General features: G+C 43.4%; 1 protein-coding gene, 1 long non-coding RNA gene and 1 other non-coding gene across 8 annotated transcripts; 2 read left to right on the plus strand and 1 right to left on the minus strand.

The window, feature by feature from the left end:
* Nucleotides 1-35,248: 35,248 nt before the first annotated feature.
* Nucleotides 35,249-207,920, minus strand: LOC122548499 (uncharacterized). 6 transcript variants are annotated; one of them, XM_087983494.1, is made up of 5 exons: nt 207,857-207,920; nt 120,558-120,636; nt 113,870-114,336; nt 57,816-57,869; nt 35,249-35,675 (listed from the first exon to the last, which is right to left on the minus strand). In XM_087983494.1, the coding sequence occupies exons 1-5, from the start codon at nt 207,908-207,910 to the stop codon at nt 35,547-35,549; spliced, it is 783 nt and encodes a 260-aa protein (XP_087839620.1). In that variant the 5' UTR covers nt 207,911-207,920; the 3' UTR covers nt 35,249-35,546. The 6 variants fall into 6 exon arrangements, 4 of the variants coding, with proteins under 4 accessions (XP_087839620.1, XP_087839618.1, XP_087839609.1 ...); XM_087983492.1 differs by lacking the exon at nt 207,857-207,920 and adding an exon at nt 138,703-139,240 and having other exon boundaries at nt 57,816-57,866; XM_087983483.1 differs by lacking the exon at nt 207,857-207,920 and adding an exon at nt 138,703-139,238.
* LOC122548500 (uncharacterized) lies at nt 124,653-132,407 on the plus strand. The gene is made up of 3 exons (XR_006311251.2): nt 124,653-124,859; nt 130,627-130,770; nt 131,516-132,407. It is a non-coding gene; the product is annotated as an uncharacterized LOC122548500 (long non-coding RNA).
* A 15,767-nt stretch (nt 207,921-223,687) lies between the features above and the next one.
* trnastop-uca (transfer RNA opal suppressor (anticodon UCA)) lies at nt 223,688-223,774 on the plus strand. The gene has a single exon. It is a non-coding gene; the product is annotated as a tRNA-Sec (tRNA).
* Nucleotides 223,775-288,358: the final 64,584 nt, after the last annotated feature.

Below are 288,358 nucleotides of genomic sequence, written 5' to 3' on the forward strand. Positions count from 1 at the left end.
ACAGAACCACAAAAGTGTTACAGGGAAAAAGGAGATGATTTGGCCCATAGAGCCCATGCTGGCTCTTTAAATGAGAATCATTACCTCGTACCAATATCGTGCCTTCACCCTATACCCTCTCTATCTAAATAATCATTCAATGCTCTCATGAATACCACAAACCTGAGAAGAAATATAGAATCCCTACAGGGTGAGGGAAGGCAGCACAATGGCCCAGTGGTTAGCACTGCTGCCTCCCAGCGCCAGGGACCCAGGTTTGATTCCACCCTCGGGCAACTGTCTGTCTGGAGTTTGCACATTCTCCCCGTGTCTGCAGGTGCCATCCTCAGTCCAAAGATGCCAGGGTTAGGTGGGCCAAATGGCCTGCTTCCACGATGATGGTGTTCTATTGAGTCCACACTGACCCTCTGAAGAATGACCCACCACCCAACCCCAGTAACCATGCATTTCCCACAGCTAATTCACCTCGCCGTCACATCTTTGGACTGTGGGAGGGAACTGGAGCACACAGAGGAAACCCGCACAGACATAGGGAGAATATGCAAACTCCACAGAGGCAGCAGCCCAATGGGTGGAATTGAACCCGGATCCCTGGCACTGTGAGGCAGTAGCACTAACTATTGAGCCACCATGCCACCCAGTAGCGGAGATAGACCCTGCTGTACATTGCAATATTGTCTTATAAGTATTATTGTAATATTATTATTGTTTCTGTTGATCGTCCAGTTGGCATGACAGCAGACTAAGCAGCGAATTGCAGCAGGGTGGAGTATGGTTTTTGGCAAGCCTCCTTGTGGTAAACAGGCCCCTGGTTGCCAGTCAAGCCTTATTTTCGACTGAAACTTCAGCAAAATGGGAAAGAATACCTCTTTTCCCTATCCCTTCCACCCAACCAGCCTATCTTAGCCCCTCATCTATCCAAAAACCACCACCCAGTCCACTCCTTGCACTGACTGATCAATATGAATGCGCAGGAGGTCAGAACCAGAGAGTTCCCGGACGATCATTGTGCAGGAGGAGGTCACAGGAAACTGTGTTTGATGAGGTTGTTCCTTCACAATGGCAGCAGGGCCAACTCCCCAACCCTTCCTCTGCTTCAGCGTTTGCTGGAAACATCAACTCCATGTCTCTCTTGACACATGATGCCTGACCTGCTGAGTGCTTCCAGGCAATGTCAACTTATATTACAGAAGTGGAAATTAGTCAATACTATTCTGAATAGTTGCAAAAGGGCCCCACCATCCTTCACTTGGTGAGCATTAGCAGCTGGGCATGTCCAAAATTAGTAAAGGGATGACATCTAGAAGGATAAGGCAACAGTTACAAAGGAACACACCACTTGTGAGTTTCCCTCCAAGCCACTCACCATCCTGACTTGGAAATATGTTGCCATTCCTTCACTGTCACTGGGTCAAAATCTTGGGGCTCCCTCCCCATTTGATGTTCCTATACAAAATGGACTACAGCAATTCCTGATGATGGCTCATCACCACTTTCTCAAGGGCAACTAGGGAGATGCAGTGAATGCCTCTCATCCCATGAATGAATTCAAAATAATCTTCTGGTTAGATAAGTTTACAGGAAGAGCTGTAGTTTACTGCGTTCAGAGAAAAAAAAGTTTGTATTATATAGAGCCTTTCACAACCTCAAGACATCACAAAGGGGCTTTGTAGGCAATCAAATACTTCTGAAGTGTAACTGCTGTAAAAACATAACTTATTATAATTGATGAATAGCAAACATTTTGTGGTGTTTCTCCCTCTCTGTCTCTTAGAAACATGCAAACATCGAAAATAGGAGCAGGAGTAGGCCATTCAGCCCCTCGGGTAGGCCCCACCATTTAATTTGATCATGGATGATCTTACAACTCAGTCCCCTGTTCCTACCCTTTGATCTCTTCAGCCTTAGAAATATCTTTAATTCCTTCTTCAGAACATTTAATATTTTGGCCTGAACTGCTTTCCATGGCAGAGAATTCCACAGGCTGACCATTCTCTGGGCTGAAGAAATTTCTCCTCATCTCAGTACCAAAGGGCGTACCTAGTATCTTTAATATGCAACCCCCTCTCGCTCCCCCACCCCGCCACCAAATCTGGCTTCCCCAGTCACCAGAAACATCCTTTTGCTTTTGTCCTGTCTTGTCCGGATAGAGATTTAAAACATTTCCATGAGACTCTGCCCTCATTCTTCTAAGCTCCACTGAATATATTCATAACCGACCCACTCTCTCTTTATATGTCAGTCCTGCCGTCCCAGGAATCTGCCTGGTAAATCTTTGTGGCACTCCTCAGATAAGGAGACTAAAACACCACGTAATGTTCTAGGCGTGGTCTTACTGAGGTTCTGCATAAATGCAGCAAGACATCCCTGCTCCATTACTCGAGTTCTCCCGCTATGAAGACCAACATACTATTTGTCTTCTTCACCACTGGTTGAACCTTCATGCTTACTTTCAGCACCAGGTTTACAAAGGATGCTCAGGTCTCCTTGCATCTTCCCCTTTCCTAATCTATTTCCATTCAGATAATAACCTGCCTTCCTGTTCTTGCTAACATAGTGGATTACCTCACCTCTATCTACATTATACTTCACCTGCCATGCATCTGCCCACTTTTATCCATGTCCCCACAATTGATGATGTAAAATTGCTGCCTCAGAGACAATCTGGGAAACACATGTGAGTCAAAGCTCCCTCAATGTGAACACAACCTTACCTATTCTCCCACACAAACCCCATTTTTAACCCATTTTCTCAAGTATGCAGAGATTAATAGTTGACAAAGTGAGTGGCAGTGGTTAGCACTGCTGCCTCACAGCACCAGATTCCTGGATTTGCTTCCACCCATGGGTGACTGTGTGGAGTTTGCACATTCGCCCCATGCCTGTGGGTTTCCCCCATGTGCTCCAGTTTGCTCCCACAATCCAGGTTAGATGGACTGGCCATGCTAAATCGCCCATAGTATCCAGAAGATGTGCAGGGTTACAGGGATGGGTTGGGAATGCTCTTTGGGAGGTCAGAGTAGACTCGATAGGCTGAATGGCCTGCTTCCACATTGTAGGGATTCTATGACATTGGCAACCACTTGCTCATGAGTATAGTGGTTCACCTAGGAAATTGATAGCAGATATTAGGAGAAACAATTTTGACAGTTAAGGGAAAGTGTCAGTCTTTAGATGAAGGAGTTATCAAAACCTTACCGAACAAAGCCAGATGGGGTGGAAGAGAGCATATCCTCGGCACAGTGAGTTTTATGACCTAGAATGCCCCACCTGAAAGGATGGTAGAGGCAAATTTGATAACTTTGAAAGAGGATAAAGATTAGCACATGGTAGAATCCTGACAGTGTGGAAAGAGGCTATTCGGCCCATCGAGTCCGCATCAATGTTTCAAACAGCATTCCACCCAGCCCCAGCCCCTGTCCTATCCCTGTAACCCTGCATCAATCATAGCCAATCTACCCAACTTGCACATCCCTGCACACTACGGGGCAATTTAACATGACCAATCCGCCTAACCTGCACATGTTTGGACTGTGGGAGGAAACCAGAGCACCCAGAGGAAACCCATGCAGACACGAGGAGAATGTGCACACTCCACACGGACAGTCACCCGAGGCTGGAATCAAACTCTGGCCCCTGGTGCTGTGAGGTAGCAGCACTGTGCCACCATGCCACCCATATGAAATAATTGCAGGCGTTATGCAGGATTAGGTAGAATATCTGGTTGGCACGGATGAGTTGACCGAAGGGTCTGTTTCCTTGCTGTACACCTCCATGACTCTGTTCAAACAGCTGGCAGGCTCAGGAGGGGTTGAACAGCCTGCTTCAACACTGTACGATTTGGCATTTAACTTGCCGCAAATAGATTATTCCCGAGAGTCTTTGTATTTTGCCCAAAGTGCCCTGTTTTAAAAGGCCTGGTATTAATCAGTGAGACACCCATCTCCGTATCCAGTCATCCTCAGGATCCCAAGTATGAGCTGAGCAGCCAAACCAGAGGATTTTGAGGACAGCATTACCCCAGTGCTCCTAAAAGCTGCTAAATATAGCTTTTATTGGCAAACATAAGGAAACTGTCTTCACTAGCAGGCTCTGTTCCTCTGCTATCAAATTACTGAAAGCTGCATGTTGTTTATATGTACACAAATATATTTTTAAAAACCGGACTCTGCAGCCAAAACTATCCATATTTTCACTTGTCGAGACTGGGATTTGGCTGTACTTTCTATGTTTTTCAGCCTCTCAGGAGGCTGATGAGACACAAAAGTGGATTAATGCTTCTATTCCCTACTGCCCTCCATCACTGCCTGGCACCATCCATCTGTGGGGCACAGTGTTGGGGTGCGGCCTACGATTGTGGAAACTTGGCAGGTTGGCACGGTATTGGATTGCATTCGCAGCCCAGAATGCAGGGAAGGATCAGCTCTCAAGGATTCCCGTATACGCTGGCTTGATTGTGTGAGGGTTGTAAATCTGCTACAATTTATTAAAAGTTTGTAAATCAGTCGGGCCGGGTGGTGTGGGTAAGCTGTAGTGCTGTGCAGGCATCTCAGTTTTGAAGTGTTTCATCTCCCTCTCCTGATTACATTGCATTACCCAGCACGATTTCCCCAAAACTTTTTGAAATACTCAATAAAGCTGCTATGTTTATCTTCATTTTAGAACACACTTCACTTAGACAATGATAAATCTTTAATCTCTATATACAAACCAATGAAGGAAATAACTGGCTTTTTAGATTTATTACATGTGCTAATTTAGCGAACATTTTCTCAAAATTTGCCTTTGCCTAACCCAGGTCTTGTCCACTCAGCACATCACTCCTCTTGCCTCCTCAGCTGTGCCTCACTCTTGTTCATCTCACACCTCCTCAACCATTCCTCATTCTCTCAGTAAGGCCTCATGCCCTCATCAGCCCTCAACCTGTCAGGGTGACCTCACTCCCTCACTCATCCCTCACCTGTCCCTTAACCCTCCCCATCCTTCACACCTTCTCCATGCTCCCATTCCCCTCACCCCTTTGCCGCTTGTCAGCCCAAGCCTGGATATTGTCCAGATCTTGTTGCATTTGAACATGGACTCCTTCAGTATCTGAGGAGTGCCGAATGGTGCTGAACATTATACAATCATCGGTGAACATCCCCACTTCTGACCTTATGGGTGAAGGGAAGGTCATTGATGAAGCAGTTGAAGATGGCTGGACTGAGGACACTACCCTGAGGAACTCCTGCAGAGATGTCCTGGAGCTGAGATGACTGACCTCCAACTACCACAACTATCTTTCCACGTACCAGGTATGACTCCAACCGGCAGATTAGATGCAATATAGAGGAAATGAGTCAGATGTGAAAAGGCTTTGTTCCTAGCTCTGTAACAGTGTTTGCCTCCTTGCTGCTAGCCCAGGCTAAACAAGCACCTGTTTGAGCCCGAGCTGATGCTAGGGTCTGTGTAATTCTCTCCATCACGTACGGTGCAGGGACTCACTTTCACACCATCACCCTGCATCACTCAGAGTCATCCTTACATCACAGTCCCTCACCAGGTCTCCCCTCACCCCCACCCACCTTACCAGCTCTTCGACCGTGGATGTGGTTGTAAAGTTCCTTACCTTTCCTACTCTCTCCCTTGTTCGTTTGAAGGCCTGTGGCATTATTATGCCATTGAGCAAAGGAGAAGGAACAGGGGACTGACATGCACAAGGGTGCCAAAGACCAAATAATCATGCTTTATCTCAATAGAGTTGCCTTCAGGTAAACCTCCAGGCCACAGCTGCTCCTTACACCTTGGTAAGGGGTCAAATTCTTCCCATGCTTTAGAGTGAATGGGAAAGTTTGGAGGAAATAATTCTCATAGCTGCACAAACCCCCGCTGTGACAGAGAGGGTCATTTTCCTTTGTAATTGGGTTTTCTAATTTGGAGCAGCCCACCAGCACTAGGACACCTATGAGGTGCCCAAAACTGGGCCATCTGCATGTTGCAGCCTGATTGCTTCTGGTAGCTAATAGGTTGTTTCTAATCTGTGTCGTTGAGGAAATATTAGAAATAGCCACAAAGGTTCTTTGATGGAGATATCATGGGGATGCTCTATACTGATGCTGGCAAAGCCAAGAGGAAAAGGACTTGGGTCAGGAGGCTTCAGTGCCTTGCAATGGGGTATCCATTGAGTTGCAGCCCACCCCCGCATTGCTGCAGCTGTACGGGCTTATCTAAAGGACAGTAATGAAAGAGTCTGGCCTGTAATCATTCACTTCAACATGGCTTCCTTCCAGTAAGCGGGGCATGTTTTATTAAATTAAAGTCAGGCTGTGAGCTGATGCTACCCAGAGTTCAGACCATTAAAGCTGCACCCAAGATTATGTCAAAAAAGTTTTACTGAATTGGCAGCGAGTGTGAGAAGCTGACAGAATCTCTACTGTGCTTAAAATGAATTAACCACGATGCCAATTTTCTTAAAGCTGCCATCGGTTCACTCTCAGCTTTGGTTGTCACTCAAAATCATCTCTCCTCGCTGGTCAGATGTTGCTAGTTGTTAGCCGAGTGAAAAGAAATCTTATTTGTCTTCTTATCAACTTGCTGAGCAGTGTGATTTCCTTTTGGACCATATTTGCAGATTTGCAACATAATGTAGCTCCTTCTTTTAACTTTTAGAGCATGCACCATTGCTAATGCCCACAAACTCTCACCCACTCCACCCCGATCTCTCAACGACACTCTGACAGAACCTTATCTTCTATTCCTTACAGCCTCCGGGACTCAATGTTGAGTTTAACAATTTCAGGGCATGAACATCTCTTTCTGTGTCCATTACCCATCTCCAAAACCCCAGGTCCTGAAATTAATTGTATTGCTGTCAACCCATTTTCAACTATTCATTATCCTTATTATCACTTATCTAGCTTCTCTTCTTCCCTGCCGTAATATCTGCAATCCCTCCATCTTCCTACCCTTTTGTTCTCCCTTCTCTTTCTCTGGACTCCACCTCAACCTCTTTGTTTGCTCCTCTAACCCCTCCCATCCCCCGGTCACCAGAATAACCCTCACCTTTTTTTTAGCTGCTTCTAAGTTCTGAACACTGGACTTGAAACATTAACTCTGCTGTCTTCTGTTGCCAGACCTGTTGAGTTCCTCCAGCAATGCCTGCTTGCATCAATTCCACCCACATCTCTCATTGTGTGACAAACTGCTAGGATCTAAGTTAAAATTCACTAGGAAAAGGAGTCAAGTGGTGAGATGGAAGTAATCTCAGGCCTAGCCTTAGAGGGACCAGATTTACCTCAAGAAAGAGAATGTCATTTAAAAAAAGCACGTTCAGCTAATTTTTCTTTCATTGAAAGGAGCTTACATGTGGATTTCACAAACAAGTACCACAATGGGAAATGTGGGCAGATCTGCAAGTTAACTTCACCTGTTTTTTAACCTGCTTGATTTTCCCAAGCTATTTAGGGCGCTCAGTTAAATTCTGCTGTAACACAGACATACTTTGTATAACTGCTCTTTGTGCCATCAGTTTAACACGCTCCCCTGAAGTTTATTGAGAAATCCCTGAGGAATAAAGACTGTCACTTGGTCAAAGGGGAGGTAATGGCCTGGTGGTATTTTCACTGAACTGTTGTGTCGGATACTTGGGTAATGTTCTGAGCACCTGCAGTTCAAACACCCTTGTGGTAGTTGGTGGAATTTGAATCATTAAAAGTCTAATGATGATTGGGAAACTAGAGACCCATCTGGGTTCACCAATGTCCTTTAAGGAAGGAAAGTGCCTTCCTTACCTGGTTTAGACTACATCTGACGCCCGACCCACAGCAACATGGTTGATTCTTAAGTGCTCTCTGGGACGGCGATAAATGCTAGCCGAGCTAGTGGCATTGTCATCCTATAAATGAATAACGAAAAAAAGTCCTGGCACATCCTCCTTGGCCAAATTAGATTCAAAGACAGTGGTTTATTGTTGAATTTCCACCAGTGAGAGGAGATTATACACAATAGAATTGAAGGTATTTTATTAGTTCAATAGTTTAATAAGTTGACTCATATTAAGATATTGAGGCATGCAATAGAGATACAAATATTGACTTTGGAACATTGTGTGCATGTGTTTATTACTGCAACATTTTGCAGCTGCTGTGAGACATCCTCAGACATGTGCAGCTTGCTAACACATTGAGACTGCATGAGTTGTAGGGTGAGGGGAACTAGCTATGTGTTGCCATCTTATCAGAGCTGTTTGCAAACCAATCACTCCTCAGTCTGAAATTTGGTGTTAATCCAAGAGGAAGTAAAGCTATATGCTGCTATCAAACAGTGTGGCTCACTCTGGCCTCTGGTTCAAAAGAGGCCAGAGGCTTTTAAGTCCTGAAATGTGAACTCATACCAACCAGGCCAGTGGTTCCCAGAGCCATACTGAGGCAGTGCTGTTCTGCCGAAGGTGACGTTGCGCTGAGGACCCATCTTCTTTCCTTAAGTTACTATTTTGGAAAAGAGAAGAGGAGTCATCCTCATATTTAACCCTCAGCCAGCACCACAGACAGAAAAAAGATCCAATTACTGACCACGTGCTGAAGGTGGCAGCCCCATTTTATCGCTGCCTTGTCACATCCTGCTCCACTAGTTGCCACTGTCGAAGCTCTAAGAACTACAGACCCCAGCACCTCCTCGACTGGACTCGTGAGGCAGAGCAAGGCCTTGGGTGATCCCCACTGCACATCTCCGAGGGAAATACAACAGAGCAAAACCAAAATATTGTCAAAGTCACACTTCTCAGTCCTTTAACTGAGTGGAATCAATAATGCAATAAAAATAAGAAAGATTTCTTGTTGCTCCCCTGTCATCAGTAAGCGTATAAATGCAAATCAGCTTTTTATGGGATTTGTTTAGTCCTGATGGCATATTGATCCTTGGGCTGGGTGAGTGATTATGAATGGAAAACGCAATGCGAAGTGCGGACCTGGCATTCCACTGCAGCCCTCACCAAGTAACCCACCCAGGCTTGACTGACTCGATGATTTTGTAGTGTTTTGAATTCTGCACGCCACCCTACCTTTTGATTGCACCTCTAATGCAGAGCTCTAAAACCAAAAGGTCATAAAGCAGAACTAAATCTAAGTGGCCATAAATCTCCGGATCATGCAGGACAGACGGAGGCCTATTGTGGCTCTATGGAAAGTGTTAACATGAGTCCCACAGATGGAAGGTATTCAGTGAAAAATGCAATGAAGACTTCAGGAGGGGTTTCTTTATTTGGAGAGCGGTAAGAATGTATCCTAAGACTAGAAATCTTGATATCCAGGTAATCCTCTGGGGATTTGGGTTTGAATCCCACCACGGCAGATGGTGGAATTTGAATTCAACAAGAATCTGGAATTAACAAGTCTAATGGTTACAATGAAACCAATGTCAATTTTCTGGAAAATCCTATCTGGTTCAGTAATGTCCTTTAGGGAAGGAAACTGTTATCCTTACCTGGTCTGGCCTATATTTAACCCCTGAGGTACAGCAATATTACTGACTCTCAATTGGCCTCTGGGTAATGAATACTGGCCTAGCATAAATGTGAATGCATAAATTTTTTTTAAAATCTGCACTCAAATCCCCCAAGTGGGTTTCTAACCCACTATATTTTGACCCAGAGGGAGAGTGCAATCAGTGATAGCAGGACAATCACAGTAAAACAATCATTTATGCATCATAAACACATACAGAACATTGGTTAGGCCACAGATGGGACACTGTGCACAGTTCAGGTCGCCACACTATTGGAAGGACGACACTGCAATGGAGAGGGTGCAGAGGTGATTCACCGGGATGTTGCCTTGGATGGAAAATCTCAGTTGTGAAGAGGATTGGATAGGCTGAGTTTGCTTTGTTTGGAGCAAAGGAGGCTGAGGGAGGGATCTGACTGGGGTGCTCAAAATTACGAGAAGCATAGATAGGGTAGATCGTGAGTACCTTTTCACCTTGGCAGACCTGTCTAACAGCAGAAGGCATACATTTAAGGTGAGAAGTAAACAAATTAGAGGGGATCTGAGGAAAGATTTTTTTCACCCAGAAATATGGAATGTGCTGTCTGAGAGGGTGATGGAGTCAGGTACCCTCATAACGTTTAAGAAGCATCTGGACAAGCTCTTAAAATGTTGGGTATACTGGGCTATGGACCAGGCACAGATAAATAGGTTTACAGGTCATTCTGCCAAGATGCACATTTCATCAGTGTGAAATGACTATATGATGATTGACGAATTGTAGACGTTATTTGGACAACACAACCTTTCTACTGAACGGGTATAGCGATTTTCTATTAACAATCTTCTACGGCACAGTTTTCTATAGCGTGATTTTCTATAATGTGAATGTACAGAGGAACATAACTGTTGCATTATAGCAGAAGGACCTAAAGTGTAGTTTGGTGTTTGTAGTTAAGCCAAAGGATCTGTTTCTATGCTGTAGGACTCCGTGACTCAATTAAACAGATTTATGCAATTGGCATTTTCCTAATGCTTTGACTGTTAAAAATATGTATTTGAGGTATCTTTGTGATATTATTGTGATCTTTCTTTGGGAATTGAGATAGGGGAAGTTGCAAGTAAATGGGGGGGAAGGGTTATGGGTGGGGAGAGGGGTGGAGTGGTGAGGTGGTGATATGTCAATACAGGTGGTGGGTACTCACCTATCACCGAGGTAAAAACAATGATTGCAGATGCTGGAAACCAGATTCTGGATTAGTGGTGCTGGAAGAGCACAGCAGTTCAGACAGCATCCAAGGAGCTTCGAAATCAACGTTTCGGGCAAACGCCCTTCATCAGGAATAAAGGCAGTGAGTCTGAAGCGTGGAGATATAAGCTAGAGGAGGGTGGGGGTGGGGAGAAAGTAGCAGAGTACAATGGGTGAGTGGGGGAGGGGATGAAAGTGATAGGTCAGGGAGGAGAGGGTGGAGTGGATAGGTGGAAAAGGAGATAGGCAGGTCGGACAAGTCCAGACAAGTCAAGGGGACTGGAAGTTTGAAACTAGGATGAGGTGGGGGAAGGGGAAATGAGGAAGCTGTTGAAGTCCACATTGATGTCCTGGGGTTGAAGTGTTCCGAGGCGGAAGATGAGGCGTTCTTCCTCCAGGCATCTTAAACGTCGATTTCGAAGCTCCCCGGATGCTGCCCGAACCGCTGTGCTCCCCCAGCACCACCATCCAGAATCTGGCCTCCAGCATCCGCAGCTATTGTCTCTACCAGAAACTTAACTGTACCAGCTATATAAATACTGCAACTGGGAATTTAAAAAGTAAAAACAATGACTGCAGATGCTGGAAACCAGACTCCGGACCAGCGGCGCAGGAAGAGCACAGCAGCCCAGGCAGCATCCAAGGAGCTTCGAAATCGACGTTTCGGGCAAATGTCCTTCATCAGGAATAAAGGCAGTGAGCCCGAAGCGTGGAGAGATAAGCTAGAGGGGGGTGGGGGTGGGGAGAAAGTAGCATAGAGTACAATGGGTGAGTGGGGGAGGGGATGAAGGTGATAGGTCAGGGAGGAGAGGGTGGAGTGGATAGGTGGAAAAGGAGATAGACAGGTAGGACAAGTCCGGACAAGTCATGGGGACAGTGCTGAGCTGGAAGTTTAGAACTATGGTGAGGTGGGGGAAGGGAAATGAGAAAACTGTTGAAGTCCATATTGATGCCCTGGGGTTGAAGTGTTCCGAGGCGGAAGATGAGGCGTTCTTCCTCCAGGCGTCTGGTGGTGAGGGAGCGGCGGTGAAGGAGGCCCAGGATCTCCATGTCCTCCGCAGAGTGGGAGGGGGAGTTGAAATGTTGGGCCACAGGGCAGTGTGGTTGATTGGTGCGGGTGTCCCGGAGATGTTCCCTAAAGCGCTCTGCTAGGAGGCGCCCAGTCTCCCCAATGTAGAGGAGACCGCATCGGGAGCAACGGATACAATAAATGATATGAGTGGATGTGCAAGTAAAACTTTGATGGATGTGGAAGGCTCCTTTAGGGCCTTGGATAGAGGTGAGGGAGGAGGTGTGGGCGCAGGTTTTACAGTTCCTGCGGTGGCAGGGGAAAATGCTAGGATGAGAGGGTGGGTTGTAGGGGGGCGTGGACCTGACCAGGTAGACACGGAGGGAACGGTCTTTGTGGAAGGCGGAAAGGGGTGGGCAGGCAATATATCCCTGGTGGTGGGGTCTGTTTGGAGGTGGCAGAAATGTCGGCGGATGATTTGGTTTATGCGAAGGGTGGAAGGTGAGCACCAGGGCGTTCTGTCCTTGTTATGATCGGAGGGGTGGGGTCTGAGGGCGGAGGTGCGGGATGTAGACGAGATGCATTGGAGGGCATCTTTAACCATGTGGGAAGGGAAATTGCGGTCTCTAAAGAAGGAGGCCATCTGGTGTGTTCTGTGGTGGAACTGGTCCTCCTGGGAGCAGATCCGGCGGAGGCGGAGGAATTGGGAACACGGGATGGCATTTTTGCAAGAGGTAGGGTGGGAAGAGGTGTAATCCAGGTAGCTGTGGGAGTCGGTGGGTTTGTAAAAAATGTCAGTGTCAAGTCGGTCGTCATTAATGGAGATGGAGAGGTCCAGGAAGGGGAGGGAGGTGTCAGAGATGGTCCAGGTAAATTTAAGGTCAGGGTGGAATGTGTTGTTGAAGTTGATGAATTGCTCAACCTCCTCGCGGGAGCACGAGGTGGCGCCAATGCAGTCATCAATGTAGCGGAGGAAGAGGTGGGGAGTGGTGCCGGTGTAATTACGGAAGATCAACTGCTCTACGTAGCCAACAAAGAGACACACTGAGAGAGTGTACCTCAGTTGAGGGCCACACTCTCTCAGAATTGCAAAGGACCCACTCTGTACTCCATCCTCAGGAGAATTCATACGCTCAACAAACAGTATTTCAATTCCATCTCAAACATCAAAAACTGTAAGTACAACAAACATTTATCCACCCACCTCCATAACCAGCACTCCTCAAACATTCCAGAAGATTCCCCTGGCCTCGGAATCTATCCGCCAATAGCCATGCGGCTGATGCAGCTGCCACCCCCACGCTGATTGATGATGTCACTTCCGCCCCCATCATGGCTACTGCCACAACCGCTTCCATCCCTCACAATTCCTCATGCATCACATGTGACATCACTTCCGCCCTTCACATCATCGCGATGCTACATGCTCAGTAACTTCCGCCACCCCCACTGCCGTGGCCACCACCACTTCTGTCCCCACCAGCACCACTCACCTGCATTCTGCTGACATGCCCCCCACAGACCCCATTGTCACTATCCCCACCCCCCAGAACTCCGAGGGGAACACTATCCCTGCTCATTACTCCACCCCCATTCCCCCGACTATCACACCCACTCCAGTTACAGGTTCTGTCCCCACTCCTAACTCTACATCCACACCAGATCCCAGCTCCCAGCCCTGCCGAGTTTTTCACCATCTCCCCAGACCTCCCCCTCACTGAGGACGAACGATCAGTCCTCTGCAAAGGACTCACCTTCATCCCCCTCCGTCCATGCATCAATGAATTTAATACATGCCGTGACGTCGAACATTTCTTCCGTCGCCTCCGCCTCCGAGCTTACTTTCACAATCAGGACTCCCGCCCACCTTCCGAGGACCCCTTTGCTCACCTCCAACACACTGCATCCACCTGGACACCCCGCGCTGGCCTATTACCTGCCCTCGACCTCTTCATTTCCAACTGCCACCGGGACATTAACCGCCTCAACCTGTCTACCTCCCTCCCCCACTCCAACCTCTGACCCTCACAACGCGCAGCCCTCCAATCCCTCTGCTTCAATCCCAACCTCACCATCAAGCCAGCGGATAAAGGGGGCGCAGTGGTAGTCTGGCACACTGAGCTCTACACCGCTGAAGCCAAACGTCAACTCGAGGACACCTCTTCCTACTGTCCCCTCGACCATGACCCCACCCCTCATCACCAAACCATCATCTCCCAGACCATACAGAACATCATCACCTCAGGAGATCTCCCACCCACAGCTTCCAACCTCATAGTCCGGGAACCCCGCACTGCCCGGTTCTATCTCCTTCCCAAAATCCACAAGCCTGACCACCCTGGCCGACCCATTGTCTCAGCATGCTCCTGCCCCCCTGAATCATCTCTACCTACCTCGACACTGTCATATCCCCCCTAGTCCAGGAACTCCCCACATACGTTCGAGACACCACCCACTGCCTCCACCTCCTCCAAGACTTCCACTTCCCCGGCCCCCAACGCCTCATCTTCACCATGGATATCCAATCCCTCTACACCTCCATCCGCCATGACCAGGGCCTCCAAGCCCTCTGTTTTTTCCTCTCCAGACGTTCCCAACAGTACCCCTCCACCGACACTCTCATTCGTTTGGCTGAACTGGTCCTCACCCTTAACAATTTCTCCTTTGAATCCTCCCACTTCCTCCAGACCAAAGGGGTAGCCATGGGCACACGTATGGGCCCCAGCTATGCCTGTCAATTTGTTTGCTACGTAGAACAGTCCATCTTCCGTAATTACACCGGCACCACTATCCACCTCTTCCTCCGCTACATTGATGACTGCATTGGCGCCACCTCATGCTCCCGTGAGGAGGTTCAGCAATTCATCAACTTCACCAACACATTCCACCCTGACCTTAAATTTACCTGGACCATCTCTGACACCTCCCTCCTCTTCCTGGACCTCTCCATCTCCATTAATGATGACCGACTTGACACTGACATTTTTTACAAACCCACCGACTCCCACAGCTGCCTGGATTACACCTCTTCCTACCCTACCTCTTGCAAAAATGCCATTCCGTATTCCCAATTCCTCTGCCTCCACCGGATCTGCTCCCGGGAGGACCAGTTCCACCACAGAACACACCAGATGGCCTCCTTCTTTAGAAACCGCTATTTCCCTTCCCACGTGGTTAAAGATGCCCTCCAAAGCATCTCGTCTACATCCAGTACCTCCTACCTCAGACCCCACCCCTCCAACCGTAACAAGGACAGAACGCCCCTGGTGCTCACCTTCCACCCTACCAACCTTCGCATAAACCAAATCATCCGCCGACATTTCCGTCACCTCCAAACAGGCCCCACCACCAGGGATATATTTCCCTCCCCACCCCTTTCCGCCTTCCGCAAAGACCATTCCCTCCGTGACTACCTGGTCAGGTCCACGCCCCCCTACAACCCACCCTCCCATCCTGGCACTTTCCCCTGCCACTGCAGGAACTGTAAAACCTGCGCCCACACCTCCTCCCTCACCTCTATCCAAGGCCCTAAAGGAGCCTTCCACATCCATCAAAGTTTTACTTGCACATCCACTAATATCATTTATTGTATCCGTTGCTCCCGATGCGGTCTCCTCTACATTGGGGAAACTGGGCGCCTCCTAGCAGAGCGCTTTAGGGAACATCTCCGGGACACCCGCACCAATCCACCACACTGCCCCGTGGCCCAATATTTCAACTCCCCCTCCCACTCTGCCGAGGACATGGAGGTCCTGGGCCTCCTTCACCGCCACTCTCTCACCACCAGACGCCTGGAGGAAGAACGCCTCATCTTCCACCTCGGAACACTTCAATCCCAGGGCATCAATGTGGACTTCAACAGTTTCCTCATTTCCCCTTCCCCCACCTCACCCTAGTTCTAAGCTTGCAGCTCAGCACTGTCCCCATGACTTGTCCGGATTTGTCCTACCTGTCTATCTCCTTTTCCACCTATCCACTCCACCCTCTCCTCCCTGACCTATCAACTTCTTCCCCTTCCCCACTCACCCATTGTACTCTGCTACTTTCTCCTGACCTGCAGTCTTCTTCTTGACCTCTCCGCCTCCATCCTACTCCGACCTATCACCCTCACCTTGACCTCTTTCCACCTATCACATTTCCAACTCCCCTCCTCCAAGTCCCTCCTCCCTACCTTTTATCTTCTCCTGCTGAACACTCTCTGCTCATTCCTGAAGAAGGGCCTGTACCCGAAACGTCGAATCTCCTGTTCCCTGGATGCTGCCTGACCTGCTGTGCTGTTCCAGCAATAAAGTTTCAACTACTTTCTCCCCACCCCCACCCTCCTCTAGCTTATCTCTCCACGCTTCGGGCTCACTGCCTTTATTCCTGATGAAGGGCTTTTGCCCGAAACGTCGATTTCGAAGCTCCTTGGATGCTGCCTGGGCTGCTGTGCTCTTCCTGCGCCGCTGGTCCGGAGTCTGGTTTCCAGCATCTGCAGTCATTGTTTGTACCTTTTTAATTCCCAGTTGCAGTATTTATATAGCTGGTACAGTTAAGTTTCTGGTAGAGACAATAGCTGCGGATGCTGGAGGCCAGATTCTGGATGGTGGTGCTGGGGGAGCATAGCGGTTCGGGCAGCATCCGGGGAGCTTCGAAATCGACGTTTAAGATGCCTGGAGGAAGAACGCCTCATCTTCCGCCTTGGAACACTTCAACCCCAGGGCATCAATGTGGACTTCAACAGTTTCCTCATTTCCCCTTCCCCCACCTCACCCTAGTTCCAAACTTCCAGCTCAGCACTGTCCCCATGACTTGTCCGGACTTGTCCTACCTGTCTATCTCCTTTTCCACCTATCCACTCCACCCTCTCCTCCCTGACCTATCACCTTTATCCCCTCCCCCACTCACCCATTGTACTCTATGCTACTTTCTCCCCACCCCCACCCTCCTCAAGCTTATCTCTCCACGTTTCAAGCTCACTGCCTTTATTCCTGATGAAGGGCTTTTGCCCGAAACATCGATTTTGAAGCTCCTTGGATGCTGCCGGAACTGCTGTGCTCTTCCAGCACCACTAATCCAGACTCACCTATCACCACCTCACTACTCCGTCCATCTCCCCACTCATAACCCTGACCCCTCCCCCTTTATCTGCAACACCTCCTACCCCCATATCCAATCTTGAAGAAGGGTTATACCTGAAGCGTCAACTTTTCCACCTCCTGATGCTGCCTGGTCTTCCAGCTATGCTCTTCCAGCCTCCTGCTTGTCTCCTTTGGATTCCAGCATCTGTAGTTTGTTTTTGTCTCTAAGATTATTGTGATCTTGTTTTTGATTGGCTTTGTGTTCTTTGTTTCAATGTGTCTGACTTCCAGGAACACATCCAACCTATGGATTTATAAGCATCAGGAAAGGTAGTGAGGAGCTAGTCCGACAATCTCTTTCCAGCATTGAACAGTGCCACTTTATTTCCACTTTCTCCAGTCACTAACAAAGCCAACTTCCAGGGAAATCCATTGAAACCCTAAGTTGAACACACTGTCAGGAAAACCCAGGAAGATCCCACTTGTCACACTAATGCCATCAAACAAGCTCTAATAAAGTGATTGTTTACTTGGGACAAACTCTTTGAAGAACCTCAGTGTCGCTGTGGACACAGTACACCCCCCAACACCTGCAAGAAGGCAGCTCACCACCTTCATCAAGGAGGTTAGGGACGGGGCAATAAATGCTGACCCAGCCAAAGATGCCAGCACACCATGATTGAAGAAACAGAGTGAGAGAAACAAACCTCAACCAATATATCAATGCATTAAGATTTGGAGGTGTCGGTGTTAGACTGTTTGGACTATAACCTGGTGTGTGATCTTTTTTAACTCAATGCGGTAAGTGAGGGTTACCCTTCCATTACACAGTTACTGACTTTGTGAAGTCTGGCACTGACGCCCGGCAAGAAAGGCTCAGATGCATCTTAAATGATATCTCCCAACATAGAAGCTTGCGGGTTCAAAGACTTACTCTTGGAGTTTGAGAGGGTAATGCAGACTGGCACTGGGGCAGAGCACTGAAGGAATGCTACATTGCCTGAGGTTTTCAAGTGCAACTTGAATTAGATATGCACCTGCCCTCTCCACGTGGATATTGGTCTCATGAAACTATTCAACTGAGGGTAGTACCGCAAATAAGAAATGGGATATGGGATCTTGCTGTGCCTAATGTTGCCACTGCATTGGCTCATACAATATCAATCTTTCTACTGCAAAGTAAGTCCTTGTGTTTGGAACCCTCTGAGGTACATTTGAGATGCGAGAAGCTGTGTTGGTTTACACTTTGTGGTGTTTGAGCCGCGCTTAATTGTCATAGCACCACTTCAACATGAGGTGGCCATCATTCCTTTCCATTCTAAAGAAAACAGCTCTGATGCACCTTAGCAGTGAGTTGTTTGACGTTAAGTATCAAGAGTTAAGTGAAACACTGTTCAAGAGGATGCAGAGTAACCACCTCTGAAGCAATGTTCTGCAAAATCAAAGGTGGAGGCGGCAAAAAGTAGCTCCCAGCAGAAATGACAACTGTAGAGAATTCAATCAAAATAATCGACCGATACTTAAACAGATTCAAGTTTCCCTCAGCAATGAAGCGAAACTCGTTGCCATGACAGCACAGTATGTGGGGTAAAATGGCTCTTTTTGTTTTCCTGTAAATACAAACAGAATTATGAAAATAGCTAAATTTACCATGACAGGACCAACTCATTTGGTTAGGCTCCTTGAACAGGCAAAGGGCTATTGGCCCGAATTAAAAGTCCACAAGATTCATTTTTACTTCGAACATCTTAAATTCACCAAATAACTGCTCACATTTTGAAAATAAATAATTAGCAGGCACAGCAAAAGAAAAACCTGATTTTCCCGTCTTAATGTGTCTCTGGCTTCATTGTATTGCATTTGGCAGAATTTCTGTCACAAACTGTTGGTATGATTATACCCTGAGTTGCCAGGGCAGGAAAGGCCTGTTTGGTCAGTCATACTACACTTCATCCAACACGAAGCAGTATTTTTCTAAGGCAGAGTTGTTTTTTTCCTGTCTGTGCCTAATCCTGCACTTAACCACTCTCTTGTGCTGGGGGGTCTCAGCTTCTCACCCCACCAGTAAAAGAGGGTCCATGGGGTCATGCAAGTGAGTTGTCTCAAACTTTGATGAAAAAACAAAAAGGACGATGCAGATTTCTGGGGCCAACACATTGTAAGATTCCAAGACATACTCCAAACTTTCCTCAGGGATTGTTTGCACTCCATCTAGTGGTCAGACTAATATTGCAGTGAATGTGATATTGGCACCAAACTTGACAAGGGCCTCAAACTAAAGTTTACTTTGTTATACACATTTGAAGATTTTCTGTTGGATTCAGCTACCTGCTTTGTTGCCCCAACAGCCTCTTGGTGATGTACATTTTTATGAAGAAGTTTTGTTTTGTTGAAGAGTGAGCTGTGGCAGTTTTGTACCCTGCTCATTCTGATGAAAAGTTGGCCGGAGTAAATGTTTAATTTAAATAAAAACAGCATGGATCATAACTCATCATGGCCTTGTCATGCTTGCAGTTCCTCTAATCACTACTTTAGCTGCAATGTTAGCCCACTTATTTTAAACTAGTCAGATCTTTCCTCAAATAAATTAAAAATGCTAATGATCATAGAATCCCTACAGTGTGGAAAGAGGCCATTTGGCCCATCACTTCTGCACTGATCCAGCCTCCCATCCTACTCCCATAACTCACATTTCCCATCGCCAACCCACATAGTCCGCACATCTCTGGACACTAAGGGGCAATTCAGCATGGCCAATCCAACTAACCTGCATATCATTGGAGGAAATCAAAGCAACTGGAGGAAACTCGGGATGCTGGAAATCTCAAACAAACACAGAGAAAGCTGGAGAAACTCAGCAGGTCTGGCAGCATCCCTGGAGACAGAAACAGAGTTCATGGCTCAAGTCCAACACGACTCTTCTTCAGAATCCGAGACCTTTCAGACCCTAACGCGAGACTGGCAGCGTAAGAGGGACAGAAATATTCCTGGTGGCAACAGGTTTTGTTTTAGGGTCTAGGAATGTCCGGTGTTTGCACCAGCCAAGGAGGAAACAAAAATTGTAGGGGTTAAGATGAATTTTGCAGGAAGTTCCATTCTTTTCTGGAATACTTTATTATGACTTTATTATTATTGGAATTTCTATTATCAACATTCATGACAGTGCTTTGGCTGTTTCTTCGATTAGGATTCATGGATGTGGTTTGTCACTGATTGCCACTACCAGCACCTCATGGTATCTGCCACCTCTGTAATTCTGAGGCCCACAAGTTCTCCTCTGACTACACTTTGTCGAGGCACTGTATAATGGTCAGCGGTAGAGGACACCCTATCACTGAGTGTGTACAGAAAAGGCACTGTTCTTAGATAACAAGATGGCTCATTTCATGACATCAGTAAGTTCAAGACGTTGAGATGTAGGAGCAGAAGCAGACCATCTAATCTGCTGTGCTTCTCAATGAGATTTGATATTGCTCAACCCCAATTCCTTGAGCATTCCACAATACCCTTGATTCCCTTACTGATTAAAAATCTATCTCAGATTTGAAAATGCTTCACCACCATCGACTGCCCACTGCAGTAAAGAATCTGCCAAATTCACGACTTTCTCAAAGAAGAAATTCATGTTCATCTCTGTCTTAAATACGTGACCCACCACCCTAACCCAGCACCCTAACCCTGACCCAGAACACTAACACTGACCCAGCACCCTGATCCAGCACCCTAACACTAACACTAACCCTAACCCTAATCCTGACCCTGACCCTAACCCTAACCAAGACCCAGCACCCTAACCCAAAACCAGCACCCTAACAGTAGCACAACACCCTAACTCTGACCCAGCACCCTAAATTTAACCCAGCACCATAACCCTGATCCTGACCCTAACCCTAACCAAGACCCAGCGCCCTAACCCAAAACCAGCACCCTAACAGTAAGGCAGCACCCTAAATCTAACCCAGCACCATAACCCTGATCCAGCACCCTAACCCTAACACTAACACTGACCCAGCATCTGAACCCTGACCCAGTACCCTAACTCTGATTCAGCACCATAATCCTAACCCAGCACCTTAACTCTGACCCAGCACCCTAACCCTGATCCAGCACCCTAACACTGACCCAGAACCCTAACCCTGACCCAGCACCCTAAACTGACCCAGCACCCTAACCCTGACCCACCAGCCTACCTCTAACCCAGCACCATAACCCTGACCTAGCACCCTAAACTGACCCAGCACCCTAACCCTGACCCAGCACCTGAACCCTGACCCAGCACCCTAACTCTGATTCAGCGCCGTAATCCTAATCCAGCACCCTAAACTGACCCAGCACCCTAACCCAGCACCCTACCTCTAACCCAGCACCATAACCCTGACCCAGCACCCTAAACTGACCCAGCACCCTAATCCTGACCCAACACCTGAACCCTGACCCAGCACCCTAACTCTGATTCAGCGCCGTAATCCTAATCCAGCACCCTAAACTGACCCAGCACCCTACCTCTAACCCAACACTCTAACCCTGACCCAGCAGCTGAACCCTGACCCAGCACCCTAACCCTGACCCAGCACTCTAACCCAGCACCATAACCCTGACCCAGCACCCTAAACTGACCCAGCATCCTAACACTGACCCAGCACCTCGACCCTGACCCAGCACCCTAACTCTGATTCAGCACCATAATCCTAAACCAGCACCCTAACTTTAATCCAGCACCCTAACCCTGATCCAGCACCCTAACCCTGACCCAGCACCCACCTCTAACCCAGCACCCTAACTCACCTAGCACTCTACCTCTAACCCAGCACCATAAACCTGACCCAGCACCCTAAACTGACCCAGCATCCTAACACTGACCCAGCACCTCGACCCTGACCCAGCACCCTAACTCTGATTCAGCACCATAATCCTAAACCAGCACCCTAACTTTAATCCAGCACCCTAACCCTGATCCAGCACCCTAACCCTGACCCAGCACCCACCTCTAACCCAGCACCCTAACACTCACCCAGCATCCTATCTCTAACCCAGCTCCATAACCCTAACCCAGCACCCCAACACTGACCCAGCATACTAACCCTGACCCAACACTCTAATCCTGACCCAGCACCTGAACTCTGACCCAGCACTCTAACCCTGACCCAGCACCCTATCCCTGACCCAGCACCTGAACCTTGATGCAGCACCCTAACACTGACCCAGCACCCTAACCTGACCCAGCACCTGAACCCTGACCCAGCACCCTAACTCTGACCCAGCACCTTATCTCTGACCCAGCACCTGAACCTTGACCCAGCACCCTAACCTGACCCAGCACCCTAACCCTGACCCAGCACCCTAATCCTGACCCAGCACCCTAACCTGACCCAGCACCCTATCCCTGACCCAGCATCCTAACCTTGATCCAGCTCTCTATCCCTGACTCAGCACTCTAAATCTGATCCGGCGTCCTAACTCAAACCCAGCAACCTAACCCTGACCCAGCACACTAACTTTAACCCTGCATCTTAACCCTTTTCCAGCACCCTAACCCTGACCCAGCATCTTAACCATTTTCCAGCACTCTAACCCTGACCAAGCATGCTTACCCTGACCCAGCACCCTAACTCTGACCCAGCACCCTGACCCAGCACCCTAACCCTGACCCAGCACCCTGACCCAGCACCCTAACCCTGACCCAGCACCCTAACTCTAACCCAGCATCCTAATCCTAACCCAGCAAAATCTGTGCCCACACCAGTCCCTCACCTTCGTCCAAGGCCCCAAAGGAGCCTTCCACATCTATCAAAGTTTCACCTGCACTTCCACACATGTCACTTACTGTATCCGTTGCTCCCGATGTAGTCTCCTCTACATTGGGGCGATAGGACGCCTACTCGCAGAGCGCTTCAGAGAACATCTCCAGGACACCCGCACCAACCAACCCCACCGCCCCGTGGCTGAACACTTCAACTCCCCCTCCCACTCTGTTGAGGACATGCAGGTCCTGGGCCACCTCCATCGCCACTCCCTCACCACCCAATGTCTTGAGGAAGAACACCTCATCTTCCACCTCGGGACCCTACAACCCCAGGGCATCAATGTGGATTTCACCAATTTTCTCATTTCCCCTATCCCCATCTTATCCCAGTTCCAACCTTCCAGCTCAGCACCGCCCTCATGACCCATCCCATCTGTTCATCTTCCTTCCCACCCATCTGCACCACCCTCCCCTCTGACCTATGACCTTTACCGTCACATCCATCCACCTATTGTACTCTTGGCTACCTTCTCCCCAGACCCACCTCCCTCCCATTTATCTCTCCACCCTCGAGGTTCCCAGCCTCATTCCTGATGAAGGGCTTTTGCTCGAAACATCAATTCTCCTGCTCCTCAGATGCTGCCTGACCTGCTGTGCTTTTCCAGCACCACACTCTCGACTTTGAAATAAAAGCTAACATTCCACTGGTCTTCCCTATTACCTGCTGAACTTGGATGCTAGCTTTTTGTGATAAATGGACACTGCCCATCTAGATCATGGGGTCAAGTCTTTGAAGTAGGGCTAGAATCCATGGCCTTCAAATTTCAGCCTGTGTGTGCTACAGTAGAACCAAAATGACATAAAGCTGCAGTCCTTTGGCTGTCTTCTTCGGCTGCCCTCCGGATCAAGGATGATTTTATTCCACTCTAGTGTTATAGGTCCTCAGCTAACTAAACAATACAACACTGGATCCTTACACCTTGACACGGTGTTATGAAGATGTGGATGTACATTTAAGAGAGTGAAGGACTTGGCAAGTGCACGGAGTGCTGGAGAATTCACAAAGTAATATTTGATTCAGAACAGACAGCACTCGCTGAGACAAAAACACAAATTCAAATTTGGCCAATCAGTTTAAATTATACCCAAAAAAATATCAAACTCCAATCCAGTTTGAACTGATCATAAAGCCAATGACACAATCCGATGCTTTGGGGAATAAGACCAGGGAAAATTGAAGAGTTGAGAGGAGAAATGCCAAGCACAGGGAAAATTGAAGACTTGGGAGGAGAACTGCCAAGCCCAGACTGCCTGAAAAATAGCCACTGTTAAAAGGTACCATTTCAATCAGTAACCTGTGACGCCAAAATTTCTGAAAGGAGAAAAAGAAGACACAGGAAGATCTGAATAGAAGCATGAAAGCTGCCTGGTTTTGGGATAAGAAGTCTTGTTCTGTAAATCTTAATTGGGAGTTGTATCAGACTAGTATTTTGGAAGGGAAGGTAAAAGATAGGTTGGAGTAAGGGATTGTAAATAATGGTTAGTTAATTATTCTCCAGTATCCTTTAAGAAATAAGGTTGTTAATTTTTACTTTAAATAGTTTTTGGTCACTCGGATTTTTACAGATTACTGTATGGGATACACCTCCTCCCACCCTGCCCCCTGTAAAAACGCCATCCCATATCCCCAATTCCTTCATCTCCACCGCATCTGCTCCCAGGAGGACCAGTTCCAAAACTGTACAATCCAGATGGCCTCCTTCTTCAAGGACCGCAATTTCCCCCCAGACCTGGTCGACGATGCTCTCCACCGTATCTCTTCCACTTCCCGCTCCTCCGCCCTTGAGCCCCGCCCCTCCAACCACCACCAGGACAGAACCCCACTGGTCCTCATCTACCACCCCACCAACCTCCATGTACAGCGTATCATCCACCGTCATTTCCGCCACCTCCAAACGGACACCACCACCAGGGATATATTTCCCTCCCCTCCCCATCAGCGTTCCGAAAAGACCACTCCCTCCGTGACTCCCACGTCAGATCCACACCCCCCACCAACCCAACCTCCACTCCCGGCACCTTCCCCTGCAACCGCAAGAATTGCAAAACTTGCGCCCACACCTCCCCCCTTACTTCCCTCCAAGGTCCCAAGAGATACTTCCATATCCGCCACAAATTCACCTGCACCTCCACACACATCATCTATTGCATCCGCTGCACCCGATGTGGCCTCCTCTATATTTGGAAGACAGGCCGCCTACTTGCAGAACGTTTCAGAGAACACCTCTGGGACACCCGGACCAACCAACCCAACCACCCCGTGGCTCAACACTTCAACTCCTCCTCCCACTCCACCAAGGACATGCAGGTCCTTGGACTCCTCCATTGCCAGACCATAGCAACACGACGGTTGGAGGAAGAGCGCCTCATCTTCCGCCTAGGAACCCTCCAACCACAAGGGATAAACTCAGATTTCCCCAGTTTCCTCATTTCCCCTCCCCCCACTTTGTCTCAGTCAAATCCCTCGAACTCAGCACCACCTTCCTATCCTGCAATCTTCTTCCTGACCTCTCTGCCCCCCCCACTCCGGCCTATCACCCTCACCTTGACCTCCTTCCACCTATCGCATTTCCAATGCCCCTCCCCCAAGTCCCTCATCCCTACCTTTTGTCTTAGCCTGCTGGATACACTTTCCTCATTCCTGAAGAAGGGTTCATGCCCGAAACGTCGACTCTCCTGCTCCTTGGATGCTGCCTGACCTGCTGCGCTTTTCCAGCAACACATTTTCAGCTCTGCCTACCTCATCTATTTGCTTTGTATACCCAAAGTTTTGCTGATGACTCCATGTTTGAATTTTGTCCCCTGCAAGCCCTCTCAAAGTCTTCAATTCCTAAAGATGTCCACAATTAAACCAGTTTATGACATGAAAATTGGTGGAGTTATGGATCACGAAGATGGCTGTCAAAGGATATGGTATAATGTGGATCAGTTGAAACGTTGGGTGGAGAAATGGCAATTGGAGTTTAATCTGAACAAGTATGTAGTGATGCATTGTGGGAGGTCAAATGCAAGAGGAAAGTATACAGTAAATGGCAGGAACATAAGGAGCATTGGTATTCAGAGGGATCCTGGGGTGTAAGTCTGCAGCCCCCTGATAGTGGCAACACAAGTAAAAAAGGTGATAAGGTGAAAAACATGCTTGCCTTAATCGGTAGGAACACTGGCAAGTCATGTTATAGCTGTGTAAAACTTTAGTTAGGTCACATTTGGAATATTCTCTGTAGTTTTGGCTGCCACACTACAGGAAGGATGTGGAAGCTTTGGAAAGGGGTGCAAAAAGGTGGACCGGGATGCTGCCTGGATTGGAGTGTATTAGTTATAAGGAGAGATTGGACAAACTTGGATTGTTTTCACTAGAGCATCAGAGCCTGAGGGGCAAATTGATAGAAGTATATAAATTTATGAGAGGCATGGATAGGGTGGGTAGTTGGGTCTCTTTGCCAGGGTGGAAATGTCAAATACTAGGGGCTTAATTGTCAGGTAGGAGGGGTAAATTTAAAGGAGATGTGCAGGGAAGGTTTTACACAGAGAGTGGTAGGCATTTGGAATGTGCTGCTAGGGAAGGTGGTAGAAGCAGATACAATAGACATTTAAACAGATACATGAACAGGTAGGAAACAGAGGGATATGGACCATGTTCAGGCAGATGGGATTAGTTTAGAATGGCATCATGGTCAGCACAGACATGGTGGGATGAAGGGCTTGTTTCTGTGCTGTACAGATTTATGTTCTCTTTTATCACACGGTACAGTGCACCGTCTAAGCATCTGTCTTACATAGGGTGAACAATAAAGGAACAGTCAGCCCGATAAATGCAATGAAATTATAAACATGTCTCGCTTCAGTGCAATGTGAGGAAGTTCAGCTCTCAAAAAAAGCATCATAGACGAGCCAGAGAAGTGAAACAACTTTGAAGTGCATTTTCGCTCTCAGAATGTGGGTAAAAGTGGTACTTCTTGCCTACCCTTCCTTACCTGAGGATGTGGTGGTAGGCCTTAGTGCACTGCTTATATGTTTTCTTTATTCGTTCACGGGGTGTGAGCATGGCGTGAAGATGGCATTCCCTGCCCATGCCAGCTCCCCTTGAGAAAGTGATTGCCAGCTGCTTCTCATGGTCAAAATGCCCATTCTTATTGTGTTTTATGTTTCAGAATTTTAAGGGTCAACTAGGTAATGTGGAACCAAAGCCATAGTTAGGTCAGGCTGGACAGCTGAGCCAGTTTCTCTTACAAGAACACTCACTGCCCATTGCACAAAAAACAGACATCTTTAGAATGTGCCATTTTATTTTACTCAATCATTGTACACAAACAGACTTGTTACCTGCTTCAGGACTTACACACCAGACAATTCCTGCATTCCAAGTGACCCTTGACCCCACCAACCCAGATTGGTGTGAACTGCGCATAGTTCAAAGTGCCCAACCGGAAATGTGGTAAATTCCAAAATTCAGCAGGGCCTTTGTCCTGAGGCTGTGGGTTTAGGGAGTGTGTCTGTAACTAAAGAACATTGGTCTGGTTTTTAACAACAATCTGGCTGTTTTTACAGCCTTTTTCCCTGGTGCCTGCAAATCATAACATTAATTTGACTACATTTTACTACCTGCCACTCAGAGGTTTGAACACACTACCATCAATATCATGTACAGTATTAACCATTGTTAATGACTGTGCATCCAGGATAGATTGCTTGGAGCAGTTACTGCGAAGGGATGCCTGGTAGAGGTTTTCAAAATGATGTGCGGTTTTGAGAGAGTATGCAGTGAGAACCTGGTTCCACTGGCAAGTAAGTCAATAACCAAAGACTGGGAGATTTAACATATTGCTGATAAAGTCACATTTTATCGAAGGTTTTGTCTCATGCCCATCAGGACAATTCACAAGAAATACTAAATTTAAAGGGAAAACCACCATGTATAGCCTCTGGCAGGTTAAGTACCTATTTAAAATTTTGGCAAAACCTGGCAGTTAACTGTCAACTAGAAGGGACACCCGCCAACACGGCCCCTTGGCTGAACATTTCAACTCCCCCTCCCACTCTGCCGAGGACATAAGGGTCCTGGGTCTCCTCCATCGCTGTTCCCTCACCACCCGATGCCTAGAGGAAGAATGCTTCATCTTCCACCTCGGAACCCTTCAACCCCACGGCATCAATATGGATTTCACCAGTTTCCTCATTTCCCCTCCCCCCACCTTATCCCAGTTGCAACCTTCCAGCTCAGCACCATCCTAATGATCTGTCCCATCTGTCAAATTTCCTTCCCACCTATTTGCTCCACTCTTCTCTCCAACCTAACATCTTTACCCCCACCTCCATTCACCTATCGCACTCTCAGCTACTCTCTCCATCCCTGAGGCTCCCAGCCTCATTCCTGATGAAGGGTTCCTGCCCGAAACGTCGATCTTCCTGCTCCTCAGATGCTGCTTGACATGCTGTGTTTTTCCAGCTCTGCTCCAATCTTGACTCTAATCTCCAGCATCTGCAGTACCGACTTTCGCCCTGTCAACTAGTATTAACTGGTGCATTCCCTATGTAGTCCACTTGCCAACCAATCAGCACTCTCCTCTCCTCAGTGTCAATGTTAATTTTCCCCTTAAATTGGTATTCTTGCAAATTGTCCTGAGTGAAAGACAAAAACTTACTTTGTTTTCAGAAATGCTCAAACTCTACATTACCTGAAAATTTAAAATAATTGGCAGAAGAAGCAGAGGGGAAATAAGGAAGAATTATTTTACATGATGGTTAAAATCTGAAAGGTTCCTTGTGAAAATGTGATGAAATCAGAGTCCATGAGATCTTTCAGAAAGCAAATGGTAAACAGCTGAAGAGAATTAGTTTGCAGAATTCGGTGGGAAAGCTGTGGGTCTATATTGGATAATAAATTTTTCAAAAAGATGGCAAATGCACAATTGCCCACATAACCTCCTCATGCTCCGAGATTCCATAATTCTTTCTATTAGTGTTTGCTCTGGGGCAAACTGTCATCAGTGAGTAACCTTCTCATGGAGGTGTAGTGGACAGCGAAGAAGGTGACCTCAGATTACAACGGGATCTTGACCAGATGGGCCAATGGGCTGAGAAGTGGCAGATGGAGTTTATTTCAGATAAGTGTGAGGTGCTGCATTTTGGGAAAGCAAATCTTAGCAGGATTTATACACTTAATGGTGAGGTCCTCAGGAGTGTTGCTTAATGAAGAGACCTTGGAGTGCAGGTTCATAGCTCCTTGAAAGTGGAGTCGCAGGTAGATAGGATAGTGAAGAAAGTGTTTGGTGTGCTTTCTTTTATTGGTCAGGGTATTTAGTACTGGAGTTGGGAGGTCATGTTGCAGCTGTACAGGATATTGGTTAGGCCACTGTTGGAATATTGTGTGCAATTCTTGTCTCCTTCCTATCGGAAAGATATTGTGAAACTTGAAAGGGTTCAGAAAAGATTTACAAGGATGTTGCCAGGGTTGGAGAGGCTGAACAGGCTGGGGCTGTTTTCCCTGGAACATCGGAGACTGAGGGGGTGACCTTATAGAGGTTTATGAAATCTTGAGGGACATGGATAGGATAAATAGAAAAAGTCTTTTCACTGGGGTGGGGGAGTCCAGAACTAGAGGGCATAGGTTTAGGGTGAGAGGGGAAAGATATAAAAGAGATAAGGGGCAACGTTTCCATGTAGAGGGTGGTATGTGTATGGAATGAGCTACCAGAGGAAGAGTGGAGGCTGGTACAATTGCAACGTTTAATAGGAAGGGTTTGGAGGGATATGGGCCGGGACTAGATTGGGTTGGTGTATCTGGTCGGCATGGACAGGTTGGACTGAAGGGTCTGTTTCATGCTGTACCCTTTGACTCAAGTTTGAATTAGATTCCAAAAGCCAAATATTCAATGATATCGCACAGATGAGATCATTCTGTCTGTCATGACTGTGTCAATTGTCTAGAAATAAAAAGTGTCCAGCTAGTCGCTTCGCCCATAGTTATGTTAATTTATCAAATTCCCTCTCAAAACTTGTTCTCAGACAAAAGACAACATGTACTGCATTTAAAAAAATCCTTATTTTGCAACCGGTTCCTTCGCCTGCCCTGGGGGATGGAGTGCTGCACTGTTGGAGATGCTAGGTAGACAAGCAGGAGGCTGGAAGAACACAGCAAGCCAGGTAGCATCAGGAGTTGGAGAAGTCAACATTTCGGGTGTAACGCTTCTTTAGGACTTGGGGTGGGTGTAAGGGGAGCTGCAGATAAAGGGGGTGGGGGGCAGGGTTTTCAGGTTGGGATAGGTGAAGACAGGTACAGGGTGCATCGTGGTTGTTCGATGGGAGGAATGAATCTGGTAGGTGGCTAGAAGGAAGGGTCGATGAGAGGAATGGAAGCGACGGGGAGAGGCTGGGAAGGGAGGTTATTTGAAATTGAAGAACTCAATGTTGAATCCACCAGACTAGAGCTGCCCAGGCGGAAGATGAGGTGTTGTTCCTCTAACTTGCGCTCTGATTCGTAGTGGCCAAGAATGGTCATGTTGGAAAGGGAGTGGGAAGGGGAATTAAAATGGACAGTGACTGGGAGGTTAGATTAGATTCCATACAGTGTGGAAACAGGCCCTTCAGCCCAACCAGTCCACACCGACCCTCCGAAGAGTAACCCACCCAGACCCATTTCCCTCTGACTAACATACCTAACACTATGGGCAATTTAGCATGGCCAATTCACCTGGCCTGCACATCTTTGGACTGTGGGAGGAAATCGGAGCATCCGGAGGAAACCCAGAGAGACACAGGGAGAATGTGCAAACTCCACACAGTCACCCAAGGCTGGAATCGAACCTGGTACCGTAAGGCTGCAGTGCTAACCACTGAGCCACCGTGCCACCCCTTGGCTCCTGTGGGCCCGGCTGAGATACTCAACAAAACATGCCCTGAGTCTACATTTGGTCTCCCCGATGTAGAGAAGACCACACATCGGGAACACCGGATACAGTAAACTACGTTGGAGAGAGGCAGGTGAACCTTTGTCTTTCAGACAAAATACTAAACCAAGGCTCTGTAGTGCATTTAATTGGATTTGTGGCTCTATATTTCAACTGCAATATTTAACACTCAGTAAACATCCATAAAGTTCTGCCTGTGGGATCTAGCTGCTACATGTTTCGACAGTAACATTTGCAAAGTACCTGTATTTCACTGACTCTAAAGCATTTCAGGACATCCTGAGTTTTTGAAAAGTGCTGAATAAATCCACACTATTTCTTTTGGCTGCTCTTGCATGTGTACCATTTTCCTCTCTTTCCTTTGCACTTGTACTTTAGGGCATAGACTGATATCCGTATACAATACAATCCCACAAAGCCACTTAGGAGTGACTAATATGACTCACTCACATTTATTTTTGAATGCGATCATTGACAGTGAAGGTTGATGTACAGTTTAAATACACGAGGGAATGTCAGACTAATGCATTATATACCTGTAGGGTCAGTAAGCACACCAGGGTGCATTAAAATCTCCAAAGAATGACTGAAAATCCATCTTCTTGGAGGTTTTGCTTTGTAATGAATACGTTTGTGTAAGATTCTTTTCTATTGCTTTAATTAAAATTGTAAATATTTAAAATAAGCAGGTCACATCCTTTGCGTGCAAAGGAAGTTTGTATGGTTTTGATTCCCAAATGTGACCCAAGCTAAGCAGCATCAGGATATGAGAGAATTGGAGTTTCATTCCTAAACTGGACTGAATTCGAGGTCTGTGAAGAAGCACATCAGGATGAGCTGGCAGATTGTAAGCTCAGCTGGCACATGTGGCACAGTCAAACGTTTTGCACACGCTACAACGTCCTATCGCTGAAGATTACGGAACGAGTCGCAGAAACTGCAGAAGGGAGTTTTTCATTATATTTCTATAAATCCAGACATCTGGCTCTCTCAGTCAAGCAGTGGAGCATGCATCCGTTTCCTATGTGGTTGTGAACATGTGTGTGTGAATTCTTTCTATGCTTGCGAGTCTGTGTATGCATGTCTGTTTGTGGGTATGTGTGTGTGTGTTGTGAACATGTCTGTTTGTGAGAGAGAATTTTTATTTTGAGGTGACTGTGCATAGGAAGGTGTGTGAAGAGTTTCATGCTGGACTTAAAGGCACCTCCTATAAGAGAGAGGTGAAAATCAGGTATATAGCTCCAAACTTCAAATACCCAGGGGAAGTAGTTTCGAGAGACAGCGATAGGCCCAAAGAGCAAGTTGGTTACCTGTGACTGACCTTGGTTCACTCTTCATCAGTGAACTCCACCTGCTCCACCAGCCTGACATGAATCGGGGTCAATATCTGTCCCGCTTTAGACCTGATAATTTAGGTGTAGGGATTGTATCTGCATCCAAAGTCCCATTCCCACGCTCAGAGCTAAACACCCCTGAATTTCCAGGGTGGGGACTCCAGCCGAATTTGTAATTGCTTTTTGTTCTTAGAAGTAATGTTGTTGCAATTATAAGAATCATTATAACTGGGGGCAGTCAGCCTAACGACATACCAGAGAAAGAGCTCCTGGAAAGGTTTAAGGCTGCAGTCTAAGAACTGGAGTTCCAAGATAATACCCTTGTTTAAGGAGGACAGCAACACTGTTGAGAGGAATAAGTGTCAGAATAAGGGGTTCTGCTGATTGAAATACAGAAAGGCTTGTATTTATAAAGGAGTGCATCTTCAAACTATCACCTCATGGATCCAATCAGGGTACTCCTCACAGGTCCTTGTTTTACACCTATTTACTGTTCACCTACTCAGACTCTCACAGCATCTCTGCCTTGCCTGATCTTTTTATGCTTTGGTCCCTCAGCCAGAGCTTAAAGACTCACCGATCATCTGTCTTGCCTTGTTGTTTAATGTAGACACAAAGCCAGGCAGCTAGTCATGGCTGTCAGCAGTGATCAATTAATGGCACAGTTAGTTCTATGTCACAGTGGAACCATGTGCCAAAACTGTATGCAGCAATCGTGTTGTATATACTTCAAACAAACAGCAATGCCTTCAAGTCTGAGGGGAGTAGTCCTCAGTCAGGCCACAGAAGATACTCTTCAGTGAAAGGGTCCCAACAGAGTAAGTTAAGGGCATCACCTGGCTAACAGTCCAGAGGTTTGGACATGGTCAGTTGGCTACTTGGGCTGATCAGGGTGAGGGCCCTCATATCTCTACAGCCTGGGCAGTGGCTCATGGTTAGTCCTAAAAGCCTACAGTGCATGCAAACATGGTCTAAGAGTTCCCCAGAGATCAGTCGGCCTCTCCATCCAAGTCAGTCAGAGGGGTGGCCATGATCCGTCCTGGGCATCAGCTTAATAAAAGTCATTAGAGGGAGGTTATCGCAGCTACTGCCGTGTTCGATAAGTTGGGGAAGTCAACTGTGGGGATTGAAGGCAGCATGCTGGGATGCTTTGGGGGGGCGTGGGGAGAGGGGGGGTCAATAATTATGAGAGGAGGGAGACAAGTATAATGGAGGGCATGGGTTATTGCAGGAAGGAGAATCATTGCACAACCATTGCACAGAGTGGGGGACGGAGTAGCATGACTAAGCTATAGAATACCTGGGCATTGGCAGGGGAGGGGGGGGGGACATTGCCCTCGCTGAGTCAGTGTTCTGAGATAGAATGAAACTAGGGTCAAGTAGTCTGTATAGCTTGGCTCTTAAATAGCAATAGATGTACTAATGGGCTAATGCATTTGCAATGACGCGTCATCTGTACTATTTTATTTTGGCTCCCCTCTCACTACCTGTACGGTGAAGGGTAACTCCTGGTTGGCAGCATTTGACTGGGAACCATGGCTGGTCATTAAAACTAGCTCTAGTACCCAGAATTCGGAAGGTCCCGGCTGTGGTGAGAACATTCCCCCTCAGGCGAGAGGGAAGACAGCAACGAGCATAGCACCACAGGGGCATGGAACCTGACCAATGAGGCAGGTTTCGGAGAACAGCCCGAGAAAGTTTACTGGGGCTCACAATGATTGGGGAGCCCTCCCAGAAACTCACCAAAGCTGACACTTGGTTGATTTCTGGTCGAATCCGGCCCACTGTTCCACTCACATCATCCACCCATCAGCAACTCCGGCTCCATCCCACAGGACGCTTTGCACTCGCCAAATGAACACAATGAAAATCGGTGAGAATCTGAGGCTGAACAGAAGAATTAGGAGCTGGAATAGGTACAGCCATTGACGTTGTGCTAAAGGTGATCGGAAATGCACTGGAGGCCAGAATTGGGGCTTGCAGAGGGAAGAGTCAAAATTGGAGATTGTTGGTGGTTGTAGGTCTGGAAGACGTCACGGAGGTAGTGGATGGAAGATACAGCTAAAAGGTTAAGTATACGTGGGGATGGGAGGTGGGGAGGGGTAAGAGAACAGATCTCACCTTCCTGACACTCCCACCTCTGCAAAAATGTTGGCAGCCAGACATCAGGTCTGGAGGATGATGCTTACCCTATAACCATATCAAACTGAGGGCCAGCTAGGGAGTAATCAACCACCACTGCTGTGGGGAGAAAGTTAAATGCAAGAATCATCCCTATTTAGCACCATTATCTTGGTAACAGCAACCCTATATATTAATGATTTAGATGAGAGAACTAAACATCTCAATCTTCAGATGATGCAAAGCTGGGTGGGAGTGTGAACTGTGTCATGGATACAATGTGACTTGGAAAATTTGGGTGAGTGGGCAAATGCATGGCAGGTGAAGTATAATGTGGATAATAGTGAGATAATCTACATTTTGGTAGGAAAAACAGGGAGGCAGATTATTTTTTCCTACTAATCCAGCTCCCTCAGAGCCAGCTTTCAGAGTGAAACGACCCTCTGACACTCCTGTTTATATTTTTTTCTTTTTTTTTTCCTTCTATTGCGGTAGTGCTTATTTTTTCCCCAGCACCCATGTTGTGAAGGCAGATTATTATGTGAATGGCGATAGTTTGGGAAAAGGGGTGTAACGAGACATGGGTGTCCCTGTACACCACTGACAAGTAAGTGTGTAGGTGCAACAGGCAATGAAGAAGGCAGGTAGAATGGTGGCCTTCATAGTGAGAGGATTCAGTACAAGAGCAGGGATGTCTTGCTGGACTTGTACAGGTGAGAACACAGCTAGAGGATCGTGTGCAGTTTTAGTCTCCTTTCCTGAGGAAGGATGTTCTGGCAAGGGAGTGCAATGAAAATTTACCAGATTCATTCTCATGATGGCAGGACTGGTGTATAAAGACAGACTGAATCGGTTATGACTATATTCATTGGAGTTTGGAATAATGGGGAGGGGGAGAAAGAGTCTCAATAAAGCAGATATAATTCTAACAGAACTAGCCAGGGTAAACACAGGAAAGATGTTCCAGGTGACGGCCAGTCCAGATCCAGAGGTCATAGTCTAAGGACCCTGGGTAGGCCATTTTGGACTGAGATGAGGAGAAAGTTCTTCACCCAGAGAGTGGTGAGCCTGTGAAATTCTCAGCCACAAAAAAATGCTGAATGCTTCCATAGATTTAGATATAGTTCTTAGAGCTAAAGGGATCAAAGGATATGGGGAGAAGGTGGGATTAGGATAGGGAGTTGGAGGATCAGCCATGATTATATTGAAAAGTGGAGCAGGCTCGAAGGGTCAGTTGGCCTACTCCTCTTTCCTACGTTTCTGTGTTGATCCGCTGAAGCAGCCAGTTGAGTACACAGACATAAATATATACAAAGGTGTTCCTTTATTTAATATAACTATTTATACAAGGGTAGAAATTTCAATGTCCATCATCCACTGTTCTTTAATAGCTCCAGCACAGACCTAGGAATGTTACAAAGCCCGTCCTAGCAATAAAGTTTCATACTTTTGATCACATTAATCTGTCAAAAATAATCAGTTCTTACGGACTGCTCCAACAGGCAGGCACACGCCTGGCAGTGCCCGCTGGGGAGTCCCAGTCCTGCTCCTCTGTCACAACTCGCCTCCCAGGCAGCTCTCTGCAGAAAAGGGTCAGCACATCCTTCAGTAGGCACATGGTGGTTCTTCAACTGGAGCCATTGGACTCACGGGGGCCAAGGTGCTCAGCGGGCGAAATGCAAAGCTCGATGGGTTGTACAAGTATCGCGGTGGGGGGCAGCTGCCACTGATGCTCTGGGGGGGGGGGAAAAGACAAGGTGAAGACATCGTCAGCAATCGAATCCTAGCTAATACCGGATTCATGAAAACCAAGAGGCTTTCACCTCCCAGATCTTCACAGGCTCGGAGTTATTTTGAAGAACAGCTACCTCTGTGGAGTAAATGCAGCCGCCATTCTACAGACAGTAATTATTCCCCGATGGTGTCACTTGAGTTAGGCAGACGGGAAACACTTGCATTTATGTGGTGCTTCTCATGGCCACCTGAAGTGCTGGGGCGGAGATGAGGAAAACTTCTTCACTCAAAGCGTTATGAATCTTTAGGATTGCTCTATCCCGGTGGATGCACCATCACTGAATAAACTCAAGGCTGAGTTTTGCACCCCCAGAGAATCCCAGGATTTGTAGAAATGGACTTGATCTCTAAGCTTACCGTATGGAATGAGAGAGCAGGATCAAGGGGCCATTTGATCTACTGCTGCTCCTATTTCCTACATTCCCATGTTGGAAGTTAGGTTTTCAGGTAGAATTCCCTCCCTAAACATTTCCTCCTTGCTTCTCGTGTCATTTTAATATCTACCATTTACTCAACCCTTGACATTATCTGACAACGTCCCCATGATAGGCCCGGACATGTTTCGCTGCATTTTCAGCAGATTTACATACACTCAAGCCGTCGCATTCAATCGTTTACAGGTCTCCTCAGGACAGAACTTCCACTCAGCTTTCAACTCATAAAAGGTATGGAGCATTAAAGGGAAATATCCTGGCATTCAGACTGGCCACAATATTGACAAAGTGAGAAGTGAAGAGTTCAATGTCACTAATTCCAGACTTACTATTTTAAAAGAAGATTTATGCCTGACACAGGCCAGTTCACTAAAGCTTTCTACCTGTTTAACCTTGTCAACTGGATCACGATCATTTTGTAAAAGATGGGCTTACAAATCATGGGACTTGCAAATCTCAATAATGTTGCAGTGTTGGACTCGAGTATTAAGTTAGGAATACTGGACCATACAGTTAAACTCACCTAGCAACAATAAAAAAATCAAACTCTTAAAAGCAAAATAAAAACCGAAAGAACTGGGGATGCTGGAAATCAGAAAGAAAAGCAGAAATTGTGGGAAAAGCTCAGCAGAATGGAGGAAGGGTCACTGGACCCGAAACGTTAACTCTGATTCCTCTCCACAGATGCCTGCCAGATCTGCTGAGCTTTTCCAGCAATTTCTCTTTTATTTTGTGAAAAGCAAAAGATATTGAAATGCAAGACACATGATGCTAGAAAGCCTCAGCAGGTCTGGCAGCATCCGTGCAGCAAGAGAGAAAAGCAATGTCGCGAGTCAAATCTGACGCATGTTCTGTTTTATTTTTCAAAAATAAAAAGCTCATCTCAGTTTCTAACATTCTCAGAAGCGTGCTGCAGGGGGAAGTCTAGATTCCTATGTGTGTGAGAGAGAGTGAGTGTGTGTGTGGTATATTTGCTGTTACCCACATTGACTAATTTTAAACGAGGTGCCTCTCTTTGGCAGCTCCCTCACCACCACTCTCCCTCAACAATCCCTCCACTAAAGGAAATTGTTTTTCTCTATCTACCCCACCGCTGCCTTTAATCATCGTAAGCGCTTCAATTACATCTCCCCTTGGGAGTTGAGGCATGCTGGAGGGGCCGACAGAGCTTCGCATTGCAGCTGACCTCCCCCTTCCACACAACAGTGTCAGAATGGAAAGGTGTTTCATTCCTCACCACCCTCGCGTCTTATAACCTTCATTCAGCAAAGAAAATGCTGTGCTGTTGCTGAGCTATGTATTGCAGGATCTACATTAATGCCTGGACTATAGCATTGCACAATGCTATAGCATTGCAAACAGGGAACCCCCCCCCCCCCCGCCCCTCCATCCACCCCCCACCTTGATTAAACAATAAAAAGAACAAAATTCTCTGTCTCAGCTTGGAGCTTGAACAAAATTAAATTTCACCAGCTTAAATCTTAGTGAAGCAGAGGAAAGGCCTTTCATTTTTTTTTAATTTGGCTTTTGTGCTAATAGTTTACAAATGTTAAAAGATTTGGTCAGCAGCCATTCCAGGCTTATTCACACGGTGATTTGATTACCAGGGTTATTGTGGCACGGGAAGGGAGGGTGTGGAATTTAATCTTAAAGCTACAGTATCACGGCTTATACCAATTTATTTATTTTAGCAAAAATCTCTCTAGTGTTTTTAGGAGCTAGGTGCCATCAGTGTTATTCAGCGACACATGCATCTGAGGTCAAAAAAAACATGGCGTCGAGCCCTACTCTTGAGACAGAAGCAGAAAATCCACGAGACAGTCCAATGGAGGTGCTGCATTGTTCTGCACTACAAACACCTCTGAAGACAACGAAAAAGATAGAGACTAAGAGGAAGCAGGGAAAATGTGCTTGTAGTTGATGTCAGGTGGGTAATGTAATTGAGAATCAGGCTAACTATAGAGGCTCAAAGGGGAATTGAAAGCGCAAGTAAGAGAAGCAAAGAGAGAGTATGAGAAGCAACTAGCAGCTAACATAAAAGAGATCTCAATTAAGGGACAAAACAGGGAATTACATATTGAAGCAAGGGGCAAGCCTACAGTGTGAAATGAATACTTTACATCAGTTTTCAACAAGAACAAAGCTACTGTCCAGATCACAGTGAAACAGGAGATAGCTCAAACTCTTGGAAGGTTTAAAATTGATAACGAGGAAGTATCGGATATGTTGCCTGTATTTAAAAAGTTGATTAACACACCAGGACTGGATGAGTTGCATCCATGGAAACTGAGGGAAGTTAGTCTAGAAATCGCAAATTCACAGTTCATAATTTTCTCAGCTTGCTTAGAATCAGGATTGGTGCCAGACACCCAGTGAGTTATAAAACATTACACCCTTGTTCAAAAAAAAAAGGCATAATAATGATAAGACCAACAAATTCAAGGTCAGACAGTTTAAATGTAGTGGCAGAGAAACTTTTAGAGATAATTACTCAAGACAAAATTAAGCGTATCTTGGAAAAATGTGGGTAATTGTAGGGTAACCAGCACAATTCTGTTCAGGAAAAATCATTCTTGATAAAATCAATGAGGCTATTGTCGACGTGTGTACGTAACACCAAGAGGCATTTCATAACATTTCTAAAAACATTGAATTGAAACTTCACCATCTCCCATGGTGGGATTTGAACCACACTCCCAGAATGTGAACCTGCAGACTGTGGACGACTCATTCAATGACATTATTACAGCACTACAACCTCCCAGAAAGGGTCTGCAATGACTGAAAGTGTAGTGGTGACAGGGTCAATCAAAAGCACTCAAAAAGAAATTGGATTGTTCCCAGAAAGGAAACCATGCAAAAGTACAGAGAATAGACAGTAGAGTGACACTGTGTGAACTGCTTCTGCAGAAGGACACACAGGCACAAATGGAAATCATTCAGACCATCATGCTGTAACAACTCTATGAAGAGCAATTCTGTTCATCCCTTCATGCTCTTCAGGTAATATCCAATTTACTCTGAAATCTATAATTGATTCTGACCCCACCACATGCTCTATGACAGTGACGGTTATGATGACAGAAAAATTGAAACCTGATACGCTTAAAATGAGAAAATCTAAAGTGAAATTCCTGCCCTTTCCCTTGTTGCTCACATCCATTAATCCCAGAATGTTATTATCCATGTCTTTAACTTAACAGTTATGTTGTGTGTACATGTACATGGGTGAGAGGGTATGTGCGTGCATGTCTGTGCAGGCATGTGCATATGTACATATGTGCATGTATGCGCATATTAGATTACATTACAGTGTAGAAACAGGCCCTTCGGCCCAACAAGTCCACACCGACCCGCCGAAGCGAACCCCACCCATACCCCTACATTTACCCCTTACCTAACACTACGGGCAATTTAGCATGGCCAAATTCACCTGGCCGTGCACATCCTTTGGACTGTGGGAGGAAACCGGAGCACCCGGAGGAAACCCACGCAGACACGGGGAGAACGTGCAAACTCCACACAGTCAGTCGCCTGAGGCGGGAATTGAACCCGGGTCTCAGGCGCTGTGAGGCAGCAGTGCTAACCACTGTGCCACCGTGCCGCCCACCTGTGCCACCGTGCCGCCCACCTGTGCCACCGTGCCGCCCACCTGTGCCACCGTGCCGCCCACCATATGTGCCTGCATGTGTGGTGTATGTGCGTGTGTGTGTACACGCATGTGCAGGGCAAGAGCAGGGTTGGGAGATCATGACAGTGGCTTGAGATAGGGGATTAGCAAAACATTGGAGAGACAGGAAGGCAGAGATAGGAATTAAGAAAGATTGAAAGAGATATTGAGAAACGTAAGTGAGAGAGGGGATGGGGAAAGGGACACTAAAACAAGAAGTTGAAAAAGAGAGATGTATAAGAAGATAGGGAGAAATATAAGATATGCAGGCAGATAAAATTATAAAATTAAGGTTAAAAAAATTTGAAATTCGAAAAAAGAAGAGCTATCAAAAGATTTGATCTACTTGAGAATTCAGCTACAAAAGGAACTTTGAGAAGCTCCAAGAAAGTACTGATTGGAATGAAAGATGATATCAAGCAGTGTTCAGCCGTGCAAAGCTAAAAAAATCAAGCTCCATCTGGCCAGTTATCGAATGTTTGCTTAAAGCTGCAATGCGCGCCTGGTGAATTTAAGGTCATTAACCCACAGACGTTCTCTTTAAACTCATTGTACTTTCCAGACAGCTCTCCAATTTGGAAAGTGAGGGAGGAAGAATTATCACATCAGAGATTTATCCCCAGGGGAGGACGAATAGGAATAGCAATCATCAAGGAAAGAGAAGTGGGGAGACAATGATACAGTGTACCTTTTCACCCCGAGAGAGAGAGAGGGAGAGAGACTGGCATAAAGAGATGCAGTGAGGGTGTGCAATTGGGAAATGTGGGGGGGAAGAGAAACAAGAGAAATTCAGCAGGGTGAGACTGCACAAAGGGAAAATTGAGAGGCTGGATGTAAAAGATAAAGCAAGCAGATGGGACAGTGAAGAGCTAGAAAGAGAGAGAGAGAGAGAGAGAGAGAGAGAGAGAGAGAGAGAGAGAAAAGAAAAAGAGGAAGAAGTTAGAGCAAAAGGGTACACAGTTGGGAGACAAAAATGAAGAGGGGAAAAGTAACAGGAGCCACGTTTAGAGAGACAAGAGGATAATGTTAGGACAGAAAGGTCAGGAAAAATGACTAAAGACGCAAAGAGAAAAACTGCAGGATAACTAAACTACAGGAAGTGGAATATAATTATAAATAGAAATGTTAACTCTGCTTTGTCTCCACAGATGCTGCCAGACCTGCTGAGTTTCTCCAGCAATTTCTGCTTATATTTAAGATATTATCAATCTGTCTACACCAATTATACAGATTAAGGCTTTCCTCCATTTAATCAAGGTCATCTTTAGAATTTAATTTGCCTTTTATAAATAGATTTAAAAGTGGTAAACACTTGAGTGACTCTTAAATCTAATGATAAAAATCAAAGCTTTTTTTTAGATGTAAGCCAATTATAGACAATACCTCACGGTTATTAATTTGAAACTTGCTAACTCCCAATTACAGCTCTGCACTATATCAAACACTTGTAATTATCTTTCACTATAATATCTCAATCAAGCTTTATTCAGACAATCCTCTTTCCTCCATACATTGAGATCATCCAAACCTCTGCTGCCCATAACCGAATTTACACCACACTGCATTCATCCACTTGGTTCTTTGGTAATCATTGGGTGTATTTTAAGCTTCTTATTCTGGTCTTCCAAACACCTCCACGACCTCATGCTTTCTCATCTCTTTAACCTCTTCTGATCCTTCGAGACACATGCTCTTCCAATTCTGGTCTTGAGCAGCCTCAATTTCCATTGGTCCAGCATTGGTAGCCGTGCCTTCGGCTACTCAAGCATGCTCTGCATTCCTTCCTGAAAACCCCAAACTTCCTTCCCTCTTTTAAAGCTGCACCTCAAATGTTAACTCTTAAAACCAAGTTTTGAGTCATCCACTCTAATGCCTCTTCGTAAATAATATTTGGCACAGAGTCACAGATTGCAGAGCGCAGCACCTTTAGTTCCTTCCATGACAAAGAGGCTATATGAATTTGAGTTGTTGTTGATGCTGACTAGTGGTAACTCTTCCTGTTTTTTTTTTACATTTCTTGTCATGATTTGTCATGTAATTAATTATATGATAAACAAGCAGACAGTGAGAAAAGTAGTCATAGCGGTACATAGCGCAATTTATCCGAAATTTGGAAACTAGAAACAGGAGTACTTTGAGCCTACTCCACTATTCACAATAATGATGGGTGATCATCCAATGCAGCGCCTGGTTCTTGCTTTTACCCCATACCCTTTAGACATAGTTCTTAGGGCTATCTCCTTCTTAAAAACCATTCAATGTTTTGGCCTTACTTGCCTTCTGTGGTAGTGAATTCCACTGGTTCACCACTCTGAGACAAGAAATTTCTCCTCATCTCATCTGGCCCATTTAAGACTAATGATTTGCCCCTGCTTTCCCCAAATGACTTAGATGAGATTTACAAGTGCGGAATAATGGCAAATGAAATTCACTAGAGATTAAGTGTTTGGGGAGGAAATAATAACAACAATGTCAGGGCTCTTTATTCAACTGAACAGGTTTTCACAAAAACAAAATGGCATCAATCCGGCCAGACAAAAGGCTGGAAGGGGAGGGTGACATTGTGCAAAATAGGAAAAGGTTAATCTGGACAACTAATTCAAGTTAAAGCACAACTCGCTGGATAAGGTAACCTAAGCACAGGTGGAATGTTCAGATATTTGCATTATTTGAAGATATCTAGTGCACTGGCCAACATTCTTCCCACAGCCAGCACTTCCAAAAACAACACTATTAATGACATGTTGTTAAAGAGAACTAGCCATAATAATTTGGTTGCCCCATTGCCTACATAAAAAACAATGACTGCAATACAGAGTAACTCATCTGATGTAAAACATTTTGGAGATGTTCTCAGGATGCAATAATATACAATTTGAAATATTTTCTCTCTTTCATCCTGGACACCTCTTAATAATCTGCTTAAAGTCTCTGCCTTTGATGGTGGAAAAGCTCTGTTCCTCAGCAGTTGCCCTGAAGGTTTAGCTCAATTGGCTGGATGGCTAGTTTGTGATGCAGAGTGATAGCAAGAGTAAGGGTTCAATTCCCACACTGGCTGAGACTACCTTGAAGGACTCTCCTCAACCTCTCCCTTCACCAGAGGCGTGGTGACCTTCAGGTTAAATCACCACCAGTTATCTTGCTAATGACAGAGCAGCCCAATGGTCTGGCAGGACTATGGCAACTTTACCTTCTACGTAATACTCCAGCTGAGGTCTAACAAGTGTCTTGTACCAGTTCAACATCAATTCCTTGCTCTTGTACACTATTCCTCTTTAGAAACTGAGAACATTGGTTACTTTAAGTGTCGTCTCCTCCTGTCCTGTCACTTTCAATGACCTGTTCATTTGTTCACCCAAGTTCCTGTCTACTCCTGCACTCCTTTTAGAATTGTACCATCTTCTTTCTGTTGACCTTCCATGTTCTCCCAATCAATGTACATCATCTCACACTTCTCTGCATTGAACCTCTTCCGTTGCCTCTCCACCAACATGTTAATGACTTTATGGAGTTTCATATTGTCTTCCTCACAGATTACAACAATTCCAAGTTAAATACCACCTGTAAACACCAAGATCCACATAATTAAGATATATCAAGAAAAGCAAGGACCCCAATTCTAACTCCTGGGACGTCCTTACGATAGTGATCCAAATTGTATAATTTTAACATAACATCTTTTGACTTGCATTGCAATCATTTCACAATGTAATTCAAAACCTGTTTAATTTGTTGGTTACAGCTCAGCAGCAACTAGAGGTCTATGAACACCTCAGAATACCTGGTCATTTGCCGTTTGTGAGACTTTCCAGGGTGGGCATTATGATACACCTCTGGATCAGGGTGGGACTTGAACCCAGGCCTTGCAGTCCAAATGTAGAGCCACTAACACTGCACCACAAGACCCCCAGTACAGGAGACTATGTAAACCCTATCCATTTATTGTTCCCATATGTAAATTCTTACATTTGGTATTGAATTTTATTTACCAGTTTTACCCATGTTACTCACCAGGTTTTTATTTTTTACCCATTGATGAGATGCAGATACTGCTGGGAGGACCAGCATTTTTTGACCATCTGAAACCGTGCTAAAGAAGGTAGTGGTGCTGAGCCCTCAACTCTTGATCATTTGTCTGTTCTCATCTGCCAAATTAACTTGACCATACCCATCTGTGAAGCTTAACAACATTTAAATTAGAAACATCCACTTGGGTTGCTGGCATATCCCAGTTGTCACAACCTCATTCCCTTTTCGGCTTCATTCCCTTCAGTGAACTTTTTAGCTGGTGTTCACCTCCAGTCTCCAATACTCCAAGCAAAATAACACAAAAGTATTGGAAGTCTAGATCTCACACATCATCAGGGTTTCTATAATCCGCTCGCTCAAAAACACATCTCGGAGTTCATTGAGATTATCTGAATCTTTGTTAATTTCTATTTACAATGACACTTTCAATAGAGATTCCTCAAGTTTTCACCTGAAAATTAATTCCATTATTTCATCTGATATTGATGACGGCAGTTGCTCATGTCTGTTTCTTTTTATGACCTTTGTTTAAATGTAAGCACAATTATGTCTTGCCACTGATCTAGGAGAGACCCCTCAACATTTTGTAAATAGCCCACAGTGATCATCAGAACTTTGTAAATCCGATCTTAAATCTTCATTCATCTTGAAGGATTTGTTCATTTTAAGCCCCCTTATCTGGACCGGCACCTCATTAATGGGCTGTTATTAAAGCTAAATAGATTATCTGACTTAATGAAGGATATGTTAAGTGAATATTTGAAGGAAACCTACTACATTTACCCTTGATTCTAGTCCTGTTGACATCCTCTAAGCTTCTCAAATCATCTTCAACAGTTTTCTCTTGTGAAAATAGCTTTTAGAAAATAGTTTGGTCAGGTTTAACATCTTCAGATGTGTTCTTTTCAAATTCATCTTTTTCTCTCTTAGCATCTTTTACTCAACTGGCTTCTCTTGCTTTCCCCAAGAGGTTCAAGAGTTTGTGTTAATTTGTCCTGTTGATTGATTGAGAATATTTCTTGCTGAGGCTTCACCAGTCATGTTAGCTGCTATTCTCACTTTTTCTGGAGCAGGCCACTTCTTTATTCACACTGACTCAGAAAACAAGCAAAAGACTGGACACAGAATGCACCCACCCAAAAAAAAAATGCTAAAAGCTTAAAAGTAGTTGACAGTTTGTTCCTAAAGCTTTCTTAACCTAAGCTCTGGAAAATTCACCCAAGACAGTTCACATCACTGGTTAGGATGCTCCTTAAACTCAATTTGTTACAGCAAGCTTTTTGTTGCTTGTTCTAATATCTCCTTTCCTGGCTCACTGTCAGATTTGATTTAATTATGCCATTTCAGGACGTCCCTTTACGCTAAAGGCGTTATAATAACAGATTGTATCTAGCTGCTTTTGTAGTTGTTTCATCCTAGGTCTAACCAATAATGACCACCTTCATTGAATCCAAATATCCAAACTGACTGGCCTTGAAATCTCAAACCTGCGCTTTGCTGGTTCACCAGAATGGGCACTGTATCACTGAGCCCATTACCGAAAACATTGTTCATACCAAGCCTTATATGCACAACATAAGCCTGCATCAGTGACCAGAACAACTTTATTTGTAAGGATGGTAATGCAGCAAGCCGGGTGAGTGGGACAGCCTGTTTCTAGGGCACCTTGAGGGGGTTCAAGACTAGGAAGCATATTATTAAGGTGACAGGAGAAGGATTTAAAAGGGGCCTGAGGGGCAACTTTTTCAGATAGAGTGTGGCTCGTGTGGAATGGACTGCCAGAGGAAGTGGTACATGCAGGTACAGTTACAATATTTAAAAGGTATTTGGACAGGTACAAGAATAGGAAAGATTTAGATCATTGGCAAAACGCAGGTAAGTAATATTAGTTATTTTGGGAAACTTGGTCAGCATGGACGAGTTGGACCAAAGGATCTGTTTCCATGTTGTATGGCTCTATGATTCTAAGTCCTTCCCCATTTTGGGTGAGTAGCGGATATCCTGAAGAGGACTGCTTAGTGACCAATGCTACTTCCAAAGACACTCCTTTCCCAACAGAGGGATCCAATGACTTGAATACAGTACATCTGTCACCAGTGTGCAGATCCTTCATTCAGTATTCCCAGACTTCACAGCCCTTACCCCGTCATCAATCTCCATCTCCACAGGGGCCTGGAAGAAGCCAGCGTGATTCTGTCTCACAAGAGGTCCCTGGAGCATTCTCCCCACTCTGATGGGTTGGACGTCAGACTTCAGGGAGGTGTTAAGCCACAATGACTGGGACCACCTTGTCGCAGCAAACTTTTTCCACCTTCACAACTGCCGAGACGGTCTCTTACCCTTCACCTGTTCTACCATTGAGGACCTCTGGACCATCTGGCACCTTGCCCCAAACCTTGCCGCCATAGACGGCCCAACCAGAAGCAAGGAGCTCCCAATCATCCACAGCTCTCCACCAGCTCAAGGTGCTATTCATGGAGCCAAATCTCTACCAGCTTCTTCAATTACATGGCGTTAAGTCAACTATTTCCCCATGGATACTGTGCAGCAGATCAGACTTTACAGGAGTAGGGATGCCTTGCTGTGATTTACAGAACCTCAATGACACCTGGAATATTGTGTGGAGGTTTGGCATCTTTCTCTGCAGAAGAATGTTTCTGGCCAAAGAGGGAGTGTGGTGAAGGTTGACAAAACTGATGGCAGGGATGACAGAATGGATCCATTAGGTGTGTGTGTGTCTGTATCTGTGTCTGTGTCTGTGTGTGTGTGGTCTCATTGAAACCTATAAAATTCTAACAGGACCAGATTGGCTAAATGCAGGAAAGATGTTTCCAATATCAGGGAGTCCAGAACGAGGAGTCACTGTCTAAAGCCTACAGGATGTACCATGTAGGACAGAGGAGAAACCTCTTCACCCAGAGAATAGTGGGCCTGTGGAATTGGCTACCAATGAAAGCAGATAATGCCCAAACATTGCATGATTTCAAGGAGGGGTCAGATAGAGCACTTGGGACTAAAAGGGTCACAAGATATAGGGGAAAATGGGAAAAGGCTACTGAGTTTGATAATCAGCCGTGATCATAATGAATGGTGGAGCAGGTTCGAAGGGCTGAATGGCCTACGTCCGCTTTTCTGTGTTTCTGTTTCCTCTGTGGAAAATACCTGAACTAAGGGACTGTTGTGGTGTATACGATGACAATGTTTAACCTGTACGCTGAGCAATATGCATTCAGACTTGTTCCATTTGTCATCAACTCCAATGTTACCGAAACATTTTAAATGTATGTAATCTCACACCTACAATAATTAGGATACTGTCAGCTAGGCATACAGGACAGAATGGGGATAAACATCAAATTTGAAAAGTGGACTAATTGTTTAACACAAGAAAGTAATTTTTTTTCTCTTGTGCAGGATGCAGGCCGGACACAGCTATTTTCTCAAGTGATTGACACAAGCTTACACACTTGCAGACCATTAGGTCAATGCATCAGATAAAGTACTCTTTGTGTTTAACACCCTCCACTCCTGCAGTATCCTCATGGTGTTCTAAAATAACCGAGCCCTATTATCTACTACTTGTAACTACTCCTGCAGGATGTTCCCCGGGTTTTTGCTGCAAATTAAACTTGACCAGAAGTTAACAACTTGCAGCTGTTGTATCTGAAATTTATGGCCGTACTCTTTAAATTGCTCCCTTTCTTAAGAATCCGTTCTCAGGATTTGAGCAGCTCACTCAAGGTACATCTATAGTTGTCCTTGATAAGGTTTCAGTGAGTCCATCTTCTTGAACCCATCTCAGATGTAGGCCCACCCAGCGTTAGGATGGGAGGTTCAGGATTTCGGCCCAGTGACATTGAAGAGATGGTGATATGGTGAGTGGCTGGGAAGGGCACTTGCAGGTGGTGGTATTTCCCTATGACTGCTGCCCTTGATATTATAAATGGTAGGGATCTCAGGTTTGAAGCTGCTGTGGATTCTACAGCCTTGGAGTGATGCTGATGTGTATTTTGTAGATGGTACACACTGTTGCCACTTTGCATTGGTGGTGTGGGGAAGGGATGGTTAAGATGGCAGATTGCCTGATTGGTGAAAGCCAATTAGACCCACCTTCCTTTAAGCCAGGCATGACTCCAGCCACTGTGGAGATCGCTCCCTTGATCCTCATGGAGATGCATTCTACATTTGGTTAACAGCCAAACCTAATTCAAAGGACTTTTATCTAACATCCCTTTTCAAAGACCTGTGCCCTTTCGTCATTCCTGCTTACTGTATTAAACTGCTGGCTTGATATTGTACGAGCCAACTCTCGTCTCCTCTTAGAAACAAGGATCAGAAGACCACAGGAGCAGAAATTAAACCATTCTGCTCATTGAGTATGATCTGCTATTCAATCACGGCTGAAAGTGGGAAAATGGGATTAAAAAACCTTTCTCCCCATAACCGTTGATCTGAAGAGTGCGGAGCTGGAATAGCACAGCTGGTCAGGCAGCATCTGAGGAGCAGGACAGCAGGATCGAGCATAAGCCCTTCATCCATAAGGTCGGAGGAAGGGGAGGCACAGGGGGACTAAGAGATAAATGGGAGGGGTGTGGGGCTGGAGGCAGAGGCGGGGTGGGGGGAATTGTGGGGAGGCAGCTGCATATGCGATAGGTAGATGGGCCTCCTCCATGGCCAAACTCTTAGCCACCCACCGCCTGGAGGAAGAATACCCATCTTCCGTCATGGGACACTCCTACCAGACAGGATCAATGTGGATTTCACCAGTTTCCTCATTTCCTCTTCCCCTATCTTATCTCAGATCCAACCTTCCAATTCAGTACCACCCTCTTGAACTGTCCTACGTGTCCATCTTCTTTCCTACCTATCCGCTCCACCCTTCTCTCCAACCCATCACCTTCACCCCCTACCTTCATCTACCTTCCCCCGCCGCTCCCATTTATCTCTCAGCCCCCTTGGGCCTCTCCCACATTCCTGATGAAGAGCTTATGCTTGAACCATCAACTCTCCTGATCCTCAGATGCTGCCTGACCGGCTGTGCTTTTCCAGCACCACACTCTTCAACTCTGACCTTCAGCATCCGCAGTCCTCATTTTTTCCCTCCATAACCTTTGATCCCTCTGGCAACCAAGAATTTGTCTATCTCAATGACCTGGCCTCCACAACATTCTGTGGCAATGAATTCCACAGATCGACCACTTTCTGGCTAAAGAAGTTTCTCTCTGTCTCTATTCTAAAGGGTCTCCCCTTTACTCTAAAGCTGTGCCCTTGAGTCCTCATCTCTCCTGCCAATGGAAACATCTTCCCAACACCCACTCTGTCCAGGCCGTTCAATGTTCTGTAAGTTTCAATCAGATCCCCCCTCAGCCTTCTAATCTCCATCGAGTATAGTCCTACAGTCCTCAAATGTTCCTCATATGTTAAGCTTTTCATTCCCGGGATCATTCTTGTGAACCTCCTCTGGACCTGTGATATGTGGCCCAAATTTGGTCACAAAACTCTAAATATGGTCTGACCAGAGCCTTATAAGTACATCATGCTTTTATATTCTGGTCCTCCCAAGACATATGACATGGTATTTGCCTTCCTAATTACCAACTCAACCTGCAGGCTTACCTTAAGAGTATCCTGGACTAGGATTCCCAAGTCCCTTTGCACTCCAGATTTCTGAATTTTCTCCCTATTAAGAAAATAGTTAATGCCTCTATTCTTCCTACCACAGTGCATGACCTCACACTTTCCCACACTGTATTTCATCGTCACTTCTTAGCCCACTCCTGGGTATGTATAGAACTGGTAGAAACCATTGCAGTCCATTTGCTCAGACACTGAGCGAATGTGTTTTTTGGTGATTATACATAATCTGGGAACACCCAGCTGCTTTGTTGACCCAAGACTCAAACATTTTGGTTTTACAATAAGTTGGTGATGGGGCAGGAGAGAAGGTAGAGAGTGTGAAGACTCTGCCCCTTCCCACCTCCACCTCAATTACACCAAAGGTTAGCCTTCCCATGCTGGCCCAATGAAGGCTCTTACCCACTGTAGGGTTTAATCCAAACACAAACCCTTTTGGAAGTTTCTTACTGGCCCCAAAAGACCAACCCAACCCATTCAAAGAGAGTCAGTACCTGAGTGAGGGACACAGCATTGGGAAAGGGGATACCACACGCCTGCCTTTGTTGCTACATGTGCTCCCCTCCCCTTTTGCATTATCTCCTCCCCCTGCCACAGTCAATCACCCACTTTAGCCTGGTTTTTTCATCTGGGATGGATGCAATAGCAGCAGTGACCAGCACTGATTTGCCAGCAGCTTTTCGTGAGCAGTATGTCCATCACCAAGGTCCTAGGTCCTGGGAAAGGCCTCACGATGCCCCAGTGGCACTTAACCTGGCAGACTTTCCTCGACCAGGATTGACTCACCAGGCTCCTGTCACCCCATAACCCCTCAGTTTAGCTGTTCTGCTATCTTGGGAGTGTCGGCTCCAACAGCATCACATTGGATGATGCCTGTTGCCAAGCGCAAGCTCAGAATTTGGCAGGCTCATCCACAAACTCTGGCAAGTGCGTGGAGTTTGTCACAAAACAAAAGGTCAAAGTCTGCCAGGCAGTGATTCTCGCATCACTTCTCTACAGTTACGAGGTGTGGACAGCCTGTTGGTGTTACACAATCAGATGCATTCCACCTTCGCTGCTCAAGATTAACATCAACTGGAAGGACAGACTCCCGAACACTGAATATTGACAGCAGATTCAGACCAATTCAGATCCAAGTTGTTCATTTACATCACATAGAGGCTTCCCACAGACCAAATTAAAGAAGTATTTTACAGTCAACAGAGCACAAGTACCTTCAGCACTGGAATTCCTTAACCTCAATATAAAGACATTCTGAAAGTCAATCTCGGTGCAAGAAACAGAAGATCCAAATAGAATTGACTCTGTTGCCGAGCAAGCACAACATTTGAGGAGGGCGGAGTCAGACAGGGTGAGTGGCAATGTCACAAAACCAGTACCCTCTTCCACTTCTCCAGTGGCACCAAACATAACACTTGGGCTCTGATTTGTAAATCAAGATTTGGTTTAACTGAATATCGGAAGCATGGTTATTGGATTTGCAAATGACACCAGATTGGTGGTGTAGTGGACAGTGAAGGTGGTTACCTCACAATACAACGGGATCTCCATCAGATTGGCCATTGGGTTGACGAGTGGCAGATGGAGTTTAATTTAGATGAATGTAAGGTGTTACATTTCGTTAAGGCAAACCAGGGCAGGACTTATACAATTAATGGTAGGACCCTAGGGAATGTTGCCAAACAATGAAACTTTGGGGTGCAGGTTCATAGTTCGTTGAAGGTGGTGTCAAGGTAGACAGGGTAACGAAGAAGTAATTTGGTACACTTGCCTTTATTGATAATGACCATGCCCTGTACAGCTACAACATGACCTCCCAACTCCTGCGTTGAGTATAGGAGTTGGGAGGACATGTTGCAGCTGTACAGGACATTGTTTAGGCCACTTTTGGAATACTGCATTCAATTCTAGTCTTCTGCTATAGGGAAGATTTTGTTAAACTTGAAAGAGTTCAGAAAAGATTTTGGCAGGATTGGAGGGTTTCAGCTATGGGGAGAGACCGAATAGGTTGAGGCTATTTTCCCTGGAGCGTAGGAGGTTGAGGGATGACCTTATAAATCATGAGGGGCTTGGGTAAGGTGAATAGCCAAGGTCTTTTTCCCAGGACAGGGGAGTCAAAAACTAGAAGCCATTGGTTTAAGGTGAGAAGAGAAAGCTATAAAAGGAACCTAAGGAGTGACATTTTCACATGGTGCACATAAGGAATGAGCTGCCAGAGGAAGTGGTGGACGCTGGTACAATTGCAACATTTAAAAAGACATCTGGATGGGTATACAAATAGAAAGGGTTTAGAGGGACAAAGGCGAGATGTTGGTAAATGGGACTTGATTAATTTAGGATATTTGGTCAGCAAAGACAAGTTGGACCAAGAGTCTCTTTTCGTGCTGTGCAACTCTATAATACATAAAATGGCACCAACCTAGACAGTGAACAATGGTTTTATTTCTGAACTTTCATCCGTCAAAGCAAAGGGAGAATCAGTTCATTCTATCTGCCCAATCCTGAACATTCCCAAATGCTATCTCCCATTTATCATTTACACTCTGTTTGACAATCTTCTTTTCCCTCTTGAATGTTGCCACATTCCCTACTTAACTGGCAGTCCATTGCATACAGCTAACAACCTCTGTGCAAAGTTAAAAATGTTTTCTACCCTGACTCCCCCTCATTTGACACATCCATACTAAACTACAGAAGTGGAAAAAGAACATCGAACAGTACAGGCCCTTCGGCCCACAACATCTTCATCAACCAAGATGCTATTCTAAACTCATCCCATCTGCCAACACATGGGGTCTGTATCCCTATGTCCTCTGCCTGGTCATGTGTCTGCTTAAATGCATCTTGAAACTCTGTTATTCTATCTAGGCATCCACCATCCTCTGTGTAAAAAACTTAAATTGCACACATCCTTTAAACTTTCACCCTCTCGTCTTAAACCTATGCCCCCTTGTATTTGACATTTCAACTCTAAGAAAAAGGCTCCAACTATTCACCCTATCCAAGCCTCTCAATTTTAATACACTTCCATCAGGTCATCCCTTTGCCTCCAACGCCCTGCAATTCGGGTCTCCTTCCTATCGGAAAGATGTTGTGAAACTTGGAAGGATTCAGAAAAGATTTACAAGGATGTTGCCAGGGTTGGAGGATTTGAGCTATAGGGAGAGGCTGTACAGGCTGGGGATGTTTTCCCTGGAGTGTCAGAGGCTGAGGGGGTAACGTTATAGAGGTTGACAAAATTATGAGGGGCATGGATAGAATAAATAGGCAAAGGGAGCCCAGAACTAGAGGGCATAGGTTTAGGGTGAAAGGGGAAAGATATAAAAGAGAACTAAGGGGCAACTTTTTCACACAGAGGGTCGTAGGGGTATGGAATGAGATGCCACAGAAAGTGATTGAGGCTGGTACAATTGCAACATTTAAGAAGCATTTGGATGGGTATATGAATAGGAAGGGTTTGGAGGGATATGGGCCGGGTGCTGGCAGGTGGGACTAGATTGGGTTGGGATATCTGGTCGGTATGGACAGGTTGGACCGAAGGGTCTGATTACATGCTGTACATCTCTATGACTCTGACCCAAGTTTGTCCAACCTCTTAAAACTGACACAGTCCAATCCAGGTCACGTCCTAGCAAACCTCTTTCGCACCTTCTCCAATGGCCTCCACATCCGTCCTATAGTTCAGTGACGAGAACTGCACACAATACTCCAAATGTGGCCTAAGGTTTTAAACAGCGACAATGTGATTTGCCAACTTTTATACTTTTATAAACTATTTCAGATCCAAAGTGATAGCTTTGCAGTGAGCTGTGGGCATTCTTATCAACCCAACTGGTGAAGGCAAGCATGCCATACCATTTAATTCCCACCTTTTCCAATTGAGTTCCTACTCTCAGGGGGCTGTGGACTTGCATGATATTCAGATCCCTCTGGATATCAATGCTCTTTATGTTCCTGACTTTTATTGTAAAGGTTTTCTTGCATTTGATCTCTCTAAATGCAGCACCTAACAAGTTGTCTGGATTAAACCCCATCTAGAGCTGGCTAATAACTTCAAAAGAGATTTTGTGGACTACACTCTCCTCGGCCCTTGTTTCCATGTGTTATCCCTGTACCTTTTGCATGATCCAATCTCTGCCTAGGTCAGGAACTACTCCAGCTCTCTCTGGGAAACCTACAGTAAGTCAAGACCCACCACCTCAGCATACAATGTCATGCAGAAGCTCATTACTCTCCAGGCGAAGGAAGAATGACTCAATCTCCAGACTGTTCCTAGTCCAAGTGCATGTTCCTGAACCAGCCCAGACTGTCACACTGGAATAATCTGTTAAAAATCGGTGTAGGATCCAGTCTTTTCATTACTGTAGAAAACTCTATGAGCTCATCTCCAAGTTTGCACTGTCTACAATAACAGATCTGTTCTTTAATCTTATCTTACTAATTTAATTTCTTTAAGCATTGCTCTGCTCTGAATCTTTCCCAAGGTAATTACATCAACCAGCAATTATAGTCACTGTCCAGATTCCAATTTCCTGCGGGGAAGTAGAGTTACATCAGCATTGGGTGTTGGCAAAATCAGGCTCAGATATAAGACCCACTCCTGTCATGTAAACATGGTTAGAAAGCACCAGAGGACAACTGAGGAAACTCCAACAGAGTCCGTTTCCAATTCGGAATCTCCGAGGGCATCAGAAGAGTGGGAGAAGAGGGAAAAGAGATTTGTAATTTGCAAAATTAACTTGTGAAGGTTAACCTTGCCTCCATATCTGTGTGACATGGTGGCTCAGTGGTTAGTGCTGCTCCCTCACAGCAGCAGGGAATCAGGTTCAATTCCACCCTCTGGCCACTGTCTGTGCGGAGTTTGCACATTCTCCCCGTATCTGCAGGAGTTTCTTCCAGGTGCTCTGGTTTCCTCCCAGTAAGGATGTACAGGTTAGGCGGGTTGGCCATGCTAAATTTCCCATAGTGTCCAGGGATGTGTGGGTTGGTTGGATTTGCCATGGGCAATGCATGGACAGAGTTTAGGGCTTGGATCTGGGTGGGATACTCTTGAGAAAGTCGGTGTAGACTTGATGGGATGAATGGCCTGCTTCCACACAGTAGGGATTCTATGCAAGACTGAGAAAGATATCACGCAGGATCAGACCACCGGGATTTACTCACCTTCGCAGCTGAATATCAAATGAATGGACAAATCAACAACAACATGTTTCAGATCCAAAATGATAGCATTGCTATAAGCTGTGGGCATTCATATAAAAAAAACACTACATTCCTTCTCCAAAGGTAAAACAATGTTTAAAATAAATCAAAGGACAGGATTGCATTGTAACATATACTTCTGAGTAAATGCTAGCGAGGCCAATAAAACCTATGCCATGTTTACATCTTCTGATTCCTACTTACTTTTTCATTTCTTTTGCATTCTGATCTGCTACAATTAAGTTACAAGTCTGTCGCCTGATCACTTTTTAATCGCTCAAAACACAAACACTTAAATATTTGGGTACTGCTGGAAAAAGATAACTAGTCAAAGCATTTCATCTTGTACACATCTGGACAATTTGCAAGAATACTAATTCAGGGCAGAAATCCATCAGTTTTACTGATTGTGAGGAGAGTACAGATTAGTGTGCTATGAAACGCAATATCTAACCAAGGTGGAAACAACCTGTGTTCACTCAATTAGCCGTCCCTGACCTACTTCTTTATAGCCGATTAGCTTTAACAAGAGATGAATGCACAATTAAACTCAAGAAATACTTAAACCTTTCCACTCTCTTACTGATAGATACGCTTTGAGCAGATTGACGATTTACATATTCCCGCACAGATGTGCCTTGCCATTGAACTTGTATTACAAGCAGCCAGAAAACAAACTGAAAAGAAAGGAAAAACAAAACCATCTCCCTCTATAAGCAGGCGTGCAGGAGTTCCTTCAAATCCAAAATGGTCTCGTATGGATTCAGGATATTCACCTTTCTGGTCCAGCTAGAAAAACCTTGTTGAATGAAGAATTTGGAACTTATTGTTTTACTGCAACTAATTACAGCTGACATGAATACATGACTACAGAGGTTATTAGTAACAGAGTAGATAGTGTCCCTGCCTCTGAGCCAGGAGACCTGGGTCCAAGCCTTGCCTGCTGCAGGGGTGTGTCATAACATCTCTTAGCAAATTGATTAGAAAATACGAAAAGAAAACACCAGGAGTAATTAAAAGCGCCCCAGCGCCCAAGCTCCCTCTTTACTCCGCCACAGCTCCCCTCTGCCTAATGCACTCACTCAATCACTTATTAACCCTTTCAGACCTTTCTACAGCACAACCCTGATGCATTAACAGCATATGTGACTGTACCTCACTAAACAAGATGCATGGCAGGAAAGTTTTTGACTGAAAGCAAAAAAAACAATGCTGGAAATCACAGCAGGTCAGGCAGCATCCATGGAGAGAGAGAGCAAGCTAATGTTTCAAGTTTAGATGACTCTTCATCAGAGCTGAAGTGATGAACAAAAGTGAGGACTGCAGATGCTGGAAATCAGAGTCCTGCTGGAAATCAGAGTCCTGCTGGAAATCAGGACTTATGAAGGGCTTTTGCCCGAAACGTCGATTTTCCTGCTCCTCAGATACTGCCTGACCTGCTGCGGTTTTTCAACACCACTCTAATCTAGAGCTGAAGTGATGAAGAGTCAACTAGACTCAAAACATTAGCTAACTTTCTCTCCATGGATGCTGCTTGACCTCCTGTGACCTTCAGCATTTTTTGTTTTCCGTTCCGATTCCAGCACCTGCAGTAATTTATTCCTGCAGTAGAGCTTTTGCCTTGTACCCACATAATACTATTTTACTTCTGTACAAAATGGAGTCAGGAGTCAGTCCACACTGACAAGTGGAGGTCTATTTAAAATGCAGAAGACACCTATCAATGAGACTGCTCACACTAGTACCACTGGAACATGAAGAGACCATTTAGTTCCTTGATGCAGTTCCATCCCTCTTCAGAAGATCATGGTTCATCTGTGACTTAACTCCACATTTGCTAGGTATCACACAATACTTTCCGTTAACACAAACCTAACAATGTCAATTTTAAGATTAGCAGTTGATCTAACATCAAGTGCTCTTTGCAAAAGCAAGCTCCAAACTTCTACTAACTTTGTGACCTTGGAGTGCAGGTTCATAGCTCCTTGAAAGTGGAGTCGCAGGTAGATAGGATAGTGAAGGCGGCATTTGGTATGCTTTCCTTTGTTGGTCAGAGTATTGAGTACAGGAGTTGGGAGGTCATGTTACGGCTGTACAGGACATTGGTTAGACCACTGTTGGAATATTGCGCGCAATTCTGGTCTCCTTCCTATCGGAAAGATGTTGTGAAACTTGAAAGGGTTCAGAAAAGATTTACAAGAATGTTGCCAGGGTTGGGGGATTTGAGCTACAGGGAGAGACTGAACAGGCTGGGGCTGTTTTTCCAGGAGCGTCAGAGGCTGAGGGGTGACCTTATAGAGGTTTATAAAATCACAAGGGACATGGATAGAATAAATAGACAAAGTCTTTTCCCTGGGGTCGGGGAGTCCAGAACTAGAGGGCATAGGTTTAGGGTGAGAGGGGAAAGATATAGAAGAGACCTAAGGGGCAACGTTTTCACACAGAGGGTGGTACGTGTATGGAATGAACTGTCAGAGGAAGTGGTGGAGGCTGGTACAATTGCAATATTTAAGAGGCATTTGGATGGGTATATGAATAGGAAGGGTTTGGAGGGATATGGGCCAGGTGCTGGCAGGTGGGTCTAGATTGGGTTGGGATATCTGGTCGGCATGGACGGGTTGGACCGCAGAGTCTGTTTCCATGCTGTACATATGACTCTAAGTGTTCTTGACTAAAGGTCCAGCTACAACTTTTAGATCGTCGATGCTCGTCCCAGAATCACAATTCAGAAGATAGAATTTCTTTCTATCTGTTCCCCTTAATATCATGCAAACTTCAATCCAACTGTCAATTAAATTGCAGCAGTATAATCCAAGTTTGTCTGATTTGGATGGGTTATATTGATTAATGCTCAAGGATTAAAGTGACCCAGAGAGTCGCATTGAAAATCTTTAAATGGGGTTTTTTGTGCGCCATAATGACACCCATAATGAAGGGCTCTTACCAGAAACTATTGTTCCTGCTCCTCGGATGCTGCCTGACCTGCTGTGCTTTTCCAGCACCACTCTAATCTTTGTCCATAGTTAAAGTCATGCCTAGAGTGAGGTACAAAAGGTGTAGAATAGGGAAAGTAAGAGCTGGTACAGATGAAGCATGACTTGATATACTCACTCGAATTTTAATAATTCTTGTTTTAGCTTCACAGCTTTTCTTCAGTAACATCTTCTAAGAAAAATAAAATTAGATATTAAAAACTGAACTTTTAAAAAAGAAATCTACCTAGATTAGTTTCAGATACATAAACCATAAGCCAGCACAGAATGGCAAAGTGCCTAACAGTATAACACATCATACTGATGGACATCAGCAAGGCATTTGATAAGGTTCCCCATGGTAGGGTCATTCAGAAGGTCAGGAGGAATGGGATACAGGGGAACTCAGCTGTCTGGATACAGAATTGGCTGGCCAACAGAAGACAGTGAATGGTAGTAGAAGGAAAATATTCTGCCTGGAAGTCTGTGGTGAGTAGTGTTCCACAGGGCTCTGTCCTTGGGCCTCTACTGTTTGTAATTTTTATTAATGACTTGGATGAGGGGATTGAAGGATGGGTCAGCAAGTTTGCAGACGACACAAAGGTTGGAGGTGTCGTTGACAGTATAGAGGGCTGTTGTAGGCTGCAGAGGGACATTGACAGGATGCAGAGATGGGCTGAGAGGTGGCAGATGGAGTTCAACCTGGATAAATGCGAGGTGATGCATTTTGGAAGGTCGAATTTGAAAGCTGAGTACAGGATTAAGGATAGGATTCTTGGCAGTGTGGAGGAACAGAGGGATCTTGGTGTGTAGGTACATAGATCCCTTAAAATGGCCATCCAAGTGGACAAGGTTGTTAAGAAAGCATATGGGGTTTTGGCTTTCATTAACAGAGGGATTGAGTTTGAGAGTCATGAGATCTTGTTGCAGCTCTATAAAACTTTGGTTAGACCGCACTTTAAACGGTCCTGACTATACCCAAATCAGCCCAAGCTTGCAAAACCAATAAATAACCAACATTAGATATGTTGCCGCAAATGGACAACATTTGCTGGATAATCCCAAGTATGGAAAGAATTATGACAACCAAATGATAATTGTCAGACAGGCTCATATTGTAGCATACTTGCATATCCTGGAAGTTAAAATACATTGATAACAATATTCTTTGTAGTTAGAAAACGTATATGCACACACTGCACCGATTCAACTTGACAAAATAAGTAACAACCATTTGCTAGCTTATTTCATAGCACGATGCCCTGACCAATAAGGGACAACTTCTAATTTAAAATTTAAATAAAGACTGATGTGGACTGTCAATCACCATTCACTAGTGTATTCTCCATGATGATGCCTCTTACAATCAGAGTCAACTCGCCAATCAATCAGCACTGACTTCTCATATAGCATAAAATCCTGGTTTTCCTCTTAAATTGGTATTCTTGCCAACTGCCCCTGATAATTTTAGGTTTTGACGAAACATGTCTATGTTTCACCAAATGTTATGTTCTATTCTACCAAATGACTATTAATCACAAATTAACTGTCCAAATATGCCACACAATTTGGATTGTGTGAAGTGCTAGTGCTTTCAACAGGCCACAGAATACAGTTTTTCCATTTTCCTAATGCTCCTTTTCCCTCTTCCTGACTCCTCCTGTTGCATAAAAAAACATATCATCGTGTCACTCCTGAATAAAATGCTCTCTCTTTAATTCATTTATTCTGCAACAGAATAGATTGGGGGTTCAAAGAACCTATGCTGTTCTTGATTGGGATGATAGTTGGAGGGGTGAGGGGGTGGAAATATTTACAGTTTTATTGACCCTTAGAGAGAAAAAGAGGTTAATTTAAAATCTCAAGATTTCAACAGTCGTGTTTTCACTTTCCCTCATTTTTCTTTTTTTTTTGTAAATGACCACCTCAACATTTTATGGGGTTCTGTTACCAAATACATTGGTCAGATCCTTGGCCTGGAATTAGCCATGCCCCCAGTTACCACAGTTAAGTGAATATCATAAAAGTGATCTATCCAGAAGCAGTATATAGGTCACAAACGGGTTAAAAAGTGTTTTTTTTAACTCTCAAACATCTTTGAGCAAAACAGAAGTGTTGATGCAGATTCTGAAGAGAGAGCTGGGCAGGCTAAATGACCTATTTTTACACAATAGAGTTTTGAGTACCCTAGGCAGGACGCTTTCTGTGAAAGAGAAACACTAACAGAGTGATGTCTGGGCCGTTGTTGTATGTTTTCACCTTTACAGAAGAATATTTTCCATCAATTAAATGATATTATATGTCTGGAAGAGTGCGGGGGAAGAGAGAGAGAGAGAGGCCATCTCTTTCAGCTGTTTGTTCTGCACATCACTTAGGATCCTGGCACCACAATAGCTGGAAACAATACAGAAACTGTTACACACATTCTCCATTACATTTTCCAATAGCTCCTGATGTTGTTTCTCCATGACCTGCAATCGCACTGAAATCTAAATAAGAAGGAAGAAGGGCTCTTGCAAGGTTACATTTACAGAGCACAGCCTTCAATCCATCCTTAATAGTCTCCCATTCCCCACCTACCTGTTATTCCTCACACAACACCATCCATAGGCACCTTAGGCAGCTTAGCCAGGTACGCTAACAATTCAAAAAGCTACTGCTCAAATTCCTACCAGCATTATTTTGCTCTTGACAGAACACATACTTTATTCACGTGAGCCAAAATTTCTATTTATTCACTCAAGCAATGTGGGTGTCACTGGCCAGGCCAGCATTTATTTGCTATCCCTAATCACCCAGAGGTCATTGAGAATCAACCAAACCAGGTAAGGATGACAGATTTTCTTCCCTAAAGGGCATTAGAGAACCAGATGGGTTTTTCTGACAATCAGCAATGGTCATCGTTAGACCTTTAAATCCAGATTCTTGACTGAATTCAAATTCCACCATCCGCCGTTGCAGGATTTGAAGCCGGGTCCCCAGAACATTGACCGACTTTCTGGATTAATAGTCCAGCGTTAATCCCACAAGGCTTTCACTTCCCCAAAAGATTGATCTCCTGCCGTAAATTTCATGTCTGTGCCACATGATTACAGCTTCTGTCAGACACAGAGTTTCGCCAAACCAGACCATTCACTATCCTGGAGCTCCATTCAACATGCAGTTTTAAATGTCACCATCTCACTGGGAGACACATGCTTCGCGCCATTGCTATACTAACCTTGCTTCCGCCACCAAGGCACTTATACGCATCTACAACAAAAGCTAAATACTACAGATACTGGAGATCTGAAATTTAAATAAGAAACCCAGCAGTCTTGTGGCATCTGGGAAGAGACAAAAGCAGTTAATGTTTTGAGTCGAACATGACTCTTCTTCTGCCAAATCCTCTTCGTACATGCGCCACACAAACCCAATGAGCATTATCAACAATTAAAACTGAAATTGCTGGAAAAACTTAGCAGGTCTGACAGTATCTTTGGTGGGAAATCAGAGTTAAAATTTTGGATCCAGTGACCCTTCTTCAAAACTGGTGAGCATTATGGTCACGCTAATATCTTCCTCAAACCCCAGAACTCCATCATGTGCAATCATCCCCTGACTATGCTGCATTCTCCTGGGTGGTGCCAGGCTTCTTGAGTGTTGTTGGAGCTACACTCATCCAGGCAAGTGGGGAGTATTTCATCACACTGCTGATTTCTAAAATGTAGTCTGAAAATGGACAAAAACATGAATGTAAAATTGTGAAAATTGTGAACTTAGATTCCGTATTAACACCAGTTATAGAGATGTACTGCACGGAAACAGAGCCTTCAGTCCAACTTCTCCACGTCCACCAGATATCCCAACCTAATCTAGCCCCACCTACCAGCACCCGGCCCATATCCCTCCAAACCCTTCCTATTCATATACTCATCCAGACGCCTCTTAAATGTTGTAATTGTACCAGCCTCCACCACTTCCTCTGGCAGCTCATTCCATACACGTACCACCCTCTGTGTGAAAAGGTTGCCTCATAGGTCTCTTTTATATCTTTCCCCTCTCACCCTAAACCTATGCCCTCTAGTTCTGGACTCCCCGACCCCAGGGAAAAGACTTTGTCTATTTATCCTATCCAGGCCCTTCATGATTTCAGAACAGAGGAGCCAAGTAGATAGAAATATTTCTGTCAGGAAGAGGTATTAGAACACCATGATTAACTACAGACTGTGGAAAAAAAAACTTTTAAAAACAAAAAGGAAATTGAAAACTTTTGAAAGAGGATAGAAAGAAAAGTAAATGAAAGACAGGATGTATTTGTCTCTGCATTATACAAACGACCCTTATATTTCATCCAGCCTGTAGTCAATTTCTAAACTCAGCACAGCGCTAGAGTCGTGACTATCCACCCCTTCAATATGGCACAGGAGTAGAAGACTTAGATCTAAGACTGGCCTCAATGTTTTAGACTTGGGTTTTGGAGCAGCGTTAATCCCAGGAGTAGACCCTCCTTCTGTTTCTCGGACAGGGCTTGGCAGAGAGAGAGGGCAAAGCCGACAAAAAGTAAAAACGCCTGACTGTCTCTAAAAGGGTTTCAATCCCACTTCTTAATAACAATTGCCAGCAAGGGGCAGGGGGATAACGCACAAGGTTCCAGAAAAATAATAACATGTTTTACCCTTTGAAAGACAAATCATACACAATTACGGGTGAGAGAAAAATAAAGCATAATTAACTTCAAGTCTTGTCAACTCGACTTAAAGCCAATTCAGTCTGACAGGGTTGCAATGTCTGAAGGTTTTGAACTAGTTAATGACAGCGTGCTGGAAAATAGGGCAGAGGGGAACATCTGATGCAGCAGATGACAGGAGGACCTGGGTGGGGGTTGCTGTGATGGGATTGAGGGGTCAGGGTGAGGGAGGGAGGGGGTTGGGGGTTTGGTTTCTTGTCCGAGTTAAGTTCAGCCACTTTGAAACAGTAAGTGGTTGCTCGGGAAGGGGAGGCTCAAACTTTAGCAAAGACATCTGCTCTCCAGCTAATTGTTTTTTTATCGTCTCTCACTCTCTCTCTTTCTTTCAATCTCAAGCCTTGCCCCCTTTCTAATCAGCAGTGGTTGGAAGAGCCTCACAAATCAGCAGTAATCCTTCAGAGCTACAACTGAACATAATAGCTGCTCTGTGACTAGACACGCCGCACAGAAAGCAACCACACCGTGTAAAGATGCTGAGGCAACTGTGTTAATCTGTATAATCCACACGTTAAAACTCTTAATTCTGTCTCTCGGGCCTTCTATTTCAAAAAAACAATACATAGACAAAAGAGACAGCAAACACTTTTAAGACACAAATACTTTACAATTTCCCATGGTGGTGCCTAGTGTCTGATGGACTTGATGAAAAGAGACAACATGTTAGATCTCTTAACAAAGTTTACATTTGTTTCCTCTCATCATTCTGCTGCTGTCCCAAAAGACATTGAATCAGCAACTCCGCGAGGGGTCAAAGACAGTGAATAGGTTATACTCTGTCTCAGAAGTAGAGATTATTTGCCTCCAGTATGATGCCAGAAGTTTTATTCCTGCACCGATTCTCACTTCATTTCCAGCAGGCTGGAAGACTCTCGGGAACAATCCTCTTCATAACCCAGGAGATTTAACTAAACCCAGCATACAGTTCTGTTAACTCATCACAGCTCCCTATTCCCAGGATGGAGTCCCTTCTACCCCACCTTGCTCAGCGCCTGGTTACAGAACACCCTCACAAACCCTCTCAGGGTGCATTAACTCACTCAAGGGTTTGAGGGTGGGGAGGTATCACGTACATTTTGAACACCCAATTGGTACTGTTCTGCCCTCATGCTCAATGTGGTCTCCTTTCTTCCTGTTCACTGAAGACACAGATTCTCAGAAGGTTACAATTAAAGAGGCGCACAGCATGGCAATATGCTGCCCAGTTTTCACAACTAAACTAGGTCTATTTGCCTGCATTTGGTCCATATCCCTCTATACCTATCCCATTTATAAACCTGTCCAAATGTTTCTTAAATGACAAAACTGTACACACCTTCACCAGTACCTTTAGCAACCCATTCCAGACACTCACCACCCTCTATGTGAAAATATTACTCCTCTGCATTCTCTCCTCTGACCTTTAACCTATGCTCTCTAGTTTTAGACTCCCCCACCCTGGGGAAAAGCTGTTGGCTATCTCCCTTATCAATGCCGCTCATGATTTTAAACACCCCTATAAAGGTCACCCCTCAATCTCCTACACTCTAAGAAAAAAGTCCCAGCCTACCTAACCTCTCCTCATAACTCAAACCTTCCAGTCCAGGTAGCATGCTAGTAAATGTTTTCTGCACTCTTCCTAGTTTCATAATATCCTTTCCATAATAGGTGACCAGAACTGCATCTAGTGACCAATGTTGCTCCCCAGTTTTATGGAGTGCTTCTAGTCTAGCAGCAGAATTTGCTCATTTATCTCCAAGGCCATCCAGACGAGGGAGAGAAAAGGGTATCCGAGCTGGAAATAACCCATGGTCCCTCGCTTCCACTGGGAATGAAAATCAATGGGAATGCAGTTCATAATTGGGGTTCCTGTGCAGCCAGGAACAGCTGGGACAGTTAAGAGGGGAGCTGGGCAACAAACAATCCACCCTAAAGCTTGCAGTTATATAGTGCCTCTTTGATGGCTTCAGAGCATCCCAAAAAACATCTTTTACACTGAACAGCAAAAAAAAATAAAAACTGTTCTGAAGAAGGGCCACTTGACCCTAAACATTGACTCTGAAACCTCTCCACAGATGCTGCCAGACCTACTGTGTTTTTTTCCAGCAATTTCTGTTTTTATTCCTGAAGTCTTTCACAGATTAGATTAGATTACTTGATTAGATTAGATTACTTAGTGTGGAAACAGGCCCTTTGGCCCAACAAGTCCACACCAACCTTCCGAAGAGCAACCCACCCAGACCCATTTCCCTACCTTCACCTAACACTACAGGCAATTTAGCATGGCCAATTCACCTAACCTGCACATTTTTTGGACTGTGGGAGGAAACTGGAGTACCCGGAGGAAACCCACGCAGACATGGGGGGAATGTGCAAACTCCACACAGACAGTTGCCTAAGGCGGGAATTGAACCCAGGTCTCTGGCGCTGTGAGGCAGCAGTGCTAACCATTGTGCCACCATGCCACCCGCAAAGTACTTTTCAAAAAAAAAACTGGCTTCACTGAAGTAATATAGGAAATACATTTACATAGATTAGATTAGATTACTTACAGTGTGGAAACAGGCCCTTCGGCCCAACAAGTCCACACCGACCCGCCGAAGCGCAACCCACCCAGACCTATTCCTCTACACTTACCTACATTTCCCTACCTTCACCTAACACTATGGGCAATTTAGCATGCCTAATTCACCTAACCTGCACATTTTTGGATTGTGGGAGGAAACCGGAGCACCCGGAGGAAACCCGTTTGTCTTTGAGAAACAGCCAGGAGAGCTTTTAGAACCACCTTGGGACCTTGGTTTAACTCTCTTCGAAAGATGCATGTTTAGAAGTGAGTAGGGTAAGGCACTGGAATTGGAAAGGGCACATAAGCACACAGTTTAGAACTATTTGAGGAGGTTACCACAGAGGCAATCAACATGTGTTTACAATGTTGAGCACAAAAACAAAGCTCAGTCTTCAATAGATTAAAGTCATTGATCCGAAGGGGTTCAGTACGTCGCAGATGACCCATTATTATGGAGGGAGGTTGGCTCCTTTGCATGTTTGTCAATCTCTTTAACAGGCATTTGTTGCCATGGGATTAGATGCTCAATCCCTGTAAACAGGGATTTGCTGTTGTCAAATACATGTTCAATCCCTATAAACAGGGATTCTGTTCTGGAATTAGGATCTCAATCCCTGTAAACAGGAATTAGCAGCTTAGTGGGTTAGTGCCTTGAAATCCACTTTTACACCCCGGGAGACATTAGAGCTTCTTTGTCAGCACTTCTCAGACAATGTATTAAAGATCCGAGCAGACATCTGACCTGAGATGTCACCTATTTTTATACAATCTTAAGTTATTTCGACAATGCGACTTAAAAGAAGTTCTGGGATTTACATCTTAATGAACCGAAAGCTGCAACCCATTCTAAAAGATAAAAGACTTAACAGCAATCTAGGTTTGTTCAATATATCATTTCAGTTTCATGACACTGTAATCTTTGGCTATAAATTCTATGTCTTATGCTCCTGTTCCACAGCTACCTGATGAAGCAGCAGCACACCAATGGCTAGTACCTCCAAATAAACCTGTTGGACTATTACCTGGTGTTGTGTGATTTTAAACTTTGTGCACATAGATAGTGGCTGTTTACAAAGGTGGCTTGCCAGCACCTACTCAGGGGCACCTAGACGTGACAAGTCTTGCTAGCCATGCCCAGATCCCAAAAATATTTTCAAACCCTGTTGTTAACATGGAGGGGGAATATGCACTGTGTAGAAAATAGCACACAGTGCACAGTTAAACTTCACAATCCAAGCATCGCACCCTCAACCAAAGAGGGACAGACAAATCCCCTCCCCCAGCTGCAGGTTGACCAACATCACCCAAACAAACCAGGACCCAGACACTGGAGGACTGAGCCCTGAATCTACAGCCTGGATGGTGATGATGATGAAAACAGCATCTGTTTGAAACGATCATTAAGTATCCACAGGACTCTCTGGCCTCGATCGTTCCACAACAATAGAGCTGTTGTTTTGGGGCCACAGCAACAGGCTTGTGGTATTTTTTTTTAAAAAAGGGCCAGTGACAGTGAACAATGGATTCTTGAGACAGGGACACGTTTGCAACATTACATTAACCCAACCCAGCACTTGCCTTACTATCCTGAGGGGATCTAATTTTGTGGAAGCTGCCAACGCATTCACACACTTTGCACTGACATGATTACAAGGAACCCATGATAAAGAAGACAATTTACGTAGCACTGTTCACAACTTCCAAATACAGCCATAGTAGTAAAGTATTGTCACTGCTGTAATGTAGGAGAAGGTGGCAGCCAATTTGTACAAAGTGAGCCTTCGTAAACAAAGATGCAATAATGACCAAATCAAAAAAAAACATAATATTGGTTGGGGGACAACAAGAACTTCCTTGATCTTTTCAAGTGCCATTTTACTTCCAGCTAAAAAGAGACCTCATTTAATGTCACATCTGATCAAAGGTCCCTACTGACAGAGGAGCAGAACAGGTCTTTAATAGTCTGACTCAGAGATAACATGGAAATGATAGAAAATAGATGATGTGAAAGAAGGCTATTTGGCCTACCATGTCAAAGTCAATCGTCAACAAGGTACACAAATTAACCATCCCCATACCCCTCCCCCAATCTTCACTGAGTTTGTAGTCAGCATGAGTAAGCCATGAATTTAGAAGGAATAAATAAAGTTTTCATCCACTGATTTCATTCCAAGTTCAAAATGTTTGCCGCCACCCTCTTCGTGTATTTGTGCAGGTTGCTCTGGATCACTCAGTGTATTCCTGCCTCAAGAACAGAATATGCGGGGGGATATACATTTTCTTTTAAAAATCATGTGGAGAGAAACACAGTCAACATTTCAGGTCAATCCTGAAATGTTGTTCCTCCCTTCAGTGAAATCTGACGTAGGCCAGCAAGCCCAAATAAGAATCAGTGAACACCTTCAACAATTTCCATATTCAGAGATATAGGAACAGGAAGAGACCCAACCAGCCTGTCCTTCCATTCAACGAAATTGTCGCTGACTTGCATGTTAATCATTAAGCACTTCAGATAACTTTAAATTGGAGATTGGTAGTGTTATGTCAACATGGGGTTTTGGTTAAGAAAAAGAAGCAAGCATATGTAAGGTATAGACAGGATAGATCGAGTGAATCCTTAGAAGAGTATAAAGGCAGTGGGAGTACACTTAAGAGGGAAATCAGGAGGGCAAACAGGGGACATGAGATAGCTTTGGCAAATAGAGTTAAAGGAGAATTCAAAGAGTTTTTACAAATATATTAAGGACAAAAGGGTAATGAGGGAGAGAATAGGGCCCCTCAAAGATCAGCAAGGTGACCTTTGTGTGGAGCCGAAGGAGATGGGGGAGATACTAAACAAGTATTTTGCAACAGTATTTACTGTGGAAAAAGACATGGAAGATATAGAATGTAGGGAAATAGATGGTGACATCTTGCAATATGTCCATATCACAGAGGAGGAAGTGCTCCTCATAACGCATAAAAGTGGATAAATCCCCAAGACCTGATCAGGTGTAGCCCAGAACTCTGTGGGAAACTAGGCAAGTGATTGCTGGGCCTCTTACTGAGATATTTGTATCACAGATATTGAGTCACAGGTGAGGTGCCGGAAAACTGGAGGTTGGCTAACATGGTGCCACTGTTTAAGAAAGGTGGTAAGGACAAGCAAGTTGTTGGAGGGATTCCTGAGGTACAGGATGTACATGTATTTGGAAAGGCAAGGAATGATTACAGATAGTCAGCATGGCTTTATGCGTGGGCAATCATGTCTCACAAATGTGATTGAGTTTTCTGAAGAAGTAACAAAGAGAATTGATGAGGACAGAACAGGGGACATGATCTATATGGACTTCAGTAAGGCATTCGACAAGGTTGCCCATGGAAGACTGGTTAGCAAGGTTATATCTCATAGAATACAGGGAGAACTAGCCATTTGGATACAAAACTGGCTCAAAGGTAGAAGACAGAGAGTGGTGGTGGAGAGTTGTTTTTCAGACTGGAGGCCTGTGATCAGTGGAGTGCCACAAGGACCGGTGCCGGGTCCACTACTTTTCATCATTTATAAAAATGATTTGGATGTGAGCATAAGAGAGGTAGCGTTAGTAAGTTTGTAGATGACACCAAAATTGGAGGTGTAGTGGACAACGAAGAAGATGATCTCAGATTACAACAGGATCTTGATCAGATGAACCAATGGGCTGAGAAGTGGCAGATGGAGTTTAGTTTAGATAAATACGAGGTGCTAAATTTTGGGAAAACAAATCTTAGCAGGACTTATACACTAAATGGTAAGGTCCTAGGGAGTGAGGCTGAACAAAGAGAACTTGGAGTACAGGTTCATAGCTCCTTGAAAGTGGAGTCGCAGGTAGATAGGATAGTGAAGAAGGCGTTTGGTATGCTTTCCTTTATTGGTCAAGATATTGAGTACAGGAGTTGGGAGGTCATGTTGCAGCTGTACAGGACATTGGTTAGGCCACTGTTGGAATATTGCGTGCAATTCTGTTTCCTTCCTATCGGAAAGATGTTGTGAAACTTGAAAGAGTTTAGAAAAGATTTACAAGAATGTTGCCAGGGTTGGAGTATTTGAGCTACAGGGAGAGGTTGACTAGGCTAGGGCTGTTTTCCCTGGAGCGTCGAAGGCTGAGGGATGACTTTATCGAGGTTTACAAACTCATGAGGGGCATGGATAGGATAAATAGACAAAGTCTTTTCCCTCGGGTGGGGGAGTCCAGAACTAGACGGCATAGGTTTCGGGTAAGAGGAGAAAGATAGAAAAGACACCTAAGGGGCAACGTTTTCATGTAGAGAATGGTATGTGTATGGAATGAGCTGCCAGAGGAAGTGGTGGAGGCTAGTACAATTGCAACATTTATAAGGCATCTGGATGGGTATATGAATAGGAAGGGTTTGGAGGGATATGGGCCAGGTGCTGGCAGGTGGGGTTAGATTGGGTTGGGATATCTGGTCAGCATGGATGATTTGGAACAAAGGGTCTGTTTCTATGCTGTATATCTCTATGACGCTATAAGCGTTTGAGTAACAATTCACATTTACGGGAGACAGTTCCATATATCTACATATTTGCATGGAGAAATGGGTTTTCAGGCTTCACTCCTGAAAAAGAAACAGGAATTGCTGGAAAAACACAGCAGACCTGGCAGCACCTGTGGACAGGAAGCAGAGATAACATTTCACAGCCAGTGGGCCCTCTTTAGAACTCTAGTTCTGTATTTTTCCAGCAAGTTCTGCTTTTGTTTCCAATTTCCAGCATTCACAGTCCTTTTGTTCAGTGCATCATTCCTGAAAGCATTGGCTCTAAGTTTTAGGCCATGCCCTCAACATCACATGGGCAGCACGGTGGCTCAGTGGTTAGCACCCCTGCCTCACAGTGCTAGGGTCCCAGGTTCGATTCCAACCTCGGGCGACTGTCTGTGTGGAGTTTGCACATTCTCCCATTGTCTGCATGGGTTTCCTCCGGGTACTCCGGTTTCCTCCCACATTCCAAAGATGTGCAGGTCAGGTGAATTGGCCATGCTAAATGTCAATAGTTGTTAGAAGCATTAGTCAGAGGGGGGGTGGGTTACTCTTCGGAGGGTCGGTGTGGACTTGTTGGGCCGAAGGGCCTGTTTCCACACTGTAGGGAATCTAATCTAATCTTCACACCCCCCATCCAGGAAAATATTGGGCTGAACTTTTCCCACAATTTTCATGACCTAAAAGGGTCAGCATCCCTAGGAGCTATAATCAATCATTCTGGAAGAAGGTTGCCTCATCCTTGTACACCTTGGATTCAAGGTGAAAAAATATTATTGAGCAGAAGATTGTTCATTCCTTCAAGTGGAGGGAGACTGTTCTGGGTGGATCTCTTGGCTGAGAGTATGGCTTTACATGATGCTGGTCACTCTTTGACCACCCCCACATCTTGTGCAGGGAAATAAGCCTCCACAAATGGTGATGGACATCACCTCAGATGCTCCCACAAGATTAGTTGTGAATAGATCCAAGATCACCTCATTTAGCTGCCCGCCTGCTTCTGGGCAAGTGATCCAGGTCCCCACCCACCCATTGACGGAAACACACCCAGAGTCACATCTAGACCTGCCATCACAGATTGAGGAAAAAGAAAAATCAGCCCACTTTCCCTTCATGCACCCTACCTCCTGCTCCCTAATACCTTGAAAACTTTGATCAAATCACTCCTTCACCCTTTGAATTGTGAGGAATACAACCCAGGGTTCTTTTTAAATCTCTCCTGGTAAATTTAACCTTTACAATCACTCCCTCCAAGGCCAAAATATTCTTACAAAAGGTTATGGTATATGGAAACACTCGCAGGACATGGTCTGATAAGGACTAAAACATGAACAGAAATGGGCAGGGAAGAACTGACCAAAATGTATTTTCTTTAAAAACAACTTAATTTGATTCTAGCCTGCCTCGCTGACAACTGCCCAAGAAAACTGAAGCGAAACACTTGTCGAGGGATTTGATCTGAATGTGCAACTGATTTGCTACAGTCACTTTAAAGCTCCAAGTGGCCTTAGCGATGTTCTTGGGTAACTGGAGCTGCCATGGTGCTAATCCTTCTCACTCAATGGCAACCTCATTCACAAGACGACAGATCCAACAGCTCATCGGAAATCTCAATGCCTGGTTCTCACAGCTGGGTGGCTTAGACTTTAAGCAGCATTCCCAGCACGTGGACAGACATGGACAGAACAATAAATGAAAACTTTTGAATTGCACAAACTCATCTGTTGCTCTAAATAGTACCGGATTAGAACCCAACGATCGTTCATCTCATTGCCAATTTCCTCTGCTTTCCTGATGGCATTGGCTCCTTGTTAGGGCTTAATTCCACAGATGTCAAGCACTCTTTGCTTATTGCAGGCCAACAATAATCAGCCCTGGAATATCTCTACAGGGGTTTCTCGGGGAAATTTCCTAGGCCAAACATCTTAGCTGCTTCATCAGTGACCTTCAATCAAACATAAAGCCACAGCAGAGATGTTGGCTAATGATTAGTGTTCTTTATCATTCATGGCTCCACTGATACTGAAGCAGTCCAAGTCTGCATACAGCAAATCCTAGGGAACATGCTCACTTACACTGATAAGACGCTGTACCATTATTTGTCCCAAAGATGTCAGGCAATGACTGTCCCCAAAACAGCAGAATCTAACTGACCCGCCTTGATATTCAATGGCGTTACCATTGCTGAAGCTCCCACTTCCAACTTCCTGAGGATTACCATTGGTCAGAAACTGAACTGGACTTGCCATTAAAAGTAACTGTGGCTATGAGAGCAGATAAGAGACTGAGAATTCTCCTCTCTCCACAATGCCTGTCACAAATCTACAATGGCATAAGTCAGGGATGTGATAGAATACTCTCCATATACCTGAGTGAACGTAGCTTCAACAACGCTCAAAAAACTCAACATCATCCAGGACAAGTCAGCTTTTTTTTTAAAATTCAGTCATAGGGCATGGGCATTACTGGCTAGCCAGCATTTTATTGGCTGTCTTTATTTGCCCTTGGGAAGGTGATAATGATTTACTGTGTTGATCTACTACTGTCTATGTGCTGTCATCATCTGATCAGCAGCCCATCCATAAATGTAAACATTAATTTCCTCCACCATTGCATGCAGTGGCAGCAGTGTGCTCTACCTATGGGCTGCATTGCAGCAACTCTTCAATGCTCCTTCAGTAAATCTCCCAGGCCCAAAACCCAGGACTTCTGCCACCTCGAACAGTAAGGTAGCAAATACATGGGAACCACCTGTAAGTTGCCTTACAATTCATACACTATCATGATTTTGAAATTCATCATTGATCCTTCATCACTTTGTCAAAATCCTACAAATCTTTCTCTACACCTTCTCTGTAGCTGCAACTGCATATTCTGCATTCTGTTTTATTACCTCGATTTTTTAATGTAAGGTACGATTTGTCTGGTTAGCATGGAAAACAATACTTTTCACCGTATCTCAGTACATGGGACAATAATAAATTAAATTAAATCAAATCTCTAGCCAACAGCGTTATAACTCGATATCTCCACATGCAAAGTAGTGATTCAAGGACTGTCAGCAGTTTCTCAAGGGTGACTAGGGTTAGACAGTGAATGTTAGCTTCGCTATCAACACCACGACTTGCAAAAGTAAAGTGTTGTGTACTAGTGGGAGAACCTTACTATCTGGCACATTGTCCCTAACCTAGAGAGGCCTGACAAAGGCCAATGTTGCACAAATGACGACTTTGAGGGAAAAAGCAGAGAAACATAGCTTTATAAGTTTTATGAGTAATGTAATATATATGACAATGTTCTTAAAGCAGCCATTCCCCTTCATTGTTCTCTCTCTCTATCTCTCCATCTCATCTCAATGCACACACTGGCCTGCCTTGAACACTTCTTCCATTCACACCAACCTCCCTCCTGCTGCATCTTCTCTAGCACCAGCCACCCACCCTATCCCTCAGCACTGACTGACTGATTTGCTCAGGATGCTCTTTCCAGCGTCATCTTCAAGCACCTTAGGGGAGACTGGCTGTAAAATTTCAGCTGCCAATAGGAGGAGGGCAAGAGAGCAGACATCAAAGAAAGTGAAAGCAGAATCCCTTCTCGGCAAGGAGAAGGCACGGTGGCACAGTGGTTAGCACTGCTGCCTCGCAGCGCCAGAGACTCGGGTTCAATTCCCGCCTCAGGCGACTGACTGTGTGGAGTTTGCACGTTCTCCCCGTGTCTGTGTGGGTTTCCTCCGGGTGCTCCGGTTTCCTCCCACAGTCCAAAGATGTGCAGGGTCAGGTGAATTGGCCATACTAAATTGCCCGTAGTGTTAGGTAATGGGTAAATGTAGGGGTATGGGTGGGTTTCACTTCGGCGGGTCGGTGTGGACTTGTTGGGCCGAAGGGCCTGTTTCCACACTGTAATCTAATCTAATCAAAAAAAAAGGCGTAATTCCTGGTGAAAATGCAGAAAGTCTTGACTTCTGTGATATATAAGTTCTCCTGTACAAGTCAAGGTTTGAAAAATGTACTTGGATCCTGCAAATGATTTTCCCAAGGGGAGAGCCCTTAAATTAGAACTCTTATGCACAAAAAGACATTTCCATTGAAAACAAGAGCAGGAAACACCAGGAAAGGGAAGAGTCAGATTAACTCATTTGCCAAACCAGATAGATTAAGAATGAAAGCTTTTGTTCCCCTGATAGTTTAGTAGTCTACCTTTATCATCTGTCCACATTGGTATAACTGTGTGGCTCTCAGCACCCTCTGAGCTAACTCAGCCAAGTTTCCAAATATCAGGCCATGCAGTAGAAATTGCATAAAAGTCACAATACGGGCCGATGTTCCCAAGAGAACTACATGTCTCCTGACTGATCTCTGGTACCTGGAATGGGAGCATCCCATGATCCCTGCTGGCAACGTGCACAGAGTTGGAAAACAACATGACTACTTTGACAGAACTGCAGATGCTGGAAATCTGAAACAAAAACAGAAATTGCTGGAAAAACTCAGCAGGTCTGGCACAAAACATTAATTCTGTTTTCTCTCCACCTCCTGAGTGTAAGGTGGGACTTGCAGAATTCCTTTCTATTTTGTCGTACCCCACTGGGGCAACAGTGCCACTCATACTGACCAGAAAAAAGATTCCCAAAAGTCATCCAACCTGCCTTGCACATGAACTTTCCATGCGACAGAGTTCCAGAAACGTTTTCTCCATCACCTCCCAATACCACTAAAGACAAAGGGCTTATTTTCTCATTATCTCTTTACAGATTATGGGAGATTGCTGTGTGCATATTTGACTGTCGCCTTTTCTACATTACAACAGTAACTATACTTTGAGATAGCTCATTCATTGAAGATACAAGCTTAGTAATGTCAACCGAGAGAGCAAAAGGAGTCAACATTGGAGCAATATAAAAGGACTTGAGGGTTGAGGGGTATTAGGAAGGTGGGGAAGCTATAGAAGGTTTCAGAAACTGTGTCTAAGCTCTAGAATTCACTGGCTGAATGTGTGGTGGAGGTAGATTGAATCATGGCTTTCAGCGTGGGACTAGCTCTTAGATGGAGCCATAGATTCATACAGTGCATAAAAGGCCCTTCAGCCCATTGAGTCTGCACCCACATAACTACCACTAAAGACATGCTAATCCCAATTTCCTTCACTTTTCCCATACTTTATGATATTTGAAATGCTCACCCAAATATGTTTTAATGGTTGTAAGGTTTCCAGCCTCCACTACCTTCCCAGGAAGTGCATTCCAGCTTCCTACTACTGTCTCATGAAAAGGTTCTTCCCAAATTCCCGCTGAATCTCCTGTCCCTTACCCTAAAACTATGCTCTCTCGTGACGGACACCTCAACCAAGGGGAATAGCTGCTCTCTATTCAACCTGTCCAACTTCCTCATAACCTTGTATGCTTCAGTTATGTTCTCCCTCAGTCTGCTCTGCTCTGCTCTGATGAAAACAATTCAAGCCTATCTTGTCTCTCATCACTCAATTTCTCCATCCCAGGCAACATTCTGGTGAACCTCCTCTATAGCCCTTCATATGTGCTGTCACATCCATCCTGTAGCAAGGCAACCAGAACTACACACAGCCCTCCAGCTGTGGCCTGATCAATGCTCTGTACAATCCCAACATTACCTCCTTGCTCTTATACTGTACGCTACGACTGACGAAAGCAAGAGGCCTATATGCCGCCTTAATTATCCTATTCACATACTCTGCCATCTTCAGAGATCTGTAAATAATTACCCCAAGATCCCTCAGTTCCTCTAAGCTACCCAGTGTCCTGCTATTTATTAAATACTCCCTCATCTTGTTTCTTCATCCAAAGTGTATCACCTCGCACTTATCAGGGTTAAATATCATCTGTTACTAGTATGCCCATCTGACCAAACCATCAATATCTTCTTGCCACTAAACAGCACAGTGACTCAGTGGTTACCACTGCAGCCTCACTGCACCATGGACCCAAGTTTGAATCCAGCCTCGGACAACAGTCTGCGTGGAGTTTGTACATTCTCCCCGTATCTGCGTGGGTTTCCTCCAGGTGCTCCAGTTTCCTCCCACAATCCAAAGATGTGCAGATTAGGTGAACTGGCCGTGCTAAATTGACCATAAAGTTCAGGGATGTGTAAGTTAGGTGCATTATTGGGGTAAATGTTGGAGAAGGAGTCTGGATGGGTTACTCTTCGGAGGGTCAGTGTGGACTTGTTGGGCCAAAGGAGAGAGCGTGTTGCTGAAAAAGCACAGCAGGTCAGGCAGCATCCGAGGAGCATCTGCAGACCTCACTTTCTCCTAGTTGGGCCAAAAGGCCTGTTTCCACACTGTAGGGATTCCATAGATTCTAAATGCCACGCCCAGCTGTCCCTACTAGCCATGCACACAGATGACAGGGACCACAAATTCGACTGGGACAACACAATGATCATAGGACAAACTAAACAGAGGACAGCCAGAGAATTTCTAGAGGTATGGCACTCATCCATGGACTCCATCAGTAAACACATTGACCTGTACCCAGTATACCGCCCACTGCAACGAACACTTGGAACTGGCAATTGGGAGCAGCAGGAACAAAACCAAATAAATTCTAGAAGACACTGTACAGCAGCGCTTCATAGGAGGCTCCACAGCACTGAGGATGTCACCAAGAATGGGGATTAAATATCTACAAATCAACTTCCCAGCTCAGTGAACATACCCACAACTATAGCATCGGTATCCAATCTACAAATCTTTACATAAACTGAAAGTGAGTAATGCACAAGAGTTAGCCAGAGTTCTCTCAAAATTACCGGGTCACAGAGATGGTGATGGACGTGGGGGTGAGAATTTTAATATTGTGGTATTCTGAAATAGACCTGAATGCACAGAAGGACAAATTACTGTATTTAACAAAGACAGCAGGGACATTAGCGCTCTTATAAGGAGCAGCTGGGAAATCTGATCGACAGTCTGACGTGGGCTAGACTGTTGTTGAAAATGGCCATGTTTGTAGTTCCTCTGGCAGAAACAGGGCTCAGTCCCGTTGGTATCTCCTTTAAGACTTGCTACTTAGTTACCCTTATTTTAATAAAATTTCCTCCCTTTCTTTACCAAATTTCACCCACTGCTGTTTTGACTGCAGCCAAAGTATCCCAAAAGCACAAACAGAAACAGATGCATAGAGAAACAAACACAGGCAAGCACATACAAAAACAAAAAAAGGACTGAAGAAACAACATATCAAAATGATTCATCTGAAACTCAAATGAATTCTAAACACTCAGTCACCCATTGAAAATAAATTACATACTTTTCCTGTCGTTGTTTGAGCATTCCTTGCTGCAACAGATCCCTGAAATGATTTATGGTCAAAACTTGCTCTTACAGACTCTTAGAAGGCAAAAGCAAAGGCAAGGAGAGGTGGAAAGTCAGGGTTGGGGGTCGGAGGGGAGAGATAAGGATTGAAGATTTGGGAGGGTGGGATAATCCATTCTCCCCAAACAGACAAGCCTTGAACATGGAATTGTTCAAGGGGGATTAAAAGAAACAGATGATATCTTGGTACACCCATCGTCCTAGAAAACAAAATTATATTCATTCAGTGACTTTAATGCAATGAAACATCAGAAGGTCCTCTCAGGAGCATTATGAAACAAATCCTGAGGTATTTGAGAAGATATTAGATTAGATGTCCAAAAGCTGAATCAAAGAGCTGCTTGTAAGAAGGAAAGCAAGTAGGGAGGTGCAGGGAGAGAATCTGTGGCAAAAGGCAACTGAAGGCATGGCCACCAATATAGGAGCAATGATTATGGGAAGGCTCATAACAGGCAGTTAGAGGAAGGCAGATATCTCAGAAGGTAAAAACAATGACGGCAGATGCTGGAAACCAGATTCTGGATTAGAGTGGTGCTGGAAAAGCACAGCAGTTCAGGCAACATCCGAGGAGCAGGGAAGGGTGAGGAGCTGGAACAGTTTACAGAAATAGGGAGGGGTAAAAGCCAAGAAGGGACTGGAAACAAGGGTGAGAATGTTAAGATCAAGATGTCTTTTGTTCAAACATCAATATAGGACAGCAAGCATAGGGTTAACAGTGGAACTTGCTTCAAATTAAGACATGGGCAGAGTTTTGATTAACCTTAAGCCTGCAGAAGGTAAAATGTTGGAGACCAGCCAGCAATGGCTTGGAGAAATTGAGTCGGAGGCTTGAATAAAGGTTTCAGCAGCACACGAGCAGAGACGGATATAAAGTTAGTTCATTCTAGAGGCGGGGGGGGGGGGGGGGGGGGGGGGGGGGGGTGGGGAGGAGGGAAGGCAGTCTTAGAGGTGGCATGACCAGGTGGTCTGAAAAACTTCTCAGGATTAAATATGACACCAGAACAAAAGTAAAACACCGCAGATTCTGGGAACCTGACATGTAGAATGCTGCAGAAACCCAGCAGGTCAGGCAGCATCTGCAGAGGCAGAAACAGAATTAACATTTCAAATCTGGTATGACTCTTCTTTAGACCATTAAATAGGTTTAGATTAGAATGGTGCTGGAAAAGCATAGCAGGTCAGGCAGCATCCGAGGAGCAGGAAAATCGACATTTCAGGCAAAAGCCCTTTCTGGTTTCCAGCATCTGTAGTCCTCACTTTTGCCCAATAAATATGTTACCTATTTTGTGACAGACCATATGAATTCCAGACTGTTGTCAGCACAATTACCTTTGATCTGGAAACCTGAGAAAGGAACATCTGTAAGGTCTTTAAAATATTTGACAAACCTAGTATTGATTTTAACAATGCTTGAAAATGACTTTAAAGAATTTGCATCACTAAGGGATGAATTTCACTTTTCTTAGATAATAAATACTGATCCACGTGGCCTGCAATCCCTTGACCTGGAAGCAGTACCAGCAGGACTGATGGTCAGGTAGCAGCTGTGTGAACTGGCAGACCCAAATGTGGGCTGCCAACGCAATGTCTGCAGTAGGGCACACAGACAAGGCAAACAAAAAGAAGCTGCTATTGTAAAGTGTCAAAAAAGTGATTGCCACAGAGATGCAGACAAAGGAAAGCAGCAAAAGAACTGGAGAGGGCTGGAGATGGGAAGGTCCTGGAAAGAGGTGTACCATAAAAGGAGGATTGCATGGGAAGAGCCCTATTTATATGGAAGCAGTAGAGAATGACCAAGTACTTGAACAAAAAGCATGGGCATGTCAGTTGGATGAATTGAGACTGAAGGGGCTATGCAGGAAGAGTGGGGCAACTAGAATAGGATAGTTTGTCATAACTGTTATGACAGGAGGTAAACCCCTCTGCTAATTTAAACCAGCGACACGGAAAAGATTCACCTCGTGTGTAATCTGTTAAAATTCGAGAGGCAACGAACTATCCCAGAGGTCACTATTTAAAGTAAAACTTAACAGCTTTATTAAGTCCAATAGCGAATATTAACTCCTTTCTCTTTAAACAATCTTTTACCTCCCACTCTATAATACTAACCCAATAAAAATACCCAATTAAGATTCACAAAAAAATTCAACTTTCAAAACCAAGCAGCTATCAAATCTGCTCTTTGTATCTTCCTCTGCTGATTTTCCTCTGTCGTCTTTTCGATGTTCTTCTGCGCAAACTTCTTATAGACAGGTACCTTTCAGAGAGATGTTCTGCTGGTAGTCTGTACTTGATGGCTTGTAGTTCTCCCCTTAATTGTTCAAAATGTCCTGTTTTATACCCCAAAACATCAGATAATTTCATTGGTTTTAATATCAAAATTACTAAATTCATATTTGATTGGATTTTGGTATTTTGGGGCAGACTTTAAACTGATTGGACGAATTTGAATTTGTTTTTGTATCATGGCAACTCACCTGCAGTATTGGTTTCACAAATGTTACATTTTAACTTCTTTCAGTACTCTGTGTACCTCTCTAAGTCCATGCCAGCTTCCAGTCTCTCTTAAACGTACATCACACACATACACCTTCATAACATAACTCTAATTTATTGATCACATTGACTATAATTTCTAATTTGGTTTAGATTTAATTTATATTGTTTCTTATTAATGTTGAAATAAAACTTGCAGCAAGTGAAACCTTGTTCATAATTTCTTCCTTTGGGGATCAATCAGTAAATCGGATTGTTTAGGTTACAGTTTGCCCAATGGCACTGCAACATCAGGAATAAGCAAATAGGGAATGGAGCTTTGGACATGAACCAAGGCCAAGAGCTTCATATTTCAATAAGGTCAGACTTCATTCCTCTAAACAATAATGGTCAAGGTCTAACCTGATTATCCGTTCCTGATAACGCAATGCCTTCATCCCAGGAATCTGCCTGGTGAATCTCTTTTGTACAGTCTCCAGTGCCAGTCTATCCTTTCTTAGATAGAGAAACCAAAACTGTACACCGTACTCCAGATGATGTATCTTCACAAACATGCTCTCCAGTTGTAACAAGATTCGCTGCTTATAAACTCTAAACTCCTGGCAAAGAAAATCAAAATTCCATTTGCTTTCTCTATTACCTGTTGCACTTACACATTAATTTTGTGTTTCATGGACAAGAACATTCAGATCCCTATTTGCTGTGATTTTTGGAGTCTCTCTCCATTTTAACAAGAGACTATCTTTTAATTCTTCCTGACGAAGTGCATGTTTTCTCATATTAAACACAATTAGCCAGATTCCTAGCTACTCACTATCTATAATCCTCATCACATGCACCTCCCCACCTATTTTTGTATTGTCAGCAAGTGTGGATATATTACACTGTCCTCCTGTAAGTCATTAACATAGATTGTAAATAAAGGAGGCCAAAACTCGACCCTTGTGGAACTCCATTAATTAGGCTTCCTGACCCAATAAAGACCCATTAATCCAGAAATAAAACAATGACCTGCGGATGCTGGATAACTGAATTTTTTGCCATTTTTACAAGCTCTGGTTCTAATTCGCTGCATGCTTTTGTGTATATTTTCCAACCTTTACTGTCATCTGGGGTTGGGAAACACACCGGCCATGATCAAATGGGGGGAGCAGAATGGCCTAATTCTGCTCCTATATCTTTGGCCTTATTATTATTGTTCACCTCTTTCTACCCTGCACCTCAGGTCCCACATTTACTTTTGCATTTTTAAACTTCCCATCAATTGAACCCTCACTGTCACAAATCAGTCTAAATTCCCAACTACAACTCTTGTACTACAATTTTCCAAGACATTGGTACAAGCATGGTTCAAATGAAACCCATCCTAATGGAGTAGCTCTCCCTTTGCCCAGTATTGGTAATAGGGTCCTATTCATCGTAATGCATTTCTCCCACATCAATCCTTTAGCTACACATTTACTTCTCTAATTTTATTTACCCCATGCCAACTTGCACATGGTTCAGGTAGTAATTTGGGAATTATCACATTGTGGTTTGCTTTTAAATTTAGCCCCCTGCTGTTCACAATCTCTCTACAGAACCTCTTTCTTAGGCCTACCAATTAGTACCCTGCAGGCTATCACAATTTGATCTATCCCCTTCAGGCCAAAAGAGCTATCCTGAACTTGGGCACAAAACAACTCTTGTAGCCTCGTTGTAATACAGCAAACAGAATGGTTTTCAGTATTTCAAGTGTAGTCAACCCAAGTTGGATACATGTTCAACAGAAGGTTTTTTTGGTTATGATCTCCTGCAATCTGTGCTTGCTGCTGCTCCTCCCTTGCACCCTAACCTGCTGACCTCAGAGGGAAGGGTAAGGAAGAGAGGCAGGAAGAGGAAAGAGAGGGAGAGGAAAGAGAGAGAGAAAATACAAAAGAGAGAAAACAGATAGAAAAGAGTGAACTAGAATGAGGAGAGACAGAGTGAGAGAGAAAACGAGCGTGAGAGAACGAGCGAGAAAGTGAAAGGAGAGAGAAAAGGAGGGAGAGAGAAAAGGAGAGAAAGAGAGAGAGAGAGAGAGAGAGAGAGAGAGAGAGAGAGAGAGAGAGAGAGAGAGAGAGAGAGAGAGAAAAAAAAAGAGAAGAAAGACAACAGAGTTAGAAATTATGACTGTTTTATTACATTAAGATGGAGCAGAGTAGCAATCTCTGCGTGATTGCCTTTCCTTCAAAATCTGATCTTCCCTTTCTAACTTCCACAAACAGATCAGTTGTCTGGATGGCTGGATTGTTATGCAGAGTAATGCCAATGTAGGTTCAATTCCCACATCAGTCGCGGTTACCATGAAGACCTCTCCACTCAACTGAGGCACGGTGACTCGCAGGTTAAACCACCACCAGTCATCTCTCACTACTGAGGGAGCAGCCCTATGATGTGATAGGACAATGTTGACTTTACATTCTTTACTGTACTGGTTACATGCAATAATCCCATAACCTAGTGTCAGCTAATATGTAGTGTCCGATTTTGTTTCACAGTAATTCCTGTGAAGTGCGGGTGACATTTTACTATGTTAATGTTGCCATGTCAGCCATGGCCCTATTGAAAGAACTCTTGCCTCTGAGTCAGAGACTGAGAGTTCAAGTCCCACTCCAGAGGACTTGAGCACAAACATTAAGGCCTACATCGGAATGCAGTACTGAGTCAGGAATGTGTCATCTAGAAGCAATGCAACTCAAGGTCAGATATTAAATAAGAGCCTATATACCCCCTCAGCTAAACATAAAACATCTCAATTATGCTATTCTGATGTTGACTAGAGGAGTTATTCACCTTGAGTTATTTATCCCTCCAACATGACAAAAGTCGATTAATCTGGTCATTATTACAACCTGTGGAGCAGCTTGGCTGCTGCATTTCCTACAGTGCAACAAAGTATCCCATTGGTTCTCTAGGACATGGTAGATCATCAAGGCAAAATATAAAAAGGCACTTCTTTCTTTGTGTAACTACTAATCATTGGTATCGAGTCATCTTTGGCCAAGAAGTTTCTATTCAGCCACTTTTGGATTACCCATCACCTTTTACTTAAAATGCAAAATCCACAAATGCGAGCACCTTTTATCATAAATCACTATTCAAATTAATACTTTTACCAGTTTGGATGCCAGCTGAGACGAGCGACTGCATTAAGTAAGAAAGACGGACAGATTCAAATGCCAGCCGGCATTGGCATTCACAAGGCTCAGATACAGTATAGGTGCCTGAAGCCCTCTGGCAGCTAGATTTCACATTCCTAACATACCTTTCTATATTAATTTTCCCATACAGGATAGCAGAATATGAGAAATTGTAGGGTCATTGCCATAGGAATTGTTAATCCATAAATCTTGAATTCATGCATCAAGCTGACAATGTCATCGGGATTAAGCTTCAGGAGGAGGAACAGGCTCAATTACCAACTCTGAGACACAACACTCGCTTGATAGGCACCTTAAACTCTTGGCAATGATAACACTCCAAAAATTCCTTCCTCTTCCGCCCTCCCACTGAGAGAGCAGAAGACGATTGAGGTGGTAAAGATTGATGAATCCAGTTTAAACAAATTTGATGATTTACTGCTGATCCCAATATAATCATAGCAACCCATATTAATGCAGACAATTTTAAAGAAAACATCAAGGAAAATCAGGAGGCGCAGGGTAAACAATGATACCAAAGCAAAGAACAGATTAAATAGGGGACTAAAAATATAGGTGGCTTTTAAGGGCGTTCTTAAACACATGAGGTAGAGATGGATGGATTGCAAGAAGGAATTCCAAGATTTATAGGAAGGATGTGATTGTACTCGAGAGGAGATTTACTGGGATGCTGCTGGGGCTGAAGGGTCTGAGCCATAAGGAAAAGTTTGGATAGGCTCAGGGTATCTTCCTTGGAATAGTAAAGGTTGAAAGGCAAACTAACAGAGGTGCATGAGATTGTAAAAGACACAGACAGGTGTGAATAGTGAAAGGGTGAAGGGTGTTTGAAAGGGTGGGGAAGTCAGAAACTCTTATAACATTAAAGCAGTATTTAGTTGTTCACTTGCATTGCCTCCAAGACTTTGGGCCTGGTGCGGTCAGATCTTGTAGATATGATGGGCCAAACAGCCTTTCCTGTGCTGTATAGTGGCGTCTATAATTGAAGTTGAGGGAGCTGAAGATAGAGCTATGTACAGATGGTAAAAAGAGGGGGTTTGCACAGGTAGCACAGGTTACAGGAACAGTGAGAATTGTGAGGTGGGGGAAATGTATTGATTAACGGGTTTGTAGAGTGTGGATGAGATAATTATTAAAATTTATGGACAGGTGGTGTACCAGGAGCCAAAATGTACATCTACAAGCACAGGAATGATGAGTGAAAGACACTTGCTGCTAAAGAGAGTGTCAGATGCAGTAGCACTCTTGCCTCAGAGTCATACGGTACCAGGGTTAAGGCCTATTTCAAAACTAGAGAATGAAAAGTCAAGTTTGGCACTTGGATGTTAATCAGATGCCCCATTGTGCTACTCAGGTGACATAGGGGGTCCCTTTGTATTATTCCAGGGGAGTTAACCCTGGTGAGTGAGATAATATTTTTCCTCAGTTAACATCACAAATAAAATCGTCATTATCACTATTTGGCATAGAAATATCATCTTGCCCTTTTGGTTTGCAGTAGTTGTGTGTGCCCAACCATGGAGCACTCAACATACATTTCCATCTTACAGCTGGTTCAACAAAAACTACACAAGCAAGACTGTGATCAGTAACACGTCAGGTTGAAGCTGGGTTTGAGAGTTGTAGAGCTATATAGAACCACAGTTACTAAAAGAGTCACGTCCAGAGCTATTGAAAGCTGCTGAAAGCCAAAGAAAGTCATGGTAAAGGATAAATAATATGGCAACAGTTGAAAGCACTGGGTAAGGTGAGATGTCTGCAAATTTCCCTCCCCTGATAGGGTGGCATGGTGGGTCAGTAGTGAGCACTGCTGCCTCACAGTGCCAGAGACCTGTGTTCAATTCCAGCCTCAGGTAACTTCTGTGTGGGAGTTTCGTGTCTGTGTGGGTTACCTCCGGGTGCTCCTGTTTCCTCCCACAGTCTAAAGATGTGCAGGGTAGGCGGATTGGTTATACTAAATTGCCCATAGTGCAGGTTTACAGGGACAAGGGTAGGATGCCCTTCAACAGGGCGGTGTGGACTTGATGAGCCAAATGGTCTGTTTCCATACAGTAGGGATTCTGTGATCTATGGCGTCAAATGATATGAAAGAGAACTGGCAGATCTTTCAATTGCAATTGCAAGAGACTTAAATTACAAGTCAGAACAGCTATGAGTAGTGACACTCCCAACAATTTAGGAGAGGAGTTACAAAGTATGTTCTACTCTAAAGACCAAAAAAGCAGAAATTTTGAATGTTTGATATCCTTAACAGATCAATATCAATGCGGCTTCATTAAAACAGCTCTCCGAATTCTCTGCATTTTACTTGTTCAAATTCAATCTAATTAAATGTAGGATTATATTAAGCACAAAGATCCTGCAGTGAGGCAATATTGACAGAGAGAATAAACATACTCTCAGGAGCACAATCAACACGTGCAGATGCACCAGATGCTGTAAATCAACAGTCATAGCATTTTCAGGGCAGATCAGTCTTGTATTATGCTGAAAGATATTCCAAGCTAAAGGACAGGAGACTGACAAAGAGCAGGATGTAAATAGTATGTTGGACACACAAAGGTAAAAAAGACATGTCCAGCACAGGGAAAAACAGGGTCTTATTTAGGTGCAACAGTAGGCCTTTTGGCCCTTCGAGCCTGCACCACCATTCATTATGATCATGGCTCATCATCCTCAATCAGTATCCTGTTCCTGCCTTATCTCCATAACCCTTGATTCCACCAACTCGAAGAACTCTTTCCATTTCTTTCTTGAAAGTATCCAGAGACTTTGTCTCCACTGCCTTCTGGGACAGAGCATTCCATATATCAATTACTCTCTGGGTGAAGAAGTTTTTCCTCAACTCTGTTTTAAATGGCCTACCTGTTACTTTTAAACTGTGTCTTCTGGTTCAGGACTCACCCATCAGCGGAAACATGCTTCCTGCCTCCAGAGTGTCTAATCCTTTAATAATTTTATACGTCTCAATCAGATCCCCTCTCGTCCTTCTAAACTCAAGTGTATACAAGCCCAGTCGCTCCAATCTTTCATATTATGATAGGCCTGCCATTCCAGGAATTGACCCCATGAACCTACGCTGCACTCCCTCAATAGCCAGAATATCCTTCCCCAAATTTGGTGACCAATTTCTTGAGGTCAACCATTTTAGACAGAAGCACTCACAATAATGTAGGCACAGTTAACCATTGAAGAATTATCAGTTAAAAACAACTCTGATGAATCACTCAACACCTAATAGCAGGCTTGTTCAGTCCGATCACTAGGTGATACATGGCTTGTGGCTGCTAGGATAAAGCCTGCAGAAGGAGATCATTGGGTCAACATACAGAATGTCATGCAACCCTCCTACTGTCAAAGGCTTATACAAATTGGCTTAACATAGTGATCCAAAAATATATCACTGGAAAGTGAGGTTGAGGCTATACTATGACACCAAGTTCATGCTGAGGGGACAAATTGTTCAGAGCCCAATGCAATGAGAAGAATGAAGATTTGGAGTTCCAGATCATACCCAGCAAGTTAAAATCGCAGCTGGACTGTGTCTAAAGCTTGATAACTCACATTGTGCCAATAAAGAGATTTGAAAGACATCACAGCACACTAAACCATTGGCCATGGAACTGTTCCTAGAGAAGTACAACAATTGGCTGACAGATTTAGATGTCTTCTCGGAAAATACATTCCCACCCATTTTGACCAATTCAACATCTGCTGAGCAAAGTTCCAGCAAGCTCAAGGCCAAGAGAGAAAGGTTGGAAAGAAGAGAGTAATCAATAAAGTGACAATTCCAGAGTAGATTCGCAGCACAGTAGCATTGAGACAATCTGGAATGCTGAGAGGACGCATTGTCACTAAGGATTTAAACAGGGTTCTGAAGAGATCTCGCAGCCTCACACCAACAATCAAAGGAACTAATCCTGTAAATCACAAAGGCAAACATCTTCTCTATCCCGGAAGCAAAGGATAGTTATACGGTTGGAGTCATACAGCATAGAAGAAGGCCCTTCAACCCATCAAGTCAGTACCAATCAAAAACAACCTAATTATTCTAATCCCATTTTGTCCATAACCTTGCATGCCTTGGCATTGCAAAGTCAAAAACCACACAACACCAGGTTATAGTCAACAGGCGTTTTTGGAAGCACTGGCTTTCGGAGCGCTGCTCCTTCATCGGGTGGACAACATGGACAACCACCTGATGAAGGAGCAACGGTCCAAAAGCTAGTCCTTCCAAAAAAACCTGTTGGACTATAACCTGATGCTGTATGATTTTTTAACTTTGTACACCCCAATTCAACACCGGCACCTCCAAATGTTGGCATCGCAAGTACACATCTAAATACTCTTTAAACGTTATGAGGGTTTCTGCCTCACATTGCTGTTAGTGAGAGTTTAATATGCACAAAATATGCTGCTGGGTTTCCTCAATTGTTACAGTGTCTAGATTTCAGAAGTATTTCATCAGTTGTAAAGTGCTTTTAGACATATAGTGGCTGTGAAAAGCATTTTATATAAGCAAATCTGTTTTAATCCAACATTGGAGAAAAAAGAATTGTTAAAAATATCCAATGTCTATAGTGCTTTATGTATGGAAAGCAAGCCAGGAAAGGGTTGCAATAGTCAAGTTGCATGCCGCAAAAGGTACAGTCTAGAGTTTTAGTAGCAGATGGGAAGAGTGGGTAGGGTGGATGTGGCCCATGTTACAAAGGCTGTTGTGGAATTGAAAGTACACAATCTTTCTGATCAAGAGCATTAGGGGACAAAAGCTCAGTTAAACTCAAATAGGGAACAGAGTCTACAAATTGTGGACTTCAGTCCAAGACATTGACCAAGATGAAAATGGTACCAGTGTCAATGGCAAGATGTTTCTAGTGGGAAACAAAGGAGATATTAAGCAAGGAAACAACCTGATATATCTATTTTTAATGATACACCATATGATTACCTTAAAATTTCCCTTAAAATTCAAGGCTGCGAAAACAATGAAACAAAGGCTTGCATTTATATAAAATATCCTTCATGACTTCAGGACATAAAGCCCTTTAGAGCCAAATGAAGTTCTTCTGAAATGTTGTTGCTGTTGTAAAAGGAAATACAACTGTCAATTTAAACACAGTAAGCTCCCACCAACAACAGTGCAACTGTATCTACATAATCTATTGTTCTTGTTGCTGGTAGAGGGATAATCATTAATCAAGCTAACAGGGATAACACTCCTGCTTATTTTCAAAACATCACCACAGAAATCTTTCAACCAACAGGGAAGGCAGGGCCTCAGTTTAAGCTGTTTTTGGTAAGAGGCTGCTTGAACAATGCACCACTCCATCAGTATGGCATTAGAACACCAACCCGGATTGAGTCTCTGGACTGGGGCTCGTATGCACAAATAACCAGTTTAACGGTCACCAACTGAGTCACGGTTGAAACAGCAACTCAGAACTATCTATTATAAGGGTTTGAACAAGTTAATGTGCAAAGGCCTTATTAAAATTCCAGCTTGGACTTCTTGACTTGCACAGTTTGCATCTAAATAGTTGTGTAAATGATAAACCAGATTGTTCGCAGATTGTTTACATCTGCTTTTCCCAGGCTGATATGTAAAAAAAAAAGAGGAGTAAGCCATTCAGCCCTTTAAGCCTGCTTTCCCCTTCAATATGATCACACCTGATCATCCAACTCTACCCTGTCCCTGCTTTCTCCCTGAACTCTTTGAACCTTTAGCCCAAAGAACTATATCTTCTTTTTCTTGAAAACATTCAATGGCCTCAATGTTTTCTGTAGCAAAGAAGCTCACCCATTCCCTAGATAAAGCAATTTCTCCTCATGTCAGTCCTAAATGGCCTACCCTGCATCCTTAGATGGTGACCCCTGATTCTATACCGCCCAGTCACCAGGAACAGCCTTCCTGCATTCACTCTATCTAGTCCTGTTAAAATTGTATAGGATTTTGAGAGATTCCCCTCCACCTCATTCTTCTAAACTCCAGTGAATATAGTCTTAACTAATCTAGTCTCTCATCATGCATTAGTGCTGCCATCACAGGAATCGGTCTGGTAAACCTTCGTTGCACACTCTCTATATCCAAAACACCATTCCTTAGAAAAGGAAAACTGCATACAACATTCCACATGTGGTCTCACCAATGCTCTGCACAAGTACAGCAAGATGTTACCACACCTGTACTCGAACCCTCTCACTATGAAGGTCTACGGGCTACGGGGAGAATGCGGGTAAGTGGAGTTGAAATGCCCATCAGCCATGATTGAATGGCGGAGTGGACTCGATGGGCCGAATGGCCTTACTTCCGCTCCTATGTCTTATAGTCTAACATACCATTTTGCCTTCTTCACCACCTACTGCACCTGCCTGCTTACTTTCAGTGACTAGTGTACAAAGCACTGAGATCTCATTGCACCTCTCCCCTTTCCAATCTATTGCCATTCAGATAATAATCTGCCTTTCTGTCTTTGCTACTAAAGTGAATAACCTCACATTTATCCACATTATACTTCATGTGCTATGCATATGCCCATTCACTCAAGATTTCCAAATCACAGCAAAACTTCGTCCTGCATTCTCCTCACAGTCCAACCTCCCACCCAGTGTTGTGGCATCTGAATGCCTGGAGATAGTACTGTATTCCAAGTGCTCTGCTATTAAATCTTTTATAAATGATCTCTCGCATTGTCCCTATTACTGACTTCAAGCTAACTGGTCTATAATATTATGTTTTATCTCAGCCTTTTTAAAAAAAATCTAGTGAGGTTACATTTGCCATTCTCCAATCCATACAAACTGTTAGAGTTTATAGAATCTTGAAAAGGTGACCACCAACATATCCACAAGTTCTAGGACCACTTTCTTAAGTACGCTCAGTTGTGGATTATCCTTTGTGGATTTGTCAGCCTTTAATCCTCAAAGTTGTTTCCCTACTGATACTAACATCCTCTCTTTCATTAGACCATGTTTTCTACATGAAACGATAATATGTCTTAAGAATAGAGAAATATCTGTAAAATGCTCATGTCATACTTCAGTGTTTTAGAGAGAAAATAAAATCTGGGGAGGGGAGCAAGCAAAAAAGACAGGATAAAAATGTCTAAACTAGCAAAGTGTGTAAGCAGGTTACGGGGACGAGGGACTCCTTATTCCAGAAGTATTAAACCAGCTGCTGTCATCTATTGGACCACAATTTTAAGTGATTAAGACCAGAAATTACAATATGGATGGTTCTTGTAGTAAGCCACATCACCCAGCCTAGCATTCAATTACTTTTTGAGAACATTTTATTTTATTAAACTCCAATCCACATTTGGTAAACTAGATCACATATTATATTGAACTATTGTTACTAAAGGAACTTAAGATATTTTCACGGTTTCTATAATAAACATAACCTGCATCTTCTTCTACTGAATTACCCTGAAAAGGGTGTGGGGCAGGGAGGAAAGGTTGTGTGTGGGGGGTGGGAGGAGGTGAGACAGGCAGGCCCTGATAGATCCTTCCAATTGCCTTAACTGCAGCATTTAATACTTGATCAAGGCTTGCTTTCAGCCTCAATTCAATGCCAGTTCCAGAGCTTCTTTCACCTTCCTTTTCACCTTCTCTCATTTGTTTTTGAGATCAGGCATGCTTCTCCTCTCTAACCAGAGAAACATTTAGAATTGTGGTGACCAAAATTGCGCACAGCATAAAGTCTCAAGTAGCTTTGATGGATCAATACTCTTTGTTATAAAGCACTACATTTCACTACTTCTCTGTATTGTCTTGACAGTGAAAGTAACCAGTGCACTATGTATTCTTATTACTTTCAGAGTTTCCACAAGTCCATTTCAGTTGTTTTCACTTAATTTACAATACTTTCTACCCATCATTATTAAAGTTAGTGCAATCTGTCATTTCCTGATTGTACAGTGATCTAAATCCTTCTATAGACTGCAAGTTCTACCCAAGCTGCACTCCCATCTTGATGGACATCATTGTGGATTTGCAAACAGCAAGGATCCAAGCACTGTGCTGTCCAGTCCTCCAGTTGACATATCCCTGCCCAGTCTGACAATGGATTCCAAACACACACACACACACACACACACACAACCTCCCTCCTCTTTTTAGAAACTACCTCTCCAAATAATGACTTCTTTGGCTCAGTGCCAATTTTTACCTTGCCTGGATACCCATGAAATGCTTTGGGACTTCTTCAAACATTAAAAAGGTGTTTTGCAACTGCAGCTGTTGTTCAACATGTAAATACTCTGTGCAGTACCCATCTTAAGGGACAAAACCTACAGTAATTAGAAATGTTTGCCTTCGTGTATTTATCCATTATAGTTAGAGAGATCATTTTGAATTTTGAAACACTAGACTGGAGTAGTTGTTACAGTCCTCGAACCAAATGTGGGAGCAATTTAACATTAATTATGGCAGTCACTCCAGGGAGATTTCTTCCATATAATACTTCTAAAGTAATTAATAAAAGGCAGTAATAGTTAAGCAAAGTATAAATACTACTCTAACCAGGAACACCCACATCCCATGCATGAATTAAAAAACTATTTTAAGAGCATGTGTGTAAGGAATTCAATTACAGCGATGTCAGATCGCATGGAGCTGGAGCCCAAGTCTGTAAAGATGGATCCAATGTCTTTTCTCATCATCCCTTGCATATAACTAGATTAGATTACTTTACAGTGTGGAAACAGGCCCTTCGGCCCAACAAGTCCACACCGACGCGCAACCCACCCATTCCCCTACATTTACCCCTTACCTAACACTACGGGCAGTTTAGCATGGCCAATTCACCTGACCTGCACATCTTTGGACTGTGGGAGGAAACCGGAGCACCCGGAGGAAACCCACACAGACATGGGGAGAATGTGCAAACTCCACACAGTCAGTCGCCTGAGGCGGGAATTGAACCCGGGTCTCTGGCGCTGTGAGGCAGCAGTGCCGACCACTGTGCCACCGTGCCGCCCACTAAAATCTGTTGCAGTTCATTTACAAGAGTACATATCTCACCTGAAGAAAATCTGGTCTACAACTGTCGAAGAAGTCGATGCACCAAAGGACCAAGAGGCATTCTTCTCGAGGGACACAGTAGTTTAACAACTAACAAAATAAAACTATCAGGGAAAAGGATAGTCATAAATCCAAACTGGACAATGTCAACATTTATCTTCCAGAAATTCTTAGCTGCATAAATAACAGCTGGGGGTTCATCAGAAACGTTGGAGGGTCCACTCAGCAAACTACAGAGCTTCAAACAAGCAGAAAGTCTTAGTGAACATCAAAAACAAGGTTCAAGGTTAAACAAGGAGAGTCACCTAGCTACCTCAAAAGAGATGAATGACCTAAAGCCAAGTTATTATAGCAGTGACTCAGTACAATCATGCCTTGGAAGCCCAGAAAAGAAAAAAAGGTTTAAAATATTTCTAAAAATCCTGTGCCAACAATCACATTCAAGTGACAACATTGACAGAGGAAAAGCTCTGTCACACTCTAATATTCAGAGCTCAGATTCCTGTGAACTATTAGCTGATGGAAACATTCCTGTACAAATAATGACTGATCAGTGGTTAGCACTCCTGCCTCACAGCACCAAGGGCCCGGGCTAGAATCCAGCCTCAGGTGACTATGTGAAATTTGCACATTCTCCCAGTGTCTACATGGGTTTCCTCTGGGTACTTCAGTTTCCTCCCACAGTCCAAAGATGTGCCCGTTAGGTGGATTGAACATGCTAAGTTGCTCTTAGGATCCAGGGATGTATAGGTTAGGTGGATTAGCCATCGGGAGATGCAGGGTTAATGGTCTGGATGGGATGCTCTTCTGAGAGTCAGTGTGGACTCGATGGGTCAAATAGCCTTCTTCCACACTGTAGGGATTCTATGATCAATGTTCTTATGTTTTAAGGAAAATCTTCTGAGACAAAGAAAATACATTTTTGCTCAAGTTTACGCAAGATTATTATGGAAGAGCAACCATTGAGCAATGATGGCGATCATCTCAGATGAAAGATAATCATTTGAAATACATGGGGGAAGCAAACCAATTTTCCATCCAGTTTGCAGACTTCAATGCTACACGAGAACTTCTTAGAGACCCTCACATAAAATTTATTTCTGTATAGCAATGATACACTTCTGCTTTCTGACAGAGTTCTAGAAGTGTTCTTGTCTACAAAAGATGCTGCCACTCTAAATCTTTCAACTGGACAGGCAATAAGAAGACAGCACATACATTCTATGTCTCCAAAGAGAGCTGAGAACACTGCTGGACATTAATGCCTGTGGTAAGTGAGACTTGCAGGGGTAGGAGAAAGTGAAGTCTGCAGATGCTGGAGATCAAAGTTGAAACTTTATTGCTGGAACAGCACAGCAGGTCAGGCAGCATCCAGGGAACAGGAGATTCGACGTTTCGGGCACAGGCCCTTCTTCAGGAATGAGCAGAGAGTGTTCAGCAGGAGAAGATAAAAGGTAGGGAGGAGGGACTTGGAGGAGGGGCGTTGGAAATGTGATAGGTGGGAAGAGGTCAAGGTGAGGGTGATAGGTCGGAGTAGGATGGAGGCGGAGAGGTCAAGAAGAAGACTGCAGGTCAGGAAGGCGGTGCCGGGCTGGAGGGATTCGGCTGAGACAAGGTGGGGGGAGGGGGGATGAAGAAACTGGTGAAGTCCAAGTTCATCCCCTGTGGTTGGAGGGTTCCCAGTCGGAAGATAAGACGCTCCTCCTCCGACCATCGCGTTGTTGTGGTTTGGCGGTGGATGAGTCCAATGACCTGCATATCCTCGGTGGAGTGGGAGGGGGAGTTGAAATGCTGTGCTACAGGGTGGTTGGGTTGGTTCGTCCGTGTGGCCCAGAGGTGCTCTCTGAATCGCTCCGCAAGTAGGCGGCCTGTCTCCCCAATATAGAGGAGGCCACACCGGCTGCAGCGGATGCAGTAGATGATGTGGGTGGAGGTGCAGGTGAATCTGTGGCGGATATGGAAGTTTCCTTTGGGGCCTTGGAGAGAAGTGAGGGGGGAGGTGTGGGCGCAAGTGTTGCACCTCCTGCGGTTGCAAGGGAAGGTGCCGGGAGTGGAGGTTGGGTCGGTGGGGGGTGTAGATCTGACAAGGGAGTCGCGGAGGGAGTGGTCTCTACGGAAAGCTGATAGGGGAGGGGAGGGAAATATATCCTTGGTCCTGGGGTCTGTTTGGAGGTGGCGGAAGTGACGGCGGATGATGCGCTGTACATGGAGATTGGTGGGGTGGTATGTGAGGACTAGTGGGGTTCTGTCCTGGTGGCGGTTGGAGGGGCGGGGCTCAAGGGCGGAGGAGCGGGAAGTGGAGGAGATGCGGTGGAGGGCACCGTCGACCACGTCGGGGGGGAAATTGCGGTCCTTGAAGAAGGAGGCCATCTGTGTTGTACGTATTTTGAACTGGTCCTCCTGGGAGCAGATGCGGCGGAGACGAAGGAATTGGGAGAATGGGATGGCGTTTTTACAGGGGGCAGGATGGGAGGAGGTGTAGTCCAGGTAGCTGTGGGAGTCGGTTGGTTTGTAGTAGATGTCCATGTTGATTCGGTCGCCTGAGATAGAAACAGAAAGGTCTAGGAAGGGGAGGGAGGAGTCCGAGACTGTCCAGGTGAATTTGAGGTTGGGGTGGAAGGTGTTGGTGTAGTGGATGAACTGTTCAACCTCCTCGTGGGAGCACGAGGTAGCGCCGATACAGTCATCAATGTAGCGAAGGAAAAGATGGGGGGTGGGGCCAGTGTAGTTGCGGAAGATGGATTGTTCCACATACCCTACGAAGAGGCAGGCATAGCTGGGGCCCATGCGGGTGCCCATGGCTACTCCTTTTGTTTGGAGGAAGTGGGAGGATTGGAAAGAAAAGTTGTTCAGGGTGAGGACCAGTTCGGTCAGTCGAAGGAGGGTGTCGGTGGAAGGGTACTGGGTGGTACGGCGGGAAAGGAAGAAGCGGAGTGCTTTGAGTCCTTCGTGATGGGGTAGGGGTAGGGTTGGTGAGGGGATGGTTTGGGGGGATATGGACCCTCTCCCAAACACTCTGCCAATTGCCATGTTCAAGTTTATGTTTTAAATACAAAACTGAACACAACTCTTGCAAAGATTTTTATCCAAAAGGTCAGAATTTAAAACATACTTTGCAAAGGCTATCTACTATAATGAGAAACAAATGGCAGTCTGACCTCTGAAAAGAACTCTATTGTGTTTTAAATTTAAATGAGCCCAGCTTATCAGAATGACTTCAAGTTCTATGCCAGGGCAGTCAAGGCTAGCATGTGACATGCTTTATTTACCAAATACTAAAACATTATGACATTAAATGAGCTCTATCCCAGACATCATGTATGCATGAGTGTACCTGAAATCAAAATAGATGGATAAACTACTGTTAATACGCTTAGTAACTGTCTTTCATTCTCCACATACTGAGAGGCACTGTTCAGCAGACCTCCAAATACTTAAAGCTCAGGATATATCTCCCTATTCCCAAGTCCTCCTCCCTTATTGTAAACTCCACCACACAGTTGACTTAACCATGTTCATTTATATAGTGCCTTTAATAGAGAAGAATGTCTAAAGGTTTCATCATTCAGTAGTTTTATAGAACAGTCCTGACCGAAACTGGTATAACACAAGCCTACCTCTTCTGGTCCACTACACTCTTGACTCAATTTAGCAATGTGACAGCTATTTTTCTCTCCCCAGAATTTTTGGGCCATTCTCCCGATATGTAACAATCAATACAAGATGGCATTGGCATGCAATAGCTGCAGTATTCTTGCCCACATAGTTTAATTTGTAATACAAAAGTGTAACATAGCTCACCCTCCAACCTTGGAATATAAAAATGACAATTATTGCCAAGAACAAGCCTGTCTTAACAGCGACTATGGAATATAGTGAAGTAATTTCAAATAGTAAATCTCAGTACCTTCCTGATAATACACAGAGGAGTTGAGATGTGCCAACAATATAATCATGAGAACTACTAAACTCATAATGATCTACAAGTGATAAGGTGGATAGCCAAGGTCTTCTTTCCAAGGGCAAGGGTGTCCAAAACTAGAAGGCATAAAGTTTAAGGAGGGGAAAGGTTTAAAAGGGACTTGAGCAGCAACCTTTTCACACAGAGGGTGATGGGAGTATGAAATGGGTTTCCAGAGGATTGTGATAGAGGCGGATATATGTCCAACATTTAAAAGACATTTGGACAGGTAAATAAATAGGAAAGGTTTAAGAGGAATATGGGCCAAACACAAGCAAATGGGACTAGTTCAGTTTAGGAAATCTGGTCTGCATGGACAAGTTGGAACAAAGTGTCTGTTTCCGTTCTATTGGAGTCCATGACTCTCAATAGGTTTAAATAAATTAGGAAGTTTCCTTGATCTTGGAGGACACCTTTGAGTAAACTGGGACAGAACAGGAGCAATCTATGAGAATCACTTGCAGACACCTTCAGGTTTTGCAAATCTTCAAAGACCATCCAAGAGAGCCCATGCTAGAGACAAAATCACTACAGCACAGAGGAGGGCCATTCAGCCCATTATTCAAACACCAGCACTCCTGTTGATCTCTGTGTATAATGCCATTCCCATGCCTTCTCCACATACCTCCTTTTTCAGATAACCGTCCAATTCTGCTTTGGATGCCTCACTTAAATCTGCCTCCATCATACACTCAGATAGCAGATTAAGGCATGGGGTGGCATGGTGGCTAAGTGGTTTGCACTGCTGCTTCACAGCACCAGGGACCCAGATTCGATTCCCACCTCGGGCGACTGTCTGTGTGGAGTTTGCACATTCTCCCCGTGTCTGTGTGGGTTTCCTCCGGGTGCTCTGGTTTCCTCCCACAGTCCAAAGATGTGCAGGTCAGGTGAATTGGCCATGCCAATGTTAGGTGCATTAGTCAGGGGTAAATATAGGGGAGGGGAATGGGTCTGGGTGGGTTACTCTTTAGATGGTTGGCATGGACTTGATTAATCTAAACAATGCAGCACAGTAAAATTTCTTTTCATTTTGTTTTTGATTATTTCAGACTTGTACCCTCTTGTTCATGACCCCTTCATGACTGGGCATACAGTTTGTGACTTCATCCATTCTGGCCAGAATCCTCACGGCTTTGAGTAGCTCTATTTATTCTCCTCTCAATCGTCAGCAGCAAGGTCAATGTCCTGGGAATGAAGCCGGCGTTATTCTCCTTAAAGCAAAGGAAGCTCCAGAGGGTATAGAGAAAAGAGGCAGACAAGACTGTGATATGTTAGAGAAAGGCTGTTCACGAACACCTAAGGTATAGGGAGAGCATGTTTGACATTTTGAGCAAGTGGATGGGTTTGTGGCCTTTTTTCCCAACGCAGCAAGTACACACAACTTGGAACTTGCTAATGGAGAAGTTAAAAGATTTCTAAAGGAAATTAAGAGGGCCTTTGAAGAAAAGAGACTTATTGGATACTGGAGACCAGGGTTGACTGAATTGTTCCACAGAGAAGCTGGCATACATTCAATGGGCTGAATGGCTTCACTATGTGCCAAAATAGTTGAGTCATGCCACATCAGAATTAGTCTGGATGTGCTATGTGCAAATTTTCTTCTGTCAAGTTCACACACTAATATTCTGTCCTTCATATCGAGCATCACCAACTCATTTTCAGCAAAACTTAGGAAAATAGCACCACTCTAAGCATCTTTGGCCCTTGAACATCTGAATAAACATTAGTCTGGATGGTGGCCAGAGATATACTAATATCCAGTTTGCTTGGAAGCAGTTGATATTCATTGGACTGGCCTCAATCTCTGTTATAATTCTTGATCAAGAGTTCCATCCGGGAGAAAGTGAGGACTGCAAATGCTGGAGATCAGAGTCGAAAAGTGTGGTGCTGGAAAAGCACAGCAGGTCAGGCAGCATCCAAGCAGAATCGATGTTTCGAGATAAGCTCTTCATCAAGAATGAGGGGGTGGCCTGAGAGATAAATGGGAGTGTGGTGGGGCTGTGGGGGAAGGGAGCTGAGGATGTAATATGTAGATGAAGGTGAGGGTGAAGGTGATAGGTCGGGGGGGGTGGAGCAGATAGGTAGGAAGGAAAATGGACAGGTAGGACCGGTCAAGAGTTGGAAGGTTGGATCTGGGATAAGATGGGGGGAGGGGAAATTAGGAAACTGATGAAATCCACATTGATCCAGTGTTGTTGGAGGGTCCCAAGGCAGAAGATGAAGCATTCTTCATCTAGGCAGGGATGGTTAGGGAGTGGCGATGGAAAAGGCCCAGGACCTGCATGTCTTTGGCGGAGTGGGAGGGGAGTTAAAGTGTTCGGCCACGGGCAGTGGGATTGTTTGGTGCGTGTCCAGGAGATGCGCTCTGAAGTGGTCCGCAAGTAGGTGTCATGACCTGTCCTATCTGTCCATCTTCCTTCCCACCTATCCGCTACACCCTCCTATCACCTTCATCCCATACTTCATCTATCTAATGCATCTTCAGCTCCCTTCCCACCAGCCCCACCGCCCTTCCATTTATGTCTCAGCCCCCTTGGACCACCCAGTCATTCCTGATGAATGGCTTATCCTTGAAAGATTGATTCATCTGCCTCTTAGATGCTGCCTGACTGGCTGTGCTTTTCCAGCATCACACTCTTCAACTAAGTGCTCTGCCCATCCAGCCATAGACTGTCTTCCACCAACATAGTCTCTTGTGCTATTTTAAAAAAAAAAAAAATCAACAACCTACATCCCATTTCTCTCTTATAACTTGAGGGGTATTGCCCTGGTGGATGGACAAATGTGGAGATGCCAGGCAAAGAATAGATTTGGATTAGTTGTAGGGCCACCATTCAGGTTCCCATGTAAAGAACATGTTACAGAATAAAAAGGTACAAAACATGCACTGGTTGTCCTACTACTGGTCCAGCAGACCCAGAGATAGTGAAATCAAGCCCCACAATGGCAGGTTGTGAAACGGAACTCAACAGGTTTGAGCTTCAGGGTAAAAAGTAGCAGTCAAGAAAGTGTCAATGCTGACTCTCCCCCGGGTCTACACAAATCAGTCCTGACACCTGAATAGGATGGGTAAAAAGAATGATTGCAGATGCTGGAAACCAGATTCTGGAGTAGAGTGGTGCTGGAAAAGCACAGCAGTTCAGGCAGCATCCAAGGAGCAGGAAAATCGACGTTTCAGGCAGAAGCCCTTCATCAGGAATACAGGCAGAGTGCCTGAAGGGTGGAGAGATAAAGGAGAGAAGGGTGGGGGTGGGGAGAAAGTAGCATAGAGTACAATAGGTGAGTGGGGGTGGAGATGAAGGTGATAGGTCAGGGAGGAGGGTGGGGGAAGGTAGCAAAGAGTACAATGGGTGAATGGGGGTGGGATGAAGGTCAGAGAGGAGGGTGGAGTGGATAGGTGGCAAAGAAGATAGGCCAGTAGGACAGGTCATGGGGACGGTGCTGAGCTGGAAGTTTGGAACTGGGGTGAGGTGGGGGAAGAGGAAAATGAGGAAACTGTTGAAGTCCACATTGATGCCCTGGGGTTGAAGTGTTCCGAGGCGGAAGATGAGGTATTTCTTCCTCCAGGCGTCGGGTGGTGAGGGAGTGGCGGTGAAGGAGGTCCAAGGCCCTCCATGTCCTCAGCTGAGTGGGAGGGGGAGTTGAAATGTTGGGCCACAGGGTGGTGTGGTTGATTGGTGCGGGTGTCCCAGAGATGTTCCCTAAAGTGCTCTGCTAGGAAGCGTCCAGTTTCCCCAATGTAGAGGAGACCACATCGGGAACAACGGATGGGCAGCACGGTGGCACAATGGTTAGCACTGCTGCTTCACAGCACCAGAGACCCGGGTTCGATTCCCGCCTCAGGCGACTGACTGTGTGGAGTTTGCACGTTCTCCCAGTGTTTGTGTGGGTTTCCTCCAGGTGCTCCGGTTTCCTCCCACAGTCCAAAGATGTGCAGGTTAGGTGAATTGGCCATGCTAAATTGCCCATAGTGTTAGGTGAAGGTAAATGTAGGGGAATGGGTCTGGGTGGGTTGTGCTTCGGTGGGTTGGTGTGGACTTGTTGGGCTGAAGGGCCTGTTTCCACAATAAGTAATCTAATCTAAGATGGTGCAACATGCAGGAATTCAGATTCCGAGATCATTGGGGCAGAAAAGACCTGTTCAAAATAAATGGATTTCACCTTAACTGGAAAAGTGACCAATATCACGGCAGAGAGATTTGCTGGTTCTATTTTGGGGGGCTTTAAACTAGTAGGGGAGGTGGGGTCAGGGATTCCAAAGTAACAGTGAAAAAAGAAAGACAGATGAGGATGGTTCTGAATCAGAAAAGAGTAAGTTAATTAGAAAAGCTAGACAAGAGCAAGTCAGAGAACAAGGTAACCTTGAAGAATTAAACTGCATTTATTTCAACACTGGGGGTCTTACAGATAAGGCTGTTGAATTCAGGGCATGAATAGGAACATGAAACTGGGACATCAAAGCTATTACAGAGACTTGGCTGAGGGAAGGACAGGACTCGCAGCTTAATCTTCTGGTTCTTGGATGCTATAGGAAGGATAGAAAGAGAGGCGCAAGAGAGAAGGGGGAGTGGCATTTTTAATTAAGGAAAATATTACTGCGGCAGAGAGGATATTTCTGAGGGAATGTCCAATGAAACCATATAGATAAAGATTAGAAATAAGAAAGAGATGATCACCTTGACAGGCCTGCAGTAGTCAGGGGGAAATTGAGGAGCAAATATGTAGGGATCTCAAATATAGCTCAGAATAATAGGGTTATAATAGCCAGGGATTTTAATTTTACAAACATTGACTGGGACTGCCATAGTGTTCGAGGTTTGAATGGTGAAGGATTTGTAAAATGTTTTCAAGAAACTTTTCTTTATCAATATGTAAATGTACCCACTAGAGAAGGAGCAAAACCTGACATTCTCTTGGGAAATAAGGCAGGGCAGTGACTGAAGTGTGAGTAGGGGAACACTTTGGGACTAGTGATCATAATTCTGTTAGTTTTAAAATAGTTATGGAAAAGGACAAGCCTTCCATAAAAGCTACATTTCTCAATTGGAGCAAGACAAATAGCATGAGACAAGAACTTTCAAAAGTTGGTTGGCGTAAACTGTTCACAGGTAAAGGGATGACTGACAAATGGGAGGCTTTCAAAAGTGCGACAATGAGAGTTCAGAGGCATTACATTCCTGAGAGTGAAAGGTACAGCTTTAGGGAACAATGGATGAATAAAGATATTGAGGTACTAGTCACAAATAAAAAAAGAATCATATATCACATATAGAAACTGAACCAAACAAATCTCTTCAAGAGTATAAAGAAAGTAAGGGCATTCTTATAAAGGAAATCAGGAGGGCAAAGTGGGGATATGAGATAGCCTTGGCAGATAAGGGCAAGTCTCATCCAAAAAGATTCTAAAAGTACATTAAGAGCAAAAGAGAAACTAGAGAGAAGGGCCCTTAAAGATCAACAAGGTCATCTATGTGTTGAACCTAAGGAGATGGGAGAGATACTAAATGAATGTTTCATGTCAGTTTTTACTGTGGAGAAAGAAATGGAGAAAATTTGGGGAAAACCTCTGATGTTTTGAAAGCAGTTCACATTAGAGAAGAGAAAGTACTGGAGGTCTCAGAAACATAGAAAATAGGAGCAGGAGGAAGCCATTCAACCCTTCCAGCCTGTTCCACCATTCAGCGTGGTCATTGCTGATCGTCCAATTCAATAGCCTAATCCTGCTTTCTCCCATAACCTTTGATCCCATTTGCCCCAAATGCTACATCTACCTGCCTCTTGAATACATTCAATGTTTTGGCATCAACTACCTCCTGTGGTAATAAATTCCACAGGCTCACCACTCTTTGGGTGAAGAAATGTCTCGTCTCCACCCTAAATGGTCCACCCCCGAATCCTCAAACTGTGACCCCTGGCTCTGGATGCACCAACCATCGGGAACATCCTCCCTGCACCTACCCTGTCTAGTCCTGTTAGAATTTTATAAATCTATGTGACATCCTCCCTCACTCATCTGAACTCCAGCAAAAACAATCCTAACCTAGTCAATCTCTCGACATATGTCAGCCTCGCCATCCCTAGAAGCAGCCTGGTTAACCTTCCCTCGAGAGCAAGAGCATCCTCCCTGAGAAAAGGATACCAAAACTGCACACAATATTCTAGGGGCGGTCTCACCAAGGCCCTGTATAACTACAACAACACATCCTTGCTCCAGTACTCAAAAACATAGAAAACAAAAGGTAGATAAATCTCCAGGACTGATCAAGTATATATTAGGTTGTTAGGGAAGAAAATACGGGTCTCTAACAGAGAAAAAAATGTATCATTTATAACTACAGGTGATATGCTGGAGGACTGGAGGGTGGCTAATGTTGTGCCTTTATTTAATAATGGCTGTAAGTAGAAGCCCAGGAACTATAGACCTGTGAGTCTGACATCAGTGGTAGGTAGGTTGTTGGAGAAGAATCTGAAAGATAGGTTTTACATGCAATTGGAGAGGCAAGTATTGATTAGGGATAGACAGCATAGCTTTGTGTGTGAAAGTTATGTCTCACAAACTTGAGTTTTGTGAAGAAGTAACCAAAAGGATTAATGAGGGTAGAGCTGTTGACATTGTTTACATGGACTGTAATAAAGTCTCTAATAAGGTTCTGCAAGGTTGACTAATTTGTAATGTTAGTTCACATGGGATTCAGGGGGAGCTTGGCAATTAGTTAGAAAATTAGCTTGACAGCAGGTGAAAAGATTGGTGCTGGCGGAGGGTTGTTTTCTGGACTGGAGGTCTGTGACCAGCGGTGTCCCACAGGGATTGGTACTGGGTCCACTTTTGTTTGACATTTATATATCAATTTGGATGAGAATATAGCAGGCATGGTTCATAAATTTGTGGATGACACCAAAGTTGGTGAAGAATACTATCTAAGATTACATAGAGATCTTGATTGATTGAGTCAATGGGTTGATGGAGTTTAATTTTGGATAAATTGGATTTTGGTAATACAAACAAGGACAGGACCTAGGAGAAAGTGAGGACTGCAGATGCTGGCGATCAGAGTCGAAAAGCGCGGCACTGGAAAAGCACAGCCGGTCTGGCAGCATCTGAGGAGCAGGAGAGTTGATGTTTTGAGAATGAGCTCTTCACCCAAAAGACAGGACTTATACAATTAATGGCTGCGCTATGGGTTGTGTTGTAGAACAAACAGACCTAGGAGTTCAGGTACATAATTCTTTGAAATATGCGTCACAGGTAGAGTGGTTACGAAGGCATTTCACACGTTCCTTCATTACCCAGACTGTTTAGTATAAAGAGTCGTGACATTATGTTGAGGTTAAAAAGGACATTGGTGAGGCCTCTTTTGGAATGCTGTGTGTGTAATTGTTTGCCCTGTTATAGAAGGGATATTATTAAACTGGAGAGGGTTCAGAAAATATTTACCAGGATGTTGCTGGGAATGGAGGGTTTAAGATATAAAAAAAGAATGGAGATCTGGGACTTTTTTTTAAACTGGAGCATATGAGGTTGAGGGGTTACATTACCAAGGTTTATAAAATCACGAGGGGCATAGGTAAGGTGAATAGAAAGGGGCTTCTTCCCCCTCAGGTGGTGGAGTTCAAAAATAGGGGACATATTTTTAAGGTGAGAGGAGAAAGATTTAAAATGGACATGAGGGGCAACATTTGTTTTTTTAAACGGAGAGTGGTTTGTGTGTAGAATGACCTGCCAGAGGAAGTGATAGCCGTAGGTACAGTTACAATGTTTAAAAGACATTTGGATAAGTATGTGAATAGGAAAGGTTTGGAAGGATACAGGCCAAAAACAGGCAGATGGGACTAGTTTAGTTTGGGAACACAGTCAGCGTGGACTGTTTCCATGCTGTATGATTTGATGACTCTAAATGCTAAGTGGAAAACCCATCTCAGCCTTTTTCAGAGGTTCCCAGAATCACAGGTGATCGTCTCTAGCTAATTCGATTCATTCCATATTATTTCAAAACACAGTTGGAGGCACAAAGGTTACGGGCCTTGACTATACTCCAGCTTATAGCAGCAAAGATGTGTGTTCCAGAACTTGCCCCTCCCCTAACCAAGCTATTCCAATACTGCTACAACATTGTCATCTGCCCATCAGTGGAAATCTGCCCAGGTATGTCCAGTACACTAAAAGCAGGGCAAAACAAAACCAACCAATTTTGGCTCCATCAGTGTACTCTTGATCATCAGTAAAGTAGTGGAAGTGATGGAAGTTCCCATCAACAGTGCGGTCTTTTAGCACCTGCTCAGCAATAATCTGCTCAGGAACACCCAGTTTAGGTTCTGCTCCTGACCTCATTGCAGCTTTGATTCAAACACGGATGAAAGCGTTGAATTCCAGAGGTGAAGTGACTGAGTTTGGCTTCAAGGAGCCTTGGCAAAACTAGAGCCAATAAGAACCAGGAGAGAACTCTCCGTTGGTTGGAGTTATATGTAGCACACAGAAAGATGGCTGTGATTGTTGAAGATCAATCATCTCAGCTCCAGGACATCCCATAGGTGTTCCTCAGGAAAGTGTCCTGGGAAAGTAAGGACTGCAGATGCTGGAGATCAGAGTCATGAGTGTTGTGCTGGAAAAGCACAGCAGGTCAGGCAGCATCAGAGGAGCTGGAGAATTGATGTTTCGGGCATAAGTTCTTTATAAGCCATTCACCATTCCTGATGAAGGGCTTGTGCCCGGAACGTCAATTCTCCAGCTCCTCTGATGCTGCCTGACCTGCTGTGTTTTTCCGGCACCACTCTCTCAACTCTAGTGTCCAAGGTCCAAACATCTTCAGCTGCTTTATCAATGACCCACCCTCCTTCATAAGGTTAGATAATCACAATATTCAGTGCCAGACTTGATTCCTCAGATACTGAACATCCAAATTTACAAATTTGGAGTAAGTAAAACATTCAGCCTCTCAAGCCTGGCCTGTTATTCATTAAGATAATAGCTGATCTATTTTTGAAGCAGACTATAGCCAAATGCATCTAAACCTGAACCTATTTGGTGGCAAGTAATATTCATGGCACACTAGTGGTATGTGCATCTCAAACAGGAGATGATCTGAACATCACCCCTTGGCATCCAATGGCATTACTGTTGTAGAATCTCCAAGAACCAAACAACAACTTGAGAGTTACCATTGACCAGAATCTGAACTGGGCTTGCCATATAAATACAATGGCTAAACAAGCAAGTCAGAGCTTAGAAATACTGTATTGAGTAACTTACCACCTGAATCCCTAAACCTGTCTGCTATCTACAAGGCAAAAGTGAGGAATGCAATGGAACCCCACTCATTTGGATGGGTGTAGTTCCAACAGCACTCAAAAAGCTTGACATCATCCAGAACAAAGCAAGCAATTTGATTGGCTCCACATCCATTCTCTCCCCCATCAGTGCTCAGTCGCAGCAGCAGTGTGGACTACCATCTAGATATGCTGCAGAAATTAACCAGAGATCCTCATACAGCACCTTCCTAATCCACAACCACTTTCATCTCAAAGGACAAGGGGCAATAGGTACCTGGGAAGTCACTCACTATCCTGACTTGGAAATATATTGCCCATTCTTTCAGTGACATTGGGTCAAAATCCTGGAATTTACTCCCAACCTACACGGACTGCAGTGGTGTAAATCACCACCACCTGAGTTTGGTGGTCGTTAGAGAGGGAATTCCAGAAGGGAGCAGGATATCCACACAGTGGTTGATGTAAAAATTAGGAGAAGGTGAGGACCGCAGATGCTGGGAGAGTCAGAGTCAAATAGTGTGGCACTGGAAACGCACAGATCAGGCAGCGTGCAAGGAGCCGGAGAGGGCTTATGCCCGAAACATTGACTCTCCTGCTCCTCAGATGCTACCTGATCTGCTGCACTTTTCCACTGCCACACTTTGACTTTGATATAAAACTTGCCCAAGGGCTCCCACAGTTTGTTTGATTTAGTCAGTTCACAGAAGTCGCTTGCAATTCTTATATTTGTTTTTTTTTAAAGATGTCCAGTTTTGGTTATTTTCTTGCACGTGCAGATGCATGAGTGCTCTTCAGTTTGAATGTGCTCATGCATGTCAGTGAGTGTGATACTGCGTGCAGCTTTAATGCCAACTCAGAAACCCACAGAAACCGATCAGCAGTTTCACTGAAACAGAGGACTCTCAAACTCAGTATCACATTACCATTTGGTTAAGACTGAAGAGCACTGGATCTGTTCCAGCTCCCTATTTGATGCTGTTCACGTACCCAATTTATAAATGCAGTCTTCTGCCCATTCGCACCATTTCAATGCTATCATGTCTCTCCTTGTCCAATTCACATGACTTATCACTACGTCAACAACTGAATCAGCATGCAACATTGGATCATCATAAATAACTTGCAGCCACTAAACACGCTGCTGGTTACAGCTCATTTGATATCGGGACACTTGCTACGATAACTGGCCTCATAAGCAATGTTATACTTCACACCCAAGGTAAACAAACCAAGGATCACAATCTATGTTGCCCTTATGAATAACAGCTAGATGCATCACCTCTCCATTACAGTGTGGTGTGGGCGACAATATAATATGATACAAAATGTGCTCCTCTAGTTTCAGTGATATTTATATTTCCCTGGGACATACAACTCTGCTGGGGCCATGGATCCCAGATCATGCAAAACCTTTAGTAGAATTCCTAGCCAAAAAGAAGTCCATCCTGACATTGTAGCATTCTACTTAAACCAGGAGTGAATTAATATGCAAAGTTAGTACCTTGGCTGACATTGACAACACAAACCCTGCCATAGCACCCTTGCCTACAAGACAGAAGATTAAGAGCTCAAACCCCACCCTAGAACACAAGCATGCCATCTATGTTGGCCCCATTAATGGAGGGCTGTATTGGCAGAAGTGCCATATTGCTGAAATGAAAACTCTACTAGCCCCCTCAGTTGGACAATAAAAATTCTATACTACCACATAAAAGAACGAGAGTGTTTTGGAAACAAAAATCACTCATGGGTTGTGGGTTTCATTTGCTCATCCAGCATTTATTTCTTATCTCTACATGTTCTTAAGATGGTGTGTGTGTGTGTGTGTGTGTGTGTGACAGTTGAAGGAACATCTCACCTCACCTCTGGAATTAAGTTCCTTTGTTCATGTTTGAACCAATTCGTCATGGAGTCAGGAGCTGAAGTGGCCCTGGTCAAACCCAAACTGGGCATCAGTGAGTGGGTTATTGCTGTGCAGGTGCTGTTTTAATACTGATGTGATGACATCTTCCATAACCTTACTGATGTTCGAGAGTAGACTGACAGGGTAATTGGCCAGGTTGGATTTGTCCTGTCTGGGCAATTTTCCACATATCTGGGGACATGTCAATGTTGTAACCGTACTGGAACAACTTGGCCAGGAACACTGCAAGCTCTGAAGCACAAATCTTCAGTGCTATTGCTGGAATATTGTCAGGGTCCACAGCCTTTGCAGTATCCAGGACCTCAAACTGTTTCTTGATATCACATGGAGTGAATCAAATTGGCTGAAGGTATCAGTGATGCAGAGGACCTCTGGAGGAGGCTGCGATGGATCTTGCACTCAACACTTGCATCTGTTGCAAATGCTTCAGCCTCATCTTTTGCACTAATGTGGTGGGCTCGCCCCATCATTGAAGAAAAGGATGCTTTTGCACACTTCTCCTCCAGCGAGTTGTTCGATTGCCCACCACTATTCACAACTGGGTAAGGCAGGACTGCAGAGTTAAGATCCAATCTGTTGGATGTAGGATAATTTAGCTCTATCACTTGCTGCTTATGCTGTTTAGCATGCAAATAGTCCTGTTGTTTGGTAACATCGGGTTGATGCCTCATTTTTAGGTACACCTGGTGTTGCTCCTGACGTGCCCTCTTCCACTCTCCATTGAACAAAGGTTAATCCTCTGGCTTAATGGTAATGGTTGAGTGGGGGATATACCAGGTCATGAGAGTGCATAATTCTGTTGCTGTTGATGGCCCACAGTGCCTCATGGATGCCCAGTCTTTAGCTGCTAAATCTGTTTGAAATCTGTCCCACTGAGCATGATGATAGTGCAGTACAAGATGGAGGTTATTCTCAATGTGAAGGAGGGACTTAATCTCCAAAAGGACTGTGCAGTGGTCACTCTTACCAATACTGGTCATGGATAGAAACATCTACAGCCTGCAGATTGGTCAGGATGAGGTCAAGTATGCTTTTCCCTCTTGTTGGTTCCCTCACCACTTGCCGGTCACCAAGTCCAGAAACTATGTCCTTTAGGACTGGCCCAACTCAATCAGGAGTGATGCTGCCAAACTGTTGTTGGTGACCATTAAAATCCCCTTCCAGAGTGCATTCTGTGCCCTTGCCACCCTTCCAGTTTTGTAGGGACAACTAATTTATCAGAGGGAGGACAATACACGGTAATCAGCAGGAGACTTTCTAACCCATATTGACCTGATACCCATGACATTTCATGGGGTCAGGAGTCGATGTTGAAGAATCCAAGGGCTCAATACTACCTCTCCTGGGTCTGACCTGCCGGAAGGACAGAACATATCCAAGGATAAGAGATGGTGGTGTCTGGGACACCGACTATAAAGGAAAAATTCAGTGAGTATGACTGTATCAGGCTGTTGCTTGACTAGTCTGTGAGACAGCTCTTCCAATTTTGGCACTAGCTCCCAGATGTTAGTAAGGAGGACTTTTCAGGGTTGACAGGGTTGTTTTTACCATTGTTATTTCCGGTGCCTAGGTCAATGCCAGGTGGTCTATTCAGTTTTTTTAAAAAGACTTTCTGTCAGTTGTTACAACTGAGTGGCTTGCTTTCTAATTAAGAGTCAACTAAATTGCTGAGGGTGTAGAGTCACATTTGGTCAGACAGAAATTCCTCCCTGATGGACGTGAGTGATCCAAATGGGCTTTTCCAACAATCAACAATGGCTTCATGGTCATCATTGGACTCCTCATTCCAAACTCTTTTATTGAATTCAAATTCCCCCCTCTGCCAAGGTGGGATTGGAATCCAGATCAAACTACCACCACCACCCCCCATTCCCACCTTCTCAGGGGCTATTGAGGAAGGGGAAAAGGTGTTGGCCAGCCAGTGACACACACATCCCATGAAAGAATGGAAAAAAACCTAGATCTATGGATTAATAATCCATCTCAGATTCCAGCATCTGCAATTTTTTTTTTGTTTCTGACTAATATCACTGGCACGACAGGCCCAGCAGAGTGCAGCACTCGTTGGTATACCCTGCGGGGGAGAGAATTGCCCTTAACATTGATTTTGGACACCAAGATGTTTCATTGTGCCAGAATAGTACCATTAGATTTAGATTACATTACAGTGTGGAAACAGCCCCTTCGGCCCAACAAGTCCACACCGACCCACCGAAGCACAACCCACCCATACCCCTACATTTACCCCTTACCTAACACTATGGGCAATTTAGCATGGCCAATTCACCTAACCTGCACATCTTTGGACTGAGGGAGGAAACCGGAGCACCCGGAGGAAACCCACACAGACACAGGGAGAACGTGCAAACTCCACAAAGTCAGTCGCCTGAGGCGGGAATTGAACCCGGGTCTCTGGTGCTGTGAGGCAGCAGTGCTAACCACTGTGCCACCGTACCATTAAGCCATCACCTCGACTTTAAACTTAATGTTACAAATTTAGACTGATACACTTGGCAAGCTCATGAACACTTTTTGCCACCAATGAAGAAAGACATAGTAAAATTCATAAATGTCTCTTCAAACCCAAGGTCCTGCTGGTCATGACAAATGTTTTCCCCTTCAATCATTTGGACAGTACCCCACTGTGTAGTGTCCTACATGGGGAAAAGCAATAGCTCCAATCTCCTCTCCAGTCACATACCATACCACGTATTGCCATTCCATGAAAATCCAATGGACCCATTATGACACCTTTAACTGACTGACGTTCAATTCCTATGCAGCCATTCAAGTCCACTATTTGGAACTAAATGCCATTATAATCACATGCCGGGTAACTCATGGCAAAAGGAAAGCTGCAGAAACTTCCCCAGATGATGACGTGGATTTCCTTGATATACAAGTAAAAAATACACCAAGTAATTCACTCTCCTGGTCCCACTCTATAACTCAGGCTACTCCATGGATGTTTGCACTTGGATGAAGTGGGTAAGAAACAACTGTGTGCTACTCAGTTTGCAAAGCCTGTTTTGTACGATGGGTTCTCAACCATCAAACTATTGTATGTATTCAGCAAATTTAAAATGAAATAAAATGACTGGTTTGTAGTAGACATTGATGTTTACTCACTGACTTTAAATAAAATCTCAATTTGCATAACTGATTGCAAATACTCAAAACCTGTCAAATACAATTGGAGAGTGAAGATAAACAGAAGCTATTTGTAATCATGATCAGATTTTTAAAAGGTTACATTATATATTCTGTAGCAAAAGACCCAGAACAAGACAATGTACATCAAACCACCTGCTGAAGTAGACTGGACCAATAGCATCGAGAGGAAGTGGTATGAATTATAAAAGCACAAACAGGATCCCCCTCCCCCTTACCCTTCCTCTTTCTTCTTTCCCCACTCACTACAATGAAGCAAAGTTGGACAGATCATTGTGCATGCATGATAGCTCCCACTCAGCAATATTCAGGCAACCACTGCAGTTTTAATCTTCATTCAAAACGGACAGAACAGTCAGTCCTTTGTGAATGATAAAACGTGTTAGAGGTTTTCCAACAGAACTCAGTGCTGTGAAAAGGGGCCAATGTATGATGCCCAGCTTCCATGTGGAGCCATTGCGGAGTCACCCGTTTATCAAAGTCACTCTTCCAGCTACGCTGCAGTCAACGTGGAGGCAACTTAGCTTGGCTAATCCAGTTAACCTGCATATCTTTGTACTGAGAGAGGAAACTGGAGTAGCTAGTGGAAACCCACACAAACACAGGGAGAACGTGCAAACCCCACAGTGTCACCCAAGGCTGGAATTGAACCCCGATCCCTGATGCTGCTGTGAGCAGTGTTGACCACTGTTCTAACGTGATACCCCAAGTCAGCTTACATTTTACCCCATCTCTTCCCCAGCGCTTCTGCTCTCCCCCCCTCTTTTGAATTTATTCTGCTTCCTTCTCTTGTCCATAAAACTGCATGCATTCAGAATTCCAAATAACCACATGTGTTTATACTGCATCCTTAAGGCAAGATTAGTGGTTTACAAGGATGGCAGCAAGCAGGAGACAAAAACGCATTATTAGAGATGCCCGAAAGGGCCATTCAATTTTTACTGAATTTTTAATGAGACGTAAAGTGATTTTGCCAGTGTGCCAACACTGATCACAGAAGGTTTCCAATATTACAATAGCAGTTACAGGTGGAATTCTAACAGTGGTGCGCCTTTCACAACAGTGTAATCATAACCATGGTCAGCCACTCTCATCCCCCTTTCCCCGCATGATTCTAAATGTAAATCGAAGTACTTGCTGCATGCATGGATGACAGTTGTGATTCTACAGTGAAGAAATTTTACATTATCGCCCACCAGGAGCTGCAGCATTGTCAGCTGATATTGGGTTGACAAAGAATTTCTTGGACAAAAATAGGAGGCTGTGCAGCATGATCACTTCACTGCCAAATGCTAGTCCCTCTCTTCTATGGCTGCTTCCCTAGATGACTGTGTCCTTACCAGCCTCCCATGTGGACATGCTGGAATTGAGGCTTCTGCTTTTGACTGGGGAGAACCATCCTCCACTGCATTCTCTCCTCTTAGTCCTAAAGTTGCAGGAATATTGGGTGCATGAGACTCCTAGATGTTCTAGCAGTGGAGTTGAGTGAACAAGACAGACTGCGTTACAGGTTGTGTGTCCACAGATCTCATCCAGAGAAGAGCTGAGCTGTGAGAAGTACAATTTCACACATACAAAACTACATTGCCTCTCCTTCGCTATCACAGATTCCTAATGACATGCTGGGTGCCCCCTACACAATAAGGACTGCAGCAGTTCAAGAAGACAGCCCATCACCAACTTCTCCAGGGTAAATAGGGATAGGCATTAGTTACTATTACATCTTCAGGGGATGCATTCACTGCACATGCAGTCACAATTCCTGCAACATTGCCAGTGAAACTGCAGAACATTTCCCTTGTATGTCAATCCAGTTTATCCAAAAACCTCTCTTCCTGATCAGACTCACTGCATTGGAAAGTTTCATAAAGTTGCATTTTTTAAATCTCCCTTTTATAAAAAGTGCGTGCAAAACCATAGAGATACTATTCTCAAAAGTATTGTATATTTCCTTTCATAATGTATGCCCCTAGTTATAAAACTTAAAAAGATCTTGCATGTCTTCAAAACTACATTACGAACACCCTTTCCACTTTTAAAATTTCAGTCAATGCCAGAATATTTCAGTGCAATGTTGTACAGAGGCTGGCAAGGAGAAGGAATGCTATCTTTCTAGTTAGGCCTTAGGTCAAGATCTGTCTACCTGTTACGCAGCCATGCTTCTGAAGATAAATTTGAACTTCCATTTGCCCACATTAATAAGTAAACTTCCATAGTCAACAGTTAGAAAAGCTGCAAATGGTCATGTTTACCAAAGCTCAAATAAGAATTTGACTGAATCCAGCCAACATATTAAGAACCTGAAACAGCCTTTCAAGCATTGCTGACTGTTGGCCAACAGCTTTTCTGAAGTGCGTGTGCGCTAATGTGCACCAAGGTACTCTATTCTTCAAAAGCCTTTTACCTAAAGGTTTTCTCTGCCCCTTTGCTGCCCCCCACAACACCTCCTTCGCCTCCTGGGTCTTGTTAAAGGAAACCTGAGTTTAATACTGAACACAGTGTCCAGACCCACATTTCTCCACCACTACCGCCAAGTTAGTGGCTATGAGTAGTGAGAGTCAGTAATTTGCTCAGGAATCCATACTTTCACCAACTTGAATTTAAAAAGCACCTTGTTACAGTCAGCCTGTTTATCATAAATCACCGTCACTATGGTTTCCAGTGTTATGAGCAAACAGACTGCTGTTATTGCAGCAATCTTTCATCTACACTGTCACCACAGACTCACCTAGTACTCTGATCATCAGACTTAGCACTCACAACAATCATTATACTCATGTGCAGTACTGAGAAAATCCTGCAATGGCAAAGGTGCCGCCATTTGAATCTCTTCTCAGGCATAAAACACTACTGCACCACCTTGTAGATGACCAGTGCCATTGTTTCCCTGATATCCTGGTCAATCTTTATCCCACAATAAATGTCATCAAAAACAAGATACGATCATTATCACATTAAAAACCAAAAGAACTGCAGGTGCTGTAAATCAGAAACAAAAGGGTTTGAGGAAGGGTCATTGGGCCCGAAATGTTAACTCTGATTTCTCTTTACAACTGTTGCCAGACCTGCTGAGCTTTTCCAGCAACTTCTGGTTTTGTTCATTATTACATTGCCATTTATGGAAATTTGCTGTACAGAAATTGGCTGCCCTATTTCCAGCATTACAAGCGACAATCCTTTACCGGGACATCATTGGTTGTAAAGCATCTTGGGGTTTCCGAGTCATGAAAGTTACGAGCTGACTTCAGTACGAAGAAGTGGATAGTGGGCTATCCAATGGACTGGAGGGAGGCATGGACTAATACTTTAGAGTTACAAGTTCAAATACCATCATTACAGCTGAAGCATGTTTTATTCAATTATAATAATGAATCTTGAATAAAATACCACTCATCAATAATGATCATCATGAAATTACTGGGTTTTCATGAAAAGCCAATGTACTTCAGGGAAAGCAATCTGCTGTCCCTACCTGGTCTGCAGATCTACACCAGTGTGGTTGATATTTAACTTCCCTCTGAAATAGCCCAAAGAGCATCTCGGTTGTATCAAATTGCAACAAATAAAAATAACATTGTGGGTGTATCTATACCAGATTGCATGCAGTGGTTTAAGGCAACAGCTCATTACCACAATCTCAAGGCTAATTAGGAGTTGGCAATAAATGTTGGCTTTGGCTGCATTATTCATGTTCCAAGGTCAACTAAATCAACCATTCAGCTTGCTTTGAAATCTGTATTAAGTTCAAATCACTGGTCTTTTTTGTGTAAGTGCACTGGGCACTGAGGAACCAAACGTGAAACTTATTAACCCCGGTAATTTTCCCAAGTAGAACCTACTGATCCTCAAGAGTTATGAAGAGCAGAGCTCAGCACCTGGAATCTTATTTTAATGCATTTCCTCAGAACAACAGGCCACGTTTAACAGGAACTGCAATTGATCAGGCCCACCTGTCATCAGGGACTGCATTTTATGATTTTTTTTCCAGATGGTGGATGCATGACTCACTTCTGTTAGATTCACTGTCAACTTTGCACCAACCTGTTGCATTTTCTCCAAATCCAGGCTTGGCCTGCTGAAGTCTTGGCCCTGTCGGTGCCGTTTGCAGGGTGTCGCCTGGTCAACTGAGGTGCCGACACTGTGCAGTATGATCTGTCCGGATGGCCTCTGGACCAAGGGATGGAGTCTTTTAGGAGGGGTGGCACTGAATGGCACAGGGCTGCTGTGGATATACTTCTGATCGGCTTGTGGTACAGGCTTGAAAGACATGCCACACAAGTCTTTGACCTCTTCATCGCTAGACGACGCACTGTCGCTGTAGCAACTGAGTCTGTTCACCTGCGACCACTTGCGCTTCTCCCCTCCAAATTCTCTGTTGATGCGTTCAAGCTCTTCCTCAGAGCTCTCGCAGTCCAGTGGATCAAATACAGTCCGTACTTTGCAGAGGTGCTCCTGACTTTCACGACATATCGGCGACAATGACGACAGGCGACAATTCCTTTGACTTTCTGCAAAGAGTTGAGAAAACAAGATCCTGTTTCATGAAGCCTTTCATAACTGCATTTTTGGAAAAATAAGCCACACAATGATACAGCACAAACAGAGGCCATTCAGCCCATCATGCCAACCATTGTAGGCGGAGTCATGATTCAGATTTGATATAGACCACATACTTTAATAAAAAAAGCTTACCACGGCTTGTGAAAAACTCTCAACTAGCTGATTCTCAAAAGGTACCACTACATATTTTCAGGATATTGAGATAATATACTTAGTTTGCTTATAGTAGCAACTGAATAAAAGCTGAAAATTAATTTATTTTAATCAAAACACATCACATTGATTTAAAGTTGAAGTCATTCTATTGCACCAGGATCGAATCCCAGCCAGCAGTGTTGTGGTTCTCTTACTGGACTGGTAATCTGAATTTAATTATCCAGAAACAAGAGTTCAAATAGTAGCTGGGGATTTTACATCAAATGAACTTGAAAACAAAACTAGTCGTCAATAAGTGATCCTGAGGCAGCCAAGGTGGTTGCAAAAACTCTCCGGTTTGCCAATGTCCCTCAAGGAAGGAAATCTGCCAGCTTTACCCTGGTCTGGGCTACACATGACTCCAGAATCTCAGCAAGGTCATCGGCTGTTAACTGAAATGGTCCAGTAAGCCACTCACTTATTCAGGTGGCAGGTTACTACCACTATTTCAGGGGCAATTAGGGATGGAAAACATATGCTAGACTTAATAGGGACACTCACATCCCATGAATAAATCATAGGCCAAGATCTCCCACACGCTTCATTCAACATTTGCATTGTTTTGCTCTTCATCTCTCCTACCCAAATTTGGCAACAATTTACTATAGCAGCTCTAGGTCCCTAATCAACACAGAAAATAGGAGCAAGAATAGACCCTTCATCGAGCCAGCTCCACCACTCAATACGATCGTACCCGAGCATTCAAGTCAGTATCCTGTCCCTGGGCTTGCTCCCCTTGCCTTTCAATCCCTTCAGCCCTAAGAACTATATCTAACTCCTTCTTGAAAGGATTCAATGTTTTGGTCTCAACCACTTCCTGCGGTAGAGAATTCCACTGGCTCACCCTCTGATGGTGAAGAAATTTCTCTTCATCTCTGTCCTGAATGGCCCAGCCCATATCCTTCGATTGTAGCCCCTGGTTCCCGACTACTTATCATCAGGGATATTCTTCTTGCATATATACCGAGTCATGTTAGAATTTATTTTTCAGAGATCCTCCTCCTCATTCTTCTAAACTCCAGTGAATATTATCTTAACCAATTCAGTTTATCCTCAAATGTCAGTCCTGCCATCCCAGGAATCAGTCTAGTAAACCTTTGTTGCACTCACTCCATAGCCGGAACATCTTTCCTCAGATAAGGAAACTAAAACTGCACACAATACTCTAGGTATGATTTCACCTGTAAAAGGTGCAGCAATACATCCCTTCTCCTGTATTTGAATCCTCTCACTATGATGGCCAACATACCACTTGCCTCCTTTGCCACCTGCTGTAAACTTTTTGTGAATCCAGGTTGACTCGATGCAATCCTGTGGGAGAAAGCGAGGACTGCAGATGCTGGAGACCGTCCAACCACATGGGTCAATATGGATTTCACCAGTTTACTCATTCCCCCTCCTCCCACCTTACCCCAGATCCCTTCCAACTTGGCACCACCCTCTTGACTGTCCACCTTCCTTCCCACCTATCCACTCCAACCTACTTTCACCACCCCTGTCCCCACCTACCTAGCACATTCTCAGCCACCTTCCCCCCAGCCCCACCCCCCTTCCTATTTATCTCTCAGTCCCTTTGGCCCACAAACCTCATTCCTGAAGAGGTGCTTATGCTCGAAATGTTGATTATTCTGCTCATCGGATGTTGCCTGACAGGATGTGCTTTTCCAGCACCACACAACTTGTAAAACAGTGACAGGATTGAATCAAGTGCTCAGCTATTAAATCTTTTGTAATGAATTCTAGTATTTTTCCTACTATTGGTTTCAGGTTAACTTGTCTATGGTTCCCTGTTTTATCTCCACCTCCTTTTTAAAATAGTGGGATTACATTACCCTCCATCAGAACCTTACAGGGTTTAGAATCTTGGAAGACGATGACCAATATTTCTATTATTTCTAGGCTCACTTCCTTAAGTATTTGGAGATGTGAATTACTGATCCCTATAATCCCATCAATTTCCCCAGTGTCATTTCCCCAGTGCCATTTCCTTACTAATACTGATTTTGTTTAGTTCCTCTCTCTCACTAGACCATTGTTTGCCAAACATTTTTGTGATGTTGTTTGTGTCTGCCTTTTCGATGACAGAATCAAAAATATGTATTTAATTAGTCTACCCTGTTATAATGCTTCCATTTCTGATTGTAAGGGACTGACACTTATCTTCACTAACCTTTTTTTCTTCATTTTTCCAAAGAAGCTTTTGCAATCAGTTTTTATGTTCCCTGTAAGTTTATCTCCATTACCTTTTTTTTCTTTCATTCAATGCTTTTTATCCTCCTTTGTTGAAATCTAAACTGCTTTTGCTGTTTGCTACTCTTTTTAGCCAATTTGTATGCTCTTTCCTTGCACCTAAGACCTATTTTTTCTTGTTGGTCATGGCAGGCCACCTTACCTGTTTTATTTGTACCACACAGGAATGAACAATTGTTGCCGTTCCCTTTATGCACTCTTTATTTTCCATTGCCTACCCACCATCGTCCTTTTAAGTAACATTCACCAATCTATTGTAGCCAGCTCACACCTGATACCATCATAGTTTCCTTTATTTAGAATCAGGATCCTGATCTCAGAGTGACCAACCACTTCACTCACCATCGTAATAAATAATTCTATCTTATTATGGTCACTCTTCCCCAAGGAGCCTCACACAGCTAGATTGCCAATTATTCCTTTCTCATTACAGAATACCCAGTCTGGAAAGACCTGTTCTCTGGTTGGTTTGACCTAGTGATCCAGAAAGCCATCTCATATACCCTCCAGGAATTCCTTCTCTATGGCATTGTTATTCAATGGATTTGCCTAATTTATATGCAGATTTAAGCTGCCCAAAGTCACAGCCGTACTTTTACTGCTTGCAACTCTAATTTCCTATGCAATGCCTTCTCCAATGTTACCACTACAGACCTATGTACAATCCCCATCATTGTTTGCTGCTCCCTTGATGTTTCTAAGCTCTACCCATAGACTCCACTTCACCACAGCCAATACCCTTCCTGACTATAGTATTAATTATCTTTAACCAGCAATGCTACCCCATCAACTTTTCCTCTTTGCCCTCCCCAAAACTGAACAACCCTGGATATTCCTTTTCCATTCCTGCTCTCTCTGGTTACTTTCACCACAATTAATTGACAATTTGTTCATACATTGGCAGTCATAGGGTTATTCGTTAGCAACAGGAGGGGAGTATGCCGAGCTAGAGTTAATGGAGAAACAGTGAGATGGAGGAAGAGAAGAGAAAAGTGTCCTTCTGAAACAAAAAGGAGACTGGAGAAAAGGTTTGGACTCAAAGAAGAAAATTATGACAGCTGAAAGCATAGTCATCAATGGCACAAGGGAGGAAGTGAAGAATGTGCAAGAGGAATGCAGAGATCTCACAGGGTTTGAGGGGTCTCTGAACTGTTCCCCTGTCTTGTGCCATACCATTGAACATCTTCAAGAATGGCCTGGGAACTGACCAGGGAGGGGCTGCAACTTGACAAAAAAAAACTTATCGGCAGACACTGGTGGAAACAGTTGAGGAGAAAGTGAGGTCTGCAGATGCTGGAGATCAGAGCTGGAAATGTGTTGCTGGAAAAGCGCAGGTCAGGCAGCATCCAGGGAACAGGAGAATCAACGTTTCGGACATAAGCCCTTCTTCAGGAATGAGGAAAGTTTGTCCAGCAGGCTAAGATAAAAGGTAGGGAGGAGGGACTTGGGGGAGGGGCGTCGGAAATGTGATAGATGGAAAGAGGTCAAGGTGAGGGTGATAGGTCAGACTGGGGTGGAGGCGGAGAGGTCGGGAAGAAGATTGCAGGTTAGGAAGGCGGTGCTGAATTTGATGGATTTGACTGAGACAGGGTGGGGGGAGGGGAAATGAGGAAACTGGTGAAATCCGAGTTCATCCCTTGTGGTTGGAGGGTTCCTAGACGGAAGATGAGGCGTTCTTCCTCCAACCGTCGTTTTGTTGTGGTCTGACGATGGAGGAGTCCAAAGACCTGCATATCCTTGGTGGAGTGGGAGGGGGAATTGAAATGTTGAGCTACAGGGTGGTTGGGTTGGTTGGTCCGGGTGTCCCAGAGGTGTTCTCTGAAACGCTCCGCAAGTAGCCGGCCTGTCTCCCCAATATAGAGGAGGCCACATCGGGTGCAGAGGATGCAGTAGATGATGTGGGTGGAGGTGCAGGTGAATCTGTGGCGGATATGGAAGTTTCCTTTGGGGCCTTGGAGGGAGGTGAGGGGGGAGGTGTGGGCGCAAGTCTTTCACCTCCTGCGGTTGCAGGGGAAGGCGCCGGGAGTGGAGGTTGGGTTGGTGGGGGGTGTGGATCTGACGAGGGAGTCACGGAGGGAGTGGTCTTTACGGAATGCTGATAGGGGAGGGGAGGGAAATACATCCTTGGTGGTGGGGTCCGTTTGGAGGTAGCGGAAATGATGGCGGATGATGCGCTGTACATGGAGATTGGTGGGGTGGTAGGTGAGGACCAGTGGGGTTCTGTCCTGGTGGCGGTTGGAGGGGCGGGGTTCAAGGGCGGAGGAGCGGGAAGTGGAAGAGATGCGGTGGAGGGCATTGTCGACCACGTCGGGGGGGAAATTGCGGTCCTTGAAGAAGGAGGCCATCTGGGTTGTGCGTTGGACTGGTGGAAACAGTCCATTGCTAAATTCTACATGATGACTGGAACAAAGGGAGATGATACAGATAAAATAGCCTCAGGCAACAACTATGTATCAATGAAACCTGGGGGTGAGACATGATTTCTCAAAGTAGAAAGAAAACATGCTTAACTAAAATGTAACCTTCGCCCCAATACTGTGAATGGGATCGCCTTGTCATTCCCTAGGTTCCTAAGCAGTTATCTGGTTATAGAAACGCATAGCATCCTCAGTGTCAGGTGAGGTGCGATTCAGTTGCCATTGTCCAAGCACACACTGTATATGAGCTCAAACAGGCCTGTGGTTGGAGTAGTGGGTTGGACAATCAATGGAGGTGGTGTAATGGTGGTCACTCTATTATCAGCTGATAGGATGAAATTGGATGGAATGAAAGAAATGGGAAAAAATTCATCAAGGCTCACACTCAATGACCAGTAAGTCCAAATAGGAAAAGTGTGAAATTATGATGAGTGGGTGGGAAAAGAGAGGCAGGTCACAGACTGAATGAAGACTATAATGCACTCTTCAATGAAATAATGCAATCCTGGCTATTTTTCCTCACAATCATTAATTACTTCTCAAGCAAGGTAACAGAGGTTCCACTAGCCCCCATAGAAACAATGACAACAGAAAGGTTGGAATGCATGGGAACACTTAGTTACAGAGTCATACAGATCTATATCTCAGAAGAAGACCCTTTGGACCATCACACTCACGTTGGTCAAATATAAGGACCTGAATATTCTAATCCCATTTTCAAGCACTTGGTCCATAGTCTTGGTGTCTCAAGTGCATATCTAAATGCTTCTCAAATGTTAGAGGGTCTCTGCCTCTACCACAGAGTTCCAGATTGCCACCACCCTCAGAGTGAAAACATTTTTCTCACACACCCTCTAAACCACCCGCTCCTTACTATAAATCTGTGCCTTCGATCCCTCCCTCAATGGGAAAAGTTTTCTTGTCTATCCTATCTATGCCCCTCATCACTTTAGGCATCTCAATCACCACCCCTCAGTCTTCTCTGTTCTAAAGGATAACAACCTCAGGTTTTCTAATCTTTCTAACTGAAATGCTCAGTCCTGGTAATGTCTTCAAGTCTAAAGCTCCCAAAACAGCACACTTCTTCCCTAATTGAAGTGGATGGGTCTGCAGTCAAAAGACAGCCTAGGTTAGAGCCAAAAGGATGAACAAGTTGCCCACCACATCAATGTTTACATTTGCTTAAAGTCATTTCCTTGACAGTTTACATATTTTAGGTTACATTGCACCTACATACAATCTATACCAATTTCCTCAAGCATAGTCAACAACATACAGGACAAACCAGTCATTCATTCCTTATTTACCTTGGTCAATCAGTGCCAGTTCTTGATTCTCCCCTTCCGAATCGTCACTGTCATCCTCATTTCTTGGCGAGTAGGATATCTACCGAGACAAGTCAGGAAGATAAAGCAGGTCATTGAAAGGAATCAAAGGAGAACTAGGCAATGCAGAGAGAGTTAGGGTTTCCAAGCCACATCAGTCTTTAGAAATATAGAGAGGTAAGATTGGCACCAAGGGTTCAATGAGGGGCTCTGCAGTATTATTAACCCTGTTTGGACACGTCACTGAATAACCTCCCACTTCCATTACGGATCCCATTAATTGTTTCAGAAGGCCATCCTCAGTTTACCACATTCCCCACCAACTGGATGCAATCAATCTCACCTTGACCTTAATGAGTAAGCAGATAAGAACACAGGATGTGATCTTTTCCAGTGCTTCAGTCACTCCAGACTGAATTGAGTTCTCACATGCATACAAATTCACCTACAGACCAAAATGTTTTTTGAAAAGAATACAGACTTTATTTTTGAACCCTACCCTTGTTTAAAAAATCCATTAATGGATCTCCTCCCTGTAAATGATTCAGTCAAATGTACTCCAGTTTCACACTTGCTCGAGAGTGACCTTTGTTATAACCCTCTTGCATATTGATCCTGAAATAGACTGTAAATATGTGAGGGCCAAGTCTAACCTTCACAAAATATGCATCCTACTGTGAACATTTTTTCTTAAACTGACACGAAGATAGTTGCTATCACACACTGAGACACATTTAAGACAGAGGAGTAACAACAGGTAATTCAGTCCAGTCTACTCTGCCATTCGGAGAGATTATGGCTGATGTGATAATACTCAGCTCCAGTTTCCTGTCTTTCCTCCATAACCTTCCATTCTTTCACTGACAAAAAAACCATCTAGCAACCTCACTTTTAATATACATAATGATCCAGCCTTTACAGTCTTCTGCACTAAACAATTCCACAGATTTACTAACCTCAGAAGAAATTCAACCTCATCTCTGTCTAAGGGTGTCCACTTAGTCAGAGATTACACCCTTTGGTCGTAGACATTGCCAAAAAGGAAACAACCTTTTAACATCTAACCTGTCAAGTCCCAAAAGAATTTTGCATATTTCAATTAAATTGCCTCTCATTCTTCTAAGTTCCAATGAGTACACAGCAAATCTACTCAAACTCTCCTCATAAGACATTCCTTCCTTACCTTCTCTGGACAGTCTGCAATGCCAATATATCTGTCTTTAGATAACAGGCTGAAAACTGCATACAATATTTCAGTTGTAGTCTGATTATTTCCTTATGTAGTTTTAGCAAGAGCTAACTATTTTATATATTCCCTTTTCTTAGAAATAGAAGTCAACATTACATTTATCTTCCTTATAACCTGAACATGGATGTTAGCTTTTTGTGGTTTATGCACAATGATCCGTGAATCTCTATGTAGTTTTCAGTCGTCTTTCTCCATTTAAATAATATTCAGCTCCTCCATTCTTAATATAGTAAGTAATACTGTAGAGACTCTACCATAGTGTCTCTCTCTACCACTAATCCTCAGACAGATCCAAGACAAGAATTGACATGGTAGGCTGCTCTGAAAGGTCAAATTGCATGGAATCCAGGGAGAGCTCACAATTGGATGCAACATTGGCTTCTTGGTAGGAAGCAGAGGGTAATAATGGAAAGTATGCTTGTCGGATTAGAGGCCTGTGACCAGTGGAATGTCTCAGGGGTCGGTGTTGGGCCCATTCCTGTTTGTTATCGAATGAGTGATTTGGAACAGAATGTACAAGGCATGATTAGTAAGTTTGCAGATGACTCTAAAATAGGTGGTACCATGGACAGTGAAGAAGGTTGTCAAAAATTGCAGCAGGACCACATTCAGCTGCAAAAAAGTGGCCTGAGAAATAGGAAATGAAGTTTAATATAGATAAGTGTGGTCTTGTATTTTGAAACGTCTAATAAAGGTAGGAATTTCATGATGATTGGTAGGGCCTTGAAGGAGTGTAGTGGAACAGAGGTACCTTGGCATCCAGGAGCACTGTTCTCTGAAAGTGGAGTCACAGGTAGACAGGGCAGTAAAGAGGGTTTTTGGCCTTGCATTGCTTTTTCATTAAGAAAATATATTGATGTTAAAAACTACAGGAACTTCAGAACGGTTCTGAAGGAGGGTCACTGGATCTGGAACGTTAATGGATTTCTCTTCACAGATGCTGCCAGACGTGCTGAGTCTTTCCAGCAATTTCTGCTTTTGTTTCTGAATATACATAAATTATTCAGGTGTTCGGAAATAATTCCATGTGCTTTTTATCAAATAATGCTTTACTTGACTTAAATCTAAAAAAAAAGCCAACATCATGTTGATGATCATTCTGAATTAACCAATTCCTTCTACCCATTTATCTCTCTATAGTTGTTTTTTTTTAAAAAGTCTTTTGCCCAGAGAAAGAACAAGACCAGCACTGATTGTGTGTACCTATTTGTCACTGAGAATCTAGTGGAGTGTCATTGTCAACAGCTTCCCAGGCTGCATGTTGAAAATACAACCCCATTAACAATTGTTTGCCCATTTCAGAATTTGAATTCCACTACGATGAAGGAATAGTAATATACCAAAAGTAGGGTGGGGCTTGGCTTTGACAGATACATAAAGATGGTGGATTTCACTACGTTTGCAGCTTCTGTCCTTCTCAGTGGTGGAGGTCAGGATGTTGAGTGGTGCTTGAGAAAAGTGGCACAGAAATTGCCAATATAACAACAGTCACTGCCTTTCAGAAATTACTTGTGTGAAGCTGTTTTAAATGATTCAATGACCCTAATCTTTTTTCTATTGCCTGGCAACCAGTCAGTTATTCATACCAAACATTGAGCAAAGAAGGTCATCCTCAAGCACAGTTTAAATTTACCTTCCACTAATTGTAATTCAGCTTAGAAGAATTAGCCTGGATTTACCTCATCTACATATAAATACCACTTAGCATATTATGTGTTATTAATGTTGTATTTATCACATAATTCTTTACTCGAGTTGTACATTATCAATGCAAGGCAAGACAACAGATTAGACCAAAACATTTATAAAGTATCATTGGTGACACATCACACCTCTCAAAAATCTCAAAGTACTCTGAATACAAAGGGTTACTTTGAAAACACTGACCCACTCTGTTTGCCAGTAGGCAAATGCAGCAGCTATTTTACATACAGCAACACCCCACAAAGAACAGAAATATGAACACAGTCCTTCTCTGTTTTCTTTTAAACTCAGTGTTAGTTAAAAGGATAAATTTTGACCAGACAATTTTAATTTAAAATAAACTTGCTTATGCCTTAAAACTATGATTTCTAACCCTCATCAATGGCCCTGGGGTCTCCTGAAATTAAAACATTCAACCACTCATTTATTACTGCACAACAAAATCATTGGACTAGTAGAAAAAAAAAACTGTGGATTTTCCACTTTCTTTTGGTTACAGAAATAGTGGAGATGGGATAAGGAACTGGCAAGTTGAATGGGAGAACTACTTGCAGACAGGAGTTCATGTGATAAAACCTTCAGGAATACATTTAAATCAGAGTAAATTTATCTAAAGAAATCAATCAAATCAAATCTCACAGACTGGCTCCGTTATCTACTATACCATTGACTGACTGGCAATTTGTGGGACATAGGACTGGTAAGTATTGATCAAGTAAAACACAACACAGCCAATGGCTGCAAAGACTTGCCATCACTGATTTCTTAGAATTGAGAGCAGTAAAAGAAATGTGCCTTTATACAGCACCTTTCATGACCACTGGATACCTTAAAGTACTTTTTAAAATCAAATAAGGAATCAATGTTGAAATCTTGCTTAACATAATAGCCCAACATGCACACAGCAAACTCTCACAAACAGCAACGTGCTAATGAACCATCTAATTCTTTTTGTGATCAGGACCTCACCACAGGATCAGTTACGTCAAACTGAGAGGATAGACACAGCTTTTGGTTTAGCATCTGATCCGAAAGAAGTACATTCAACATGAAAGAACCCCCTCAGTACTAGACTGGGACATCAGTCAAGGTTTATCTGCTTAATGTTTGGAGTGGGACTTGAACCCACAGCCTCTGACTTCAGGATCTACTTATACAAAATTATGTGAGAATTTCAAAGTGTAAATCAGAAGAAACATTATCAAATGAAAAAAGAGGGTTGGTAACCAAAAGATAGATATTAAGATGTCGCAAAAGGAGCGGATGGTGATGTGAAGAAAATTCTTCTAAAATAATGCAGTGATGCTTTATAATCTGGAATGCATTGCCTGGTAGGTTGTGGAAAAATATTTAATCATGATTTTAAAAGAGAACAGATAAATATTTATAAAGTAGAAGTATTATGATTCTGTTTGCCGAGCTGGGAATTTGTGTTGCAGATGTTTCGTCCCCTGTCTAGGTGACATCCTCAGTGCTTGGGAGCCTCCTGTGAAGCGCTTCTGTGATCTTTCCTCCGGCAATTGTAGTGGTTTGAATCTGCCGCTTCCGGTTGTCAGTTCCAGCTGTCCGCTGCAGTGGTCAGTATATTGGGTCCAGGTCGATGTGCTTATTGATTGAATCTGTGGATGAGTGCCATGCCTCTAGGAATTCCCTGGCTGTTCTCTGTTTGGCTTATCCTATAATAGTAGTGTTGTCCCAGTCGAATTCATGTTGCTTGTCATCTGCGTGTGTGGCTACTAAGGATAGCTGGTCGTGTCGTTTCGTGGCTAGTTGGTGTTCATGGATGTGGACCGTTAGCTGTATTCCTGATGTCCTATGTAGTGTTTTCTGCAGTCCTTGCATGGGATTTTGTACACTACATTGGTTTTGCTCATGCTGGGTATTGGGTCCTTCGTTCTGGTGAGTTGTTGTCTGAGAGTGGCTGTTGGTTTGTGTGCTGTTATGAGTCCTAGTGGTCGCAGTAGTCTGGCTGTCAGTTCGGAAATGCTCTTGATGTATGGTAGTGTGGCTAGTCCTTTGGGTTGCGGCATGTCCTCGTTCCATTGTCTTTCGCTTAGGCATCTGTTGATGAAATTGCGTGGGTATCCATTTTTGGCGAATACATTGTATAGGTGTTCTTCTTCCTCTTTTTGCAGTTCTGGTGTACTGCAGTGTGTTGTGGCCCTTTTGAGTAGTGTCTTGATGCAACTTCTTTTATGTGTGTTGGGATGGTTGCTTTCGTAGTTTAGGACTTGGTCTGTGTGAGTGGCTTTCCTGTATACCTTTGTGGTGAATTCTCCGTTCGGTGTTCTCTGTACCATCACATCTAGGAATAGGAGTTGGTTGTCCTTTTCTTCCTCTCTAGTGAATCGGATTCCTGCAAGTGTGGCGTTGATGGTCCGGTGTATGTTTTTAATGATTACAAAGGTGTCATCCACATATCTGACCCAGAGTTTGGGTTGAATTTGCAGTAAGACTGTTTGTTCTAATCTTTGCATTACTGCTTCTGTTATGAATTAAGAGATGGGTGAGCCCCTGGGTGTGCCGTTGATTTGTTCATATATTTGACAGAACAGACAACAGGACGTTGAACCGATCAACAAAGACGGCATACTCAAACTACTGGACCTGTGCCTCACAACCCACTTCACATTCAACAACCAAATATACGAACAAGTCAACGGCACACCCATGGGCTCATCCATCTCTGGACTCATAGCAGAAGCGGTAATGCAAAGATTAGAACAAACAGTCTTACCTCAAATTCAACCCAAACTCTGGGTCAGATATGTGGATGACACCTTTGTAATCATTAAAAACACAGAAATAGAGAACACACACCGGACCATCAACACCACACTCACAGGAATCCGATTCACGAGAGAGGAAGAAAAGGACAACCAACTCCCATTCCAAGACGTGATGGTACTGAGAACACCGAACGGAGAATTCACCACAAAGGTATACAGGAAAGCTACACACACAGACCAAGTCCTAAACTACGAAAGCAACCACCCCAACACACACAAAAGTTGCATCAAGACACTATTCAAAAGGGTCACAACACACTGCAGTACACCAGAACTGCAAAAAGAGGAAGAAGAATACCTATACAATGTATTCGCCAAAAACGGATACCTGCGCAATTTCATCAACAGATGCCTAAGGGAAAGACAACAGAACGAGGACATGCCGCAACCCAAAGGACTAGCCACACCACCATACATCAAGAGCATTTCCGAACTGACAGCCAGACTACTGCGACCACTAGGACTTATAACGGCACACAAACCAGCAGCCACTCTCAGACAACAACTCACCAGAATGAAGGACCCAATACCCAGTATGAGCAAAACCAATGTAGTGTACAAAATCCCATGCAAGGACTGCAGAAAACACTACATAGGACAAACAGGAAGACAGCTAACGGTCCGCATCCATGAATACTAACTAGCCACGAAACGACACAACCAGCTATCCTTAGTAGCCACACACGCAGATGACAAGCAACATTAATTCGACTGGGACAACACTACTATTATAGGACAAGCCAAACAGAGAACAGCCAGGGAATTCCTAGAGGCATGGCACTCATCCACAGATTCAATCAATAAGCACATCGACCTGGACCCAATATAACCGACCACTGCAGAGGACAGCTGGAACTGACAACCGGAAGCGGCAGATTCAAACCACTACAAATGCCGGAGGAAAGATCACAGAAGCGCTTCACAGGAGGCTCCCAAGCACCGAGGATGTCACCTAGACAGGGGACGAAACGTCTGCAACACAATTTCCCAGCTCGGCAAACAGAACCACAACAACGAGCACCCGAGCTACAAATCTTCTACAGACTTTGAAAGTAGAACTATATTAAAAGGAATGCGACTAATTTTTTTTAAAATTCTAGCTGGCTAAGCCAGCATTTATTGTCCATCCCTAATTGCCCAAAGGACAGTTACGAGTCAACCACAGTGCTTTAGGTCTGGAGTCACATGTAAGCCAGACCAGTAAGATGGCAGTTTCCTTCCCTAAAGGACAATAGCAAACCAATGGGCTTTTCCAACAATTGATATTGGCTCATGATTCAGATTTTTAAAATGGAATTCAAATTCCACCATTTGCCATGATGGGTTTCAAACTCAGGTCCCCCAGAACATCATTGGGACTCTGGATTAACAGCCCAGCAATAATACGAACAAGCCATTGCCTCCCTGGAGCACTAGCACAGGCACAAACGATCTACAATTCAATAGCTTATAAAAGGATCTTCAATTTTTCACCAGATTGAAGCTTTCCTCCTCTCATTAGAAATTTACAGACAGCTATGTTGAAGAAATGGCTTATTTACACCCAGCACAAAATGGCAGCATGGCAGAAAGAAGCTCAATATTAGCATATCTGCACCTCAGCATTCTTCCCCAGGAACAATTACCAGATGCAGTCACCTCACATGAAAGTAGGTAGGGAGGACTATTTTTTTTCCCTGGTGAGATTGTCCAGAATCTGAACTCAAAATTGGAGCTAGGCTACTCAGTGGTGAAATCAGGAATGGCATGTTCACACAAACAGCACAGAAAATCTAGCATCTATATAAAATAGGTGTGTGGTTGTTCGGTGATTGTTTTTGACCAGTCCAGACATAATGGGCTGTTTGCCTTTTTCTATGCTATAGATCTCCAGGATTATACAACTTTGTACAACTAGGAATTTATGAAGAACTAACAGGATAAGAACAGGCTATTTATCTCAACTACTTTATGCCTGTGTTGACACTCAACCACTCTGTCCCATGCATGCATCAAACATTTCACTGAATGTTTTACTCCTGTTGCCATGAATCACCAAGTTACTATAAGAAGTAGAACCAGAAGTTGACCATAAAGTCTATAAAGCTCCTGCTCCATAATTCATGATGGCTGAATTTCTACTTCAACTCCATCTTCCCATATCCTTCCATTTCTCAACTCTGGAAAATCTATAGATCTCAGACTTAAATATCCACAACAACTGAACATTTAAGGCTCTCTGAGTGCAGAAGTGTCTCCTCTTCTCAGCCCTAAATTACAAATATCATGTCAGAAATTATGACTCCACCAACTGATTGTAGATTCTCCAGCCTCAGGCATTTGACAAGTTTTACACTACTCAATGGGATCACCCAACACCTTTCTAAACTGCAGAGAATACAAATCCAATTGACTCAATCTATCCTCAAAAAGGACCCTCAAATCCTCCAACTAACTTCCCATCTGAGGAATCTTCATAAACTTTGCTGTACCCTCTTTTGGCAAATACTTCCTTCCTCATGTTCAGAGGCTATATGCATATTGATTTTACACTCCCTTGCAGCAAAGGACAACACTGACTTTGCCATTGTAATTGCTTTTTGTGCATAGTGTACAAGAACATCCAAATCTCTCTAAATACCAAAATCTAAGACTCCATCCACTCGTTTCCATTCTACTTTCAGTTTCCAGCCATGGCTTAGTCAGTACTCTGTGTCTTGGAATTAGAGCATTATCCCCGTTCCAGGCCCGGATCCTAAAGACTAGTTTGACAATCCAGTGCAATACAGGGGAAGTGTTGGGTTGTTAAACTTGTGCCATATTTTAGATGAAATGTTAAACTGTCCTCTAAGTTTTCCATATCATTTTGAAGAACAAGGTTATTCCCAGTGCCTTGGCCAATATTTTACCCTCAACGAACATCACACAAAAAAAAACATTTTTGGGCCACTATCATATTGGTGCTTGTGAAGGTTTCCTTGCACAAATTCACTGATATTTTCTACAATACAACATTGCAAAGTGCTTTGGAATCTCGTGAAAGGTGCTATATAATGGAAGCTTTTCTTTCAAGAGAGAAGGATCTTTTATTGTCACATATTATACTACCTTGCAAGTTCTATTGGTTATGTATATTTTTATTTACAACCATCAGCATCATTTTCACTGCTTAATTTGGATTGATTCTGCTACACATAATTACCATTCTCAGACTAAATACTTCATTCAAGTTGATCATACAAGACAGACAAGGAAAAATATAGAAATAGACTTTTCATATCCATGAAGGTTCTCTCTTGATTAGAGCTGGTTGAATTAAAAAGAGCACTGGCCATTCTCAGGTGTGAATTTATTATTCAACCATTCCATTCTAGGGGTTTCTTAGCAACTGAGTATCAATCACATTGATGTAAAACTGGACTCGCACAAAAACCAGACCAGGTAAGGTTAGCTGTCGGGAGTGTGGTGCTGAAAAAGCACAGCAGGTCAGACTGCATCCGAGGAGCAGGAGAATTGACATTTCGGACACAAGCCCTCAGGTAAGGATAGCTGTATTCTTTTCACAAAACTGAACTCAAAAAATGAAATACTAAACGAGATAATACATTTTTTGCAAAAATCTTACAAATTACCTTTACAGTAGTGAGTTTTTGTAACCTGCAGATCTTTTAAAAATAATAAAATTCTCAAAACGCGATACCACGGCTTTATTCGAACCCCTTGCCCTTTCAATTACTAACTCCGTAAAAACAAAACACGTAAATTTCAATCTGCATAGTGCTTCGTCCTTTGGGTTTAATGAGAAAAGGTCATGACGATTACCAGTAAGTTAACAAAACAATACCGAATACAGTTTGTCTCGAAAACAGGACAATTTCAGTTCTGCTGCGCGGGAGGGATAAAAACGCCTTTTCATTCTGTCAGTCTCCAGCATTTTGCTGCACACCGGAGTGGGCAACACAAAAAAAAACTTCTTTATTCTCATCTAACTGCAGGTCAGAAAAAGTCAGACCAACGTCCAGCATGAGCGTGAACTTGGGTGGCACGGTGGTTAGCACTGCTGCCTCACAGCGCCAGAGACCTAGGTTCAACTGTCTATGTGGAGTTTGCACATTCTCCCCGTGTCTGCGTGGGTTCCTCCCGGGTGCTCCGGTTTCCTCCCGCAGGCCAGGTGAATTGGCCATGCTAATTTGCCCATGGGGGGTGGGTTGCTCTTCGGAGGGTCGGTGTGGACTTGTTGGGCCGAAGGGCCTGTGTCCACGCTGTAAGTAATCTAATTTCTTCGCATTGTGACGGTTTTTTCCGATTTTATCTTGCATTTTGTTGTCAGAAACAAAAAGCCGGCATGAAGGCCGATACGTCCCAGAATCCAGTGCGGGCCTGAAAGCCCTGTATTCGAACCAAGATGCTGTACATTTAATTGGAGATATTCACCGTCGCTTGGAATGCTGGGATATTTCACGTCCATGAACAGGTTTGGTTTCTTTTCCCCGTTTATAAATCCCGTAATGTACCTTCAGGTGGCAGTTAAACAAACTGACAAATATTCACAAAAAATGCAGAAATAGACACAACGAGGATTAAAAAGACAAACATTTTAATAAAATTCAAAAATAAAAAAACCCAAATATTGCAATTATTGAAAATCTAAACAGGAAAAGCAGAAAGTAACCCATGGGGATAGGGATTTGTGAGATAGCATATGCAATGAGAGACGTACAGAGGTATGATCTGAAATGCAATCTGCTGAAAGGTGCTCAACTTGGAGAAGGTTTTTCTTCCCACTGAAATTTCCTGGCCTGCTGAGTGTTTTCAGAAGGTTCTATTCTTACTCTGTCCAATTCTCACTTTTCAGGCCTACCTAACAGACTCAGTGATCCAATGGGCTGTACATTTTCTCCCAATGAAAGATGCTGACTGCTTGTTGCAAAACAACTCCAGGGAGTCCTGATGCCTTCACAGGTGTAACCCAGAAGCTATTATTCAGACTGAACATTAACAGGTTCTCCTAGTGTAAAGGAAAGGAGTAAAGAGGGGATGTGAGGCATAATGAGCATAAGTGAAGCCTATTCTGAGCTAGAAGGCTCAGGTTCAAGTCGCACCTGCTCCACAGTGTGTGCAATAGCATCTAAGAACAGATTGATTCACAATCCACAAATATAAAGAGCTTTAAAAGCACAGTGGCAGTGCTCCTAACTCTATGATTCATGTCCCAACAGCTCAAGAGGCATGTAATAACATCTCAAACAATTCCTAATCAGCCTATCTGCCTGAGAACGTTCTGCAGTGATATTCTGGAGTTGAGATGACTGACTGGCAACATCTACAGTTCTAGTGGTTGTGTCCCTATCTCAAGCCCAACTCTGACCAGTATAATAACATCTCTGAACTGACTGATACATATCCAACCATGTATATGGCAACAAAAAGGACACTGAACAACAAACAAGAGGATGGAATAACCAGCTAGTTATTTTCTGTAAGCCAGCAGTACTCCGAATAAGGCATTAGACAATAACAACAGAAAAAGGCCCTTGCATTGAGATTATATCTGGGCTGGCTCTTTGAAAAGTGTAAGTACAGTGTAAACCACTGATGAAACTGCAACTGGAGTATCACGAACAGTTCTAGATCCCTTGCCTAAGAAAAGATATACTTTCTGCATTTGGAATGAGCAGAAATTGATTGATTCCTGACAGGGTGGGAATGTTCTATAAAGAGATATTGAAGAGATAGTGGGAGTTTCTCCAGAGTTTTCTATTTTTATTTCAGTACTGCAGATTCTGTAGTACTTTATTTTTATTTAAGAAAGAGGATATTCCTTCTTGCTGTGGAATCTACAACCAGTGGGTGCAGTTATAAAATATGACTAGGACTTTCTGGGAACTGAAATGAGAGGAATGCTTTCACTCAGAGGGTGTGAATCTTGGGAATACTCTACTCTGAGGACTGTGGAAGTTCAGTCATTAAATAAGTTCAAAACTGAGACTGATTGATGTAAATAGTAGGAACACATCTAAAAGATAGATGTACAATGTGGAAATATGGCATTGGGATAGATGTTCAGCCATGATCTAGAATATTGGAGCAGGCTTGAATGATCTATTTAAGTTCTGATGTTCCTATCTAACTGATGATACTCACCCCACACCACACCCACAAACAATGTGCACATTCTCCTCTACACGCATTATATCCAGGTGTTGCACAATTACAACTGCCTGACCAAAATCAGCTGAGGTCAAGAACAGATCCTGTACTGATCTGGTAACATAATAAAAAATAACCTTCTACTATTCTTTCATTATTTTTCAGGCCTCAGAGTTAGAACAGAAAAATAATATTTATATCAGTGCAATATTGACTGCGTGCAGCTTTAATGTATTGTTTCCCAGTTGGTGCAATGATGCTCACAGTATGTTAACAAGGCCAGTTCTTATATTGACAAACACAATCTGCTTGCAGTTGCTCTCACATTGTCAGGCTCTGTCATCTTGACAGCCTCCCAAGCCCAGCCAGTGCAACTATTACACTTCACAGTCCCACAAGCAATCCCAAGCTATTCTGTTACTGTACAGAGACATGACTGACTTTGCACAATTAAGCTGCATTTTCATTGATGTATAACATATGCACATTCTCCTGTTCACAGCTATGAGGTTGGAGGAATAGCAATATAACAGCTCTTCTCATTCATTTGATATCAACCTTTGTGAAACCATTGACAGGAGAAGAGTTCAAAGACACACCTGAACAGAATACCAGCTCTGCAGTTTCAATAGATGGGAAAGAATAACAACAACAACTTAAATCTATCTCGCTCCTTTAACATTAAGACAAAACCTTAAGACGGGAGCAAAACATTGCTCATGGAGTCACTTAAAAGAAACATCAAAATATATTGAATTTAAGGAGTATTTTATAAAGGATGACAAATAGAAATTGTAATTTAAAGGTCATTAAGTGCAGAATATTCTTTTTTTTCATTCCACCTCACCCTTTAAAGTTAACAATTCCCTTTAATGCTATAGCATTAGATCTAATCAGAAATGCTAACAGAAAATAGTCTGTTCCCCAGCATCTGTTTCTGCCACTCTAGCTTCTGAGCATCTTGGATTCACTTGGCCTCTGGCCTTCCTTCCCTCAGCCAGCTTTGTTGAGATTTGGAGTTCAGCTTGTGACCCAGAGGATCTTTTTTGGTTTGTTTTTGAAACTTCAGTTTCTTGCCATTTCTCTCTGCAGAGCAAAATGAGTTACTTGGTCAAACATCTATAGACTCCAGCAACGCTGCCATCTGGAGTAGGGACCAATCAATCACTGGCAGACTTGTAAAATGTGTCAGGCTTTGTGCAACACTCAGGGAACATATGCGATCATTTATTTACTTATTCTTTATAGAGCTTGTTGTGAGCAAATTGGCTGCTGAATTTCCTATATTATAACAGTCACTACATTCCAAAGTATTTAACTGGCTGTAATGCACTTTTGGAATTGAGACATTCTGAGATCATGATATACAAATGCATATAGTTGTTTCAAAAAAGTAGATTAAACAACCACATCCATTTACAGAGACAGAAAGATAACATATAATTTGGGCAGAGAAATGGCAAATGGAGTTTAATCCAGACAAATGTGAGATGATGCATTTTAGAAGATCAAATTCAGGCAAATTATACAATAAATGGAAGATGCTTAAGAGGATTGACAGAGAGAAATCTGATGTAGAGATACACAGATCCCTGAAAGGGGCAACACAGGTGGATAAGGTGGTCAAGAAGGCATACAGCACATTTGCCTTAATCGGCCAAGGCATCACATCTAAAAAGTTGGCAAGTTATGTTACAGCTGTACAACACTTTAGTTAGGCCACATTTGAAATTTTGAGTGCAGTCATGGGTGCAGAAGGATATGGATGCTTTGAAAAGGGTGCAGAGAAGGTTTACCAGATTGTTGCCTGGTCTGGAGGGTTTTAGTTATGAGGAGAGATTGGATAAACAGGGATTGTTTTCACTGGAAAGATGGAGGCTGAGGGGTGACCTGATAGAGATCTCCAAACTTTTTGAGGGGAATAGATAGGGTGGATTGTCAGATGCTTTTTCCCAGGTTGAAAGATCAAGTATAAAGAGGGCACAGGTTTAAGATGAGAGGAGGAAAATTCAGGGAAGAAGTGTGAGGAGAAGTGTGGGGAAAGTTTTTCACACATAGGTTGACGGGTGCCTGGAATGCACTGTCGGTGGAGGCGGTGGAATCAGGCATGTTAGCAACATTTAAGGTGTACCTTAATAGACATATGAATGGGAGAAGAACATAGAAACAGCCATGGACAATAAGTAGCTGTTCTAAATAAGGATTAGAATTGGTGCAGGCTTGGTAAGCCAAAGGGCCTGTTCCTATGCTAATTGCATAACATGAAAAATAGGTTCATGACTGACACTTGTGTAGCACCTTTCATGTATTGGAACATCATAAAACACAGAAGGATGTGCAAGAGGGCAAAGATGGTTACTGAGGGGTGGAATGGAGAAGGGAAAATGAGGCCATGGAGGAATTGGAAAGCAAGGATGCAAGTTTTTTTTAAAAATTGAGGGCTCTTTAAAAATGAGAAAAACATGGATCAGAGGTAATGGGTGTACAGGACAGGGAACTAGTTTACACAGAGGCAGCAGGTACCAGACAGCTGCTGGCCCCCAGAATATGTGCCCCAGTCAATCTTTTCAGGAACAAAAGGGAGAAATTTGCATGAGAGGAGAAAAGTGATTGTAAGTTTACAAGGCTGGATGCAATCACCAATTTGTTGACACAAGTGTGCCCCTGTCACATTATATCTGATGAAGCTTAACAGAATTCCTTTGCACCACAAATATGCTGGTGGGCCCCTCTTGTCAGAGCACTGCATTTGTTGCTTCTGCACCAACATTTAGAAACTGTGAAATCGTATTTCATTCAACAAGCAACAATCAGACAATGGGACAATGTATTGGCTGGAGCAATATTACTCTCTGAAGGATCAGTCCATCAACTTTGCTCAGGGTTGCTGATGATTCAGCTTATTTTTTTTCCCCTCCAGATTAATATTAATCTTAGAAACAGATATACAAAATGCACTGCAACAATTTGCCAAGGTCTTTCAAACTGCATCTCCCAAACCCATGACTTCTGCCACCCAGAACTAGGGCAGCAGGTCACATCATCTGAAAATCAGAATATGATTGTTCGGCCAAATTCACTCCACATCACCACTATGGGTATACCTACCCTGCACTGACTACCACACTTCACAATGGCAGCTCACGCCACCTTCAAGGGCAATTAGGGATGGAAAAACACTAGTCTTGCCAGTTAGGCTCACATGAATGGAAATAAACTCAGACATAGGAAGCTTTTCTCTCCCATGGGAGTGGTATAAGTTCATAAGCATTCACGCAGAAACACAGAACATTTATAAACTGAGATAATCCATCATGAAAGGAATTGGAAATCAAGGTGGTGTGACAAAACTCTTCATTTAAAATGTTTAGTAGGGCATTAGGCTATGAGGAGGGAATGGGCATTCAGAAAATACAGAAATCAGAAAGACCTAAACAATTAATGGCAGGGTTCAGGGTACTGTTGTAGAATAGAGGGACATAGGAGTTCAAGTACATAGTTCTTTGAAATGTGTGTCACAGGTAGACAGGGCAGTTAAGAAGGCATTTAGCACACTTGCCCTCATTGCTCAGATGTTTGAGTATAGGAGTTGGGACGTCATGTTGAAGTTGTGTGGGACGTTGGTGGTGCCTTTTCCGGAATACTGCTTGGCCTGTTACAGGAAGGATATTATTAAACTGGAGAAGATTCAGAAAAGATTTACTAGAATGTTGCTGGAAATGGAAAGTTTGGGATAGAAAAATAGACTGGAAAGGCTGGAACGTTTTTCACTGGAGCATAGGGGGTTGAGGGGTGAACTTATTGAGGTTTATAAAATCATGAGGGGCATAGATAAGATGAATGACAAGGGTCTTTTCCCTATGGTGGAGGAGTTCAAAACTAAGAGGCATATTTTTCAGGTGAGAGGAGAAAAATTTAAAAAGGACATGGGGCAACTTTTTTTTTTACACACAGAGTTCGTGTGGAATGAACTGTCAGAGAAAATGGTGGATGCAGGTACAGTTACAATGTTTAAAAGATAGGTTCATGAATAGGAAAGATTTGAGGGATATGGGCCAAGTGCAGGTGGATGGTACTAGTTTAATTTGGGAACATATTCAGCGTGGACTGGTCAGACCAAAGGGTCTGTCTCCATGCTGTGTGACTCTACAACTCTACACCTTTGTCATGTTGTCAAATCAAGTTGGACCTGATCCAGGAGCTTTTGTCCTAGGCTCCTGTCTCTAGTCACCTCTATACACCCACCACTGGTTATCCAACTGATTGGAAAAGCAAACACTCATGAGCAGATTGGTAGACAGGGATCATCCAATTCAACAACCATTTATCATCTCTAACTTTATTTTTATCACATTTTGATTACACTTTATAAAAGTAGTTTTGCTTAATGCTGTCAGTTATCTGATTGCTGTTCCCAGCCCTGTCTTAAAGGAAAATTCCTATTTCCGAGACTACAGAACAATCCCAGAGCTTTGGAAACATCACATCTAATAGCTAAAAACTCACATGATTGTCTCCCTTGACTGTACCAAACTAAAACTGGCTTCCAATCCAATAAACAGTCTTCCAATGGCCAGTATTGAGAAAGGTAGGTTCATCTTGTGTGTCATGCCCACTCAGACACAGAAGAAGAATAAGCAGCACAGCAACAAGCCATACATCCCAAATGTCACAGGAGCTTCCTTTCACCCCACTTCTTCTATTCCATCAACAAATCAATCTGGATCATGCTCTTATGTTAAATGCACAAATGCTAACTCAGCTACTACAAGCGGCAGCAAATCACCATAGAGTCATAAAGATGTACACCACAGCAACAGACCATTCGATCCAACCAGTCTATGTCGACCAGATATCTCAACCCAATCTAGTCCCACCTGTCAGCACCTGGCCCATATCCCTCCAAACCTTCCTATTCATATACCCATCCAAATGCCTTTTAAAATGTTGCAATTGTACTAGACTGCACCACTTCCTCTGGCAGCTCATTTCATACACACACCACTCTCTGCATGAAAAAGTTGCCCCTTAGGTCCCTTTTATTTCTTTCCCCTCTCACCCTAAACCTATGCCCTCTAGTTCTGGACTCTCCCACCCCAGGGAAAAGACTTTGTCTATTTATCCTATCCATGCCCCTCAAATTTTTGTAAACCTCTATAAGGTCACCCCTCAGCCTCCGACGCTCTGGGGAAAACAGCTCGAGCCTGTTCAACCTCTCCCTATAGCTCAAGTCCTCCAACCCTGGCAACATCCTTGTAAATCTTTTCCAAACCCTTTCAAGTTTCACAAAAAAATCCTCTGATGCCACAAGTCTTATGTTTCCAGCCATCAGCCTGGTCAGCTTGGGCTACAGGATGGATGAGCACATTTGGTGCCCTAGTCCTTCTGTCACTGCCCTCTGCAATCCAGTGCCAGGCTGAATCTGACAGGATCAGAAACCATGGGAGCAGTGCAGACTGGGTCATCTGCCACCCCAATCCCAGACCACTATGCGCCCCCAACAGAATTGGCAGGCGTTTTCCTTTTGACTTGGGGGCAAGGTTTGAAGGATGAAGGTTGGGGTGTAAGAGAGGGAGGGGGCCAAGTTAAGAATGGTCAATAGATGGACTTCATCCAGCCAACTAACCACTCTGTGGCACCACCAAGGGGATCCGTGTTACAGGCTGTCCAAATGCCAAGCCTTCTTCTACCCATCACCCACTTCCCCCAATGCATTCAGCAGCCTCCAAATTGAGGTCAACACCTTCGTCACACGAGAAGGAAGCAGTGCCCGCGGCTCAATCCAGGCCCTCCTTCCAACTCAGGGAATAGCCATAACTGACCACCGGCACCAGGAAAAGATTATTTGACAGACACAGCAGTGAAAGGAGGTACGGGAAGGGAAAACAGAAAAGAAAGCGGCAACTTTACATGAACTTTTCTTTTGACAATAATGGCACATTAATGAGCAAACCAATAACTGATGTGTAGTGCCCATCGACAGCTGTCTCAAAAGTTAATGTCTCATTAAACCGGAGATCAATTAAGAAATGCATTCAAGTATCACTTTAAAAAAAATACTATCTAACTTAATCGTCTGGTCTCAAGCATGTTCTAGCGATCGTGCAGACTAATCGAATAATTAATAACTCAGTGTCTTCAGAATAGCCATGAGACTGCCTTCTTTCTCAACATGTCACATGGCCCATTCATAAGATGGCAAGGTTACCCACACGCTAAACAACAAAGTTGGAAAAATACACTGCACCCTACTCACCTTCAGCTGAAAGGGCTGGATCTCATTCAACGTTTGTGCTCTGAGTTTTTTGGTTAGGACCTTCAACATTGTGTGAAACAAAACCTAATGGGTTGCAGAATCCGTAAAAAAATGAGTGCAGGAATGTTGGAAGTAGGTGTGCGATATCAGTCATTTAAGGCAAGGCAAGAAGGGATCCCGAGAGATACCAATAGCTATGAGGAACTTGTTGACTGCAGACGCTCTTAAAACCAGAGCAGCTTTACTCCTGACTGCCTCCTTCAGTCCGATCTCTTCAGCGATACAATGGCTGGAGCAGTGGGGCTAACAGCGATCCAGAGCTTTAACGACAACGCAGTTCCGCTACTGAGAGATTACAGGATCTTGCACAAATACACACACGCTGCTTGGAGGTTGTAAATGAGGGTTGAATTGGGGGAGGGTCGATGAGGAAGCCGTCTCCCGGACAGACAGCGTGAAACCCGTGTGATGTGAGGACGTTGTCACACGCGTTTCTCTTTCCTCATCAGCCACCGACCTTCCTCATCCACAACTTTAACGAATAAAACCGAGAGTCAACAGTGCCCCCACCCCCAGGGCCCGCTATTGGCCGACCGATTGCAAAAAAACACATCGGAGGGGAGGAGGGAAAGGCTGGTATCACCCCTCGGGGCGGAGTTAAACCTGAAGAAGCTTATTCCTTGAAATCTTGCACTTTTGACACCCCCTGTTGGTAATTGTAACACATTAGGCGCTTGGGGCTGTGTACAAGTTAAAGGTGTTAATTGTAAGAGAGATTTGTGTGTGAAGTTCCAATAAGCACAACGTTATTCTAGTTTGGACTTATCAGGGTAAACCGGCGGAGTGATTGCATGTGAAATAAATGCCGACATGTAAATTGACATGGATGTGCAAATACGTGCCTCTATTTACATATTGATTCAATAAAGGTGTACACTTCAGAGGAACAATATTGCATTCCTATGTATACAGTAAGGATAGTGGGATTGAAGGCCTATCACAGACAAAATGGTCTACGACATAATCCTATTTCCACTTGCACACATTCAATGTCACAGAAGTGTCACAGAAGTGTTATGGTGCCGGAGGCTATTTGGCCCAATGTGTCTGTGCCAGCTCTCTGGATGAGTCTGAAGACTCACTGCCTTTTTTTCTGCCTCTTCCATGTGACCCTGACATCATTTTTATTCAAATATTCATCCAAGCACTTTTAAATGCTTCTATTCCTCTGCCATATTTCCAAGCAGACAGCTATTCTTTGGGGATTTGTAGTTGAGAATTGCAAATGTACAAACAAGGAACAAGATTTCGCCATTTGGCCCATTAGGCCTTCTCTGCCATTCTGTAGATCATGATTGATCTGATTTTAATTTTAACTCTACGTATATCCTGATAATCCGAGGTGTAGTGTTTGGAATTAGGTCAGCCAGGTGGATCTCAACAAAATGTGTTCCCTGGTTAGGGATGTTGATCTGGTCCAATCAAGGAGTCCTGGCTGACAGATATAAACAAGTGTGATCCCTGCCCTCCCTTTCACTGTTTGATCACACAGCATTGCCCTTTGATGTGAAGGGCACTGCTTGTCACTGGCCACTCGCGTGTTTCTTTCTTCCTGGTGGTGGAAATTTGAATAAAGATTTGTGCACCTTGTGTCTTTCACTGTGTCTCACACCTGTACACACACAACATGGTTGCTGGGGAAAGAATAAACACTACCGCAGTTAGGCGGTAGTGTGGGGGTTTAAATAAAAAAAAGAAAATGAAACGAGAAATAAAGAAAAAAAAATACACAAGTGTGTCAGATGTTCACTCCAGGATGTGAGTCTGAGTTAGCTTGGTCAGTGTCATGTACTATGCATGTGTTAAAAAAAGGTGACTTGGTGATGGGATACTGGCCTTGGTAGAGTTATTTCAGTGGCAATGAGAGAAAAACACAAGAGAAGAAAATCCCTGAAGAGATTCACTCACAAAAGTCATTTTTTGTGTAAGGGTAAGCATTTCTGGCATCATGCCACTATTTAGGAAGTTTGACTCATTCAATTCTGCCGTCAAAGACTGGACCCAGTATGTGGAGAGTGTGTTTTTTTCAGGCAAATTACATTGGGACAGATGAAAAGCCCAAGTAATTCTCCTGACAGCTTGTGGACCTGCAGCTTTATCAGTTATTAGGAGCTTATCTTTCCCTGAGACACCAGATTCTAAAACCTTTCGAGAGTTGATGGTTTTTGTTAAGGAATATTATGACCCAAAGTCTCCTCTAAATCTGAGACGCTGTTGATTTTACACAGCAGTACAAGATCCAGGGAAATCCATATCGGGAATCTTGATGAGTTTAAGACATCTGGCAGAGACACGTGATTTTGTTTAACCATAAGTGAGATTCTGAGAGACCGTTTGGTATGTGGGTTTAATGATGTGACCATGCAAAAGCCCCACTTGTTGAAGCCCAACATGACTTCAAACAGGCGCTATAACTGGCTTTGTCATTAGAAAGTAGCAAGTGGAGCTTATGAGTTACAGAGTAATCTGATGGATGTGGATACTCTTGCCAGGCCAACTGAGTTTGGGGAACACACTTTAATGAAGGCAATTGCATAACCTCAATACACATCCTGAACAGAGGAACTCTAGGTCAGCCCACAGCAAAACCCCAAAACAAAGCCAAACCTCAGCCAAATGGTTAAAATTTTCACGAGTTTTTAGAAGATTTGTAGCTCAGGTTGAGGTTCTGGATGTATGTTTGCTCGCTGAGCTGGAAGGTTCATTTTCAGATGTTTCATCACCATACTAGGTAACATCATCAGTGAGCCTCCGGTGAAGCACTGGTTTTAGTGACCAGCTTTCTATTTATATGTTTAGGGTTCCTTGAGTTGGTGATGTCATTTTCTGTGGTGATGTCATTTCCTGTGGTGATGCCATTTCCTGTTCTTTTTCTCAGAGGGTGGTAAATGGAATCCAATCAATGTGCTTGTCAATAGAGTTCTGGTTGGAATGCCATGCTTCTAGGAATTCTCATGCATGTCTTTGTTTACCTTGTCCTCGGATGGATGTGTTGTCCCAGTCGATGTGGTGTCCTTCCTTATTTGTAAGTAAGGATACGAGTGAGAGTGGGTCATGTCTTTTTGTGACTAGTTGATGTTCATGTATCCTGGTGGCTAGTTTTCTGCCTGTTTGTCCAATGTAGAGTTTGTTACAGTTCTTGCAAGGTATTTTGTAAATGACACTGGTTAGTTAAAATGTTCTCAATGATCCAGGTTGGCAGGGCATTGTAGTTGCTACCAGTATGTGGATTTGAGACAGCTAAAGAGTCCCCACCACACTGAATTGAGTAAGAGAACTCATAGGCCTGTATCTAAGACAGTGCACACCCTAGAAAGTCTACCTACAGCTGGTTTGAAATTGCTTAGCACCAAATCAGAACCAAGCAAAATATATGTCTGGTTAAATGGTCACCTAATTCTAATGGAGGCTAATACTGGCACAGCTGTATCAGTGACTGCAGAACCAGTCTTTTCTAAAATTCATTCAGGACTCCAACTTTTAAGTTTGTGCAAGACTTCAGCCAGGCTGAGAACATACACCTGGGAACCTGTACAAATTAAGGGTACAACATCGGTTACGGTCTCATATGAGAAGTGGCTGATTCAGATATCACAAAATGTAGTAAAAGGCTCGGGCCCAAGATTGACGGGGTGAAACTGTTTGAGAAAGATTCAACTTGCTTGGCTCAACCTTTTTTGATGAGAAAATTGCTGCCTGAGTGAAGTCTTAATGAAAGACCCAGAAGTTTTCAGGAAAGTCTGGGGACTATCAAATGAGCCAAGGCCATCTTACATGTTGACCAAGAAGCAGTTCCATAATTTTGCAAGACCCAGTGCCATTTATCTTATGTGCAAAAGTAGAGGCAGAAATCAGGAGCCCGGAAAGCAAAGGAATCATCAAGCCAGTGTAATTTGCAGAATGGGCTGCACCATTCGTAGTGATTCTGAAATGTGATGAGTCGGTTCTCCTTTGTGGAGATTTCGAACAAACAATAAACCGCATTTCACAGCTGGATAAATACCCAATCCCTCACACAGAGAATTTATACACAAACGGGCAGAAGGGCTGTCCTTCATGAAGCTGGGCATGAGTCACGTGTACCTGCAATTACAGTTAGACGAGGAGTCCTCGAAGTATGCTACAACTAATACCCATAAGGGTTTGTGCCAGTGTACAAAGCTGCCATCATCAGCCTGTGCCATTTTCCAGCAGACAATGGAGAACAATTTACAAGGTCTACCCCAGATCACTATTCATCTGCTAATGACCGGGAAGACCAACAAAGAGCATTTTACAAGGCAAGTGTATGCCTTAGGAGAGAAAAAAATGTGTGTTCCAGGTCGCCCAAGTGATCTATTTGGACTGCAGAGTTGACAAGCCAGGGCTACAATCATTGGAAGATAAAGTAAGGGTGATCAAAACTGCCCTGGTCTCCATGTCTGTACCGGAGTGTATGTCTTTCCTTGGGTTAGTGAATTATTATGGAAAATTCATACATAACCCGGCTCCATCCTGGTACCCTTACACCTGCTATTGAAAAAGGGCCAGCCTTGGTAATGGTCTTGTAGCCAAAATGTAATCTTAGGAAAGTGAAGAAGCATCTATCATCATCTAAGGTGTTGGTCCACGACAGTCCCAAGCAAGATGTGGTGCTGACATGCAATACCTCCCCGTACAGCATCATGTGGCAAGGGCTAGTTAAAGAAGACAGGGCCGTGCTGCTGATAGCTTCAGGTGAAATTTAGCAGTGGGCTCTTATTCTGAGTGCATACAATTACAAGTTGGAACACCATCCTGGAGGCTAAGTAACAAATGTGGATGCCCTGAGCCACCTTCCCCTGGTGGATACACCACCGGTAGTGCCACCACTAGAAGAGTCCATTCTGGTCTTAAACATTCTGACCCCCTTCCAGTCAGCACTGACAATATCAGACTTTGGACTCAAAAAAAATCCCATCCTGGCAAAACTAAAACAGCTTGTGGTGATGTGGGAAACAAAAGGGCAATCACAACCAGAAACATGGGGCAGCACGGTGGCTCAGTGGTTAGCACTGCTGCCTCACAGCGCTAGGGACCCGGGTTCAATTCCAGCCCCAGGTGACTGTCTGTGTGGAGTTTGCATGTTCTCCCTTGTCTGCGTGGGTTTTCTCTGGGTGCTCCAGTTTCCTCCCACAATCCAAAGATGTGCAGGTTAGGTGAACTGGCCATGCTAAATTGCCCATAGTGTTCAGGGATGTGTAATTAGTTAGGGGTAAATGTAGAGGAATGGGTCTGGGCAGGTTAATCTTTGGAGGGTCAGTGTGGACTTGATGGGCCGAATGGCCTGTTTCCATTCTGTAGGGATTCTATGAAGATCTTTCTGGACCTGGTGAACCCCGATCACAGTAGAGGATGGCATATTATTATGGGAATAAGAGTGATTGTTCCGAACAAAATTTATTGCCAGATACTGGCTGAACTGCAGCAGGGCCATCCAAAAAAATGAAGATGTTGGTAAGAAGTTATGTCTGGATTGAATGCTGACATAACTGTATTGGTGGGATAGTGTCCAGAATACCAATAAAGACAAAAAGTACCATCAGCAGCTCCCCCACATTCGTGGGAATGTCAGGTAATCCCTGGACTTGGTTACACATCAACTATGCAGGTCATTTCATGGGCTTTATGTTCTTAGTCATTGTGGACACCCATTCAAAGTGGTTAGATGTGCAGAGAGTTCATTCATCAAACATGGGGATGACAATAGAAAAGCTGCAGGCATCTGTTGCAATATACAGACTCCCAGAGGTGCTAGTCACAGACAACAAGTCATCATTTCCCAGCAAGCAATTTGAGTATTTCCTAAAGTCAAGTGGCATTTAACATGTAAGGACAGCTCCATACTATCCAGCATTCAATGGTCTGATGGAAAGAGCAGTCCAAACTTTGAAGGCAGGCTTAAAGAAACAGCCTACAACTTCAAGCAATACCAATTTCTGTCCTGGTTCCTGTTTGATTATCAGATCACCCCTCACACAACTACAAGGACAGCTCCAGGAGAGTTGCTAATGAGGGGAAGACTCTGCACAAGGTTAAACCTGATCTTCCTAGGCCTGGGCAAGGGAGGGCGGGTGAAACAGCATCAGGAATGTCAATGACTCCCCTAAGTGAAAGAGGTTGTTTATTTCAGGAGAAAATGTTCAGTGTCAAAACCACAGGAATGGCCCCGCATGGGTAAAAGGCACGATCGATATGAGGTCAGGCCCCATGATATATAAAGTTCGGATAGGTGAGACGTTCCTAAACAAGCACATAGACCACAAGAAAGCTGCAACTTCACAGATGGAGCAGGAATAAAACATACCTGGCCCCTCAGACCATCTGACAAGGCTGTCGAAACCCATGGGTTCTCCCCTTCTGTCTGGCATCAAAGAAACCTCTGAGAATGAGATGGACATGGCAGCCTCACCACCATGGTCCAGTACACATCGCCAGTATCTGAGGTAGACTCAGAGGAACTAGACCCAGTGTAAAAATGCCCCAGGAGAAGCTACAGGAAGAAGAATGGGTCCAGGTCCCAGGACCTAGTTGGGGAAAGATATATTGATTGGAACAAGGTCAGCCAGGTGGACCGCACAGAATATGAATTCCCTGTTGTGGTTGTTAATCTGGTCCAAACATGGAGCCCTGGCTGACAGAGATGAACAGGAGTGTCAGGGGTTCTGTTCACTCTCGGGGCTGGCTCTGAGCTAGTTGGGTGAGTGTCATGCACACATAAATAATTGGTGACGAGATACTGACCTTCGTGGAGTAATTTTACTTGGCAATCAAAAATTTATCTACATCTGCTTTGAAAATATTTAAAGGTCCTGTATCCACTGTATCTTGAGGAGGAGAATTTCAAAGACTCACAACCCACTGATAGAAAAATGGTTTCATCATCTGTATTAAATGGACGACCCGTATTTTTAAACAATGACCCCCCCCCCCAGTTCTAGGTTCTTCTTTAAAACATTCTTTTGACCTCCACACAGTTATGTCCCCTCAGAATCATATATGTTTCTATTAAATCAACACTGACTCTTCTGAACTCCAGAAATACAGGCCTACTCTGTCTAGGCTTTCCTCATAAATCAATCGACTAGTTCCAGAAATTAGTCTAGTAAACCTTCTCTGAGCTGGTTTCAGTGCATTAACATCCTTCCATACATGCAGTGACCAGTATTGTACACAGTACTCCAGATACAGTCTCACCTGTGTAACTGAAGTATAACCTTCCTACACTTGTACCCAATTCTCCTCACAATAAAACTAATATTCTATTCATTTTCCTGATTATTTACTTTACCTGCATATCTCAGTCTTGAATATACTTAATGTAGCAACCTCAACAACCCTTTGTGATGAAGACTTACAGAGATTGAATGGAAGAGGCTGTTTGCAGGTAAAGGGACATCTGGCAAGTGGGAGGCTTTCAAAAGCGAGATAACAAGAGTTCAAGGCCAGCATGTTCCTGTTAGTGTGAGGGTAAGGCTGGCAGGAGTAGGGAACACTGGGTGACGAGAGATATTGAGGCTCTGATCAAGGAAAAGGAGATATGTGTCAAGTATTTGGCAAGAACTTTCAAAAGCTAATTGGGGGCAGATGTTCGCAGGTAAAGGGACAGCTGGAAAATGAGAATCCTTCAGAAATGAGATAACGAGAATCCAGAGAAAGTATATTCCTGTCAGGGTGAAAGAAAAGGCTAGTAGGTATAGGGAATGCTGGATGACGAAAGAAATTGAGGGTTTGGTTAAGAAAAAGAAGGAAGCATATGTCAGGTATAAACAGGATAGGTTGAGTGAATCCTTAGAAGAGTATAAAGGCAGTAGGAATATACTTAAGAGGGAAAACAGGAGGGCAAAAAAGGGACATGAGATAGCTTTGGCAAATAGAATTAAGGAGAATCCAAAGGGTTTTTACAAATACATTAAGGACAAAAGGGTAACTAGGGAGAGAATAGGGCCCCTCAAAGATCAGCAAGGTGGACTTTTTGTGGAGCAGCAGAAAATGGGGGAGATACTAAACGAGAATTTTGCATCAGTCTTTCCTGTGGAAAAGGATATGGAAGATATAGAATGTAGGGAAATAGATGGTGACGCCTTGAAAAATGTCCATATTACAGAGGAGGAAGTGATTAGATTAGATTAGATTAGATTAGATTAGATTAGATTAGATTAGATTACTTACAGTGTGGAAACAGGCCCTTCGGCCCAACAAGTCCACACCGACCCGCCGAAGCACAACCCACCCATACCCCTACATTTACCCCTTACCTAACACTACAGGCAATTTAGCATAGCCAATTCACCTGACCTGCACATCCTTGGACTGTGGGAGGAAACCGGAGCACCCGGAGGAAACCCACGCAGACACGGGGAGAACGTGCAAACTCCACACAGTCAGTCGCCTGAGGCGGGAATTGAACCCGGGTCTCTGGCGCTGTGAGGCAGCAGTGCTAACCACTGTGCCACCGTGCCGCCCACATGCCATCGTGCCGCCCACGGAGTGCTGGATGTCTTGAAACACATAAACGTGGATAAATCCCCAGGACCTGATCAGGTGTACCCTAGAACTCTGTGGGAAGCTAGAGAAGTGATTGCTGGGCCTCTTGCTGAGATATTTGTATCATTGATAGTCACAGGTGAGGTACTGGAAGACTGGAGGTTGGCAAACGTGGTGCCACTGTTTAAGAAAGGTGGTAAGGACAAACCAGGGAACTATAGACCAGTGAGCCTGACATCTCTGGTGGGCAAGTTGTTGGAGGGAATCCTGAGGGACAGGATGTAAATATATTTGGAAAAGCAAGGACTAATTAGGGATAGTCAACATGACTTTGTGTGTGGGAAATCATGTCTCACAAACTTGATTGAGTTTTTTTAAGAAGTAACAAAGAGGATTGATGAGGGCAGAGCAGTAGATGTGATATATATGGACTTCAGTAAGGCATTTGACAAGGTTCCCCATGGGAGACTAGTTAGCAAGATTAGATCTCACAGAATACAGGGAGAACTAGCCATTTGGATACAGAACTGGCTCAAAGGTAGAAGACAGAGGGTGATGGTGGAGGGTTGTTTTTCAGACTATAGACCTGTGACCAAAGGAATGCCACAAGGATCGGTGCTGAGTCCTCTACATTTTGTCATTTATATGAATGATTTGGATGCGAGCATAAGAGGTACAGTTAGTAAGTTTGCAGGTGACAACAAAATTGGAGGTGTAGTGGATAGCGAAGAAGGTTACCTTCGATTACAACAGGATCTGGACCAGATGGGCCAATGGGCTGCGAAGTGGCAGGTGGAGTTTAATTCAGATAAATGCGAGGTGCTGCATTTTGGGAAAGCAAATCTTAGCAGGACTTATACACTTAATGGTAAGGTCCTAGGGAGTGTTGCTGAACAAAAAGACCTTGGAGTGCAGGTTCATAGCTCCTTGAAAGTGGAGTCGCAGGTAGATAGGATAGTGAAGAAGGCGTTTGGTATGCTTTCCTTTGTTGGTCAGAGTATTGAGTACAGGAGTTGGGAGGTCATGTTGCGGTTATACAGGACATTGGTTAGGCCACTGTTGGAATATTGCATGCAATTCTGGTCTCCTTCCTATCAGAAAGATGTTGTGAAATTTGAAAGGGTTCAGAAAAGATTTACAAGGATGTTGCCAGGTTTGGAGGATTTGAGCTATAGGGAGAGGTTGAACAGGCTGGGGCTGTTTTCCCTGGAACATCGGAGGCTGAGGGCTGACCTAGTAGAGGTTTACAAAATTATGAGGGGCATGGATAGGATAAATAGACAAAGTCTTTTCCCTGGGGTGGGGGAGTCCAGAACAAGAGGCCATAGGTTTAGGGTGAGAGGGGAAAGATATAAAAGAATCCTAAGGGGCAACGTTTTCATTCAGACGGTGGTACATGCATGGAATGAGCTGCCAGAGGAAGTGGTGGAGGCTGGTACAATTGCAACATTTAAAAGGCATCTGGATGTGTATATGAATAGGAAGGGTTTGGAGGGATATGGGCCAGGTGCTGGCAGGTGGACTAGATTGGGTTGGGATATCTGGTCAGCATGGACATGTTGAACCGAATGGTCTGTTTCCATGCTGTACATCTCCATGACTCTAAGACTGTATAGATGATGGGATCAATTGAATCCCTTGAGAAGTATAGGGGGTGTTGCAGTGCACTTAAGAGGGAAATCTGGAGTCCAAAAATGGGACATGAGATAGTTTCGGCAACTAGAGTAAAGGAGAATCCAAAGAGATTCTATAAGTATATTGAGAGCAAAATAATAACCAGTGAGAGAATAGGTTTCCTTAAAGATCAATGAGGCTGTCTATGTGTGGAGCCAAAGGAGAGGGGTGAGATCCTAAATTAATATTTTGCATCTGTATTTACTATGGAGAAAGACATGGAAGCTAGGGAATTTGTGAAATAAATACTGAAATATTGAAAAAAGTCAACATTACAGAAGAGGAGGTGTAGGAGATCTTAAAATGCATAAAACTACATAAATCTCCAGGACCTGAACAAGTGTATCCCAGGGCATTATGGGAAGCTGGGGAAGAAATTTCAAGCCCCCTAACAGAGATATTTGTAACATCAACAGCCATGAATGAGGTGCCGGCATACTGGAAGGTGGCTAATATAGTGCCATTATTTTAAAAAGGTGGCAAGGAAAGCTTGGGAACTACAAACCTGTGAGTTTGACAGCAGTGGTGGGTAAGTGGTTGGAGGGGATTCTGAGAGATGAAATTTACTTGCACTTGAAAAGGCAAGGACTGATTCGGGATAGTCCACATGGTTTTATGAGGGGAAACCATGTCACACAAATTTAATTGAGCTTTTTGAACAGTTAGCCAGGAATATAGATGAAGGATATTGTCTGCATGGACTTTAGCAATACCTTTGACAATGTTCTACATGGTAGACTGGTTAGTAGGGTTAGATCACAAGGGATCCAGAGAGATCTAGTCAATTGGATACAAAAGAAAATGGCTTGACGTTAGGAGACAGAGGATGGTGCTCGAGGGTTGCTGTCCAGACTGGTGGTGGACAAGGATTGGTGCTGGGCCCACTTTTCTTCATCATTCATATAAACAAATTGGATGAGAATATAGGAAACATGGTTAGTAAGTTTGCTGATGATATCAGAATTGGTGATATAGTGGACAGTGAAGAAGGTTATCAAAGAGTAAAACAAGGTCTTGAGCAACCTTTGGAATGTTGCATGCAATATCGGAAGGATATTGTGAAATATGAAAGGGTTCAGAAAAGATTTACAAGGACGATGCCAGGGTTGGAGGATTTGAGCTATAGGGAGAGGCTGAACAGGCTGGGGTTGTTTTCCCTGGAGCGTCGGCGGCTGAGCAGTGACCTTATAGAGGTTTATAAAATCATGAGCGACATGGATAGAATAGATGGACAAAGTCTTTTCCTTGGGGTGGGGGAGTCCAGAACTGGAGGGCCTAATTTAGGGTGAGAGGGGACAGATATAAAAGGTACATGTTTCACGCAGAGGGTGGTGCATGTATGGAATGAGCTGCTAGAGGATGTGGTGATGGCCGGTACAATTGCAGCATTTGAAAGGCATCTGGATGGGTATATGAATAGGAAAGGATGAGAGGAATGTGGGCCAAGTGCTGGCAAAGGGGACTAGATTAGGTTAGGATATCTGATTGGCATGGATGAGTTGGACAAAAAGGTCTGTTTCGATGCTGTACATCTCTATGACTCTATGAACTATAACTGGGCGAGTGGACGGGGAAATGGCAGATGGTGTTTAATTCAGATAATTGTGAGGTGTTGCATTTTGATAAAACAAACCAGGACAGCACTTACACAGTTAAGGATACAGCCCTAGTCGAACAGACAGACCTAGGGGTACAGGTACCTAGTTCTTTGGAAGTTGCATCACAGGTAGACAAGGTGGTGAATCAGGCTTTTGGCATGCTTGCCTTCATCAGCGTTGAGTATAGGAGTTTGTACATCATGTTTCAGTTGTACAAGACATTGGTATGGCTATATTTGGAGTATTGCATACAAATCTAGTTGCCCTGCTATAGGAAGGATATTATTAAATTGGAAAGGGAGCAAAAATGATTTACAAGGATATTACCAAGACCAGAACATTTGAGAGATATAAGGAGAAGCTGATAGACTGGGACTATTTCCCCTGGAGCATAGGGGTGACCTGACAGAGTTTTATAAAATCATGAGGAGCATAGATAAGGCGAATAGCCAAGGTCTTTTCCCCAGGGTAGATGAGTCCAACACTAGAGGGCATAGGTTTAATGTGAGAGGGAAAAGATGTAAAAGGGACCTGAGGGGTAACTTGTTCACACAGAGGGGAGTCTTCATATGAAACCAGCTACCAGAGGAAGTAGTAGAGATGAGTACAATTACATTTAAAGTACATTTGGACAGGTACATGGATAGGAAAGGTTTAGGGGGTTATGGGCCAAACACAGGTAAATGGAACTAGTTCAGTTGAGGAAAGCTGGTCGTTGTGGATGAGTTGGACTAAAGGGCCTGTTTCCCTTTTGTATGACTCCATGACTCCATTTACATTAGATAAGAGACTCAAAACTGTCCACAATATTCAAGCCTTAGTCTGACTAGTGCTTTTTGTAGCTTTACCAAAACCTCTCTACTTTTATGTGTCAGCACCATTCACAACTACTCAGATACTGAAATATTTCATGTTCAAATGCAATGAGATTTGAGAAATATCCAACTTAAGAAGTGGTAAGTATCATTAGTGCTACACAAGTTTCAGGCAACGAATCTCTCCAACAAGAGAGAAGTTTATCATTGCCCTTTGATGTTCAGGCATTCTAATTGTTAAATTCCCTAACATCTGTGGAGTCACGATTTGCCAGAAATATAACTAGATTTGCCATAGAAACACTGTGGCTATAAGAGTCAGGGAGTTTTCTGTGGTGAGCAGTTCATTTCCTGACTCCCAAAAGTTTCTTTCCAACATACAAGGCACAGATCGGGACTGTGCTGGAATACCCATACTTAGTTGGATGAACGTTGCAACAACTTCCAAGGAAGCTAACACCATTTTGGACATAGCAGCCAACTTTATCGGTTGCTGATCTATTAGGCTTAACATCCATTTCCTCCACCACCTGATAAGTGCTGTGGGTAACAGCTGTTCTGCAAGATGCATTGCTCCTTCCACAGCACCTTCCTAACCTGTGACCTCTAATGTCTGGAAAGGAAAGGGCAGCATATCCATCATGTTAAGATTTTCTTTCAAGTCACACACCACCCTGAGGTGGAAATAGAACATCAGTCCTTCAATGATGCTGGGTCAAGATTCCATAAATGCCTATTTAACAATAGTTTGAAAACACTATCACCAGACAGACTGCAGCAGTTCAATGAGAAAGCTTGTCATCACCTCAAGGATGGGGGGAGAGGGGTTCCGAAGAAGTGGCCATTCTGCTAGTGATGCCCATATCCAGGGAATGAACAAAACAAATATTCCATACAGAATTTGTACATTTCTAATGGATTCCTATTTCCCAATATTGTATTTTCCGTGTGAAGAGGCTCAACAAATTCTCCTTCCCTCAGATATTTGACTGAATGTGATGTTAACTGATATACCCAAGAACTGAAATCGACATAAGTGAAACAGTGTTAAAATTAGCCACTTTGTCATTATCTTGATTTAGAAAACACAGCACAGAGCTTCTGCAGTTAAATTAGATCTAATTGAAGAAGAAATGGGCTCAATCATCGTACCGGAGTAAACTTTTGAAGCTCAGCCACCCTAGCCCTTGTTCAATGGGAAGGGGACCCATCATCAAATCTGTCATGTGAGTAGTCTGGGAAGGCATTGCCCTTAGAAGTGAACTTGAAAATGGGTGTCACAAACAAAAATGGAAATTACTGCAGTGTCTGTGAAGAGAAAACTGCATTAATACTTCAAGTCCAGTGACCCTTCCTCAGACAATCGTTGTCAGGTAAGAGCCGTTCATGCACATGGTCTTTTTGTGTGCAATGTCAATGACCATCTCCAATCACAACTTCCAAAAAGAGACCATTTAAACGTTGCCACTTGTCATTCAATGGCCTTACTATCACTGAATCAGAGTTAATCAAGGTATCAGTTAGGCTTTTCTGCAGCAGTTAACTTGACTGAAGGATGGTATGCTGTGTTCCTGGTGACAGGATAAAATATGAAACAGGGAGCTTGCAGGACTTTCTTCTGGGGAAAGATGATTAATCAGTCATTGTGGTCCATGCTTACTCCAATGACTTAGATATTAATGGGGTGAGATCTTGAAAACAGATTTCAGAGAATGAGTTAGCAATTGAAAGGCAGGATCGCAAAAGCAATCTTCTCAGGATTACCCCCAGTCCCATGTGCTAGTGAGCACAGAAACAGGAGAATTGATGGATTGAACATATGTCTGGAATGTTGGTGTAAGGCTGGGATACCACATTATGGTTCATTGCAAGCAGTTGTGCAGAAGGTGGAACGTGTGTGAGCCAGATGGACTAGACAGGGGACTCGGATAAATATTCTCACAAAGAGATTGTTGGGAAGAGTTTTAACTAGGTTTGGGGGATATCCGAGGCAAAATTCAGAGGCAAAAACTTAATGAGTAACTCTAAATGGCAGAGCAACCAGAGATCAGAAACATACAGTACAAAAATTGGCAGGATTGAAACGTATACAAGTCAATGCAGGAACGTAATGAATAAAGGAGATAAGCTGAGGACACAGATACACATATGGCAGGATGACATCATTGCTAAAACAGAAACTTGGCTTAAAGAGGGGCAAGGATGGCAGCTCAACCTCCCAGAATATAGGGTTTTCAGACAGTATAGAGAAAGTGATAAGAAAGGTGGGGGTGTAGCATCATTAGTTAAAAGATCTGTGAGGACAGATGATATACTAAATTAAGCATCAAATGAGGCCATATGGATTGATTTTAAAAAAACAAATACTGCTAAATATCTACCATAGACCTCCAAATTATGGGGAAGAAGTAGAGAAGCAAATATCTAGGCAAATTTCTGAATGTAAAAACGATTAAGTATTAATAATTGGAGGCTTCAAATACTCAAAGATTAACCAAGAAACAAATAGTATGAAAGACACAGAAAGCACCAAGTTGTTGAATTACTGAGATCTCTGTTAGCTAGCACCTATCAGGTCCAGTGAGACGGGGCACAATTCTAGATTTGCTCTTAGGAGATGAAGCTGGCCAGGTTGAAGCAGAACCAGTGACTGATCATTTTGCAGATAGTGATCACGATACTGTTAGATTGGACTACAGTGGGTTAAGAAGGCAGCTCTCAATGGCAGTATGAGAAGAGGAGGGGAGTCGACGTTTCAGGTCAGAAATTTTCATCAGGACTGGGTGAGGGGAATGAGACTGTGAAATAAATTGGGGGAGGGGTTGGCGCTAGGGAACGGTGAGTGGGAAGATGATAGATTTAGGTAGAATTTGGCTGTGATTAGTCAGTGGGAAGAGTGGAGAGGATAGGTGGGAAGGAAGATGGACAGGTAGGATCAGGTTAAGGTGGTGGGGTGGAGAGAGAGCACTGGACTTGGGATGAGGTGGGGGGATGGGGAGGTTTGGAAGTTGGTGAATTCTATGTTATGGCCATATGGTTATAAGCTCCACAGGCAGAAGATGTGGTGTTCTTCCTCCAGTTTGCATGTGGCCTTGAGTTGACAGTGAAGGAGGACCAGGATGGACACGTGGTGGGCGGATTGGGAGGGGGAGTTGAAACGGCCGGCAACCAGAAGGTGAGGTTGATTGGAACGTATAGACCATAGACATTCCCTGAACCAGTCCCCGAGTATATGCTTGATCTCTCTAATGCAGAGGAGATCACATTAGGAGCAACTGATGCAATAACTCAGGTTAGAGGAAGTGCACGGGAATCTCTGCTGGGCCTCAGAATAATTCTTTGGGGTCTTGGACAGAAATGAGGAGGGGAGTTGTAGGGTCAGGTTTTGCACCTTCTACGGACACAGGGGAAGGTTCCAGGTGTGGAGGAGGAGTTAGTGGGGAGTGTGAATGTAAGGAGGGAGTCTTGGAGGGAATGATCCCTGTGAAAAGCAGATAAGGGCAGGGAGGCGAAACATCATTTTGGTGCTGGGGTCAGATTGCAGGTGGCGGAAGTGGCAGAGAATGATGCATTGGACACGGAGATTAGTGGGGTGGAATGTGAGGGTCAGAGTGACTCATCCTTGTTGTGGTTGGGAGGGGGGAGTCAGAGGTGCGGCAAATTGAGGAGATGTGATGGAGGGCATTGTTGATCACGAGAAAGGGGAAATTGTGATCCTTGAAGTAGGATGTCCTGGAATGGAATTGTTCATCTTGGGAGCAGATACAGTGGAGGAATTGGGAGTAAGAGGAGGAGGTGTAATCAAGGTAGCTGTGGGAGCTGTAGGCAAAGATGATCAGTTGACTGGGGCAGTCAGGTTTATGAATTTCAGGGAGACGATAGAAACAGGCAGTGCAGGGTTGAGGAACGATGAGGTTGGAGGCTGTGGATGGGGGATCTCCCGAGGCGATGAGATTGTGGATGATCTTCGAGATGATGGTTTGGTGATGAGAGGAGGCACCCCCTCAATCACGACCTGACTTCTCTGTCTCCATTTCTGACAACCAACTCAGCACTAACATCAATCATAAACCCACCAACTCCCACAGCTCCTCCCACACCGCACCCACCACCCCCAATCCGCCACAAAAATGCGATCTCTTACTCCCAATTCCTCCACCTCCCAGGAAGAGCATTTCCACTCCAGGACATCCCAGATGTCCTCCTGTTTCAAGGACCACAATTTCCCCTCCTCCATGATCAACAATGCCCTCAACTGCATTTCCTCCATTTTCCACATCTCTGCCCACCCCCCCAGACACAACAAGGATAGAGTCCCCCTGGTCCTCACATTCCACCCCACTAATCTCCGAGTACAATGTATCATTCTCTGCCACTTCCGCCACCTGCAGTCTGACCATACCACTAAAATGGTATTTCCCTCCTATCCACTTTTCCCAGGGACTGTTCCTTCTGTGACTCCCTCCTTAGGTCCACACTCCCCACCAACTCTTCCTCCACAACTGGAACCTTGCCCTGCAGCTGTAGAGAGTGCAAAATCTGCCCCCACACCTCCCCCCCTTACCTCCCTCCAAGGCCCCAAAGAATCATTCCAAGTCCCAGCAGAGATTCCCGTGCATTCCCTCTAACCTGAGTTATTGCATTGTTCCTGATGTGGTCTCCTCTCAATTGGAGAGACCAAGCACCAACTCAGGAACTGGTTCAGGGAACATCTATGGTCCACTGGCTCCAATCAACCTCACCTTCCGGTTGCCAGCTATTTCAACTCCCCCTCCCACTCCCACCCACCACGTGTCCATCCTAGTCCTCCTCCACTGTCAACACAAGGCCACACACACACCTCATCTTCTGCCTGGGGAGCTTACAACCATATGGCCTTAACGTAGAGTTCAGCAGCTTCCAAATCTCCCCACACCCTACCACATCCTAGGCCTAACCCTTCCTCTCCACCCTGCCCCCTTAACCTGACGCTACCTGTCCATCATCCTTCCCACCTATCTGCTCCACCCTTCCGATTGACCAATCATAGCCAACTCCTACGTGCATCTACCTATTGCCATCCCACCCACTATTCCCCCAGCCCCAGCCCCTTCCATCTATTTCTTTCGCAGCCCCTTCCCCTCACCCAGTCCTGATGAAAGGTTCTGATCTGAAATGACAACTCGCCCCCTCCTCTGATGTTGCTTGACCTGCTTTTTCAGCTCCATTCTTTATCCTCTCTGACTCTCCAGCATCTGCAGTTCTCACTACCTTCAAGCTCTCAAGAGCAAATAGGGATAAGCAATAAATGCCAGGCAGCTCACATCCCAGTAATGAATTAAAAAGAAGCATCATTTTGGAAAGGGACAAAGATTGAGCAGGAGTAGGAGTTCTAACCGGGGAAGGGGAAATTTACAAAGCTGAAAGCTGGTCCAGCAAAACAGCTGCTTAAAAAAAATCACTAGGTCACGTTTAAAAGTCAGATTCCACATGTACACTGTAGCTATGTCTCAGTAATAAAGGGGATACCACTGAAATCGTGTCTCCTGTTTATCCCAAAGTACACTAGTTAAGGTAAAGCAGAAAAATTGCAGTAATGACAAACTCAACACAAGTAATATTTTAAGAAGCTTAGTGAAGTATAAAATCCACAGGGGTGAAGTAAGGAAGGAAATTATGAAATCAGAGAAAGAATACAAATAATACTGGCTCATCAAAAGAAGGAAAATCCAAGAAGAACTCATCAGTACATTACAAACTAGAGAATGACTAGAGAGAGGATTGGAACTATCTGAGATGTATCTGGTAACTTGTGCTTGGAGGTCGAAGATGTGGGCAAGGTTCAAAATGAATATAGATTAGATTAGATTACATTACAGTATGGAAACAGGCCCTTCGGCCCAACAAGTCCACACCGACCCGCCGAAGCGCAACCCACCCATACCCCTACATTTACCCCTATACCTAACACTACGGGCAATTTAGCATGGCCAATTCACCTGACCTGCACATCTTTGGACTGTGGGAGGAAACCGGAGCACCCGGAGGAAACCCACGCAGACACGGGGAGAACATGCAAACTCCACACAGTCAGTCGCCTGAGTCGGGAATTGAACCCGGGTCTCTGGCGCTGCGAGGCAGCAGTGCTAACCACTGTGCCACCGTGCCGCCCACCATATATTGTCACTGTCTTCAGAAAGGAGAGAGCTGATAGAGATATTTTAGTTAAGGAGGAGGGTTATGATTTGTGGATACATTCCCAGGTCATCCTACTAAAAGAAGCCAGGGTGTAAATAGCAGATGCTTTCAGGATCATTTTCCAATCCTTATTAGGTGCAGGAGGTTCTCCTACATTGAGATACTTTTTCTAAAAGGGTGAATAGTTAAGGGCCATTCTGTCTGACCTCAGTGATCAGCAAATTATTGTATTCAATGTTGAGAGGCAGTATTAACTGTTACTTGGAGAGTCATGGATTGATCAGGATAGTCAGCATGGTTTGTAGGGATATGGAAAAGCAAAGCAGGTCAGGCAGCATCCGAGGAACAGGAGAATCAATGTTTCGGGCATAAGCCCTTCATCAGGAATCATGACTCTGACTCTAATCTCCAGCATCCTCACTTTCTACTGTTTTGTAGGGATGCCTGGTTGCAGAGTTTTCAGGCAGGTTAGAGAAAGAGACAAAAAGGTGTAGTATCATTGTTTAAAGTTATGAGGAGCAATGTTATACTGAATAAAGTGTCAAATGAGACCAAATGAGCTGACTCACTAACTTAATTTAATATTTTGAGGAAGTACCAAGGAGAATTAATTAGGGTAGTGCAGTGAATATTTTCGACATGGATATCAGAAAAGCAAGGTCCCACATGGCATACTTTTAAAGGATGATTAAGGACTGTGGGATACATGAGAATGTAGCAAGGTGAATTAACATTTGGCTCAGTGACAAGGAAAAAAAGGGTAAGTGTTAGTGAAGAGTGCAAGAGTGCATGCCAGGAACAGACCAGGCATATCAAAACATGAGGTGCCAACCTAGTGAAACTACAACATAGGATTACTTGCATGCTAACCAGCATAAGCAGCGAATGATATACAGAGATACGTAATTCCAAAGCCAACAATCAGATCTAGGTTCTGCAATTCCAGCACATTCATACATGCATGGTGGTGGGTCATTAAACAATACACTGGAGGAAGACAATCCACAAATGCCTCCATCATCATTGATGGGGAGTACAATACATCAGTGCACAAGATAAGGCTGAAGCATTTGCAATAACCTTCAGCCTGACGTGCTGTGTGAATGAACCATCTTGATCACATCCAAATGTCTCCAACATCACAGTTGCCAGTCTTCAGCCAAATGAATTCACAGAAATCTGCAAAACCCCGAAAGCTGTGGACAATAACAATACTTTACCAACTGTCCTGAAAACTAGTGCTCTAGAAATTGCCATACTCCAAGCCAAGCTCTTCCCATACAATCACAACATTGGCATTCACCTGACAATGTGGAAAATTGACTGGATGTGTCCTATACACGAAAAGAAGGACAAATCCAACCCAGCCGATTACTGCCACATTAATCCACTCAATCCTCAAAACAAATGTGAGAAGGAGTCATCATTGGGACTAACAAACAATACTTGCTTAGCAATAACCTGCTCACTGCTCTCCAGTTTGGGTTCTATCAGAGTCACTCTGTTCCTGACTTCATTACAACTTTGGTTCAAAAATGGAAAAAAGAGCTGAACTCCAGAGGCAAAATGAGAGTGACAGCCCTTGGCATCAAGGCTGCATTTGACAGTGCGCAGGGGCATGCTGTTTTTGTTGGAGATTAGTCATCTCAGCTCCAGGACATTTCCGCAGGGGTTCCTCAGGATAGTGTCCTAGCCCCACCCACCTTCAGCTACTTCATCAATGACCTGGTCTCCATTATAAGGTCAGAAGTGGTGATGATCACTGATGGTTACTCACTTTTCCAGCACCATTTGCCATAAGTGCCTATTTACTAACACGGACTATGCAGAAACTCCTCCTTTGCCCTGCCAACATCAATAAGATTTACACAGACCACAAAAGTGGATCTCTCACCACCCATTACAATAGACAATAGACAATAGGTGCAGGAGTAGGCGATTCTGTCCTTCGAGCCTGCACCACCATTCAATATGATCATGGCTGATCATCCTTAATCAGTATCCTGTTCCTCCCTTATCTCCATAACCCTTGATTCCACTATCCTTGAGAGCTCTATCCAACTCTATCTTAAATGAATCCAGAGACTGGGCCTCAAAGCATTCCACACAGCCACCACTCTCTGGGTGAAGAAGTTTCTCCTCATCTCTGTCCTAAATGGTCTACCCCGTATATTTAAGCTGTGTCCTCTGGTTTGGCACTCACCCATTAGCGGAAACATGTTTCCTGCCTCCAGAGTGTCCAATAATCTTATATGTCTCAATCAGATCTCCTCTCAGTCTTCTAAACTCAAGGGTATACAAGCCCAGTCGCTCCAGTCTTTCAGCGTAAGGTAGTCCCGCCATTCCAGGAATTGACCTACCGAACCTACGTTGCACTCCCTCAATAGCCAGAATGGCTTTCCTCAAATTTGGAGACCAGAACTGCACACAATACTCCAGGTGTGGTCTAACCAGGGCCCTGTACAGCTGCAGAAGAACCTCTTTGCTTCTTTATTCAATTCCTCTTGTTATGAAGGCCAGCATGCTATTAGCCTTCTTCACTACCTGCTGTACCTGCATGCTGGCCTTCATTGACTGGTGTACAAGAACACCCAGATCTCTCTGTACTGCCCCTTTACCTAAATTGATTCCATTGAGGTAGTAATCTGCCTTCCTGTTCTTGCCACCAAAGTGGATAACCATACATTTATCCACATTAAACTGCATCTGCCATGCATCTGACCACTCACCTAACCTGTCCAGATCACCCTGTAATCTCCTAACATCCTCCTCACATTTCAACCTGCCACCCAGCTTGGTACCATCAGCAAATTTGCTAATGTTATTACTAATACCATCTTCTATATCATTAATATATATTGTAAAAAGCTGCGGTCCCAGCACTGATCCCTGCGGTACCCCACTGGTCACTGCCTGCCATTCCGAAATGGAGCCGTTTATCACTACTCTTTGTTTCCTGTCAGCCAACCAACTTTCAATCCAAGTTAGTACTTTGCCCCCGATACCATGCACCCTAATTTTGCTCACTAACCTCCTATGTGGCACTTTATCGAAAGCTTTCTGAAAGTCCAGGTACACTACATCTACTGGATCTCCCTCGTCCATTTTCAGAGTTACATCCTCAAAGAATTCCAGAAGATTAGTTAAGCATGATTTCCCCTTCATAAATCCATGCTGACTCTGACCTATCCTGTTACTACTATCCAGATGTGTCATAATTTCATCCTTTATAATAGACTCCAGCATCTTTCCCACCACTGAGGTCAGTCTAACTGGTCCATAATTTCCTGCTTTCTCTCTCCCACCTTTCTTAAAAAGTGGTACAACATTAGCCACCCTCCAATCCGCAGGAACTGATCCCGAATCTATCGAACTCTGGAAGATAATCACCAACGCATCCACGATTTCTCGAGCCACCTCCTTCAGTACCCTGGGATGTAGACCATCAGGCCCCGGGGACTTATCAACCTTCAGACCTAACAGTCTCTCCAACACCAATTCCTGGCAAATATAAATTCCCTTAAGTTCAGGTCCTTCAGCCACTGTTACCTCAGGGAGATTGCATGTGTCTTCCCCAGTGAACACAGATCTGAAATACCAATTCAATTCTTCTGCCATTTCTTTATTCCCCGTAATATATTCTCCTGTTTCTGTCTTCAAGGGCCCAATTTTAGTCTTAACCATTTTTTTGCCTTTCACATACCTAAAAAGCTTTTACTATCCTCCTTTATTTTTGGCCACTTTACCTTCGTACCTCATTTTTTCTCTGCGTTCTTAGTTCTTAGTTCCTCTCCAGCCCTGAGCAGACAGCCCAATCCCTGGCACCCGGCATGCAACAATCCCTGGAATCTCATTGGCTCCTGCAGAGAAAAAAATGTCAATGACCTTCATTGTACTGTCCCATTCTATGACTTTGCTCTGTTTCACACCCCTCCACCAAAGAATGAATGGCCTCCTGTTCAATGTTGGAGAAAGTGAGGACTGCAGCTGCTGGAGATCAGAGTCGAATGTGATGCTAGAAAAGCATAGCAGGCCAAGGAACATCCGAGGAGCAGGAGAACTGACGTTTCGGGCATAAGCTCTTCATCAGGAAAGAAGCCTGAAGAAGGGCTTATGCCCAAAACGTCATTCTCCTGCTCCTCGGATGCTGTCTGACCTGTTGTGCTTTTCCAGCACTGCACTCTCAACTCCTGTACAATGTTGACACAGTCAGTTAACTCATCCACCCTGTGACTCTCAGTCTCATCCAGACAAACTGAAAGAACCTCAAACCTGTTGAACAGTTGCAAAAATTCAGGCTCCTGCACTCTGACCTTCACAGAATCTCAGAAACATTGCAGTGCGGCAGGAGACCATTTGGCCCATTGTGCCTGAACTTAGAACATAGGACATAAAACAGTACAGGCCATTCAGCCCTCAATGTTTTTTTAACTCTTTATCCTACTCTAAGATCAGACTAATCTACATACCCTTCATTGTAGTATTTTCCATGTACCTATCCAAGAGTCGTTTAAATGTCCCCAATGTATCTGACTCTACTACCACTCCTGGCAGCGCATTCCACACACCCACCACTCTCTGTATGAAGAACCAACCTCTGACATCTGTCCTCAACCTTCCTCCAAGCTGCAGAGTATTCCCTAGTGGCAATCTACTACATTTTCCACATGGCTCTGCATATCATTACTATCCAAAAACAAAATCTAATGCTCACTTGCATATCTGAATTGAACATGTATCCACCATATTTCCAGGTAGTGCAATTCATACCCTAACAATACACTGTTTAAAACATTTTTTCTCATATCTCCCTGCTTCATTTGCACATCACTATAAATAGGCTTTCTGTGAGTTCACCCATTCTTTTTCAACAAGAATTGCTTTTCACTCTACCAGTCTGTTTAGTACAACAGGAACCACAGCCACTCTTCCTAGTCTGCCTCATTGTGAAACCTACTACAGACCACTCTTTCCAGTAGGCCTCACTGTAACACTGATTGCAGGCCACTTTTCCTAGTCTACTGGCCTTCTGAATCCCTTCAGTCTCTCCTTTAAGCAGCTCATCCTTTTACTGACTAGTGACCAAATCATAAGACCCTACTCTGTTTGTATTTAGATTAGATTAGATTAGATTACAGTGTGGAAACAGGCCCTTCGGCCCAACAAGTCCACACCGACCCGCCGAAGCGACACCCACCCATACCCCTACCCCTACATTTACCCCTAACACTACAGGCAATTTAGTATGGCCAATTCACCTGACCCTGAACATCTTTGGATGGTGGGAGGAAACCGGAGCACCCGGACATGGGGAGACACGGGGTGTCACGCAGACACGGGGAAAACGTGCAAACTCCACACAGTCAGTCGCCTGAGGCGGGAATTGAACCCGGGTCTCTGGCGCTGTGAGGCAGCAGTGCTAATCACTGTGCCACCGTGCCGCCCACTGTCTCCTGTGTCCAGATAAGTAACTCACTCTCTGATGTGTCATTGCATTATGAACTTTGAATCAAAGCTGTTTGAGCTGTAATAACTTACTGCAGAATTCTGACAGATTAGTCAGGCATGACCTCTCCCTGACGAAGCCGTGCTGACCTCCTAGTACTCCGCAATCACCACCAATTCTTCCACAAGGTCAACAGCTTTCTCCATCAGAACTCTGGGATGTACTGCCTCTGGTCTGGTTGATTTATCCACTTTCAGACCAATCAGCTTCCCCAGCACCGTCTCTTTAATGATGGTCACTGCACCCACCTCCGCCCCTGTCTCTCTTGAAGTTCTGGTATGCTGCATGTGTCTTCCACTATGGAAATTGATGCGAAGTACCTATTCAGTTCCTCCACCATTTTTTTGTTCCCCATTACTACTTCTTCAGCCTCATGTTCCCAGCTGTCCAATTCCAATTTTGCGTCTCTCTTATCTTTTTATATCTAAGACAAACTCCTGCAATCTTCTATTATATTACTAGCTAGCTGGGTCTCATATTCCATCTTCTTCCCACTACCCCATCCACTTTTATTGCTTTTTTGTTGGTTTTTAAAGGCTTCCGATTTTTCTGGCTTCCCACTAATATTCACGAGATTATAGGTTTTCTCTCCTGCTTTTATGCTGTCCCTGATTTCCCTTGCCAGCCATAGTTTCTGCATTCTCCACTTCGTATGTTTCTTCTGCTTTGGGACAAGTTTCTGCTGTGTCTCTGGATTTCCTCAAGCAACTCCTGCATTATTGCTCCACTATTTTCCATGCTAGGCTCCCTCTCCAATCATCTCTGGCCAGCCCCTCACTCAGGTCTTTGTAGTTACCTTCATTCAATTGTCATACTACTACATCTGACTCCAGCTTCTCCCTCTCAAGCTGCCGGGTGAGTTCTATCATTTTATGTTCACCTATCCCTCAGGGTTTATCTCACCTTAAGCTCCCTAATCAAATTTGCCTCATCACATGTCACCAAATCCAGAATTGCCTGTTTCCTAGTGGCTATACCACAAGTCGCTCCGAAGAAACCATCTTGTACATATTCCACCAATTCCTTTTCTTGGGATCTGCTACCAACCTGATTTTCCCAGTCCACCTGCATCTTGAAAGCCTCATGGTTATTGTAATAGTGCCTTGCTCGAATACCTTTTCCATGACTTGATTTATTTTCTGTCCCAAATCCTGGCACACAACTCCCATCAGGGTCTTTTTCCCTTTGCGGTTTGTCAACTCTGCACCTACCAACCCTATAAGTCTGTATCAATTTTGCTTTCGATGTAATTTCATTGTTACTGACAAGGCAGCCCTGTCCCCTATGTCCATCTGCCTGTCCTTTCGATAGGACGTGTATTCTTGGATATTTAGTTTCCTTCCCTGATTCCCTTGCAGCCACATCTCTACGATGCCTGAATGAAGTGGAGCCCATCTTATTGGAACAGCTTCCCCCCAATTCCCAGCACTGGTGCCAATGTCACATGAATTCAAACCCCATTTCTCCCATGTCTATCTTTGATCCATGTCTTTACATCTGTAATCTTATTGAGCCTGTGCCAACTAGCTCATGACGCATCTAGTAAGGCCATAGAGTTATAGAGATGTACAGCACGGAAACAGACCCTTTAGTCCAATTCGTCCATGCCGACCAGATATCCCAACTCAATCTAGTCCCATCTGCCAGCACCCGGCCCATATCCCTCCAAACACTTCCTATACATATACCCATCCAGATGCCTTTTAAATGTTGCAATTGTACTCATCTCCACCACTTCCTCTGGCAGCTCATTCCATACACGTACCACCCTCTGAGTGAAAAAGTTGCCTCTTAGGTCTCTTTTATATCTTTCCCCTCTCACCCTAAACCTATGCCCTCTAGTTTTGGACTCCCCCACACCAGGGAAAAGACTTTGTCTATTTCATGCCCCTCATGATTTTATAAACTTCTATAAGGTCACCCCTCAGCCTCCAATGCTTCAGTGAAACAGCCCCAGCCTGTTCAGCCTCTCCCTATAGCTCAAATCCTCCAACCCTGGCAACATCCTTGTAAATCTTTGCTGAACCCTTTCAAATTTCACATCTTTCTGATAGGAAGGAGACCAGAATTGCACATAATATTTCAATAGTGGCCTAAACAATGTCCTGTACATGACCTCCCAACTCCTGTACTCAATACTCTGACCAATAAAGGAAAGCATACTAAACACCTTCTTCACTATCCTATCTACCTGCAATTCCACTTTCAAGGAGCTATGAATCTGTACTCCAAGTTCTCTTTATTCAGGAACACTCCCTAAGACCTTACCATTAAGTGTATAAGTCCTGCTAAGATTTGCTTTCTCAAAACACAACACCTCACATTTATCAAAATTAAACTCGATCTGTCATTTCTCAGCCCATTGGCCCATCTGATCAAGATTGCATTGTAATCTAAGGTAACCTTCTTCGTTGTCCACTACACCTCCAATTTTGGTGTCATCAGCAAACTTACTAACTATACCTCTTATGCTCACATCCAAATCATTGATACAAATGATGAAAAGTAGTGGACCTAGCACTGTTCCTTGTGGCACTCCACTGGTCACAGGTCTACAATCTGAGAAACAACCCTCCACCACCACCCTCTTTCTTCTATCTTTGAGCCAGTTGTTTATCCAAATGGCGAGTTCTCCCTGTATTCCATGAGATCTAACCTTGCTCACCAGTCTCCCATTGGGAACCTTGTCGAATGCCTTACTGAAGTCCACAAAGATCACATCAATTGCTCTGCCCTCATCAATCCTCTTTGTTACTTCTTCAAAAAAAAACTCAATCAAGCTTGTGCGACATTATTGCCCATGCATAAAGCCATGTTGACTATCCCTAATCAGTCCTTGCCTTTCCAAATACATGTACATCCTGTCCCTCAGGATTCCCTCCAACAACTTGCCCACCACCAACGTCAGGCTCACTGGTCTATAGTTCCCTCGCTTGTACTTACCATCCTTCTTAAACAGTGGCATGACATTAGCCAATCTCCAGTCTTCCGGCACCTCACCCGTGACTATCGATGATACAAATATTTCAGTAAGAGGCCCAGCAATCACTTCTCTAGCTTCCCACAGAGTTCACGGGTACACCTGATCAGGTCCTGGGGCTTTATCCACTTTTATGCATTTCAAGACATCCAGCACTTGCTCCTCTGTAATATGGACATTTTTCAAGATGTCACCATTTATTTCCCTACATTCTATACCTTCCATATCCTTTTCCACAGTAAATACTCATTTAGTAGCTCCCCCATCTCCTGCTGCTCCACACAAAGCCACCTTGCTGATCTTTGAGGGGCCCTATTCTCTCCCTAGTTATCCTTTTGTCCTTAACGTATTTTTAAAAACCTTTTGGATTTTTCTTAACTCTATTTGCCAAAGCTATCTCATGTCCCCTTTTTGCCCTCCTGATTTCTCTCTTAAATATACTCCTACTCCCTTTATACTCTTCTAAGGATTCACTCGATCTATCCTGTCTATACCTGACATATGCTTCCTTCTTTTTCTTAACCAAACCCTCAATTTTTTTAGTCATCCAGCATTCCCTATACCTACCAGTCTTTCCTTTCACCCTAACAGGAATATACTTTCTCTGCATTCTTGTTATCTCATTTCTGAAGGCTTCCCATTTTCCAGCTGCCCATTTACCTGCGAACATCTGCCCCCAGTCAGTTTTTAAAGTTCTTGCCTAATACCGTCAAAATTGGCCTTTCACCAATTGAGAACTTCAACTTTTAGATCTGGTCTATCCTTTACCATCACTATTTTAACACTAATAGAATTATGGTCGCTGGCCCCAAAGTGCTCCCCAGTCACCTCAGTCACCTGCCCAGCCTTATTTCCCAAGAGTAGGTCAAGTTTTGCACCTTCTCTCGTACGTACATTCACATTCTGAATCAGAAAATTTTCTTGTACACACTTAACAAATTCCTCTCCATCTAAACCCTTAACACTATGGCAGTCCCAGTCTATGTTTGGAAAATTAAAATCCCCTACCATAACTACCCTATTATTCTTAAAGATAGCTGAGTTCTCCTTACAAATTTGTTTCTCAATTTCTCTCTGACTATTAGGGGGTCTATAATACAATCCCAATAAGGTGATCATCCCTTTCTTATTTCTCAGTTCCACCCAAATAACTTCCTTAGATGTATTTAGGGAATATCCTCCCTAAGTACAGCTGCAATGCTATCCCTTATCAAAAACACCACTCCCCCTCCCCTCTTGCCTCCCTTTCTGTTCTCCCTGTAGCATTTGTATCCTGGAACATTAAGCTGCCAGTCCTGCCCATCCCTGAGCCATGTTTCTGTATTTGCTAATGATATCCCAGTCCCATGTTTCTAACCATGCTGAGTTCACCTGCCTCCCCTGTTAGGCCTCTTGCATTGAAATAAATGCAGTTTAATTTATCAGTTCTACCTTGTTCTCTGCTTTGTCCCAGCCTGCCCTGACTGTTTGACTTGCCTTTGTTTTCAATTGTACCAGTATCAGATTGATCTCTTTCCTCACTCCCTCCCTGATTTCCACACACTCCCCCCTGCCCCCACCTTACTAGTTTAAATCCTCTCGAGCAGCTCTAGCAAATCTCCCTGCCAGCATATTAGTTCCCTTCCAATTTAGGTGCAATCCATCCTTCTTGTATAGGTCACTTCTACCCCAAAACAGCTTCCAATGATCCAAAAATGTGAATCCTTCTCCCGTACACCGGCTCCTCAGCCATGCATTCATCTGCTCTATCCTCCTTTTAAATCTGGAGATTATTACCTTGTTCATTCTGCTTTTGAATGTAGCTCCTAATTGCTCATATTTCCCCTCACAGAACCTCTTTCCTCCTTTCCCTGTATCTTTGGTACCTATGTGGACCACAACAACTGAATCTTTCCCCTCCCACTCCAAGTTCTTCTGCAACCCAGATCCTGAACTCAGGCGCCAGGCAGGTGGCACTGCCTTCAGGGTTCTCAATCCTGCCCACAGGGAACAGTGTCCATTTCCCTGGCTATACGATCCATGATTACATCTACATTTCTCTTTTTTCCCCCTCTTGAATGGTTACCCATACCACAATGCTATGATTAGTTTGCACATCCTCCTTGCAGCCCCTGCTCTAGTCCACACAGGCAGCGAGAATCTCAAACTTGTTGGACAAGCTCAAGGTTTGAGGCTTCTTCAGCACTACCTCCTGGAGCCCTGTACCCCCTCACTTTTGTCACACCCTCCTATTAATCTAACAGATGTGACTGCTTCCTGAAACACAGCATCCAGGGAACTCTCCCTCTCCCTTGCAGTGTTCAAAGCTCAAAGTCCAGCTCATCAGCTCTGAGCTGGAGTTCCTCCAACAACCAATATTTGCTACAGATGTGGTCATGATTTAGTACAACGGAGTTCCATAGCTTCACATCATGAAAGCATAATACATTACCTGGCTCAGCATCTCTGTCTTAACTCCTCTTTGACAAACCAGAGTTGTTCCTCTGGTTTTTACTGTAATATGAGAATGAGGGCTATTCCTGCCAATGAGTTTGCGTATGGTCTTGCAGCACAATTATGCTGGTTCTGATGGTTTAAAGTGTCTCATGGATATCTGGGTTTTTGAGTTGCTAGGTCTCTTCAAATTTATCCCGAGTAGCACAGTGGTAGTGCTACACAATACAATGGAGGATATCTTCAAAGTGACTCCAGAATGTGTCTCCACAAGAAGTGCACAGTGGTCACTCCTACTGATGGTGTCACAGATAGATGCGTCTGCACAGAAGATAGTGAGGCTGTAGTCAAGTATGTTTTTCCCTCCATTTGACTCCTTCACCACTGATGCAGAGCCAGTCTAGATGTAGGAGTAGAAGTAAGTTATTCAGCCCGTCAAGTCTGTTCAATGTGATCATGCTCCCTTTGAAATAATTCCATTTGTCCTCCCCAGCACCCACTGAACTTGGATTTTGTGACGTTTGTGATTTGTTCCTCTAATCCCACTATGCTGTCACTTCTGAAGTCCTTCCCCACTTAAATAATATATTTCTCCTCTATTCTTTCTACCTCAGTACAAAACCTCACATTTTCCCACATTACATTCCATCTGCCAGGTCTTTGCCCATTAGTTTAGCCTGTTCACATCCCTCTGTAGACTTCTCATCCTATTTGCTACTCCCGCACCTATTTTTGTGGTTTCCGCAAACTTGGCAATAGCACGTTTGCTTTTCTCTTACAAGTAAATAATTGTGGCCCAGCACTGATCCCTATCCCACTTCACTAATTACAGGTTGCCATCTGAAAATTTCCTTTCAGCCCAACTCGCTGTCTTTGTAGTCTGAGAATTAGGCCCAGAGCATTCAGGAGAGTTGTGAGGGAACACTTCTACACACAAAGGATGGTAGACATTTAGAACTCTCTTCTACAAATGGCAATGGATGTTGGATCAGTTGTTAATTCTAAACCTTTGTTAAGCAAAGCTATTAAGGGACATGGCTAAATGCAGTACACGGAGTTCGGCCACAGATCAGCCATGATCTCATTGAATTGTGGAATAGGCTCCAAGGGCTGAATGGCCTACTTTTCCTATGTTCTTATGTATTAGTTAGCCAATTGTCAATCCATGCTCATATACAACCCAAACAGCATGATTTATTTAAAAACTGAAACAACTGCGGATGCTGGAAATTCCTGACTAACCATGGGGTTGGTTTATCCCCTTCCTAAAATCCTTCATTCTCACTGGGATATATCTTTGTTGTGAGTCATGAACTCTTTTTTAGACATTTGTCATTGATCATCAACTGTCTTTTCTGATAAACTCCTTTCCCTCTACACTCCAGCCAATTCCACCCTCAGTCCCACATAACTTTCCTTATTTAAGTTTAGTCCCATTATTTCTGACACAAGCTTTTCATTCTCAAACTGAAAGCTAAATTCTTCCATGTTATGGTCACTGTTGATTTTTTACTCTGAGATGATTTATAGTAACAGTCTTATTATGCAATACCAGGTCCATCAAAAGTCTGATCCCTGGTAGGATTCACATACATTGTTTTGGGAAACTTATCCTAAATGGAACCTATTAATTCTTCTTCAACTTTAGGACTCAGTCAGTATTGATGTTACTAAGACACTCTTGGTATCAGCCACTTCGAGTACATTCTGTGGCCTGCCACCCTCAATGTTTCCTCCAAGTGCTTTTCAAAACAGAGAAAAACTGATTCATCAGTTAAGGGGCATGTGTTAAGTGTTAATCTGCATAGCTTCTACTTGCCTGTGTTTGATGCTATGAGACTTCACAATTCATAGGATTCAGTGAGACTGACTATTTTGCTCAAATTGTCCTTGGGACAGTTCTCTCACTTATGGCACAAATCAGCAGATGTTATGCATGAAGGTTTTGCAGAGTTGTTAGGGCAATATATGCTGTTGTTGCTTTTGGTGCCTTTGTTGTTTTTGTTTGATCAGATGTAAGATTTGTTGGCTGAGTCAGCATTTATTGCTTGCCCCATTTTGCCCTTGAAACAGGTGGCATATTAGGCCATTTCAGAGGGCAGTTAGAGTCAACCACATTGGTGTGGGTCTGGAGTCACATGTAGGCCACACCAGGTAAAGACAGTAGACTTCCAACAGTAACCCAGGTGGGCAATTTTGACAATTGACCATGGTTACAATTGGACGAGCTTTTAATTCCAGATTCGTTTTTATTCGAATTCAAATCTTACCATCCATTATGGTGAGATTCAATCCATAAAATTAGCCCGGGGTTCTGGATTATTAGTCCAGTGACATTATCACTATGCCACGCATCTCTTGAGTGTTGGGTCTAGTTTCAGGTTAGTAGGTTTTGTAATGGTTAGAGCCGCCTGTAAGGCCACTGCAGAGGACAATTAGGAGTCAAACACATTGCAATGGATCTGACATCAGATTCAGACCAGATTAGATAAGGAGAGTTTATTTTCTTCCCTAAAAGACTTGAGGATACTATTAAACTGGAGAGGTTTCAGGAAAGGTTTTACCAGAATCTTGCCAGGATTGGAAGCTTTGAGGCTGGATAGACTGGGATTTTTTTTACTAGAGCATAGGAGGTTGAAGGTTGACCTAATAGAGATTTTTTTAAATCATGAGGGGCATAGATAAAGTGAAGAGTCAAGATCTTTTCCTTAAGGTTGGGGAGTTCAAAACTAGGGGACATATTTTAAGCGGAGAGGCAAAAAAAAATGTAAAAGGGACCTGAGGGGCAACCTTTTCACACAGAGGGTGGTTCATATGTGGAATGAACTGGCAGAGGAAGTGGTAGGTGCAGATACAGTTACAACATTTCAAAGACATTTGGACAGGTACATAAATAGGAAAGATTTAGAGGGATTTAGGCTAAACAACAGGCAAGTGGGACGAGTTTCATTTGGGAAACTTGGTTGGCATGGATGTGTTGGACCAAAAGGTCTAATTCTATGCTTAATGACTCTTTGACTCTATGAAATTAGGTGGGCTTTTGATGACAATCCATGAGCTTCACTGTCATTATTTCTCAGATTAACATTCTAAAAACTGCAAAGGGCTGTTTTTAGAAATTCCAAGATGGGTTCAAAGAATCATTGTCTCTGGAAAATGCTGAGAAAATGTTTCTCCTCAGGGGTGAGTCTAGGACCAGAGGGCATAGTCTCAGAATAGAAAAGACATAGATAAGGAGTCATTTCTTCTCTCCAAGGGTTGTGGGTCTTTGCAACCCCTTCAAGATTCACAACATCCTTCCAATAGGAAGGAGACCATAATTGCATGCAATGTTTCAACAGTGGCCTAACCAAAGTCTGTACAGCTACAAAATGACCTCCCCAGCTCCTATACTCAATGCTCTAACCAATAAAGGAAAATATACCAAATGCCTTCTTCACTATCTTATCTATCTGCGACTCCACTTTCAAGGAACTATGTACCTGCAGTCCAAGGTTTCTTTGTTCAGCAACATTCCCCAGGACTTTACCTTTAAGTGCATAAGTCCTGCTCAATGGTTAGGCCCTGGGGAGTGTTGCTGAACATAGAGACCTTGGAGTGCAGGTTCATAGTTCCTTTTAAGTAGAGTCGCAGATAGATAGGATAATGAAGAAGGCATTTGGTATGCTTTCCTTTATTAGTATAAGTGTTTAAGTCCTGCTCTGATTGCTTTTCCAAAATGCATTTATCTAAATTTAACTCCATCTGCCACTCCTCTATGCTAACACAATTCTCCTCCAGCCCCAGAGCCTTCACACTCGCCAACCCTCCAATTTCCTTCTTTATTCCAAAATCTATCGCTAACTATAAGCCACACGTCCAAGACATTGGAATTCATAATACCCCATTCACAGGCCTCTTTTCCTTAAATATTCATGGTTTAGGAAAAATGGCAGCTGGAACTTAATACAGAGAAGTGCAAGTTGAGAAGGAAGAGTAAAGTCAGTCAAGAGTCAGTTACAGTCGCACAATTCTAAAGAGCTTACAGGGACAGGGAGTCAGGAAAGTGCATGCGCATTCAGATTTGAAGATTCAGGTCTTATCGGGAAAGGCAGTAACAAAGCTTTGTGGAACATGGGATTCGTAAATGCAGGTGCAAAAACCACTTTTACACATATAGTATAAAAGGCAGAAAGTTACATGAAACCTTTAAGAATGTTCAGTTAGTTCATGTATAGAGTATTGCATCCAGTCCTAGTCATCACACACTGGGAAGGTAATGAGGGTCCTTAATAGGGACTAGAGGAGAATTCTCTACGATAGTTCCAGGAAAGGAGGATTTTAATGGTGAGTTTGTGATAGAAAAGTTGAAATAGTTTCTTTTTTAAGCAAAGGAGCTTGAGGAGAGACTTAATAAAGATGTATAAGATGATGATACATTTTTGTTTGGTATGCTTTCCTTTATTGGTCAGAGTATTGAGTACAGGAGTTGGGAGGTCATGTTGCAGCTGTACAGGACATTGGTTAGGCCACTGTTGGAATATTGCATGCAATTCTGGTCTCCTTCCTATCGGAAGGATGTTGTGAAACTTGAAAGGGTTCAGAAAAGATTTACAAGGATGTTGCCAGGGTTGGAGGATTTGAGCTATAGGGAGAGGTTGAACAGGCTGGGGCTGTTTTCCCTGGAGTGTCGGAGGCTGAGAGGTGACCTTATAGAGGTTTATAAAATCATGAGGGGCATGGATAGGATAAATAGGCAAAGTCTTTTCCCTGGATTAGAGGAGTCCAGAACTAGAGGACATAGGTTTAGGGTGAGAGGGGAAAGATATAAAAGACACCTAAGGGGCAACCTTTTTCACACAGAGGGTGGTATGTGTATGGAATGAGCTGCCAGAGGAAGTGGTGGAGGCTGGTACAATTGCAACATTTAAAAGGCTTTTGGATGGATGGGCATATGAATAGGAAGGGTTTAGAGGGATATGGGATGGGTGCTGGCAGGTGGGATTACATTGGGTTGGCATATCTGGTCAGAATGAATGAGTTGGACCGAAGGGTCTTTTTCCGTGCTGTACATCTCTATGATTCCTTGACCTTATGAGGTAGTTAGAGAAAATGTATTCCCATTAACAGTATGTATAAAGACTAGAGAATGCAAATTTAAGATTTTGAGTAAGAGATGCAGCTAATCTGAGGGAAAACCTCTTACCACAGCAAGTGGTAATCATCTTGAATGTGTTACCTGTGAGGCTGATGAACGTGGAGATGATCAATGATTTTGAAAGAAATTTGGGGGGCACTTGAGGGAAATTAGCTTGCAGCACTACAAGGGTAGACCAAGGGAATGAAGTATTCAGGAGGGAGTCATAGTATATATGTGATGGGCCAAAAGACCTCTTCTGTGCTGTGAATGACTATGAGATATTAATCATGGCAGACAACAGCTCATGACTTGCTTCAATGTCTTTACATCTTTATGCCTCTCTGAAGCACATCAGCTGCTCTTCTGTGTTACAGACTTCTAAATAATTGTGAGCTCTTATTGCTTATGTCAAAGGTCATTCTGTGGAAGTTGTGCAATATAAGTTTGTGGGCGGCACGGTGGGACAGTGGTTAGCACTGCTGCCTCGCAGCGCCAGAGACCCGGGTTCAATTCCCGACTCAGGCGACTGACTGTGTGGAGTTTGCACGTTCTCCCCGTGTCTGCGTGGGTTTCCTCCGGGGGCTCCGGTTTCCTCCCACAGTCCAAAGATGTGCAAGTCAGGTGAATTGGCCATGCTAAATTGCCCGTAGTGTTAGGTAAAAGGGGTAAATGTAGGGGTATGGGTGGGTTACGCTTCGGCGGGTCGGTGTGGACTTGTTGGGCCGAAGGGCCTGTTTCCACACTGTAAGTAATCTAATCTAATAAGCTCATGATGCCTGTGGCCAGGCTGGAATCATTCAGGTAATTCTCCTCGGCTCTCTCTCAAGGACCCTTAAACCCTTTCTGCACTTCTGTGAGAATACACACTTGCTCTCACTGAATCTTACAAAAGGTTCTGCATAACTTCCCTGTTTTTGTATCAGTACCTCTATTTATAGCTTCATAATGGAATTATTGAGTTCAGATACCACCGTGGCTTTTTGAGAATTTGAATTTGGTTCAGAAATCTTGCAAAGAACTAACTAATGTCAACGAAAGGAATGCAAAAAATTGACAGGTGGCTTGGCAAATCCAAATGTTTAATTACGGCTCTGTAGGGAAGGAGACCTGCTGTCAAACATAGTCTGACCTCGATGTTACTCCAGTCCCATATTAATGTGGCTGTGGGTAACTATTAACCTACCTTAAACATAAACAAGGACTCTGCCCCAGTGTTCTCTGTGGCAAGGGGTTGCAAAGACCCACAACCCTTGGAGAGAAGAAATTACTCCTTATCTCTATCTTAAATTTGCATTTTTCTATTCTGAGACTATGCCCTCTGGTCCTAGACTCACCCCGAGGAGAAACATTTTCTCAGCATTTTTACCCCGTCAAGCTCCTTGAGAAGACTGTGTGTTTCAATGAGGTCACCTCTCATTCTTCTAAACTCCAGTGAGTAGAGTCCCAACCTGTTTAGCCCTTTCTCATTAGACAATCCCTCTACACCAGGGATCGTTCAAGTGAACCTTCTCTGCATTCCTCCAATGAAATGATATTTTTCCTTCAACAAGGAAATTGTTCAAACACTCCAGATATGGTCTCATTAGCACTTTTTACAGTTGCATTAAGACTTCCCTACTCTTATACTTCAACCTCCTTGAAATAAGGGCCAATATTCCATTAGACTTCCTGTTTATCTGCTGCACCTGTGTACTAGCTTTTCGTGTTTTGTGCACAAGTACCCTCAAGTTCCGTTGTGTTACAGCTTTCTGCAGTTTTGCTCCATTTAAATAATACTGTTCTTTAATACTTCAGTTTCCTACATTAAATTCTATTGCCAACGTTTTGCTGACTTAGTTAACCTATCAGCATCTCACTATAAACTGTTTGTATCCCTCTCACAACTTGCCTTTGCACCTATGTTTGTGTCATCTGTAAATCTGGCTACAGTACATTCACTTCTTTTCTCCAAGTCATTTATATTGTAAATGGTTACAGTCTCAGCACTGATCCCTGTGGAACCCCACTGGTCACAGATTTTCAGCTTGAAAGGGAATCCATTCAATGTTTCCTGCTCATTAGCCAATTCTCTATCCACACCAATATACTACCTCCAATACCATGGGCTCTTAATTTATCATTTAGCTTTTTGTGAGGTACCTTGTTGAACACCTTAGGGAAGTCAAAATACAGCACATCTATTCCCCTCTGTTCATACTGATTGAGACTTCCTCAAAAAACTCTAATAAATTCGTCAAGCACAATTTTCCTTTCATGAAACCATGCTCACTCCATTTGTTTAGATTATGATTTCCAAGTGTGTTGCTACTACTTTCTCATTAATTACTTCAGCCCTCCTAAGAACCATCCCTGTCAGTTCTTGGCAAAGTCCCTCCAAAAATCTCTCTGTAACTCTCTGAGTGATTCTTCAGTGTTGTTGGAGCTGCACTCATCCAGGCAAGTGGGAAAATTCCACCAGACTCCTGACTTGTGCTTTGTAGATGATGGATAGGCTTTGAGAAGTGGGGTGAAAAATTACTTGCTTGCAGTCAGTGTGTTTATGTGGCAAGTCCAGTTGAGTTTGTGGTCAATAGTTACCCCAAAGTATATTGCTAGCTTAGGATTCATTGATAGTAAACCAATGTCAAGGGGCAGTGGTTAGATAGTCTTTTATTGAAGATGAACATTGCCTCGCATTTCTGTAGAGCAAAATGTTCCTTCCAACCTGTCGCCCTGGATATTGCCCAGATCTTGTGGCATTTGAACATGGACTGCTTCAGTTTCTGAGCAATTGTGAATGGTGCTGAACAGTATACTGTCAAGGACAAAGAACTGTACAGCACAGGTCCTTTGGCCCTCCAAGCCTGCTTCTTCCATACTACAATTGTCTTCACTTACAGGATCTATATCCCTCTACTCACTTCCTATTCATGTATTCACCCAGGGTTTTTGCAACACTGCTATTGTGTCTGCTTCCACCATCTCCTCTGGAAACACATTCCAGGTACTCACCATTCTTTGTGGGAGAAACTTGCCTCGCACATCCTTGCATATCCCACTGTCACAAAGCTAGTCCCTTTTTTTGCTAAAAGCTGTTCCTTGGCTCAAGAAGATTCTGTCCTTGATTTGTTTCAGAGGGACAATTAACCAAGCTGGGCTCCAATCAGTCTGGTTTGGTACAGAGATGAAAAGGATTTTGAGAGGCCTTTTGTTTATATGTAAACAGATGAGACTTCAGGCCGAAGTGGTCATGTTTTAGAAGCGACCTGTACAATGAAAGGGGAGTGGTCAGCTCTCTAGCTGAGCTAAGCAGTTTAGTTCAGTCTTGAACTGGGATGTTCAACAGGGAGCTGTGTGGAAACTATTTCTCTCTCTTTTCTGCCCTTCAACATCAACCTGTAAGCATGTGTTCCATTTATACTGGGTTTTAAAAGGAGTTTGCTTATTGGGAATGTTGCGTATATTCAGAACAGCATAATTAAGTCTAGTTTGGATAGACTGAGTTCTGTAGGGGTTCTTGATCCTGTTCTTAGTGTTTCACTGTGTAGTTTTGTGAATAAATTTTTGTCTGTTTTCAATTCTCGTAGTCAACCTCGCTAACTTACTCCGAGTAATATTCACTGTACACTTACTGAAACAATTTGCAAAGTTATGGTCTGGGCTGCCTGCTTAAGTATGTTTTGAGTGGTCTGGCCTAGTCCACTACACCACCTACACGTTGAACCTATGTTCCCAAGTTATTGGCCCCTCCACCCAGGGTAAAAAGCCTCATACTTTCCATTCTATCCATGCTATTCACAATCTTATAAACTTCTACCAGGTTACCCCTCAACCTCCTGCGTTCCAGTTAAAACGACAAGTCCATCCAATTTTTCTTCATAACTAAAACTCCCCCATACCAGGCAATATCCTGATAATCCTGGTACGGTATGACCTTCCTTGTTGCTGCCGAGCAGACTGGAGGCTGGAGCAATGTTGGGCTTGCGCCTGGTGCCATGTGCTCAGCTGCTGCTGTTTGGAATTTTCTGCGGACTATACTGTGAATCGTTTACACATTGTTATAACTACTTCATTCCTAGACAATTCTCAGACAACTGTAAGTAATGCTACTGCTTTCCTTTTTTTTGTATATAACAAGACTTTTTTTTAACTCTGTAAGATTTGTATCTACCATGGTGCCAGTAAAAGGTAACCATTGCAAAAACGTTTCATTGTAGTCCTGTACTTCTGTACTGGAGTATAAGTGACAATGAAGGATATCCTATTCTATTCTATTCTATTCTGTACCCTCTGCAAAATATCCACATCCTTCTGATAGTGTAGTCACCAGAACTGTACGCAATATTCCAAGTGTGACCTAACTAAAGTTCTATAAAGCTACAGCATAACTTGACTATCCTGACACTCCACGCCCCTTCCAATGAAGGCAAGCATGCTATGTGCCTTTTTTACTGTCTGATCTACTTGCCCTGCCACTTTCATTGATGTATGGACCTGTACTCCCAGTTCCCTCTGCATATCAATACTCTTAAGGGTTCTGCCATTCAGTACAATTCCCCATCTGTACGTGACCTTCCAAAATGCATCACCTCACATTTGTCCAGATTAAACTCCATCTGCCATTTTTTTCTGCCCATGTCTCCAACTGATCTATATCCAGTTGTACCCTCTGACAACCCTCCTCACTATCCGCAACTCCACCAATCTTTGTATCATCCACAAACTTTCTAATTAGACCAGCTACACTTTCCTCCAAATCACAAACAGCAGAGGTCCCAGCACTGATCCCTATGGAACACCACTAGTCATAACTTTCCATTGTGAAAAGCATCCTTCCACCGCAACCCTCTGTCTCCTACAGCTAGGCCAGTTTTGTATTCATCTTGTCTTCTCACCCCTGATATCATGTGACTTCATCTTTTGAACCAGTCTGCAGTGAGGGACCTCGTCAAAGGTTTTATTGAAGTCCATGTCAACAACATCAATCGCTTTTCCCTCATTAATTATCTTTATCACCTCTTCAAAAAACGCGATTAAGTTAGTGAGGCACAACCTTCCCCACACAAAACCATGCTGTCCACAGCTAATAAGCCCATTTGCTTCTCAATGATCATCGGTGAACATTCCCATTTCTGACCTTATGATGGAGGAAGGCCATTGATGAAGCAGCTGAAGATGGTTGGACCTATGACCCTACCCTGAGGAACTCCTGCAGAGATGTCCTGGAGCTGAGATGACTGACTTCCATCAAGCATGACCAACTTCCTCTGTGTCAAGTATAACTTCAGCCGGCAGAGATTTTGCCCCGATACCCATTGATTCCAGTTTTGCTAGGGCTCCTTGTTAACATATTTGGTCAAATGCAAGCTTGGTGTCAAGGAGAGTCACACTCACCTCACCTCTAGAATTGAGCTTTTTTGTCCATGTTTGAACCAATGCTATAATAAGGTCAGGAGCTGAGTGGACCTGGCAGCACCCAAACTGGGCATCACTGAGCAGGTTATTGCTGAGTGGGGACTGCCTGTAGCACTGTTGGTGACAACTTCCAGCACCTTATGGATAACGTTTTCTAATATTCCATGGAACACTCTAAATCTATTTCATCTTTAGTTAAAGACCAGACCAAACTCCCTGTAAATAAATCAAGGAGATAGCCTAGAACTTAACTTTCATCTTATTTAACAGCAAGTGTAAGGTTGTGTTCCAGATGTAATTCGATTGGTCACATTACTTGTTGTTAAGCAAAACATACTTTATTCTTTCCCCCAGTTAAAATACAAACAAACGAAAGAAGAATTGGTATAACTTTAACTCTAATACAAAATTTAGCAGAATAATAGATTATTTAACTATTAAATGACAATTGTTCCAATGTAGGAACATCCCATAACCACATTCTGGATCAGTGGTGCTGGAAGAGCACAGCAGTTCAGGCAGCATCCGAGGTGCTTCAGCAAAATCGACGTTTCGGGCAAAAGCCCTTCATCAGGAATAAAGGCAGAGAGCCTGAAGCGTGGAGAGATAAGCTAGGGGAGGGTGGGGGGTGGGGAGAGAGTAGCATAGAGTACAATAGGTGAGTGGGGGAGGAGATGAAGGTGATAGGTCAGGGAGGAGAGGGTGGAGTGGATAGGTGGAAAAGGAGATAGGCAGGTCGGACAAGTCCGGACAGGTCATGGGGACTGGAAGTTTGAAACTAGGATGAGGTGGGGGAAGGGGAAATGAGGAAGCTGTTGAAGTCCACATTGATGCCCTGGGGTTGAAGTGTTCCAAGGCGGAAGATGAGGCGTTCTAACCACAACCTTGCCAAATGCAAAGTCAGTAAAACAGATTGTCTCACATGCGATCCTGGCTGCAGAAAGAGAGTCCTAACATTTAGCTGAAACAGCAGGAAATGTAAGAGCTTCCACAACTAAATTCAAAAATCCTAGCAACTGCTGAAAGCTGAACTAAAGCCCTGGATGTGGGAGCCTGACTCCACCCATTCATGCTGCTTCTATTGTTCCAACTTTTCTTTGAAATTCCCAAGGCCTTACAAGCTTTTACTTTATGGGTTGGAACAAACTGCTCACTACCTTTGTTTCAACCTCTCGCCATAAAAAAAACCCAGGATCAAATACACCTCCTAAAGCCATATTATCGTCACACTTGAAACAGTTGATATAATGGAGCAAACTTATTAAGTAAGTGATGAACCTAGAATAACACCCAACAATCCTTATAAGTATTCTAAGATTCCCTTTCTTCTTTGATCTTTTTAGTTTCAAAGTTCCCTCAACATTCACCTACAGTGGGTGGATGCCTTCAACATCAACTTAGTAACCCTAGTAAGTTACATCCAACATCATGAAGCAACTCTTGTGCTTTTTGGCTTTGATGCCAAACTCTTTATAATGATAGTTTATGATAGCTTATCATGTTTTGGAAATTTGGGTTCTAAATTGGAAGAATGATCTGTAGCTTTAAGTTTGATTTTTATTTCCATTTTGTGTGTACTAAGAACGGAAGGCTATAACTTACACCTCATTTTTGAGCATTGTTAGCGGTGTCAGGTTTTCTGGAACATGTTGACATGCAGTTACCAAGGTGGTTCAACACTTGAGGTGAAGAGTTCAGTGCATTGGAAAAAAGGTAGTGAGAACAAAATTGGACTGCTGTCTAGCAATAAGGTGTATCATGACAGAAGCACACTGAAGTGGTAGAGTAGCATGCAGGATTTATAGTCCGAGAGAAAAGGCATCTGACAATGGCAGTGCAATGTAAAAAGATTCAAAGCAGTTTGGGCTAAAAAGAGGTCATGAGTGGTTTACAAGTCAGTAGGAGAACAGCTCCAGAAACAAAAGGCTGTGGAAGCGAAGTTTAAGAAACCTAAGTTAAGAAATAAGTGAGCTGTGTCAGTAGTTTATTTAAGTGTTCCAGAAAGAAGTATTAACTAAAAAAAAATAGTGGTGGGCAAATGCAGATCTTTTCTGAAAAGAAACCGATTATGGTCTGAGTGAACAAAGAATTTTAAAGTGAAGATGAGGTGACCCTTCACTTAAGTTTAAGTGTTGATAAGATTGTTGTTAAGGTTAAAAGAGTTCAGTTTTCATTTATGGTATTTGTGTGGTATTTTTCATACAGTACATGCACAGTAAACTATAGTTCATGTATTTTTCTCTTGTGTTTTTTACATTCTTTTGTTAGAAGTATATTGGCAGCTTCTTGTGAATATGACTATTTAATGGCTGAACAATATGGTAAACAAATAGCAAAGAAAAAACTTAAGAGTCTGATGGACCTATTTGTTCAGTATTACCGTCAGCTGGGATCATAACATCTTGAAGCTCTTTGCTCCAAGTCCACTTTATGCTCACTTCACATGTCCTCCATGTGAGACATACCTACTATACATAACTCTGTCCAGTTTAACTGTATCTTCTTAAGCCAATTCCTTCCTATTCAGGTAGACTTTGTCCCCTCCTACTACAACTAATGATAGCCAATAGGATGTATCATGGTATTATACTCTAAAACTAAATTCACCCAACATTGCAATACTCTCATTGGACTAACTTGTTAGATTCACATCAGTTTTGTGTTCCTGACTGCGACTTAGGGACTTACTGTACACTCCTTTTGAGAGACATGGCAGCAACTGTAACAATAATGATAGTGAGTCGTCAATCTCGGACTTTTATTTCTACTGTGAATGCTGTAATTTTATCTTGAGCTCTAGTAGTCCAATCTTCCACGTGTACTTTTTTCTTTCATGCCCTTTTGATTTTCCTGTGTGACAATGGTCTGACGTCTATCATATACACATTTGAGACTTTTCATACTCCTAATCAAGTTTTGGATTTACTGTGACCTCAATGTGATTCATAGTTGCAAACTGAAGTGTCTCTGTTTCCTCTGCTCTTGTGTTCTGTCTGGTTTATGTCTGACTTTTGCACGCCACTTTGGAGACATTGAAAGGGTTGATTAATACCATGTCCATGGGCAGCATTGAACTTTCTAACTTTGAGCCTAATTTCACCACCATGTCCTGGATCTCACTGAAATCAGATGAATCCTACCTGTTGCAAAAGAACTTCTTTGCAATTTGCAACAACGTTTCCACCATTTCCAATGATGTACAGGTACCTTCACCATTCCCAATTCAATTCATTGTGTTTACTCAAAAGCTCAGCCTGGATTTTATTGTTCTTCAGGTCTTCTATGAACGTGAATCTAAGGGTGATTTCTAAGTTTACTCCGTACCCATAATAATAGAAACATAAAAACACATAAAATAAGAGCAGGAGTAGGCCATTCAAGCCTGCTCTGCCATTTAAGTAATTCATAGAATCCCTACATATGGACACAAGCTGTTTGACCCAACAAGTCCACACTGACCCTCCTAAGAGTATCCCACCCAGACCCATTCCCCTACATTATTATTTTACATTTTCACTGACTAACGCACCTAACCTACACATCCCTGAACACCATGGGCAATTTAGCATGGCCAATTCACCCACCTGCACATCTTTGGAGTGTGGGAGGAAACCAGAGCACCCAGAGGAATACCACGCAGGGAGTCGCCCAAGGCTGGAATTGAACCTGAGTACCTGGTGCTGTGAGGCAGCAGTGCTAACCACTGAGCCACCATGCCACCCTCATTGCCTATCACACAACTCAGTACACTGTTACTACTTTCACCCCATATTCTTTGCTTCCTTTAGCCCTAAAAACTACATCCATCTGCTTCTTGAAAATATTCAATGTTTTAGCCTCAACTGTTTTCTAGGGAAGAGAATTCCACAAGCTCACCAGTGTCTGAGTGAAGAAATCTCTCCTCATCTCAGTCCTAAAAGGATTACCCCATATCTTTAGACTGTGACTCCTGGTTCCAGAGTCCCCAGTCATTAGGAAGAGCCTTCCTGCATTTACTCTGTCTAGTCCTGTTAGAACTTTGTAGATTTCTATGAGATCCCAACCTCCTATTTCTAAACTCCAATTAATACTGCCCTTAGCTGATCCAGTTTCTCTGCATATCTCAATCCTGCCATCCCAGAAATCAGTCTGGTAAACTTACATCACACTCTCTCCACAGCAAGAACATTCTTCCTCAGATAAGTAGACAAAAATGGCACACAATATTCTAGGTATGGCCTCACAATTGCACTAAGACATATCTGCTCCTGTACTCGAATCCTTTCATCGTGTAGGTCAACATACCAGCTGCCTTCTTTATGTCCTGCTGCATCTGCATACTGACTTTTAGAGATGAGAACGTTTCTTTAATTTGAGTATGTATTTTACAACAGTCTCTCTTGGCAAGTGCATAAATGGGCCTTGGCCAGACAAAGTAAGTGGAGCCCTGCACAGGTCTGTGCTGTGGCCTCAACACTTCACATTTATATCAATGAACCAAAGGAGGGAACCAGGGGCATGATAGCCAAGTCTGCAGATGACACAATGCAGTGTAGAAAAAGTGAAGAGGGCATTACAAGGCTGCAGATCAAAGGCTGAGTGAATGGATCTGTCACAAAGAATGTAATGTGGGAAAGTATGAAGATGTTCACTTTGACAGGAAGAATGAAAAAGCAAAATATTATTTAAATAGAAAATGGCTGCAGAATTCAGAGGTGCAGAGGATTTAGTTGTTCAAGTGCATAAGTCACAAAAGCATGAAGAGCACAAAAGTGAAAAGGCCAGTTAAACCCTTTATTGAAAGACAATCCTGATAAAGGTCAGGATCTTCTGCTTCAGTTACACAGTTATATTGGCGAGGTCACATCCCGTGAATACTGAGTGGAGTTTTGGTCTCCTTATTTAAGGACGTTAAGAATCACACAATACCAGGTTAAAGTCCAACAGATTTATTTGGAAGCACTAGCTTTTGAAGCGCTGCTTCTTTATCAGGTGGTTGTGGAACAGAATCAGAAGAGCTTCCTTATTTAAGGAAGGATGTAAATGTATTGGAAGCGGTTCAGAGGGGGTCTATTATATTAATACTTGGAATAAGTGGGCTGTTATGCGAGGAAAGGTTGGACAGGCTGAGCTTGTTTTCACTGGAGTTCAGAAGACTGAAGGTTTACTGCATCGTGAAGTGTATAAGATCCTGAATGATATTGGCAAAATTGATGTAGGGATTATGTTTTCTCTTGTGGATCAGCCCAGAATTATGGGACAAACTTTTTAAAATCAATGGTCACCTTTTTAGTGTAGCTATGCAGGGAATTTTTTTTTGTCTCAGAAAGCTTTGCGACTTTGAAGTTCTGTGCTTCAGAAGATAGTAGAGGTGGGCAATTAAATGTTTTTCAGGTGGGCATAGATAGATTCCTCTTAAACAGTGGAATAAAGGGTTATAGGGGGAGGTCAAAGGTGAACACAACTTAATCACCTGCCATCTTTTGAATGGTGGTTAAGGCTTGAGGGATGGATGACCTATTCCTGCTCTTTCTTCGTAAGTTCCAAATGTCAAGTCCATTTGTTCATAATCAAAAAAAAACAATACCACCAACAGAAAGAAATTAAAAACCGCTTGAAAGTTCATAAAGTTCTTCAAAATGGATTTAATTTTTTAACAAAGGATTTCTGTACTCAGACTTCATTCATAACTGTTTGCTATGATAAAATCATCTATATGCCACAAGTCAGAAGTGTAATGGAATATTCTCCAACAAGACTCAAGAAGCTCAACACCATGAGTACCCATCCATCTTCACGTCCTCCACTACAGATGCACAGGCACCAACTCACCAAGGTTCTTTCAACAGCACCTTCCAAACCTGCGACCGGTACCACCTAGAAGGAAGCAGGCAATGGATGGGTTGGAACACCACAAGTTCCCTTCCAAGCCACACACCATGTTGACTCAGAAGGATATCACTTTCATTGTCACAGGGATAAATCCTGGGAGCTCCTTCCTTAATACCACAGTGAATGTAACTGCATCACATAGACCACAGTGGCTCAAGAAAGTGACTCACCACCACCATCTTAACAAAAGTAATTAGGGATGAGCAACAAATGGTGGTCTATCCAGCAATGCTCACGTTCCATGAAAAAGATGCGTAAAGGTCGCAGAGGCTGGAAATTGGATTAAAAACATAAAGTGCTGGAATTAGCAGATCTGGCAGCCTCAATGGAGAGAGAAACAGAGTTAACATTTTACGTAAAGGACCTTTCAGCGTTCCACAGAAAGTGCCAGGTCTAATTATTTCCAGCATTTCCTTTTGTGTTTATATTATGTTTAGGGCTAACACCAAAATTTAAGAACTGCCTCCCAAATTATACCTGTGAGATTTACCGGTTGTCAATTCATGAAATAGCCACTAGATGGCTCTCTTAGACAGACGAAGGTGACACAAGTTACGAAAGTTACGTATGAAGAAGAATAAGACTAGGAATCGGTCGTTCAGCCCTTCGAACATGCTTTGCCAACCATGGCTGATATTCTATCTTATTTCCATCTTCCTGTTGTGTCTCAGTCCCACAATTCCCTTGGTACCCAAAAATCTACTGTATTGATCTCTTGTCTGGAATGAATGAGAACAATTACATAACCAAACCTACAGGTGGCAGTACAATGCAGTTTATCACAATACTTTGAATTTAGACAAGCTTTCCAACTGATTCAGAGATTAATTTAGGTGCACTTTTAGAATCCAAAATATATCTTCTTTACAAATAAATCCCAGTCAAAAAAAACCAGGGCTCGTCAGAAAAATAATATTCATGGACTTAAACAGAAACAAACTTCACAAGTTACCAAAATAATGGTCACCAAAACCCAAAGCGGATCTCTCCTAAACCACAAAACCAAACCATCAACCTAAACAACCAAATAACCAGCTCGTAAGCAATCAAACACTAGAGTATAGAATCTACCAAACCCAAACCCAAATCCAGATGCAAATTGACAAAATATCATGCCCACGTTCAATGTTCAAAACAGTTCCAGACTAATTAAACACCAATGCAGACCACAGTATGCCACCAGACCAAGATGCCAGTTCACAGGGGTAATAATACTGGCAAGTGATCCAAATGCTTGCTCTGATGTTCTGGAGATATCATTGCAAATCCCACCACAATAGCTGGAGAAATTCAATAATAAATCTGGAATAAATTGCTAGTTTCATGAATAATGATCACAAATCAACCAAACTATCATCAAAAACCATCTGGTTCATTGAAGTCATCAGTAAACGAAATCTACCATACCTTACTTGCTCTGGGCTATATATGACTCCAGACTCGCAGCAATTCATTTGGACTCTTCCCTGTGAAATGGTCATTCAGCTGGAAGTGATTTACCATGACCTGCTCAGTAGCGATTAGGTCAAGGCAATAAATATTGGCTGTGGTAGCAATGTCCACAGCCTTACTGCAGACAAAACGACCTAACTGATCAGATCTTGAACCACCAAAACCCACACTGACTAAACACCAATTTTTTTTTGCAGCAGAAGTATTCAAACAGAACATTTTAAAAAAAACTCCTATGCTTTTTCATCTGGGATTTATTTTGCATGGTGCCCTGAAGATCAGTTCTGAATCCTGGGTAAATCTTGGACAACTGCACCATGTGTTGGAAATCAACAGATGGCCTGCTGCTACAAGTTGGCTTCATTTCATTCTCTTGAAAGCATTTTTGTTAATGTTGCTAACTTCACAAAGTTCCTGACATGGGTTTCAGGAGTCGTAGCTCACTTAGTTCCTAGTGGCAACCTCAATCTGATTCATGGAGTCTGGTACCCAATACTGCAGTGCTTGAGCACTGATTGCACCATTTAGGTTCCACATTGGGTTGTAGTTGGGCCAACATTCCAGTTTGACATGGTGTAAATACATAAGTCAATAGAAATGGGGTGCCCAAATAGTGGTATGCCCTGCCAAGCAAATAGGTCCAGACAAATTCAATCCCAAAAACTTTCAAAACCAGTAGAACCAGACCACAAGTGACACCAGGCTACAGGAGGAGTTATTCAGCCAAGCACCCTTGGGGCAGCATGGTGGTTCAGTGGTTTGCACAGCTGCCTCACAGAGCCAGGGACCCGGGTTCGCTTCCTGCCTCGGGCGACTGTCTATGTGGAGTTTGTGCATTCTCCCTGTGTCTGCATGGGGGGTACAAGTGTTGAAAAATGTGGTGCTGGAAAAACATAGCAGGTCAGGCAGCATCCGAGGAGCAGGAGAATCGACATTTCGGGCATAAGACCTTCTTCAGGAATGAGGCTGGTGTGCCAAGCGGGCTGAGATAAAAGGTAGGGGGGAGGGAATTTGGGGAAGGGGTGCTGGGAATACGATAGGTGGAAGAGGGTGAGGGTGATAGTCTGGAGATGGGGTGGGGGCGGAGAGGTCGGGAAGAAGATTGCAGGTCAAGAGGGCGGTGCTGAATCCGAGGGTTGGGACTGAGATAAGATGGGGGGAGGGGAAATGAGGGAGCTGGAGAAATCTACATTCATCCCGTGTGGTTGGAGGGTTCCTAGGCGGAAGATGAGGCGCTCTTCCTCCAGGCGCGTGTGGCCATGGTCTGGCGATGGAGGAGGCCAAGGACCTGCATGTCATTGGCGGAGTGGGAGGGGGAGCTAAAGTGTTCAGCCACGGGGCGGTTGGGTTGGTTGGTCCGGGTGTCCCAGAGGTGTTCTCTGAAATGTTCCGCAAGTAGGCAGCCTGTCTCCCCAATGTAGAGGAGACCACATCGGGTGCAGCGGATACAGTAAATGATGTGTGTGGAGTTGCAGGTGAATTTGTGACGGATATAGAAGGATCCATTGGGGCCTTGGAGGGAGGTGAGGTGGGAGGTGGGCACAAGCTTTGCACTTCTTGCGGTTGCAAGGGAAGGTGCCGGGAGTGGAGGTTGGGTTGGTGGGGGGTGTGGACCTGACGAGGGAGTTGCGGAGGGAGTGGTCTCTCCTGAATGCTGATAGGGGTGGAGAGGGAAATATATCCCTCCAACAATCCAAAGATGTGCAGGTCAGTCGAATTGGCCATGCTAAATTGCCCATAGTGTTAGGTGCATTAGTCAGGGGTAAATATAGGGTAGGGGAATGGGTCTGGATGGGCTACTCTTCAGAGGGTCACGTGGACTTGTTGGGCCAAAGTGCTTGTTTCCATACTGCAGGGAATCTAATCTAATCACCCTTCAGATGGAAGTAGTAGGTTTCAAACAGCTCCTCAAAAGAAGAATGAGAGGGAAACAGCTATGAATTCTAAAGCTTTCAGTCATCAGATTAACCACCACCATTGGAGGAAAGATGCTATCGATGGAGTCTTGTCCATTAATGGTGAAAATCTGACAAGGGAGGGGTAGAGATTCCAGAGGGCTGAGGAACTTGTGGGAATGGAAGGGAGAGGCCACAGAGGGATTAAAAAAACTAGGATGAGAATTTCAAAATCAAGACAGCTGTGCTCTGACAGCCAGTGTAGGTCAGTGAACACAGGGTGGGGTGATCTTGCTGTGAATAAGGATACTGGATCGTAAAGGAGTTGAAGCAAAGAGATGGAGACATTTGGGAAGAGACTGCTGGAGCTTGGGGTTTGGATACTTGAAGTACAGGCACAAATGGTGGGATGAAAGCAGTGAAGAATTGATGGGGATCAGATTTTAAGGAAGGCAGCGACCTCAGATTACTCAATCCTCCTCTGCTCAGACTGACATAAAAATGACCTGAAGACTTTGAAATGTCTGTGGTTGTTGAAATGATTCATAGTACAGAGTAAAGTGCGTGAAATATGTTTTATATAAATGGACAACTGTTAATTTAAAATATGTGACAGTAGACCGTGGAAAGCATTTTTAATTGTGTAACCGAGGCCACTTTGATGCCAAAGCTGGACAGTGAGACTTGAGATATATATGAAAGATATGAAGAAGTGATTATGAATGATGCAATCCAAGGAACAGAGTTACATAACGTCAGTGAAAAAAGAGATTCACTCACATCTCCCAAACATCTTTTGCGTATTACAACATTCACCAGTGCTTTAGAAGCAAGGACATTTCCTTCGCTCCAATATGGCAACCATTAATCCCACAAATGGCAATGAGATATTCAAGAAATTCATCTGGTTTTAGCAGAGGAGCACGTTTTGTTTAACAAAAAGACTTACATTTTCATTGTGCCACTCACGGCTTTGGGTCAACCAAAAGCACTTTCCAGTCAATGACTGCAATTTTGATTTATGCGCAATAACTATTTTAAGACAGGAATTGTAGCATTCACATTCCCATAACACTGATACCCTTTGACATCCTTACAGAAAGGCAGACTGTCGAGAAATTCATGTCCCAGGCAGATCAGCCAGACCAACTCCCAGGGCCCAACCACAGGCTGCAACCTACCCATGAAACATGGGAGACATGCTGCTCTGCAGATGAGACTGAAACAACACAGTTTCAAGTTACCCCTCCCCAGCATATTCCTGTCAAATGCCTAAGCTGTTGAAAATAAGCTGAACAAATTTAAAGCTATCAAAGGGAATTAAGAGACTGATATGTACTCTATTTTATAGAGACATGCTCAATCCTGCTTCACCTGACTGTACCTTACAACCAGAGAGTTTCTTAATCCACTGGATGGACCACATGACATCCTCCAGCAAGGCAAAGGGTGGAGGGGTCAACTTCCTAATCAACACCTCTTGGTGATGACCCTGGTGAGTTACTGCTCCCTCAACCTAGAATATCTAACAGTGATGTGCCATCCCTCCTAACCCCTGTGGGAGTTCACCTCCGTTATCCTGATTGCAGTTTACATCCCACCCCATGCACACTTAATAAAATACACACTGCCAAAACTATCCTTGAGGTGGAATACCCCAAGGCCTTATTCATCAACCAGGCCAACCACAAGAATGTGTGACCAAAATACCATCAACATGTCTGCTGTCCCACTGGGGATCAAAACACCTTTCACACTTGCTACACAACCAAAGACACTTACTGCTCCAACCCCTACCCAGAATTTTGTACATCAGACATAGAACATAGAACATTACAGTGCAGTGCAGGCCCTTTGGCCCTCAATGTTGTGCCATCCTGTGGAATCAATCTGAAGCCCATCTATCCTACACTATTCTAATTTTATCCATATGCTTATCCAATGACCCTTAAAGCTGGCGAGTCTACTACTGTTGCAGGCAGTACGTCCCACACCCTTTCACCTCTCTGAGTAAAGAAACTACCTCTGACATCTGTCCTGGAGCGATCACCCCTCAGTTTAAAGCTATGTCCCCACCATCCGAGGAAAAAGGCTCTCATTGTCCACCCTCTGATTATCTTATATGTCTCAATTAAGTCACCTCTCTAACTTCTTCTCTCTAATGAAAAAAACCTCAAGTCCCTCAGCCTTTCCTCATAAGACTGTCCCTCTGTACCAGGCAACTCCTCATAAATCGCCTCTGAATCCTTTCCAAAGCTTTCACATCGTTCTGCTAATGCAGTGACCAGAACTGTACGCAATACTCCAAGTGTGGCAGCACCAGAGTTTTGTACAGCTGCAGCATGACCTCGTGGCTCCGAAATGCAATCCCTCTACCAATAAGCACCAACGTACCATATGCCTTCGTAACAATCCTAACAACCTGTTTGCCAACATTAAGGGATCTATGTACATAGACACCGAGATCTTTGTGCTCGTCTACACTATCAAGAATCTTACCATTAGCCCAGTACTCTATATTTCTGTTGCTCCTTCCAAAATGAATCACCTCACATATTTCCACATTAAAGTCCATTTGCCACCTCTTAGCCCAGCTCTGCAGTTTATCTACGTACCTCTGTAACCTGCAACATCCTTCAGCACTATCCACAACTCCACCAACGTTAATGTCAACCACAAATTTACTAACCTATCCTTCTAGCCCTCATCTAGGTCATTTATAAAAATGACAAACAGCTTTGGCCCCAAAACAGATCCTTGCGGTACACCACTAGTAACTGAATTCCAGGATGAACATTTCCCATCAACCACTACCCTCTGTCTTCTTTCAACTAGCCAATTTCTGATCCAAACCGCAAAATCATCCTCAATCCCAAGCCTCCATATTTTGTGCAATAGCCGACCATGGGGAACCTTATCAAATGCCTTACTGAAATCCACATACCCTCATCCACCTGTTTGGTCACCATCTCAAATAACTCAATAAGATTTATGAGACACAACCTACTCTTCACAAAACCATGTTGACTATCCCTAGTCAACTTATTCCTCTCTAGATGATTATAAGTCCTATGTCTTCTAATCTTTTCCAACACTTTACCCATAACCGAAGTAAAGCTCACTGGTCTATAGTTACCTGGGTTGTCTCTACTCCCCTTCTTGAACAAGCAGACAATATTTGCTATCCTCCAGTCTTCTGGCTGTATTCCTGTAGACAATGGCAACATAAAGTTCAAAGCAAAAGGCTCTGCAATCTCCTCCCTGACTTCCCAGAGAATGCTAGGATAAATCCCATCTGGCCCAGAGGACCTATCTATTTTCACACTTGCCAGAATTGCTAACACCTCCTCATTGTGAAGCTCAATCTCACCTATTCTAGTAGCCTGTATCTCAGTATTCTCCTTGAAAACATTGTCTTTTTCAAGTGTGTTCCTATCTGCCGATGACTTCTCATGTCCCCTCCTGGCTCTTCTTAGCCCTCTCTTTAGGTCTTTTCTGGCTAACGTGTAACTCTCAAGCACCCTAACTGAGCCTTCACATCTCATCCTAACATAAGCCTTCTTCTTCCTCTTGGCCAGAGATTCAACTTCCTTAGTAACCCACAGCTCACACGCTCGACCACTTCCTCCCTGCCTGACAGGTACATACTTATCAGGGATCCACAGTACCTGTTCCTTGAATAAGCTCCACATTTTAATTGCGCGCATTCCCTGCAGTTTTCTTCCCCATCCTATGCATCCTAAATCTTGCCTAATAGCATCATAATTGCCTTTGCCTGAGCTATAATTCTTGCCCTTTGGAATATATCTATCCCTTTCCATCGCTAAAGTAAACATAACTAAATTGTGATCACTATCACCAAAGCGCTCACCTACCTCCAAATCTAACACCTGACCAAGGTCATTACCCAATACCAAATGCAATGTGGCCTTGCCCCTTGTTGGCCTGTCTACATACTGTGTCAGGAAACATCCTGCACACATTGGACAAAAACTGACCCATCTAAAGTATTCGAGCTATAATATTTCCAGTCAATATTTGAAAAGTTAAAGCCCCCATAACAAATACCCTGTTACTCTCACTCCTGTCGAGCATAATCTTTGCTATCCTTTCCTCTATACCTCTGTAACTATTCAGAGGCTTATATAAAACTTCCAACAGGGTGACCTCTCCTTTACTGTTTCTAACCTCAGCCCATACTACCTCAGTAGACAAGTCGTCATCAAATAGGCACCGCCTCCATAATACTGTCTTTGTCTAACAATGCCACACCTCCCCCACTTTTGCCATCTTCTCTGTTCTCACTGAAACATCTAAATCCTGGAACCTGCAACAACCATTCCTGTCCCTGCTCTATCATATCTCAGAAATGGCCACAATATTGAAGTCCCCGGTACTAACCTATGCTGCAAGTTCACCCACCTTATTCCAGGTGCTCCTGGCTTTGAAGTAGAGACACTTCAAACCATCTTCCTACTTGCTGGTGAACTCTTGCGACCTTGAAACCTAATTTCTGATCTCACTACTCTCAAGCTCCTGGACACTGGAACTACAATTCAGGTTCCCATCCCCCCGCCGCATTAGTTTAACTGCCCCTCAACCCCACTGAAGAGCATTAGCAAATCTCCCCCCCAGGATATTGGTATGCCCCTGGTTCAGGTGTACATTATCCTGATTGTAGAGCTCCCACCTACCCCAGAATGAGCCCCAAAACGCTCCCTCCTGCACCATCCCTGTAGCCACATGTTCAACTCCTCTCTCTCCCTATCCCTCACCTCACTAGCACATGGCATGGGCAACAAACCAGAGATAACAACTCTGTTTGTTTGAGCACCAAGCTTCCACCTTGGCTTCCTGAATTTCTGCCTTAAATCCCCATCCCTTTTCCTACCTGTGTTGTTAGTGCCTATGTGGACCACTGCTCCCCCTCCTCAAGGAGCCGAAAACACGATCCGAGACATCACAAACCCTGGCACCTAGGAGGCAACACACCAACCATGAGTGTCTCTCGTTCTCTCCTATCCGACCCCCTAAGTATGGAGTCCCCAATTACTAATGCTCTGCTCATCTCCTCCCCTTCCCTTCTGAGCAACAGGGACAGATTCTGTGTCAGAGACCTGTACCCCATGGCTTACCCCACCCCCCCCAACAGTATCCAAAATGGTATACTTGTTATTAAGGGGAACAGCCACAGGGGTTCCCTGCACTGCCTGCCAGTTCCTTTTCTGTCCGTTGACTGCAACCCATCTGCCTTTTTCCTGTACCTGAGGTGTGATGACCTCTCTGTAACTCCTCTCAATAACCCTCTCTGCCTCCCAAACGATCCAAAGTACATCCAGCTCCAGTTCCAGTTCCCTAATGCGGTTTTCAAGGAGCTGGAGTTAGGTGCACTTCCTGCAGAGGAAGTCAGCAAAGACACTAGTGGTGACCCTTACCTCCCACATTCTGCAGGAGAAACATTCAACTGCCCTAACCTCCATTTCCATTATTCTAAATTCCCAAAGAGACTGTAGAAAAATAAAGAATTTTTAAAAACCCATGACCTTACCAATCCGGTGCACAGAACCTTGTTTTTTTGGTTAGAGGAGAAGGATGGGTAGGAGACACTACCTAGGTAGTGTTTCTGTTAACACAACCACCCAAATATATTACTTCACTTACTCATCAGTCCCATGTCTGCTCCTGCTCAGTGTGCACTCTACCTATTCACAGGGTAAGTTTTTAAATCAGTCATTCATCTTCCCATCAGCCCCCAGTTGATGCTCCCAATCTTGTTGCTGCTGAAACAAAAATAGAGGGGCCCGACGCTCAAGGTAAGTTTTCTTAAATTGGTGACACATCTTTTTGTTTTTAACAGACCATAAGGCTGTGCTTCTTCTCCCAGCTCACAAGCAGAACCTGAAGAGTGAGGATCCGGTACAGAAAATCCTACTATGCTCATCTGAGGTAATGGACAAGCTCCTATGTGACTGATGGGAGTCGGTGGACTGGTACATATCCAAGTACTCAGGGGCCAACCTTAATGAATATGCCAATACTGTCAAAGACTTCATCAGTGAGTGTGTAGCGAACTGCGTGCCAAAGACGTTAGCCTGGGTGTTCCCCAACTGGAAACCATTGATGAACCGGAAGATCCACTCCTTATTGAAGATCAGGTCTGAGGTGTTCAAGTTGGGTGTCCCTGACCTATACCAGATATCTAGGTGTGATCTTCACAAAGCCATCAGGAATGCCAAGAGACAATACCAGACTGAACTAGAGTCCTGGGCTAACCACATGAGCACACGTCAACACATGTGGGCGGCACGGTGGCACAGTGGTTAGCACTGCTGCCTCACAACGCCATAGACCCGGGTTCAATTCCCGCCTCAGGCGACTGACTGTGTGGAGTTTGCACATTCTCCCCGTGTCTGCGTGGGTTTCCTCCCACAGTCCAAAAATGTGCAGGTCAGGTGAATTGGCCATGCTAAATTGCCTGTAGTGTTAAGTAAGGGGTAAATGTAGGGGTATGGGTGGGTTGCGCCCCGGCGGGGCGGTGTGGACTTGTTGGGCCGAAGGGCCTGTTTCCACACTGTAAGTAATCTAATCTAAAAACTGTAGCAAGGTTTACACGATATAATGGGCTACAAAGTGAAATTGTGTAGAATCATTGACAAAGAACAAAAAACAAAGAACAAAGAAAATTTACAGCCCAGGATTTGGCCCTTCAGCCCTTCAAGCCTGAGCTGATCCAAATCTACTGTCTAAACCTGTCAGTCAATTCCTAAGCATCTGTATCCCTCTGCTCCCCACCTACTCATGCAACTGTCCAGATGCATCTTAACTGAATCTACCGTGCCTGCCTCTACCACCTCTGCTGGAAACACGTTCCAAACGCCCACCACCCTCTGTGTGAAGTACTTGCCGCGTGTATTCCCCTTAAACTTTCCACCTCTCACCTTGAAAACATGATCTCTCATTATGGAATCCTTCACCCTGGGGAAAAAGCTTGTCTCTATCCACCCTGTCTATACCCTTCATGATTTTGTAAACCTCAATCAGGTCCCCCCTCAATCTCCTTTTTTGTAGTGAAAATAAACCTAACCTACTCAACTTTTCTTCATATCTAGCACCTTCCATACCAGGCAACATCCTCGTAAACCTTCTCTGCACCCTCTCCAAAGCATCCACATCCTTTTGCTAATGTGGCACCCAGAACTGTTCACAGTATTCTAAATGTGGCCGAACCAATGTCTTTTACAATTTTAACATGACTTGCCAGCTCTTATACTCAATACCCCGTCCAATGAAGACAAGCATACTATATGCCTTCTTGACCACTCTATCCACCTGTGCAGCAACCTTCAGGGTATAATGGACCTGCACTCCCAGATCTCTCTGCCCGTCAACGTTTCCCAAGGCTCTTCCATTCATTATATAATTAGCTCTAAAATTAAACGTGCCTAAATGCGTCACCCCACATTTGTCTGGATTGAAATCCATCTGCCACTTTTCCGCCCAACTCTCCAGTCTATCTATATCCTCCTGTATTCTCTGACAGTCCTTTATGCTTTCTGCTACTCCACCAATCTTCGTGTCATCTGCAAACTTGCTGATCATACCAACAGTGCCCTCTTCTAGATCATTTATGTATATTACAAACAACAGTGGCCCCAACACTGACCCCTGTGGTCACCTTTCTCCATTTCAAGAAACTCCCTTCAACTACTACTCTCTGTCTCCTGTTGCTCAACCAGTTCTTTATCCACCGAGCGAGAACACCCTGCACACCATGTGACTTCACTTTCTCCATTAGTCTACAATGGGGAACCTTATCAAATGCCTTACTAAAGTCCATGTATATGACATCAACAGCCCTTCCTTCATCTAACAACTTGGTCACTTTCTCGAAGAACTTTATTAAGTTCATAAGGCACGATCTCCCCCACACAAAACCATGTTGCCCATCACCGATAAACTTATTCCTTTCCAAATATAAATAGATCCTATCCCTCAGTACCTCTCCAGCAACTTCCCCACCACCAATATCAGGCTCATTGGTCTGTAGTTACCTGGAATATCCCTACTACCCTTCTTGTACACGGACATAACATGGGTAACCTTCCAGTCCTCCGGCACCTCGCCTGTATTTAAGGATGCCACAAATATATCTGTCAGGGCCCCAGCTATTTCCTCTCTCACCTCCCTCAGCAACCTGGGACCGATCCCATCCGGTCCTGGGGATTTGTCCACCTTAATAACCTCTAGCCTACCCAACACATCTTCCCTACTTATGCCAAAGTGATCCAGACTAATCAAACTTTTATCTCTAATCTCAAGATTCATCATGTTCCTCTCCTCAGTGAACACTGATGCAAAGTAATCGTTCAGAATCTCACCCATTCTCTCAGGTTCGGCACACAGCCTTCCTTCATTATCTTTTAGTGGACCAATCCTTTCTCTAGTTACCCGCTTGCTTCTTATATAAGAATAAAATGCTTTGGGATTTTCCTTAATTCTGCTTGTTAAAGCTATTTCATGACCCCTTTTCGTCTGCTTGATTCCTTGTTTAAGACTTGTCCTACTCTTCCGATATTAGCTGCCTAGACCTTATGTACACTTCCCTTTTCCTCTTGGCTAGTCGTACAATTTCTCCTGTCAACCATGGTTCACGAATCTTGCCCTTCCTATCCTTTACCTTCAATGGGACATGCCTTTCCTGCACTGCCATTAACCTGTCTTTGAAAGTCTCCCACATCTCAAATGTGGACTTCCCTTCAACAATGCATCCCTCCCCAATGAGCTCAATACACTCTGTGCTCATTTTGAAAAGAAGTTCTGTGAAATGGTGTCACTGCCCCGACAGTCTCTGATGTACCTGCAGTCACAGTCACTACAACAGACGTCAGATTGGCCTTCTTGAGAGTAAACCCACGGAAAGTGACTGCCCGGATAGAGTACCCAGCAGTGCATTCAGATATCTTTAACCACTCCTTACTCCGAGTTTAGGTTCGCACCTACTTCAAGCAGGTCACTGTCATCCCGGTGCTATAGAAAAATCAGGCAGCGTGCCTTAATGACTACGGCCCAGTCGCCCTGACATCCATCATTATGAAGTGTTTCAAGAGCTTAGTAATGGCACGCATCAACTCCAGCCTGCCAGATTGTCTTGATCCACTGCAATTCGCTGACCTTCGTAACAGGTCCATGGCAGATGCCATCTCCCTGGCCCTACATTCATCCCTGGAACATCTGGATAACAAGGTTATGGACCTTAGCTCAACCTTCAACACCATAATTCCAACCTACGTCATCTCCAAAATCCAAGACTGAGGACTCTGCATCCCTCCATGCAACTGGAGCCTCAACTTCCTGACCCGCAGATCGTAATCAGTAAGAATAGGGGCCAACACTCCTCCACAATAATCCCCAAGACTGGTATCCTGCAAGGCTGTGTATGCAGGTCCCTACTATACTGCTTATACACTCACCACTTAAACAATGACAAGACAGAGTACAGGAAAGAGTTAGAGGGCTCATTGACATTGTGAGACAACAACCTCTCCCTCAATGTCAGCAAAATGAAGGAGCTGGTCATCGACTTCAGGTAGTGGAACGGAATGGAGGACGTGCCCCTGTCTGTATCAATGGTGCTGAGGTGGAGGTGTTCGAGAGCTTCAAGTTCCTCGGAATAAATATCACCAACGATCTATCCTGGTCCATCCACATCAAAGCCACAGTCAAGAAAGCCCACCAATGCCCCTGCTTCCTCAGAAAGTTAAGGAATTTCATCATATCCACAATGGCTCCTACCAAGTTTTATAGATCCACCATAGAAAGCATCCTGTCTGAATGCATCGCAGTTTGGTCTGGCAACTGCTCTGCCCAAAACCACAAAATAAACTACAGAGAATTGTGAATGCAGCCCAGTCCAGCATGAAAACCATCTACACTTCCTGCTGCCTCAGGAAAGAACCAACGTAATCCCCAAAGACAACTCCCTCCCTAGTTATATTCTCTTCCACCCTCTTCCATCAGGCAGAAGATACAAAAGTTTGATAACACGTACCAATAGATTTAAGAACAGCTTTTTTCACCACTGTTATCAGTCTTTTGAATGGACCTCTCATATTAGAGTTGATCTTTCTCAACACCTTATCTGTAACTGTAACGCTATATTCTGCATTCTGTCCTATTACCCTGATTACTTATACAAGGTATGATTTGCCTGGATAGCATGCCAAACAATACTTTTCATTGCATTTCAGTACATTTGACAATAATAAATCAAATCAAATCAACATGGCATCCCACCCACAGAGCATTTTGCCAATCTCAGCCTTTTGGCACTCAATCCAGTTGTTAATTTACAAGCTATATCCACCTGGCATCCCACCCATTTATACCTTGCCAGGCTCATCAACCTAGCACACTAACCACCTCATCTACTTGTCACCCAATCCACTTGGCACCCCATCCTTCCAGGACATAAGAACGCTCACTCAGCTAGCATCCCATGACACCTGACCCACCTGGCACTCTAACCCACCTGGCACATTAATCATCCCACCCACCTGACATTCTAATCCTACAGGTAAAAACAAGGATGCAGATGCTACAAACCAGAATCTGGATTAGAGTGGTGCTGGAAAAGCACAGCAGGTCAGGCAGCATTCGAGGAGCAGGAAAATCGACGTTTCGGGCGAAAGCCCTTCATCAGGAATAGAGGCAGGGAGTCTGCAAAGTGGAGAGATAAAATTTTATCTCTCCACTCTAAAGGCACTCTGCCTCTATTCCTGACGAAGGGCTTTCGCCCGAAACGTCGATTTTCCTGCTCCTCGGATGCTGCCTGACCTGCTGTGCTTTTCCAGCACCACTCTAATCCAGATTCTAATCCTACATCCAAGGCCCATATTTACCCTTTCATAGGAACCGTCAACGTGGCTGGTCGTATTGTTAGACATTCAAATCAAAGAACAAGCAACTGACTGCTGCAAAAGGAAGCCTGGTTTCTATCTTTGTTGCTGCATTTGTGAACTTCTGGATAGATTTGTAAGAAGAAACCCCTTTCCAGTGCAGTGTGGTAATTTTAATCTAATCAATGTTAGAAATAGGGTTTCCAACTTTGATCAGAGTATCTGGGATATTGTCATATTCATTCTTCAAGCAGATTTGATGACGAGGAAATTCCAAGAGATCGAATTAACATCTATTTTGCCATTAATTCAACTCAACTGTTGCTTGTAGTGCCCCTGAGACTCATACATACAGTGAACTCACGCAGTCTGCATGGGTTTCCTCCGGGTGCTCCAGTTTTCTCCCACAGTCCAAAGATGTGCATGTCAGGTGAATTGGCCGTGTTAAATTGCCCATAGTGTTAGGTGCATTAGTCAGAGGGAAATGGGTCTGGGTGGGTTACTCTTTGGAGGGTCGGTGTGGAGTTGTTGGCCAAAGGGCCTGTTTCCACACTGTAGGGAATCTAATCTAACCTAATCTAAAACAGATTCATTGGGTATCATGTGTCACCTTGCCTGCTCACAATAACTAAAGCAAAACTGAGGTGCTCTCGGGTGTTGTACCTGTTTAAAAAAACTAACTGCATCCTCTTGTTATATCCACACATCCTACCTATTGCTGGTTAATTCTTGATTGTGTTAGTTTATGATGTTATTGTATCAAAGGATGCTCCTTCTATATGGAGCTGGCCAGTTGGATTGCGATACAGAGTGACACCAACAGTCCAAGCTGAGGTTTCTATGAAGGTGATACCTCTTCAATCTCACTCTCCCCCGAATTCATAGAACCTCTACAGTGTGGAAGCAGGCCATTCAGCCCATACTGACCCTCTGAAGAGCATCCCAACCAAACCCTACCCTATCTCTGCATTTCCCATGGCCAATCCACCTAACCTTCACATCCCTGGACACAATGGGCAATTTCCCATGGCCAATCCACCCAACCTGCACATCTTTAACTTTGGGAGGAAACTGGAGTGCCCGGAGAAAACCCACGCAGACACAGGGAGGGCAGGCAAACTCCTCACAGACAGTCGCCCTAAGGTGGAATCGAACCTGGATCTGTGGCGCTGTGAGGCAGTAGTGCTAACCACTGAGCCATCATTATGGTGTCCATCAGGTTAAATTACCACTGATTACCTCTTGCGACGAGAGCGCAGGATTAGGGTGACTTTACTCTTATTCTTGTATCTACTTGAAGAGAACCAATGTAGTCCCATCCAATTGTGTACTAACTGTCGCCTTGGCCTTTGTTCCCTTTTCTCATTTTGTACATGCCTATCTTTGTGTTCCCACAATGCATACTAGTTGGCTTTATTCCCAGTACATTACTCATCAATTTCCACAAACTGTTAGTGAGTAATGACTTTGATAACACCAAGCTGTGACCTCTTCTTGTCTGTGACGTCTAAAATGGCTTGCAGTGCAGAATTAGTTCAATGTGTGAGAGAGTGTGTGTGTTTTATATTAAAAGATACTTATTAAAATGAGGCTAACTAGGATATACCTAGCCCATCACTTCTTACAACAGTATCAGACTGAGTTTTGGTGGGCTCCCATATCTAGATGCAAACCTGAGGGTCACACATAGTGGGTACCAGAGGGTCGTAGGACAGCAAAGAATCAAGCCTTCAAACTGAGGAGCAGAGGGACAGGGAGAAATCTAAAGAGATGGGGAAAGAAACACCATTGGTTATACTCTGAGTTGCTGAGTGTAAGCATGGAAGATTAAGTGCAGTGAAGTTGCGCACCAGGAATAGAATATGCAGGAAAGCAAAGCACACTTAAGTGCCAATTAAAGGGTGGAAGTGGTTTCCAGGGCACTGACATTAATTGCCAAGCTTCACATTTCCCTGTAATGGCTTGGATTTTACACGTCATGTACCCAGCCTGGCAGATAACCGTCACATTAGCCCAATGGCCCTGTTTCCCAGGCAACACCGTGGTTCGGCAGAGAGAGGTGGGAAGCTGCGTATGTAGCAGCTTTACCTCAAAGCCTGAATTAGAGCATTAGACCAGGAATAAATCAACCACCCAAAATAGCTTAGGCAAATAATACATTTCTCCACAGTACCTCCTCCAAGGAAATAGCTAAGTGGAGTATGTGCACATCTCTGTGTGTCTGAGTATTTGAGGATGTGTGTATATGTGTGTCTGTATATAAAATATGATAATGTACATAATACGTATGTGAATGTGTGTATAAACACATGCATGCCTATTCACATGTATATTTGTATGTGGTCAAGTATTTATTTGTTTGTATTTTTATGGAGATTAATTTAGAGAAATGATCAGGCAAACTAGGGCAGGACTTACACAGTCAATGGTTGGGCCCTGGGGAATGTTATAGAACAAAGAGATGGAGAGGTACAGGTTCATGGCTCCTTGAAAATGGAGTTACGGGTAGGCAGGGTGGTGAAAAAGGCTTTTAGCATTGTAGCTTTCATCGTCAGAAGTCAGACGACACCATGTTATAGTCCAACAGGTTTATTTGAAATCACAAGCTTTTGGGGCATTGCTCCTATGTCAGGTACTCCTTCACCTGACAAAGGAGCAGCATTTCGAAAGCCTGTGATTTCGAATAAACCTACTGGACTATAACCTGGTGTCGTGTGACTTCTGACTTCGTCCACCCCAATCCAACACCGGCATCTCCACATCATAGCTTTCATTAGTCAGAGTATTGAATATAAGAGTTGGAACATCTTGTTGCAGCTGTACAAGACATTGGTGAGGCCACATTTGGAGTACTGTGTACATTTCTGGTCACCCTACTATAGAAAGGATGTTATTAAACTAGAAAGAATGCAGAAAGGATTTACTAGGGTGTTACCTGGACTGGAAGGTTTGAGTTATAATGACAGATTAGATAGGCTGGGACTTTCGTCCCTGGAGCATAGGAGACTGAGAGGTGACCATATAAAAGTATATAAAATCATGAGAGACATGGATAAGGTAGATAGCTGACAGCACCTCCCCATGGTATGGAAGTCTAATACTAGAAGGCATAGGTTTAAGGTGAGACGGCAGAGGTACAAAAGGGCCCAGAGGGGCAATTTTTTCACACAGAGGGTGGTGAGTGTCTGGAATGGGCTGCTAGAGGCAAGCACAATTTTAACATTTAAGAAACATTTAGACAGGTAAATGATGGGAAGGGTATTGAGGGATATGGACCAACGCAGGTAAATGGGAATAGCTTAAATTGTGAAAACTAGGTGGCATGGGCAGATTGGGCTGAAGGGCCTGTTTCCATCCTGTAGACCACGTATAAGAAGCAATATTCTTAAAGTTTGTGAGAACCTTACTGCAGGATGGAAACATAACAGACAGCCATGTGACTGCTCGTAGCAGTAGTCGCTTGCCCAACTGCACTAACAGGTGCCCAAACTGCACCTGTTAGTGCAGTTTTCTCATGGACCCCCATTTCCTATCTTCTTTGAGGCAAACCTTCATAATCCTATTCATATCTGAACCCAATATTCAGCTTCAGGACAGTTACCAAAGGATCTCTCCTGATCATCTTGAAAGATGCCTCGGAATTAAGGAAAGGGCTGGTTGGAAATACCTTCCTTAGTTAAATAGAGCAGGCGATAATCATTTTTCTGTTTCAGAGCCCAGTACATGTGCACTAGTTTCCCAGTGGAAATGGAAGTCTGCCACTGTTCATGGAGAAGCACGTTTTGAAGTTGTAATGGACTGCACTCATTACAGCACCAGTAGCAATGAAAGGTCCTTCACACGGAAACCGTTACATAAAGCCAAAGAAGTTTTCAGAAGAGCCAACAATTTGAATGGAAACAAGACAGAGGTGGATGGCCACTTCAAGGTCCGTTTCTCCATTCCAAGGTTCTTGGTAGCCTCCTACTACAGCATTAACCACCTTCCCTTCCCCCACTCAACACCATCCAGGATAAAATTTTCCACTTGATTGACACGACATCCTCAAACATCCTCTCCCTCCCTGATGCTCAACAGCAGCACTGTGTACTGTCTACAAAATGCACTGCAGAAATTCACCAAAGGCTCCTTAGACAGCATCTTCCAGACTCACAAACACGAAAAAGACAAGGGCAGCAAACACATCGCAACACCACCACTACCTAAGAATTCCCCTCCTAGCCAATCACCATCGTGACTTGGAAACATATCGCCATTCTTTCAATGTTGCTGGGTCAACATCATGGAATTCCGTTCTGAACAGCATTGTGAGTCTACCTAAAGCACATGGGCTTCAACAATTCAAGAAGGAAGCTCACCATCATCTTCTCAGGAACAACTAGGAACTGGCAATAAATGCTAGCCCAACCAGTTCATTGAGTGAAGTCAAAGAAAAAAATCACCACCACTTACAGCTTCAGTTTACCCAGTTCTTCCTCCCATCAGGAAAGTGCCTTAAAGAAGGACTTAATTGCTAGACATTCACAAACATTCACTCCCTACACCATTGACACTCAGTAGTAGCAGTGTGCACCATCTGCAAGATACATTAAGGAACCTTAAATAGCACCTTACAAACTCAGGGTGGACTAGCATCTAGAAGGACAAGGGCAGCAGATACATGGTAACACAAGTTCCTCCTCAAGCCATTCACCATCCTGACTTGGAAATATATCAACCTTTTTTCACTGTTGCTAGATCAAAATGATGCAACTGTCTCCTGAATAGTGTGTGGGTCTACCTACCTCAAATGTCCAGCAGGTTTAACAAGGCAATCCACAACCACCATCATTTTCTCAAGGGCAACTAGGAATAGTGAAGAGATATTGGTCAACCCAGCTAAGTCCACATCCCATGAATGATTATTTAAAAATCTCAGAGTTAAGGGCCTTGATTGCTAAAGGCTATCAACTCAAGGGTGGAGCTATTAACAATTGAGAATGCAAACAAGATCAGGAGTGCAGAGATGTCTGAGGTTATAGAGATGGGAGTGAGAGAGATGAGGCAGCATTTGTGAACAGCATGAAGATCTTAAAATCAAGGTGCTGGTGAGCTGACAGCCATTGTAGAGCTGATAGCTGAATGGGACTTGGGGCTAGATGTTCAGAGACTGGCAGCATAGTATTGGATGAAGTCAGAAGGTGGGGGCCAGTGAAAAGGGCACTGAAATAATATACTGGACATTTGCCAGATGCACAGAAGAGGGTTTTAACAGCAGATAAGCTGCACCAGAGAGGAAGTTAAGCAAGGCTCCAATGGTAGAAATGGTGATGATGGGATGAAAAGCTCTATTCAGAAGTAATTCAATCTACGCAGACCCCACAGTCAACAACTGCACACATGGCTGGTTGACAATGGAGGGAGGCAATGGTGGATGGAGAAACAAGATCAGGTAGTTTGGAGCAAAGGTGTTGAAGCAATAGGTACACCTATGCTCTCCCCCCTCCCGAACCACCATCAAACTCATCTTCCTCTGAACAATGTAAAATTGGACATATTCCAAGAGCAAAGCTCAACCCTTGAACTGTTTACGAATCAAACTTTTTGCACATCAATGCCATTTTATGGTTTTGACTAAAATGCTTCTTCAAACAGCCACCGCACCTGCTGATGCTGATTCCTTACAGCAACAGCTTAAATGATCTAGTATTCCCAGGAAGCAGTGATATTAATGAAGATTCTGTATGTTGATAACAGGGCTCAGAGCAGCTGATGTAAGGACTCAGCGTGACATAATTACAGACCATGTAATTAATTAAAGAGACACTGTCACTCATATACTCACCCTTACTTTTTTTTTACACTGCCCCTTGCCAACTTTCCTTTTTTAACCTTCCTTTCTTTCTCAGTTTGACTTAAACACAGAACAAATGACCTAACGTTTCAGAGCCTTGGCACATCCTAAAGCGCTTTACAGTTAATTAAGTAATTTTGAAGTGTTGTCACTCCTGAAATGTGAGAAACACAGTAGTTGATGTGTGTGCAGCAAGCTCCCAGAAATAGGGAAGCAGTGGGGGGTACAGGTTCAGTCTTTGTGATATTGATTGAGAAATAAATATTTGCAAGTACACCAGGGAAAACTTCCATAATCTTCTCCGCAATAGTGGGCACGGAATCTTTTACATCAACATGAGAAGGTGGACAGGCCCTCAATTTAATGTCTCATCTGAAAGACTGCACCTCCAACATGCAGCAATCCATCAGTACTGTACTGCAGTAGCAGCTTGGAGGTTGCGTTCAAGTTGCTACAATGCTACATGTGGAATACAGGAAATAAATAGCATTGGCAATGTCTGTGGTTAAGGCAAGTGCTGAGTCGCAACATCCCATGAACAGTCTCCCAAGTTGCCACACTTACTAATTGCAGTAAGAACAGCTGCCTGAATGTGATGATTTTCCATAACTTCTGAGGTTGGGGTGAATATGTCTGGAACAAATCACTACCATGACTGTCAGCAAAAATCAACAGCTGTCAACAACAGCAACTGCTTTCTCCATGGCTTTAAGCAGTTCTAGTGACAGGTATCAATGAACATCATGGGGAAAAATCTGCTGGGTCATACCAGGTACAAACCAAAATGGTAGTGGCTGTTGGGTTTCAGTGATTTCAGCTCTAAGGCATCTCAATAGGAATTCCTCAGAGTAATGTCCTAACTGCTTCATCAATGACTTTCTCTCCATCATAAGAAATAAGGATTATCATCAATGACCACACAATATTCAGCACCATTCACAATGCCGACACATTGGTGGAGTGGTTGGGGAGGTGTGGTTCAGTGCAGAGAAATATGAAGTACTACATTTTGATACATGGAGGACATGGAGACACAGAATAAAATTAAAGGTATTATTCTAAAGATTCTGTAAGAGCAATGACATCTGGGTGTACATGTACACAGTTCATTAAAGGTGGCAGAACAGGTAGAAACAGCAGTTAATTATGTGTACAGCATTCTAGGCTTCTTTAATAGGTACATAGCGTATAGAAGCAAGGAGATTCTGCTGAACTTACATAGGACACTGGTTAGACCACAGCTGGAGTATTGAGAACAGATCTGGATCTTTAGTAAGAATATGAACACCTTGGAGAGAGTGCAGAAGAGGTTTACAAATAATGTAATATTATATAACACTGACAATATTGCAGCTCTCAGTGCCCAAATGAATAGACACATGGAAATGGAACCTTTGTTCAACATCTCCCCTAAAGGATGTCGCCTCTGACAATGCAGCATTCACTCAGTACTACTCTAAAGTGTTAGCCAACATTATGTGGTGAAGACGTGGTAATGAACTTGAACCCACAAGTAACTTATAAACTATTTCCAAACATTGTATAGAGTCATAGAGTCATAGAGATGTACAGCACGGAAACAGACCGTTCAATCCAGCAAGTCCATACCAACCCCATATTCTAAATTAATCTAGTCCCAGTTGCCAACACTTAGCCCATATCCCTCTAAATCCTTCCTATTCATATACCCATCCAGATGCCTTTTAAATGTTGCAAATGTACCAGCCTTCATCGGTTCCTCTGGCAGCTCATTTCATTCCATACACCCACCACCCTCTGCGTGAAAAAGCTGCCCCTTGGGTTCCTTTTCAATCTTTTCCCTCTCACCCTAAACTTATGCCCTCCAGTTCTGGACTCACCCACCCCTGGGAAAATACTTTGTCTATTTATCTTATTCATGCCCCTCATGATTTTATAAACCTTCATAAGGTCACTCCTCAGCCTCCGATGTTCCAGAGAAAACACCCCCAGCCTATTCAGCCTCTCCCAATAGTTCAAATCCTCCAACCCTGGCAACATCCTTGTAAATCTTTTCTGAACTCTTTCAAGCTTCACAACATCCTTCCAAGAGGAGGGAAGACCAGAATTACACACAATATACCAAACATGGCCTAACCAATGTCCTGTATAGCTGCAACATGACCTCCCAACTCCTATGCTCAATGCTCTGACCAATAAAGGAAAGCATACCAAACGCCTTCTTCACTATCCTATCTATCCATAACTCCACTTTCAAAGAGCTATAAACTTGCACTCCAAGGTCTCTTTAGTCAGCAACACTCCCAGGACCTTACCATTAAGTATATAAGTTTTGCCCTGATTTGCCTTTCCAAAATGCAGAGCCTCACATTTATCTAAATTAAACTCCATCTGCCAGTCCTCAGTCAATCTGATCAAGATCCTATAATTCGCCAAGCTAACCGCCTTTGCTGTCCACTACACTTCCAATTTTGGTGTCATCTGCAAACTTACCAGCTCTACCTCCTATGCTCACATCTAAATCATTAATATGAATGACAAAAATCAGTGGACCCAGCACTGATCCTTGCGGCACACCACTGGCCATAGGCCTCCAGTCTGAAAAGCAACCCTTCACCACCACCCTTTATCTTCTACCTTTGCACCAGTTCTGTATCCAGATGGCTAGTTCTCCCTGTATTTCATGTATACTATAATATTGACAACATAGCCAACATTGCTCTCCACCCAGAGTTGCTCCTCCACACAGTCAAATATTCACAGAACTTTTCTTCTTTAAAATAAATGCCAAATTGAATTATTATAATCAGTCGTCCCCAGAAGGCAAACATTTCCAACTGATGTGTTCCGAGCATTGCTAGACTTCCTGAAAATACCAGCATTTCAAGCCAAAGCAAGCACTGGTGGTGAACTACCAGTAAAAGCCATAACTTATGCAAACAGAGAAGTTTAGACTGTGCCAACTCACTGCTCTGTTGATCAGCTTTGGCACTGAGCTGCTCAGGATAATGCTGCTTCCCATGTTCCCACTCAGTTTCTGCGTAACCTTTTCACAACTAAAGCATGATTTAATGGAGAGGATTGATGTGTAATGGCAGGAGTCTTGCATCATTATATTTTGCGCAACATTACACAAGTATTATGTATATCCAGGAGCACAGCTGAGGTGCACAAAGTTCTAAATAAGCCTCCCTGCTCCCTACATTGCTTAGGCTTGGTGCCAGATGGGAGACTGAGTCACGCTGAGTGGGCAATCCCAGTTTAACATCCAGTTTATGGTCAGTTAATTGAAGGCATTCAGGCGACAGTGGCTCGCTGTGTCTGGTGACACCATTCCTCGGCTCGGAAAAGGAAGTCTCAGAAAATGCACAACTAAATAAGAGAATTCATAGAAGCATTAATCAATTTCTCCTCTACAAAGGACGTGTTTTATTTTGCGAAAGTTAATAGAGGGCATAGGTTTAAGGTGAGAAGGGAAAGATTTAACAAGGACTTAAGAGGCAACTTGTTCAGGCAGAGGATAGTGCGTGTATGGAATGAGCTGCCAGAGGAAGTGGTGGAGGCTGGTACAATTACAGCATTTAAAAGGCATCAGGATGGGTATATGAATAGAAAAGTTTCAGAGAGATACAGGCTAAATGCTGGCCAATGATACCAGATTAATTTTGGATACCAGGTCAGCATAGACAAGTTGGACCGAACAGTCTGTTTCCACGTTGGGCAACTCTATGATTCTACACAATATAAGTTCAAAATAAGGTTAGTGACATGCGGTAGCAGGATAGTAGGCCTTGCTCATTAAGTGAGTTGACTGGTAGTGACGCTGTCCCTGAGTCATATGAACTTATAAGTTAGGAGGAGAATGTCAAAGAATCATAGAGATATACAACATGGAAACAGATGCTTCAGTCCAACAGTACATACCGCCCATTTTCCCAAACCAAATCAGTCCCACTTGCCTGCATTTGGCCCAAATTCCCTCCAAACCTTTCCTATTCATTTACTTATCCAAATGTCTTTTAAATGTTGTAACTGCACCTGCATCCATCACTTCCTCTGGCAGATCATTCCACACATGAAACACTCTCTATGTAAAAAGGTTGCCACTCACGTCCTTTTTAAATCTTTCAATTCTCACCTTAAAAATATATCCACTAGTTTTGAACTCCCTCACACTAGAGAAAACACCCATGCTATTAACTATACCTACGCCCCTCATGATTTTATAAACCTCAAGAAAGTCACCCCTCAATCTCTTACGCTCCGGTGAAAAAAGTCCCAACCTATCCAGCCTACCTTTATAACTCAAACCCTCTATTCCCAACAACACCCCAGTAAATATTTTCTGAACCCTTTCCAATTTAATAATATCCTTACTATGGCAGGGCAACAAGAACTGGAAATAGTTCTCCAGAAGTGGCCTCACCAATGTCCTGTACAACCTCAACATGATGTCTCAACTCTAATACTTAAAGCTCTGAGCAATGAAGCAAGTATGCTAAATGCCTTCTTAATCACCCTGCCTACATGTGACGCAAATTTCAAAGATTGCGTACCTGAACCTCTCGGTCTGTCTGTTCCTGAGTACTACCTTGGCCCCGACCAATAATTGTGTAAGTCCTTCCCTGATTTGTATTAACAAAATGCAATACCTTGCGTTTATCAAAATTAAACTCCATCTGCCACTCCTTAAGAAGGAGGCTGATTCCTGAAGAAGGGCTTATGCCCGAAACGCGATTCTCCTGTTCCCTGGATGCTGCCTGACCTGCTGCGCTTTTCCAGCAACACATTTTCAGCTCTGCCACTCCTTAGCTCATTGAGCTAATTGATCAAGATCTCTTTGTAATTTTAGATAACCTTCTTCACTGCTCACTATAGCACTAATTTTGATGTCATCCTCAAAATTACTAACCATACCTCCTTAATTCTCACCCAAACCATTTATGTAAATGATAAACAAAAGTAGACCTAGTACCAATCCCTATGGAACACTGCAGTCTGATAAATAGCCCGCCAGCTCCACCCTCTGTCTCCTGTTGTCAAGCCAATTTTGTACCCAATTGGTAAGCTCTTCCTGAATCCCATGTGATCTAACTTTCCCATCAGTCTACCATGAAAAACCTTGCCAAATGCTTTACTAAAGTCCATGTAAACAATATCTACTGCTCTGCCCTCATCAATCTTTTTGATTACTTGCTCAAAAATCTCAATCAAATTAATGAGACATGATTTCTCTCTGACAAATCCATGCTGACTATCCTTGATCAGTTCTTGCCTCTCCAAATGCATGTAAATCCTATTTTTCAGAATCAACTCCAACAACTCACCCACCACTGATGCACCGATCACAGGGGTATCATTCGGTCCCGTCAGCCTGCTCTATCATATGATAAGACCGTGGCTGATCTATTTTCCTGTTGGCTTATCCCAATAGCTTCCTTGTCATTCAAGAATCTATCCAACACAGCTTTAAAAATATCCAATGACCACTACTCTTCTACCCCTGGTCTCTGGGAAAGCAAATTTCCCAAACCAGTGAACCTAATAGCAACAGGATTACTCCTCATTTCTGTTTTGAATGAGAGACCCCTTACTTTTAAACTGCATTACTTAGTTCAAAATTCTACCCCCCAGCAAAGGGAAATATCTTTTCAGTATCCACCCTTTCACATCTCCTCAGGATCTTATAAGTTTTAACAAGATCTTCTCTTATTCATCTGAACTCCATTGGATGTGAGTGCAGTGGATACCGAGACATTTAAGGAGGAAGTAGACAGATTTTTAATTAGTAATGGGTGAAAGGTCATGGAAAGCAGGTAGGAAAGTGGATTTGAGACTGAGGTGAGATCAGCCATAATCATATTGGATGACAGAGCAGGCTTGAATTGCCTACTCCTGCTCCTAGTTCTTCTGTAATGAAATATTATCCTTTGTTACAGGTGTGAGGAATTAAATAAAGAAGGATGCTATGCTTCAGTTATGTAGGGTATCATGAGACCACGTCATGAAATCTGTACGCAGTTTCGTTTTCCTTATTTAAGGAAGAATGCAAATATTTGGGTGTGGCTTGGGAGAAGTTTTATGGATTTGATACTACATTGTCTTATAGGATATGTTGGACAGGCTGGGCTTGTTTCCACTGGAGTTCAGAACAGTGAGGGGTGACCTGATCCTGAAGTGTATAAGGTCCTGAAGGCTATGGACAAGGTGGATGTGGAATGAATGTTTCCTTTCGTAGATGAGTTCAGAACTAGGGAGCACTGTTTTAAACTAAGGGCAGAGATAAGGAAATTTGATTTTCCCTCACGGCTGTGTGATTTTGGGGCTGTCTGCCTTAGAAAGCAGTGAATGCAGTCATTGTAGGTTTTTAAGACTGAGCTGGGTAGATTCTAGCAGCAGTGATGAAAAGAGAAGCAGAAATAATGTTTAGAGTCCAAAGACTTTCTGAAGTTGGGAAGAAGGGTCTATGGACTCCAAGCATTAAATTTGTTTCTCTCTCCACACGTGCTGCTCAATGTGCTGATTTTCACCAGTATTTTCTGTTTCCAACTCAGATCTCTAGCATTTGCGGGATTTTGCTTTTATTTGAGTGGATGGATTCTTGTTAGCAAGGGAATTGAAGCTCATTGGCGGTGGACTTGAATTTGAAAATCAAAACACAATCAGTCAATGGCAATCTTAGTTAATAACAGAACAGGCTTGAGGGATTAAATGGTTTACATCTGCTCCTATTTTGTACGTTAACATGATGGGTGGATGAACAGATAGAAAAGAACTGGTGAGCCTGCTTCTTCCCTCAAACATAACATTAAAGCAAAAAAGAAACTATTACAATGAAGTTTGAATGAGTTTAGTGAACCAGTTAAACATTTAAAAATGTGTATTGCATCAACTGCATTTATATTATTGATTCCAAGCAAGATGACAATATTTAGTGGGGATAATCGAACATCTGTCACCTCAGTAACTTTGTAAATGATGGAAGCAACCCTTCACCTGAACTTTGCTGCATTTTTTCCATTCACTACAGGAAGTGGGTACTGATGGTTTAGTCAGCGTGTATTGTACATTCGTAGTTGCCCTTGAGAAGATGCCTTCTTGAACCACTGCAATCCATGCACTGTAGGTAGACCCACGATGCAACTATGGAGGGAATTCTGGGGTTTCGACATGGTCACAATGACGGAATGGCGATATAGTTCCATGTCAGGATGGTGAGTGACTTGGAAGGGCATTTGCAGTTGGTGGTGTTCCCATGTATCTGCTGGCATATTATGAAAGTGAATGGAACTGTAGCTCCCTTGAAATTACAGCCTTATTTAGCAATTGACCAAAATATTGACTGCAGGATTCAGAGAGTTGATAAAACAAGCACTCCAACTTGTCTGCTGATACAGAGCTGGAACTTTGCCAAAGACAGGAAATTGAGAAGCAATTTTCTGACATCTGGAGCTAACGTCCGGAAACCAATGGGAAAAAAATGATCACAGATGAAATTTGTTATTTAATCCTGGAAGTGATGCTGGGTCATTTGAAATGTGGGATGGCAAGGAGGCACTTTGTCCCATTGCCTTCCCAGTTTTAAATTGTGGACAATGTACTTGCCTTGAGCAGGTTAACCATTCCTGGGCAATTATTAGACACTTGTAATTGAAAGATTTCAGTTCATTTGCTGTAAAATCCTTTGGAAGTGGAATAGGGACTCAACAAAAGTTGTTATTGATGGCTAGAACCAAGTAAATTGTAAACACAAATCAGAAACCATTTTATTATTTATCTGCAGTCTGGAGAGCTTTTTAATATCAACACTTAGAAGGTCCAAGAAGGGATGGCATAGTGCTGGACTGATTTGAGGGAAAATGGGGGAGCATTTTAGTGACAGCAACCACAATGTAGAATGATTTAAGCTTGTTGTGAAAAAGGAAAAAAAATATATTTTTGATTAAGGAAGGAAGATTTTATTAAAATAAGGCCGGGTTGCTGCCTCAAAGTACCAGGGATCCAAGTTCAATTCCAGCCTTGGATGACTGTCTGTGGGAAGTTTGCACATTATCCCCATGTCTGCATGAGCTATTCATCGAGTGCTCCAGTTTCCTCCCATTGTTCTAGGATGTGCAGGTTAGGTGGATTGGCCACGCTAAATTTCCCATAGTGTGCAGGCTAGGTGGATTAGCCATGGTAAATATGGGGTTACAAGGATGGGATGGATTTGGGTGGGATGCTATCAGAGGGTCAGTGCGCAGTCAATGGGCCAAATAGCCTTGATCTGCACTGGAGGGATTCTATAATTCTATTTTATTCTACAATTCTATCTAGCCAAAGTAGGTTGGAAACAGCTACTTGTGGGTAAATTTGCAGCAGAACAATGAGGAGCGTTCAAAAAGTAAATGCAGACAGTTCATGGACAACATGTTCCCTTTAGGGTGAAATGTCCAAGTAACAAGCCCAGAGAACCCTGGATATTGAGGAATATTCAGGACTGATTAAGAAGGAAAAGGGAGACTATTAGCTGGTGCAAGAGGACCAAATCAAATAGAATTCCTGGTGGGTTATAGAAAGTGCAGGAGAAACTTAGAAAGCAATTATGAGAGCAAAGAGGGGGAATGAGAAAACACTGGCAGTAAAATGAATCGCCCAGACTGGCACTTTAGAGCAGTATTGAACAAATGCAAGGTGATAGGAAAAAACCAATTGTGGAGGGAATGGAAATAATTGAATTGCATTTTCAGGGAACTGGCGTGCTTAAAATGGGCTCCATATTTTCCCGTGGGTTGCACTGTATTGGTGATTGTATAGTGATTGTATTGAATGGGTGTATTAGTAATTCAGAATATTTGGTTCATGATCAAGTCAGTCCCAAAAGGGTTATATTGGACTTCTCTCTCTCCACAAATGCTGCCAGACCTGCTGAATTTCTCCAACACTTTCTGTTTTCATTATAATGATCTGGAGTTCAAATCTCGCCAAAATAGTGGGTGGCACGGTGGCACACTGGTTAGCACTGCTGCCTCACAGCCCCAGAGACCCGGGTTTAATTCTTGCCTCAGGTGACTGTGTGGAGTTTGCACATTCTCCAGGTGCTCTGGTTTCCTCCCACAGTCCAAAAATGTGCAGGTTAGGTGAATTGGCCATGCTAAATTGCCCGTAGGGTTAGGTGTAGGGGAATGGGTCTGGGTGGGTTCCGCTTTGGTGGGTCGGTGTGACTTGTTGGGCCGAAGGGCCTGTTTCCACGCTGCGAGTAATCTAATCTAATCTCACCACTCAAACTGGAGGAATTAAAACTCCATTAATTCTTGACTTTGGAATTTAAGATGAACCATTGGTCATGATGTTGGTAAATCTGCTGTCCTTACCTGGTTTGGCCTGAACAAAACAAAAACTGCAAATGTTCGAAATCAGAAATTGCTGGAAAACCTCACCAGGCCTGGCAGCATTTGTGGAGAAAAATTCAGAAACAGAGTTCTGAAGAAGGATCACTGCACTTGAAACATTAAATCTGATTTCTCTCTATAGATGCTGCTGAGCTGTTCCAGCAATTCCTACTTCTGTTGGTGTTCGAATGTCAGAGAGAGCAACGTTCTACAAACAGCCTCCAAAGTGACTGACCATGTTTGCGAATGCTCACAGCCAGGAGGTGTGGGTTCAAGTCCCACCGGCTCTAGACGTGTGCAATGACGCCCCTGAACAGGTGGATTAAAAAATGTCAAGCAACGCTTTTGCCACATTCCCTGGGAAGCGCCCTTTAAAAAGAGGGGGAGCAAGTGTGACATATTTCCTACAGGCAAGACTTTGTGCGTGTGTGATGCCCCTTAAACAGAGAGGGAAGCAAGGCTGGCATTGACACTGAAGCTGTGCCCTCCTGTTGAGAGGCCTCTGGGCGCTTTAGGATTTGCGTCAAGGAAACAGCTCGTAAAAGCAGCAGCGTCTTGACATCGTAAAATCCAAAAATAATGCCCAGTTATTCTCGTACAATGCGCGAGGGGCGATCAAACCGATTAGCAGAGTGTGTGATTCGATTGTTCCACTTGGTTCACTGCCTTTTGCAAATAAAAACACAACAAAGTGAGCAAGAAATGTAGCATCAAAATCCATTGTGCGTTCATGCAACGGAGCTATTCTTATATTCCGGCGTATGTTCAGATATATTTATAGCTGGTTCACTGGCAACGATTACTGGAGCTTGCATTGAAAATCAATGGTTTAAAAACAACATAGAAAAACGCAGACGTCGTTCTCGTTCGCCTCCTGACCATTTCCTGGGTTGGTTCGGGGGTGTTTTAAAGGTCTCCTACCACGATTTAAAGTACATCTGGTATTCTTTTGGCATTCATCCTTGTCATTGCCTGTGAAAAGAGGAATAAGGAAGGCCATCTCCACTAATTTAATGTGGGAGATTTGAGGAGCTTTGATGAATTTTCTGTATATTTTCCCTAATCGACCTATTCAGAGATGTTATCACATACCTGTAGGCTGGTTGTCGGTGGGGGGGGGGGGGGGGGGGGGTGGTGGTGTCGGATTTGAATCCTGGTCCCCTAGCCCAGAGGAAGGGGCGCTGCCACAGCAAAAGACCTGCCTTGGTGAATTTCCACAGTGCACCCTGGGACATGGTACACAAAGCTGCTAATTAACTTCAACTGGAGATTTGGATTCCATTTTAATTCACTCACATGGATTTAAAGTTAAGGGCACCCAGAGATAAAAGATCAACGAAAATGCAAAGATAGTTACTGGCCATGAGTAGCTCCAACAATCAATTCATAAAGTAGCACAGACACTGGGCAGGACAGTGGCTCAGTGGTTAGCACTGCCACCTCACAGCATCAGGCACCCGGGTTTGATTCCAGCCTCGAGCGACTGTGTGAAGTTTGCACATTCTCCCCGTGCCAGGTGCCACCCCACTAACAAGACACCAGAAGCCACCCACTGAAACTGCAAAGATCATTTATTTCTAAAAGAGTGCATCAACAACCTTTCTTCCCAAGGACAATCCCAGAAAGGAGCGAGTTGCCAAACATGATATATTCAGTCCCATCACTTGAAATCTTCAAGAACCCATCTTTTGATTGTTTCCATTCATAGATTTTCATTATCATGACTACCAACTCAACAGCTCTTGCCTGGTTTATCTAGCACTCCCCGTATAAATACTGGAGGAAGACAGTGTGTCGTACTGACATTGCTGGAGCTGGATCAGTTTTATCGAGCCTGAGGAGCATCACTCTGTCGATCCATGACAAAGTGAGGAAGCAGGGTCTCCACAAACCACCCCAGCCAGTATGAGGATTAATCCCACACTGTTGGCATCACACTCTAGACATCTAATCTAACCACTCCCCCACTCTGTATTACAGTAATTCAGCTGATTCACCAACCCTCTGCAATTTTATTGTCTTTGCATAATTATCCTTTGAAAAGCCATAATTGATCTTGCCTCCATTACACTCTCAGAGACAAGATTCCAGGTCTTAACCATTCACTGCACAAAGACACCTTTCCTTGTGGTACATTTGTTTCTTTTAGCAATCACCTCAAACAGGAGTGTTCTGGTTCCCAATGGTCTTCTGCTACTACAGACATTTTCTATTCAGCTCCCCTTGTCAGCCCCTCTCATGATTTTGAAGGAAGATTTTGTGAAATGAGAGCAGAAGCAGCGAAAAAGGTGGTTACAGTGAGGGTAGGAAGAGACTCAAAAGGAAGGGAGGGATTCGAGAGTGAGGGAAATTACAGGAAGGGATGTTAAACTATATGATACAGAAGGTTCTGCTATAACGTGTTTTCTTAATGCAAATTCACTGTAATACGATTGATGAATTGAAGACACTCTTTCTAAAGTACAAACTTTTAAAAATGTGTTGGCTGTAACGTGATTACATCGCCAACACTTTAAGCATTGTTTCTAAAGTGCAATGGTTCCTTAATATGGGGTCGCACAAGAACTCAACCATCATGTTGTAGAAGAACTACCTGTGCATGGGATTGGGATAAAATACTGGCATGAGAACTGATGGATAGACTAGAAACAAACAGTAGGAATAAATGGGTCTTTGCCCAGATGGCAGGTGCTGACTAGCGATGTACCACAGGGATCACTTTCTGGGCCCCATCTGTTCAGCTTTATTAATAACTTGGATGAGGAAACCAAGTGTAATATTTCCAAATTTGGTGATCACACAAATTCAGATGGGCTAATGAGTTGTGGGGAGGATGCAAGAATGATTCAGGGTGATCTAGTCATGTTAAGTGTCTGAGCAAACACATAGCAGATGCAGTATAACATAGATTAGTATGAAATTATACACATTGGTGTAAATTACAAAGAGTATTATTTAAATGGTGATACATTATCAAGTGTGGGTACACAAAGGGATCTGGGTGTCCTTGTGCACCAGTCAATAAAAGTTAATAGGCAGGTGCAGCAAGTAATTAGCAAGGCAAATGATATGTTGGTCTTGATTGGATTTGAGTTCACAACTTGGATGTACTAATGCAGTTATAGAAGACCTTAGTAAGATGAGCTGGAGTCATGCATGCAGTTTTGCTTCACTTAGCTAAGAAAATACATACTTGTCAGAGGGGGGAGTGCAACCAAGGTTCATTGGGGAGACACTGGGGAAGGCAGTAGGAGGACAGAATGGTTCAATTAGGCCTGCATTCACTAGATTTTCAAAGAATGAGAGATCTTGATTGAGACATATAAAATTCTAATAGGGTGGATGGAGAGGAATTTGTTTAGTGTGTACAAGAAAATTTTCTGATTCAGTATGCGGATGTACCTACTAGAGAAAGTGCAAAATTTGACCTACTAGTAGGAAATAAGGCAGGGCAGGTGACTAAGGTGTCAGTGAGGGAGCATATTGGAGCCAGTGACCATAATTCTATTCATTTTTAATTAGTGATGGAAAAAGATAGATGGCATCTAAAAGTTAAAGTTCTAAACTGGAGTAAGGTCAATTTTGATGGTATTAAGTAAGAACTTTGGCGGCACGGTGGCACAGTGGTTAGCACTGCTGCCTCACATCGCCAGAGACCCAGGTTCAATTCCCGACTCAGGCGACTGACTGTGTGGAGTTTGCACATTCTCCCCGTGTCTGCGTGGGTTTCCTCCGGGTGCTCCGGTTTCCTCCCACAGTCCAAAGATGTGCAGGCCAGGTGAATTGGCCATGCCAAATTGCCCGTAGTGTTAGGTAAGGGGTAAATGTAGGGGTATGGGTGGGTTGCGCTTCGGCGGGGCGGTGTGGACTTGTTGGGCCGAAGGGCCTGTTTCCACACTGTAACTAATCTAATCTAATCAACTTTGGGGGAGCAGATGTTCGCAGGTAAAGGGATGGGTGGAAAAAGGGAAGCTTTCAAAAATGAGATAATAAGAGATCAGAGACAGTATGTTGCTGTTAAGGTGAAAGGCAAGGACGATAGGTGCAGGGAATGCTGGATGACTAGAGAAATTGAGGTTTTGTTCAAGAATAAGAAGGAAGAATATGTCATGTTTGTAGGAATCGGGTGATTCCCTAGAAGAGTATAAAGGCAGTAGAAGTATACTTACAAGGGAAATCAGGAGAGCAAAATGGGGAGATGAGGTAGCTTGGGCAAATAGGGTTAAGGAGAATTCAAGGGATTCTATAAACATATTAAGGACAAAAGGATAACTCAGGAGACAATAGGGCCCCTTAAAAATCAGCAAAGCCGCCATTGTGTGGAACCACAGGAGATGGGGGAGATACTAAACAAGTATTTTGCATCAGTATTAACCGTTGAGGATATGAACAATAGAGAATGTGGGAAAATAAATAGTGAAACATTTTGAAAAATGTCCATGTTACAGAGGAGGAGCTGCTCAACATCTTAAAATGCATAAAGGGGGATACATTACCAGGTGATCAGGTGTACCCTCTAACTGGGGGGAGCTAGGGAAGTGATTGCTGGGCCCCTTGCTGAGATATTTGTATCATTGATAGTCACAGGTGAGGTGCAGGTTGGCTAATGTGGTGCCACTATTTAAAAAAAGGTGGTAAGGAAAAGCCAGGGAACTATTGACCAGTGAGCCTGACATCGGTGGTGAGCAAGTTGATGGAGGGAATCCTGAGAGTCAGAATTTGCATGTATTTGGAAAGGCAAGGACTGATTAGGTATAGATAACATGTCCTTGTGTGTGGGAAATTCTATTTCCCATTTCATTGAGTTTTTGAAGAAGTAACAAAGAAGATTGTTGAGGGCATCAATCTGGTGACCTAAATGGACTTCAGTAAGGTGTTCAACAAGACTGGTTAGCAAGGTTAGATCACACAGAATACAGGGAGAACTAGCTATTTGGATACCAAACTGGCTCGAAGGTAAAAATCAGATGATGATGGTGGAAGGTTGCCTTTCAGACTGGAGGCGTGTGATCAGCGGTATGCACAAGGATTGGTGCTGGGTCCACTACTTTTCGTCATTTATATTATTGATTTGGATGTGAGCATGGGAGGTATGGTTAGTAAATTTGCACAGGACACCAAAATTGGAGGTGTAGTGGACAGTGAAGGAGGTTACCCCAGAATACAAGGGGATCGTGATCAGATGGACCAAGGAGTTGGCAGATGGAGTTTAATTTAGATAAATGTGAGGTGCTGCATTTTGGAAAGGTAAATTAGGGCAGGACTTATAAACTTAATGGTAAAGTCATGGGGAGTATTACTGAACAAAGAGACCTTGGGGTGCAGGTTCATAGCTCTTTGAAAGTAGAGTCACAGGTAGATAGGTGTTTGGTAGAAGGTGTTTGGTATGTTTGCCTTTATTGGTCAGTGCATTGAGTATAGGAGTTGGGCGGTTATGGTACAGTTGTACAGGACATTGGTTAGGCCACTGTTAGAATACTGCATGCAACTCTGGTCTACCTGCTGTAGGAAGGATGTTGTAACACTTAAAAGGGTTAAAAAAAATTAGAAGGATGTTGCCAGGGTTGGAGGATTTGAGCTATTGGGAGAGGCTGAATAGCCTGGGGTGCCAGAGGCTCAGGGGTGGCCTTATAGAGGGTTATAAGATCATTACGGACATGGATAGCGTATATAGCCAAAGTCTATTTCCCAGGATGGGGAGTCCAATACTAGAAGGCGTAGGTTAAGGTGAGAGGGGAAAGATTTAAAAGGGATCTAAGAGGCAACGTTTTCACGCAGAGTGTGGTGAATGTATGGAATGCGCCACCAGAGGAAGTGGTAGATGCTGGTACTGCATTTAAAATGCATCTGGATGGTTATATGGATAGAAAGGTTTACATGGACCTGGGCCAAACGGTGGCAAATGGGACTAGGTTAGTTTAGGATACCTGGTCAGCATATACAAGTTGGACTGAAGGGTCTGTTTCCATGCTGTATGGCTCTATAGACATTTCAGGGGAGGCCAGCATTTGTTGCCTATCCCTAATTGCCCTTAAACGGAGTAGCTTCTTCAGCTATTTCAGAGGACAGATAACAGTGAACCACGTTGCTGGGATCTAGTGTCACATGTAGGCCAGACCAGGTAAAGATGGCCATACTCTATTTCCCCAGTGTCCACTCCATCGTCGTCAAATAATACGTAGTCAATTAATCTGCTCCCAAACCCTCTTTCCCTTTCTATTAAATTGCTTATCTCTTGAATTCCTCATTCTTTGCACTCCCAGTTCTTTGACGATTTTCCACCCGTGCAATTTACGTTCTTGCCTCCAGTTCTGGCCTGTTTCCCATCTTTCATCACGTCCCCTTGTCTTTCATTTTCAGTGAGGTTGTGAATTTTTGTGTGCCCACCTCCCCTTGTTTTATTCTCTGTGTCTGTGATGTAATCGCCTTCCTGCCGTCCAGTTTTGCCTATGACTCACTCGGAAATCGCTTGCGAAGCGGCGGCTGGGTCTCTGAGTCAGCCCCCATCGCCACCACAAACCCACCCCAGCCGATTCCGGGTAATGCCACTCTTTCGATGCCTGTAAATGAGGCGCGGCGAGCGACAGACGCAGGGCGAGGGAAGCCAGAAACAGGCCTGTTCCGTTCTCCAAGACAAACACACATAAGAGCGATGGAGCTAGATTTATCCTGCTTGAGAGCTCACAGAATACAGAATGAGATGTGAGCCTGTCATGGAGATTGCTCATATTTAAGCTTGTTTATGGTTGCTGTCAGAATATATTACAGACTGACAGCTGTCCTCTGTGGAGGTCTATAAAACCATGAGGGCATAGATAAGGTGAATAGCAAAGGTCTTTTTTTCAAAGGGGTGGGTGGGGGGGGGGAATTCAAGATGAGGGGGACATATTTTTAAGGTGAGAGGAGAAAGGTTTAAAAAGAAGTGGGGCAACCTTTTTTACACAGTAAGTGGTTAGCGTGTGAAATGAACTGCCAGAAGAATTGGTGGATGCAGTATAGTTGCAACGTTGAGAGAATATTTGGTTAACTCCATGAAAGGGAAACGATTGGAGGGATATGGGCCAATAGCAGGCAGGTGGGATTGGTTTAGTTTGGGAACGTGGTCGGAGTGCATGAGATAAAAGCAAATTACTGCGGATGCTGGAATCCGAAACCAAGAGAGAAAATGCTGGAAAATCTCAGCAGGTCTGACAGCATCTGTAAGGAGAGAAAAGAGCTGACGTTTCAAGTCTAACTCACCTTTAGTCAAAGCTGGTCAAGGGTCAGTTAGACTCGAAACGTCAGCTCTTTTCTCTCTTTACAGATGCTGCTAGACATGTTGAGATACAGGGGGCCTGCGTAGTCATTTGGGCTCTGCTGACACCTCAGCTAAAAATGTAATGATTACTCTGTTTTCGGTTTGCAAACAAAAGGAATGTTTACATATGTATGGCATGTCAATTGTACAGACCATTAAAGTATTTTATGAATAAAGTATATTTTTGAAATTAAAAAAATTATCTTTTGGTGTAGGAGTGGACTAATTAGACAATAGGATCTGTTTCCATGTGATGAGATTCTTTGACTCTCTCTTTCCTTAACTATGTAACTTTCTTTTTCCCAATCTGCCTTCCCTTTCTTCTCTATTTCCTCTTTAGTCCTTTCCACCTTCAGCCCCCACCCCTCATATTAATATTCTTTTTTTGCAAGGTTTGTCTACCTCTTGTTATTAATTTCTGCTTTATACTCCATCAGTCAGTTTATATTTTGCTTTTCTGTTGCCCTCTATCCTTCTTCAGGCACAGGATAAACAAAGTCAAAGACTTAACTATGTGGCTCAAGAATTGATGTGGATAGATTGTTTATGGCATTGGCATCAGTACTGAGGTGGAAGGGAGCAGTTCCGTTGGGATGGGCTTGACTTGAACCAAGATGAGTCGAGAGTGGGGAGCAGGTCAGGTAGCATCCGAGTCGCAGGAAAATCAATGTTCGGGCAAGAGCCCTTCATGAGGAATGTGCTGTGCTTTACCTGCACCCCACTCTCGACTCTGATTTCCAGTATCTGCAGTCCTCACTTTCTCCTCCTTGAACCAAGATGGGGCCAGTGTCCTGGTGAATTAAAGAACTAGGGCTTTAAACCAATTGAAAGGGGATATGACAACATTATATGGCAGCTATTTATATAACAATACCCAGATTGGAACAGGAAGGCACAGAGTACACCAACATTGAAAAGCAGCATTAAATAGGACCAAAATTGTTACAGTGCAGCAGTAGGCCACTCAGTCCATCATGTCTGTACTCCCTGCATCAATGGTACTAAAGTAAAAAACAGAAGATGCCAGGCACTTTAAATAGTTATTCAATATGCAATAATAATAAAATGAAAGAAGAGAAAAATAAATCAAGTGGAACATAGGAAGAACATTTAAAAACAATATGTGATGTGTCAAGGAAGTAAAGAAACCATATGGAATTAAATCACAGATCATAGAATCATAGAGAGGTACAGCATGGAAACAGACCCGGTTTATGCTGACTCGATACCCATCTGCCAGCACTTGGCCCAAATTGGTCTAAACCCTTCCTATTAATAAACCATCTTTTTAAATGTTGCAATCGTACCAGCCCCCATCACTTCCTCTGGCAGCTCATTCCATACACACACCACCCTCTGCATGAAAACTTGCCCCTTAGATCCCTTTTAAATCTTTTCCCTCTCACCCTAAACCTATGCCCTCTAGTTCTGGACTAGAAGGGGAAAAAACTGTGTCTATTTACCCTATCCATGCCCCTCATGATTTTATAACTCATCCACGACCCCATTCAATGGTGGAAGAAGCTGGAGAGGCCAAACGCTCTACACCCATTCCTGTATACAGTACTGAGATAATAATTTTTAAAAAATAGAGTCAGAAGCAATCCATACTGGAAAATGCCCTTGAGAAGACTTCTGATGATCATTCCCCGTCTGCACTGCATATCTCTCCCCTTGAAATATTTCGCAAACTTCCTTCTGAAAGAAGGAGCTGAGAATGTGTTGTTGCAATTGTTACCACAGTCCACTGAAATCACTATCAGAGCAGAGAAGAACTATGCAGTGCTATTATTTGGAGATTGACTGCATTCCCCAGTTCACTCTGAGAGTACAAGCTTACTGAAAGGTCGAGTTGCAAAATGACATGAGGGATTGGCGTCTTGGTCGTTCCGCAGGCGGGACGACCAATCACCAAGTACAGTATTTGCATATGATACAGCAGAACCCGGTACCGTCGGAGGCGTCATCTGCGTGAAATGAGTCGAAACATTCCGAGTGCGGTGGCTTAAATACCGAAAGTATAGAGTTTCAGTATAAGTTTAGTCAGAAAGAAAATAAAAATCAGTCAACATAACCAAAAAGTGTTGAATATATGGTGCTTTATATACCGTTTGTACAACCTTTTTTCAATGCCCGGATGATCCTCAGTGGTCTGGGGTGCAGGCTTCAAACCTGTAGCTGTCTAGCGACAGAGTGGTTCAATTCCACCTTTCGGGCGGATTTAGTAATGCAGGTGTAACTGGTCGCTCCTATAGACAATGAGTAGGCACGTGCAGCTAACGTGTTAATTTTAGGTCACCGACATTGGAGAAGATCATTTCAGAGGGTCAACGAAACTATGTTGTCCAAATATCTAATTTTAGAAGGTCATCTGGAGGAATGAGACCATAGGAGGTAGCATGGGCGATGGGTGAATATCAGTCGATGTTTCAGGATTCAGGCAGTGGAGCTATGGATGAGCTGAAGGTTACAGAGGGTAGAAATTGGGTGGCTGCCCCGGAAAACTCTACAGATCTGGAAGTAACAAAAACGCAGGTGAGAATTTCAACAGCAACAAATTTCAGTTTTAGCAGTAATTTTGATATAAATAAATATCCCAAGCTGCTTCACAAAGCACACAAGAAGAAACAGTCACTGATCCATACATAGAAAAAGCAAGGCGAGTGATCAGAAGTTAGATCTAAGAGTTGAACTGGTGGGCTTTTAGGGAGGACTTTACAAGATGAAAATCTGTTGCAATGGTCAAGCGGTTTAGTTGTGAAATCCCAAATCTCGGAACAGTTTGAATTTGTTTTTACAATTTGACCTTATAGACAGACACATTCCATGAGATTATCTCTCATTCTTCTAAACTCCAGAGAATATAAACCCGATTTACTCTCATTCCAGGGACCAATCGAGTTAATTAACCTTCATTGTACTGCTTGCAGGGTAAGTGCATCCTTCCTTATACATATAAACTAAAATTCCATACACCAAAACCTGCACCAGAACCTTTCACAATTATATGGTGACACTTCTTTACTTGATATTGCCAATTCCCTTGAAGGCCAAAATGCCATTTGCTTTCCTAATTGCTTGCTTTGCCTACATGCCAGCACTTTGTGTTCCTTGTAAAACTACATCCAAGTCTCTCTGAGCATCAACATTCATAAGTTTCACACCTTTCAAACTATATTCTGCTTTTCTATTAAAACATGAATAACCTCATAGTTAACAACATCATACTCCATCTGCCACCTTGTTGCCTACATACTTGTTTATATTCCTTTGCAGTTTCTTTTTCTCCTCCTGTTGTGTTTTTTATTCTTTCTTAGGGTGTAGGAATTGCTGGGAAAGCCAACATTTGCTTTCCAGCTCTAATTTGCATTCGAACTGAGCGGCAGTTCAAACCATTAAATCTTTTCATGAGATCATCAACAGATTGCATGAGTGATCCTGCTGTGATCCTTTATGTGACTGTGTGGCTAAGGCATCAGACTTGAAATCCATTGAGAGTGTCCTGCATAGGTTTAAATTCTGCTCCCCCTCCCCCTTATTATAGGGTCTTGTGGCACAATGGCAGTGTCTCTACTGCTGGATCTGAAGGTCTGAGTACAATTCCCATCTCAGGATATTCTGGCCTGACTCAAAACGTTAACTGTGTTTTTCTGTCCACAGACATTGCCAGACCTATTGAGTTTCTCTTGCACTTTCTGTTTATGTTTCCAATCTCTAGCATCCGCAGTTCTTTGTTTTATTCCACCTCAGGATATGATGGTTTCCTTCCTTAAAGTGATCTTGGTATATTTTTACAACAATCAATTCCATCTTTGTGGCAACAACACAAAGCAGCTGGTATAGTGGGACTTGAAACTACGTGCCCAATGACATTACCATGAATATTAAGCCTAATGGCCTCAATTTTCCCATTCACATGAGCCTAATTAGGTTGCATTTTTCCACTGGGAGGGAATGTATGTATTCTACTTTGAAGATAAACACAAAGGGTTGAATCTTACTTTTTTGGCTAAGTCCAAGTTGTGTCAAGATTTTTGAAGGGTTTGTTGCCACAGGCCTAGCAAATTCTCTCACAGAGTCTTACCAAACTCACCACCTTAATTGTCTATCCTGCTCTTACAGCATCTCTTACATCCAGTTTTTGACCCATTTTAACACTCATCATTTCCAGAACAACTCGCCACTCAGCAGATATCCACGCAAAAGCCATCATCTTTTGAGTCCATGCCACCTTTGAAAGGCTGTTGTGTGCCTGGTAAAGTGTTGGCAAATCATCATTACCCCTCACTGGCAAAGCAATGGCACACAGGCAGCATGGTTAATGCTCCTTTGCATGTGGAACCCTATTCTGTCACATTCTTCGCTGTTTAACTACCAGACCACACATTTTACCTCTCCCTGGTTACATTCTGTCTAAAGACTTTCAAAGGCAGTGCTACTCTACTCCCATTGACTGCTATAGGTCCACATCTTGATATTATCCAGTCAGGGAACGCCATATCACAGGCAAGCAATCAGACAAATGCAACACAAACGTGAGCTTCTCTTTGCAGAATGCAAAAATAACAAAAAGAAAACCTGCAATGCCAATCCGATTTGGGAAAGCTGACCAAAAAAAAGAGCAGATGATGTTTACCTGTTGCACATGGATGTCTTCTTTTGGAACCAAGTGTCAGTGAGCTTGTGTATGGCTTTTTAGCACCTGACACAGATCTCACATAGATAACAACAATTTCCCTCTCCCATTGTCCTCATTCTCCCATCCTTAATATTGTTTCCTCAGTTCCTTTGCGTGCAGCACATCGCCTCATTGTCTGTTGGAGTGGTGCAGAGGTCAACGTGCCAGGATGATGCGGCATGCTCTGTCAGGACTGTCCTGGAAGGCCCCCTCCCCATACTGCTTCAAGCAGTGGAACTGCGTCTTCAACAGCCCTGTTGTCTGCTCCACCACACCTTGGTTGAAGTACGGGCAGCATTGAATCGGTGCTCTGCATCAGTCAGGGGATTTTGCAATGGTCCATGAGCCACGGTCACAGTGAACACATCCTCCAGTTACCAGCCTTGTAAGGACTCTGGGCTCCTCAAACATCACAGGGACTTGAGAATGCTCTGAGATGTAGGGGTTATGGCATCTGCCAGGGTAGCAGGCGTTCACCTCCAGGACATGGTAAGAGTGATCATTGATTGAATGGAATCCCTTTGTATTGATGAACTCCGCAGCGTTGTGATATGAGCCTCTCAATGCCACGTGTGTACACTCAATGGCACCCCCTCCGTACCTAGAGTGACCCAGCCACATGCCCGGGTCCTACTGCCCAGACGGCAGGACTGACCTGGTCATGGGGAACCAAAATGACCCAGTCTGATTGTTCATGGGCAGCAACGGGCACTGCCCTGATGCATTGGTGGGTACACAAAGGAGGGATCCCACACTAGCCAACCCATTGTTCCCTGGAAGGGGTCTGTCAAAAGAGGTGTTCAGCACCGCAATGACCTTCACAATCACTGGGAGAGGATAGAGCCCGAAGGTCCCATTCTGGTATCCGGCACACTTCTCTCACCGTGTCCTAAGACATATACAGCCTGTGCTGACACTGCGCCTCACTGACACCCAGGGAATGGACTAGAAAACTCTGGGTGTCCTATTACTATTGCTGTCCTATTCTCTCCCCTTCCCTTCTGAGTCACACAGTCAAGATCAGTGCCAGAAACCTGGCCCCTGTGGCTTTCCCCTGGTAAGTCCACCCTCCCCAACAGTATCCCAAATGGTATACTTATTATTGAGGGAAACAGCAACAGGGGCTCCCTGCAGGTGTCAAATTTCTCCATGGGAGAACATTTCGATGATAGTGATTACAACTCCCTGGCCTTTGCTATACAGTATTCATGGAAAAGAATAGGAGCAGACGGTATATGAGGGAGGGGGAATTACAATGTTATTAGGTAGGAACTGGGGCACCTAAATTGGGAACAGATGTTCTCAGGGAAGTGCACAACAGAAATGTGAAGGTTGTTTTGGAAGCACTTGCTGATAGTGCTGGACAGGTTTGTCCCACTGAGGCAAGGAAGGGATGGTAAATTGAAAGAACCTTGGGTGACAGGGAATGTGGAACATCTAGTCAAGAGGAAGAAGGAAGCTTACTTAAGGTTGAGGAGGCAAGGATCAGACAGGGCATTAGAGGTTACAAGGTAGCCAGGAAGGAACTGAAGAATGGACTTAGGAGAGCTAGAAGGGAACATGAAAAAGCTTTACCGGGTAGGATTAAGGAAAACCTAAAGCATTCTAGACTTATGTGAGGAACAAGAGTGAGGGTAGAGCTGATCAGGGATAATGTAGGGAACTTGCACCTGGAGTCAGATGAAGTAAGGGAGGTCCTTAATGAATACTTTGCTTCAGTGTTCACTGCTGAGGGAGACTTAATGTTTCTGAAGACAGTGTGAATTATCATTATATGGTAGAACAGGTTGATGTTAGGAAAGAGGATGTGCTGAAAATTTTGAAAATCATAAGGATTGATAAATCCCCTGGGCCAGACGAGATACACCCTAGGTTACTACAGAAAGTAGGAGAAGAGATTGTTGTGCCTTTGGTGATGATCTTTGCGTCCTCACTGGCCATTGGAGTAATGCTAGATGATTGGAGGGTGGTAAATTTTAGTCCCTTCTTCAAGAAAGGGAATAGGGATAATCCTGGGAATTACAGACCAGTCAGTCTTATGTCAGTGGTGGGCAAATTATTGGAGAGAATTCTGAGAGACAAGATTTATGATTACTTGGAGTTTCCTCCCACAGTCTAAATATGTGCAGGTTAGGTGAATTGGCCATGCTAAATTGCCCCTAGTGTTAGGTGAAGGGGTAAATGTAGGGGAATGCATCTGGGTGGGTTGCTCTTCGGAGGGTCACTGTGGACTTGTTGGGCCGAAGGGCCTGTTTCCATACTGTATCTAATCTAATCTAATCTAAAGATTAGAGATGAGCAGCATGGCTTTGTCATGCCTCACAAACCTTATTGAATTCTTTGAGGATGTGACAAAACACATTGATGAAGGTAGAGCAGTAGATGTGGTGCATATGGATTTTAGCAAGGCTTTTGATAAGGTTCCCCATGGTAGGCTCATTCAGAAGGTAAGGAGGCATGGGATACAGGGAAACCTGTCTGTCGGGATAGAGAATTGGCTGGCCCATAGAAGACAGAGGGTGGTGGTAGATGGAAAGTATTCAGCCTGGAGCTCAGTGGTATTCTGCAGGGATCAGTTTTGGGACATCTTCTCTTTGTGATTTTTATGAATAACTTAGATGAGAAGGTGGAAGGGTGGGTGAGCAAGTTTGCAAATGTCATGGAGGTTGGTGGGGTTGTGGATAGTGTGGAGGGTAAAGGTTGCAATTGGACATTGACAGGATGCAGAGCTGAGCTGATAAGTGGCAGATAGAGTTCAATCTGGAAAAGTGTGAATTGATTCACTTTGGAAAGTAGAATTTAAATGCAGAATACAGGATTAAAGGCAGGATGCTTGGTGGTGTGGAGGAACAGAGGGATCTTGGGGTCCACATCCATGGATCTCTCAAAGTTGCCACTCAAGCTGATGGGGTTGTTAAGAAGGTGTATGGTCTGTGGGCTTTCATGAGCAGGGGCATTGAGTTTAAGAACCACATGGTTATACTGCAGTTCCATAGAGCCCTGTTTAGACCACACTTGGAATATTGTGCTCAGCTCTGGTTGACTCATTATAGTAAAGATGTGGAAGCTCTAGAGAGTGTGGAGAGGAGATTTATCAGGATGCTACCTGGACTGGAGGGCATATCTAATGAAGAAAGATTGAGGGTGCTAGGGCTTTTCTCATTGGAGCGAAGAAGAATGAGAGGTGACTTGATAGAGGTGTACAAGCTGTTGTAATAAGGTGGATAACCAGAGACTTTTTCCCAGGGCGGAAATGTTCTATGTTCTAGGACGCAGAAACCAAAACAGAAATTGCTGGGAAGACTCAAGTGGTCTGACAGCATTTGTGCAGTGGAAGCAGAGTTAACACTTTGGGTCTAGTGAACCTTCTTTAGAAGTTCAGAAATTGTGAGTTTGGGTGTGATTACAGACTGGAATCTAATCTAATCTAATCTAATAGCTTATATACAGAATAATGTATACCTGGGAGTACTTATAGACTGGAAACTAACAAAGGGGTCCAGATGGTTTGTATATAGAATAATGGATACCTGGGAATGATTACAGACTGGAATCTAATCGAATGATTAGGATGGTTTATATATAGAATCATGGTTATGTGGGAGTGATTACAGACTGGAGTTTAATCAAAGGGTTACGATAGATTTTATATATAGAATAATGGAAAACTGGGAGTGATTACAGACTGGAATCTAATCTAGGGATTCAGATTGTTGATATATAGATTAAATGGATTGGCCTACTATCAAAGTGTTTTGCAGGATTACATATAGAAAAATGAATTCTGAAATTTTTGTTGAAGCTGTGTTTGCATTTTACTCATTCCAGAAGATGCTCTCTGATGTTATTATTCTGTGAAAAATTGTGTGATAATCCACACAAAATCTTGATTATGTATTGTGCACAATACATACATTATGTAGAATATATATTTAGACTAATTCAGTCATGAGAAATGTTGTCTTATTATGTAAATAATTTGCAGATTCTATTTTCAAAGCAGGGGAGTTTTTCCGATGAACTTGGTGCATTCCCATTCCCACAATTTTGTTTCAAATCAATCTCTGCACCACCCAACACATAAATCAAATAAAATCTGCCATTTCCCATTCTTGATACTGTATTGTAAAACAGTAAGCAAGAACTAAAACCTGATATATTTACATTCTGTTAATGTGGGGATACCCCTGTATTGTTAAATTTGCCCCGGAAGGCATTTGAACTACTGTTACATAAAACAGTTGATCTGTCCCACGGTAACCCTACAGCTCTGAAACTGTTATACCATGTGAAATCGGAAGTTGGTAAGTTAAAGAGTTATAGAGTTATACAGCACAGAAACATACCCTTCACTCCAATTCGTCCATGCAGGCAACATATCTACAATCAATCTAGTCCCATTTAGAATTATAGAGTCATAGAGATGTACAGCATGGAAACAGACCCTTCGGTCCAACCCATCCATGCCGACCAGATATCCTAACCCAATCTAGTCCCACCTTACCAGCATTTGGCCCATATTCCTCTGAACCCTTCCTATTCATGTCTCCATCTAGGTGCCTCTTAAATGTTGTATTTGTTCCAACCTCCACCACGTCCTCTGGCAACTCATTCCATACACATATCACTGTCTGCATGAAAATGTTGCCCTTCATGTCCTTTTTAAGTCTTTCCCCCTCACCGTAAGCCTATGCCTTCTAGGTTTGGACTCCCCTATCCTGGGAAAAAGAACTTGGATATTCACCTTACGCATGCCCCTCATGATTTTATAAACCTCTATAACCTCAGCCTCCAATGCTCTAGGGAGAAAAGCCCCAGCCTATCCAGCCTCTCTCTAAAGCTCAAACCCTCCAGTCCCATCAATATTCTTATAAATCTTTTCTGAAACTTTTCAATTTTAATAACATCTTTCCTATAGCAGGAAATCAGAATTGAATGCAGAAATCAAAAAGTGGCCTAACCAATGTCCTGCACAGCCGCAACATGATATTCCAACTCCTATACTCAATGCACTGATCAATAACTACCTGTTACTCCACTTTCAGGGAACTCTGCACTTGCACCCGGGCCTGTTGGTTCAACAACACTCCCCAGGAACACTATCATTAACTGTATAAGTCCTGCCCTGGTTTCCACTACCAACATGCAATATTTATCTAAACTGAACACCATCTGCCACTCCTCAGCCCATTTGCCATCTGATCAAGATTCTGTTTTACTCTGACATACCTACTTCACTTTCCATTTTGATGTTATCGGCAAACTTACAAACCATGCCTTTTAAATTCACCTCCAAATTATTTGCATAAATGGCAAAATGTAGTGGATCCAGCACGGATCCTTGTGATACTCTGCTGGGCACAGGCCTATAGTCAGAAAAACAACCATCTACGACTACCCTCTGTCTTCCATCTTCAAGCCAATATTGTATCCAGTTGGCCAGCTCCCCCTGGATTCCAAAAGACCATAAGACATTAGGCCATTCAGCCCATCGAATCTGCTCCATCATTCAAACATGGCTGATAAGTTTTTCAACCCCATTCTCTTGCTTTCTGCTCATAATCCTTGATTGCCTTGATACTCAAGGACATATTATCTACTCAGTCTTAAATATACTCAATGACTTGGCTTCCACAGCCTTCTGTGGCGATGAATTCCATAGATTCACCAATCTCTGGCTGATGAAGTCTCTCCTTATCTCCGTTCTAATAGGTCTTCCCTTTGCTCTAAAGTTGAGCCCTTGGGTCCTCGTTTCTCCCGCCAATGAAAACATCTTCCCAACAACTACTCTTGTCCAAGTGGTACAGTGTTCAGTAAGTTTCGATTAGATCCCCTCTTCATCCTTCTAAACTCCATTGAGTATAGTCCCAGAGTCCTCAAATATTCCTCCATGTGATCTAACCTTGCTAACTACCATGCGGAACCTTGTCAAACATCTTAATAAAGTCTGTATAGACAACTGAAGAACTACAGATGCTGTAAATCAGAAACCAAAAAGAAATTGCTGGAAAAACTCAGCAGGACTGGCAGCAACTGTGGAGAGGAATCAGAATTAACGTTTTGGTTTGAGTGACCTCTCCTCAGAACTGTTTTGAGGAATGGTTGAGAGTGTGATGCTAGAAAAGCACAGCAGGTCAGGCAGCATCCAAGGAGCAGGAGAATCAATGTTTCGGGCATAAACCCTTCATTCAGAATTGCTGATGAAGGGCTTATGCCCGAAACGTTGATTCTCCTGCTCCTTGGATGCTGCCTGTCCTGCTGTGCTTTTCCAACACCACACTCTCGACTCTGATCTCTAGCATTTTCAGACCTCACTTTCTCCCTGTTATGAGGAAGGGTCACTCAACCCAAATAAGTAACTCTGATTTCTCTCCACCGATGCTGCCAGGCCTGCTGAGTTTTTTGAGTGAATTTGGTTTTTGTTCCACATAGAAAAGGTATTGGCCTTCATCAATCCTCTTTGTCAAGTTTATAAAAACCTCAATCAAATTAGTGAGCCACAGTTCTCCATGCACAGAGCCATGTTGACTATCCCTAGTGAGTCCTTGCCTTTCCAAATGCATGTAAATCCTGTCCCTCAGAATCCCCTCCAACAACCCAGCCAGCACTGACGTCAGGCTCATCCATCAAGAGTTCCCTGGCTTTTCCTTGTGGTTCTCGTAAGACTCGGTAAACTGTAAACTGCAACTTTACAGACACAGCACTCAGTGGTGTCCATGCAAGTTTCAAAATATTTTGCCTGCACAGCAACTGGGAAATCAACCCCTAATTTTAGAAGACTTTTGAGCAATTTGGGAGCATTTTATCAAGCTGTACTCCCCGCACTGATAAAATCACAGCACACCAAAGTAATTTGTTTACTTCTAGAGAATTTCAGTTTTAGCTCACTTCTACACTCTGAAAACAGTCCCACATTTTTACTGTTGGCTAGATATTACATTTGTGCATATACTCTGACTCATGCATTGCTGGGATGCAAGGGACATTAATTATTACCAATTGCTAAGCACTTTTAATGAGCGTGGGGCTGCAGTCTCATTTAAACACAATGGCATACAGGTGAGAGCTTTTCAGGTTGCAAACTCTTTTGCTCCTGAATACTGTTTGCTCGGCTGTAATTAAGAGGGACACAACTTCCAATTCTATCGTCGTCAGCAGTCACCCGCTAACATGTATGTTTGTCCACTTAGGAAATTGTGTGTCACTGGTCATGGGTTTTGTGAGTCCTTGTGTGGCTGATGAATGTTATCCTAGAGTCTCAACTCCGACCAGACATTTGGTTTCCAAAAGGTGAAATTGGTCCTTGACCTTGCGATCATCAGCATTGCTTTCTCAGCTTCCTTCTCAGTATCTCCTCTTGCGAACAGGTGTTTTCAAACAATGGTGCCCCTTGTGGGGTGGGTTGAATTTCTCTAGCTTGATGCTTTATGCAGTACATCTTTCCAAGTGGGAATGCTACTGCACATCAGTAGATGCGTAGCCCTTGACAGAATAGATCTAGTTCCAGTGGCAAGGAAACCTCAATGACTGGAGATCTCCCTACTGCGGAAGTCTTCATGCGCTATCACAGCTATTAAGATCATACAAATATCTTTGGTCTGAATAACTGCTGAGGACTTTTTTGGACTGTGCTCTATCTGGTTCCTCCACTCCGACCTAACCACTGGAGGGCTGTCACGAAGAGGCGAGTCCTGGACTGGAGGGCTGTTGCACAGAGGTCAGTCTGGCCTGGAGGGCTGTCACGGAAAGTGGATCTCGGACTGGAGGCTGTCGTGAGGAAGCGAGGCCCAGACTGGAGAGCTGTTGCACAGAGGTCAGTCCCAGCCTGGAGTGCTGTCACAAGGAGGCGAGGCCCAGACTGGAGGGCTGTCGCACAGAGGTCAGTCCCGGCCTGGAGTGCTGTCGCAAGACGACGAGTTCCGGATTGGAGAGCTGTCGCGGGAGGTGACTCTTGGACTGGACGGCTGTCTCGAGGAGGCTGTCTCGAGGAGGCTATCGCAGAAGGCGAGTCCCGGAATGGAGGGCTGTCGTGGGAGATGAATCTCAGACTGGTGGACTGTCGCAAGGAGGCAAGGCCTGGATGAAGGGCTGTCACGAGAAGGCAAGACCTCGACTATCAATGCAGGATGATCTGGAAGCTTGAAGCCAGCACAGACTGGAGTGGAAAGGCTGTAAATTGAATACTTTTAAAAAGGTTTTCCTGATCAATCTTATACTGGGTTTTTTTTTTCTCTATTTTATACCAAATATTTAATTATCTGTACCCGGGTATCTTGTAACTAAGATGGCGTTGTAAGTGGTGACATTGCAAACTTTTCACTGCACCCATTCGAGTGCACATGACAATAAAACAAGTTCATTCATTCAGAGAATGCAACCCAGTTGACTATGATGTCTTCAGGAAAGGAGTATATTCAGCAGCACTACACAAACCTACTGTTACCAATACACAGAAGAACAAGGACAGCAGTTGCACGGGAATGCCGTGACTCCCAAAATCCCGAGCACTATCCCAACGAGGATGTGCCATGGAGATTTGCTGCAGTTCGGTCGTGGGAACTGCTCTGGTGTGAAAAAATTGCAAACACCGGTTTCAAACCTTGTGGTGTTTTTCTGGTGAACCTGGTGCATTCCGACTCCCACGTCTTGGTTTCAAATCAGTTTTTACCACGCCCGCCTCCCCCCCCTCACAAAATCACAGAAATAGAGTGAAATCTTTTCACATTTTCTCTCATATCTGTGTAATATCAGAAAACAGTAAGCGGAAGTAAAGGAAGGGTTTCTTCACACAGAGGCTGCTGAGTCTTTGCAGTCCTCCGCCCCAGAGAGTGCTGAAAGCTGAATAATTCAGCCAGTTCAGACTGAAATTAATAGGCTTCTGATACTAAGGACAGTAATGGAGATACAATGGAGGAAATGATCAGACCTGATCTAGAATAGTGGGAGAGGCTCAATAGGCTGAATGGCCTTCTTATGTTCCAATAAGGTGGCCCAATACACTACAAATTTCTTCACTCTGTGTGTATGTGTGTGTGTGTGTGTGTCTGTCTGTCTGTCTGTCTCTCTCTCTCTCTCTCTCATGGCTCCCAAAAGAGGAACATATTTATTTGAAATGTCAGTTTTCTACTTAAAAATCAAAAGTAATTATGGTTCTGTTATAATGTACCAGCGTTTCATTCTCTGGACCCCAACAATGACATTATAATAGATTTCCACTGCACTGTTCTTTACATATTGTCAGATCAAAATCCAATAATTTCCTAACTAGTAAAATCAGGGATCTACATTCAGCACACAAGGTCTAACAGCTTGCTGTCACCATCTCAGGGCAACAGGGTTAGGTCATAAATACTGGCATTGCCAGTAATGTCCATTAAAATGAAAACAATCATAAAAACGACTATGATTTGGAGATGCTGGTTGTTGGACTGGGCTGTACAAAGTTAAAAATCACACAACACCAGGTTATAGTCCAACAGGTTTAATTGGAAGCACTAGCTTTCGGAGCGCTGCTCCTTCATCAGGTGGTTAATTTACCTACTAATTCTGTCTTGGAAAGTGAATAGGAATCTTTAGCAGTGAGGACAGAGTAGGTGCAGGTATGATGTGTACTCTGAATATGTTCCCACAAAGTATGGCTAGTAGGACAATGCACAAAAGGGGTGTGGATGCCTGAATAAATCCACCTTTTACACACAACTCTCTCCCCAACAAGAATCTTTTTTTTTCAATAATTCCTCACAATTGCGATAATTTTCAACAGAGAAAAAAAATGGCAAGAAGGTTAACTTAGAAATAAAATATTGCTAATTGGCAGGTTGTGTCCACATGGATGTTTACGAAGGTGTTGTTTGGTTTGGAGAGATCGGACAAACTTGGTTTGTTTTCAGTTGAACTTAGAAGGATGAGGGCTAACCTGACAAAATTGTGAGAGGCATGGATAGAATGGATAGTCAAGAGTCTTTTTCCCAGGATAGAAATGAAAAATTCAAGGGGACATAGATAGAACATAGAACATAGAACAATACAGCGCAGAACAGGCCCTTCAGCCCTTAATGTTGCGCCGACCTGTGAACTATTCTCAGCTCTTACCCCTACACTATCCCAAAATCATCCATGTGCTTATCTAAGGATTATTTAAATCTCCCTAATGTGGCTGAGTTAATTACATTAGCAGGTAGGGCATTCCACGCCCTTACCATTCTCTGAGTAAAGAACCTGCCTATGACATCTGTCTTAAATCTAGCACCCCTCAACTTGTAGTTATGCCCCCTCGTACACGCTGACATCATCATCCTAGGAAAAAGACTTTCACTGTCTACCTTATCTAATCCTCTGATCATTTTGTATGTCTCTATCAAATCCCCTCTTAGCCTTCTTCTTGCCAATGAGAACAGGTTCAAGTTTCTCAGCCTTTCCTCATAAGACCTTCCCTCCAGACCAGGCAACATCCTGGTAAATCTCCTCTGCTCCTTTTCCAATGCTTCCACATCCTTCCCGAAATATACGGACTAGAACTGTGCACAATATTCCATGTGTGGCCGCACCAGCGCTTTGTATAGTTGCAACATGATATTGTGGCTTCGGAACTCAATCCCTCTACGAATGAAACCTAACACACCGTATTCACCTGGGTGGCAACTTTCAGGGGTCTATGTACATGGACTCCAAGATCCCTCTGCACATCCACACTACCAAGAATCTTTCCATTGATCCAGTACTCTGCCTTCCTGTTATTCTTCCCAAAGTGCATCACCTCACTGCATTGAACTCCATTTGCCACGTCTCAGCCCAATTCTGCAGTTTATCCAAGTTCCCCTGCAACCTGCAACATTCTTCCACATTGTCCACTACTCCACTGACTTTAGTGTCGTCTGCAAATTTACTAATCCATCCACCTATGCCTGCATCTAAGTCAGTTAAAAGGGATAAAGACGGGCATTTTTTTACATTGAGCATAGTACGTGCCTGGAATGCACGTGTTGGAGGTGGCTGAAACAGCAATGTTTAAGAGGCACCTTAAAATTACAGAGTCATACAGTTGTACAGCACAGAAACAGACCCTTCAGTCCAACTCATCCATACTGACCAGATATCCTAAATAATTACCAGCATTTGGCCGACATCCCTCTAAACCCTTCCTATTCATATCCAGATCCCTTTTAAATATCGCAATTATGCCCAGCTCCATGACTTCCTCTGGCAGCTCATTCCACATGTGCAATACCCTCTGTGTGAAAAATTTGCCTCTTTGATGCCTGTTAAATCTTTCCTCTCTCACTGTAAACCTATGTGGTCTAGTTTTGGACTCCCCTGCCATGGGGAAAAGACCTTGACTATTCATCTTATCCATGCCCCTCATGACATTATAAACCTTTATGAGGTCACCCCTCAGCCTCAAATACTTGAAGGAAAATAGTCCCATCCTATTCAGCCTCTGCCTATAGTTTGACTGATATATGAATAGGCAGGGGATAGAGGAATGCAGGCCAATTAGAGGCAAAAGGATTTTAGTTTAGAAAGGTTTCATGTATCTTGGTGGGCCAGAGGGCCTGTTCCTGTGTTGTACTGTTCCTTGTTCTTTGTAAATAAAACAAAAGCAGAATTCATCGTGGTGGAGGGTCACTGGACATTTTGCAGAGGATGACGTAAACTCGAATTTTGAATTTCACTATTGCTAGTCAACCTGAAAAAAAATACTTATAATGCTAGATTGAAGTTGTCATTAAGAACATATGTTACAGAACCTGGAGTAGGCCATTCAGCTCTCAAGCCTCCCCTGCATTCAATAAAATCTGCCCCAGGTCTCAACTTCTCTTTCATGTCATAGCCTGCAAACCCAAATATCAGAAACATCTATTTACCTCCTGTTTGAACACTTTCAATAATCTAGCCTCTCCAACTCTCTGGGGCAGAGAATTCTAGACATTGACTATACTCTGGAAGAAGACATGCCATTGCATTTCAGTTTTAAGACTGGAAGATCATAAAAAAAGGAGCAGAAATAGTCCATACAGCCCATCAGTTCTGTGAGATTGAGTGAGATCATGGTTGACCTGATAATCCTCAACTTCCAATGCTCCAAGGAAAAAAGCCCCAGCCTATTTAGTCTCTCCTTATGACTCAAACTCTCGAGTACCAGTAATATCCTTGGAGATCTTCCCTGCCTTTTCCTTCATTTTCTTACTGATTAAAACTCTGTCTATCTCAGCATTAGGTGTATTTAATGACCCCAGGCTCTTTGCAAAACACAGATTCACAATCCTCTGTCTTAAGTATGCGACCACTTGTTCTGAGTTTATACCCTCTGGTCCTAAACTCTCCCATAAGCGGAAACAATTCCTCTGCATCTACTCTGTCAAATCCTCTAAGAATCTTGTATGTTTCAATAAAGTTTCTCATTCTTTTATATTCCAATAACTACAGGCCTAATCTACTCATTTGTTCACACATTGAGATAGGTGTTGGGATGGCATGTTGAGGCTGTACAGGACATTGGTGAGGCCACTTTTAGAATACTGCATACAATTCTGGTCAGCCTTCTGTAGGAAAGACATTGTTATACTTGAAAGGGTGAAAAAAGATCTTCAAGGATATTACCAGGACTCAAGAGTTTGAGTCGTAAGGAGAGACTGAATAGGCTGGAGCTTTTTTCCTTGGAGCATCGGAGGCTAAAGGGTGACCTTCTGGAGGTTTATAAAGTCATGATCGCATGGATAAAGTGAATAGCCTTGGTCTTTTTCCTGGGGTGAAGGAAACCAACACTAGAGGGCATTGGTTTAAATTGAGAGGGAAGAAATTGAAAAAGAACCTATGGATAACTTTATCACACAGAGAATGGTGTGTGTCTGGAACAAGCTGCCAGAGAAGGTGATAGAGGCAAGTACAATTACATCATTTAAAAAACATCTGGATGGGAAAATGAATAGGAATGACTTAGAGGGATATGGGCCAAGTGCTGGCAAGTGGATCTAGTTCAGATTGGGATGTCTGGTCAGCATGGATGAGTTGGACCGAGGGGTCTGTTTCCGTGTTGCATAGCTTTATGACTCTATAAGACAGTGCCTCCATAGTTGGTATCAGCAGAATGAAGCCTCCCTGGACAGTTTCCAATGTCAAAGTATGTTTCCTTAGATAAGGGTCCCAAAATTGTTCACATATTCCAGCTGTTGTATACTTTTAGCAAAACCTCTCTAACTTTAATAGAGCGTTCTCTTTGAAATGAAGTTAAAAATCACACAACACCAGGTATAGTCCAACAGGTTTATTTGGAAGTACTAGCTTCATCAGGTAGCTGTGGAGCAGGATCATAAGACACAGAATTTATAGCAAAAGATCACAGTGTCATGCAACTGATACAATATATTGTTCAATATATTGTATCATTTGGGTGACACTGATATTTGGTCTATAACCTGGTGTTCTATGATTTTTATCTTTGTCCACCTCAGTCTAACATTGGCACCTCCACATCTTTGAAATGAAGGCTAACATTCCATTTGCTTTCTCTGTTACCTGCTGAACTTGGATGCTAGCTGTTGGTGATTCCTGGACAAGTGCTCCCAAATCCTTTTATTCTGTAGCTTTCCGCAGTCTTTCTCCATTTAAATAATATTCAGCTCCTCTTCATCTTGCCAAAGTGTGTAACCTCATATACCCTCACATTATATTCCAAGCTTTTTGCCCACTCACTTAACCTGTCTATATCCCTCTATGTCATCCTAATCACTTGCCTTCCCAATTATTTTTGTGTCACGCACAAACCTGACTGTAGTACATTCACATTTCCCATCTATATCACTAATATACATTGTAAATAAGTGTAGGTTCAGCACTGATCCTTGTGGCACTTTACTTGTTACAGTTGGCCATCCTTAAAATACTCCTCTTATCCCAACTCTCTTCATTTTAATAGCCAATCCTCTATCCATGCTAAAAAAATTCCCTCCACCACCATGGACTCTTTTTTTTACAAAGTTATAAAAATACAAAAAGTAGTATGACAATCTTATATTACAAAAATGTTAACAATAAACTACCTATTCTTACAGAACAAACCAAAACTATCACAAAGGCACAAAACAATCTTTCCACATTAAGATTCAATAAATGACTGTACTTAGCAAATTAGTTTAAATTGACTTAAATTATACTAGACTAACCTAACTTAACTTAGATTAGATCAAATTAGATAAAATCACCTTGGATTAACCTAATTGAAATTAAATTAAATTAAATTACACTACATGACACTCCCTTACCGAGGCTCCCATCCACAGGAGCATCAGTTATTGTACCCATATTTATCAAGCTTCCTCCCCCCAGGCCCCCAGACTACCAAATCCGACCGTCACGGCTATATAAAGGTCTGGTCAATATGGCTGACAGGTCCGTGTCTATATAATTTAAAAAGGGCTGCCATATCTTATAAAATAGTTCCGTTTTCTGGGTGCACCATATTCGCAAGATAATCTTGTGGGACATGCTCCATCACTAGTCTGTGCCATCCCCTGAGACCTGGGGAACTTTCTGAGATCCAGTTCATTAAAATGTTCTTCCTTGCACAATATGTGAGAATGCTGAATAATCTCTTGACTCATATCTTCTTGAGAAGCCTAATGTGGTTGCCAAATGCCTTATATCCATAGCTCCCTTTATCTAGGCTGCATGTTAGTCCTCAATGAATTCCAACAAATTTGCCAGGCATAATTTCCCCTTCATGAAGCTGTGCTGACTCTGTTTGATCATATTATGAATTACTAAATGTTCTGCTATTACATTTGTTATGATATTAACTCTTATGACATTACGCTAACTGACCTAGAGTTGCTTGATTTTGTGTTCATTTTTTAAAAAATAATGTTGTTACACTATTAGCTTTCCAATTCTCTCGGTCTTTTCCAGCATTTAAAGATTCCTTAAAGATTACTACAAGTCCCTCCTTTATCTCTATAGTAACTTCCTTTAATATCCCAGGATGCAACCCATCAGGTCCAGGGGATCTATCAGTCTTTAGCCTCACTAGTTTCCCTAGCACTTTTTTTTATCCAGACACATTTATTGTATTTATTTCTTATCCTCCTTTTGCCCTTTGAACACTTCGTAATTTTAGGATGCAATTGGTGTCTTCTGCAATGAAGACTGACGCAAAGTATTTTTTTAACTCTTCTACTATTTCCCCTTATTAATTCTCCATCTTATTCTGTAAGGGTCCTCTCTTCACTTTGGCTTCTCTCTTCTTTTTATATATTTAAAGAAACTGTTGCTGACTGTTTTGACCTACAAGTTAGCCCTCAAAGTTTAATTTCTCCCAAATTATATTTTTTATTGTGTTTTGTTGCATTTTTTAAAACTTCCCCAATCCTCTGAATAACCATGTATTTTGCCACGTTATATGTGTTGTTCTTTCAATCTGATGCTATTCTTAACCTCCCTGGTTAACCATGGGTGACTTATCTCAATCCTAGAATTCTTCTTCCTCACATGTCTTTGTTGTGAGTCATGATCTATTTTCTCATAAGTCTTGCATTGTTCTTCAAACATCTTTGCTACTAAACTCCTTTCCCAGTCCATTCCAGCTGGCTCTGCCTTCATTCCTTTGTAATTACCCTTATTTAAGCTTCCCACTTTTGTTTCTGACCCTGATTCCTACATGTAAAACAGAATGTTAAATTCTACCATGTTATGTTATGGTCACTATTTCCAAGGGGAGCTTTTACTCTGACATTATTTATTAAACTTTAATTTTAAATGAGTGTCCCTTTATTCTGCACTGATGTCCCCTACCTTGAGAACCTCCACTCTTGGGAATATGTCCTCACAGGTAGAGTAGGGTGCTCAGACAGAATAAGGCATACAGATGACAGTGAACAGGAGGTGTGCGATGCAAGATCAACATTGCTTGAAGTCAGACAGTCCATTCGTCAGCCTAATATTGGCAGGGAAGAAACTGTTCTTAACCTGAGGGAGGGTGTGTGTGTGTGTGTGTGTGTTCAAGCTTCTGTACCTTCTGATGAAGCAGGTTGTCGGAGAGCATTACTGGGGTAGATGGAGTCTTTGATGATGATGGCAGCCTTTCTGCAGAGATATGCAAGATGATCAGAGGGTTAGATAGGGTGGACAGTGAGAGCCTTTTACCTTGAATGGTAACGGCTAGCACGAGTGGACATAGTTTTAAACTGAGGGGTAATAGATATAGGACAGAGGTCGTTTCTTTACTCAGAGAGTAATAAGGGTGTGGGTCACGCCCGGCCGCCCGGGCGCTTCCGACCAGAAGCGAGAGCCCCTCAAGGCTCGCCTCCCCGTCTCACCGGGTAAGTGAAGAAACGATAAGAGTAATGGTATTTCACCAGCGGCCGAAGCCTCCCACTTATTCTACACCTCTCATGTCTCTTCACAGTGACAGACTAGAGTCAAGCTCAACAGGGTCTTCTTTCCCCACTAATTATGCCAAGCCCGTTCCCTTGGCTGTGGTTTCGCTAGATAGTAGGTAGGGACAGTGGGAATCTCGATCATCCATACTGAGGGGTAATAGATATAGGACAGAGGTCGTTTCTTTACTCAGAGAGTAATAAGGGTGTGGAATGCCCTGTGTGCAACAGTCATAGACTCGTCAACTTTCAGGGCATTAAAATTGTCATTGGATAAATATATGGATGATAATGGAGTAGTGTAGGTTAGATGGGCTTCAGATTGATTTCACAGGTCAGTGCAATATCGAGGGCCGAAGGGCCTGAACTGCACTGTAACGTTCTATGTTATATGTTCTATGAAGATTGAAATCACCCATAACAACTGTGATGGCATTCTTACATGCTTCCATATTTCCTGCAGTGAAGTAACTGCATAGCCAATTCAGACCCCTGACTTTTTTCTCTTTCTATTCCTAATTTCCACTTAAATTGATTCAAAATCACAATCTTATGCACCTATATCACGACTCACTGCTGCATGAATACCTCCTTTTATTATCAAAGCTAAACCTACCACCTTTTCCTTTCTCCCCATATTTCCAGAATGTGAAATATCTTTGAATATCAAGCTCCTGGTCCTGGTTACACATCTCCATGACAGTGATCAATTCACATGCATTTATTTTTATTTGGGCCATCAACATTTCTACTGTGTTACAATTGCTGTGTCCATTCAGATTAAAAAACCTTAAACTTTGAATTTTAATGATTATTACTTATTCTGGGTCTAATTTCTGCTGTATTCTCCTGTACATGATTTTTACCCCTTCTTATCTCACTTTATCATTTGCTTTCTCTTGACACTGCATCTCTGCTCTCTCCTTTCTTTTTAGTTTGTTAAACTGCCTTTCAATTGAACAATCGCCCTACTAAATAATTTAAAGCTGTGTCAATCATGTATGATGATTTAATTGCCACATATCATACAATAATGTTATAAATGACATTATTTTATGCTTAAATCAATTGAACCTTCATTCCTTCCAAATGAAGCTACAGAATTAATTCCCTGCACCACTTGTGACCCAGTAAGTTTCTGCATTGTCTAATTATCCTTCAAATGGTGGAAGCAGCATTCGAAAGATTATTGCTACTATCGGAATAAATGAGAGTAGGCTATGGGAAAGGAACTTTAAACTGTATGCAGATGATGTTGCTGAACTGCAGCTTGTGCCCACAAGGTCTCTTATGTAATTGTAACACAACTGGGTGTTAGACGTCAATTAGCCTGGGAGGTGAAGCCACAATCTGGCTGCTGGGAGGGCTGGTCAGAGGGTGCAGTTTGTGTCACTCTTTCAGTTCAGACGTCATGGAAAGAATATTCAGTACAACAGGAACAAAAAAAAAACCCTTCAGTGGCTACACCCACGCAGGACGCTTTGCAGCAGCACCTTCACCTCTTCCCCCTCCACCAGCTCCCCCACTCCACCACCATCCCGGAAATATACCAACAAAAACCTTCATTCATTCATTCATTAACCCTTCTATTGAAATAAAGCTTATTGCACACAGCTATGTGTAATCTCCTTTGAATTAACATATTAAACAAGAGATGATGACTCTTGTTAGCAGGTAATTAATAGTCCTCTCTCTACACAGCCAGTTTGTTTGAATCTGGTAATTCTTGTCCCCACTGACCCCTCCTAACCTCCCCGCCCCCCCCCCCCAACTCCTCCCAATACTATTGGAGATTAAAAAGTAAGTTCTGGCAATACATTTCACTTACAATTGCTACCACTTCAATTGGAGTGTATGTTCATCATCCTTCTCCATCACTCCTGTTGGTCACCCATCCCTTTTCCAAATTCGCTGCACAATCTGCCAAAGACTTACAAAAGACAGCATTAAGAGAGACCACTTAAAAGCTGATCATTTTAAAGAAACATTCTGAAGGAGCAAAGGAAGAGAAACAGTTTGGGGATCAGAATTCCAAAGCACATACTTCGGCAGCTGATGGCTCATCCCCCAATGATACACCAAGTGAGGATTGGTTTAGCTCAGTTGGTTAGATGTTTGGCTTGTGATTATAGTATGATCCAACAGTGTGGGTTCAGTTCCCACATCAGCTGAGGTTACTATGAAGGCTGCTCCTTCTCAATCTCTCCCCTTGCCTGAATTATGGTGGCTGTCAGGTTAAATTGCCACCAGTCATCTCTCTCTAATGACAAGGTAGCTCAATGGTCTGGTAAGAATATGGCGATGTGACTTGGTACTGCAACTAAAACTAGGAGGGGTGATGAAGTTGCCAGAATTAAATGAGTGTTGATACCTTAGATGTTTGTGGGGCTGGAGGAATTTACAGAGATCAGGAGAATTTATCAGTTTCAAAAGAAAGATGTGTGTTTTAAGATCAAGGCAATACAAACTACTGAACATTGGAATGATGTGCTGGCACAAGCAAGGACATGTGCGGAATAGATGATCTCAAGTTTGTGGAGGGTACAATGTGGGAGGGCAGCCAGGAGCGGTTTGGAACTGTCAAATCTAGAAGTGCCAAAAGCCTGGATTCGGCTTTCAACAGCAGATGGGCTGAGGCAGGAGCAGACTTGGGCTATTTAAAAAGAAAACTTCATTCATTGGATGTCAGCATCACTGACAGTTTTCATTACCCACCCATATCTTGCCTTTAAAAGTACTTTGATTGGCCATTTTAGAGTTTTCATGAAGGAAATAGTTATTAGATTCCTTATAGTGTGGAAACAGGCCCTTTGGCCCAACAAGTCCACACCGATCCCCTCCGAAGAGCAACCCACCCAGACCAATTTCCCTAACTAATGCACCTAACACTACAGGCAATTTAACATGGCCAATTCACCTAACCTGCACACCTTTGGACTGTGGGAGGAAACCAAAGCAAACCCACACAGACACGGGGAGAATGTGCAAACTCCACACAGACGGTTGCCCAAGGTGGGAATTGAACCGGGGTCCCTGGCGCTGTGAGGCAGCAGTGCTAACCACTGAGCCACCGTAGGGCTAAAGGGATCAAAGGATATCAGATGAAAGCAGGAACAAAGTACTGAATTCGATGACCAGCCATGATCATACTAAATGGTGGTGCAGGCTGGAAGGGACAAATGGCCTACTCCTCTCCTAGTTTCCATTTTTAACCACATTGCTGCAGATCTGTAGTCATATGATGTTCAAGCCAGGTAAGGAACACAGATTTTCTACCCTAAAGGAGCATTAGTGAATCAGATGGGTTTTTTTTTACAGCAATCAATGATGGTTTCATGGTCACTATTACTGACGCTGGTTTTCAAATTCTGAATTATATTAACTCTATGTAAATTTTACCAGCTGCCATGTAGAATTTGTCTCAGAGCTGTAGCACATGTGGTATAATGGAATATATTAGACATGCATAAAGGATTAACTGTAATAGTCTATGATGCCATCGAAGAAAAACCCTCATGTGATCTGAGATTTTAAGTCTGAGTCGAAACATGAAGAGGAGCAATTTTCAGTGGTTGTTCACATGACTGCAATTCCGTTATAATTTTTTTAGTAGCTAATAGTTTTCGAGAGTTATTAAACCTACTCAAACCTAACACCACAATAATATAAAACTACTCATCTGGTGATGTTTCCATTATGTCACCATCTCCTCATAGAAATGGAAATAGACAATCTTTGAAATGCTGTGAATATTTGGTCAGAGCCTTATTTCCAGATTAAATATAATACAGATATTGTGAACATGATGTCATAGTTTGGATGATGTTGCTGAGGGGCAACCTGAAGATGAGAAATAGGAAGGGCCAAGGAGAAATCCTAGATTCGCGAAGTTAATGTTATGGAGGTTATAGCAGTACACTTAGAAATCACAATGCGATCAAGCAGAATCTACATAGGTATGTGGATAGGAAATTATGTACATTAATTTATTAAAGTTCTTTGTGGACATAACTAGTAAGGTGAAAAAAAGATAATAGATGTAAATCTCTACCTGGATTTCAAAAAGGCAATAATATGGTGAGTGGATAGTGGCTCAGTGGTTAGCGCTGCTGCCTCACAGGGCCAGGGACCCAGGTTTGATTCCTGCCTCAGGCAACCGACTTTGTGGTTCTCCCCATGTCTGTGTGGGTTTCCTTCCGCAGTCGAAAGATGTACAGGTTAGTTGGATTGGCCATGCTAAATTGCTTATAGTGTCCAGGGATGTGCAGGCGAGGTGGGTTAGCCATGGGGAATGCAGGACTACAAGGAAAAGGATGGGTTTGGGTGGGATGCTATTGGGATGGTTGGTGTGAATTGATGGGCTGAATGGCCTCCTTCCACACTCTAGGGATTCCATGAAGGTGTCACATCAAAGGTTACTACACCAAAGAAGAGATCATGTTGTAAGAAATAACATATTATCATGGATAAGGGACTGGTTAGTTAAAAGGAAGTAGAGATAAATTGGGTTTTTTCGATTGACAAGCTGCATAAAAAGTAGACTGGCACAAGGATCAGTACTGGAGCAAAGTAAATTGTCAAGAGGACGTAAATTATATGCAGTGGTGTTTGGATAGTTTAAGTGAGTGGAGAAATAATGGGGTAAATGTAAACATGTCTATTCAGGCAAGAAAAATAGAAAAGCAGTACACTATCTAAATGGAGAGATATTGTGGAGTGATCTAGGTATCCTGGTACATTCATCATAAAAGATTAGTATGCAGATGCACCATGTGTTTAGGAAGGCAGGGTGTTGACAGATTGATGGTTTTATCATTAGACTATTAACCCAGAGGCATGGTAATGATTGAGTAGCTGCATTTAACCACCATCATGGCAAATGGTAGAATATGAATTTAATAAAATTGTGAAATTAGGAAGCTAATAATGACCATGAAATTGTTGGGGGAAAATGATTTGGTTCACTGACATCACTGAGGGAAGGGAACTGCCGTCCTGAATTTGTGACTAAAGACCCACAGCAATGTGGTTGACTATCAAGTGCCCTCTGGGTAATTTAGCCTGAGCAGTGATGCCCACATCCTGTGATTTTTTTTTTAAAAAGGGGTGTTATCAAATTGCAATAGTAAGGAAATTACACTGCAGCTGTACAGGACCTTGGTGAGATTACATCTGGAGTAATACCATTTCAGTATTCTTTGTAAAAGCAAATAAATACATTTGAAGCAGATCAGAGAAAGTTCACTCTACTCATTCTTGGGATGAAGCATTTAATTTAGGAAGAAGGGCTGAGCTGGTTAGATTGATACTCATTGAAGACAGAAGAATGAGAAGGGAGCCTACCAAAACATATAAGTCCTGACGGGATGTGATAGGATGGAAACCAGGAGGATGTTTCCTCTTGTAGGGGAGACTAAACTAGGGGACATAGACAGAAATTGCATTTGTTTCCTCTTGTGGGGGAGACTAAACTTGCAGACATAAACAGAAAATGCACAGTCTGCATCTGTGAAGAGAAAGCAGAGTTCACATTTTGAGTCCAATAACCTCCTTCTTCCGAAGAGAAAACTAGGGACCACGGTTTGAAAATAAGAGACCGCCCTTTCAAGACAGAAATGAGGAGCATGTTTTTCTTTCAGAGAGCCATTTACTCTGTGGTATTTTCTTTCCCAGAGGGTAGTGTAAACTGTATTATTCAGTTTATTCAATGCTGAATCAATGTGAGATGATTCACTTTGGAAGGAGCAAAGTGTACTGGGCTAATGGTAAGATTCTTGCTATTGCAAATGAGCAGAGATCTCAGTGTCCATGTACATGGTACCTGAAAGTTGCCACCCAGGTGGATAGGGTTGTTAAGAAGGCATACGGTGTGTTAGCTTTTATTGGTAAAGGGGTTGAGTTTCAGAGTCATGAGGTCATGCTGCAGCTGTACAAAACCCTGGTGCGGCCACAAATGGAGTATTGCGTACAGTTCAGGTCACTGCATTGTAGGAAGGATGTGGAAGTTTTGGAAAGGTTCAGAGGAGATTTACTGGGATGCTGCCTGGTACAGAGGCAAGGTCTTATGTGGAAAGGATGAGGGACTTGAGGTTGTTTTCGCTAGAGAGAAGAAGGTTGAGAGGTGACTTAATCGATACATACAAGATAATCAGAGGGTTAGATCAGGTGGACAATGAGAGCCTTTTTCCATGGATGGTGATGGCTAGCACGAGGAGACATAACTTTAAATTGAGGGGTGATAGAAATAGGACAGAAGTCAGAGATAGTTTCTTTACACAGAGAATAGTAGGGGCGTGGAACGGCCTGCTGCAATGTAATAGACTCGCCAACTTTAAAGGCATTTAAATGGTCATTGGATAAACATATGGATGATAATGGAATAGTGTAGGTTAGATGGGCTTCAGCTTGGTTTCACAGGTCAGCGCAACATCGAGGGCCGAAGGGCCTGTACTGCACTTAATGTTATATGTTCTATAAATCAGATGGAGTTTTGATAGATGAGAGTCAAGGGTTATGGGGGTAGACAGATAAGGTGGGGGCGGGGTGGTTGAGGCCACAATTGGATCAGCTAAAATCTTATTAAACGACACAGTGGGCTGAAGGGCTGAATGGCCTACAGCTGCTCCTAAGTCTCATATTCTTATAGCCATCAGGGGACACCAGAAATAATGATAAAGAACAGGAAGAGAAGCCAGTGCAAATGATGACTACAATTAGTTGGGTAGGAATGAAAACAGGTAAATGCAGTTACAGGCAGATAAATGGTGATGGAGGACACTGCAGGCAGATGGTGGAGCCAATTTTGTCAAAAACTGCAGACAAGTTGTGAAAAATGAGCAAGGATAGTTTACTTTTGCGACAGACACATAAATGGCAATTATTACCTTGATAAGATTAGTTTTGTTCAGTGGTGGGGATCACTAGAAAGATTCGAACTGGAAGCTCCGGGATAGATCAGCACAAATTTGGGGTGAGTTAAAGTCATGAAGTTTTACAGAATGGGAAGAGTCTCTTTGGCCCATTGTATACTTGCCAGTTAGCAAGCACCTATCTACTCCAGATAGTCAGCAGTGCTTAAAGGTCTTCGGCAATGATAAAATATAATGTCCCCTCCACTTGGTTCTGTGAAATCAACTGGTATCTAATTATGAAGTTCAAATGAGGCACACTATCAGTCACTAAGATCACTTATGCACAATGTACTAATGCAGTAACAGATTATAACGAGCATGATATTGAACTTGAGGTTCCCTTGTCCAGTTAGTTACGTAGATGAATAGGTACCTCAGTGGTAAGAATACTCTGCTGAGTGCACCAGGGAAGTTGAAGCATTCACCCCTTTGTTGTGTTGAGTTAACTGGCCACACGCATGATGGTTCAGGGATGAGAATTAATCAGGACACAGAGGATAACTCCTCACGTCTTCTTTCAAATTACTCAGTGGGATATTTTATGTTCACCTGAAAGGGGAGAACTGCTTCAGTCTAATGTCCCTTCCAAAAATCAGCACCTCGGACAGTGCAGCAATGTGAGGCATCACAGTTCTCAAACCTCTGGCATGAGACTTGAATCACAACCACCTGACTCTGAAGTGGGTGTGCTCCCAGCCTGGTATGAATTTAATCAATCGAGAGGCTGCAAGTTGATGCAAAAATTAAGCATTAACACCAGAAACGAAATGTGTAAGGGAGATAGTCAAACTCCAGGTTAAATAATGTGTCTGATAATTGAAGATAACTTAGAACAGGTTTTCAGGAGAATAAATCCATGAACATTGCAAAGACTGTCAAGGAAGATCTTACACACTTGATGCAGGCCACTTTTTAGAATTGGTGCTGGGGCTCAATTCTCCTTGGATGCAGACATTTAGAGTCATACAGTCAATATACATCAGCAAGAAAAAGGCACAGCAGTTCAGGCAGCATCCAAGGAGCTTCGAAATCGACGTTTCGGGCAAAAGCCCTTCATCAGGAATAAAGGCAGTGAGCCTGCAGCGTGGAGAGATCTTGTAGAGAGAGAAGGAAAACTTCTTCAAGGCAGGCATTTCCTCTCTCTATAAGATCTCTCCACGCTCCAGGCTCACTGCCTTTATTCCTGATGAAGGACTTTTGCCCGAAACGTTAATTTCGAAGCTCCTTGGATGCTGCCTGAACTGCTGTGCTCTTCCAGCACCAGTAATCCAGAATCTGGTTTCCAGCATCTGCAGTCATTGTTTTTACCATCAAGAAAAAGGCCTCTGGTGAATGTGCCCTGCTCAAGACAATTTTAATGCTTTCCACAACACCTCATTCTAACAAAAACATGTGATCTCCTGGGACAGATGTCAAAAGCTTTGAGAAAGTTGTGGAGAAGGAACTGAGAATGGATTTTTGGCTGACCTATTGTATCTGACCTTCTTTAAAAAATTTTGGTATATTTTCAGCTTTTTTTACTTTTCACTCTTCTTGTTACTTTGTTTCATTTCCCTCTCAATGTTCAGTGATTCTCTATGATGTTCCCAGAACTAAAAGGTAATATTTTTATGCACATAAATATTCATTGCCAACACTGGTGTGAAACAAAAGGATCTGCAAGTCTTGAGAGAAAATTCAGTATCGGTTAGAATCATAGTAACCCTACAATACAGAAAAAGCCCATTGAATCTGCACTGACTCTCTGAAGAGCATCCTACCCAGACACAGCACCCCCTGTCTATTCCGTAACCCTGCATTTCCCATGGCTAATCGACCTAGCCTGCACATCCCTGGACACTACAGGACAATTTAGCATGGCCAATCCACCTAACATACAATTCTTTGGACTGTGGGAGGAAGCCAGAGCATCCAGTGGAAACCCATGCAGACATAGGGAGAACATGTAAACTCCACACAGGCAGTCAAGCAAGGCTGGAATAAGCCCCAGGTTCCTGGCATGATGACATAGCAGTGCTAACCACTCGTCCACGATGCCATTCTTGGTTGCTGCCCTGTTACAGTGCAGTCTTTAGCCATCTGAGGAACCTAGTGATTGATGACAAAGACACTTGAAATCACTTGAGAAATATTGCCAGCAATAACCCCCACAAAATCCTGCAAAGCCACTGGCACAATAGACACTCCAATATCAGTAGGAGAAAGTGAGGACTGCAGATGCTGGAGAACAGAGTCGAGAGTGTGGTGCTGGGAAAGCACAACAGGTCAGGCAGCATCTGAGGAGCAGGAGAATCTATGTTTTGGGCAAAAGCCCTTCATCAGGAATGAAACAAGAAATTCATTCCTGATGAAAGGCTTTTGTCCGAAATGTCGATTCTCCTATTCTTCAGATGTTGTCTGACCTGCTGTGCTATTCCATCACCACACTCTCGACTCCAATATCAGTATCCTCTCGCACCCAACATCCCCAATGTCAAGGCTCTATCTATAGTCAGTTGAATGGGCTAATGTTCCACAGGCCAGACACAAGATTTCCAAGCAAGCTCTCTATTCCAAGCTCTGTCACGGCAAACAGTTGCCAGGAGGACAGAGGAAAGACTTCAAGCACATGCTCAAAAACCACTCAGAAAAAAAATTCAATACTCTCACTGATTCATGGGGATCTCTAATCCAAGACCGCTCAAACTGGAGGCCAAGTGCAAACAGTGGAAGAAGTGTATCAAATCCCCACTCACCTGCTTTAGCAACCATCTGTCCCACATGTGGTCGTGTTTGTCAATCCATTACTGGACCATTTAATCACTCCAGGACCGCATCACCAGAGTGGAAGAATGCCAAACTTGAACACCAATGACTGCCTAAGGCAAAGCTTCCCAAACTTGGGCTTGGGAGCCCAGGTGGGGTCACAGACTGAAATAAAAACAGAAATTGCTGGAAAAACTCAGCAGGTCTGGCAGCATCCAGGGACAGAAAGCAGAGTTAATGTTTCGGGCTCAGTGACCCCTCTTCAGAGTTCAATTCACTGGACCTGAAATATTAACTCCACTTTCTCTCCTTAAATGCTGCCAGACCTACTGAGTTGTTCCAGCAATTTCTTTTTGTTTCTGATTTCCAGCGTCCACAGTTATAGAGTTAGAGTCATACAGCCTGGATACGGACCTTTCAGTCCAACCAGTCCATGCTGACCATGTTCCCAAATTAAACTATTCTCATCTGCCTGCACTTGGCCCACACCCCTCTAAACCTTCCTTATTCATGTACTGATCCAAATATCTTTTAAATGTTGTAACTGTTCCCCCATCCACCACTTCCTCTGGAAGTTCATTCTACACACAAACCACACTCTGTGTAAAAAAGTTGCCACCTATGTCTTTTTAAATCCTCCTCCTCTCATCTCAAAAAATATGCTACCTACTCTGGAGACCCCCACTCTGGGTAAAGACATCTGCCACTCACCTTATCTACACCCCTTATGGTTTTATAAACCTCTATAAGGTCACCCGTCAATCTCCTACATTCCAGTGAAATAAATTCCAGATTGTCCAGCCTCTCCTTATAACTCAAACCCTCCATTCCTCGCAACAGTCTTGTAAATTTTTTTCTGAATTCTCCCCAGCTTAACAATACCCTTCCTGTAATAGGGTGACCCAGTAGTCCAGAAGAGGCCTCACCTGTTCCTACTAGTTTGCATATATCTGAATTTGTGGATAGTCTATGCCGGATTTCCAAATGTGACTCATCAATGAGCAAGATTGCGATGCCAACAGCTCTTTGCATACCTGTCATAAAAGTGAAATGGGCCAAACCAGAGTAGAAAAAACACTGAAACACAAAAAGAATTCTGTGCTTATGCTTTACAAATTTGGCTCTTGGGTCTTGCAGGGTGAAGGTGACCCATAATCCAAAGTTTAAGTCAATCTATTCAGCCGTATCGTAATTCACCAAAGACATTGCTCTTTTTATTTGCACAGAAAGCATTGAGAATCAGCATGCACAATTTAGAATGCTAGTATGGTTAGAGCAGCCAGCATGACATGAAATGTTGACACAATACTTTAGCATATAACATGATATTAGGCTTATCAATTCGAAATTGTTTTGAAATGGAACACTGCAACAATTTCACGATATAATAGGTTTGGGAGCTTCAAGCGATTAGTTGAAGTTGCACACTGCTCTTGAAAGGGCAAATACGACAACATTAATAAGATATTGTAAGCAGGTACATTTTGAATTAGGTGAGTTTATTTGGACTGTGTATTTTACATATCAGAACTGTATTCAATGTGAATCAGATATGTATTTTGACGCGCCTGAGAAAAGTAACAAAGAACTGCACAAGGCCTATAAAGTTGCTGTGCTGAGATAATGCAATCTGTGTCTTAATGGGACAGTTGTTTGGATTTTTTTTACAGTTGATGTGTTGGTGTTGATTGCACTGAGGCAGTATTAGGGCTGCCTCGGAGCTCTGATTGAATTATAACAGCTACACTCCTTCTTCTGCTAGCCCCCTCCATTAGATTTTCTCTGAGGAATTGCAACGATTTTCAAGCCTCAACATGGAAAAAGGTTGGGAAGCACAGGCCTGAGGAATAAAGATAATAAAAACAAAAAACAATTTGCTTTACTGTAGTGACTTTAAAATAGCAAAACAATGCAAGGCATTTCACAGGAGTCCTAACAGAACTATGGCAAAATCTGGTTAATCACTGAATAGAGTATTTTGCACTAGAATTCTTTGGCATTTTTTTCGAACACTTAATGAACTTGTTCTCCCACTGAATGAAACCATTTGGTCTTCTCTGACCCTGTCTCAGCCTAATTTGAGTTGAAACCCTCAGCCACACTTACATTAACTTCCAGGCTCGAGACAATCCAATACTTTCCTGGTCAGCCTCCCTCTTCCACCCTCCATAATCTGGATGCAACTTGTATCCCAACTTACATATAAGTCCGACTCAGTACTATTATTCTGACCTAATGTTAGCCCAACAGCAGGTCAATTTTAAACTTCTCTGTTTTTCCAGCAATTTCCGTTTTTGTTTTTGATTTACAGCAGCCGGAAATCTTTCGATTTTTATTTAAACTTCTCATCCTTGGTGTTCAAATATCTGCAAGGCTTCTCTAATCTCTAGGTCTCTCTTTCCATCTTACTGAGAACCTTGTGCTCCTCCAATTCTAGTCTCTTGTACATTTTGCACTTCCTTCAACTAACGTTTGCCTGCTGTATCCTCAACATCTCAGACTTAAGCTCTGTACTCCATCCATAAATCTCTATTGCCATCTCTCTTTTTCTCTCTCTCTCTCACTCACTCGCTGTCCCTTTAAGATACTGCTTAGAATGTTTGGCCAAGCTTTCAGCCTGCTATCCTAAAATGCCCTTCTTTGGCTCCACATCAATATTTGGTTGACTACTGTCCCATGAAATACCTTTGGCTGGTTTACTATTTCAAAGGTGCTATATAAATGCAAGCCACTATGATATTTTTGCTAGTTCAAGTGAAAAAAATTTGTCTCTCTTAATTTTAAAAAGAATTACTCATTCAAGTATCCTCATTATTCAGGCTTTAATTGCCAATTTGAGCTTCATTCCAAGTCTCTAATGTATTTGCATGTAACTTTGTTGGGACTTTGTTATTTGTTATTTACATAAATGAACTGGATATGAATGTACACGACATGATTAGTAAGTTTGCAAATTATACAAAATTCAGAGGTATCATCGATAGCGAGGAAGGCCATCAAAAATTACAAAGGGATCTTGCTTAGATGGGGAAGAGCTGAGGATTGGTAAATGCAATTCAATACAGATAAGTCTGAGGTGTTGCATTTTGGATAGTCAAACCAAGGTAGGACTTATACAGTAAATGGTAAGGTTCTGAGGAGTGTTGTGGAACAGAGGGACCAAGGAGTACAAATATATGGTTTGTTGAAAGCTGCATCACAGGTAGAAAGCATGGTGAAGAAGGCATTTAGTATGCTGGCCTTCATTGCCCAAGGCATTGAGTATGGGAGTTAGGATGTTATTAGATTAGATTACAGTGTGGGAACAGGCCCTTCGGCCCAACAAGTCCACACCGACCCGCCGAAGCGAAACCCACCCATACCCCTACATTTACCCTTACCTAACACTACAGGCAATTTAGTATGGCCAATTCACCTGACCCTGCACATCTTTGGATGGTGGGAGGAAACCGGAGCACCCAGAGGAAACCCACGCAGACAACGTGCAAACTCCACACAGTCAGTTGCCTGAGGTGGGAATTGAACCCGGGTCTCTGGCGCGGTGAGGCAGCAGTGCTAACCACTGTGCCACTGTGCCACCGTGCCGCCCACACAGTTACAGTTGTATAATTGTTGGTGAGGTTGCACTTGGAGTAATATGTACAGTTTTGGTCACCCTGTTATAGAAATGAGATAGTTAAACTGGAAAGAGTGCAAAGAAGATTTACAAGGATGTTGCCAGGACTAGTAGGCCTGAGTTATAGGGGGATGTTGGCCTGCATAGGACTTCATTCTGTGGAAAGTAGGAGAATGAGGGGTGACCTCATTGAGATGTATACAGTCATAAGGGGCATAGATAAGATGAATGCATAAAATCTTTTTTCCCAGGGATGGGGAATTGAAAACTAGAGAGTGTAGGTTTAAGGAAAGAGGAGCAAGATTGAGGGGCAACTTCTTCATGCAGAGAACAGTGTGTACTGTATTTGGAATGGGTTGCCAGAGAAAGTGGTTGAAGTGGGTACCATAGCAACATTTTAAAAAACATTTCAATAGGTTTATGGCTGGGAAAGGTTTAAAGGGGTAGGGACCAAATGTGGGCAATTGGAACTAGCTGAGAGAGCAACATGGTCAACATGGAGAAAGTGAGGACTGCAGATGCTGAAGATCAGAGTCGAAGAATGTGGTGCTGGAAAAACACAGCCGGTCAGGCAGCATCTGAGGAGCAGGAGAGTAGCATAAGCTGTTCATCAGGAAGGGATCAGCGTGGACCAGTTTGGGCTGAAGAGCCTGTGTCCATGGTGTATCACTCTATGACTGTATGACTCTATTTGTTTCAACAGCTTTTAACAAGCTCATTGATCACAAAAGCTAAGGCTTTTCCATCCCATTCTTGATGAATGGAGCAAAAATTTAATCTCGAAAATTTTTGTTGCTGTTTCAGTTAAATTTTCAATTACCATGTAATATTAGTTACTCTGAATTTGACATTCATGGATTTTCATCAGCCATTTCATATGTTCCTTCGGATTTTCATCAGATTAAGAATTACAATAATTAAGCCAGGGATAGTGTGAGAAAGTGTAGATACAGCTTTGTGAACTATTCCCAGTTCCTGAGCTCAACTCATTTAAATGGCATGTATAGGCTTGAGTAGCCCCAAGCAGTGATAAAGGAAAATTGGATGGACAAGGCATCTGTTGCTTGGCATATAAGGAGATTGGTGGAGATTGTTAACATTAGTTCTCTGAGGTCTTCTGAGAGAACAACAGTGAAGTGGATAATAATGTAAGATTAAGCCGTGAAGCTTGTCTACAATGCTTCCTGCAATATCTGTGACTGCTTGCCTCCTTCAGAATCACACTCATCACATAACCTAGACTTGGGGCTGGTCCCCTGATCCATTAGCACGGGGGCTCAATGGTTAGCACTGCTGCCTCACGGTGCCAGGAACCTGGGTTCAATTCCTGCCTTGGGCAACTGTCTGTGTGGAGTTTGCACATTCTCCCCGTGTCTCCGTGGGTTTACTCCAGTTTCCTCCCACAGTCCAAAGATATGCAGCTTAGGTGAATTGGCCATGCTAAATTGCCCATAGTCAGGGGTAAATATAGGGGGGTTGGTTTCTCTTTGGAGGGTCGGTGTGGACTTGTTGGGCTGTAGGGCCTGTTTCCACACTGTAGGTAATCTAATCTAATCTAAATATGCAAGACTATATGAGATAGTCTGGGGATGTTCAACCTTCTGCGTCACAGAGTGGATTAGATCTCAAAGTCCTACCTGCAATTTCCAACTTTGTCAGGCCCTAAACACAGCAATGCCACCAGGTAATTAGTTAGAAATTCACTTTATCTGGTAAGATTTCATTTTTAAAATGAGATGTACAGCACAGAAACAGACCCTTCGGTCCAACTTGTCCATGCCAACTAGATATCTTAAATAAATCTAGTCCTATTTGTCAACATTTCGCCCATATCCCTCCAAACCCCTCCTACTCATTTACCCATCCAGATACCTTTTAAATGCTGTAATTGCACCAGCCTCCTCTACTTCCTCTGGCAGTTCGTTCCATATATGCACCACCCTCTGCATGAAAAAGTTGTCCCTTAGGTCCCTTTTATATCTTTCCTCTCTCACCTTAAATCTATGCCCTCTAGTTTTGGACTCCCCTATCTTTGGGAAAAGACCTTGCCTATTTACCCTATTCATGCCCCTCATGATTTTATAAACCTCTATAAGGTCGCCCCTCAACCTCTGACACTCCAGGGAAAGTAGCCCCATTCTATTCAGCCTCTCCCTATAATTCAAACCCTCCCACCCTGGCAATATCTTTGTAAATCTTTTCTGAACCCATTCAAGTTTCACAACATCCTTCCTATATCAGGGAGACCAGAATTGCACACAATTTTCCAGAAATGGCCTAACCAATGTCCTGTACAGCTGCAACATGACCTCCCAACTCCTGTACTCAATGATCTGACTAATAAAGGAAAATACACCAAACACCTTCTTCACTATCCTATCTACCTGCGACTCAACTTTCGATGAATTATGAATCTGCACTCCAGAGTCTCTTTGTTCAGCAATACGCTCCAGGAACTTACCATTAAGTAAAAAACTCCTTCCTTGATTGCCTTTCCAAAATGCAGCACCTCACATTGATCTAAATTAAACTCCAACTCCCACTCCTCAGCGTATTGGCCATCTGATCATGATGCCATTGTACTCTGAGGTAACCTTCTTCACTATGCACTATACTCCAATTTTAATGTCATCTGCAAACGTACTAACCATACATCCTATGTATTTTTTTGTAAATCTACAATCGTGAGTAGAGTGGATTCTTTTTGATTATATGTTTTTAGTGAGATTTGTCTCAATTAAACTTTAAAAATATAAAACATAGGGTCCAAATTAGCCTGGAACTGTTTTTTTTAGAGCAGTAAGACTGTGCCATTTTCTGGGTCTGTAGCTTGTGAAGGAGCAAAGATGGCCTTTAGTAAGGTGATGTGCCTTCCCGTTGGATATGGGAGACTAGGGAAAGTTTCCATGTTACTGATGATTACGTCTGCAGGACGTGTGCTTGGTTGCGAATCCATGGATCACATGGATAAGTTGGAGCGGCAGTTAAAGGCAATGAGGAATTTACAGGAGCCAGGGGGTGTGATGGATGGCAGTTGTAGGGAGGAAGATAAACCACAGATACAGTCAGATAGATAGGTGACCTCCAGGAATGCTAGGAGACTCCTGTACTATAGGAGAAAGTGAGGACTGCAGATGCTGGAGATCAGAGCTGAAAATGTGTTGCTGGAAAAATGCAGCAGGTCAAGCAGCATCCAGGGAGCAGGAGAAAGGATACCCACTGTTTTAGAAAATGTAGGAGGTAATGGACTTTCAGGGTAACGTAGCACTGACAGCCAGGTTTCTGGCACCAAGACTGGCTCTAATGTAATGAGGGGTACGCCAGGTTTGAAGTGGTTGATTGTGATAGCGGACACTCTAGTCAGAGGCAAAATTGTTCATAGGATCAGGGCATTACTGTTGGGCCAGGAATTTCTGCCCATCCCTAATTGCCCAGCAGAAGGTTATGGTGAGCCGCCTTCTTCAAGTACTGAGTTTCTTGAGGTGTTGGCACACCCACAGTACAGTTGAGAAAGCATTTCCAGGATTTTGATCCAGTGACAGTGAAAGAACTGCAATATATTTCCAAGACAGGATGGGGAGGTAACTTGCAAACCGGTGGTGTTCTTATGTACCTGCTGTCCTTGGCAGTGGAGGTCGAGCAATGTTTCATTGACTGCCTTTCCATAGAATCATAGAATCCCTACAGTGTGGAACCAGGCCCTTCGGCCCAACAAGTACACACCGACCCTCCAAAGAGTAATCCACCCAGACCCTATTATCCTACATTTACCTCTGACTAATGCACCTAACCTACACATCCCTGGACACTATGGGCAGTTTAGCATTGCCAATCCACCTAACCTGCACATCTTTGGATTGTGAGAGGAAACCCACACAGACACGGGGAGAAAGTGCAAACTCCACACAGATAGTTGCCTGAGGCTGGAATTGAACCCGGGTCCCTGGCGCTGTGAGGCAGCAATGTTAACCACTGAGCCACCATGCCGCTTTTAAAGTACAAATAATTATGATGAAGTAACAAGACAGAACAAGCCATTCAGCCCGTCCTGCCATTTGTGTTCCACCTTATCTTAACATGATGGCCTTGAGTTACAAACTTTCCCACAAAAATGTCATTCTCTCTGTATCCACTGTCTCAAAACCTTTCACAATTTTAAAGGGTTCTCTAAAGTCAAAAAGAATTGAGTTGGTATTTGTGAGTTTATTTGCCCCACTTGATATTCAGATCCATCGGGGTCAATAGTGCTGAATATGAGATGAGATGCGACTTGTGCATTGCCATCTCTTTTGATTGATCATAGCCACTATGACAGAAAGGAGAGATTTCCTTGAGATAGAATAGGAGGCAATGAATCAGCCCAGCTATATTCAGATGCTCTTTAGAGGCTGATCAAACATCCACGAAACGATGATTAAAGGTCAATCTTCAGGTTATCCCTTCAATGTGACATCTTGAAGAAATACAGGGTATTTAGGTGAAGTAAAACTTAAAAACTCCAATAGATTAATTATAATTTATTCCAACCAACCTTGCAAAAGATGGTTTGATTGTGAAACTGTGTCTTTTTAAACTGGACTTGTGATTTTGTGGGTTATGGACTATTGCACAATGTAGATGAACTTATTATCTCCTATTGCAAGATTTAATGTGAAGGATGTAAAAGTAAATCAGGGTTGGAAAATTCCACTTACCAACTGACCTGGAACCAAAATAGTTTCCATTCTAAGTGAGTTAAGAAACAGAAAATAATTTAGCTTGTAAATAATATCAATTATGTTTCATTTTCCATTTCTAAACCTTCAGCATGCCAATGACTTCAGCTGTCATTTTTCTATGGTTTATTTGCAGAGCTACAGTCTGTGCCGAGCTGAAGAACTGGGAATAAGACACAAAGCTGTATTTACTCTTTCTCAGTGCCTTCACACTATACCTCTGGGCTAATTATTATAATACTTTATCTGATAAAAATCAGAAGGACCATGTGAAAAAGATGGTGAAAACCTAACTAATATTATACGGCAATTAAAAATTTGATCTCCTGTTTTCAACTGGACCCTAGAAGTGATTTTTTTAAAAATCAGAATTAATATCTGGTCAAAAGTGGAATTGAATGCAGACAGGCTTAAACCAAGGTTAATATGGTTATTGTTTGACTGCTGCACCGACAATGAGAGTCTGATCTTTCCAACAAAAACCAGACAACTTTCAGAAGTACCTCCAGTTTGTGGCATTGGAATATGGGTGGATTTCAGAGATGTCACTGACTTAGAGTCATCAAGTCATCCAGCACAAAAACAAATCCTTCGGTCCAACTCATCCATGCCGACCAAGTTTCCCAAACTAAATTAGTCCCATTTGCCTGTGTTTGCCCATATTCCTCTAAAGTTTTCCTATTCATGTGCGTATCCAAATGTTTTTTTTTAAAATGTTGTAACCATACTTGCATCTGGCAGATTATTCCATATACAAACCACCCTCTGTGTGAAAAGGTTGCCCCTCAGGTCCCTTCTAAATCTTTCCCCTCTCACCTTATAATGTTTCCCTCTAGTTTTAAATTCCCCTATCCTGGGGAAAAAAACATTTGCTCGTCACCTTATCTGTACCCTACATAATCTTATAAACTTCTATAAGATCACACCTCAACCTCCTATGCTCCAGGAGAATAAGTCCCAGCCTACCCAGCCTCTCTTTATAATTCAAACTCTCCAGTCCCAGTAATATCTTTGTAAATCTTTTCTGTACTTTTTCCAATTTAATAATATATTTCCTATAGCATGGCAACCAGAATTGTACACAGTAAGCAATGGCTCAACTATTCTGTTATCATTTACTAATATTATTCTCTGTCAAAGGAAGGCAGCAATATAGTGGTAATATTATGGGACTAGTTGCATAAACTCTTAGGATTCTGAGGACTCGTGTTCAAACTCCACCATGGCAGATGGTGAAATTTGCCTTCAATACAAATCTGGATTAAAAGAATAATGATGATGATAAAACCATTATTGATTGCCATTAAAAACCCATCAGGGTCACTAAGGCCCTTTGAGGAAAGCAACAAATAGCGGCGCAGCACAAGAACAAGCCCTTCAGCTCACTAAACCTGTGTTGACACGTGACACTTTTCTCAACTAAAATCCTTTCACCTCCACACAGTCCATATATCTCTGTTTCCTGCTTATTCATGCATCTGTCGACATGCCTCTTAAACACTGCTGCTGTATCTGCTTCCCCCACCACCTCTGGCAGCACATTCCAGGCACTTACCACACTCTGTAAAAACTTGCCTCTCACATCTTCCTGAAACTTTTCCCCTTTTACATTAAACTTAAGTCCCCATGTAATTGACATTTCTACCTTGTAAAAAAGACTGTCAGTCTGTTCTTTCGATGCCTCTCATAATTCTGTAAACTTCTATCAGGCTATCTTCAGCCTCCAACATTCAAATGAAAACAAACCAAGTTTTCAAGTTTGTTCAATCTTTCTTCACAGCTCCAAACTAGGCAACATCCTGGTAATCCTTTTCTGTACTGTCACCAAAGTCTTTAGGTCCTTCAAGTAGTGTGGCAACCAGAGCTATATGCAATATTCAAAATATGGTCCAGCTAATATTCTATATAGCTGCAACATGACTTCCCAATTTTTATAATCTATGTCCAGACTGATTAAAGCAAGCATGCCATACACCTTCTTGACCATCTTATCCACTTGTATTGCGATTTTCAGGAAACTGTGGACCTGTATACTTAGATCCCTTGGTATATTAATGTTACTAAGGGTTCTGCCATTTACTGCATATTTCCTTTCTGCATTAGATTTTCCAAAATGTATTACCTCACATTTATTCAGATTAAATTCCGTCTGCCATCTCTCTGCCAAAGTCCAGCCTATCTATATTTTGCTATATCCTCTGGCAATCCTCCTAACTATCCTCAGCTCCCCCAATCTTTGTGTCATTGACAATCTTACTAGTAGGCCACCTAAATTCTCCTCCAAATCATTTATATGTATATTACAAACAACAGGCTCCCAGCACTGACCCCGGCAGAACACTGCTAGTCATAGATCTCCAGTCAGAAAAATACCCTTCAATTACTACTCTCTGTCTTCTATGATCAGAAGAGTATGAACTTCTATGATCAGTTCTTTATCCATCTTATCAGCTCACTGTGGATCCCATGTGGCTTCAAATTTTGTATCACTGGGGACATTGTCAAAGGCCTTGCTATAATCCCATTAAGCAATATCTCCCATCCTGCACTAATCAATCATCTTTGTCACTTCCTCAAACAACTCAAGTTTGTGAGACATGATCTCTCCAGCTGAAAGCCACGCTGCTTATCATTAATAAGTCCATATTTTTCCAAATATGAGTAAATCCTGTGCCTCACAACCTTCGCCAGTAATTTCCCTACCATTGATATAAAGCTCACATACCTGTAATTTCTCAGAATTCCTGTTATCCTTCTTAAACAAAGGAACAAACAAATTCTCCAGTCCTCTGAGACCTCTCCTGTGACTAAAGTGGATACAAAGATTTTGTACCAGGCCGCAGCAATTTCCTCCCTTGCCTCCCTCAGCATTCTGGGATAGATCCCATCAGTCCTGGGGACTTGTCTATCTTAATGCTTTCCAAAATACTTAACACCTTTTTTTATATCGACATGCCCTAGAAAATAAACATACCCATCTCTAGACTCATCATCCAACATGTCTTTTGCCTTTCATGAATACTGATGCAAAGTATTCACTAAAGATCTCACCCACTTTCCCTGGATTCACGCATAAATATTTGTGAAATTATAATGGCACAGAGACATCACACTATTTTTTTTAATCTTTGATGCCATTCTCAATCAAATGCAGCCTTGATGTATAGGGCTGTCACTCTGGAATTCAACTCTTTTACCAATGTTTGAACCAAAGCTGTGATAAGGTCAGGAGCTGAGTGGCCCTGGCAGAACCCAAACTGGGCGTCACTCAGCAGGTTATTGCTGAGCAGATGCTGCTTGAGAACACTGTTGCTGACACCTTCCATCACTTTACTGATGATTGAGAATAGACTGATGAGGTGGTAATTTTCCAGATTGGATTTGTCCTGACTTTAAGCATAAAGAAGTTAGCTGGGTAATTTCTTTTGCAACTGTACTGAAATAGCTTGTCTGGGGGAGCAGCACATCCTGGAGCACAAGTCTTCAATACTGTTATCTTAATTTTGTCAGGGCCCATTTCCTTTACAGTATCCACTACCTTCAATCTTCATACCACATGAAGTGAATTGAATTGGCTGAAGACTGGTATCTGTGATATTGGGGTACTATCAAACATGCCAAGATTGATCATCCACTTGGCTGAAGATTGCAGCGAATGCTTCAGCCTTATCTTTTGCACTGATATGCTGGGCCTCCCCATGATTGAGGATGGAGGTATTTGTGAATCCTTCTCCCCTAGTGCATTAAGTGTCCACCAAGCTTAAACGTAACTGGATTGCAGAGCTTAGATCTGATCCATTAATTGTGAGAACACTTAGATCTCTCTATCACTTGTGTGCTCATGCTGTTTGACATGCAGGCAGTCTTGCTTTTGGAGCTTCACCAGATTGATACCTCACTTTCAAGTATGCCTGGTGCTGCTTCTGGATACCTTCCTGCTCTCTCCATTGAACTAGGGTTGATGGTAACGTTTGAGTGAGAAATATGCCGGACCTTGAGGTTGCAGGTTGTAATGGAGTATCATTCTGCTACCGATAGCCCACGACATTTCAATGATATTCAGTCTTGAGTTGGTAAATCTGTTCAAATTCTGTCCTATCTAGCACAGTTATAGTGCCACACAACACAATGCACAATGTTTTCAATGTGAAGGCGGGATTTCATCTCTGTGTGGTGTTCACACTTACTGATACTGTAATAGGTAGACATCTCTGTGGCAAATTGATGAGGTTGAGGTCAAGAATGTTTTTCCTTCTTGTTGTATCCCTCACACTTGCCATAGACTTAGTCCAGCAGTGATGTAGTTTAGGATCTGACCATCTCAATCAGTAGTATTGCTGCCGAGCCACTATTGGTGCTGAACATTGAAACTGCACCCAGAGTACATTTTGTGCTCTTGGCACCCTCTCTTCTTCTTCCAAGTGTTGTTCAAAGTGAAGGAGTATGGAGTAGTCAGCCGAGAGGAAGAAGGATCCCTTACCAATGTTTGACCTGGTGCTGTGAGACTTCATGATATCTGGTGGCATTGTTGAGGACTCTGAGGGCAACTCTTTCCTGCGTGCATACTGCTAGGTATCCACTATTGTCAGTGGACAGGACATTGGAACATAGTAACATAGGAACAGGAGTAGGCCATTCAGCCCCTTGAGCCTGTACCAGCGTTCAATAAAATCATTGTCAATCTGTGGCCTAACTCCAAATACCTGCCTTTGGTCCATATACCTTAATAGCTTTTGTAAACAAAAATGTACCTGTCTCAGACTTAAAGTTAACAATAGATCTAGCATCAATATCCAAGGGTAGTGTTGGTGGTGTCTGTAAGATATGATTTTGTGAGTATGACTATGCAGGTTGTTTTCTGACTAGTCTATGAGACATGGAATTAGAATAATAAGGTGGTTGTTTTTGATCAGCACAGACTCACTGAGGCCAAAGGGCCTGTACCTGTGCATTAGATCGCCAAGACTCTATGATAGCTCTCCGATTTTGGCACTAGGCCCCAGATGTTAGTAAGGAGGACTTAACAGGGTTGACAGGTCTGAGTTTGTCCGTACACTTTTAAAGAAGTCACAAAAAAGTAGGTTCTATAAACTTGAAAGTGACACAGAAAATGCTGGAAACAATTATAAGGTCAGGCAGCACCACTGGAGTGAGAAAAGATGAATAGATAAATAAGCAGTCCTCTCCAGCTTAGAGACTTACCATACTCCATATTGTGTGTAATACAAGGATAGACACTGACGTTTCCAAAGGTGAAGGAAGTCAGCAACTGAGCTGTTCAGGCAGTCTGTTAGTTACCATTTTTTAAGGATGATTACATTCTTCAAACAGTCCCACTTCTCTCTCAGGAATTGGTTTAACTAATGACAGTCATTGCCAACAACCCAGCAGTGCTCTTTACCACAAACTCTACGGAGTAACATTAAACTGGCGTTAAAATGTAAAGCACTTAGTGAGATTTTGGACACAATAGCTTTAATTGAGGGCCAATGATAGGTGGAGGGACAGGTAATGTTGAGGAAGTGGGGAGGCTGTAGAAGCACTTGGACAGGCTAGGAGGGCAGTCAAAGAAATGGCAGATGGATAAGAACGTGGGAAAATGTGAGGTTATGCATTTTGACAGGAAGAATAGTGGTGTAGACTATTTTCTAAATGGGGAAAGACTTCGGAAATCTGAAGCGAAAAGGGACCTGGGAATCCTCATTCAGGATTCTGTTCGGGCTAACATGCAGGGTGCCAATTAGAAAAGCAAGTGCAATGTTAGCATTCATTTGCTCTTGATGAGGCACATTAAGAGCCTGCTGCCACCCACAACCCCCCACCCCCTGCTGGACACAATGCAGTATCGACCCAACTGCTCAACAGATTTCCCTCCTCCAAGTCCCTCCTCCCTACCTTTTATCTTCTCCTGCTGAACACTCTCTGCTCATTCCTGAAGAAGGGCCTGTGCCCGAAACGTCGGCACTCCGCTTCTTCCTTTCCCGCCGTACCACCCAGTACCCTTCCACCGACACCCTCCTTCGACTGACCGAACTGGTCCTCACCCTGAACAACTTTTCTTTCCAATCCTCCCACTTTCTCCAAACAAAAGGAGTAGCCATGGGCACCCGCATGGGCCCCAGCTATGCCTGCCTCTTCGTAGGGTATGTGGAACAATCCATCTTCCGCAACTACACTGGCCCCACCCCCCATCTTTTCCTTCGCTACATTGATGACTGTATCGGCGCTACCTCGTGCTCCCAGGAGGAGGTTGAACAGTTCATCCACTACACTAACACCTTCCAACCCGACCTCAAATTCACCTGGACTGTCTCGGACTCCTCCCTCCCCTTCCTAGACCTTTCTGTTTCTATCTCAGGCGACCGAATCAACACGGACATCTACTACAAACCAACCGACTCCCACAGCTACCTCGACTACACCTCCTCCCATCCTGCCCCCTGTAAAAACGCCATCCCATTCTCCCAATTCCTTCGTCTCCGCCGCATCTGCTCCCAGGAGGACCAGTTCAAAATACGTACAACACAGATGGCCTCCTTCTTCAAGGACCGCAATTTCCCCCCCCGACGTGGTCGACGGTGCCCTCCACCGCATCTCCTCCACTTCCCGCTCCTCCGCCCTTGAGCCCCGCCCCTCCAACCGCCACCAGGACAGAACCCCACTGGTCCTCACCTACCACCCCACCAATCTCCATGTACAGCGCATCATCCGCCGTCACTTCCGCCACCTCCAAACAGACCCCAGCACCAAGGATATATTTCCCTCCCCTCCCCTATCAGCTTTCCGTAGAGACCACTCCCTCCGCAACTCCCTTGTCAGATCCACACCCCCCACCGACCCAACCTCCACTCCCGGCACCTTCCCTTGCAACCGCAGGAGGTGCAACACTTGCGCCCACACCTCCCCCCTCACTTCTCTCCAAGGCCCCAAAGGAAGCTTCCATATCCACCACAGATTCACCTGCACCTCCACCCACATCATCTACTGCATCCGCTGCAGCCGGTGTGGCCTCCTCTATATTGGGGAGACAGGCCGCCTACTTGCGGAGCGATTCAGAGAGCACCTCTGGGCCACCCGGACGAACCAACCCAACCACCCTGTAGCACAGCATTTCAACTCCCCCTCCCACTCCACCGAGGATATGCAGGTCATTGGACTCATCCACCGCCAAACCACAACAACGCGACGGTCAGAGGAGGAGCGTCTTATCTTCCGACTGGGAACCCTCCAACCACAGGGGATGAACTTGGACTTCACCAGTTTCTTCATCCCCCCTCCCCCCACCTTGTCTCAGCCGAATCCCTCCAGCCCGGCACCGCCTTCCTGACCTGCAGTCTTCTTCTTGACCTCTCCGCCTCCATCCTACTCCGACCTATCACCCTCACCTTGACCTTTTTCCACCTATCACATTTCCAACGCCCCTCCTCCAAGTCCCTCCTCCCTACCTTTTATCTTCTCCTGCTGAACACTCTCTGCTCATTCCTGAAGAAGGGCCTGTGCCCGAAATGTCGAATCTCCTGTTCCCTGGATGCTGCCTGACCTGCTGTGCTGTTCCAGCAATAAAGTTTCAACCTCCATCTGGCCCTCACCTACATGAAGAAGAACACCCACATCAGATTAATGTTCATACACTTCAGTTCTACATTTGATACTATCATTCCTCAGCACCTGATTGGAAAGCTGAGTCTACTGGGCCTAAATGCCTCCATTGTAACTGGATCCTGGATTTCCTGACTGGGAGACTTCAGTCAATCCAGATTGGGAACAGCATCTCCACCATCATCACACTCAGCACGGTGGTCCCCCAGGGCTGTATGCTCAGTCCACTACTGTTCACCTTGCTGACACATGACATCGAATCACATCACCAAGTTCACTGATGACACAACTGTAGTGGGTCTCATCAGCAGGAGCGGGTCAGCATACAAAGAGGAAGTGCAGTGGCTAACGGACTGGTGCAGAGCCAACAACCTGTCTCTGAACGTGGACAAGATGAAAGAGATGGTTGTTGACTTCAGGAGGGCATGGAGCGCCAATCTCCGCTGGATATCGACGGCTCCCCCATGGAGATCGTGAAGAGCATCAAATTTCTTGGTGTACACCTGATGGAGAATCTCACCTGGACCCTCAACACCAGTTCCATAGCCAAGAAAGCCCAGAAGTTGCTCTACTTTCTGTCCAGGCTGAGGAAAGCCCACCTCCCAGCCCCAATCCTCACCACATTCTACAGAGGGTTCATTGAGAGTACCTTGAGCCGCTGCATCCCTGCTTGGTTCAGGAATTGCACCGGCTCGGATCATAAGACCCTAGAACAGATAGTGAGGACAACTGAGAAGATCATGGGGTCTCCCTCCCTTCTGTTACAGACATTTACCCCACACACTGCATCCGAAAGACTAAGAGCATTGTGGAAGACCCCACACACCCCTCACTCAAACTCTTCTCCCTCTTGCCATCTGGCAGAAGATACCAGAGCATTCGGTCTCTCACAGCCAGACTGTGCAACAGTTTCTTCCCCCAAGCCATCAGGCTCCTTAGCACAGTATGATCGGACTCTTTTCCATCTGAAATTTTTTGCACAACTTCGATTTGCTGCAAGAACAACATCTATTAGCTATCATTCTTTTATTATACTGCAATTTGTGGGTTTTGCACTTCTTATGCATCTTATATCGCATACAATCGTGTAGTTTGTGCTGTTCATGTAGCACCCTTGGTCCTGGAGGAACACTGTCTCATTTTTACTGTATCAGTTGTATCTGGTAGAAATGACAAATAAAAGCTACTTTCTCTCTCTCCTCACTCTCTTTCATTTCAAGAGGGCTAGAATACAACAGCAGAGATGTACAGCTGTTATTGTACAATGCTCTGGTCAAACCGCATTTGGAATGTTGTGAGCAGTTTGGCCCCCATATCTAAGGAAGGATATTCTGACGTTACCAGGTTATAGTCCAACAGGTTTATTTGGAAGCACTAGCTTTTGGAGCCACAACCACCTGATGAAGGACCAGCGCTCTGAAAGCTAGTGCTGCCAAATAAAGCTGTTGGACTATAACCTGGTATTGTGTGATTTTTAACTTGGTACACCCCAGTCCAACACCGACTCCTCCTCATCATGTTCTGACATTGGAGCGGATCCAGAAGAGGCTTTACAAGAATGATCCCAGGGACGAATGGCATGTCATTTGTGTCATGGTTGAAGACTCTGGGTCTGTACTCAGTGGAGTTTAGATAGATGAGGGAGGATCTCAGTGAAACTTACAGAATTTCAGGCCTGGATAGAGTGGGCATGGTGAAGTTGTTTCCACAAGTAGGAGAGACCAGGACCCAAGGGCACAGCCTCAGAATGAAGGGATGACCCTTTACAACTGAACTAAGGATGAATTTCTTCAACTAGAGTGTGTGAATCTGTAAAACCCATTGCCACAGAAGGCTATAGAGTCATTGTATGTATTTAAGACAGAGATAGATACATTCTTGATTAGTAAGGAGATCAAGGATTATGAGTAGAAGGCAGGAGAATGGGGTTGAGAAACATTTCAGCCATGATTGAATGGCTGAGCAGGCTCAATGGGCCAAATGGTATAATTCTGCCCTGGTATTTTATGGACTTATGGTCAATAGTAACACGTAGGGTATAGGTCATGACCTGCCACGAAATAGTTTTGAAGCACCTTATAATTTTGAGAACAGGAAATGCAATGTGGTCTGGATGTGACTGAAATAACACCTCGATTTCATAGTTCAATGCTTCACATGTTTCAACAAGTCATTCAAAAAGGAAATCTAACTCCAACGATTTCTTCCTCTTTCAATATAGGTTGAAAAACATAATTAGCAACACGGCCAAACCACATTTACATGACATTAAGGCAGTGATGTATTGAAATGATCATATAATAGTGATCACATAACACGAATTGGCACTCATTTTCCACGATCTTTCTTTCTCTAGTATGGATATCAAAGTATAGCTTAATTGGTTTGTTTCCAGACAATGAATGGCTTGTATAGAGTGAACTGAGAGAAATGATTTCCTCTCATGGGAAGTTCAGAACCAAAAGGCATAGCCAGACATTGAAAATCTTATAGTTGAGAGGTAATATTGTAATGGAAACTTGAACTCTCTCCTGCAAAAAACTATGAGGCAAGGCCAATTAAAATTTTCAAGTTTGAGATTGATAATTTTCGTTGGTTAATTGAATTAATGAACTTAAAACAAAAATGGATAAAATAGTGTCAAGGTACAGATCAAACATGGTCTAATTAAATAATATAACATGTTTGGGGGAACAGGAGACTTAGAGGCAGGAGTAGGCCATTGATCTTTTGAGCCTGTTTCATCATTCAATATGGAACATTGCTGATCTAGATGTTGTCTCAACTTCCATTTCCTGACTGCATTCCTTGACTCCTTTATCTGTCCAAAATCTGTCTAGTTCAGTCTTGTATAAGAAGAGAATTGCACATACTAATAACTGTCATTCTCCTCATCTCTGTCTTTAAAAGGGAGACCTCATCTTCCTTTTCTATGTCCCTACATTCTGGTCTCCCTCCAAAAGATGAAACATTCTCCCAGTATCTAGGCCACCAAGCCACCATCATAGATTTCAACAAAATCCTCTCTCATTCTTGTAAATTCTAAATTCCAATGGGTACAGGACAACTTTACTCAGTTTTTTTTTCATGTGATAACCCTTCCATCCTAGGAATGTTTCGAGCGAACCTCCTTTGAACTGCTTCTCGTGCAGTTATATATTTTTTTCAATTAAGGAGACCAAAACTGAACACAGTATTACAGATGTTGTCATATCAACAACAGCAGTAAAACATGTCTGCTATTATATTCCATTCCCTTCACAATAAACAACTCATTTTCCTTCCTTATTCCTTGCTGTGCCTGCAAACTAAGTTTTTGTGATTCATCTCCGAAGATATCTAATTCTTCTTGACAACTGAGTCTTGCAGTCTCTCTTCATTTAAACAACAGGCTGTTCTTCTGCTAACAAAAATGGAAATGTCCACTTTTTCCCAATTTGTACTCCATCTGTCATTTTTTTGCCCACTCACTTAACCTGCCTACCTCCTCTTGTAACTAATGATTACGTTAGCAAATGTAGCTACCATACATTCAGTCTCTGAATCCAAACACTGGAGGAGAGATGAATGAAAACATGCCAGTATGAGTTATCAGTGGCTTTTCTCATCTTACCTGGGAAAAAGACTGCCATAACTTTTATTCACCCACACAAAAGCACAGCATGAAGAGCATTACCATCAAGGGGATGATTAATCTAATGCTGTTCCTATATTTTATCATGGATCTTCCTTCTTTAACCTTTTCTTTTGGGATCCTCCAAGGGAAAGATGTAGCAAGTGGTTTGCCAAAGGAATCAGTGCTGGAATCTCAACTGTTTACAATTTATGTAAGTGAATTGAATGAAGGGACCACAGGCATTGTTGCTAATTTTGTAGATAACACTAGCGGTGGTGGTATGATCACTAGACTATTAATGCAGAGGCCCAGGTAATGTTCTGGGGATCTGGGTACAAATCTTACCAAGGCAGATGGTGGAATTTGAATTCAATATAAAAAAGTCTGGAATTAAGAGTCGAATGATGATCATGAAACCATTGTCAATTGTCAGAAAAAGCCCATCGGATTCACTAATGTCCTTTAGGGAAGGAAATCTGCTGTCCTTATCTGGGCTGGCTTACATGTGACTCCAGACCAACAGCAATGTGTTTGACTTTTAACTGTCCTTTGGGGAATTATGGCATGGGCAATAAATGCTGCCATAGCCAGACATGTCCACATTCTGTGAGTAAATTAAAATTAATATTAAGGATAGATAAGGGAAAAAGTTCCAAAGAGGACATAAGGAGGCCACAAAAGAACATAGCTCATTTAATTGGATGGGAAAAAATCTGGTGAATGGAGTATAATGAGGGAAAATATGAAATTGTCCAATTTAGCAGGGAGAATACAAAGAATCACATTTTCTAAATAATATTAGATTTCATAGCAAATGCAGAGAGATCTGGGTGTCCCAATGTATAACAGGGCAGTCAGATAAGTTCAAGACAATCAGGCAAAGTCAACATGGTTTTGTCAAAGGGAAATAATATTTGACTAATTTAAAGAGGATCCAGCCTAGATTTCCAGTAGGTATTTGATAAGGTGACACTTTAAAACCTATCACAGAAAATAAAAGCGAACATATTGGCATGGATAGAAGATTGCTTGGCTGACAGAAAACAGAGAGTAGGAATTAATGGGTCTTTTTAAGGCTGGTAGGTTGTCACCACAGGAGTGGCGCTGGCATCTCAACTCTTTACAATTATTATATAAATAATTTGATTGAAGTGGATGAAGGTATGTTTGCTAAATTTGGTGATGGTACAAAGATAGGTCGAAAAATGGGTTGTGAAGAGAACATAAGTAGCATACAGAGGAATAAATTAAGTGAGTGGGCAAGGATCTGCCAAATGGAATATAATGTGCGAAAGTGTGAAATTATCCATTTTGGCAGAAAGAATGAAAAGAAAAGAATAGTTAGAAGGTGAGAGGCTGCAGAGTTCTGAGGTGCAGAGGGTATCCTAGTGCATGAATCACAGAACATTAGCATACGGGTACAGCAAGTAATCAGGAAAGCTCATAGAATCCTTTTTGTTGTGAGGTGAATTGAGTGCAAAAATAAGGAAGTTATGTTTCAGTTACACAGGACATTGGTGAGACTGCATCTGGAGCACTACGTACAATTCTGGTCACTGTACTTACAGAAGAATGTTAATGCATTGGAAACAGTTCAGGAAAGGTTTACTAAATAATACATGGAATGAGTGGGTTTCACTCTGAGAAAAGGTTAGGCAGGCTAGGCATGTATCCTCTGGAGATGAGAAGAATCGAAGATAATTTAATTGAAACAGACAAGTTGTTGAGGGGACTTGACTGGGTGGATATCAAAAGGATCTACCACTTGTGGGAGAATCTAGAGCTAGGGGCTATAATTTAAGAATAAGGGGACAACCAGTTAAGATAGAGTTGAGGAGACTTTTTTCTTCCTTCAGAGAAGTATGAGTCTTTGGAATTCCACTCCACGAAAGACAGTGGATGCGAAATTTTTAAACAATTCTAAAGCTAAGGTAGATAGATTCTTGATTACCAAGGGGATGAAACATTATCAGGGGTGTGCGGGAATGTAAAGTTGAGATTAAAATCAGATCAACAATGATCTTCTTGAATGGTGGAGCAGGCTCAAAGGGCAAAGTTGCCTCCACTTGTTCCTTGTTCATATGTTCATATAATTATCACCATAACTTTCTGACAAGCTCCTATTAGTTATTTTCAGTACTCCATCCTACCACATGGTCACTGTTAAGGAACTCGCATAAATTACTTCTCGTTTTTATTATTTTTCATCACTCCTGTAATTGCTTCCACATCCAGATTTCCCGAATATCGGCCATCCATCTCAATTGTGTTAATGGTACCATCAATTGACAGTCATCCTTCCACTTTTTCCTTGCTTTCTGCATTTCCCAATTGTCCTCTGCCCGTTAATTTATGTTCTCCTGCAATCATGTCTCTGTAATGGCTTTCAGGTCACAACTACTTATTTCTATATGCGCTGTTAGCTCATCTGCTTTGTTGCAATGCAACATGTAATCAGATATAGAGCCTTCAAATCTGTTCTTTTAATTATTTTGCAACCTCTACCTTTATCTGCTGATTTGCTTTGAGATTTGTACTCATTATCCCTTCCTGTCACAGTCTGTTATCAATTTCCACATTGCTATCTTTTGCTTTTGCCTTATTTCTACTCTTTGATTTACTAGATCCTCCCAAATTTGATCCCTTTTCCTCACTATTTGGTTTAAAACTCTTGCTACTTCCCTGGCTATGCAACTTATCTATAGCCTGGTGTTTCCATAACAGTGCGAAGACTGGAGGCAGTCTCAAAATCTCCAAACCTTTTTCTCACCTGTTATGGTTAGTATTTTTCTCCATCTGTGCTTTACAAAAGAGAGAATGGCCTACAGTTCCCTTTGCAGGTTTCAGTGTCAGGAATCCTGCACTATTTTATTTGCCCAAGGACAGGGTACAGAGTCAAAAAATGTGGCGCTGGAAAAGCACAGCCCATCAGGCAGCAACCCAGGAACGATGAAGAGCTTATGCTCGAAATGTCGACTCTCCTGATCCTCAGATGCTGCCTGACTGGCTCTTCTTTTCCAGCACCACACCTTTTGCCTCTGCATCTGCAGTCCTCACTTTCTCCAAGGGCAGGATACTGCAGGGTAAGGTCATTAACATCAACATTGTCAGACAGTGCCAGTTGACATTCGCACCATGGAATTCAAGAGACAAAGCCAAGTTATATGACCAACTGCCAGCTCATGTTCCAAATTATGTCCAAAACAGAGATTACAAAGGGAGGCAATAGCCTAGTGGTATTATTGCTGGATTGTTATTTCCAGAGACCCAGGTAATGCTTTGGGGACCTGGGTTCAAATACCACCACAGCGAATAGTGGAATTTGAATTCAATGAAAAATATTGAATTAAGAGTCTAATGATGACCATGAAGCCAATAGTCAATTGTTAGGAAAACCCATCTGGTTCAATAATGTCCTTTAGGGAAGGAAACTGCCACCCTTACCAGGTGGCCTACATGTTACTCCAGACCCACAGCAATGTGACTTTTAACAGTCCTCTGGGCAATTAGGGATAGACGCCACCCTCATCCCATGAATTAACAAAAAAAAATTACAAAGATTGCCCACTAATACCCCTGCTACAATATGGTAGATTCTCAATTTGCACTTGTGATTCTCTCAAAAAAAAAAGAAAGAACTTGCAGTTATATAGCACTTCCATAACCTCAGAGTATTCCAAAGCATAGTGTAGCCAATGAAGTACTTTTGAAGTATAATTATGTCAGCCAGTTCGTACATAGCAAGGCCCTTCAGGCAAAAATAAGTAATGACTGATTAACCTGTTATGACACTAATTCAGGATTAACTAATGCCATACATTCCTGCTACCCTGTATTACCTTGAGGTAGTGCCATTGTATTGTTTACATCTGTTTTGAGGGAATGGATGTTTAATGTTTCATCCTAAAGACAGCATCTCTAACCTTTCAACACTCCCTCATAAAACATCAGGCTTGATTTTGTGCATTAGTCTCTGAAGTTGGACTATGAACTCACATGTTTTCACTCAAATGTAAGGTTGCTACTGCTGATACAGACCTGGCACACATGGAAAACTGTTCATGTTGTGTTTGTATGTGGAAGGCCAGAGGCTAAGGCCATGTCATTTGCCCAGGGAAGAATAGAAAATCTAAGGTAAAGTCAAGCTGTTTTTGTTCCCCATTCCTACATTATACATTTATCGCAATATTGTTCAAGATTTGAGATTGGGCCAGTCCTGCTCTCTTAATAGCTCAGGCATACTTCAAAGAGCAGAGAAGAATTAAAACCAATGGAATAACAAATAATTTGCCAGCGGTAGATATCAAATCTGTGTGTGCGTCGTGGAATTGGATTTATTTTTGGCTTGAATGTCACATGGCAATCAGCATAATTCCAGCAATTACATTGTCTCAATGGTGTAGATGTTGCTTTGCATGCATTTTCCAAATTAATGTTAGTTGGCAACAAGAAAACCAGGATGTTCTGCCAGCTATACAAATCTCAAAGTGGCATTGAAGGAGGAGTAAGGCGCAAATTGTATTTTGAAGTTATGATGTTATTAAGAAGGGCATAACATGAGATTTGTGCTTCCCAATATTTGCAATGAAATTTTATGATGTGCATTATAATTTAAAGATGAATTTAAGGGCAGCTCAAAAAATACTTAAGGGAGATAAGAATTAAAAGGCTATGTTAATAGGGCGGGAGGTGACAGGGATCTATTCGGGTGAATGGCCTATTTCTTTGCTGCAAAACTATGTTTATTTGTTTGTACTCTTTACCACAAATGGCAGCGTAGGCTAATATTCACAGACAGGAATTACTGATTTGATGAAATGTTTTGGTCATTCATCTGTGAAAATCATTTTAAACACATTTAACAGCTGAGTTTGAGAATTTAAGTCAACTTCAACTGGTCCTTCTTTTGGTTCAGCCTATGTATGGCTCTACCTCAAATTTAAGCCCCATTCCTGAAGAGGTAGTTCCACAGTTTCCAGCGACTTCTTGTCACCCTGTTGATCCCTTTTAAGTGACCATTCTCTTATGAGAATGTGACCCCATGGTTAAATAGGAACAGAGTTATTGGCTGAGAGTGCAGCATGACAAAGATTGGTCTTATCGATAGGTGTGCATTCGCTGGAATGGTCGCTGTTTTGACACCCTACCTAACCCAAAAGCACTTCAGCTAACTGATAAGGCCTAACTACATCTCCAGCTCGATCATACAACCAGACCATTTATTTAGTTGAAAACAGAACAGTGAGAAAAGGCAGGAAGACCTGAGTGTCCAGGAACAAGTGCTAAAAGGGTTAATGTTTAATGTTTACTACAGTGAAACAAGATTATGTTGAAATGCAGAATGCCTGTCCTTCTGAATAACATCAAATAAATTGCTGAGAAAGATTTCAGAGGCCTTCGGGCTGAACCAGTCACCATGGAGACGTCTCCTTAATAATGAGTTGGCTCTTAAAAGAACTGCTGGGGTTAGACAATAATGTCAGACTGTTGAATCTGTTAGATGGTGGTGACAGGATTAGCAGGTATAAGAGACAAGAATGTTAATCAACCGGTGTGAGCAAGATTCAAAAGGAAATGAAAAAACAAGGAGAAAGAGGCCCAGGCACAGAGAGACTATTTGTGATTTCCTCTGTGCTGTTTGGTTCCATATTGTACTGTTGCAAATGGGTGGAGTGATCACGATGCATGTTTAAACTGGACCCAGCCTGTATGGTACGGACAGCACCCCAGCTTGATCAGAATGATATTTGCATGCAGCTGCTTTCGGTTCATCGGTCACTTGCATCACCAGAGGCCTAATAACCTTCCATCGCTTAATGATGTCCTGCATTATTTAACCTAATTTGCAACTGTTAAACGATAGGTGCAGTGTGGCAGGTCCAAGTGCTGGGAGTAGTTTCGGATATCATTCTGACCTGGGATTCAGTGCATGGGATGCAATAGACTCCAAAGACTTTTGGGCATGCAACTGGGGTTCTTGGTGGTTGAGGTAGAAAGGACGAGGGAGGTCTTTTAGCCTCAGAAAAGGAGCAAGAGGACATTGGAAAGGAAAGCAGTGCAAACTGATTGCATGAAGGCCACCCTGAGGATCTAAGTGCAGTGCCACAAGGAGCTTAATGGCGTGTATAAACAGATGAGCTAATTGAATGGGGTCTTTCAATATCATATTGCCATCCAACTTTCACTACTAGCCTTAGCCACTGCTCACCATTATCTACTAGCAATCACTATCAATTCGGATGCATAAATAATATTTGTTGCTCCACATCACCCCCACAGACTGCTGCAAGCCTCCCAGGTGCATCACACGCCTTGTATTCACTGCCAGCTATTCATTGATTATCACGTCACCCAAATGCATTGGCTAACAATTTTGGAATATTTCCATCTCTCCTGCAGAACAGGATGATGCACAGCTGGAGGAAGTGATAACTTGCAATCTCACACCATTTCAATAACATGATTTTTAAAATTCTTTTCCAAAATTGGACAATTTCACAATTTCCTATATTAAGCTCCATTTGCAGGATCTTTGCTCATTAACTTAAATTGTCTTTGTCCCTTTGTAGCCTCCTTCAACCTCTCCATAACTTGTGTTTATATCTCTCTCTGTATCATCAGCAAATACATATCTTTAATAACTTCAGCCAAGAGATTCATTTAAATTGTAAATAGTCAAGGCCCAAGCACTGATTTCTCTGGTACACCACTTGTTACATCTTGCCTACCAGAAAAAAGATAATTTATGCCCGGTCTCTGTTTCCTGACAACTAACCAGCTTTCATTCCATGCCAATATGTTATGCCCTCCACCATGACCTTTTATTCCACAATTACCTTTAATATGACGCCTTATCAAATGCCTTATGGAAATCTAAATACGAAATACGGATCTAAATACGGAAATCTTTATCCAGAGTACATTTTACATCTTCAAAGAAATCCAATAAATTGGGTAAACAGGATTTCATTGACTCCTTGAATTTTTCTCAGTGCCGTACTTTAATGTATCACAGACATTAAGCCAACCGTCCTGTAGTTTCTTGTTTACTGCCTCCCTCCCTTTTTGATTAAAATAATTAAATTAACACAATGGTAAATGTGCTGGGATTCTAACAAGATCAGGTTGTAGTTGGCCGAAATTAAAAATCACCCAACATCAGGTTATAGTCCAACAGGTTTATTTGAAAGTACTAGTTTTCGGAGCGCTGCTTCTTCGTCAGGTCGTTGTGGAGTGCTTCCAAATAAACCTGTTGGACTATGACCTGGCGTTGGGTGATTTTTAACTTGTCCACCCCAGTCCAACACTGGCTCCTCCACAACATAGTTTGTAGTTGGTGTAGTCGGCAAACCTCATACTTCTCCTTTGACTGGGTCAAAGGGCTCAGTTAGTTTTCACTGGTAGAAGAAAACCACTTTCGAGTCTTAACAAGAAGGTCTTATCTAACACGGAATGTATTTTATTGTATGATCGTAGTTGAATAAAAGTTACATTAGCAAGTTAGAAATTGTCACTAAAAATAGTGGGGGATCTTTGGTTATACGCCTCCACTCAACAGAATTGTGCATATCTTTGAGGATAACATAGAGGCAGGATCTGTGTATAATGAAACAACCAGCAGGAGTGTGCTGCAGTCAGGGCAGTGGATAAGAATAATGCAAATCCCAGCTCAATGGAGGTCCAGGTTGTTTTCTGATGCCAAGGCCTCAGATGAGAATCAATCCAACAGAAAACCAAAATACTGCAGAACCCTGAAGCAATTCAGATGAAAGGCTATGACCCGAAATGTTAATTCTGTTTTCCTCCTCATGGATGCTGCCAGACCTCTTGTGTATTCTGTTTTAAACATGGAACGAACTTTGAGAATGCACAGAGGACCTCACAGAGCCAAGCAAGTTGCTGGAAGGTGCAGGGGAAGAGACGAATAACCCTGAGCAGGCATATATGGCAAGGGTGTTAGGTAAACAATTCTTTTAACTGACTCAGTGATGAAAACTATTTGAGATACTTGTGCTTCACTGTGGAAGAATTTGTTTGTTAAAGCAAGTACCGAGCTGGTCTACTGAGGAAATTAATAATTTTTTCAGGAGATCAATAATCAGCGATGTTGGCCAGGCAGGACCTACAACCATCACTGTTCTCTGTTAAATTAACTAATTTTATCTGGTGGGCTAGATTAGATTAGATTCCCTACAGTGTGGAAACAGGCCCTTCAGCCCAACAAGTCCACACTGACCCTCCGAAAAGCAAACAACCCAGACCCATTCCCCTACATTCACCCCTGACTAATGCACCTAACACTACAGGCAATTTAACATGGCCAATTCACCTAATCTGCACATCTTTAGACTGTGGGAGGAAATTGGAGCACCTGGAGAAAATCCACGCAGACACGGGTAGAATGTGCAAACTCCATACAGATAGTTGCCCAAGGCGGGAATTGAACCCGGGTCCCTGGTGCTGTGAGGCAGCAGTGCTAACCACTGAGCCACCGTGCTGCCCCAAACTACTAGGGCAGCTACAATTATTCTCAATTGTCCGTGGACAATGAAGATCAATAAGTTATGAGAGGCATAGATAGGGTGGATAGTCAGAATTTAGATCAGAGTGGTGCTGGAAAAGCACAGCAGGTCAGACAGCATCCGAGGAGCAGGAAAATCGACATTTCGGGTAAAAGCCCTTCATCAGGAATAGGGGCAGGAAGCCTCCTGGGTGAGGCTTTTTCCAAGACAGGAAAGGTCAGCTACAAGAGGGCACATGCTCAAGGTGAGAGGGGGAAAGTTTAGGGGAAAATGTTTCACACAGCAGGTGTCTGAAAGGCACTGCCAGTGCTGGTGGGGGAAGCAGGCACATTAGCAACATTTACGATGTATCTTGATAGACACATGAACAGGTGGCAAACAGAGGGATTGAAACCACTTATGGACAATAAGTAGCGAGTCTAAATAAGGATTAAAATCGGTGCAGGCTTGGTGGGCTATGTTCAGTTGAATCATAATGATTAACTTGGACACCATCTCCAGTGATGTAACCATTTGATTTACAAAGCAATGATGGTACCAGCTGTTGACTTGTATAGAAGAATGTATGTACAATTAATGCATTGTTGATCCATATAGATTTCATCACCTGACTGGATCCAATCCAAGACAAATATGCTGCCTTCACTGAACAACTGCACAAACATATTCTTTCACTTTTCTTGGTTTGTGGGCAAGCCAGTACATATTGCCCATTCTTGAAGGCGTGATGAGTCATCTGAATAGGACAGGTAGGTACGAAGAACATTAGAGAATTATTTGGGGTTTTGTAGAGATTTCCATTACTGCATGGAAACAGGTCATTCAGTTTAACCAATCTGCATCACCAGTCCTAATCCCATACGACTAGTTTATTTCCAAACTCTTTATCCCTCCACCCTGCCACCATTGAATCTATTCTTAAATGTTGATGATTTTATGATTCAACAATTAACTCTACTTATTTATTTCACAATCTCACAACTCTCTGTGCAAAAGTAGGTTACTGTGGATAGAGGTCTGAAATTTTTTATACTTTTCTTATACCCACTCCATCGTTTCCCCCATTCGAGGCTCCTCAGTCACCTGAAACAATGTATTTCTACTTCTCTGCAATTGCAAGTACCCTTACTAAACCACTCTGTAAGCCCCTCCGTTGAAAACAACAGAATGCTGCAAACATTGATTTGGACTTGTATTTCCTCATTTTATACTATTTTGCAATAATACTTATCAGGGAAGGAAATCTGCTATCCATACTTAGTCTGACCTCCATGTGATTTCGGGCCCACAACAATGTTGTCTCTTAACTGCCCTCTGAAATGGCTGAGCAGACCGCTCAATTCAAGGGCAATTAGGGATGAGCCAAAATTCCAACAACACTGACATCCTATAAAATAATAAATAAAAAGTCCCAGAGATTTTACATTGAACCCTCTCTAAAGCTTCAATATCCATCTTATAACATACAGTTCACAATTGTAGTCAGTACACCCACTGTAGATTAATGAAAGTTTTATTTAGGTTTACTATTACACATCCTGATGTTTATATTCTATACCTCTGAATATAAAGTCAGGATGTGCAATGGTAAATCTATTAGATTATTTAGATCTAAAATTAAATAATTTTTGATGTTAATTATTTAATTAAAAGTATTCCATTAACTTTTGAAATGTAATGGTATTCTGCAACAGACAATCTGCTTCTATTACCTTTTCATGTGGTTAGCACTGCTGCTTCACAGCACCAGGGACCCAGGTTCAATTCCAGTCTTGGGTGACCATCTGTGTGGACGTTTTCCCTGTTCTGGTGGGAGCTCCAGAATCATCCAGTTGTCTAAAGATGTGCAGGTTAGCTGTATTGGCCATGCTAAATTGTCTGCAATGTCCAGGAATATGAAGGTGAGAAGGATAGGGTGGGGGATTGGACGTGGCTGGAATGCTCCTTGGAGAGCTGGTGTAGACCTGATGGGCCAAATGGCCTCTCCGCACTGTAGGGATTCTATGAAGTGTGGGTCTGGAGTCACATGTAGGCAGACCAGGTGAGAGCCGCAGTTTCCTTCCATGGATGACATTAGTGAATCAAATGGGCTTTTCCCAACAATTGTCTAACAGTTTCACGGTTATAGAATCATAGATTTCTTACAGTGTAGAAGCAGACCATTCAACCCATTGAATCCATACCTACCCTCTGAAGAACATCCTGCCCAGACCTACCCCATTACCCTATCCCTGCATTTCCCGTGGCTAAGCCACCTAGCCTGCATATTCCTGCATACTATGGGCAATGTAGCATGGCTAATCCACCTACCATGCTGCCTTTAATCATTTAAAATACAGAAGTAGTCTTGTGAAGATCTCAAAAACAGTAGGAAATTTTTCCTTGGTATTCTGATAAATGCTCATCTCACAATCAACATTGCGAGAACAACATAGCACAGGGCTATAGAACAGGCAGATCCCCAGCTTCCTGCCTGTCTTTTACTCAGTGAGCTAGTCTCATTGAGATCTGGTGCCAAGCCCCACACAAAAGGTCAACACCCACAGCATCGAGACACTGACACTGGCCCTTGATTGGCTATGATGGGCTGGGCATGTTGTACTTATGACTGACACGAGACTGCCCAAGGAGGTGCTCTACCCCCAGTTTCAAAATGAAAGGTGAGCCCCAGGTGGACAGAGGAAGCGCTTCAGTAATACACTCAAGGCCTCACTGGCAAAGTGCAGCATTCCCAGAAACACATGGGAATCACTGGCCGAAGACCATCTAAAGTAGAGGAGGACCATCCGGGAAGGTGTCGAGTACATCGAGACTTGACGTTGGGAAAAAGCAGAAGCCAGGCAAAAACAGCAAAAGGAGCATGCTGCCATACCTACACCCCACCCATCCCTTCCCACGTACCACCTTCTGCCCCTTGTATAATAGAGCCTGTGGTAGCTGCATCATTCTGTACAGCCACTTATGGACTAACCCTGTGAGTGGAAAAGAGTCATTCTCATCTGCAAGAGACCGGCATGATGATTCACTAGAGTATTAATTCAAAGACCTAGGTAATGTTCTGGGGATATGAGTTTGAATCCCACTATGGCAGATGGTGGAATTTGAATTCAATTAAGGTAATGATAGTGATTTGGGAGCAAGGTAGCTAGGCAGTTAGCATTACTGCCTCACAGTGCTTGGGACCTGGGTTTGATTCCAGCCTTGAGTGACTGTCTGTTTGGAGTTTGCATGTTCTCCCCGTGTCTACGTGGGTTTCCTCTGGGTGCTGTGGTTTCCTCCCACAATCCAAAGATGTGCAGGTTAGGTGACTAGGCTATGCTAAATTGTCCATAGTGTCCAGGGGTGTGTAGGTTAGGTGCATTAGTCAGGGATAAATGTAGAGTAATAGGGTACAGGAATGGGTCTGAGTGGGTTACTGATCGGGGCGTTGGTGTGGAATTGTTGGGCCAATAGCCTGTTTCCACATGGTAGGGGTTCTATGGATTCTGTTCTGTGGTCAAGGATGCTAGTGTTGGTGCATCTTTCTTCCCAAACAGATTCACAGGACCTTGTGCAAGCAGTGTTGGTGGTATTGCTCCAGTGCGTTGAGGTGTCTGCATTAGACAGTCTACATCACAGAGCTGTATAGGAGGGTGGGAATCACCACAGCTCTGTAAACCATGAGCTTGGTGTTGAATCTGATGTTGTTGTCCTTGAACACCATTTTGCTCAGGTGGCCGAAGGCTACATTAGTGCAATGGAAGCAGTGTTCTGTTCATCAGTAGCTGGTTTGGCTTACTGGACACTCCCAAAGTATTGGAAATGTTCAGCGTTCTCTAAGGCCTCCCCGTGGACCTAAATATTCGGGGGTTTGCTCCAGAAGGCCAGGCCAGGTTAGTGGAGGATCTTTGTCTTGTGGATTTTCAGGGTGTGACCCATGTTCTCACATGCCCCTAGTAAAATACCACGAGGCTATCATGTCTCCTCATCTGTGACAGTTCCTTAACAGACAAAAACTAATCAGCTACCCTGTTATCTCACTAAACAAATGAAAACAAAGAATTGCAAATGCTGGTACTCAGAAACCAAAAACAGAAATTGAATTGCTGGAAAAACTCAACAGGTCTGGCCAGCAACTGTGGAGATAAATCAGATTTGACCTTTCATGTCCAGTGACCCTGAAGACCCTGGAAAAGATCCTGTTGAGGTGATAATTAGGCTAAAATTGAAATTCCTGGAGGCAGTCAACAGGGTCTTTTCCAGGGTCTTCAGGGTCTCCAGACCTGAAAGGTCATATCTGATTTCTCCTCACAGTTGCTGCCAGACCTGCTGAGTTTTTCCAGCAATTTCAGTTTTAGCTCTGTTATCTCCTTTGTAACAAGCACAGAATTGTTAATATTTCATAAGATACAGAGACAACAAAGACGTCCTTTAAATTTAACATATTCTTTAACAGTATGTTTTAGTCTAAACTTGCACTTCAAAGAAATAGCCAGACAAACCAACCTAAAGCAGGAGAATTGGTGAAGACCCTTTGGTCATTGGCATGTGAAGCATTTTACTTCATGAAAAGCCCACTTGGATTCCTAGAAGAGTAGAATCCTGCACAGTGTGGGTTAGAGTCATAAGAACAGCATGGAAGAAACAATCTGCTGAAATGGCAAGTGACCAAGTTAACTGGGAGTTGGATGAGTGTATTTGGAGCTCTCATATAGTGCAGATTCATGAAAAGAAGCATAAAGTTCCACTTCATCAACAGATCTTCTTTGTATATTTAGTCCCCCAACCTTTGTCTTGATCATTCTAGGAAGCCAATCGCCCACTATAATACATGTGGTCTGTTACACAATACAGTACGATGTCATTCCACCCCCATAGACTAAAGGCTGGAACTTTTTTTTTAAAGAGCAAGCCAGTTTCAAAGTGGACATGTCCCAAACCCATTACATACTAAATAATATAGATCGGTAAAGGAAAGACTTTCATTTACATAGCAACCACCGCATGTCCTAAGGTGTTTTACAATCAACAAAGTAATTTCTGAAGTTGTTTTACTCTTGGAATAATGGAATTGCAGCAGCGAATTTGTACACAGGAAACTCTGACAAACAATGTGATGATTACCACAGAGGGTAGTCTATTGCACAGAGGGTGGTGCATGCATGGAATGAGCTGCCAGAGGAAGTGGTAGAGGAGGGTACAATTACAACATGTAAAAGACATTTGGACAGGTACATGGATAGAAAAGGTTTAGAGGGATATGGGCCAAATGCAGGCAAATGGGACTAGTTCAGTTTAGGAAATCTGGTCGGCATGGACGAGTTGGGTCAAAGGTCTGCTTCTGTGCTGGATAACACCATGACCATTTGACTGTTTTTGTATTACTGATTGAGGGATAAACATTGGCCAGAACATTAGGAAGAATTACTCTTCTTTAGAATTGCCCTGAAGTCTTTAACATTCACTCGTGAGGATATAGGTGTCCTAAAAGATGGCACTCCTGATGCAATGTAATAGTCTCTCATTACTACACCAGACTGCTAACATAAAGCTTTGTGCTGAATTATCAGTAGAGGGACTTAAACTCACAACATTTAGATTCAGAGGTAAAACAGCTCCTGACTGATCCATGGCTAAAACCATAATAAAAGCACAAACTACTGGAAATACACAGTAGACCTGGCAGCATCTGCAGAGAGAGAAGAGAGTTAACCTCTCAAGTCAAATATGGCTCTCCTTCAGAACTTTAGTACTGACACAGACCTGGAGACCCAAATCAAATAATGACACAATACTAGAGCCCCCATTCAAATATTGCCACACTGCTGGGGACCACATTCATTGCTAAATACCCCCTCAAATGGTAACAAACTGCTTGCTGAGTACCTCGTTCAGTACATTGCATGCTTACTTGCAGCTGGATAAATCCCAGCAGCAGTGAGCTGAGGTTGTTTCTCCATTTGGTATAGAAATTCTGCAGGAATTGAGTACGTCACACCCTGCCTCCTACCTCACCACCTGGAGGCGTCTACTCACCAACAACATTGCTGTTTGCCTATTCTGCTGCCTTCTGAAGGCTTTCTGTCTTTCGAGGATCCTGGCATTGGGCAGAGGGGTGGTAGGTGAAAGCCATCTCATGCCCTTGTCTCTGACACCCCTGTCCGTACACCGGCCCCGCGACCCCAATCCCACCCTCGCTCACCTGTAGCCTGAATGTCTGGGGGATCTCAGGCTCTTCCTGGGTACATTATGGACAGCTCCCAGTGGCATGTCTTCTGAATGACTGGCAGCCCTGGACTGGCCTCCAGAATCTTAAATGCCAAGGTACACCCAGCACTGGGCCTGCATTCACATTATCTGAACAGGCGTCCCCGTCAGATAGTAACTGGCTCTCTAACTCATGGGCTGACCTCCTTCAATTACATTAAATCTCACCCACAAACTTAGGAATCTCCATCCAAATGGTAACACTCTTTACAAATTTGTTGTTTGGGATGATGGTGAGTTCACTTTCCTACCTGGAACAAGTAAAATATGCTGAGGAAAGGAAATCTATAAGCACCTCAGAACATCACTCTTCTGAAGAAAGCTGGTGTAGAGTGACATAAATAATGTGTGAGTAAGTCAAAGAATACATTCAAGAACTAGTAGCCAAGAAATTGTTTGTTCCTTTCTCTTTTAATTTCATTTATTAATTGTTATCCAACCTCCACACAGCATCCCAGCTTTCACACATTGGAAAACCTCAATATCTTGATCAATTGGGTCAATGGGCCGAGGAATTGCAGATGGAGTTTAATTTAGATAAATGCAAGGTGTTGCATTTTGGTAAGATAAACCAAGATAGGACTTACACAGTTAGTGGGAAGGTCCTGGGGAGTGTTGTTGAACAGAGAAATCGAGGGGTGCAAGTATATAGTTCCTTAAAAGTGGCATTGCAGGTAGATAGAGTAGTGAAGGTGTTTGGTATGCTTGCCGTCATCAGTCAGAGCACTGAGTACAGGAAATGGAACATCATGTTACAGCTATGCAAGGCAATGGTAAGGCCACATTCGGAGTATTGTGTACAATTCTGGTCACCCTGCTAGAGGAAGGATGTTATTAAACTGGAGAGCGTGCAGAAAATATTTGCAAGGATGTTATCAAGACTGGTAGGTTTGAGTTATAAGGAACGGCTGGATAGCTTGGGGCATTTTCCCTAGAGTTTAGAAGGCTGAGGGGTGACCTTATAGAGGTTTATAAAATCATGAGGGGCATGGATAAGGTGAACAGCCGTGGTTTTCTCCCCAGCATAGGGGAGTTCAAAACTAGAAGGCATCAGTTTAAAGTGACAGGGGAAAGATTTAAGGGACCTGAGGGGAAACGAGTGTGGTGCACACATGAAACTAGCTACCAGAGGAAGTGGTAGGGTTGGGTACAATTGCAACATTTAAAAGACATTTAGACAGGTTACATGGATAGGAAGGGTTTAGAAGGACATGACCCAGGTCCGGATAAATGGAATGTATTCAGTTTAGGAAACTTGGTTGGCGTGGCCTAGTTGAGCCAGAGGGACTGGTTCCATGCTGTGTTACTCCATGACTCAATCTACCCCCCTGTTCAGTTTAAAACATTGTGCACTACAAACACTGGCTGACCAAAGTGGGGTAAATATTGCAATTGATCAACATCACCAGGTTAAACACAAAATGTCAGCGAGAGCGAGAGACAGAGAGAGAAAAATGAACTATTTGCACAGATGGGGGAGGACAGAAGTAAACAGCAAGATAGTTTGATGCAGACTTGATTGAAAATGATACTAAATAATCAACAAAGAAGGATTAAAATAGGTGAAAGAAATTGGCGAAGGTTGGATGACCAAAACTGAAGCAGAATGGGCAAATCAGCTATTCTCATGAGAACACGAAGGTTGTAATGCTCACATTACCTTGGTACAAGCTTCCTGACAGGAAACGTAACCCCACTACATGTCACTGTTATGAAGTGATCTTTATTTTAAACACTGTTCAACAAAGCCTCAGAAAATATCTTGGAAACCACTTATTCGAACT

The sequence above is a fragment of the Chiloscyllium plagiosum genome, unplaced genomic scaffold (assembly GCF_037043375.1).
Source record: "Chiloscyllium plagiosum isolate Xiang-an unplaced genomic scaffold, Cpla_swu_hap1 HiC_scaffold_3, whole genome shotgun sequence".
Taxonomy (NCBI): domain Eukaryota; kingdom Metazoa; phylum Chordata; class Chondrichthyes; order Orectolobiformes; family Hemiscylliidae; genus Chiloscyllium; species Chiloscyllium plagiosum.

Coding starts and splice junctions, on each gene's coding strand:
- LOC122548499 (XM_087983483.1), bottom strand. CDS start 138,771: ATGTTGAAGGTCCTAACCAAAAAACTCAGAGCACAAACGTTGAATGAG. Junction 114,337..120,557: donor ACTGGCACTGATTGACCAAG/GTAAATAAGGAA, acceptor AACTCTTTGCAG/AAAGTCAAAGGAATTGTCGC. Junction 57,870..113,869: donor ATTTGGAGAAAATGCAACAG/GTTGGTGCAAAG, acceptor TATTTTTCTTAG/AAGATGTTACTGAAGAAAAG.